This window comes from Aotus nancymaae, unplaced genomic scaffold (genome assembly GCF_030222135.1).
Source record: "Aotus nancymaae isolate 86718 unplaced genomic scaffold, 86718_ANA_hifiasm-v0.15.2.pri h1tg000064l_0, whole genome shotgun sequence".
NCBI lineage: Eukaryota > Metazoa > Chordata > Mammalia > Primates > Aotidae > Aotus > Aotus nancymaae.
Window position 1 is genome coordinate 141,270 of NW_026988478.1, and position 284,723 is coordinate 425,992.

General features: G+C 49.6%; 3 protein-coding genes, 2 long non-coding RNA genes, 1 other non-coding gene and 1 pseudogene across 11 annotated transcripts; 4 read left to right on the top strand and 3 right to left on the bottom strand.

The window, feature by feature from the left end:
• Positions 1-4,327: 4,327 nt before the first annotated feature.
• Positions 4,328-4,400, top strand: TRNAK-CUU (transfer RNA lysine (anticodon CUU)). The gene has a single exon. It is a non-coding gene; the product is annotated as a tRNA-Lys (tRNA).
• Positions 4,401-11,505: 7,105 nt separating this feature from the next.
• On the top strand, positions 11,506-41,232 carry MORF4L1 (mortality factor 4 like 1). 3 transcript variants are annotated; one of them, XM_064366112.1, is made up of 13 exons: positions 11,506-11,606; positions 17,846-17,892; positions 20,680-20,747; positions 25,193-25,309; positions 26,888-26,974; positions 28,040-28,120; positions 34,486-34,511; positions 34,983-35,071; positions 36,445-36,546; positions 37,656-37,744; positions 38,143-38,315; positions 38,892-38,976; positions 40,988-41,232. In XM_064366112.1, the coding sequence occupies exons 1-13, from the start codon at positions 11,567-11,569 to the stop codon at positions 41,070-41,072; spliced, it is 1,089 nt and encodes a 362-aa protein (XP_064222182.1). In that variant the 5' UTR covers positions 11,506-11,566; the 3' UTR covers positions 41,073-41,232. The 3 variants fall into 3 exon arrangements, with proteins under 3 accessions (XP_064222182.1, XP_064222183.1, XP_012330271.1); XM_064366113.1 differs by lacking the exon at positions 28,040-28,120; XM_012474848.3 differs by lacking the exon at positions 25,193-25,309.
• Positions 41,233-42,796: 1,564 nt separating this feature from the next.
• LOC135270575 (U6 spliceosomal RNA) lies at positions 42,797-42,894 on the bottom strand (annotated as a pseudogene).
• A 1,311-nt stretch (positions 42,895-44,205) lies between these two features.
• Positions 44,206-51,927, top strand: LOC135270557 (uncharacterized). The gene is made up of 2 exons (XR_010338706.1): positions 44,206-46,963; positions 47,338-51,927. It is a non-coding gene; the product is annotated as an uncharacterized LOC135270557 (long non-coding RNA).
• A 4,233-nt stretch (positions 51,928-56,160) lies between these two features.
• Positions 56,161-79,025, bottom strand: CTSH (cathepsin H). The gene is made up of 12 exons (XM_064366114.1): positions 78,932-79,025; positions 73,606-73,637; positions 71,479-71,584; positions 70,154-70,224; positions 69,126-69,230; positions 66,308-66,394; positions 65,074-65,129; positions 62,810-62,891; positions 61,529-61,597; positions 59,144-59,250; positions 57,387-57,512; positions 56,161-56,602 (listed from the first exon to the last, which is right to left on the bottom strand). The coding sequence occupies exons 1-12, from the start codon at positions 79,023-79,025 to the stop codon at positions 56,527-56,529; spliced, it is 1,011 nt and encodes a 336-aa protein (XP_064222184.1). The 3' UTR covers positions 56,161-56,526.
• Positions 60,874-64,058, top strand: LOC135270558 (uncharacterized). The gene is made up of 2 exons (XR_010338707.1): positions 60,874-61,628; positions 63,746-64,058. It is a non-coding gene; the product is annotated as an uncharacterized LOC135270558 (long non-coding RNA).
• A 16,367-nt stretch (positions 79,026-95,392) lies between the features above and the next one.
• On the bottom strand, positions 95,393-224,091 carry RASGRF1 (Ras protein specific guanine nucleotide releasing factor 1). Of its 4 annotated transcripts, none has more exons than XM_064366117.1 (27): positions 223,602-224,091; positions 193,636-193,742; positions 186,950-187,097; positions 177,653-177,745; positions 174,928-175,181; positions 162,801-162,880; positions 159,462-159,655; positions 158,484-158,593; positions 154,958-155,076; positions 152,552-152,712; positions 149,117-149,180; positions 146,876-147,012; positions 144,495-144,577; positions 140,125-140,337; positions 136,562-136,935; positions 134,194-134,319; positions 132,196-132,366; positions 131,216-131,322; positions 130,618-130,730; positions 128,473-128,533; positions 122,880-122,983; positions 121,265-121,349; positions 115,829-116,026; positions 111,225-111,304; positions 103,676-103,793; positions 102,035-102,103; positions 95,393-95,893 (listed from the first exon to the last, which is right to left on the bottom strand). In XM_064366117.1, exons 1-27 carry the CDS (start codon positions 223,875-223,877, stop codon positions 95,801-95,803), a joined length of 3,738 nt encoding a protein of 1,245 aa, XP_064222187.1. In that variant the 5' UTR covers positions 223,878-224,091; the 3' UTR covers positions 95,393-95,800. The 4 variants fall into 4 exon arrangements, with proteins under 4 accessions (XP_064222187.1, XP_064222186.1, XP_064222185.1 ...); XM_064366116.1 differs by having other exon boundaries at positions 140,134-140,382; positions 223,602-224,090; XM_064366115.1 differs by having other exon boundaries at positions 140,125-140,382; positions 223,602-224,090.
• Between the last annotated feature and the right edge of the window lie 60,632 nt (positions 224,092-284,723).

Genomic DNA, 284,723 nt, shown 5'->3' on the forward strand with positions numbered 1-284,723 from the left:
TTGGGGTAAGGAAACAGTTCTGGAGATGAATGGTGGTGATGGTCACATAACAACGTGAGTGTACCTAATGCCATTGACCTGTGCACTTAAAAATGGTTAAGATGGTAAGTTTTATGTTATGCATATTTTGCCACAATAAAAAAAGAAGCACACACACACGCATTCCAAAGGAAGAAGGATCCAGATATCTTAGGTTTAGCAGCATTTATTTCTGAATAACAGCATTTATATACCCTTCTCTCTTTTTGATCTGGGTAACCTAGGAGTTGATCTGGTTTAAATGGCTTCATTGTGAGGACCCTATGAATTGTGTAACTGATCAGCTTACCTTTTCCACCATGACTGCTAGAAAGCTTCGGATGAGATTAGTAGTGCACTTACACAAAAGAAGCATCCAGGACTTCTGAGTCTCCCTCCCTCCCTCCCTCCCTCCCTCCCTCCCTTCCTTCCTTCCTTCCTTCCTTCCCTCCCTCCCACCTTCCCTCCCTCCTTCCTTCCCTCTCTCCCACCCTCCCTCCCTCCTTCCTTCCTTCCTCTTTCTTTCTTTCCTTCTTTCTTTCTCTCTCTTTCTTTCTTTTTTTCTTTCTTTCAAGGTTTCTTGCTGTTGCCCACTGAAGCAATCCTCTCACCTCGGCCTCTCAGGTGGCTAAGACTACAGGTGTGTGTCACCATGCTCGGCGTAGGGGGTCTTGCTATGTTGTTAGAGCTGGCTCAGAACTACTAGGCTCTAGTGATCCTCTTACCTCGGCCTCCCAAAGTGCTGGGATCACAGGTGAGCCACATCGCCTGGCCTGGGTCTTATTTGCATAAGTCTAATTGCTGGCCACATTTTAAAGTTTTATCTTTGCTTTTTCTTTCTTCTTTCTCATGTACTTTTAAAAAATAACCCTTTTAGGGGCCGGGCACGGTGGCTCACGCCTATAATCCCAGCACTTCGGGAGGCCGAGGCGGGTGGATCACGAGGTCAAGAGATCGAGACCATCCTGGTCAACATGGTGAAACCCCATTTCTACTAAAAATACAAAAATTAGCTGGGCATGGTGGCGTGTGCCTGTAATCCCAGCTACTCAGGAGGCTGAGGCAGGAGAATTGCCTGAACCCAGGAGGCGGAGGTTGCGGTGAGCCGAGATCGCGCCATTGCACTCCAGCCTGGGTAACAACAGCGAAACACCATCTCAAGAAAAAAAAAAAAAAGCTCTTTTAATATTACAGAAGTATACATACGCATTTTAGAAAATTTGAAAATAACGACAAGCAAAAAATTAAAAAGTAAAATGTTCAAATACCCACTATCCAAATATCCATCATTAATACCTCAGGTTACGGTCTTCTTTTTACTAAAATGAATGATTACATTTATTCTAAAGCTTGCTTTTTTTCAGCCAAACATCTCCACTTTTCCTTACAGTAAATTTTTTTTTTTTTTTTTTTGAGACGGAGTCTTGCTCTGTTGCCAGGCTGGAGTGCAGTGGCGCAATCTCAGCTCACTGCGACCTCCGCCTCCTGGGTTCAAGCAGTTCTTCCACCTCAGCCTCCTGAGTAGCTGGGACCACAGGCTTGTGCCACAACACCTGGCTAATTTTTTTTTTATTTTTAGTAGAGACGGGGGTTTCACCATGTTGACCAGGATGGTCTCGATCTCTCGACCTCGTGATCCACCCGCCTCGGCCTCCCAAAGTGCTGGGATTACAGGCGTGAGCCACTGGGCCGTGCCTACAGTAAATTTTTATCTCATCGAATATTCAAATTATATTTAAATTTCTCTAGTTGACTCTAAAATCTCTTTACCACTAGTTTTTCCAGAACAGTATCCAATCTAGGATCACCCATTGCCTCTGATTATTATGGCCCTTTTGTTTCTTTTAATCTAGCAAAAGTCCGCTAGGCAGGGTGGCTCATGCCTATAATCCCAGCACTTTGGGAGGCCAAGGCGGATGGACCACCTGAGGTCAGGAGTTTGAGACCAGCCTTGCCAACATGGTGAAACCCTGTCTCCACTAAAAATACAAAAATTAGCCGGGCATGGTGGCGCACACCTGTAATTCCAGCTACTCAGGAGGCTGAGGCTGAGGCAGGAGAATCCCTTGAACCTAGGAGGCGGAGGGTGCAGTGAACCGAGATCGTGCCACTGCACTCCAGCCTGGGCAACATGAACAAAACTCCTTCTCAAAAAAACTAGCAAAAATAATTTAAAAATATACTTGTTGAAGGCTAGTTGTGCTGGATAATTTCCCACCCTCTGATTTTGTGTTATTGGTTCCTTATGCTGTCATTCATCTTGTTCCTCCATCCTGTATATTTCTTTTTTTTTTTTTTTTTTTGAGATGGAGTTTCTCTCTTGTTACCCAGGCTGGAGTGCAGTAGCGCGATCTCAGCTCACCGCAACCTCTGCCTCCTGGGTTCAGGCAATTCTCCTGCCTCAGCCTCCCGAGTAGCTGGGATTACAGGCACACGCCACCATGCCCAGCTAATTTTTTGTATTTTCAGTAGAGACGGGGTTTCACCATGTTGACCAGGATGGTCTCGATCTCTTGACCTTGTGATCCACCTGCCTCGGCCTCCCAAAGTGCTGGGATTACAGGCGTGAGCCACCGCGCCCGGCCTTGTATATTTCCTATGAACTGGAATTAATACCTAAAGGCCGATGGACCCAAGTAAAACATTTTTTACTAAAATAAATAATTATCATTAATTTTGTGTTGTATCACTTCTAAAGATACACTATCTATGTTGTTGAGAATTAGTAACGCACTAGCAAAACTCAGATTAATGTCTGGATTAAGGTAATAACCTGAACCTGCCATCATACAGTGAGATTGTCCTACTTGCATCTAGAAACCTGTGTGGGGTTACTTCAACCCTGTAAACACACAGTTCTCCACCAGCTACTAACGTATAATATTAACATAATGTTTTAACCGCAATTGGTAATCCTTGTTTAAAAGCATTTGCCACTGCTGGGTGTGGTGGCTCACGCCTGTAATCCCAGCACTTTGGGAGGCTGAGGCGGGTGGATCACAAGGTCAAGAGATCGAGACCATCCTGGTCAACATGGTGAAACCCCGTCTCTACTAAAAATACAAAAAATTAGCTGAGCATGGTGGCGCGTGCCTGTAATCCCAGCTACTCAGGAGGCTGAGGCAGGAGAATTGCCTGAACCCAGGAGGCGGAGGTTGCGGTGAGCTGAGATCGCGCCATTGCACTCCAGCCTGGGTAACAAGAGCGAAACTCCGTCTCAAAAAAACAAAAACAAACAAACAAACAAAAAAATAACATTAACAGGCTGGGTGTGCTGGTTCACTCCTGTAATCCAAGCACTTTGGAGGCCAAGGCAGACGAATCACCTGAGGTCGGGAGTTCAAGACCAGCGTGACCAATATGGTGAAACCCCATCTTAAAAAAATAAAAAATAAAAAATAAATAAAGAATAAAAGGATTTGCCAAAGTATGCTTTTCTAATCCTACATTTTGTTTTTGTTTTTTACAAAGTAGTTTCCCTTGTCAGCTGGGACTGTTTGCCTACTGTGAAATCGTTTCTACTGGAAAAAGGAATAAATGTTTTTTTTTGTTGTTTTGGTTTTTAGTAGGGAGAGGGTTGGAATAATGGCCCCTTCCCACATTGAGGTTCCATCAATCTATGGGACGTTTTCACTTTTTAGTTTTGAGTGTGAGCAGGTATTTTTGATTTCCTGCTGAGACTGCGCTAGCTTTTTAATCTCGTGTGAACACCATGGCATGTCTTAGTTGAAGCACCGCCGTGCCAAAGAAAAAAAATCCCTAAGGCCTCTACGTCACAGGATCGGAGAGGCCAGCCAGCGCTGCAGCTGGGCTTTCCGTGCCGATTGTTTCCGGAGCGTGTGCAGGACCTTTGTCCCGAGCCTGCTCCTGCAGCGGGCCACGCGGGGCTGAGAACATCATCTCCCGGCCACGCGGGGCTGAGAACATCATCTCCCGGCCACGCGGTGCTGAGAACATCTCCCGCCCCCGCCCCGCAGGGGGTGCGCGCCGCGCCGGCGGGCATCTTTAGGAGGAGCTGGAGGCGCCCCCCACACGCCTGTTCTCCAGGCTGGAAGCGGCTTCTCCTTTCTGGGGCCGCCCTACCTTTAAGTGAACGGAAAGGTGCCGACCGCTAGAGGGCCGTTTACACATTTTTATCAAACAACTGAATCAGACGTGAAACACAAGTTTTAGAAGTCGTGAAAAACTTTACCAAAAGAAAAAAACGATTATAGAGAGATCGTTTAAGTAGAAATATAACTCTTGGAGAAAAAAATAAAAACAATCTTATTCCTTTGAAAAGAGCTAGAAAAAGCCGTTTTTCCCAACTGCCCGGCTAGCTCAGTCGGTAGAGCATGGGACTCTTAATCCCAGGGTCGTGGGTTCGAGCCCCACGTTGGGCGATTCGTGTTTTGCTTTCATTCGAACAACTTCAGGTCTCATCAACGGTAATATCCGACTTCAGCCCGGATGTTCTTATTTTTAAATAATTCAATACATAAAAAAAGACTAAGACCGAACTAATTTAAAAAAGGAACAAAGGGGCCGGGCGTGGTGGCTCAGGCCTGTAATCCCAGCACTTTGGGAGGCCGATGCGGGTGGATCATGAGGTTCAGGAGTTCGAGACCAGCCTGGCCAATATGGTGACCCCTCTCGTCTCTACTAAAAATACAAAAATTAGCTGGGCATGGTGGCAGGCGCCTGTAGTCCCAGCTGCTCCGGAGCCTAAGGTAGGAGAATCGCTTGAACCCAGGAGGCAGAGGGTGCAGTGAGCCGAGATGCCACTGCACTCCAGCCTGGAAGATACAGCGAGACTCTGTTTCAAAAAAAAAAAAAAAGCAGCATTGAAACCAGAAAATTTCATCTTGTAAATTACACAGTTAAAGGCTATCTGCTGTAGAGAGTATTTGTTGCTGAGTGGTCTGTTTCAAGGGCAGCTGAATGCCAAAATTTAGGGGATAAGACGACATGAAAATTAACGAAATTGTTGAGTTCATAATATCGCTGAAGTAATCTCTGTGAAAACGGTTGGAATGTTTATTTTTTACTTAACGTTACGCGATACTGAAGATTAGTTTGCAGAACAGCTGTGTTATATTTTTAAACCACTGTAAGATTGTTTTAGTGATGAACCAATACAGTACTTATTGTGAACAGAGCCTTAGAACTTTTAAAATCTTTTCTCTTTCCCCCTTTTTTTTTTTTTTTTTTTGTTGGCTGAGTGCTTCTATGTAGAAAACCTTTTTTTTTTTTAAGTCGGTGATTCAAACTCATAGTTTTTCCTGCAGCCATTTGAGACTCTCAAAACACATTTCAAACCAAGTAATTCTCTTTCCCTTATGTTTCCCTAAAAACCTCACTTTCTTTGGGAGAAACTATTACATCCTGACAGCTGCAAGTTTTTTCCTCGTCTTACATATTTTTAGTTACTCCCAGCAATTCTCAAATATTCTCCACAATTACTCTATGTTATCAATTCAAAATACAATTTCAGACCTTGGAAGAAAGGCATTAAAAAATTTCAGCATCAGCCGGGCGCGGTGGCTCACGCCTGTAATCCCAGCACTTTGGGAGGCCGAGGCGGGTGGATCACGAGGTCAAGAGATGGAGACCATACTGGTCAACAAGGTGAAACCCCGTCTCTACTAAAAATACAAAAAGTTAGCTGGACATGGTGGCGCGTGCCTGTAATCCCAGCTACTTGGGAGGCTGAGGCAGGAGAATTTCCTGAACCCAGGAGGCGGAGGCTGTGGTGAGCCGAGATTGTGCCATTGCACTCCAGCCTGGGTAACAAGAGTGAAACTCTGTCTGAAAAATAAATAAATAAATAAATAAATAAATAATAATAATAAAACAGGATTGTAAAAAAAAAAACTGCATTAAAACATAGTTATCAATTTTTTTTTTTTTTAAGATGGGGTTTCACCATGATGGCCAGGCTGGTCTTGTACTCTTGACTTCAGGTGATCCACCTGCCTCGGCCTCCCAACGTGCTAGGATTACAGGCATGAGCCACCGCACCTGGCCCAATTTTTTTTTTTTTTTTTTTTTTGAGACAGAGTCTCGCTCTGTCATCCAGGCTGGAGTGCAGTGGCCCAATCTTAGCTTACTGCAACCTCCGCCTCCCGGTTTCAAGTGATTCTCCTACCTGACCCTCCTGAGTAGCTGGGATTACAGGCACACACCACCACGCGCAGCTAATTTTTGTGTTTTTAGTAGATATGGGGTTTCACCATGTTGGCCAGGCTGGTCTTGAACTCCTGACCTCGTGATCCGCCCGTCTCGGCCTCCCAAAATGCTGGGATTACAGGCGTGAGCCACTGCTCTGGCTATCAAAATATTTTAAAGTAAAATATGGTAATACACGTTCCTTATGAATGCATTAAATAACAAGATCAAGCAGCAGGTCCAATAACTACAATCGTTTTGTCTTATTTACTTATTTATTGAGTTGGACTCTTGCGTCTCACTCTGTTGCCCAGGCTGGAGTGTAGTGGCGCGATCTCGGCTCACTGTAACCTCCGCCTCCCGGGTTCAAGCGATTCTCCTACCTCAGCCTCCCAAGTAGCTGGGATTACAGACGTGAGCCACCACGCCCAGCTAAGTTTCGTATTTTTAGTAGAGACAGGATTTTACCCTGTTGGGCTCCTGACCTCTAGATCCACCTGCCTCTGCCTCCCAAAGTGCTGGGATTACACAGCACCCGGCCAACTACAATAGTTTTAAATTAGTGATGAATATAAATGACAATTTTGTGATACTTGCAGTAGCCACAAAGTGATATGAAAACGCCTGTAATTTATATTGATAACAGAGCCACAGCTCATACTATTGTTTTATTTATTTATTTATTTATTTATTTTGAGATGGAGTTTTGCTCTTGTTACCCAGGCTGGAGTGCAATGACGCGATCTCGGCTCACCGCAACCTCTGCCTCCTGGGTTCAGGCAATTCTCCTGCCTCAGCCTCCCGAGTAGCTGGGATTACAGGCACGCGCCACCGTGCCCAGCTAATTTTTGTATTTTTTAGTAGAGACGGGGTTTCACCATGTTGACCAGGATGGTCTCGATCTCTTGACCTCGTGATCCACCCGCCTCTGCCTCCCAAAGTGCTGGGATTACAGGCTTGAGCCACCGCGCCCGGCTGTATTATTCATTTATAATGGAATGTATTATAAGGTAGTATTACAGTAGTATAATGTAGTATTATAATGTAGTGTTCATTTATAATGGAATGAAATGCTAAGTTTTAATTAGAATTTGGTGAAAATAAAAATGTAATTTTGTTTCTTATCCAACTTCATGGACCCCTTGAATTGTATCCTTGGGCTCCTCAGTTAAGAACCTCTCCTCTGGGTTTAAAAAGACAAGAGATCCCAGCACTCTGGGAACCCAAGGCGGGCGGATCACGAACTCATGAGATCGAGACTATCCGGGCCAACAAGGTGAAACCCCGTCTCTACTAAAAATACAAAAATTAGCTGGGCATGGTGGTGCGCACCTGTAATCCCAGCTACTCATGAGGCTGAGGCATGAGAATTGCTTGAACCCGGGAGGCGGAGGTTGCAGTGAGCCGAGATCTCGCCATTGCACTCCAGCCTGGCACCTGGCAACAGAGTGAGACTCTGTCTCAAAAAAAATAAAATAAAATAAAGAGGGCCGGGGGCGGTGGCTCACGCCTGTAATCCTAACACTTCGGGAGGCCAAAGTGGGTGGATCACCTGAGGTCAGGAGTTCAAGACCAGCCTGGCCATTATGGTGAAACCCCATCCTTTTTTTTTTTTTTTTGAGACAGAGTTTCCCTTGTTACCCAGGCTGGAGTGCAGTGGCGTGATCTCGGCTCACCGCAACCTCCGCCTCCTGGGTTCAGGCAATTCTCCTGCCTCAGCCTCCTGAGTAGCTGGGATTACAGGCACGCGCCACCATGGCCAGCTAATTTTTTGTATTTTTAGTAGAGACGGGGTTTCACCTTGTTGACCAGGATGGTCTCGATCTCTTGACCTCGTGATCCACCCGCCTCGGCCTCCCAGAGTGCTGGGATTACAGGCGTGAGCCACCGCGCCCAGCACGAAACCCCATCTTTAAAAAAAAAAAAAAAAAAAGAATACAACTGAACAATACGTACAGGCTATTTGTGGCAAAAGAAAAAACAAGGCCAGTCATGGTGGCTCATGCCTGTAATCCCTGTACTTTGGGAGGCTGAGGCAGATGGATCACCTGAGGTCAGTAGTTTGAGACCAGCCTGGCCAACAAGGTGAAACCCCGTCTCTACTAAAAGCACACACACAAAAAAAATTCGCTGGGAGTGGTGGCAGATGCCTGTAATCCCAGCTACTCAAGGAGGCTGAGGCAGGACAGTCAGTCTCTTTCCCACCTCCATCCTTTGTCGGGCCAGCTCTCCCGACAAAAGTAACCACAGTTATGAGTTGTTTGGGAATCCAGGAGGAGTTTTATTTTATTTTTTTTATCCTAGAACCATCGTTGTGTTACTTCTGTTTTTGTACTGAAGTTAACTTGACTTTATGTTTTAATTACGGGTTCATGATGCAACAATTCAGAAATATAAAATACAGGCCGGGTGCGGTGGCTCACGCCTGTAATCCAAGCACTTTGGAGGCCAAGGCAGGCGGATCACCTGAGGTCGGGAGTTCAAGACCAGCCTGACCAACATGGTGAAACCCCATCTTTAAAAAAAAATATATATATATATATATATATATATATAATACAAAGACACAGGGCAAAACTTCAGGAACACTTTCACTCCCCCATTTACCCTCCCACCATTTAGCATCTGCATTTTTCTCCACTCGCATTTGTTTTCTCTTTTTTAAAAAAATGGAGTTTTGACCGGGTGTGGTGGCTCACACCTGTAATCCCAGCACTCTGGGAGGTGGATCAGAGTTCGAGACCGGCCTGGCCATCATGATGAAACCCCATCTCTACTAAAAACACAAAAATTAGCTGGGCATGGTGGCATGTGCCTGTAATCCCAGCTACTTGGGAGGCTGAGGCAGGAGAATCGCTTGAACCTGTGAGGCGGAGGCTGCAGTGAGCCAAGATTGCACGACTGTACTCCAGCCTGGGCAACAGAGTGAGATTTGGTCTAAGAAAAAAAAAGTATAGGCCGGGCACGGTGGCTCACGCCTGTAATCCCAGCACTTTGGGAGGCCGAGGCAGGTGGATCATGAGGTCAAGAGATCGAGACCATCCTGGTCAATATGGTGAAACCCCGTCTCTACTAAAAATACAAAAAATTAGCTGGGCATGGTGGTGCGTGCCTGTAATCCCAGCTACTCGGGAGGCTGAGGCAGGAGAATTGCCTGAACCCAGGAGGCGGAGGTTGCAGTGAGCCGAGATCGTGCCATTGCACTCCAGGCTGGGTAACAAGAGTGAAACTACTTCTCAAAAAAAAAAAAAAGTATGTGGGTATTTTATATTAAAAAAAAAATTATAACTGTGCAGGACAGTTTTGGTGGGGTGGAGTCCCAAGGAAGTCCCTATGTATTTTTCCAGTACTTAGCAGTGGCGTCGGAAGGAGGGAATCCAGTCATGGGTTCTTAGTTTCTGTTTCTGGTGGGGCCAGTAAAGCCGCTTCCTCCTTAGAGACTGAAGAGCCACGGCTGCAGGATGCCAAAGCCTAAAACCAAACAAAGACAAAATCAGGCAGGTTGGACAAGCTTGCAAGGAGTAGCTGTGACAAGATGGTGTATATTCAACTGGAGTAAGGAAGGTGTTTGTGGGTTTCTGTTGTCAAGGAAGTGGTTGTGTTAAAAGGACTGAAGGAGAAACGGAAGTCAGATAAATGAAGAGGGCCCCGGAATTGCTGGGGTGTGGATCTCCCACAGGGGAGAGCTTAGAAAGCCGTGGAGACAAAGGTTTGTATAGCGGGTGCAGGTAGGCTAAGGGCTGTTTGTGGAAGGACTTAGACACCAGGCTAAAGACTTGGGGTTTTACCCTCTAATGTTCGTTGAGCGCTCATTCATTTTTGGGCACTATGCTAAGCCTGTATATGTAATTCTCACATTAAACTGATGGAAAATGTAATTCTCACATTCAACTCAGGTGCTATTTGGCAGCTGAGCCAATGAAGTTGTTTTTGTACAGGGAATGACATAAAGAAATCCGTCTGTTTAGGCCAGGCGCGTTGGCTCATGCCTGTAGTCCCAGCGCTTTGAGAGGCCGAGGTGGGCGGATCACGAGGTCAGGAGTTCTAGACCAGCCTGGTCAACATGGTGAAACCCGGTCTCTACTAAAAATACAAAAATTAGCTGGGTGTGGTGGCGCGCGACTGTCTGTAATCCCAGCTACTCCGGAGGCTGAGGCAGGAGAATCTCTTGAACCTGGGAAGTGGAGGTTGCAGTGTTGCCCAGGCTGGAGCACCACTGCACTCCAGCTTGAGCTCAAAAAAAAAAAAAAGAAAGAAAAGAAAGAAGGGCCGGGCGCGGTGGCTCACGCCTGTAATCCCAGCATTTTGGGAGGCCGAGGCGGGCGGATCAAGAGATTGAGACCATCCTGACCAACATGATGAAACCCCGTCTCTATTAAAAAAAAAAAAAAAAAGAAAAGAAAAATGTATAAGGTTGAAGAAATCCGTGTGTTTAGAGTGTGTACATTCAATTATGGCTCAAAAAATTAGGGGATGACAACAAAGCACAAAGGGGGCAGGCGTGGAACGCTGACGCCGGCATAGCCACACGAGCCGTTTCAGAAAGCAGAGCTCCGCCGTCTCGGTCAGAGCTGCCCAGTGGTTCCCACGCCGTCGTCCTCCTTCCCGCGGGGCCGGGGCTGGGAAGAGGAGGGGGACCCGGGAGCCAACAGACGGCTGTCAATCCCACCCAGCAGACTCGGCAGTGGGCTCGCCGCACAAGGAAGCTTCCAGAAGCTGACTCCACTTCCCACCCCCTTGTGGCCGGATTGCTGACCCTAACGCTTTTCTATGCAAAAACGAGAGGACTGCTTTGGAATGGGGGTTTCAGAGGCAGCCAAGCCCTAGTCTCTCCGGCTACTTCACCATCAACGCGGGCTTAACTGCCCGAGGGGCTCCGCAACTGGGCCTTCTCCGTTCTTTTATCACTAGTGGCTCAGCGCCCCCAGTCTCTCCCATCGCCAGCTCCACCTTAACCTCCGTCGAAATCAAATCTCCGCATTACCGACCCGCAGCAGGCGGGGGGATGGGGAGTGGCGGGTGGGGGGTGGCAGCGGGCTGCGGTGGGGGTGAGGGTGGCCGGGGTGGGGGTGAGGGTGGCCGGGGTGGGGGTGAGGGTGGGGGTGAGGGTGGCCGGCCCCTCCCCCACCCGACGGCGCCTCCACCGACTCGGAACTACCAGTCCCGGCGTGCCCCGGGGCGGCGCGGTCGCGGGGGCGCGTGCGCGGCGGGCTGCAATTGGCCGCGGCAGCGGCTGCGCGGGTCGCGGTGTTGTGAGGTCAGCCGGCGCTGGCCAATCCGGTCCAGGATGTAGAGCTGGCGGTGCCTGACGGCGCGTCTGACGCTAAGTTGGGTGGGGTAGAGAGTAGGGGGCGGTAGTCGGGGGTGGTGGGAGAAGGAGGAGGCGGCGAATCACTTATAAATGGCGCCGAAGCAGGACCCGAAGCCTAAATTCCAGGAGGGTGAGTGGGAGTCTTTGGGGAAAAGGCACCTAACGGTGCAGGAGATAAGGGCGGACGGGAGGTGGCTGAGGGTTGGGGCCCGGGGGCGGCGCGGGCTGCGCTGTGAGAAGGCGGCGGACGGTGCTTTGTGCAGGGAAAGCGCATTGCGGATGGTAATTCCGATGCGTCATTGTGAGAAAGCGCTTTGTGAAGCGAGAGCGCTACTCGGGCGTTAGAGCGCGAGAGCGAGCGTTTGGCGCGTGGCACACCTTCGCCGACTGTTTGTTATTTTTCTGAGGAAGAGGGCGCGGAGAAAGCAGCCTATTGTAGGGAGGCGACGGGAGCGCCATGGCGGCGGTGAGGGGAAGTGATGTGGCGGCGAGGGAGGGGCAGCGGCCGTTTCAGGCGGTCCTGCGGGGCGCCCGGCTGCTTGTGCGGCCACGACTGGCGGTTCGCTGCTGCCTGGAGCCCCGGGGTGGTCGCGTTCGGGGGAGACTCGGAGCTGCGGAAAGCGGGGTGGGTTTGGCGCCCCGGGGCGGGAGAACGGCGTTGTAAAATGGCCGTTGCAAAATGGCGGCGCCATCATGGCCGCCGGCATCTCGGCTCTGTGTGCGGGCGCAGCGCCCCCTTCTGTGACGACCGCAAGGTTGCCGGGGCCCTCCGCTTCGGAGTGGTGGGTGGGGACAAAAAAAAAAAAAAAAAACAGGTTCAGTGGGCTGAGCGTTTTTTCTCCGCTTTGTGTTGCCTGGAGGCATCACTTCGCTGCGCTTCGGCGCAGTGCCAGGATCCTGCCGTAGTGTGAGCGCCCTCGCTGTGCAGTTGCTTGTAAAAAAAATAAAGATCGCAATGCTCTGTTACGGCGTTTACGTTTGTAAGTCCCATGGCTCCGACATTTGTTAAATGCAGCAGTTGATGAGTTTGATTAGTTGCAGTGTTTAACAATGATCTGGAAGTTGAGTTTATTTTTAATTGGCTTTCGATGACGTTTTGGCTGAGGTTAGATTGACTTCCAGTGGAAGGCACCTCTTTAAATTTTCGCAGCGCTTCAGTTAACGTATAATGAGGTGGAGGTCTAACAGCTAAAAAGGAAGTAAAATTCTTTTGGAAAGGAGGAACACTTGACAATTCCTTTTCATTGCTATGGAAATTTGTGCTAGTTACCTTAACTACGTTGTCTACATGCTTATGATTTTTGTTCATGGGATTTTTAGACTTGCATTAGAAATCGTTTTAGAGCCGTAAACCCAAAACCGAAGTACTGCATATTTTAAGTTTATGGTCTATTTAAGGGGGCTTTAGGAGTGTTTTTGTTAATGAGTGAGTTCTTTTGTTTAAGTTTTTGAGACGGAGTCTCACTCGTCACCCAGGCAGGAGTGCCAGTGGCGCTATCTCGGCTCACTGCAACCTCTGCCGCGCCCTCCCCCCCCAAGTGAGCCTCCCACGTCAGCCTCCCAAGTAGCTGGGATTACCAACTCGGGCTACCACGCCCGGCTAAGTTTTTTTGTTTTGTTTTTTAGGTTTCTTTGTTGTTGTTTTGTTTTTCTTTTATTTTGTATTTTTGATAGAGACGGGTTTTCATGTTGCCCAGTGTGGTCTTGGACTCCTGTGCTCAAGCGATCCATCCTCGTAGGTTTCCTGAAGTGGTGGGATTACCGGCTTGAGCCACCGCGCTGGGCGGTGACTGACTTTTAATACCCTTCTCCCACCTTGAGAAGCTGGGGCTCTACCTCCGTGGATTCATTATTTTAGTAGGCATTTTAGAGCAGATATTCGTTTTTTTTTTTTTTTTTTTTTCCTTAAAGGGGATCGAAACCCTGAAGCGGGCCGATAGTCGTTTTTTTCTTTTCTTTTTTTTTTTTGAGACTGAGTTTGGCTCTTGTTGCCCAGGCTGCAGTGCAATGGCGCGATCTCAGCTCACTGCAACCTTCACCTCCCGGGTTCAAGCGATTCCCTTGGCCTCAGCTTCCCGAGTAGCTGGGATTACAGATGTGCGCCACCATGCCCGGCTAATTTTGTTTTTTTAGTAGAGACGAGATTTCTTCATGTTGGTCAGGCTGGTCCTCAAACTCCGGACCTCAGGTGATCCGCCCGCATCGGCCTCCCAAAGTGCTGGGATTACAGGCTTGAGCCACCGCGCCCAGCCAGAGCAGATACTCTTTTTTTTTTTTTTTTTTTTTTTTGAGATGGAGTTTCACTCTTGTGGCCCAGGCTGGAGTGCAATGGCGCGATCTCGGCTCACCGCAGCCTCCGCCTCCTGGGGTCAGGCAGTTCTCCTGCCTCAGCCTCCCGAGTAGCTGAGATTACAGGCACGTGCCACAATGCCCAGCTAATTTTTGTATTTTTAGTAGAGACGGGGTTTCACCATGTTGACCAGGATGGTCTCGATCTCTTGACCTCATGATCCACCCGCCTTGGCCTCCCAAAGTGCTGGGATTATAGGCCTGAGCTACCGCGCCCGGCCTCAGAGCAGATATTCTTAATCTAGAGTCAGTGGATATAATTCAGAGGCTACGTGAATTTGAATGAGGAAGTTTTTTTTTTTTTCTGTCTAGCTGAAGTTTAGCATTTCAATTTACAAGTGTACATCCTCCCCAATCCCGAAAAAAACCAAATAAACCCACATTAGTATTTGCAGTATATTTTCATATCACAGCATTACAGTCGTGGACGTTGCATTCTGTTATCACTTAGTCATTCCGGTTTCTTCTAAATTAGGGTAGTTATTGGATTAGCCACTAAGTCTTGTTTAATAATTAACATCAAATAAGGAGCTCCTATGTCGTAGAACGTGACATTTAAAATGCTTTGATGTTTCAACATAGTTAGTTCTCTTTGTACTACTGTGTGTTTTATGTATTTATGAAACTATTTGGCTCGTAGGCTGTATCAGATTGTCAAGGCACAAAAAGTTGATCGCTGCTGTAGGAACGGTCTAAGGATGGCTGTTCTGGAGGAAGCGCTTTAATTCTAGAGGGTTGCTAGAAGAGGAGAATTACCTGTGCTGTTTAGTGGTATAATTGAAAAAGAGTAGGAACCAGGGTCTCCCCCAGGTAAGGTTTTGAAAGCTATGTAAGAGAGACTGTCTGTACTTAACATTACTTTCCAGGTGTGTTTTCTACCTGTGTTTAAAACAGGATTGTATAACCACCTTTTAAAATGATTTTAATTATTTTATAAGATGATTGGAGAATATCTTGCAAGGAAGAAGGAATATTTGATGAATGCGAACAGAACTGTCTTGAAACACTGCAGAGTTTATGTAATGGTAGAAAAAAGCGACGAGAAAGTCTTTTTAATTATTCTTGTAAAGTTGTAAAAAAAAAAAGAATCTTGTGGAGCTGGGCCCAGTGGCTCACGCCTGTAATCCCAGCACTTTGGGAGGCTGAGACGGGTGGATCACGAGGTCAAGAGATCGAGACCATCCTGGTCAACATGGTGAAACCCCTTGTCTACTAAAAATACAAAAAATTAGCTGGGCATGGTGGCGCGTGCCTGTAATCCCAGCTACTCAGGAGGCTGAGGCAGGAGAATTGCCTGAACCCAGGAGGCGGAGGTTGCGGTGAGCCGAGATCGCGCCATTGCACTCGAGCCTGGGTACCAAGAGCGAAACTCCGTCTCAAAAAAAAAAAAAGAAAAGAAACTTGTAAACTTGTTAAAAAAAAAATTTTTTTTTTTTTTTTTTTTTTTTTTTTTGAGGTGGAGTCTCGCTCTGTTACCAAGCTGGAGTGCAGTGGCAAGATCTTGGCTCACTGCAACCTCCGCTTCCCGGGTTCAAGCGATTCTCCTGCCTCAGCCTCCCAAGTAGTTGGGACTGCAGGCGCATGCCACCACACCGTGTTTTTAGTAGAGATGGGATTTCACCATGTTGGCCAGGATAGTCTTGATCTCTTGACCTCAGGATCCGCCTACCTCAGCCTTCCAAAGTGCTGGGATTAGAGGCGTGAGCCACCGCGCCCAGCCAGTTTTTTCATTAAATAATAATGGCACGCAGTATATGTTCTATAAACAATTCTTAAGGCATAGTGATTGCTTTGCAGTGGACTTGGTCTTCCATTGAAAATTGTCTTTTTGTTTTGAGAGAAGCATTTGCTGTCCTCGGTCTCGCTCCTCAGCTAGCTGTAAATTCTTTCAACAGAATAGTAGGGTCACTAGCTAGAGTAGAGGTCGGAGGGCTTTGGCTTCAGTTTTTTTCGGGCAGCGGCAGCCGAGGCGACAAAAATGGTAGGCCATTTTCGGAGTGCGTTTAAAATGTACCTGGACAGTGAAATTAGGAAACACAGATCTGATTCCATCTTTGGCGCTGTTATTAGCACTGTAGTTTACCCATTTGGGTTCTTGTTCCTGAACTGTTGGAGAAGTCTTTGATCTCCCTGTTTTCCAGTCTCCACTTTATAATTCAGAAATGCTGTGCCTAGGCCCAGCAGCCTCTGCCAGTGATTCTTCATAGAGTGAACTACTTAGAAGAATTATAGAACTTATTTCAAAATAGAGGCCGAGCGCAGTGGCTCACGCCTGTAATCCCACCACTTTGGGAGGCGGAAGCAGGTGAATCACGAGGTCAGGAGTTTGAGACCAGCCTGGCCAATATGGTGAAACCCTGTCTCTCTTAAAAATACAGACATTAGCCTAACATGGTGGCACGCTCTACTATACTGCAGCCTGGGTGACAGTGTGAAGACTCCATCTCAAATGTATATTTATAAATAAGTAAATACTTTGTGCTTTGGGAGATTCTCATGATATAGGTCTCTGGTGAGGCTTGAAAATACATAGTTTTGGCCGGGCGCGGTGGCTCACACCTGTAATCCCAGCACTTTGGGAGGCCCAGGTGGGTGGATCACAAGGTCAAGAGATCGAGACCATCCTGGCCAACATGGTGAACCCCATCTCTACTAAAAAGGACCAAAAATTAGCTGGGCGTGGTGGTGCGTGCCTGTAGTCCCAGCTACTCTGGAGGCTGAGGCAGGAGAATTGCTTGAAACCAGAAAATGGAAGTTGCAGTGAGCTGGGATTGCGCCACTGCACTCCAGCCTGACGACAGAGTGAGACTGTGTCTCAAAAAAAAAAAAAAAAAAAAAAAAAATTTAAAATTTTAATTTAAACATCATAAATTTTACTTTTTTTGAGGCGGAGTCTTACTCTGTCACCCAGGCTGGAGTGCAGTGGTGTGATCTCAGCTCACTGCAACCTCCAGCTCCTGGGTTCAAGCGATTCTCCTATCTTAGCCTCTCAAGTAACTGAGATTACAGGCACATACCACCATGCCTGGCTAATTTTTGTATTTTTAGTAGAGATGGGGTTTTGCCTTGTTGGCCAGACTAGCCTTGAACTCTTGACCTCAGGTGATTCAGCCACTTCAGCCTCTCAGAGTGCTGGAATTACAGGCATGAGCCACTGCGCCCGGCTCTAATTTTTGTATTTTTAGTAGGGAAGGGTTTTCACCATGTTGGTCAGGCTGGTCTCCAACTCTTGATCTCAAGTGATCCACCTGCCCTGGCCACCCAAAGTGCTGGGATTACAGGCATGAGCCACCATGCCCGCCTGCTCTTTTGATTTTAGAGCTAAAAAAGAGCTCACACTCATGAATACTTCAGTTGTCCATGGGTCTGATGAACTGACAAATGATGCTTCTGAGACTTCCAGATCCTGACATTTTGTTTAGTCTTGCAAGTGGACTCAACATAGACTGTAAAGTCCCAATGGTTAGGAATTATTGTCTTATTTTTTTGTTTTTTGAAGCACCTTGACACCTAGAACATCATTCCACATTTGAGGAATGAGCATAGTAAGACAGACCCCTTAATCCAGCCATCTCTGATGCATATTGATACTTTAATGTGTAGGATACTTTACTTAGTAAAAGGGTTGGAAGCAGAGGTACAAGTGAAAGGTAAGGTCCTAAACATAGAAAAACAGATGAGGAAAGCATTTTAAAAACTGTATTTTCAGATACACGTTAAAACCAACCAACCAACCAACCTTGAGAGCCTTGCAGAAGATTCTGCTTATGTGCTTAACAGGTGATAGGTAACGTGATTATTTAAGTAGATGATCTGCTAATAAATTGTATTTGTTTTTACCATCAGATACCAACGTGTTTTTGTTGTAGGGTATGGTTGAAGTTTGAGCCAAAGTGGTACTCATTTTTCCTAATTTATCTAGGAATATCCTAATAAAAGTGTGATGACTCTCTACGATGTGAATCTTTTTATATATGAGAAGGAATTACAATTAATGCAGTACTTTTTCCTCCTTTACAGGTGAGCGAGTGCTGTGCTTTCATGGGCCTCTTCTGTATGAAGCAAAGGTATGAAACCGGTTTTCTTTCGAGAAGTTGGCCAAAACTACTGGATAGATCTGCCCGTTTAATATATAGGTTCTGTGTTTTGTTGTTGCCTCAGTAAGAGCTTTGCCTTTTTTAGGTTCATAGTTCATGTATTTCTTCATCTTTCTGAGATTTTTATTGTTTTGCTTAGTGGTTCAGATTTAAAAATTGCTACTCTATTCCGTTTTTCTTTCTTTTTTTTTTTCCTCTCTTCCATTTTTCTTATTGACCTGGAAGTAGCATTTGAGGGGAATGATAGAAGGGGAAGGTGGGTTGTGGAAACAAATAGCATTTTGTGGTTAATGACTTGGTGAGAAACATGGCCAAAATTACTTTTAAATGTAAATATATGTTGATTAATCATTGAGCTAATTAAATTAGGTTAAATGTAAAAGCTAATATTAAAAGTAAGTACATTTAACTTTTTTTTTCTTTTTAAAGACGGGGTTTCACCATGTTGTTCAGGCTGGTCTTGAACTCCCGACCTCAGGTGCTCCGCCCACCTTGGCCTCCAAAGTGCTTGGATTATAGGCGTGAGCCACCGCGCCCTGCCTTTTTTTTTCTTTTGAGACTGAGTCTCGCTCTGTCAGCAGGCTGGAGTGCAGTAGTGTAGTTTCAGCTCACTGAAACTTCCGCCTCCTGGGTTCAAGCGATTCTGCCTCAGCCACGACGCCCAGCTAATTTTTACATTTTTAGTAGAGAGAGGGTTTCACCATGTTGGCCAGGATGGTCTCAATCTCTTGACCTCATGATCCTCTTGCCTCGGCCTCCCACAGTGTTGGGTTTACAGGTGTGAGCCACCGTGCCGTATATTTAACTTTTGATCAAATGTGTGCCTGGCCGTACATTTAACTTTGGATTGTTGGTTTGTCTGGGAAAGTTTGGATCCTGGGAGGCTCCCTTTATATCCGCATGTGCTCAAGTTATAAAAGCTGATTTTACATTTACCCGAAGGTAAGCAGGAGAATGCATTCCAAAGTCAAACATTTTAGTACTTTTTTTCTGCTAACTTTTTTAGTATAAATAGTTAAGACTTCATTATACTTTTGAACGGTTGGAGCTCTAAAAAATGAACCCATAAAATACAAAACAGTGCAGTGTTTAAAGGCAATTTCTGCATAAATTCTTATTGAATAGTTCTATATGTGTCTGAAAATAATCTTAATTGTAAAGTATCAGACAGTTCTGACTAAATATTAACCATTTTCACTACTATTTTTTTCCGTGTTCTAAATACACTGAAGTGTATTTTTATAGTTCTAAAGAGCCAGGCGCAGTGGCTCATGCCTGTAGTTTTGGCTGCTCAAAAGGGTGAGGCTAGAGGATTACTTCCAGGAGTTCAGGGCCAGCCTGGGCAACAAAGTGAGACTGTCTCTTTTTTTTTTTTTTTTTTTTTTTAAGACGGGGTTTCACCATGTTGGTCTGGTTGGTCTTGAACTCCCGACCTCAGGTGATCCTCCCGCCTTGGCCTCCAAAGTGCTTGGATTACAGGCGTGAGCCACCGCACCCAGCTACTGTCTCTTTAAAAAATAATAATAATTCCTAAAATGGCTGAATTTGGATATGTGGAGATGGTCAGGAATTTCTAAGTATATGTATATATACACATCTTTTTTTTTTTTTTCTGAGACGGAATCTTGCTCTGTCGTTGAGGCTGGAGTGCAGTGGCAGGATCTCGGCTCACTGCAACTGCAACTTCTGCCTCCTGGGTTCAAGCGATTCTCCTGCCTCAGTCTCCCGAGTAGCTGGGATTACAGGCGCTTGCCACCACACCCAGCTAATTTAGGGATTTTTAGTAGATTTTCACCATGTTGTTCAGACTGGTCTCGAGCTCCCAACCTCCTGATCCACCTGCCTCGGCCTCCCAAAGTGCTGGGATTACAGATGTAAGCCACCGCGCCCAGCCAGTATATGTATATGTACATATATCATAATGATACGTCTATACATTTTAGAAGTGTTCAATTATGACTCGTGGCCAGGTGCCGTGATGTACAAGCCTGTACTCCCAGGGCTTTGGGGAGCTGAGGCAGGAGGATTGCTTGAGGCCGGGAGTTGGAGACCAGTCTGGTCAACATAGCAAGACTGTCTCTGAAAAAAAAAAAAAAAAAAAAAAAATTATGTGTTCCTGAAAAATTTGTATCCCTGAATGTTATTTTTGTTATGTCAGCTTTTGGCGAACTTTACTAAACTGGCTGATTTTTCTCCTGGCAGCTGACACTCTGGTGAACAATTTTTGAGTTGAAGCTATTGAAACAAATTAAACTGTTGTGGGTATTTTGGTTTGTGTCTTATAAAGACTTAAATCCAAAACTAGGTACTCATCATTTGTCATAGTTAATGACTTTTTATTCTAATAATTCCTTTTGTTTGGCTGCTTTTTTTTCTCTTTTTTTTTGCATTTTTTTTTAAAGGCATTGCTTTAGAGGAATTTGCTTTTGAAATAAATACAGCTGCTGGCTGATTAGACTGAAGAAAAACAAACATAGATTTCATTAACTGTCCTTGGATAGCTTTTGTAGTCTGTTGTTTTAAGATTTAGGGTAACCTTTTATGCTTGTGGTTCTCAGCTTTGTTGGACCTTTTGTGACTAATCTGCAGTTTTTGTAACAAGTATTCTATAAGCTTAACTAGTGTTCTCTTAGTCATTTTGTTTAGGCCACCATAAAGCTTGTGTAGAGTGTCTTTGAAGGATGATTTGAAAAGGTAGTGTCTCTCTTTTTAAAAAAAAAAAAGTCTTAAGTGAATTATTATTTTTTTAAATTTCAGTGTGTAAAGGTTGCCATAAAGGACAAACAAGTGAAATACTTCATACATTACAGTGGTTGGAATAAAAAGTGAGTATTAGATCTTAAAATTTTATTTATAATTAACAAAATAGCTTGTATCACTGACTAGCGTGACAAGCATATGCTTTTCAGTTTTCATTTCTTCTGCGGTTTTAATGTAATACAGTACATATTGAAGTAAGGGTGAATCATTAGAAATTAGGGTACTCAGCCATTTTAATTTAAATGTACTTGGTTCTTGGGAGTATTATGTTCTAGTGTAATACTTAATAGTCGTATAGCCAAGCAGTTATTCTGGTTGAATGTGACAATCACAAGTTTTTCTGTTTTTCTTTCCTGGTTTTGGTACAGTTTTAGGATAGCCTGAATTTCTGGCCTTATCACAAACATGTTGATAACATATGTTATTTCAAGCAGCTGTGCTCAAAACTTGTTGGGTTTTCTGTCTAGAAAAGAGAAGAGGATAAAGGTTTCTTGATTGGGAAATAATGACAGAATTTACCAACCCTTATTTTGAACTTTGGAAACATGATTTAGTGTTGACAGAAAATGACTTCATGTGACTCACTTTTTACCATATGATTTAACACAGAAACAAATTCAATTATAGAGTCTCACCCCTAAGCCTTTTTTTTGTTTTTTTGTTTTCTGTTGTTTTTTTTTTTTTGAGACGGAGTTTCGCTCTTGTTACCCAGGCTGGAGTGCAGTGGCGCCACCTCGGCTCACCGCAACCTCTGCCTCCTGGGTTCAGGCAATTCTCCTGCCTCAGCCTCCTGCGTTTTTTGTTTTTTTTTTAAAGACAAGAGTTTCGCTCTTGTTACCCAGGCTGGAGTGCAATGGCATGATCTTGGCTCACTGCAACCTCGTCCTCCTGGGTTCAAGTGATTCTCCTGCCTCAGCCTCCCGAGTAGCTGGGATTACAGGCTCCTGCCACCATGCCCTGCCAATTTTTTGTATTTTTAGTAGAGACAGTGTTTCACATTGTTGGCCAGGCTGGTCTTGAACTTCTGACCTCAGGTGATCTGCCTGCCTGGGCCTCCCAAAGTGTTGGGATTACAGGCATGAGCCACCACATCTGGTTTTGTTTTTTTTTTTTTTTTTTTTTTTTTTTTTTTTTTTGGTAAAGCACTGATGTTATTAATCTATTTCTAGGAATGGACAGTGGGTATAGATTGAACACATTCAAGAATGTCCATTCAGTGGAACTCTCAGTGATGGGACTTTTCTCCTTAGGCTTCACAGAATAACCCTGTCTAAAAATTTGCCCAAGTCTCTATTTGGTGATTGTAATTAAAAGATTTGTAATTTTTACTATGGGAAGTTTTGCATTTTATTAATGATGCTCTGTCTTTCAAAGATAGCACCGCCATTGCTATTTAATATGGTTCTTTAGGAATTGCTCTTTAGTAACTTAAGACTTTGTGTCACCTGACCAAGCTCTAGTACCTGGTTTACCATGGGAGCAGTGCCATCTGATTTGATGAGTACTCTGTTACTATGGAAGGAAGTTTTTTCCCCTATGAAGTTCACTGGCCCTGTGACATTGGTCTTGTTTCATTTAGTACTCTATCCAGGTGACCAACCCAGTTAATTTTATTTCTTTGTTAGAAAGTTGTTTTCACATATCAGATGCTTTCAGTTGAGAAGAATTTATCAGACCTTTCACTTCTCTTCCGTTAATATAAATGTGGAAAGGTAGAAATCTGAAATGCATAAAAGTGTATCCTGGCAACTTGTGGGTTTTTTCCCCAGTTAATAATTAAAGTTTTTTTTTTTTTTTTTTTTGAGACTGTTTTCGCTCTTGTTGCCCTGGCTGGAGTGCAATGGCGTGATCTTGGTACAAGCGATTTTCCTGTCTCAGCCTCCCAAGTAGATGGGATTACAGGCGCATGCCACCATGCTCGGCTGATTTTTGTATTTTTAGTAGAGATGGGGTTTCATCGTATTGGTCAGGCTAGTCTCAAACTTCTGGCCTCAGGTGATCTGCCTGCCATGGCCTCCCAAAGTGCTAGGATTATGGGCATGAGCCACTACACCTGGCCTTAAAGTTACAGTATTTCTAATAATGAGTGTGATGTGGCTGCACACTCCTTTAGTTCCAGCTACTTGGAAGGCTGAGGCAGGAGGACTATTTGAGCCCAGGAGTTTGAGGGTAGGGTGAGCTATGATGTGCCATTGTACTCTAGCCTGAGTGACAGTGCAAGAACTGGACTCCTTTAAAAAGAAACAACAACACGTATTTCTAATAATAATAGATAGTACCTAATGATGGTAGGTAACTTCAGCCTCATGGACTTGTATTTTCCCAATTGAGACAATAATGGAGGAAACGGTCTTGGTAGAAGTCAACTGTGATTTTAATACTAAACGGATTCTAATATCTAGGAAACAGGGAAGTGTCTAGTGACTCCAAGTGTGTTTCATAGCTTTTTCTTCCTAAACAATGCCTTGCTAAAACTGCATTTCAGTATACTTACGTATATTTTACATACTGGTATTCTGACAATAACAATATGCAGATAAAATTGAGAGTAATAAGAATCTCATTTCTCTATAGGAAAGATAATACCTTGATTTTATACATACTACGAGTGGGAAAGTTAAAGACCATACAGGATATCAAAGAAAAATACAAAGCAAATTTATGGGTTAGGCCTACTCTCGTCCACCTCTTGCATTTTTAAGGAATTGTTTTAGAACCAGGTGTGGGGGTGCCTATAGTTTTAGCTTGTTAGGAGGCTGAGGTTGAGCTCAGGAGTTTGAGGCCAGCCTGGACAACATAGCTAGACACCCCTCTTAGAATTAAATAAGCAAATAAAACTTTTAAAAAAGTGATTGAGGCTGAGCACGGTGGATTATGCCTGTAATCTCAGCACTTTGGGAGGCCAAGACAGATGGATCACTTGAGGTCAGGAGTTTGAGTCCAGCCTGGCCAACGTGGTGAAACCTTGTCTCTACTAAAAATAAAAAAAATTAGCCGGGCACAGTGATACACGCCTGTAGTCCCACCTGCTCGGGAGGCTGAGGCAGGAGAATCTCTTGAACCTGTGATGGGGAGGTTGCAGTGAGCTGAGATCACACCACTGTATTCCAGCTTGGGTGACAGAGTGAGACTCAGAAAAAAAAAAAGTGATTGAACACATTAAGGGAAACTATGAAAAAGGAATAGAAGAGAGAAGATATTTTTGAAAACCTTAAAAAATTGTTTTAGAATTTCACTTTGTGAATACAGCTTTTTTGCTTAGTTCTTTTTCACATATAATAGATACCCTGTATAAAATTGCACACGTAGATAAGTACAGTGCGAAGACTGGATTTTAAGTAGCATTTGTAGTGTGTCACAAATTGTGAAAATACCAAATGCTTGTATTTTCTGATTTTATTGATTCCCAAAGTAATGGACGTTTCTTTCTTTGGTGTATTGTAGTCCAGTAACTCAAAGAAATAATAGGTTTGTGTAGATTTTTTTGTTCTCATAATTTGACACGTATTACTGATTGGGAAAATTTTAAAATAGCACCAAATATTAGAGATTTGTTACTATCTTTGTAGATGTATTGAGGAATATTAATATATCAGAAATGTCTTTGGTTCACTTGGTATGTAAATATATGTAATACTGAAAGAATTTTAGCTCTAGAAAATCTTTAAAGAAGCCTTTAAACTCATTTTGAAAGGAGGAGGAGTTATTCACCTACCTAATAAGTGTATTGTGTATTTAGTCTATGTAAATACTGCCCATGGATCATTGTGACTCTGGGTATTAGTCATGTTACCTTTAGAAAATTAGGAAATTATTTTATGCTTGACCTGTATATAAAATTTTTTGAGTGTTTGGCCTTCAGTTATTAACATGGATCATTGTAAATTTGGGAATTGCACTCGCAAATGACCTTTAGAAAATTCTGAAATTCTCTTACGCTTGACTTAAGTATAAAAATTTCTGAATGTTTGACCTTCAGTTATTACCCCAGTAGTCATGTTCGTTAGAGCAAAAGATGTCCACTTCATTTTTCTTTGCTTCAGCAAGGATTTTCAGCTCTTTACATATAAAGGAAACTCTGGCTGTAACTTGGTGTTTAGAACAAGGTGCTTTTTTAAAATACATTTTGTATATCAGTGGGAAGGGGTTTGTAAGGTTCTAAAATGGAACCTTGTGGTAATTAAAAATTGGCTAACTCCCTTTGATTTAGAATTGGAATAGATATAAATACACGTAAATATCTCCAAAATAACCTTCTCATTTTGAAAATGGTTTGTGGGGTACTTATTAAAATTCAACAAAACCTTAATCCCCAAATTGGAATTTTCTTAAACTTCAGTTAATCTTTTTTCAAAAACATAATAGAGGATTGAGATTTCTAAGTTTTCAAACCTCATTGGAATTTGTTGACACAGACAAATATTCCATTTGTAAATGAATCTTAATAAAGCTGAAGCTAAATTCTGCACCTGATTACTGAGATCACTTTGTACTATGCTGTCTGTATCAGAAGTGCTGTGAGGCCCAGGCGCTCTGAAAAATCTTTGAAGACACATGAGGATTTTGTAGCCCTTTTTCCTGTTCCTGAAGGAGCTCCCTCAGTACACCACCCCCTCCTGACCTCTAGGTAAATGCATGTTTTGAAGTTTTCTCTAGGAAATCATGTTGAAGATTGCTTTTTATTATTTTCCTTTCGGCTGTATTATATAAGAGGTCAGAGGTGGGAAATTATGAAACAAAAGAAGGTGTTAAACAATTTTTTTTAATTGGTTACCTTTTTAAATTGGTTACCTTGAGAATACACCTAATTGTGTCACGAAAGGAGCTCCATCAGCAGGAGAAAAGATTTACTGCTCAAAAAATTTAGCATTCCCTAAGAAATAACCTTGTTTTTGTTTACTTTTTTGAGGAAAAACCAGAGTCAGAAATTGTTTTGAACAAGCTTTTTGAAGTGCCAGAATGCCTTAATATTTTTAAGAGAGTTGGTTTTGACTTTAATTTAGAAAGCCAGCTTTCTAATCTGCCTCAAAAGTTAGTATGTGTTCATTTGTGAGTGAATGAAGGTGAAGAATGGTGTCAAATCATTTTAATACTTTACAGATTTAGCTAAAGGAATCTACATGATGTTTTGAGTATTGTAGACTTCTTTGTATGTTTCTGACATACCTTTAGTGTTTGTTATTTTGTGTCAGGGATTCTCAAGTGTTTTACATGTATTCTTACAACAATTTTTTGAGATAGGTACTGTTGTTATCCTCATTTCATAGATGATGAAATGAAAATCCAGAGAGCTGTATGGAACTTTGTCATTATACACAGCTAATTATCCAGTTGGTTTTATTTATTTTTAAATTTTTTTATTTTTTGAGATGGAGTCTTGCTCTTGTCGCCCAGGCTGGAGTGCAGTGGCACAAACTCAGCTCACTGCAACCTGCGCCTGCTGGGTTCAAGTGATTCTCCTGCCTCAGGCCCCCACCCCCACCCCAAGCAGCTGGGACTACAGGCACACACCACCACACCTGGCTAACTTTTTGTATTTTTAGTAGAGACTGGGTTTCACCATGTTGATCAGGCTGGTCTCGAACTCCTGACCTTGTGATCTGTCTGCCTCAGCCTCCCAAAGTGCTGGGATTACGGGCATGAGCCTGGCCAACATGGTGAAACGCTATCTCTCCTAAAAATACAAAAATTAGCCAGGCAAGGTGGCATGTGCCTGTAGTCCCATCCGCTCAGGAGGCTGAGGCAGGAGAATTGCTTGAACTCAGGAAGTGGAGGTTGCAGTGAGCTGAGATCGAGCCACTGTACTCCAGCCTGGGCGACAGAGCGAGACTCCATCTCCAAAAAAAAAGTGTTTTTGATTTCTGTGCTTTATTTTTGGCGGTTAAACTCTTTAAGATAAGGCTAATCACTTAGGTAATCTTACGTTAAGTGCTATACTCTTAAACCTTAAACCATTTCTAAAAATGATCTGAGTAATCTACTTTCAGACTCTGGCAGCTTAGATTTGGAATGCTACTTCTGAAAATAAAAAGTTTTCCTTTTTACAGAACAGACTTCATTCGATTTTCGTTTTAGTCGAGAATATATTTGTAGTGCCAGTTCATCAAGTTACTTCAGAGAAATCCAGTCTTGCCGCTTGGATCTCAGAAAATTAATTGGAGAACAGAGTATTTTTGAGTGAAATTTTAACTTTCCTCTTTTTCAGTTGGGATGAGTGGGTTCCAGAGAGCCGAGTACTCAAATATGTGGACACCAATTTGCAGAAACAGCGAGAACTTCAAAAAGCCAATCAGTAAGTTTGTTTTGTGAACTGAATATTAAGGACAAATGCCTGTAGATTAATTTTTGGACATGGAATGAACAGTGGAGATCACATTGGCTGCCCGCCCTGCCTATAAAATGATTCTTGGTGTCTCTCAGCTGCTGTGTTACAGCTTTGACTTCAAGTGATCAAACAAGTCATTTCTAGGCAAAGGACATAGCATACCTGCCATTACTTGAGCTTATCCTTAGACCTAGGTAGAAAACAGCAGAATGTTGTTGGAAATTGCTGTAGGTATGAACTCATTGATAAAAACATCTTTCTTATTTTGGGAGCTCTGTGGAAGACACATTTGATGGGGAAACAAAGCAAACGAGACATTTCCTATTTTGTCTTTCATCTTTGAAAGCACAGGAAAAGGGACCTTGAAAAACTATGTAATTTCAAAGTTGAAATGTATATTTACAAAAATTAAAAAGATAATGGGAAATGGGAACAAATGAAACAGTGGGATTAGTGAATTCCAAAACAGAAATGGAGTTTTCAGTGATACGAGAACAATCTACTAACAGTCACTTTTTAAAAAATTATTTATTTATTTAGACGGAGTTTTGCTCTTGTCGCCCAGGCTGGAGTGCAGTGGCGTAAAAGTTACCCCGCTGGGTTCAAGCGATTCTCCTGTCTCAGCCTCCCAAGTAGCTGGGATTACAGGTGCATGCCACCATGCTTGGCTAATTTTTGTAGTTTTAGTAAAGATGGGGTTTCACCATGTTGGTGAGGCTGGTCTTGAACTCCAGACCTCAGGTGATCTGCCCACCTCAGCCTTCCAAAGTGCTGGGATTACAGGCATGAGCCACCACATCTGGCCTACAGTCACTTTTTATTATATTGGTTTTAATTGAGCCCTTTGCTCTTTACTTGAGTGTTTTGTTTGATTTTTTTTTTTTTTTTTGGTAATATATGATCTCTGTCCAACTTGTTAAAAACTTGGTGCCAGAATTTGAATATAAATTCCTAATGGAATCAGGCTGTCATAATTTATTTTGTCACATAAATGCTCATTTTATGATGACATTACTGAAATTATTTTTGAAGGGAGCAGTATGCAGAGGGGAAGATGAGAGGGGCTGCCCCAGGAAAGAAGACATCTGGTCTGCAACAGAAAAATGTTGAAGTGTAAGAAGCTCTTTGTTTTGATTTTGCATGCTATATGTGAAGATAATATTTGATACTCATTATGTGTTAGACTGTGTTGAAAATGGAAGCGTTGGAACATTATCGGAACCAGTGAGAATCCCATTCCTCAGGTATCAGGTCATTAAAATCATTTAAAATACATATTCCTTAATTTTCCTCAGCACGTTCCCCCTCCCTCTAAGTTGTGTGTATAAACATATGTGTATGTAATGTTTTCTCTTACAAAGGTAGTATTAGTGGCTATAAGTTTTGAGATAATTTTTTGGCAAGCCTTTTTTTTTTCAACTATAAAATTTAAATACAATAGGAATATGGCAAGCCTTTTCAAACCTAAAAAGTAAGTACTGGTAAGCGCTAAAAATCCGTATGAATTAATCCCCACTTTGGTGAAACCCATGGTAAGAATATATGAGAAGTTAAGGTGTTTTTTTGTTTTTTTTTTTTTCTGAGACGGAGTTTCGCTCTTGATACCCAGGCTGGAGTGCAATGGCACGATCTCGGCTCACCGCAACCTCCGCCTCCTGGGTTCAGGCAATTCTCCTGCCTCAGCCTCCTGAGTAGCTGGGATTACAGGCACGCGCCACCATGCCCAGCTAATTTTTTGTATTAGTAGAGACGGGGTTTCACCATGTTGACCAGGATGGTCTCGATCTCTTGACCTTGTGATCCACCCGCCTCGGCCTCCCAACGTGCTAGGATTACAGGCTTGAGCCACCGCGCCCAGCCGAGAAGTTAAGGTTTTAAACAACTGCCCTCCCGGTCCCCACCTTCAAGAAAACCATTACTTTTTTTTTTTCTTTTTTTTTTTTTTTTGAGACAGAGTCTCATTCCATCACCAGGCGCCAGGCTGGAGTGCAGTGGCGTGACCTCGGCTCACTGCAACCTCTGCCTCCTGGGTTCAAGCAATTCTCTGCCTCAACCTTTAGAGGAGTTGGGATTACAGGCATCCGCCACAATGCCTGGCTAATTTTTTTTTTTTTTTTTTTTTTTTTTTTTTGAGACCGAGTCTTGCTCTGCCTCCAGGCTGGAGTGCAGTGGTGCAATCTCGGCTCACTGCAACCTCCACCTCTCGGGTTCAAGTGATTCTCCTGCCTCAGCCTCCTGAGTAGCTCGGACTACAAGTGCGTGCCACCACGCCCTGCTGATTTTGTATTTTTGGTAGAGATGGGGTTTCACCATGTTGGCCAGGATGGTCTCGATCTATTGACCTCATGATCTGTGCCCGCCTTGGTCTCCCAAAGTGTTGGGATTACAGGCGTGAGCCACTGCGCCCAGCCATTTTTTTGTATTTTTTTAGTAGAGACAGGGTTTCACCATGCTGGTCTTGAACTTTTTTTTTTTTTTTTTTAGACAGAGTTTTGCTTTTGTTGCCCAGATTGGAGTGCAATGGCATGATCTTTGCTCACTGCAACCTCTGCCTTTTGGGTTCAAGTGATTCTCCCAGCCTCCCGAGTAGCTGGGATTACAGGCATGCACCACCATGACTGGCTAATTTTTGTATTTTTAGTAGAGATGGGGTTTCATTATGTTGGTCAGGCTGGTCTTGAACTCCTGACCTTAGATGATCCACCCAACTTGGCCTCCCAAAGTGTTGGGATTACAGGTGTGAACCAGTGCTCCCAGCCCAAAACATTGCATCTTGTTAAGTCTGGAATTTAGAACATCTTGGTAACAAGCCTAGAGTGAGAATATTTAAAGTTTATGTAGGCCTGTGCTGTTGCTCACATGTGTAATTCCACTGCTTTGGGAGACTGAGGTAGGAGGATGGTTTGAGCCCAGGAGTTTGAGACTAACTTGGGCAACATTGGGAGACCCCGGTTCTACAAAAAAAATTAGCTGGGATTGGGAGGAGTGGTGGCACATGCTTGTAGTCCCACCTATTCAGGAGGCCGAGGTGGGAGGATCACCTGAGCCCTGGAGGTTAAGGCTGCACTTCAGTCTTGGCGATAGAGTGAGAACCTGTCTCAAAAAAAAAAAACCAAAAAGTTTTATGTTCCTGAAAGTGGATGACAAGAGTGGTAACTTAATAAGTATTCTTAAGTATTTGTAATATAAAAATAAAAACAAGACCTGCACGGTGGCTAAGGCCTATAATCCCAGCACTTTGGGAGCCTGAGGTGGGTGGATTGCCTGAGGTCGGCTTCAAGACCAGCCTGACCAACATAGTGAAAAAATTAGTTGGGCGTGGTGGCGGATGTCTATAATCCCAACATACTAGGGAGGCGGAGTCAGGAAAATCGCTTGAATTCTGGAGGCGGAGGTTGCAGTGAGCCGAGATAGCTCCATTGCACTGCAGCCTGGGCAACAGGAATGAAACTCTGTCTCAAAATAAACAGAAAAACCAAAGATCATGACTTTTATAAGAGGTCATTTTATTTCTTGCCAGACTTAATGATCTGACTTTTCTACTTAAAGTAGGGTGTTGGCCGGGCGCGGTGGCTCAAGCCTGTAATCTCAGCACTTTGGGAGGCCGAGGCAGGTGGATCAGGAGGTCAAGAGATCGAGACCATCCTGGTCAACATGGTGAAACCCCGTCTCTACTAATACAAAAAAATTAGCTGAGCATAGTGGCGCGTGCCTGTAATCCCAGCTACTCAGGAGGCTGAGGCAGGAGAATTGCCTGAACCCAGGAGGTGGAGGTTGCGGTGAGCCGAGATCGTGCCATTGCACTCCAGCCTGGGTAACAAGAGCGAAACTCCGTCTCAAAAAAAAAAAAAAAAAAAAAAAAAGTAGGGTGTTATGCCCAGTGCTCTAGGAGTTGAGGTGGGAGTGATTGCTTCAGGCCAAGAGTTCTAGACTGCAGTGATCTGTGATTGTACCACTTGCCCTCTTTGCCTCTTAAAAATAAGTAAAGTCTTGCTAATGAAGGTATTTAATATTTAATACATTCGGAGTTTTTTTTTTTTTTTTAACTTTTTGGTGAGAAGATAATTGATTTGGCAAGAAGGAAGTGTGTAACTTTGAGGATTGTCCAGTTTTATAAGTGGTGTCATGTTTTCATGATCTGGTTTTTTTGAAAACTGTAGTATATTTCATTAGCATTTCATAGTAATTTCATCTTAAAAGGCAGTAATTTTATAGAGAAAACCAAGATTTTTATTAATAAAATAATAGTTTATAACTAATTCTTTATTACTCTCCTAAAAATTGTTATATAGAAATCCATGTGGTGGTATGCCATAAGTTATTTGCATTTAATATAGTATTATGAATTTTTTTTTTTTTTTTGGAGACATACTCACTCTGTCACCCAGGCTGTAGTGCAGTGGTGCGATCTTGGCTCACTGCAACCCCCACCTCCCAGATTCAAGGGATTCTCCTGCCTCAGTCTTCTGAGTAGCTGGGATTACACTCGCATGCCACCATGCCCAGCTAATTTTTGTAGTTTTGGTAAAGATGGAGTTTCACCATGTTGGCCAGGCTGATCTCGAACTCCTGACCTCATGATCCACTTGCCTTGGCCTCCTAAAGTGCTGGGATTTACAGGTGTGAGCCACCACCCCTGGTGAAATAAAGTCTTAAAATTCAAATTTCTCATCCTTGGATGATAGGAGCCTCTTCAAATTGGCTCCTGAGTCTTTTGAAGGATCCAGAGTCTAGAAGTTTGAAGCATGAATGTCCAGTTTTATGGGATTCATGGAAGTGTACATGTTGAATATCTGTTACCTGAAATGGTTCAGCCCAGAAGAGTTTCAGATTTCAGACTCTCTTGATTTTGGAATGTTTGTTTTTGTTTTTGTTTTGAGATGGAGTTTCGCTCTTGTTACCCAGGCTGGAGTGCAATGGCGCAATCTCGGCTCACCGCAACCTCTGCCTCCTAGGTTCAAGCAATTCTCCTACCCCGAGTAGCTGGGATTACAGGCACGCGCCACCATGCCCAGCTAATTTTTGTATTTTTAGTAGAGACGGGGTTTCACCTTGTTTACCAGGATGGTCTCGATCTCTTGACCTCGTGATCCACCCGCCTCGGCCTCCCAAAGTGCTGGGATTACAGGTGTGAGCCACCGCGCCTGGACGTGATTTTGGAATGTTTGCATTGTACTTAATTGTTGGACATCTGAAATACAAAGTCCAAAATGTTCCAGTGAGCATTTCCTTTGAATTTCATGTTGGCTCAAAAAGTTGGGATTTTTGGAGCATTTTGGCTTTGGGATGCTGAACCTGTATATTTTATAGATCTTTTACTTTTGAGTTGAGATCACTTGTCAGTGTTATAATTTTATATTACAGAATTAGTCGTTAAAGGATTGAGTGTAAGGACCCTTGGTTTCTCTTGGTCTCCACATATTGACATGTGCAAGTAAAGTTCATGATTGACTTTGACCCAGAAATGCAGTCCAACAGATATTTGCAAAACTAACCTTACAGAGACAAGAGAAAATCTTATTTTTCAGATTGCTCAGATTTTTGTGTGTGTGGCTTCTTTTTTTTATTTTGGGAGACCGAGTCTCGCTCTGTTGCTTAGGGTGGAGTGCAGTGGGCGGGATCTCGGCTCACTGCAACCTCTGCCTTCTCCCTCAAAAGATTCTCCTGACTTAACCCCACAAGTAGTGGGACTACAGGTGCATGCCACCACGTCCAGCTAATTTTTTGTATTTTTAGTAGAGATGGGTGTTTCACCGTATTAGCCAGGATGGTCTCCATCTCCTGACCTCATGATCCACCTGCCTCAGCCTCCCAAAGTGCTGGGATTATAGGCGTGAGCCACTTCGCCCGGCCTGATTTTTGTGTTTTTATCCAAACATAAGTTAATTTGAACTGTCAAGTCATAAGACCTAAATTAAACGAATATATTTAGTTAATAACATATGTAAGTATTTAAAGCTACAGAAAAGTAAAAAAAAATACAGATGTTATAGTATTGTTCCATCAAAAGTAATCCATAATCATGGGCTTCGTAAACTTTTTCTTGTGGTCTAGAAATAATAACGTTAACGAAAGCAAAATTAGTCTGGGCGTGGTGGCTCACACGTGTAATCCCAGCACTTTGGGAGGTCCAGGCTGGTGAATCACATGAGGTCAGGAGTTTGAGGCCAGCCTGGCCAACATGGCAAAACCCCATCTCTTCTAAAATATAAAAATTAGCCGGTGTGTTGGCAGGTGTAATCCCAGGTACTGGGAGGCTGAGGCAGGAAAAGGCAGAAAAATTGCTTGAATCCAGGAGGCGGAGGTTGCAGTGAGCCGAGATTGCTAACAGAACAAGACTCCATGTCAAAAAATTAAAATTAAAAAGCACAATTAGTAATTTCCTTTTGGCAGTATATAAGTAGATAGGAGTTAGGTTGCTGTTAGGTTAATCAAGCTGCAGAGACTTGAGCGTTGTCCTGAATATGGGATGTGGAGTGTGTAGTGTTGAACAAGAGGGAGAATAACTTAGAGAAGAAATAAAGTGAAACAAAGTTCAGACCAGTGAGAATAGAGTAACAGATTGGTATTTAAGAAGTATACAAGTCTAGGCAACATAGTACTACAGACCCTAACTCAGCAAAATAAAAAATAAAAACAAAGAATTTACTCAGCATGTTGGTGTGTGCTTTTGGTCCCAGCTACTTGGGAGGCTGAGATGGGAGTACTGCTTTTGCCCAGAAGGTCGAGGCTGCATTGAGTCATGATTGTGCCGCTGTACTCTATGGACTGGGCAAGAGCAATACTGTCTCAAAAACAACAAAAAAAATCAACAACAAAACAAATACACAAATCTAAAAATTAATATTTAGGGAACAAAATTATATAATTGGAAAACAATTTTAACCTTTGACACTTTTTTTTTTTTTGGTGGACCTGATAATGTAATATGTACTTTAACATACATAAATATAACCCTGGAAGAAGGAAGTTGTTTACTAAATTGTTCTTGGTTTGCTTTAAGACTGGAGTGCAGTGGTGTGATCACAGCTCACTGCAGCCTTGGCCTCCTGGGCTCAAGTCATCCTCTCACATCAGCCTCCCAAGTAGCTGGGACTATATGCGTGTGCCACTATGCCCAGTTTCTTTTTTTGTATATATTTTTTTTTAATAGAGAACAGGATTCCTTGTGTTGCGGTGGCTGGTCTTGAATTCTGAGCTCGAGATCCACCCCCGTTCACCTCCCAAAATGCTGGGATTACAGACATGTGCCACTGTGCCTAGCGTGGTTTATTTTATTTTATTCTATTATGTGGAGAGAGATGGGAATTTAACCAGCTATTAATATGAAAGTCCTCGTGTCTGAGTAGGACACATATTTACTACATTATCTTTTATCCAAGTTAGTATTTCTCTGTGAACTTAACCCTGATAAAGGAAATTGAAACAAAGGCAGTTTTACTGGAAATAATTATTTTTTTCTTTTTCTCTCCTTTTAGGAAAACAAAAAAGAACAAACAGAAAAGTAAGAATATTAACTTTCTTGATGAAATTTATGTTACCTTTATAACGTTGACATTTTGAGTTGCACTATTTTGAAAAGTAGGAAATTTTGGAGTAAGCTTATGTTTATTGATTTTTTCAAATGGAGTCTCACAGGAGTGTTATAAAACAGGTACATGGTAGTAGAGACCTCTTTTTACCAAGGAGAAGCTTGTGAGCATTTATTTTCATCTGTTTTAGTCTTAATAACTCCCACTGAGAAGATAACATTTTTAAATAAATGGAAGATGGTGATGCTAAATGTTGGCTGTATTAAATGTTTGGTAGAGCTCTTCACGAAAGTTGTATTTTTGGTAGGAATGTGATTCTTTAACTTAGATTCCGGTAACAGCTGTGTAATGGAGAAATGAAAAGGGAGAATGTGTCAAGAGACTATTTTCCTTAAAGAGTTTGTTAAATTAGCTAAAATGAGACCCCCCCCCAACATTTACAGCACCTGGAAATGGAGATGGTGGCAGTACCAGCGAGACCCCTCAGCCTCCTCGGAAGAAAAGGGCCCGGGTAGATCCCACTGTTGAAAATGTGAGTTTGTCTTGAGTTTATGAATAGCGTGTTGGGATTTTTAGTCTCAGTTATATCACATAATCATAGAACTTTGATGCTCCATAAGCTTTGCTTACATGGTTAATTCCCAAAATTAAACATTTTCTCTTTTGCGGGTGAAGGACATGTTTCTGTGCATCTTTATTTCACCTGTAGCTCTAGATTTACCTACCTAATTGATCATCATTTGTTGTGTAAGCTTCATGTTCACCTACAAGACTATGTCTTTGGTGTTAGACTGGATACACTTTTTAGGTCACATTAGATGGTTTATTAAATTACATGATGGTTTAACCCATAAAAATACCAAGAAAGCCTATTAGGTTCTCATATGTGGATGAGTACTTAATAGTTCAGAATTTTTATATATAATTGGCAAAGTGTCTCATTCCTAATTTATAATTTCCAAAGATACGAATTTGAAAATAGAGTTTTGTTTGTTTTCTTTTCCTTTTTTTTTTTTTTTTTTGAGACAGAGTCTCCCTCTGTTGGCCAGGCTGGAGTGCACTGGCACAGTCTTGGCTCACTGCAACCTCTGCCTCCCTGGTTCAAGTGATTCTCCTGCCTCAGCCTCCCAAGTAGCTGGGAGTACAGGTGCGTGCCACCACACCTGGCTACTTTTTGTATTTTTAGTAGAGGCAGGGTTTCACCACGTTGGCCAGGATAGTCTTGATCTCTTGACCTCGTGATCTGCCCATCTCAGCCTCCCAAAGTGCTGGGATTACAGGCATGAGCCACCGCAGCCAGCCTAGAATTTTAATTTCTAACTGGCATAGTTTATATCTGAAGCTCAAGTTATAAAGCAGTAGTATGCTTATAAAAAGTAGTAGAATCTGAAAATAGGCATTTTGGGGCAGTTTTTGAAAACTATTAGAAACCAATATATTTACTTTTATGAGTTCAAGATGGATCTTTAAGATGATTGTGTTTGGAGTAGTTGTTTTGATGTCAGCGGTAAATGTGAAAATACTAAGTTAAATTGTATCAAGTCAGGGTGTTTCATTTCCTGAACAAGAGGAATTTTACTGAATAATTTTTACCTTCATGTGATAATGCACTAAATAGACTATGGTTCAAGTTCAGATTCTTTTCTCCCAGCAGCAAAGCTGTGTGTGGTCTTTTTCATTTACAATTTTTAAAAATGACAGTTCCAGCTGTATGCTTAGCTACTTTCAGAATTTATACCTAATGCCTCTAAAAGTCAACTCCCTTCCATGTTTGGTATTTAGCAAGAAAGGATAGGGGTTTTGTTTTGTTTTGTTTTTTGAGATGGTGTCTCGCTCTGTTGCCCAGCCTGGCATGCAGTGGTGTGATAAAGATAGGTTTTTAAATACTCTTCTATTTCTATATAGGAAGAAACATTCATGAACAGAGTTGAAGTTAAAGTAAAGATTCCTGAAGAACTAAAACCGTGGCTTGTTGATGACTGGGACTTAATTACCAGGCAAAAGCAGGTAAATTGCAAGCTACCCAGATTGTTAAGCTAATATTCTACATTCTTGCTAGCAAAAAAAAGCTTTTATGAGTTTGTAATGATAAAGGTGGCAATAACTAATTTTTGGAGATTGCTAGGGCAGGAACTAATTCTGAAAATTCGTAAAGGCAAAGAAGCATGTGTTACTGTCTTTTCGTCACTGCTAATGGTAGGCCATAGAAAGCACCTGTCACCACCTATAGGATATTCATGACGCTGAAAAGAAGCTGAATCTAAGCTCCTGAGTCTATTATTAATTTGCAGGAAATAGGATGTTTAATCGAGCGACATGTTTATCAATCATTGAACTCTATAATTGAGAATTTTGTAGGACAAATGAAGCTATTTAAACAAATGGCATAGGTATTGTTAGGGATGGTGGGGGGAGATGACTAGGGACTGCTTGAGGATTATGAGACTTAAGACATATCAGTCATATACAATATACGGACATAGTTTGAATTCTGATTTGAATCCGTTGGAGGATTATTCAGTTACAGCTCAACTGCAAAGATTCAAGCCGTGGCTGTATCACTTACTGTTTGTGAGCTTGGACAAGTTTCTTAGCCTTTTTGTGCCTTTGTTTCTGCATTTAATGGAATAATAGTTCCTATTTGACAATGTTGATGAGAAGATAAAAAGATAACTATTTTAATGCTTTAGACTAGGTCTAGCAAATAATATGCATAACAGTAAATGATGACTTGGTAATACCACAAAGGCACATTCGTGTCTGTTATGTGTGTCTGACAGTTTGATATTTTTTAAAGCTGTGCTGTTCTGTCCAGTAGGGCTTCACTAGCCACATTTGGATGTTTAAATATATAGATGCTCCATAACTTAGAATGGGGTTACATCCCAATAAGCCCAGCAGAGAGCTGGAAAACTAAGTCAAACCATTGTAAGTTGGAAACTGTTTGTAATTAAATTTTTAGTTTCTGAGCCACATTGTCCATGTTTTAAGTGCTGAATAGTGTCTTTCCTAATTTGAAATACTGTTAGGTGATCTTTAATTGTGTAAAAATTTTCCTGGTGTAATTTTTTTTAAAAAAAGAGTGCTTATATTCAAGCATGTTTTTGTCTTCATAGCTCTTTTATCTTCCTGCCAAGAAGAATGTGGATTCCATTCTTGAGGATTATGCAAATTACAAGAAATCTCGTGGAAACACAGATAATAAGTAAGAATATACACCTTTCAGATACACTCAAAGACATTTAAAAAAAAATGGGTTTCTAAATAAATCATCTGCAACTTGTACTGTCTCTGAAACATACCACCAGAAACTAGCAAAATAGAATTTCACTGCTTTGACGTAGGAGTTGGCTGACCGACTTTTTCTTAAAGGGCCAGATAGTAAATATTTTAGGCAAAATTTAAGCTATCATGTAAATATTTGCATAACCATATGAAAATGTAAGTTTGTCAAACGCTGCTTTCATGTGCCTTTTTAAAAACTCAGCTGTGGGTTCATTGTTACGAGCTCAACTCTTAATTCTTTAAATTGGTTGATTAAATTATTCTCTATCTCAGTTCTTTTCATTGACCAGTTTTGGAATATTTCTGTTCTTTTATCAGGGAGTATGCAGTTAATGAAGTTGTGGCAGGGATAAAAGAATACTTCAATGTAATGTTGGGTACCCAGCTACTCTACAAATTTGAGAGACCACAGTATGCTGAAATTCTTGCAGATCACCCTGATGCACCCATGTCCCAGGTGTATGGAGCGCCACATCTACTAAGACTATTTGGTAATAATGTCATGTTGAAAATAATTTTACTTTTTCAGGGGGGTCTTCCCTAAATGAATAATAGATAATTAACTTTCCAAAACATGACTCCATTTTAATTTGAACTTTTATCTAGAATGTTAAATAGCAAAAAAATCTTTAAGAGTAAGAGTTTTAAAAATTATGTATTTTTATTTTATTATTTTTGAGACGGAGTCTCACTCTGTCACCCGGGCTGGACTGCAGTGATGCAGTCTCAGCTCACTGCAACCTCCGCCTGCCGTTTCAAGCAATTCTCCTGCCTCAGCCTCCCAGATAGCTGGGATTACAGGTGCCCACCACCACACTCAGCTAATTTTTGTATTTTTAGTAGAAATGAGGTTTTGCCATGTTGGCCAGACTAGTCTGGAACTCCTGATCTCAAGTGATCCACCTACCTTGGCCTCCCAAAATGTTGGGATTACAGGCATGAGCCACTGTGCCTGGCCTAAAATCATATAGTTTAAAGGAATTTGCATTTGCTCACATAATTAAAATACATGGTTAAAGTGCTGCTACCTTGGATGTAACTTTCGATAAATTCTCTTGTTTAAACAGTACGAATTGGAGCAATGTTGGCCTATACACCTCTGGATGAGAAGAGCCTTGCTTTATTACTGAATTATCTTCATGATTTCCTAAAGTAAGTCTATGCTTGGTATTATAAACAAGAATTTGAAAATTAGTGTGTAATGGGAGGGATTGGCAGTATAGATGCTAAAACATTAAATATTGTATTGGTGCAGGCTTAGATAGACGGTTAATGGAGCAGTATACATAAGTGCAAATAGACAGTGGGAGTCTCAGTGCAATAGGGGAAAGCAGTGCAGTCTGGTAGATTGCTGATGAGACGGCCGACAATTTGGAAGAAAACAAGGTTAAACTCACATTGTCATGTACCAAACCCTAGATGAGTCTGAAGTTTAAAGTTAAAACCGTTAAGACAGTGAAAGGACAAATGTAATATTCTCATGGTGTTGTAGTGTTCCATGTATGATAAATTGCTGGTACCTTTAATATACAATTCTTAATAAGAAATGAACAAACCAGTGAAAAGTAGGAAAGGAAATTTACAGCAGTGGCAGCACAAAGGACCATTAAAAGTATGTAAAAAATAATGGTAAAAGTATAAACTGTCAGTAAAGCAGCGTTTATCAGATCGGCTGAGGTTTAAATGTTTAAAGAAATGGAGAGAAGGGCAATCCTGATTTCTACAAGTTTTGGAGGGCATTTTTATCATAGTGAAGAATTTGAAACAAGCAGTTATTAAAAGGATGAGGTCACCCTAAACGTACCGATAAAGATGTCCATGTTTTCAATGGAAAGACAGCCCAGTTGTAGGAGAGAAGTATGGTGTGTTTTACCTTTGCGTAACATCTGGCTTTCCAAAGTGGATCTTTGTTAGTTGGGCATGGGGTTGGGAGGAAAGGGGGGAGTTTTTCATTCCTACTTTGTATGTTTCTGTAAATGAATTTTCTCATTGCAATCATTTATTTTGCAATAAATTTAAAACTGCAACATGAACTTAAGAATCCAGGCAAAATGTATCAGCTTTGCTTTGCTAATGATAAATACCTTCTTTGGACCTGTGTCTTTATGAAATGTGCTCTACTCCTTGACGTTTCACATTCAATGATTTTTTGAAAACGTTAGTTTGTTTAGAGACAGAGTCTTGCTCTGTTTCTGAGGCTGGAGTGTAGTGATGTGATAACGCCTCACTGCAACCTCCACCTCCTGGGTTCAAGTGATTCTTGTGCTTCAGCCTCCCAACTAGGTGGGATTACAGGTGTGCACCACCATGCCTGACTAATGTTGGTATTTTTAGTAGAGACGGGGTTTTGCCATGTTGACCAGGCTGGTCTTGAAGTTCTTGCCTCAAATGATTTTCCTGCCTCGGCCTCCCAATTCCAAAGTAGTGTGATTACTGGTGTGAGCCACCCCACCTGGCCTAATAGGATTTTTTCTTTTTCTTTTCTTTTTTTTTTTTGAGACAGAGTTTTGTTCTTGTTGTGCAGGCCGGAGTGCAATGGCTCGATCTCGGCTCATTGTAACCTCCGCCTCTCGGGTTCAAGTGATTGTCTTGCCTCAGCTTCCCAAGTAGCTGGGATTACAGGCATCTGTCACCACCCCCTGCTAATTTTGTATTTGTAGTAGAGTCGGGGTTTCTCCATGTTGGTCAGGCTGGTGTTGAACTCCCAGCCTCAGGTGATTTGCCCGCCTCGGCCTCCCAAAGTGCTGGGATTACAGCCGTGAGCTACTGTGCCTGGCCAATATGATGATGATGATTTTTTTTTTTTTTTTAAGAAAATGTCTAGATGGTCTTTTAGGGTAATACTGTCATGTAATAGGGTGATAACTGTTTCTTAAAGACAGTTCAAGCTCCCAGGTTGGTACTCTGAAGACATAACTGTTCTTTTCTACTTAGAAATAGGGGAGTACCTCCAGAGTTCATTCCTTTATATATGCATAGTGTTGTTTGTTACATAACCTTATTTTCCTGAATTGTAATTATGTGGTTTTACTGTGAGATAATGTCTGGTTTAATGTATTTTAGGAAAGTGTTTTCTGTGGCTTATGTACATAATAAACAGGAAAAAATTTGGATAAAGATAATGACCTTTAAAATTTTTTTGTAATGAATATTTTATTTTTAGGTACCTGGCAAAGAATTCTGCAACTTTGTTTAGTGCCAGTGATTATGAAGTGGCTCCTCCTGAGTACCATCGGAAAGCTGTGTGAGAGGCGCTCTCACTCACTTATGTTTGGATCTCCGTAAACACATTTTTGTTCTTAGTCTATCTCTTGTACAAATGATGTGCTTTGAAGATGTTAGTGTATAACAATTGATGTTTGTTTTCTGTTTGATTTTAAACAGAGAAAATAAAAGGGGTAATAGCTCCTTTTTTCTTTTCTTTTTTTTTTTTTTTTCATTTTAAAGTTGCTGCCAGTGTATTCAATGATGGACAACAGAGGGATATGCTGTAGAGTGTTTTATTGCCTAGTTGACAAAGCTGCTTTTGAATGCTGGTGGTTCTATTCCTTTGACACTACGCACTTTTATAATACGTGTTAATGCTATATGACAAAATGCTCTGATTCCTAGTGCCAAAGGTTCAATTCAGTGTATATAACTGAACACACTCATCCATTTGTGCTCCTTTTTTTTTTTTAATGGTGCTTAAAGTAAAGAGCCCATCCTTTGCAAGTCATCCATGTTGTTACTTAGGCATTTTATCTTTGCTCAAATTGTTGAAGAATGGTGGCTTGTTTCATGGTTTTTGTATTTGTGTCTAATGCACGTTTTAACATGATAGATGCAATGCATTGTGTAGCTAGTTTTCTGGAAAATTCAATCTTTTAGGAATTGTTTTTCAGATCTTCAATAAATTTTTTCTTTAAATTTCAAAGAACAATGTGCTTGTGTTGATGCCTTACAAAAACCGTTGCATTTTGTGTATTCCTTCTTGTATTTAGACAGTGGTTTTTCAGGTGGGTGCTGTGTTTCCTGGTATGGCCTTTATGGAATGAGATGATTAGCTTTGGTATGTAGCGCTAATCTGTAGCAGCTTTGGCAGTTGTCATAGCTAAAAAGTTTACGTGACTTTTTTTTTTTTTTTTTACTTTCCCCAAATTGTTACTTATTCTGAGCCTTAATGGCATTTTTCCCTGTGTAAAATTATTGTCAGCTTTTTTTTTGTCTATACTTGTTTATTTTTGTGGGTTTACCTTGGAAACATGAGCCAAAAATATCAGTAGACAACACAGCATTAAAATAACACGCAAGTTGTAAAGGACAACATTTGTCCCCTTTGATAGAGATACTGAAGTGGTCAGTACTTGGGTAGAGGTTGACAGACGTTAAGAATTAAAATGCAAAGCAGCAGATAAGTTGAGATGGCAAGAGTGACAGCAGCAGTGCAAGAGGGAAAGTGAGGGCAGGAGGGCAACGGGAGTAACTTCCAAAGCAGCAGAATTTGCTCGGCTTGTTTGAAGGGATCTGCTTCTAACCACAGCTGGCTTCCTGCCACCTCCTTCATTCGGCTTACTTGTTCTCCATTTCTTTTTTTTTTTTTTTCTCAGACAGAGTCTTGCTTCATCACCAGGCGCCAGGCTGGAGTGCAGTGGTGCGATCTCGGCTCACTGCAACCTCCACCTCCTGGGTTCAAGCAATTCTCCTGCCTCAGCCTCCCGAGTAGCTGGGACTACAGGCACTCACCACCAAACCCAGCTAATTTTTTTTTTTTGTGTATTTTTAGTAGAGACAGGGTTTCACCGTGTTGGCCAGGATGGTCTCAATCTCTTGACCTCATGATCCACCCGCCTCGGCCCCCCGAAGTGCTGGGATTACTCTTTCCTTTTTGTCACAACTGTACTGAATTAATTGGACTTTTAACAAGGATTGTTGTTGCCTGGTATCTTTCAGCTATTGAATGTTCTTGTTTATCCAGATGGGACTTAAAAAAAAAAAACTGAAACACTTCATGAATTTACATGTCATTTTTGGGCAGGGGCCATGCTAATCTTTATTGTTTCATTTTTAAAGATTTTTGCTAACAGTGAGCCTAGATGTGATTTTTTTTAACGTGTACTCATGGTCCCTTGAACATTAGTGTTACTGGTTAGATGTGCTGGCCGAGCTTGTTGGCTCAGGCCTGTAATCTCAGCACTTTGGGAGGCTGAGGTGGGAGGATCACTTGAGCCCAGAAGTTTGAAACCACCATGGGCAACATAGCGGGAGACCTTGTCTGTACAAATAATTTTTAAAGTAGCCACGCGTGGTGGTGTATGCCTGTGGTCCCAGCTATTTGAGTGGCTGAGGCAGGAGGATCACTTGAACCCAGGAGGCAGAGGTTGCAGTGAGCCAGGATTGTGCCACTGCATTCCAGCCTGGGTGACAGAGCGAGCCTCTCTCTTTCTCTCAAAAAAAAAAAAAAAAACTATGTCTTGAGGATTATAACAATAATCTTAAGAGTTCTGTATTCAGAAATTTTAATGTTCCTTCACAAAACCTTAATTCATTAAGCCTCCTCCCTCCATTTAAATGCAGCATTAGAATAGAACATTGCTGGGTTTACTTGACGCTAAAAGAGGCGGTGATCTTTGGATGTTAAATTTTACAGAGTATTTTGAATATGTTTTACTAGTAATCCTGAGGAGAAATTTTGCTCGTTGCCAAGTCTGGAGTGCACTGGTGCGATCTCAGTTCACCGCAACCTTTGCGTCCCAGGATCAAGCTGTTGTGCCTCAGCATCCCAAATAGCTGGGATTACAGTCATATGCCACCATGCCTGGCTAATTTTTTTGTATTTTTAGGAGAGATGGGGTTTCTCCACATTGGTCAGGCTGGTCTCAAACTCCTGACCTCAGGTGATCTGCCCACCTCAGCCTCCCAAAGTGCTTGGATTACCTGCCTGAGCCACCGTATCTGACCATTTACTAGTAATTTTTTTTTTTTTTTTTTTTTTTTTGAGACGGAGTTTCACGCTTGTTACCCAGGCTGGAGTGGAATGGTACGATCTTGTTACCCAGGCCGGAGTGCAATGGTACGATCTCGGCTCACAACAACCTTCGCCTCCTGGGTTCCAGCAATTCTCCTGCCTCCTGAGTAGCTGGGACTACAGGCACGCGCCATCATGCCCAGCTAATTTTTTGTATTTTTAGTAGAGACGGGGTTTCACCTTGTTGACCAGGATGGTCTCGATCTCTTGACCTTGTGATCCGCCCACCTCGGCCTTTTTTGTTTGTTTGTTTCTTTCAATTTTTTTTTTTTTAAAGATGGGGTTTCACCATGTTGGTCAGGCTGGTCTTGAACTCCTGACCTCAGGTGATCTGCCCACCTTGGCCTCCAAAGTGCTTGGATTATAGGTAAGCCACCACACCCAGCCAATAGTTATATTTTTCTAGTACCAACTTAAGTGCTTCGACTTTGCTATAATACTTTCTTTTAATATCTCCAGAGTATATCTTTTCATTTTCCTAAGACTAAAAAGTAAATAAGCTCTAAAAAATCCACTAAGACAATTCTGCAAGAAACAGATGAAGAGGACTTTGATGAAGAGAGTGGTCAGAATGAGATGTGTAAGCAGGAGGAGGAGCGTGAGAGCAGCTTGAACGTGGTCAGGGCATGGAGAAAAGTACTGCAGTCTCGTGTGCAACGCTGACCTGAAGACGGGCCTAGATTTTGGAGGAAGCAGTTAAACAGTTCACAAAGGTGAACTGAGCCTGAATGGGGAAAAGTTACAGAGGAAAAGCAGAACGAAGCCCCCCCACCCGAGCCCATTGTATGCTGTCACCATGAATAGCGTATTTTTTAATTAAAATGGTTACCCTCCAAAGAAAATGAGAAAATCGGCATTTTGTTAGGCTTTTGCAAATTGACAACTCATTCTCCTATTTCAGCATTCAGTCTCTTGCAGTATGTTTTTTTCAGTTGAGGTATGTGGAGAAAATCAAGCCTCACTCAGAAGAGGGAGTATTTTAATAGCCATTTCAGATAATTGTGGATATTCCTTGAGATCACCAGAGTGAAATAGGTGTTTATTTTTGGTTTCTTGAAGGTTCATTGCAAGGTGGACTATGAAAGCATGTCACAATTTAAAAAATTCTTGTTACCTTAGAATCATTTAGTCTGTGCATGTGTATTTTGCTCATGCATGGTTTTATAATACCTTGCCTTGGTCATTTGGAAACTATTTACTGAGTTATGCAAATTTTTCAAATATTGACCTACCTTATACAATATGGAAGTTTGATGCAAGGATTTCTGAGGAGGAGTTATGTACATGGGTCTCTTTAGATCCAGAGTGAAGATATGTCTTGTATGAAAGTTCACCAAAGGGCATTCGTCTCACGAAGAATACTTACAGGTGTTCTAACACGTCCCCATTGTCAGACGTGAGTGAGCCTGGGATTATAGCTCCCAGTCTTTTGATGCAGAATGGTACAGAGGTGAACTGTCCCCTCCAGCTCCTACCCAAACTGCAGACTTGTGAGTCAGATAAATAATGTTCCAAGCTACTGAGTTTTGGAGCGGTTACCTAGTACTGGGTAACCTGAACACTTGGCTACTTGCCATTGTGATTGCCAAGTCTGCCAACCCCTGATATGGCACCATTTCCTGAGATTACAAGCCAGCCGCCTAGTGACAGGTTAGTTAATTTGGACCCCTTCCATCATCAAAGGGATGCTAATTTGTTCTCACTGGAATAGACATGCATTCTGGATATGGATTTACTAATGTAAATATTAATACATTTCCTGTCTGTGATGCTTTTGCTGACACCATCATCCGTGGACTCAAACCTTTATTCATGGCATTCGCTATAACATAGCTTCTGACATGCCCCATCAGCCTGAGAGAATGGCGGAATGAGCTATTGGAGACAGTTGTGGTGCCAGTTTGGAGACCTGAAAGATTGACGTTCTAAATATCGCGTCTAAAGGAGGCAGTATTTGCTCTGAATGAGTGGCCCATATATGGTGCTCTCTTAGAATACACACGTTTGGGCCGGGCGCGGTGGCTCACGCCTGTAATCCCAGCACTTAGGGAGGCCGAGGCGGGTGGATCACGAGGTCAAGAGATCGAGACCATCCTGGTCAACATGGTGAAACCCCGTCTCTACTAAAAATACAAAAATTAGCTGGGCATGGTGGCGCGTGCCTGTAATCCCAGCTACTCGGGAGGCTGAGACAGGAGAATTGCCTGAACCCAGGAGGCAGAGGTTGCGGTGAGCCGAGATCGCGCCATTGCACTCCAGCCTGGGTAACAAGAGTGAAACTCCGTCTCAAAAAAAAAAAAAAAAAAAGAATACACACGTTTGGAAATTAACAGGAGTGGCTTCTCACTACCCAACCCAATTACAAAACGTGATTTCCATCCCTGTATCTTTGGGTTCAGCTGGTGTAGAGGTGTGGGTTTCCAAGGAGAAATGCTGTCATTCATGCAACATGATGGTTCCATTGGATTGGAAGTTAGATAGCTATTTTGGTCTCATTCCACTGAGCCAGCAGGCAAAGAAGGGATGTGCTGTACTGGCTGAGATGATCGCCTCTGATTATCAAGGAGAAATTTGGGTGCTGTTATGCAACGGGGGCAGAAACGGACCATGTCTGGAACCCAGAGGGTTCTCTGGGATATGTTTTAGTACTTCTGTGTTCCTGGGTAAAGTTTAATAGAAAAGTACATAAAAAAACACAAGACCACTGAGGTTTCAGAGTCTTTAGGAACGAGTATTGAAAGTCACCCTGTCTGGTGACAAAACAAGACCAAAGCCCAAAACGGCTGAGGTATTGGCCGAGAGCAGAGGAAAAACGGAACAGGCAGGCAGAGGAAGGAATAGCAGCTATGTATGGTCTACGACACATTATGAAGACGGGACTAGAAAGACTTTGTGTCTTTTTTCAGGTCAGAATATCCAGATGGGATTACATTTGAATTTGAAGAATAACATTGCACAGCGAGGGCTACGACTGTTGACGCTGAAGAGAGAGTGTCTTCCTCTGTGTGAAGGATATCGTATCTTACTAGGCTACAGCATGAAGTGGTGGTGTTACCTGGTGATTAAAATGTGTGTGGAAGGGTGTATATGGATGCCCGGCATGCGAAGGGGAGGACTGAGTTTGTTATGGAGGTATGGGGTCTCGGCTCTAACGCCTGCTCTGTGATCCTGTGGCTGGGACCCTAAATGAGTTGTCAGCCGGCTTCTTGTTAGGTTCTTCCGTAGAGGGCATTAGAGAGAAATTGGAAGGCAAGGGTCAGGGAAGAGGGGTCTTCCCCCTTCCTGGTGGCTTGCTGTTCTGTCAGCTGCCTGACAACGGCTGTTGGGTCCAGTCTCCATTTTGGGGGTAGAGGGGGGATGCCCAGAAGTGGCCTCAGTTTCCAGCAGCAGCCAGAACCCTTTTGCCTTCATTCTGCTCCTTTGCTGCTTGTAACTCATATAACTCACCTCTTGGGGGGTAGCAGGATCTCCTTGTTATAGTTATCACATGTTTGTATTTCTTCCAGACGGAGGAAGGATTACAAAAAGGCCGAGCCTTGTTTTACCGGGGCAAGGTTTTCCAAAGGACCAGGCAGAAGCGCCATTTTGTTTATTTTTTGAGATGGAGTCTCGCTCTGTTGGTCAGGCTGGAGGGCAGTGGTGCGATCTCGGCTCACTGCAACCTCCGCCTCCTGGGTTCAAGCGAGTCTTCTGCGTCAGCCTCCCGAGTAGCTGGGACTACAGGTAGGTGCCACCATGCCCAGCTAATTTTTGTATCTGTAGTAGAGATGACAGGGTTTCACCATATTGTCCAGGCTAGGTACCTTCAGGAAGTTATTGATTAGATATACTAAAGTATTTTTTAAAGCTTCTTAGAGGAGAACTCCTTGAATGGAGTTTTATAATAGCCTGGAGAGGGGACTTGTGCTCCTCAGGGAAGGCTTCCCTAAGAAGGTGATGCTGAAGTTCAGATCCGAGATCCGATGCATGGAGAAGAGTTAACCAGGCAGAGGGCACAGCCTGCACGGACTTCGTGGCAGGAAGGGGCGTGGATCATAAGAAGGACTGAAAAGTCCAGTGTGTTCCCGTGGAGTTCCCATGGCTCCATGCTTGCTCCATAATTGGCTTAGCACTGACAAGGGAAAGGGGTATGATTAACAACTCCGGACCTCTTATTATTTTTTTTGAGACAGAGTTTTTGCCCCGTTTCCCAGGCTGGAGTGCAATGGTGCTATCTCGGCTCACTGCAACCCCCGCCTCCCAGGTTCAAGCCTCCTGAGTAGCTGGGATTACAGGTGCCCACCACCATGCCTGGCTAATGTTTGTATTTTTAGTAGAGATGGGGTTTCACCATATTGGCCAAGCTGGTCTTGAACTCCTGACCTCAGGTGATCCCCCGCCTCAGCCTCCCAAAGTGTTGAGATTACAGGTGTGAGCTACTGCGCCTGGCCAGTAGTATTTATTTTCTAAATTAAATAAAAAAAACTTTTTTTAAAGACAGAGTCATGCTCTGTCAGCCAGGCTGGAGTGCAGTGGTACGGTCATAGCTCACTGCAGCCTCAAACTCCTGGACTGAGGTGATTCTTCTGAGTAGCTGGCACTCCAGGTGCAAGCCACCATGCCTGGTAGGAAAGTAGTCTTTACACTTATCAATTTCTTGACATTTAGAATATCGGAAACAATTAGAAAAATAGGAATTGAAAATGAGGAAGAAGAAATGTGAGATGAATGGCTGGTTTCAGAAGAACCGATGCATGTGCTCCTGTAATGCAGCCTTGTGAGAGAGAGAGAAGGGCAGCTGAGCCTGGGATACGCTTCCAGTCCTGGGGAGGGGTTTGAGCGGTTGTTGGTGGTGTGGCCAGGGGTGATTAAGTTTAGAGAAACCTCTGAGGGTGTGTATGTGAAGAGGGAAGTTTGGTATGTCCTTGATCTGGTGCTCTCTGGCATAAAGTTACCATGGGCAGGGCTAATGGCAGATTGTCCTGGACCTAGGAATGGCCTCAGGCTTGCAGAGCTCCCTGGTGAACCTAATAAAGGTAGCACGTTTCCTCTATGCTCGTGACACATGTGAGGGCTACATGGTTTCCTTCAGGAACTAAATCAGCCCGTCCTTTCTGATCCCAGAGCCGGAGGCACAAGGATACCCACTGTGGGTGGACTGATCTGGGACCCTGGAGGTTCCTGGTACAACCTGTGTCAACTTGGGACACATTCTTGCACTTCCGCTTTTCCAGAGGATTGTGCAAGCCTTTACCTCCATAGGCAGAGAATCTCATTCTCCCCGCTTGATCACCCTGTATTATCCAAGAATTCCAGTCTTTAATTAAATGTGTGCACTTCGTTATCATAGTGGCCACAAGGTGTCGCTGTTGTAAGGGTTGCCCCACAATCCACGGGCTCAGCCCACCTGCACAGGGCCGAGGTGGCATCCCACTCCGGTGCCCTAAAGCTGCTCCTCTCTCCGCCACCTCATGTTCAGCCATCATCTCTTAGAGCAGGACACCCACCAGAGCCTCCAAGCCTGCAGCAACGTCACTCAGCCCTACCCAATGTGGGAACCTGGGCTCCACGAAATTTTAGATCCTGAACTGTGGCCAGCCTCCTCTCTTCCCCTCCCCTCTGAGGGAGTCCCCTTAAGGTCTTTCCCTGCCTTGAGCCTGCTTCAGCACATCCGAGACCACCCGAATGGCTGTCCCCAACTTCATCTCTGGGTTCCTATGCCAACTGGTCCACATCGCACCCTGGAATCCCGGGAGAGAGCTGTTTGCTGAACCTCACGCAGCAAACCAGAGATCTTACTTACAGCCTCCCCGAGAACAACACACACTGACTTCACCTTCACATAACCACGGGAAGGTGGTCAAATGATTTTTCCCGTAATAATGAAAATCTGTTCTCTGTTTCTAACCTAGACTTACATTGTCACTCTATATTTGCATAATTCCTTTGAAATGTTTTTTTCTTTCCTTTTTTTTTTAATTTAAAGAGACGGGGTCTCGCTGTGTTGCCCAGGCTGCAGTGTAGTGGCTGTTGACAGGCGCGATCCCACTACTGATCAGCACGGGAGTTCTGACCTGCTCCGTTTCCGACCTGGGCCGGCTCATCCCTCCTTAGGCAACCTGGTGGTTCCCCACTCCCGGGAGGTCACCATATTGATGCTGAACTTAGTGTGGACACCCGATCGGCATAGCGCACTGCAGCCCAGAACTCCTGGGCTCAAGCGATCCTCGCACCTCAGCCTCCGGAGTAGCTGGGACTACAGGCACGCGCCACCGCGCCGGGCTGAAATGTTTTTGAAATATGCCAAGAACTAGTTAAAAACAAGCATCCCATAATATTACCTTTCAGCTACTCCCTTCTATTGGCTAGGCTCCCTGAGAAAGAGCACCCTCTACTGGGTACTGTGAGGAGAGCTTGATACAGGACTTGGTTACCAAGGTGGACGGGAGGAGGGGGCCCCCAGGCCTTGGATGGGGCAGCGCTGTAGATGGAGTTACATGGACGGAGCTCGGCCACCACCCGGGACTGGCGGGGCAGGACCAGATCTCCTCAGAGCACGGTCATTTTGAATCACTTTCAGAGTTTTTTGCGTCCTAAGGACTCTGCATCCTCTTTGGAGAGGCAGCAGAGAGGGAGGTTGAGAACAGAGACTCTGGAGCTGGAGGGCTGGGGTACAAACCCTGACTCTGCCACTAACCAATTTGGTGGTTTGGGGCAACTTGTTAACCAGCCTGTGCCTCGGCCTCCTCATGTGAAAGTGGGGATCATGGTAGTGTCCACCTGGCAGGGTTGCTGTGGGGAGCCAGTGCGGGGTCTGTTAAATGAAACCAAGAAGAAAATGCCAGCGTTTGAGCTGAGCTCATGAACTGCTGGGGAAGGGCTTCTCTCCTGCCCTTTGATAGAAGTCAGGAGACTTCAAGCATGTGTTTAGGCCCTCAGAACCCCTCAGGAGCGTAGGGAAAATTACTCTGTTTTGTTTTTGTTTTTGAGACAGAGTCTCGCTTTGTTGCCCAGGCTGGAGTGCAATGGTGAAATCTTGGCTCACTGCAACGTCTGCCTGCCAGGTTCAAGCAGTTCCTCCTGTGTTCAAGTGATTCTCCTACGTTCGGGTGATTCCTCATCTCAGCCTCCTGAGTAGCTGAGATTACAGGCACCCGTCATCATGCCCGGATAATTTTTATATTTTTGTAGAGAAGGGGTTTCACCATGTTGGCCAGGCTGGTCTTGAACTCCTGACCTCAGGTGATCCACCCGCCTCAGCCTCCCAAAGTGCTGGGATTACAGGCGTGAGCACTGTGCCTGGCCTAGTCTGTCAGTTTTACCATCTTCTCCTTAGGTTTGGCTTGGCAGGCCAGAGGTGCCCTTGGGTGGAGTCACCGCTGATTCAGTATTCTTTTTTTTTTTCTTTGAGACAGAGTTTCGCTCTTGTTGCCCAGGCTGGAGTGCAATGGCGTGATCTTGGCTCACCGCACCTTCCACCTCCCAGGTTCAAGTGATTCTCCTGCCTCAGCCTCCTGAGTAGCTGGGATTACAGGCATGCGCAACCACGCCCGGCTGATTTTTTGTATTTTTAGTAGAGACGGGGTTTCACCATGTTGGCCAGGATGGTCTCGATCTCTTGACCTTGTGATCCGCCCACCTCGGCCTTTTTTGTTTGTTTGTTTCTTTCAATTTTTTTTTTTTAAAGATGGGATTTCACCATGATGGCCAGGCTGGTCTTGAACTCCTGACCTCAAGTGATCCACCCACCTCGGCCTCCCAAAGTGCTAGGATTACAGACGTGAGCCACCATGCCCAGCCCTCTTTGGTATTTTTTGTAGAGATGGAGTTTCGAGCTGTTGCCCAGGCGGGTCTTCAACTCCTGGCCTCAAGAAATCCTCCTGTCTTGGCCCCGCAAAGTGCTGTGATGACAGGCGTGAGCCGCCATGCCTGGCTCACGTAGAATGACACAATGCGTCGTCTTTTATGTCTGCCTTTCACTTAGCCTGGTGCTTCCAACGTTCATCCGTGGTGTAGCGTGTGTCAGCCCTCCATTCCTTTTGTGCTGGGTATTTCTTGGTATGGATGTATCATATATTATCTGTCAGTTACAGTAATTATATATAACGTTAGGAATATTCAGGTACAAGTTTCTGTGTGTACATGTTTTCAATTCTCTTAGAAGTGGAATTGCTGGGTCATATAGTAATTTTTTTTTTTTTTTTTTTTGAGATAGAGTCTCGCTCTGTCACCAGGCTGGAGTGCAGTGGCGCAATCTCTGCTCACTGCAGCCTCCACCTCCCGGGTTCAAGCAGTTCTCCTGCCTCAGCCTCCAGAGCAGCTGGGACTACAGGTGCACACCATCATGCCCGGCTTAGTTTTGTATTTTTAGTAGAGATGGTATATAATCCTTTTACTATGTTGCTGGGTTTGGTTTGCTAGTATTTGATTGAGGATTTTTGCATTTGTATTGATAAGAAATTGGTCTGTCATTTTCTTTTCTTGTGATGTCTTTGTTTTTAATCTTTGGACTTTTTAACTGTTTTTTTTTTCTTTTTTCTGTTGTGAGACAGTCTCGCTCTGTTGCCAGGCTGGCGTGCGGTGGTGTGATCTCAGCTCACTGCAACCTCCGCCTCCTGGGTTCAAGTGATTTTCCCGCCTCAGCCTCCTGAGTAGCGTGTGCCACCATGGCTAATTTTCGTATTTTTTAGTAGAAACGGGGTTTCACCATGTTGGCCAAGATGGTCTGAATCTCTAGACCTTGTGATCCACCTGCCTCGACCTCCCAAAGTGCTGGGATTACAGGCATGAGCCACCGCGCCTGGCCTGTTTTTTGTTTTTTTAAACTGCTATCTTTCCCCTAAGTGCGTGAGCACCTTAGTGCCAAGTTCCATAGGCCTGAGATCCCTAGCGGTCCGCATGGGGACTGTCATGGAGTAGGGCAGGGCTGATGACTGGGACCAATTAGGCGGCACCTGCTCTGTACCAGGCTCTGCAGCATCCCTAGGGTTCAAGTGCATTTGAAATTTATTCCTCCCAGTTGGATGTAGCCATGTCTGCCAATCTCTTTAAATCTGAACAGCACCAAGGCCCAGGGCCGTTCTGCCTGATTCACAACAGTCTTCTCAACACTGGATGCCGTAAGCATCCTCGTGTGCTCCCCGGTGCCTGGCGCAGGAGGGGACTATGCATAGTGGACACTCTGTAGGTGTTTGGTAAATGGATGAAAAGGAGGGAATTGGCCTTTGCAGCTCCTTTTATTTTTTTATTTTATTTTTTGCCACAGAATCTCGCTGTCACCCAAGCTGGAGTGCAATGGCGCCATCTCGGCTCACTGCAACCTCCCCCTCCCGGGTTCAAACAATTCTCCTGCCTCAGCCTCCTCAGTAGCTGGGATCACAGGCACCCACCACCACTCCCGGCTAATTTTTGTATTTTCAGTAGAGACAGGGTTTCACCATGCTGGCCAGGCTGGTCTTGAACTCCTGACCTCAGGTGATCCCCCTGTCTTGGCCTCACCAAGTACTGGGATTATAGGCTGTGAGCCACCGCACTGGGGCTGCAGGCCCTTTTATAATAAAAGACCCTCATCACTGTCTGGATTGGAGACATCCAGGGCCCTGTGGAGAGGAGAACTCTGCTTCAGTCTCAGCTCTGTGTTCCAGCCAGGTCCACAATCCCTGCGGGGCACCTACATCCCTCAGGGGAGCTTAATTTTGAAACAGTTATTTGATTTTTGTGGTAATTTGCATTTCTTTGGAACCTCACCCAGGATCCTCCCTTTAAATGAATATTTCACTGGAATGCGGTTAATAATGTTCTATATTGGATCATTAATTGTGACGTGCGTATCACACTACCACATTCATCGTAGAGAGATCCGGGTGGGGGTGTGCAAGAACGCTACTCTGCCTCCACAGTCGTTCTGTAAATCTAAACCTGTTAGGAAAGAAAACGTTCATTTTAAAAACAACATAGGCCAGGTATGGTGGCTCACGCCTGTAATCCCAGCACTTTGGGAGGCCGAGGCAGGTGGATCATCTGAGGTCGGGAGTTCGAGACCAGCCTGACCAACATGGAGAGACCCCCGTCTCTACTAAGAATACAAAAAATTAGCTGGGTGTGATGGTGTGAGCCTACAATCCTAGCTTCTTGGGAGGCTGAGGCAGGAGAATCGTGTAAACCCAGGACATGGAGGTTGCAGTGAGCTGAGATCGCACCACTGCACTCTAGCCCGGGTGACAGTACGAGACTTCATCTCAAAAAAAAAAAAGGACTATGGTGTGCCTCTCCCCTTATCTAAGTCTTCCTTTATAGCGTTATTAGTCTAGTCATTTTCTTCATATGAGACTTTTTTGGTGGTTATTCCTAGCTACTGGTTTTATTTCAATAGTAAAGAAAAACGGTATTTTTCTTCTGAGGTTTGATTTTTTCTGTCTGTACCTGGGAACCAGCCACTTTCAGAACTATTTCATTAGTTCCAAGTTTTTGTTGATTCTCCCGATTGTTTTAAGCCACATTATCGTGCTGTCTGCAAATATTAATTGGATTTATTTATCACAGTGGCCAGATCTTCCAGAGAGATCTAAGCAAGAATAGTACTCTTGGACTTATTGGCCACGTATCTGCCTTCAAAGGGAATCTTTTTATACCACTGACCATTGATTTGAGAATCTTTGTCAAATTCAGAAATTATGCTTTCAGGCTGGGCGCAGTGGCTCACGCCTGTAATCCAGCACTTTGGGAGGCTGAGGCGGGTGGATCACTTGAGGTCAGGAGTTCAAGACCAGCTTGACCAACATGATGAGACTCCATCTCTACTAAAAATATATAAATGAGCTGGGTGTGGTGGTGCATGCCTGTAATCCCAGCTACTTGGGAGGCTGAGGCAGGAGAATCGCTTGAACCAGAAAGGCAGAGGTTTTGGTGAGCTGAGATCGCGCCACTGGACTCCAGCCTGGGTGACAGAGCAAGACTCCATCTCAAAAAGAAAACAAAAAGAAAAGAAAAGAAATTATGCTTTCATTTTATGTTTTTTTTTTTTTAAATCCAAAATAGAGTTCCATCCAATGAAGTTTATTAAGATAATTTTTTTTTTTTTTTGAAACGGAGTCTCACTCTGTCACCCAGGCTGGAGTGCAATGGTACTGTATCGGCTCACTGCAACCTCTGTCTCCTGGGTTCAAGCGATTCTCCTGCCTCAGCCTCCTGAGTAGCTGGGACTACAGGCACGCACTGCCACTCTGGCTAATTTTTTTTTTTTTTTTTTTAACAATATTTTTAGTAGAGACGGGGTTTTACCATGTTGGCCAGGCTGGTCTTGAACTCCTGATCTCTGGTGATCCACCTGCCTTGGCCTACCAAAGTGCTGGGATTATAGGCGTGAGCCACCATGTCCAGCAAGATGACTGCTTTTGTCTTACACAGTTGTGGTCTTACGTTACTAGAATTTTCTAATAAATTAAACTATACTTGCATTATCTAAATAAGCTTGTCATGAACATACATATTTTTCAAATATAAGTCTTTAGCTCTTCAGGAGGCCCAAATAACATAACAGCTTTTATCATTAACAAAGTCTAGGCTGGGCGAGGTGGCTCACGCCTGTAATCCCAGCACTTTGGGAGGCTGAGGCAGGCGGATCATGAGGTCAGGAGTTTGAGACCAGCCTGGGCAACACAGTGAAACCTCGTCTCTACTAAAATACAAAAAATTAGGTGGGCATGATGCCAGACACCTGTAATCCCAGCTACTCAGGAGGCTGAGGCAGGAGAATCGCTTGAACCCAGGAGTCGGAGGTTGCAGTGAGCCAAGATCGCGTCACGGTACTGCACTCCAGCCTGGGTGACAAAGCAAGACTCTGTCTCCAAAAAAAAAAACCAAAACAAAAGGAAGTCTGTGAACCACAGGACAAAGAGCTGGTGGGCTCCTGCTTGTTCTACAGACAGCCCAGAGCCCAGAAGCTTCAGGAAGCAGCAGCAACTCACGGCTGCTCTCTAAACAGAGATCGAGATTTCTCAAGACGAGGCAAGGAAACGATGGCATGGAAATGATTGGAGCATCTGGGCACATTTGAAATAAGGGGCTGGTGAGGAAGGGCTGGGCCGCCCACGTGGGGGTGGGGGGCGGGTCTGAGACCGGGGAGGCCACACAGGGAAACGCAGGCTTCTGGGCTGCCCATGTGGCTTTGAATCCTGACTCTGCCGCAGCGTGGCCGGTTTTTCTCCTCCTGGAGACCCCGTCTGGTGGACAATACCGCCAGCACCCCCACCAGCCTCCCAGCCAGAGCCTGGGCACCCGTGATGCCTCCCTCCTGGGAGACTGAGCATCGAGGACGGACCCCGTCTGAGTCACAGTCCGTGACCAGCCTGCTCCGTCAGGGAGGTGATAATTCCGTGTTTATTGAACAATCGATACAGAAAAGAGAGTCCACGGAGCTCGCTGTGTGCAAAGTAGCCCTTCTGGAAAGAAAGAAAGAACACTCATGGCCCATGTGGTCTGAGTCTGTCAAGAATGACACTAAGGCACACGGCTGGTGACCTCTGGGTCACCGATGCGGGTGAGCTCACGGTGGAACTCCTTCTCTGTAGGTTTCCAGGCTGTGCACGGAGGTGAGGGCAGAAAGCTGGGCAGCCCGGTCCGTCTCCCCGCAGCTTCCTCCAGGGCGGGATCTCCACCCAGGCCCAGGCTGCCCGTTCCTCTCCTGCTCTGCCAGTCCGCCGCTCGGCTGCCACGGCTCACACCAGAGGGATGGGGTAGGAGGCGCAGGCGGCCAGGCCACACATGTTCTTCCCACGCTCGATGAGGAAATACCTGGGCGGAGAGAGGAGCTGAGGCCCGGCCGGTGGTCTCCTCACCACAGGCCTTTCTAGAACGTTCTGCTGCTCACCAACAGCTGACTCCAGGGATGAGACCCTCTGAATTTATTCATAGAGCAGCAGCATTCAGCTTATTTGACCAGCAGTAAATCGCTGACCTGACTTTGTGAATAATTCATTCTTCCCTCTCCTTGGCTGCTAAATGAATGATCCATTTCCCACTTTTCCCGAAAATTTACCGAGGGCCCCTTCTTAGCCTGGCTGAGCCTTCACACAGCTATTTGACCACCAGGACCCCGAGGGAACACGAAGGCTCTCCTTTTCAGACTAGGATACGGAGTCCGGGAGGACAGCACAAAGGCATGGCCGCATAGACAGACACCCAGGCGGCACGTGCCAGCCTCTTCTCCTCGGGGGAGGGGCTGCCCCTGGTCAGGAGTACATTGGTTGCCTTGATTTCTCAAAGACCGACCCTCCCAGACACTGACTTCGTGCTAACAGAGTTCCGAGTTCTCAGCTGTTTTCCCAGCAGTGATTACAGATCCTTCTGAGGCAGCCGGCCTCCTGCCCTCCCTGCAGCCATCCTGAAGACCTGGGGCCCTGTGAGGGCTGCGAGTGGGGGCTTGGAGATGCGGAGGCTGCGTTCTCACGCGCCCTTTCCCCACGGCCTGGGCTAGGCCCGGCTGAGCTGTGGAAGCCGTAACTCCGAGGTGGAAGAGACGGGCCTCCAGGCCTCAGCAGCATCCCCCTCGCTGCAGTGGGACCTGGGAGCTGCTTACCCGTTCATTCCCCACTGGGGACCCCAAGAGTTTTTCACGATCCAATAAGGGATCCCGTCTTCTTCACCATACCCAACAGCCAGTACCGCGTGGTTGACTTTATCCGGAGTTTTATGGCAGGAAGTACTGGAAAACAAAATTTAAAAAGAGGCGATCATAGGGGAGGGATCGAAGCAATGACGGTCCCATGCAGCGCCTCTTCAAGTGCTTCAGAGCCGTGTCCCCGCGGGGACCAGGGAGGCATGTAAGGTGCTGCTTTGATCACATTTATCACATTTAATCACCGACAGAGAACTCTTTTCTTTTCTTTTTTTGAGATGGAGTCTCACTCTATCGCCTAGGGTGGAGTGCAGCGGTGCGGCTGGGGTGGGGCTGCGGGGTGTAACGGCGGGGACAGGGTTTGATGGCAGATGAGCGTGGAGAAAGAGGGAGGACCAGATCAGGAGGGTCCCCGCCAGGCTCGGGCCCTGGGAAAGCGAGGACGCGTGGCGAGAGGAGGGTTTCAGAAGGCAGATGGCTCCCAGTGGAGGCTGGACCGGTGTGTGGGGGGTTGGGGGCCCGAGGACAACGGTGGCTGGGGCGGAGCCTCAGGGAGGGAGCTGAGAGCACAGACCTGAGTGGTGTCGACGGGCAGGCTGACGAACGGGGGAAATGAGGCCGCAAACCAGGCGGGCTAAGAGGTGCGGGTGAGCTTGGTTTTGCTGAAGAAGCCTGGATGACTCCTCCAGCACAGGGCCCTGCTGCGTGAGGCTGCTACTCTCTCCTCCCTATTTTACATCTTCAAATTTTTCAACATGGGTTTGCTTTTTCTTTTTTTTGAGACAGAGCTTCACTCTGTCCCCAAGGTTGGAGTGCAGGGGCTCGATCTTGGCTCACTGCTACCTCCCCCTCCCGAGTTCAAGCGATTCCTGTGTCTCAGCCTCCCGAGTAGCGGGGATTACAGGCATGCACCACCACGCCTGGATATATGGTTTTTGTAATTTTAGTAGAGACGGAGTTCAGTCATGTTGGCCAGGCTGGTCTCAAACTCCTGGCCTCAAGTGATCCGCCCGCCTCGGCCTCCCAAAGTGCTGGGATTATAGGCGTGAGCCACCACGCTTGGCCTGAACATGGTTTTTATTTTATTTTTATGTTTTTTTTTTTTGAGACAGACTTTTGCTCATTGCCCGGGCTGGAGTGCAGTGGCACAATCTCGGCTCACTGCAACCTTCGTGCCCCAGGTTCAAGCGAATCTCCTGCCTCAGCCTCCTGAGCAGCTGGGACTACAGGCATGTGCCAGCACGCCCGGCTAATTTTGTATTTTTAGTAGAGATGGGGTTTCTCTATGTTGGTCAGGCTGGTCTCGAACTCCTGACCTCAGGTGACCCACCCGCCTCAGCCTCCCAAAGTGCTGGGATTACAGGCGTGCGCCACCGTGCCCGGCCTGAATATGGGTTTTTAAACCTGGAGGCAGCTCTTCTGTTAAGGAGCACAGAGCTTCCCATTTTGGCCCTAGCTGTAACTAGCCAGGTGCCTGGGTCTGTTGTAACCCTTCTGGACTTTCCTGTCCTTTGCCGTGAGAAGAGGCCGTGGCTCCTGGCCCTTGGGGCTGTGTGAGGATTAACTGAGGGGTGTGTAATACGCCCAGCACCTGGCAGGTGTCACGAAGGGTCTGACACCCAGGAGTCTAGGCTGCGACAAGTCTCACAAGAGGGGTGTGAGGAGGCCCAGCCAGCGCCCCCCCACTGTCCCTCCTGGCTCCTGGGACCCCGGCTCACCTGGAGTAGATGCCCCTTTTATACATCATGAAGTCCTGAGTCACCTCGAAGGCAAAGCTCACGGGGTTGTAGAGGGCCACGGCCTCCACCATCGCGTCCTCGTCATACTGTGGAGACAAGACCCGCCTGTCACCCCTGCTCGTTTCACAGCACAGCCTTTTGCCTCCAGCGAGGGGCTAGAGGCCCAGAGCGGCCCAGAACGAGCTCCCCTGCGGCTTCCCTCCCTTCCCGTCTCCGGCTCAGTCTGTCTGGCCATCTCTCGTTCCTCTGCCCAACTCTGCTCCTAGGAAACCCTCTGGGACAGGGACCATGGTGTTCAGCGTGGACTCTGTCATTCAGTCATTCCCTGAGGCTCTCTCCTGGGCCAGGAGCTCTCAGGGGTGCAGAGATGGGCGTGATGTCCCTACTGCCAGCCCAGGACTCCCTGCACCCATAAACGCAGTCTACAAAGTCCTGCTGGTAGAACACAGAGGTTATAAACCACGGACGGGTAGGTCCCAGATGGCTGTGGGAACAAGAGAAGACCCAGCCGAGGGTTGTGTGCCTTCTGAGTAGGCCCTGTCCCCTCCAAGGGGGAAGGCAGGTGGGGGGAAGTCGGTAGCTTCCTGGAGGCTGCAGCTTTGAAATGAGCTCAGAGACCAGGTGATAGCAGCAGTTAGAACCCCATGCGGTACCTTAAAAAAACCCCAAGTCCAGGCTGCGCCCCAGACCAACTACAACAGTATCTGCAGGGCGGGTCCCAGGCATCGGCACTTTTTAGAGCTTCTGGAATGGGGCGGCTGGGTTAGGGTGCGCTAACGCAGAGACCTCTAGGAGTCGAAATGAGGGTGGAAGTCACCTGCGCTGAGGCCAGGGCCCTGCTGAAGGGAAGCAGGTGCAGGAGGGATGCCCAGCCTCCCTGGAGGGGTGGACAGAGACTCAGCTGTGAAAAGCAAGCAGCTGCCTGGCAGGGGAGTGCCTTCCTTCCCGGTCCGTGGGCCCGACAGGTCGGGGCATATCTGAGACACGGAGGGCACAAAGGCTGGCCCGGCACAGGGATGACGGCTGCTGCAGGCGGCACATTTCCACCACGTGGCCCTGTCCAAGATGGCTGAATGCCGGTTCTGGCCTTCAGGGCCCTGCAGCTGTCACCAATGAGGCCCTCTCTCCTGGGGACCATGCAGAGGGATACCTCTGAGCCCCCAGTTCCCCTCTCAGTGAGAGAGCATGGCCCAGAGCAGCCAGCCTGAGTGACAGCAGCTACATTCTGAAGACGGTGACATCCTGAGTGCAGGGTGTGGGCTGTATGTTGTCAAGGCGCTGAGCCCTGGCTCTGGAATGACATATTCTTAGTTCAAATCCGGCATCCATTTCCCAGCTCTGTGGCCTTGGGCATGTGACTGAACCACTCGGAGCCTCTGTCTCCTCACAAATGAGGTAATAAACATCCTCATCTAGGACCAGCACGGGTCTAGGGGATACTGGAGGCTGATGGTTGGTACAGTGCCTGGAAGTACTCCATCACGTTAAGCTGGTACTGCTGAGGGCCTGGCACATGCTTCCGCTAAATGGCAGCTGCTGTCATTACACAGATAGCGCATCTGTGAACTGCACATATATTCCTGGGCACACACGTAACCTGAGGGCTATGCCTCCGCTCCGCACACACACCCTCCCACACTTGCACACATGCGCACTGGAGTCCTGAGGGCGCTCGCTCTCGTTCCAGTTCTCTCTGGGAGAAGCAGGCTGAGACTACCACTTCCCTAGTCACGTGAGGTCCACGTGACTGCACTTGTTTTGGCTTTTGGGCTGGGGCGTCAGTTACCATTCTGTTTCCCTCTAGTCCTGGCGTGAGGCCAACGGCACCGAGCACACGTCACCCTCCCTAAGCTGTGCCGGGGTGCAGGAGTGCCACACCCCTTTGGCTGCTGTCAGCCACACACATTGGGTGGGGCCGTTACTGCAGCAGGACCTGGCTCATCCTGAGGGACACACGCACCCTTCTCAGTCTCACATGCGCTGTCAAGCACGTGCTCATGCCGTCTTCTGCAAGATGTCAACAACTGCCTGCATTTTACAGGCAAGAAAACAGAACCACAGGAAGGAAGGCGTATGCGGACCTGGAGTTCAGAACCAGAGTGCCTGCCACTCGGAGCCACGGTTCCCTCATCTATCAGATGAGGCAATCGTGATACTCATGGCCTAGGGCCAGTCTGCACTCTCCCTCCCATCGCCCGCCTTGCCACCGTCACGGCGACTGAGATCCAGTGATGATCTGAACTCGTCAACCACGGGACGTGCTGCCAGAGGGCTGCCCTGCTGGGCCCACTGGCCATCCTACAGTGTGAGAGTGGCCTCCTCGTCACAACACATTCCCCATCCCAGAGGCGGATCAGGACTCACGATTGTGATGTTGGCGACATCCTTGACAAAGCCGATGGCCTTTCCGGGCTGGAACTTGCAATCACTGTCCTGTTGAGGATGCAAAGCACGTGAAATAGAGGTGAGGGACCCGAAGTCTCAGCGTCCCCATGCAGTTCAATGACATTTACTAAGCAAAACAAGACGTGCAAGGGCCTGGGGGATGGGATCACTGCAGAGAGAATTAGAGCATCCTTGTCCTCAAGGAGCTCAGCGTCTTGTGGCAGGTGGTCCTGTGCTGGCTTTGGCAGAGGTGGGCACACAGGGTGTGTGGTGGGAGCCTGGGGAGGGGCCTGACCCGGCCTGAGAAGTGGAGGCTGAGTCAGAGCCTGTGTGGCAGGGGAGTGGGGACAGTCCCAGCCCAGGAAACAACGCTGGCAAGAGGCAGGTGCCGGGGTAAGGCCACAAGGAGGGAAGCACAGCCCTTCCAAGGCAGGAGAGGTGGCGGGACGAGGGGCGGGACTGGTGTTCAGGGACGAGCATGAGGCCTGTGGGTGAGGCAGGAGAGTGATGGAGATGGGACAGGGACACTGGTGCGGAGTCTGGGCTTTCTCCCAAAGGCTGCATGGAGCCTCTGCAGCATTCTGATCATGGCAGGAGCGGGGTCCAAGCTGGGTCCAAGAGGCCTAGGGGGGCCACTCTTCACGGTCTGGAAAAGCCCAGGTCTGAGCGGTCAGTGACATCGATGGGCTAAGGGTGCTGTGTGAGGTCTGTGGGCTCCGCAGCCTGGCAGCAGGGAGGGCCGGGAAGGGACAGGCCCCACAGGACGGTGGGCACCCAGGAGATTCCGAGGGAGGCCAGTGCGAGGGGAAATGGGGAGGAGCAACGGTGCCCGGCTGTGGCTAGGCTGGGCGGGGGTGATGGCGGGGAGGCCCAGCAGCCTTGGTAGGGTGAAGGCTGGGGTGGGCCCCAAGAGGGTCCTTAGCGCAAGAGGCCGACTGCACGGATGGAGGGGAGAGGCCAGAGGATGGCGCTCGTGGCAGGAGGGAGAGGAGCCGGGAAGGTGGGGCAGTGGGGGAGGGAGGGGTCCTCCTGAGAAGGCCGGCTCAGGAAGGAGAGAGACAGTGCCGCAGAGCGGGTATGGGGTGAGGTGATGAGAGGCCCCTGGGCTGGTGACAGCAGTGGGCTCAGGTAGGTGGAGGGCACAGACAACCGTGAGAATTCCGGCAGGAGGGAGGTGGGGGGAGAAGGGATGTCTTCCGAGGCTGGGAGGGAGTGAGCTAGGTGCGCCGGGAAGACAGAGCGGAGGCTGCCCGGAGTTACCTTGCCCTGGTAGGGGTAGGTGTCTTCACCCATGATGCCCTTGTTGTACAGGATGTACTCGAAAGCCTGGCTGGGGAGACCCCTGCAAGAAGGACACACAGCTGAGCCCACCTGGGTCGTCCTGATGGAGGCGGGGCCCGCGGGGGCTGGCACGGGCGAGGTGTCTGCCCTGGCAGGCTAGGGTCTTGGTTGGGCAGGTCCCAGTGGCAGAGGGGGTCTCTGAGAGGCCTTGGGATAAGACTCAGCAAACTCAGGGGAGGTCGCCAGAGTCCAAGGAGCAGCCCAAATGTGCCTGAGTGGGACAGAGACCCCTCAAGGCCAGCCGCCCTGTCAGGAGCGCACAGCCCCACACCATGGTCAACAGCATCAGCCGGGGCACTGGCATCGCCATGGCCATGCCCCCGAGCAGGTGCTTCACAGACATGACTCCCTGACCCCGTATGTTGACCCCCTGTGGCGGATGCTGTCATTTGCCGAGGCAAAGAGGCTGAATAACCCGCCCAGGGCCACAGAGCTGAAGCTGGGAAGTGGTTACAAAGGTGGGTCTTTGTCTATATCACATGGCCTCCCCAAATAAATAAAAACTCCGGGGCCGGGCGCGGTGGGTCACGCCTGTAATCCCAGCACTTTGGGAGGCCGAGGCGGGTGGATCACAAAGTCAAGAGATCGAGACCATCCTGGTCAACATGGTGAAACCCCGTCTCTACTAAAAATACAAAAAATTAGCTGGGCACGGTGGCGCGTGCCTGTAGTCCCAGCTACTCAGGAGGCTGAGGCAGGAGAATTGCCTGAACCCGGGAGGCGGAGGCTGCGGTGAGCCGAGATCGCGCCATTGCACTCCAGCCTGGGTAACAAGAGCGAGACTCCGTCTCAAAAAAAAAAAAAAAAAATCCACAGCTGCCCAGCAATCCCTGTCTCTGCTGTTTCTCTCTACAGCATTCAGCACCATCTGACCTGGCCTAGCCTTGACCGTGGCCTGTCGGAGCCTGGCAGAACGTGCGCTCCTTGAGTTCTGCTGAGCGCTGTATCCCCAGCGCCTACACACAGCGGGTGCTCCATGACATTTGTTGCATGAATGAGAAAAGGAAGAAGTACTGTCCCGAACCAAAGCAAACAGACTCCTTTGAAGAACAGGCTGGGCGCGGTGGCTCACGCCTGTAATCCAAGCACACTGGAAGGCCGAGGCGGGTGGATCACCTGTCAGGAGCTTGAGATCGGCCTGGCCAACAAGGTGAAACCCCGTCTCTACGGAAAATACAATGAGCTGGGTGTGGGCGCAGGCCTGTAGTCTCAGCTACCCAGGAGGCTGAGGCAGGAGAATCGCTTGAGCACAGGAGGCGGAGGTTGCAGTGAGCCGAGATCGCGTCACTGCACTCCAGCCTGGGTGACGGAGCGAGACTCCATCTCAAAAAAAAAGAAAAAAGAAAAACAGTGGGACCTCAGAGGGCCAAAATGTCGGATTCTTGTTATGGGTGGGGTTTCTAAGCTGTGGAGAGGAAAGGGACACTGAGCAGGCTGTGACTTCACCCCGGGCCCCCAGGACTCACTTCGCCGCAGCACGGCTCCCTGCAGGAGGAGGAAGAGCCGGCTCAGAGGGGCTGGCCTGGGAGAGGGATGGTCCCCAGGGAGGTGGAGGGGAGCCAGGCAGGGCACCCCAGGGCCTGGCTTTATGCACTCCACGTGCCAGGTGAACTAACACCACAGAACTGTCCCAGAGCTCTGCATGAAGGGAGCGCTGGGGTCACTGCAGAAACGCTGGCAAACTCCTGGCAGCCTGCTTAGAGTGGGCTGGGAAAGCAGGCCCAGGCGAGGACCAGCCCTGATCCACGGTCGCCTCCCCGTCACAGGGCGCGACGAGCTGGGGAGGCTTGAACTTCAGTGAGTTCATCGAAAGGCCAACCCTGCCTCCGCGCGTGGACCTTGGGTTTGGAGGATGAGGCGTTCCCTCTGCTCCCTCTGTTAATTCCGTTGGCCACTCTTTCAGAGGGCTTGGTGGCGGGTGAGGCTGACCTCGCCGTGGAGTGAGAGCCAGGTGAGACAGTGGAGAGCGGACAGAGGCCTGGGCTCGGGATCCAGCCCTGCCCTGTCCTGGCTGAGACCTGGCCGTGTGAGGCGACAGCGCCTGTACAACAGAGGCCGTGGTGCTACCGCCCGGGGCAGTGGTGGGGATGTATCTGTGGCAGAGCCGGCACACACTGGGTCCTGTCGAGGTGATCAGTGGGAAATGCGGAGAGGTTTTGGGCCCCTCTTGGTCAGGGACGTACCCCTGGCAGCCGTGATTGTTGAAGTCCTGGGCGCAGTCCACCAGCTGCTGTTCGGCCTGGAAGAAGGACACACCGGTGAGCTGCGGGCTGAGAAGGCATCAAGGCTTTGGCACGAGGCGCCGAGCCTCCCCGGCTGAGCCACATCTGTGGCCCCATCAGTGCTCTGTCAAGGTGACCAGATTATAAACTCCCCAAGGGCAGGGACAGTTGCTGTATGTCCTGCAGTGCCAGCCCAGCAGCCGGCACGTGTCGGGAGGGGTTCAGGAAGCAGGGGCAGCCAGGGAAGGTGAGAGGGGGCAAGGGCTGCTGGGTCCGAGCCCCTGGCCTATAGGTGTGCCCACACGAGCAGAGCGTGGGGTCACATGGTGGTGTATAGGATGGGGGAGACAGGCCCAGCCAGAGACCCTGCCCCCACCTGTCCTCAACCCAGGGCCCTCATGGCCTCACCAGGCCTGCTGTGCACTCTCCCTCCTTCCTACACGGAGGCGGGGACTAGGCCAGTTCTTTCAGATGCCTCAGCCCTCTCTTGCGGGCAAGGGGATGGATGCCTAGGTCCCGGCTTTTCCCTCATGAAGACAACTGGGGCTGCTGGGAATGGCGAAGCTCCTAGGCAGACACCCACCAGGCAGGGTCCGCCTTTCTGAATCCCCCCTCAGGGAAGGCTCCAGGCTGTCAAGCTAAGGACCACCCAGATCCACCTGGGAATGAGCCCTTGAGCCGGTGCCTTAATAAACTCAGATCCTAGCTGGGCGCGGTGGCTCATGCCTGTAATCCCAGCACTTTGGGAGGCCGGGGCGGGTGGATCACGAGGTCAAGAGATCGAGACCATCCTGGTCAACATGGTGAAACCCCGTCTCTACTAAAAATACAAAAAATTAGCTGGGCACGGTGGCGCATGTCTGTAACCCCAGCTACTCGGGAGGCTGAGGCAGGAGAATTGCCTGAACCCAGGAGGCAGAGGTTGCGGTGAGCCGAGATCGCGCCATTGCACTCCAGCCTGGGTAACAAGAGCGAAACTCCGTCTCAAAAAAAGAAAATAAATAAAAATAAACTCAGATCCTTCCTGGGGAAGCATCAGTTGAAATTCTTATGCCAGATGTCCACAAGGCTGGTGCATCTGGGTCCGCCTGAAACAGCCCGTAGCCAATGCCCCAGGGAGAGCAACAGCTCAGGCCTGCTCTGCAGCAGGCTGGGGTGTCCTCTGCAGGGGGCGGCCTGCGTGCCGATTTCTTACCAAGGACAGCATCTTCCCAGTTGCAATGGCGATCGCAGACTCCAGGGCCCCCGTGGTGGAGAAAGTCCAGCAACTGCCGCAGGCACCCTGGAAAGGCCAGGGGAGGGCAGAAGACGTGAGTGACAGGGACACCGTGAGACAGCCCTGCCAGAGCCCCAGAGTCCCCACGTGCCTTGACAGTTTACAAAGCCCTATTCCAAATCTGTGCGTTCTGAGCCTCACAAGTCCCGAGAGACTTGCAGAGGAGCAGAAGCAGCAGGTGGCGTCTGACCGGCGCCTGTGGACGCCTAATCCCTGCCCCTCGGTGGCCAGTCCCCACTGTCCTGCGAGGACCTGATCGCCCACCCCATTCTGCAGTCTTCTGGCCCTCCTGCTGCCCGATCTTCAGCTGGCTCCTCTTCTCCCCACTGTTCCCCGCAGAAGGATGCCCCCAAGTTCCGTCTGTAGAACCTTCTCTCGCCTTTCCACCTCGAGTCTCATTCTGTCCACAGTCCTGTTAAAATAACAGCTCCCGCAGCGCTAGCCTCAGTGCTGACCTCCACTCAGCCTCATTCAACTCACTGCCAGACGACGCCACTCAGACAGCCCTGACACCCTAGACTCTGGGGGACCCGCCCGTCCACCTTCTGATAGTTCATTGCTGCTGCCCAGCCCCCTTATTCACACCACCTCCAGAATCAGATGAGGGATAGGGGTTGGGGGCTATAGCCGGCCTGCCTGGGTCCCATCCCAGCTCTGCCATGCACCAGGTGGGTGACCTGGGCCGGTCACTTCCCCTCTTGAAGGCTTGACTTCATCGCTTGTGAAGTGGGAATGGCCAGGGCTGGTGATGGCGGGGCATTCGCAGCGTTAGGTCAGGGCCTGCTGGTCAGGCAGTCCCCCGGGGGCACAGTGCTGGCGGCTGCTGTTAGGGTTTCTCTCAGGCTCATCCGTCTCCTCGCCTGTCTGGATCGGTCTCCATCTTGTACTTGTGAAATGCGTCCAGGCCCCCGTCCTGCCTCCCGTATCATCAGCCCAGGTTCCTGCTGACCTCCCCCAGTCTCTTCCTTCACATCCCTCTCCAGCCGGTAAGAGGAGGGGGTCGGTCTGGTGAGACCACGCTCACTGCTGAAGGAGGAGGGTGGGCTGAGCCTCGGGCGCTGGACTCGGGGAAGGGGCCTGGTTTTGAGTCTCAGTTATCGCTTACTGACCGTGGATCTCAGCCTTCCCCTTCCTCTCAGGCTCCCCCTCCGTCAAGACAGAAACTCTCAAGGGGGGTGCTGAGCTGATGGACGCTGTGGCGGCTGCTGTCCGTCCCTGTCCCCACACAGTGGCCACAGTAAGAGATGGCACACTTCTGCGACAGGAAGCACCTCGTTCCACCCCGACCCAGTCGGCTTGGTCCTGCCTGATGGCCTGGGAGCAGTTAATAGGAGGCCCTGGAGAATTCTTTTTTTTTGAGACGGAGTTTCGCTCTTGTTACCCAGGCCGGAGTGCAATGGCGCGATCTCGGCTCACCGCAACCTCCGCCTCCTGGGTTCAGGCAATTCTCCTGCCTCAGCCTCCCGAGTAGCTGGGATTACAGGCACGCGCCACCATGCCCAGCTAATTTTTTGTATTTTTAGTAGAGACGGGGTTTCACCATGTTGACCAGGATGGTCTCGATCTCTTGACCTCGTGATCCACCCGCCTCGGCCTCCCAAAGTGCTGGGATTACAGGCGTGAGCCACCGCGCCCGGCCCGGCCCGGCCAGGCCCGGCCCTGGAGAATTCTTGCTGGACCTCCCCTTCCCACCTGTCCAAGTGTGAGCAGGCTGACGTTCCCACCCTTACTGTGTGTTGCTCTGAACTGTCCTGTGGTTCTCAGAGGATCTAAAAGCAGCCCTAGGGTCACAGGGGCAAAGGCAGGCTTCTACCCCGCCTCCTGCTGCAAGGGGAGTTTGCTTTGGGTCCTGGGTGCTAGTTAAACATCAAACACTTGGCAGGCTCCAGGAACGCTGCGAGCCTGGGAGGATTTCAAGCTGTGCTGTGCGGCTTTTTGGAAAGTGAAAAAACACTTCTCACGGAGAATTTCGATGGAAAGCCAGGAGTTTCCAGGAAGGAAACCTTCCCCTCCTATTTCCTGGACTCCAGAGGTCCGTGTTTTTCTAAAGAAGGCCGAGACACATTCACTGCTAGGGGAGGGAGGGGCCACAGCAGGCAGGGAGAACAGCGGGGCAGGGTCCAGACCCTCCAGGCCGGCCTGCGCTGAAACCCTCCAGCTCCCCCATGGAGGAAGGCGGGGCCTCTCACCTTGCCAAGCCCACTGTGCCCTGCAGGGGCCGCTGTGCCCCACAGCGCGGGACACGGATGCCAGCCTCTGCTCTGAGAAGCTCGTCGATGCAGGACACCTGGACTAACCAGAGGGCGGCGGCCACCCAGCGCAGGGGCCGGACCCTGGTGGCTCAGAGAGGTTGGAGGCAGGAAGAGGAGATGCGTGGGGTTCTCGGATGGGCAAGGGGAACATAACGTTTTGGATGGCTCTGTGGGAGAGACCTGGGATTTCCCCATACCCCCGTGGGGAAATCTGGGGTATGGGGAAGGAAACTCTCAAGGGGGGGTGCTGGAAGGATCGGCGTACACTTTAGCCCAATAAAGGGGAGCTTTTGTATCCTCCCGAGCGGCTCAGAGAAGTGGCGACCTCCCCAGCCTTTCAAAGGAAGAGGGCTGGAGGGATGCGGAGGGAAAACGGGCAGGGAGGTGCTTGCCGTGGTTCCGTGGACCTTTTGAGTGGCTCTTCCTGGTGTATTGTCTGGGAGTGTGGCTGTTTTGGGGGAGAGGATGGAGATTGCGAGGCATACCTGGTTTTTCACGGGTGAGACAAAGTTTCCCTTTTTCCGCCAGTCCGTGGAAGGTGGGTAGGGACCAGTACCTCGGAGGTAGTTACTTCTCGTGGCTGAGCAATTCTGGAACAACCAAACACGTTATTTTCAGGAAAAAACCAAAACCAAAACTAAAACCCCTTCTGACAGCAACAAGAAGAACTGTGTAAAGACGGAAACGCCTAGAGAGAATGAGGAAGGCCGCAGCTGTCAGAGCCTTCCCTCTCCCGTCTGCGGGTCCCAAATGCTAAATGGCATGTCCCCTTGAGGGTCCAGAGCATTAGGATAGGGCAGATGGACGTAGCAAATAAAAATACAGCTCACCTAGTTAAATGTGAATTTCAGGTAAACAACGAATACTCTCTTTGTAGTGTGAGTACATCCTGTGCAATACTGAGAACATACTTACGCTAAAGAATTACTTGTTTATCTGAAATTCATTTTTAACTGAGCATCTATATTTTAATCTGGTAGCCCCAAGTTAAGGGTCCACATTGCTAACGCCATGGGCCTGGACTGAGGGACTGCTGAGAGCTGACTCCTCTGTTTCCCCCAAAGAATCCGGGGACACCCTCAGCTGCCTTTGGGGGATGGGACCGAATCTGCCTAGAACAGAGCAGGTGCCACATTTATTCCAAAGGTTTCAGTAAAAAGATTCAGATTTGGGCCGGGCGCGGTGGCTCACGCCTATAATCCCAGCACTTTGGGAGGCTGAGGCGGGTGGATCACGAGGTCAAGAGATCGAGATCATCCTGGTTAACATGCTAAAACTCCATCTCTACTAAACATACAAAAAAAAATTAGCTGGGCGTGATGGCGCGTGCCTGTAATCCCAGGTACTCAGGAGGCTGAGGCAGGAGAATTGCCTGAACCCAGGAGGCGGAGCGTGCAGTGAGCACAGATCGCGCCATTGCACTCCAGCCTGGGTAACAAGAGCGAAACTCTGACTAAAAAAAAAAAAAAAAGATTCAGAGATTCAGATTTGGTTGCAATGAAATTATACCTACCTGAGGTTCTGACCAAAGGTATTTGCGTTTTATTTCAGCAAAGCTCATGTCTGAAAATTGGTTCACTGCCACTGAAAAAAGAGAAAATAAAAACAAAAACAGAGCCAGTTAGTGACTCACTAATGAAGAAATAAGAACCAATGATGAAACCTCCGTTTACCTGTGTCCTATTTAGAACCACTGCAACTCATCTCTAAATTTCTGTATTTAATATAATTCAGTACACTGAGGTCAGCCCTCACAGTGCTTCTAAAACACCCGGGGAGCTTCTCAATGGTATAAATGTCTGGGCCGCACTCCGGAGATGCTAATACAGTTGGTCTCGGGTGGGGCCTGGGCACTCACTTTTTCGATACTGCCCCGGTCAGTCTGCTGGATGGCCAGGTAAAGAACCATGTCACCAGTGCCGGGGCCTTCCTGCCTGCTGCCTAATCCTGGGACGGGGTGTGGAATCATGTTTGCCTTTTTTTCTTTTCTTTTTTTTTTTAAAGTCTGAGTCTTGCTCTGTCTCCAAGGCTGGAGGTGCGATCTCAGCTCACTGTAACCTCTGCCTCTCAGGTTCAAGCGATCCTCCTGTCTCATCCTCCTGAGAAGCTGGGATTACAGGTGACTGCAACCATGCCTGGCTAAGTTTTGTAGTTTTAGTAGAGATGGGGTTTCACCATGCTGGTCAGGCTTGTCTTGAACTCCTGACCTCATGGGATTCACCCACCTCGGCCTCCCAAAGTGCTGGGATTACAGGTGTGAGCCACCACACCCGGCCTCATTCCTGCTTTACTGCCCATGTTAGCATCCCTGAAGGTCACATGCTAGGACCGGGCAGAAATGAGGTTCAAGCCCATTTCCTTCCAGCTCATGCTTGATGCCTATATTCCCGATCTAGTCAATTACCAACACTTCTCAGAGTCCTCAGCAAATACGCTGGACGTGTATGTGGGTTTCTAGTGAAATTAATTCAGAGTGAAAGCAGATGTTCCCAGGGGCTGCTCGCTCATGGGCTCAGAGCACGTGTCTAAAGAGGCCCTATCCCCTGCAACAATGCAAAGACAGAGCTTGGCTTCCAGGCTGAACCCCCAGATGGCAGGAATCGGGCAGGGGCTTCTACAGAGCCTCTTGCAAACTTCACAACCGCCCACAGGAGTATCGGCATTGTCCCAAATTTACAATCCCACATTACACAGGGAGTGACGGCGGAGCCACAGTCAGAGGTCAGCCAAACACAGCTTCAGAGCCCAGGCTTCCGCTCCCTCCACCCACAAATCCCCAGTGGCCCTTTCATGGGCTGGGTCACGGACTTGCTTCCAGGAAGGAAGGCGTGCACGTACTTTTAAATGTGTGATTCCCGCTGTTGTGAGCGTTTATCTTCCTCCAGTTGCTGGCAAACGTCTGCAGCCTGTGGTACTCCTCCTCCCGGCTGTATGTCTTATGATGCTAAAACAAAACAGGCCGGCAGCAAGTCAGGGAAACAGGCTGCGGCTCCCTAGAGGGAGACTGTTTCGTTTTCATAAGAGGAAGGAGGGAAGTTTTCTTTCTGCTGTGATTCTCAGGCCAAATCTGTTAACGGGTGGGGCACTGCCCTTCCTCTCTGCTGAGAAATTTGGGAAGTTACAAAGTCATCCTGTCTCAGGGACCTGCGGCCAGAATGAAGATCATGCAGCTGCCTGAAAGTCAGCTCACGGTCCAAGAGGAACTGGTGCAGACCTGGCACGTGCAGGGCACTCCTGGACGCCACTGCTGATGCTGGGCCAAGTTTATGGCAAAAATCCCCATTTTCCAAAAGCACATGCATGGGTGTTCTCCAACTGACTTTGTGACCAGGACACAATGTGCTTCGGTTGTTTTTTTTTTTAACTGTGTATAATATTTTTATTCTCATATAACAGATATACTTTTTTGCTACATGCAATATTTCGATACATTCATATAATGTGTAATAAGCAAATCAAGGTAACTGGGATATCCACCACTTTAAACATTTCTTTATGCTGGGAGCATTCGAATGCTTCTCCACTAGCTATTTAGAAATACACAATAAATTATTGCTCACTACAGTCAAATCTACTGATTTGTTGGACATCAGGTCTCATTTCTTCTATCTAGTTATTTTTGGGCCGGGCGCGACGGCTCATATCTATAATCCCGGCAGTCTTTGGGAGACTGAGGCAGGTGCATCACCTGAGGTCAGGAGTTCAAGACCAGCCTGGCCAACATGGCAAAACCCATCTCTACTAAAAATACAAAAATTAGCTGGGCATGTGGTGGGTGCCCGTAATCCCCGCTACTTGGGAGGCTGAGGCACAGAATCGCTTGAGCCTGGGAGGCGGAGGTTACGGTGAGCCGAGATTGCTCCACTTTACTCCAGCCTGGGCAACAAGAGTGAAACTCCGTCTTAAAAAAATAAAGTTAAAAAAAGTTTTTGTTCTCATGAATCAATTTATCTTCATCCTCTTCCCTCCCTGGTCTAGCCTCTGCAGTCGCTATTCCACTCTTTCTTCACAAGATCCTCTGTTTTAGCTTCCACATGTGAATGAGAACATGCATATTTCACTTAACATAATGACCTTGCTGGGCGCGGTGCCTCACACCTGTAATCCCAGCACTGTGGGAGGCCGAGGCGGGTGGATCACGAGGTCAAGAGATCGAGACCATCCTGGTCAACATGGTGAAACCCCGTCTCTACTAAAAATACAAAAAATTAGCTGGGCATGGTGGCGTGTGCCTGTAATCCCAGCTACTCAGGAGGCTGAGGCAGGAGAATTGCCTGAACCCAGGAGGCGGAGGTTGCGGTGAGCCGAGATCGCGCCATTGCACTCCAGCCTGTGTAACAAGAGCAAAACTCCATCTCAAAAAAAAAAAAAAAAAAAAAAAAACATAATGACCTCCAGTTCCATTCACGTTGCTGCAAATAACAGAATTTCATTCTTTTTTACGGCTAATATTCCATTGTGTATATACACCATGTTTGCTTTACCTGTCGATAGGCACATAGGTTGATCCGGTATCTTGGCCATTCTGACTACGCCTTCAATAAACACGAGGGTGCAGATATCTCTCCATCACACTAATGTCCTTTCTTTTGGATATATACTCGGTAGCAGGCTTGCTGGGTCATATGGTAGTCTGTTTTTAGTTTTTGGTGGGACCTCCATACTGCTTTTTACAGTGGCTGTACTAATTTACATTCTCCACAATGTGCTTTGAATACAAAATATAGAAATGAATCCCAGAGCTTGAAAGGCTGCCAGCCAGCTTCACCACCTGGGACCGCTATCTGGAAGGAGTTTACTTCATTGTATCTTTCCCAGTGTTTGGCCAATTCAACGTCTGGAAAGACCCCACTAGGCAAAGCTGGAAATTCCCTCTTTCATTGTCTCAAACCTGGTACAGTGTGGTTTAATGACAGGAAACTCTGTGAAATGAAGATGTTCAGAAAGGAGAAGTTGAGCACTGACCTTAGCCATCCATGACTTGAACTGAAACTTCTCTGTAAAAAGAAAACAAAATTAGGTCTGGGCGTATCACAGTCATGTTGAGTCTATAGCAAAGTAGGCCACTTTAGAGCTGATCTGCATTTCAAAAACTGGGCTAAATTTTAAACACCAAAAATGGTGTTATATAATGCGGAACGCAAAAGGAAACCCCAGCTCTTCCTGGTTTATACCTCAAATTAATGTGAAAAACTATATACTATTAATCAATGGTGTTGAAAGTCAGGATGGTGGTTATGCCCACTGGGTGGGGCACAGAAGGAGATTCTGGGTGCTGTTCTTTGTCTGTTTCTTCATCTGGGTACTGGTTACCCGAGTGTGTTTAGATTGTGAAAATTCGTGGAAATGCATACTCAATAACCTGTGTCCCTTTCTGTATGATGCTGTATTTCAGTAAGAAGTTAATTTAAAAACCTACTTCTGGGCACAGAGGCTCATGCCTATAATCCCAGCACTTTGGGAGGCTGAGGTGGGTGGATCACGAGGTCAAGAGATCGAGACCATCCTGGCCAACATGGTGAAACCCCATTTCTACTAAAAATATAAAAAAAATTAGCCGGGTGTGGTGGCACGTGCCTGTGGTCCCAGCTACTCGGGAGTCTGAGGCAGAAGAATCGCTTGAACCCAGGAGGTGGAGGTTGCAGTGAGCCAAGATTGCGCCACTGTACTCCAGCCTGGTGACAGAGCAAGACTCCATCTCAAGGAAAAAAAAAAAAAAAAAAAACCCTATCTACTCCAAGGGCTAGCATTTTTTTTTCCTTAAAGGGGCAGGTAGTAAATATTTCAGGCTTTGCAGTCTATATAGTCTCTGCCACAACCACTCAACTCTGCCCCTGTGACTCAAAAGCAGCCACAGAGCGTGAACATTAACGGGCAGGACTGCGTTCCCGCGAGACTTCGCAAAAACAAAACCTCACATGTACCCCCCAAATATGTGCAGATATTATGTATCAAAAACATAACAGAACAAGCAGGACGAACGAAAAGCTTTAGAAAGCGGGCCAGCCGGCTGTTTTTGGATTCCTGCCATATTTCTCCATGTATGTTCTTATATAAACATTTCATCTTTTCCTTTTTTTAAATTTAAATTTTTTAAACATTTTTAAAATTTTTTAAGACGGGGTTTCACCATGTTGGTCAGGCTGGTCTTGAACTCCCGACCTCAGGTGACCCGCCCGCCTTGGCCTCCAAAGTGCTTGGATTACAGGCATGAGTCACCACGCCCGGCCTAAACATTTCATCTGAAATTTGAACACCTCTAAAGACATATTCCAACTTATAAATATTGAGATTTAAACGTAAGGCCTGGCACTGTGGCCCAAGCTTATAATCTCAGTACTTCGAGAGGCTGAGGCAGACGAATCCCTTGAGTCTAAGAGTTTGAGACCAGCTGGGGAAACAGAGTGAGATCTTGTCTCTACAAAAAAATAAAAAAATTAGGCGGTGGGATCGCTTGAGCCCAGGAGGTTGAGGTTGCAACGAGCTGTGATAGGGCCACTGCATGCCCATCTGCGAGACAGGAGACTTTGTCTCAAAAAAAAACAATCTCTAACAATAAGATTGTTATATCATTCTTTTAAAGCCAGCCAGTGGAACAGTGGAATCTAAACACCAAGATGATTCGCTATCCACCATCAATAACACGAACAAACTTTTCTGTAAAGAGTCAGATATTTAGGCCAGGTGCGGTGGCTCACACCTATAATCACAGCACTTTGGGAGGCCAAGCGGGGCGAATCACCTGAGGTCAGGAGTTCAAAACCAGCCTGGCCGACATGGCAAAACACTGTCTCTATTAAAAATACAAAAATTAGCTGAGCGTGGAGGCGGGCACTTGTAATAGCAGCTACTTGGGAGGCTGAGGCAGAAGAATCGCTTGAACCCAGGAGGCGGAGGTTGCAGTGAGCCAAGATTGCACCACTGCACTCCAGCCTGAGCAACACGAGCGAAACTCCAACTCAAAAACACAAAACAAAACAGAGTCAAATGTTTTACAGAGTTTGTTTTTCTCCTTGAATACCTATCTCCATCCCCACCTGGCAGAATATTATCCTAATTTTATCCTAAATTTTTTTTTTTTTTTTTTTTTTTTGAGACCAGAGTCTTGCTTTATTGCCAGGCTGGAGTGCAGTGGCACAATCTCGGCTCACCGCAACCTCCGCCTCCTCGGTTCAAGCGATTCTTCCGCCTCAGCCTCCTGAGTAGCTGGGACCACAGGCATGTGCCACCATGCCCAGCTAATTTTTGTATTTTTAGTAGAGACGGGGTTTCACCATTTTGGCCAGGGTGGTCTAGATCTCTTGACCTCGTGATCCTCAGCCTCCCAAAATGCTGGGATTACAGGTGTGAGCCACCGCGCCCGGCCAATTTTATCCTAATTTTTATGCTTGATCACCTTCCCATTCTTTTCTGTAACAACAAAAAGTATAAATTTAAATGATTTTTACTATCTATGACCCATACATCTGTGACTATTATAAAAATTTATTCTGGATTGAGTTATCATAATTATTATTAGTGTCCCAACTGATTAAAACATTTTAAATGTATTATACATTATGAAAAACAATCGTTAAACATCAAAAGTAAAATTGTATCGGAAATGTATCTCTTACTGAGATAAACAGGACTCTACCCATCCCCCGCAATGGATTTATATTTTCAGGAGTGAATATTGTTTGAGAAAAGGGTCAGCATTAATTCTGGTCTTATTTTTGTTTCTTATGGGTCAAAGGGCTGGGAAACCCTACTCAAATCAGCAGCTGGAAATGGAGGCAGTTTTCAAGAGCAATGCTGTTTAATTCTTTTCACTCCTTTCTGTGCATCCAATCCCACGGTGCTCTATCACTCAACATGCTTGCTTGCTTTCTTCCTTTTTTTTTTTTTTTTTTTTTAATAGACAGAGTCTTGCTCTGTTGCCAGGCACCAGACTGGAGTGCAGTGGCGCGATCTCGGCTCACTGCAACCTCCGCCTCCCAGGTTCAAGCAATTCTCCTGCCTCAGCCTCCCAAGTAGCTGGGACTGCAGGCGCGCGCCATCACGCCAATTTTTTTTTTTTTTTTTTTTTTTTTTTTTTTTGTATTTTTTAGTAGAGACGGGGTTTCACCATGTTGGCCAGGATGGTCTCGATCTCCTGACCTCGTGATCCACCCGCCTCAGCCTCCCAAAGTGCTGGAATTACAGGTGTGAGCCACCACGCCCGGCCCTTTCTTTTTATTATTATTTTTTGAGATGGAGTCTGGCTTTGTTGCCCAGGCTAGAGGGCAGTGGCGCAATATTAGCTCACTGCAACCTCCACCTCCCAGGTTCAAGCAATTCTCCTGACTCAGCCTCCCGAGTAGCTGGGATTACAGGTGCTTGCCACTACATCCCGCTAATTTTTGTATTTTTAGAAGAGACGGGGTTTCACCATGTTGCTCAGGCTGGTCTCGAACTCCTGACCTCAGGTGAGCCCTTGCCTCAGCCTCCTAAAGTGCTGGGATTATAGGCGTGAGCCACCGCGCCCGGCTGTTCCTATTGTTTTTATACCCATGGGTTAGGTTCAGATTGAATGACAGGAAAGAGGTCCCCCCTTGCCTTCAGGGGCTATCTCCCAGTTTTAGCAAAGAGGACATTTGGAAATAAAAGGTGTGTAAACGGATTCCCAGAACACTCTCTGTGCCGGCATCACTTGGCATATCTTCGTGTTCCGCCAAGGACCCACACCTCCAGTGTGAAGATCACTACCACACTGCATTTGTGTCTCCTTTTCCGGGTCTCGAACCTGTTCCAGAGACCAATCTATGGCCAATTTCCCAGGGGAAAAAAATGCACATTTCCCCAACATGGGTCCCTTTAGGGTTTCAGGGGATTCCAAACCTTGATTGATTAAGGGCCCTACTGCGGCTGAAGGCTTTAGAGGAGGACAGACTTCAACTCAGGACAAGGGTTGGAGGCAGGGTTTGAGTTTAGGACAACTGACGACCAGTTTGCCTCTAGGAAGATTATTCTGGGGCCGGAATAATCTGCTGGTGAACGGTGCCCCACCCTCAGATAGATCTATTTCAGTCTCGTTAGGACTTTCAAAAGTGCCATGAAGTGTGCCCTGCCTGGATTTAGAGCAGGTGACAGGAAACTACAATATTCCCTGTTTTTTTTTTTTTTTTTTTTTTTTTTTTTTTGATGGAGTCTTACTCTGTCACCCACACACCCAGGCTGGAGTGATCTCCACCTCCTGGTTTCAAGAGATTCTCCTGCCTCAGCCTCCCAAGTAGCTGGGACTAGAGGTGTGCGCCACCACGCCCGGGTAATTTTTGTATTTTAGTAGAAACGGGGTTTCACCATGTTGGCCAGGATGGTCTCGCTCTCCTGACCTCGTGATCCGCCCGCCTCGGTCTCCCAAAGTGCTGGGATTACAGGCGTGAGCCACTGTGCCTTACAGAAAAAGCTTGCCAATCCCTGCTCTGGAATTCAGACAGCCTCTCCGTGCCAGCCTCCCCCACACAGCGCACTTGGGGGGCGGGCTTTTCCTTAGGCGGGAAGTGACCTGGAGCTGGGGGCCCACTGAGGTTTACAAGGCCGGGGGCTTTCTTTTATAAGCAGGTGGGAAGGAATGAGGCAAACCTCTGGCCGAGATTCAGCCTCAGTGATCTTTGTCCCATCCCCCGAGTCTCTCGCTGGAGGAAAGCCCTGTCCCGTTCCTCCAAAGCTCAGGGCACCCCCTCCCCAGGTTCTGGGATCCTCGAGTTTTTTCTTGGCTCCTTTTCTCTGTGGACGGGGCAGGTGGTCTTTCAGTTCAGAGCCTGTGTGCTGAGGCTGGGACCAGGGGCTGCGGGAAAGGAGCGGGGCAGTAGGGAAGAGCAGGCCCGGTGCCTTCAGCCGGGGGAGGTGCCTGAGCCCGGGGAGCAGGCAGGTGCAAGGGCAGCAGGAAGCTGCAGTCACGGCCAAGCTGGCCAGCAGGGGGAGTCCCGGGGTCCGCCGGACAGCCCGCCCTGCAGATGGGAGTCCCACGACGCCACGGGGATCCCCTGGGCGCCCGGTCCCGGGGGGAGCTGCTAGGGAAGGCGGGGAAGTCCCTGCTCCCCCCTGGGACGGGCCAGAGTTCTCTTTGCGACACTGCGTCCCCAGCAGGGGAGGGGAAGGAGCCGCGGGCTCCTTTGGTGTTCCAGGCCGGGGACCCCCAGCTGGACACTCGCCCCCCGGCTCCTCCGGGCCCGCCGGCCGCCCCGCTCCGAGACCCCCTCCCGCGCCGGCGCGCACAGCCCCGGCCTCCGCCCGGTTCCCCGGGGCCCAGGGCGCCCCCTCCGCGTACCTAAGGAGTTCACCGACAGCTCGGCGGCGGCGCCGCGGGCCGGGGCTCCCAGGAGACAGGCCCCGGCGCAGAGCAGCGGCAGCGCGGCCCACATCGCGACGGCAGCGGCGGGACTCTGGCGCCCGGGACCCGCGGAGGTGGCGGCCCAGAGTGGAGCCCGGGAGCGCGGGGGGCGGGGCTAGCGCGTGGCGGGGGGCGTGGCGGGGCGAGCGGGGGCGTGGCGGGGCGAGCGGGGGCGTGGCGGGGCGAGCGGGGGCGTGGCGGGGCGAGCGGGGGGGCGTGGCGGGGCGAGCGGGGGCGTGGCGGGGCGAGCGGCGGGGCGTGGTGGGGGGCGTGGCGGGGCGAGCGGGGGCGTGGCGGGGCGAGCGGGGGCGTGGCGGGGCGAGCGGGGGGCGTGGCGGGGCGAGCGGGAGCGTGGCGGGGCGAGCGGCGGGGCGTGGCGGGGGGCGTGGCGGGGCGAGCGGGGGCGTGGCTTGGCGGGGCGGGGCGGGGTGTGCGGAGTTCCCCTCGGCCCTGCTCGCGGGAGGGGGCGGCTCCGATAAACCCGCCCGCTCTTCCACCTCCCGCCAGGCCGCGTGGCTCCCACATCTCCTCTGGGAGGAAGGGCCTGTCTGGCTGTCAGGACTGGCCGAGTCCTCGCTTTGCCCGGACTGCTTGGCACCGCGCGGTGGGGCGGGTCTCAGCCTGGCCTCTCCTTCTTCCAGCCTGTGTCCATCCCCACGTCCCCCATGTCCCTGCCTGTCCCCACCTCGCAGCCCCCATGTCCCTGCCTGTCCCCACCTCGCACCCCCATGTCCCTGCGTGTCCCCACCTCGCACCCCCATGTCCTTGCCTGTCCCCATCTCGCACCCCCATGTCCCTGCCTGTCCCCACCTCGCACCCCCATGTCCCTGCCTGTCCCCACCTCGCACCCCCATGACCCTGCCTGTCCCCACCTCGCACCCCCATGTCCCTGCCTGTCCCTACCTCGCAGCCCCCATGTCCCTGCCTGTCCCCACCTCGCACCACCATGTTCCTGCCTGTCCCCACCTCGCACCCCCATGACCCTGCCTGTCCCCACCTCGCACCCCCATGACCCTGCCTGTACCCACCTCGCAGCCCCCATGTCACTGCCTGTCCCCACCTCGCACCCCCATGTCCCTGCCTGTCCCCACCTCACACCCCCATGTCCCTGCCTGTCCCCACCTCGCACCCCCATGACCCTGCCTGTCCCCACCTTGCACCCCCATGTCCCTGCCTGTCCCCACCTCGCACCCCCATGACCCTGCCTGTCCCCACCTTGCACCCCCATGTCCCTGCCTGTCCCCACCTCGCACCCCCATGTCCCTGCCTGTCCCCACCTCGCACCCCCATGACCCTGCCTGTCCCCACCTCGCACCCCCATGTCCCTGCCTGTCCCCACCTCGCACCCCCATGACCCTGCCTGTCCCCACCTTGCACCCCCATGTCCCTGCCTGTCCCCACCTCGCACCCCCATGTCCCTGCCTGTCCCCACCTCGCACCCCCATGTCCCTGCCTGTCCCCACCTCGCACCCCCATGACCCTGCCTGTCCCTACCTCGCAGCCCCCATGTCCCTGCCTGTCCCCACCTCACACCCCCATGTCCCTGCCTGTCCCCACCTTGCACCCCCATGTCCCTGCCTGTCCCCACCTCGCACCCCCATGTCCCTGCCTGTCCCCACCTCGCACCCCCATGACCCTGCCTGTCCCCACCTTGCACCCCCATGTCCCTGCCTGTCCCCACCTCGCACCCCCATGACCCTGCCTGTCCCCACCTCACACCCCCATGTCCCTGCCTGTCCCCACCTCACACCCCCATGTCCCTGCCTGTCCCCACCTCGCACCCCCATGACCCTGCCTGTCCCCACCTCGCACCCCCATGTCCCTGCCTGTCCCCACCTCGCAGCCCCCATGTTCCTGCCTGTCCCCACCTCGCACCCCCATGTCCCTGCCTGTCCCCACCTCGCAGCCCCCATGTCCCTGCCTGTCCCCACCTCACACCCCCATGTCCCTGCGTGTCCCCACCTCGCACCCCCATGTCCCTGCCTGTCCCCACTTCACCCCCCATGTCCCTGCATGTCTCCACCTCACACCCTCATGTCCCTGCGTGTCCCCACCTCGCAGCCCCCATGTCCCTGCCTGTCCCCACCTCACACCCCCATGTCCCTGCCTGTCCCCACCTCGCACCCTCATGGGACCCCCATGTCCCTGCCTGTCCCCACCTTGGACTTCCCTGTGCACTCCCCACGTCTCCCTGCCCTGGTTAACCACCTTCCCCTGGCTGTCCCTTCTGCTTGGAATGGACTTACAGCTGGAGAAGCTGGACCACCTCGTTGTGAGTTGTTTGCCGCTCGACAGACAGTTTAGTCTTTCCACTGGAAGTTACATTAAGAGCTGAAGGGCGGTTCTCTGTAGTTTGCAAAGCTGAAGAAGATGATACGTAAGGGTCTGGGTGTGAGACAGAAGAACGGGCATTCCAGGCTGAGGGGCCTGCGCCATCACTGCTCTGGGCGAGGAGAGGGAGATTCAGACCCACCTGTGCGCCGCCTCGAGTGCCCAGTAATGCCCTGTTCTTCACTTACATCATCACCTTGCAGAGTGGCATGTTGTTGATGCCCCCATTTTACAGATGAGGAAACCGAGGCTCGAGGGGAAGACTGTGACTTTCCCAGTCCATGCCGAGAGTGTCTGAACCCAGCCTTGACCTACTGCAGTGCTCTCTGCTCTGGGCTTGCTCTATTTTAAAATTTTGTTTATTTCTTTATTTAGAGACTGAGCCTGGCTCTGTCGTTACCCAGGCTGGAGTGCAGTGGCACCATCCCAGCTCACCTCAGCCTCGACTTCCCAGGCTCAGGAGATCCTCCCACTTCAGCCTCTTGAGTAGCTGGGACCACAGGCTCATACCATCACGCCCAGCTAGTTTTTTTTTTTTTTTGTATTTTTAGTAGAGATGGGGTCTCGAACTCCTGGGCTCAAGCAATCCTCCCGCCTCAGCCTCCTGAAATGCTGGGATTAGAAGTGTGAGCCTCTGTGCCCTGCCCTCTCTTTAAGAAAAATGTATTTCTTTCCAACCTGTGACTGGAAGCAGACCTGAGCTCTCTCATGGCTCTTCTCCTGCTGGTTTCATCCCCTGAAGTTCTAGCCCAGACTCTACCTCTTAGGCACCTGGGGAAGCAGATTCCTGGACTTCCTTCCTGGGACTTGACCTAGTGGGTCTGGGTAGGACTCAGAAATCTGCAATTAAAGTGCCTCTCTGACAGTCTCTCTCCTCTCCTGCGGCCGGTACAGCACGTGGACACGGAATCTCCAGGGAATCAGGGCTCAGCTCCAGCAGGCACTTTTTTTTTCAGAGAAAGCAGATCTTCATTAGGTTGTGACTCCATCCCCATCTGGATGCCCCTTGGGTGTGACCAGCCCCTCTGTGCTTTGAGGCAAGTGTCTCAGAAAAGACCCTGCACAGTTACTATTTTGAAGGTGAGTCGCTGGCCTTGGGATAAAGGTGTCCTCTCCAGGCAGATGTCCTGCCCTTCAGGTGTGTCCAGAATGCTTCATCCCTCTGCCCATCCCGGCCACTTGGAGGATGCCAGAATTGAAAGCTCTGCATATTAGACCTGAGGCCCAGGGCTGTCCCTGCACTGGGTCCCCAGTGACCCTCCTTTGTGGATCATTCCAGCCGGCCAGGGCCGCTGCGGTGCTGGGATGTGGAGGGCACTGACCTGGTTAGTTGGAGGCTGATGTTTGCCCTACTACAGATTCACTGTGTGACCTAGCAAGTGGTTCCCCCATCCCATCAGGCCTCAGTTTTCTCAGCTGTAAAATGGAGCAAGTGTCCTGCTTTCCCGGGTAGTTAGATACAGTCATGCAGTTTAAATATAGTTACAGGTAAAATGCCTAGCCCTGATCATGGCACCAGAATAGTGATCCACCCTCCTCCATGCGTGGGCTTTTCTGATGCTTTTTTTTTTTTTTTTTTGAGACGGAGCTTTGCTGTGTCACCAGGCTGGAGTGCAATGGCACAATCTCGGCTGGCTCACTGCAACCTCCGCCTCCTGGCTTCAAGCGATTCTTCTGACTCAGCCTCCTGAGTAGCTGGGACCACAGGCGCGTGCCACCACACCCGGCTAATTTTTTGTATTTTTAGTAGAGACGGGGTTTCACCGTGTTGGCCAGGATGGTCTCGATCTCTTGACCTCGTGATCCGCGCGCCTAGGCCTCCCAAAGTGCTGGGATTACAGGCGTGAGCCACCGCGCCCAGCCCCTTCTGATTCTTTGTTGTGTGCTTTTTGTCCTTTGCTACCTGCACGCACGTTCACGGTGAGTTTGTCTGCCTCTGTGGCCTCAGCCGGCTGTCACCTCTGTGAGGGCTTCTCCGTGGTTCTAGTCCTCTGCACCTCTGCAGAAACGAGGCTGAGGGCTGAAGCTGCTGGCACAGTCTTGGCCGGACCAGGGCTGGTGGGCAGAACTCGAAAGCCTCCTGTTCCCGGGTGATGCACTCAAGCACAGTCTAGTGACCACCTTGGAGGACTTTGCAGATGGATTTGCAGATATTTGAATCAGCTGACTTTAAATAGGATTATCCTGGGTTATCCGAGGGGCCCTATGGAATCATGTGGGCTTTTAGAAGCAGAAGAGCAAGAAGAGTCGGCGAGATGAGGCAGAAGGAGAGGCCGGAGATGTCAGAGGAGGGATGAGGCAGGGAAGGTCGGAGATGTCAGAGGAGGGATGAGGCAGGGGGCGGTCAGAGAGCTCTGAATCATGAGAAAGACTCTATCTGCCTCTGCTGGCTTTAAAGGGAGCCCAATGCCAAGGTACACGGGCAACCTCTAGAAGCTGGAAATAACCCCAGTGACAGCCAGCAAGGAAACCAGGACCTCAGTCCTGCACCAGCAAGGAACTGCGATCTGCCAGCACTCTGAATGAGTCTGGAGGCAGAGTCTCTCCCAGAGCCTCCGGGGAGCCGTCCAAGTCCACATGGGCTTCTGACTTACAGAGCTTCCACAGAATACATTTGTGCAGGTGCCTCACTGGTCTGAAGGTCTGGTGCGTATGGAGGCCGGCAGGCCAGGAGCAGTGAGCAGGGCTGTGCATGGTCAGAGTCATGCCCTCTTCTTGGGAGATGTGTTGGATTCTGCTCCAAGCGCTTCACACAAACTTGGTGAATCGCCACTTTTTATTTATTTGTTTATATTTATTTTTTTGGAGATGGAGTCTCGCTCTGTCGCCCAGGCTGGAGTGCAATGGCATGATCTCAGCTCACTACAACCTCCGCCTCCCGGGTTCAAGCGATTCTCTTGCCTCAGCCTCCCTGGGATTACAGGCGCCCACCACCTTGCCCAGTTAGTTTTTGGTATTTTGGTAGAGATGGGGTTTCACCATGTTGCTCGGGCGGGTCTCGACTTCCTGAGCCCAGGCAATCCATCTGCCTCGGCCTCCCAAAGTGCAAGGATTACAGGCGTGAGCCCCCCGCCCTCGGCCCAAGCTTCACTTTTTAAATCCCCATTGTACGGATGAGGTAACTTAGGTACTTAAGTATATTGTCTAAGGCCACGCAAGGAAGTAAGAGAGTGGGATTTGAACCCCTGGCTACCTGAGTGCAGAGTTCCACTCCACAGCGTCTGCCCATGGGAGCAAGCACTTTCCAGAGATTCCAGGTCTAGAATTCCCAGAAACATCAGCAGGAGTTACCAACCACAGCTCCTGGAGTCTGCAGTCAATGCCAGCGAGCAGAATGCCTCCTGCCAGCTGCTGTGGTCATTACCTGCCCCACATTCATTCATTCTCTTTCTTTCTGCCCTCCTTCCTTCCTTCCTTCCTTCCTTCCTTTCTTTCTTTCTTTCTGTTGAGACAGAGTTTTGCTCTTATTGCCCAGGCTGGAGTGCAATGGTGTGATCTTGGCTCACTGCAACCTCCGCCTCTCAGGTTTAAGCAATTCTGCTTCAGCCTCCCGAGTAGCTGGGATTACAGGCACGCACCACCACGCCTGGCTAATTTTGTATTTTTAGCAGGAACGGGGGTTTCACCATGTTGGCCAAGCTGGTCTGGAACTCCTGACTTCAGGTGATCTACCCACCTTGGCCTCCCAAAGCGCTGTGATTACAGGTGTGAGCTACCGTGCCCGGCCCGATCACATATTTATTTTAAAATGTGATATTGTGCTCACGATGTGTTTTTTTTTTATTTGGCATTAACTTTTCATTTTTAAAAATATTGCATTCAGATATCGTGTATCTCTTGATTACGGCGTTCTTGGGCATTCCCTTAAATTTTGCACCTCAGTGATATGCCTCACTTCTCTCACCCCCCTGTAATAGAGTACCTGTTTCTGGACTTTTCTGCAAGCTGCAAACTCCTGTGCAGTGTGAGCTTATCCCAGCTTAGTTGGCCTAATTCCTGCCCCTGGGAAAGGTAGGGTTCATAGGCAGGAGTTCTGAATCCCATAGTTACAGACTCCAGCTGTTTTCTTTCCAGGGCCTCGTTCAGTCTCTCCTTGTTCACAGATTTTCACAGCCTATACTCCTTTGCCTTGCACTTAAGACCCTTTGTGATATATCCTTTTCTTGCTTGTAATGCTCTCCACCACTGCACTCAGCATCAGTTCAGAGATCTACTTCCTGTCCTGGGCACAGCCCCGCCTCAATCCTTGCCCCCACCCATCCTCCTTCTCAGCCACACCCTCCTCAACCCATTCCATTTCACCCCAGTTGAATTGCTCCTCTACGGAAACTTCCTCTTCCTGAACTCCTGAATTAATAATTTGCACCACACACTCCGGTTTAAAACTGATGACTTTTCAGGGTTTCCTGCAGCTGACTGATCTTTAGCTAGTTTGTACCTGTTTAGCCGTTCGTCTGAGTGGTTCAGTGCCCACGCCACACTGTGGGTGAAGTATTTTGAAAATCCCTGCCGCCGGGTTCGGTGGCTCATGCCTGTAATCCCAGCACTTTGGGAGGCCGAGGCGGGTGGATCATGAGGTCAAGAGATCGAGACCATCCTGGTCAACATGGTGAAACCCCGTCTCTACTAAAAATACAAAAAATTAGCTGGGCACGGTGGCGCGTGCCTGTAATCCCAGCTACTTGGGAGGCTGAGGCAGGAGACTTGCCTGAACCCAGGAGGCGGAGGTTGCGGCGAACCGAGATTGCGCCATTGCACTCCAGCCTGTGTAACAAGAGCGAAACTCCGTCTCAAAATAAATAAATAAATAAATAAATAAATAGAAAGAAATAAAAATCACTGCCCTGGTTTCCTGTATCTTCAGTGAAATGGAACAGGCTCACATGTCAGTGCTCAGACACAGAGCCTGGCTCTCTGCAGCACACCACGAACGGTAACAGTAGCCATAGTTGTTACTATTTTGAGTCAGATGATAAAAGGCTTGTGGCATTGAAGGTGATGTTTGAAGGGCCTGGATTAGAGACGTTTGGAGGTGCTGTGTTCACCTCCTGATTAAGCTTGTGGGTGCCTTGAGAAGGCTCTCGAGAGAAGCAAAAAAAAAAAAAAAAAAAAGGTGGATGGCGTTTGCAGGTGGGTGCAAGGTTTGGAGGGAACAAAGAGAAAGGCACAGTTGGGGCCATGGAGAGACCTGGAAGGGGCAGTGCCCGGAGAGGATTGCAAGTTTGCCTGGGCCCGCTCGACCTGAGCAGGACATTCCCGACTCCCCTTCCTGGCAATGAGAAGGGCCTTGACTCTTTCTGGGTCATGAGTCACTTGGTCTGATTTGGGTAGTAGCTGCATAGTAAACAAGCAAACAAGGGCTGATAAGGGCTTGACTGAATGAAATGGAATCAGGCCAGGTCAGAAGACAGCCAACGAGATTTCACCACCAAGGCCCAGTGCGGTGCCTCCGCAGGCTTCTGGGACCAGCCACTCACAGCCCCAGCCCCACACCCAGGCCCAACCCCCACCACTTGCCTCTACGTCCCGGCTGTCCCCAGGGGCCCCTCTATCCCTGGACTCCTCATCCCATTGCAGCTTGACCCGTCACTTACAGCCTACCTTATCTGGGTCTCCCTGGCCCCTCTCCTCTCCGGAAACCCTGGGTCTCCTCTATTCCTTCAAGAACCAGTTTGAGACCCTTCCTCTGAGAAGCTGTCCCTCGCCAATCTCTTTCTCTTTCTTTGTTTCTTCCTTTCACTTTTTAAAAATTAAAGTGAGATTCATATAACATATACTCAACCATTTTAAGGTATGTAATTCAGAATTATCCCACTAATTAAATAATCTCCAGATCACATCTGAAGTGCTTTGTGAATGAGCAGCCAGTGATAGCCAGATTTCCTCTTGCTTTGTTGAGGCAAAATTCACAGAGCATGAAATTAACCACTTTAAAGCGTGTAATTCAGTGACGTTCAGTGCGTTTTTAATGTTGTGCGACCATCATCTCGCTCTGGCTTCCAAACTTTTTCATCGCCTGCAAAGAACACCTCATACGCACGAACTAATTATTCCTCATTCCCCTCTCCGCACCCCATTTCCCTGGCACCCACTAATTGGCTTTCTGTCTCTGTGGATTTGCCCATTCTGGACACTTCCATGGAAGAGGAATCACATGGTAAGAGACTTTTTGTGTCTCTCTTCTTTTACTTAGCGTGTTCCCCCAAGTGAGAGCACGCATTAGTGCTTACTTCTTTGTAAGGCTGATTAATATTTTATTGTATGGCTACACTACGTTGTGTGTGTGTGTGTGTGTGTGCACGCACGCGTGTATTTTGAGACGGAGTCTCGCTCTGTCGCCCAGGCTGGAGTGCAGTGATGCAATCTCAGCTCACTGCAACCTCTGCCTCCTAAGTTCAAGTGATTGTCCTGCCTCAGCCACCTGAGAAGCTGGGATTACAGGTGCATGCCACCTCTCCCAGCTAATGTTTGTATTTTTAGTAGAGACGGGACTTGCTTTTGTTTTTGAGACAGCGTCTCCCTCTGTTGCCCAGGCAGGAGTGCGGTGGTGCTGTCATAGCTCACTGAAGCCTCCATCTCCCAGGCTCAAGCGATCCTCCCACCTCAGCCTCCCGAAGTGCTAGGATTACAGGCATGATCCTAGCACCTGGCCTATGCCACGTTTTTTAAAATCCACTCATCTGTTGATGGACAGTTGGGCTCTTTTCAGCTTTTGGCTATTATTCTGCTATCAAGTTTTTCGTGTAAGTTTCTATGTAGACACGTTTTCATTTCTCTTGGATATAAGCCTGGGAGTGGAATTGCTGGGTCATATGGTGACTATTTTTTCACATTTAACATTTCCACCAGCAATGTATGAGGGTTCCAACACTTATTATTTTCCATATGTTTTTGTTTTAGATCATAACCCTTCTAATGGGCCTGAAGTGGTATCTCATTGTGGTTTTGATGTGTATTTCCCTACTGACCTGTGCTATTGAACATCTTCTTAGGTGCTTGTTGTCCATTTGTGCATTTTCTCTGGAAAAATATCGGTTCAAATCTTTCGTCCCTTTTTTTTTTTTTTTTTGACAGAGTTTTTGCTCTGTTGCCCAGGCTGGAGTGCAATGGCGCGATCTCGGCTCACTGCAACCTCCGCCTCCTGGTTTCAAGCGATTCTCCTGCCTCACCCTCCCGAGTAGCTGGGAGTACAGGTGTCCACCACCACACGCTAATTGATTTTTAATTGGGTTGTTTGTGTTTTTGTTGTTGAGTATAGGGGTTCTCTGTGTAATCTGAATACTAAACCCTTGTGAGATATTTGATTTGCAAATATTTTCTGCCATTATGTAGGTTGTCCTTTCATTTTCTTAATGATGTCCTTTGATGCACAGAGGTTATGATTTGGATAAAGTCCACTTTATCTCCTTTTTCATGGAGCCCCACCTTGAATCAGACCTGATTCCTGAGCATTTCTCATGGGTCCAACATGGAGCCGGGAGCTGCGTGAGACACCAGCCAGCTCAGACTTCCCTGGCCCATGTGGAATCTCATGTGAGGGAAGCGACATGGGTCTGTGCCATCACGTATCGACCTGAAATGGGTACAGATGAAGCCCTTGGCTGGGAGAAAATCAGGAAAGGCTTCCTGGAGGAAGGACATTTGAAGAAGAATGGGATTTGGAAAGGCATAAAAGAGCAGAAACGGAGACCAGGGTGGAGAGAACAGCTTTGATGAAGGCAGGGAAGTGGGAAGAGAAGGTGAACCTGACAGGAGACCCTCGCTGTGACGTTCATTATTAACTTTGGGCTGGGCACTTGCTGTGCAACAGTCTCGGTTTCCTCATCGGCAACATGGGGACGACGGTGCCCACCATGTGGAGAGTGATACAAACAGTCAGGTGCGGTGGGGTTTTCGTTAGTGGCAACCTGGGTTCCTATAATCTCCCAGGATAGAAATCAAGAGAGATCTCCAGACACAGCAGCAAAGAAAGTTTATTTTAGTCCATGCACAAGGGAGCCAGAACTAAGGAAGGAAAAAGACATTATTCAGAAAGAACCAATTGGCAGAGAGCAGGCAAACAGGGATATAAGTTCTCACTTTGGACTGTGAGTTTCAGGCTTTTCAGCTGGAAAATGGGGTTTTACTGGGGACCTGCCCCTATCTGCCTAGAATTTCTCTGCTTCCTGCCTCCATCAGAAAGATAATTAGGAGGTTAATATTGACTGGATGTGGTGACCCTTCGTGGGAAGGGAGAGAAAGATGAGGGGTTGGGGTGGCCTCTGGGTCTCTGGCTTGCACAACTGAGTGGAGTGTTGATGGGGCGGGGATGTGATGGGGAAGATGAGGTCAGTTTGGTCCAGGTGAGTTGGAGGTGGCACTAGGGCCCCCAAGTTGAGACGGCTTCTAGGTGGTTGGCTGTAAGGATCTAGGGTCTGGAGAGCTGTGTGAGCTGGGAGCTGGACACGTGTGATTGGACGTGCGGTTTTCCACTCTTCGGCTGGGTCACGGGCTCGGGAGGTCAGGGGGCGGTTAGATGCTTGTTACCTCGGTATGCACACGCAGGAGCTTTGTAAATGCTTGAAGGGTGAGTGGGTGGCACCTTCATACTCCCGTGACAATAACCACCTCCCTCTTCAGCTTGTTGCTGGCCTGGCAGCGAGTGAGGCCTCTGCAAGGCCACTGTTGTGAAAGAGGCTGATCATTAAACCCAGTCACGAGTGCGAAGCCCGTCGAGGGGCAGTCGGACGCCAACAGGTGACACCGTCCGCCACTGTGCAACCCACTTACACCGAAGAGTGCTAACAGGCCAGGTGCAAACTGTCACCTGAGCTGACCTTAAAAAACCCCTTCATAGAGTTGGGAGGGGAGACCCTCAAAAGCCAACCAACCAGATACATCCGCAAGTAAACAGAGAAGCTAACGAAACCCATGCCTCTCCCCAGGAACCAGCCTAGAGCCTGGAGTGCTCTTTCCTTTCGTGAACTAGAAGTGTTTTACAATTCGTTGACCAAGGGGCCAGGAAGCCCAGTGTCTGCCACTTTGAAGACTGAGGCAAAAGAAGAACACCAGAAATATTGAGCGTGTCTTGGATTATTTTGGCATTTTGGTCATTGTGGATTTTAATGTAAATTTTGACTTTTTTTTTTTTTTTTGAGGTGGAGTTTCGCTGTTGTTACCCAGACTGGAGTGCAATGGCACGATCTCGGCTCACTGCAACCTCCGCCTCCTGGGTTCAGGCAATTCTGCCTCAGCCTCCCGAGTAGCTGGGATTACAGGCAGACACCACCGTGCCCAGCTAATTTTTGTATTTTTAGTAGAGACGGGGTTTCACCTTGTTGACCAGGATGGTCTCGATCTCTTGACTTCGTGATCCACCCGTCTCGGCCTCCCAAAGTGCTGGGATTACAGGCGTGAGCCACCGAAATTTTGACTTTTTAAAACATTGCCATACAATGCTACTCATTTCTATAGTAATACTGTTTTTTTTTTTTTCTTGCAGCCCCTCAAACTTTACAGCTGAGTGGGTGTTTCTCTTGCCTCATCCTAGCGTAGGTTCTGAAAAAGCCCCTGAGAATCACCCAGAGCCTCCCACCAGATCAGACCACTGACCATCTGCAGCGGGTTGTTACCAAACAGGACTTGGGTCTGCCCACCTGGCACAGCCAAGCCAAACCCTGGCCTTGGGGTTGCAGTGAGAGAAAGGGAGGCAATGACTGCAGGGCGCCCAGCAAGGAGGATCAGGCAGCTCGTGCTTAAGACCTGAACTCCCTCGTGGCTTACAGCAAGGGCTTTTAAAGGTGGGGTGGCAGAGGTTACAGGCAATGTTGTAAATGAATGCATGGAGGCAGACTGGGCAGCGGCACACACCTGTGGCACGCACCTGTGGGCACAGCTGCTCGGGAGGCTGAGGTGAGAGGATCACCTGAGCCTAGCAGGTTGAAGCTGCAGTGAGCTGTGATCATGCCACTGCACTCCAGCCTGAGCAACAGAGTGAGACTCTTTCTCAAACACCACCACCACCACCAAACCCCCCAAAATGTGGAGGCTGTGGATTGGTTGGACCTAAATAGTCTGGGCATCTTCATAGGTGGATTCAAAGATTTTCTGATTTGTAATTGGCTAAGGAAGAGAAGCCCTGTCTAAACATTTGGGATCATCAGAAAAGAACGTTAGCTCCGGCTCATGAGCATGGCCTCCTCCAGGCCCCTCAGGAAGAACGGAGTGGCGGACAGAGGTTAGTCCCTGGCTCCCCCTTACCTGCGGTCTGTGTGCCAGGGGCATCTGGGTTTCTGAAAAGTCACATGAATTAAGAGGTTATCCATCTCTAGTTTCCATGGGAATATCCCATGACTGGAACTTCCTTGGCTGTTGGCTTAGGCTGCTGCTACCTTCTTATCAGTTTCTCGTTTGTTTCTCAGGGAGAGCCAGGTGCCTGGAAGTTCCCTTGAAGGAATTCAAGATTTTCCTTTATTTCCATGCCTGGGGGGTGCCCAGCAGGCTGATAAGAGGAGTCCTTGCCCCCTCTCAAGGTGAGTGAGTGATGATCTCACAGCTTCCTTAACCATGGGTGCCTGGCTTTGCATCATCCAGGTTTCAGGCAAGATGTGCCAGCCTCCGTGTTCCCCTGTTGATCGTCCTGGTGGTCTTTGTCACCCTATCTTGGGTATTTTATTTATTTATTTAATTTTTTTTGAGATGGAGTTTCGCTCTTGTTGCCGAGGCTGGAGTGCAATGGCGCAATCTCGGCTCACTGCAACCTCCACCTCCTGGGTCCAAACGATTCTTCTGCCTGTCTCCCGAGTAGCTGGGATTACAGGCATGTGCCACCACGCCTGGCTAATTTTGTATTTTTAGTAGAGACGGGGTTTCTCCATGTTGGTCAGGCTGGTCTCGAACTCCTGACCTCAGGTGATCCGCCTGCCTCGGTCTCCCAGAGTGCTGGGATTACAGGCGTGAGCCACTGCACCTGGCCTCCTCGGGTATTTTAAAAAATTGCTCACTCCCCATCGCCCACTAGAACATGGGCCTTGTGTGGGCGGGGATCTTGTTTGCTTTGCTAAGTCAGCAATGCCTGGAATGGGGCCTGATACAAAGTCAGTGCTCTAGAAATAGTTCACGAATGAACAACAGCTGATGTTGATCAGCACTTGCCACGTGCTGATCACCTCACCTGTAGCAGCTCATTTAATACTCACAGCAGCCTTTCAAGGCAGGTACTGTTCTTGTCTCCATTTGACAGGTGGGAAAACTGAGGCATAGAGTGGTCTGTAACTTGCCTAAGGTCATACGGCTAGTAAGCGGTGAAGCCGAGATTCGAACCTGAGTAGTCTGGCTCTAGAGCGGGGATTCTCACCCTCGGCATGATTGACATTTTGGGCTGGATAAGTCTTTGTGGTGGGGGCTGTCCTGTGCATTGCGGGCTATTTAGCAGCATCTCTGGTCTTTACCTAGCAGATGTGAGTATCACCCGGCCTCCCCAACTGTGACCACCAAGAACGTGCCCAGACTCTGGGGTGAGGAGCAAAACACCCTATTGGCAATTGCTGCTCTAGATTTTCTGTTTTTGTTTTGAGACGGAGTCTTGCTCTGTTGCCTATGCTGGAGTGCAGTGGTGTGATCTTGGCTCACTGCAGCCTCCACCTCTGGGTTTCAAGCAATTCTCCTGCCTCAGCCTCCTGAGTAGCTGGGATTACAGGCACCTGCCATGGCGCCCAGCTAATTTTTGTATTTTCAGTAGAGACGGGGTTTCACCGTATTGGCCAGCCTGGTCTTGAACTCCTGACGTCAAGTGATCTGTCCGCCTAGGCTGGGATTACAGGCATAAGCCACCACGCCCAGCCTGCTCTAGAATTTTTAATTACTCCACCGCACTGCCTTCCTATGTTGAATAGATGAAGAAATGCTGTGTTCCAATGTGATGCATTCACTGCCCCAGCGTCAGCTTGTGGGGACAGAGGCAGAAGCCTCCCTCCTGAACCTGGAGGGCCAAAGTGCCCGACAGTCTTTTCACCTTCAGTGAAGAGGAAGGGCACAGGGGAAGGAGCCCCAAGTTCGGCATATGCCTTGACGGCTGGCCCTTGCCCTGGCAGACTGCCGGGCACCCTCCCAGACATGGAGAGAAAGAAAAATCTTGATTTCCTTGAAGAGGAATTCCAGGTACCTAGCTTGCCGAGAAGTAAATGAGCAACTTGATAAATAAGAAAATAACAGTCACGTAAAACAGTAGCCAAAGACGTGCAGTGTGGTACTAATTATCACAAGGTATACATGGAATGTTCCCCGTGGAAACTAAAGATAACATCTTAGCATATGTCCCTGAGTTGTTTTTCAGAAACCTGGGCCCCACCAAATGGACCCGCTGGCTCGTAGAACTGAACTCTGGCTGCAGATTGGTTGTAAATTTTTTCCTGAGGGGCCTGGAGGAGGCCACGCCCACAAGCCAGAGCTAATATTTTTTTCTGCTGATCTCAAATTTTTAGACAAAGCTTTTCTTCCTTAACCAATTACAAATCAGAAAATCTTTAAAACATTTATTTCTTCTTATTTATTTATTGATGTTGAGATAGTCTCATGCCGTCACCCAGATTGGAGGGCAGTGGTGAGATCTCGGCTCACTGCGACCTCTGCCTCCCGGTTTCAAGCAATTCTTGTGCCTCGGCCTCCTGAGTAGCTGGGATTATAGGTGTGCACCACCATGTTTAGCTAGTTTTTTGTATTTTTAGTAGAGACGGGGTTTTGCCATGTTGCCCAGGCTGGTCTTGAACTCCTGAGCTCAGGCGATCCTCCCGCCTCGGCCTCCCAAAGTGCTGGCGTTACAGGTATGAGCCACTGCACCTGGCCCAGAAAATCTTTGAGTTCACCTATGACTGGTGCACAGCACCCCTTCAAGATGTCCCACCTATATATGTCAAACCAATGTATAGCCTTGGCTGAGCTCAGGAAGCAGGTAAAGCTGGCAGTCAAAAGGATCTAGAACCTTCTCCCTGGAGATCCCTTCTTTCTCCACTTGCAATCACCCTCAGGCCCCAGCACAGGGTAGGGCTGGGATGAAAACGCCTGGAGGAAACTGAGAAGCGGTTACGGAGCCAGCTGGCTGCGGGTCCCAGGGTGGTGGCCTCGGGAGCTCTGGGGAGGGTTGTGCCCTGCAGTGGGCCTCATGCCTGTGACTGAGGGTGGTGTTCCGGCTGGGTAAGGAGCCAGTGCTCATCAAATATTCCTTGAGTGAACAAATGAAACCCATCAAAACTTGCTGTTCACCCTGAGATAGAATAGATTTATTAGCAAGAGGTAATCAGGAAACATGTATTTTTACAAAAATGGAAATTTTTTTTTCCAAACGAGCTGTAAGTTGAAATATTTTAGGACTTGAAATAGAATTCTCATACCAGTAGGTATTGCTTACAGCAAAAGCTGTCTGTCTGTTGTAGCCTGTCTGTCTGAGCATGCCTGCCACTTCGGAGTTAACTGTGTTTTCTATAATGTACAATGTAAAAAATACATGGTAATATTCACAGAATAAGCACTACATTACTATATTCCTGCTAGAAGGCATTTAGACAGGACTACAGTATATGCAATAAAAACACCTGGTACTCGATCTCCTAATTCTACAGTGTGGTACTAATTATCACAAGGTATACAGACGTGGAGCATCTCAACGTAAGCTTTAGCGACCGTTAGGCGGCCTGAAGAGGAAAAGTGACGTTTTCGTGTTCCCGACGTCCAGTGAATGCTGGGCCAATGGCCGGCCAAAGTCGACGTGGCTTGGTGTTTGTGACTCCGTTTCCTCGGGAAGTTCTAGGGCCTCGTCCCGTTGTGTTGAGACTGCTATTCATGCTATCTGGTGTTAATCGTAGAGCGAGGAGCAACGTGGGGCCCGAAGGAGAGGGCAGCATTGGCACGAGGGGTGTGGTTCTGAGCAGAGAGGACTCCCTTCCGTCCAGGTTACTGGGAGACAGAGGGCGAGTTTTGAGACCTGCGATTTTGGCTGGAGAAGCTGCTTTGGAAATTGACATCACCATCAGCGGGAAGATTTGTCAATGACTGGACTTCAGGGTATGGTTCCCCCTCCCGCCGCCCCCACCCCCCACCCAGTTATAACGACTACATGGAACATGCTGGGAGGATGCCTGGGTGGCCACCTCAACCCAGGAGCCTGGGCTGGGGAGGGACGGAAGCAGGACTGGAGTCTAAGATTCTTGTATGCAAGGGCGCCGTTTCCCCTCTTGGAAGAGTGAGGAGTCTAGAGAAGAAGGACCGAGAGTACAGCTGTTTAAACAAACAGGCACTGCGGGAGACGGGAGGGACCGGTGGGCAAAGTCCGAAACGGTGCAGAAATTCATATTCCGGCTCTACAGGAATCTAAGAACAAGGACGATTGGGATTCTTGGAGAAGCACATACTGAAGAAGAAAATCCGGTGAAACCAAACGAATATGTACAGTATCATCTAGCACGTGTCCCGGGAGCAGCTGGGTCTGGGCTGGGCACAGCTTCAGGTGGGGAGTTTCGGTTCTATTCGGAGGGAAGACTCGTAGAGGCTTTCTTCATCCATTACAAAAGACTGGTCCAGTAAATACTGCGTTACCTGAGAAAAGAAAAGAAATGAGAAAAGGGGACGGGAGGGTTCTAGGACCTCCCTAATACTGACCGTGGACGCCCTTTTCCTCCTAGAACCCCAGACTCTTGCTGGGGAGAGTCGGGTGGGCACGTGAGGCAAAATGCATTTGGCAGCGTTCCATCTTGACGTAAGTTTTAATAGTTGATGGAAGTATTGTCTTAGGGTTATTATTTAATACCATCATGATATCAAGGTTGGTGCAAAAGTAAAAAAAGTCAATTTTAGAAACGTGGCAGACGTACGTGTTCACAGTTTTGTGTGTTTCTGTATGTTTGATCTGTCTGTCACAATTCTGTCAACGTTGCCGTATGTTTGAAAAGTTTCCTAAGGCTGGGCATGGTGACTCATGCCTCAAATCCCAGCACTTCGGGAGGCTGAGACAGGAGGATCGCTTGAGCCCAGGAGTTTGAAACCAGCTTGGGCAACAAAGTGAGACCTTGTTTCTACAAAAAATAAAAAAGGTAACTGGGTATTGTGTTTTGCACCTGTGGTTCCAGTTACATGGGAGGCTGAGGCAGGAGGATCACTTGAGCCCAGGAGGTCAAGGATGCAGTGAGCTGTGTTCACACCACTGTACCCCAGCTTGGGTACAGACCTTGTCTTAAAAATAAAATAAAACAGGCCGGACATGGTGGCTCACTCCTGTAATTCCAGCACTTTGGGAGGCCGAGGTGGGCAGATCACGAGGTCAGGAGTTTGAGACCAGCCTGGCCAACATGGTGAAACCCTGTCTCTACTAAAAATACAAAAATTAGCCAGGCATGGTGGTGGGCACCTGTAATCCCAGCTCCTTGGGAGGCTGAGGCAGGAGAATCACTGGAACCCAGGAGGCAGAGGTTGCAGAGAGCTGAGACTGTGCCATTGCAGTCCAGCCTGGGTGACAGAGCGAGACTCCTCTCAAAATAAAATAAAACAAAATAAAAAATAAAAAGTTTTATAATAAAATGTTGGGACAAAATATATTTAAACACTAGGATTACACAGTCCTGTGAGAGATTTACTCCAAGAGAGGCGAGTGGACATGGAGGCTGCGTGTGAGAAGAGCCTCCCTTTTCTGGCCGCACGTGGCTCACCCTGGGGAGAAAGATGCACTCGCATGCGTTAGGCCATCCTCGCTTCTCCTCTCTCCCCACCCCACTCCGGCTCTGAAGCATTTGCTGAACGCCTTCGCATTAAATGTGCCATGAGAGATCCGAGCTCTAACCTCCCCGGCAGCCCCTGCTCCAGAAACTATCTTTCCAAGACTTATTTATTTGTCAGTTGTTTGCAACTGAAGGCACATTCCACCCCCACCCCCAACATACATCCAGAACAGAAAGAACAAAATTTTCTTTTCTGTTTGGGACAGCATCTTGCTCTGTCGCCCAGTCTGGAGTGCAGTGGTGTAATCTGGACTCAAGGCAACCTCTGCCTCCCGGGTTCGGGCGGTTCTCTTGCCTCAGCCTCCTGGATAGCTGGGATCACAGGCGCGCACCACCACGCCTGGCTAATTTTTGTATTTTTAGTAGACACAGGGTTTTGCCATGTTGGCCAGGCTGGTCTTGAAGTCCTGCCCTCAAGTGATCTGCCTGCCTCGGCCTCCCAAAGTGCTGGGATATAGGTGCGAGCCACTGCGCCTGGCCAAATTTTCATATGATATGTTCGGGAATCTTCTGATAGCTGCTTGAGAAAAATCCAGTCTGCTGCCTTTGTCTTAGCCGATGGACTCTGCTACTGTGAAGGATGGAACCAGCTGTCTGCTATGCTGATTAATAGTCGCAGATAAAGTGATTACTGCGTCTGATTAGCAGCTCATACCCATGACTTCTGAGAAGATGGCTTTCGATATCACAGTCTGGTTTGACCTACACCCGTTGATAAAGAAATGGCAATTTTATGACTGTGTGAAAGAGTCTTTTATACCTAGATAATAGCGTCATGTGAACAGTCCTTTCTAGAACACATGAATCTCTACCTCCTAAGCCTTCTGGGGATCAACAAACTGATTAGTTTCCTCCATAGTGAGCATGGGCAGGACCAACTTTAGCAGAGACAGGTTTTCGTCATGTTGGACAGGCTGATGTCGAACTCCTGACCTGAGTTGGCTAAGTCAGGCTAGTTTTCCTAAGACATAGTACTTTCAAGGCAGACTGGCAGCATATACCACCATTGCAAAGCTGTTAATGAAAGAAGTCTCAAGATCTATCTATCTATCCATCCAGAGGTAGAGTTTCACTCTTGTCACCCGGGGTTGGAGTGCAGTGGCGCCATCTCGGCTCACTGCAACCACCGCTTCCTGAGTTCAAGCAATTCTCCCGCCTCAGCCTCCAGAGTAGCTGGGATTACAGGTGCGTGCCACCGTGCCTGGCCTTTTGTATTATTGGTAGAGATGGGGTTTCACCATGTTGGCCGGACTGATCTCGAACTGACTTTAGATGATCCGCCAGCCTCGTCTCCCAAAGTGCTGGGATTATAGGTGTGAGCCACTGCGCCCGGCCAGTAACATTTGTTTGTAATGCGCATCGGAGCTTGAGGGAAAGTTTAAGGAGACAAAAGCAGGAGATGAAAGAAAACCCCGAAATTTTGTTGGTAACTTCCGAGACTTTCCAGCGCTCAATGTGGTCACGGTGCCTTCTGGTTGAGCCCTGTGTAATCCACATGGTAACTGTGTGCCTGCCAGGCTGACGAACACACAAACACAGCCCCTCGAACGCTGCTGAGTTATGTAGATACTTTTGTCTTAATATTTTTTATTGTAGAAGAAGGGATGTGGCAATATAAAATATATTTCTGGAGAAAAAAGTTCGTAATCTCCCCACTCTAAAATAACTGCTTTCATTTTTTGTATGATCGTCTAGTTCTTAAAATACAAAACGACTCTTCCATCGTTTGGAATGGATATGGAATGGATAGCACTTGATATGATTTCACTTATGCTATTAGGGAAAATGTCCACAACGATATCTCCAAAGTCACGCTTTCCAGTGGCTGTAAGCCTGCGCCATCTTGCTGCACTGTAGTCACTAACCTCACCCCCTACTGCTGGGTATGTAAGATACATTGGACATGGCTTCAGGTTTTTTTTTTTTTTTTTGAGACGGAGTCTTGCTCTGTTGCCCAGGCTGGACTGCAGTGGCGAGATCTTGGCTCATTGCAACCTTGCCTCCTGGGTTCAAGCAATTCTCCCACCTCAGCCTCCAGAGTAACTGGGATTACAGGCGTGCACCACCATGCCCTGCTAATTATTCTTATGATTTTTGCTAGAGACGGGATCTCTGATCTCCCAATGTTGCCCAGGTGGGCTTCAAACTTGTGGGCTCAAGTGATCCGCCCCCTTCAGTCTCCTGAAGTGCTGGGATTACAGGTGTGAGCCACTACCCCCAGCTGATATATACATTTCTAATTGAAAATATTTTATTGCTAAAAGACATCGATATTTTTGAAGAGTATACGCAGTCGCGTGTTGGAGCCAGCTGGTCGCAGCCTGCAAGAAACAGTTGTTAGCCTCTGTTCCAGCTCTGCTTCAGTGATGTCAAGGTGGCGGTTTGAAAGCGGCCCTGCCAGCAGTGTCTACCAGGCTCCTCCGAGCCCTCTTCATGCCAGTCTTTTAGCAAGAATACCCCCACTTTTGATATCTGATCAGATTCTGCATTCTCCACCCCCTGATATCTGAAGTCCCTGGCCTGACTCTAATAAAAACCTTGTTAGGCCAGAATTCCCCTCCTCTTGGCATCTCCTCTTAGTAATTATCCATCCATTGACCCCATTCACTTGACCGACTGACTGCAAACCCCCACCTGTCCCTGTTGTATTTGGAGTTGAGTTTACTCTCTCTCCTCCAAGAAACAGTCTTGGCGTCCATCGCGTTCGGTTTGAATAAAGACCTCCTTGCCATTCTTAACAAGTGTTCCAATTGCTTTCCTCTTCAACAGCAAATGCTACACATCAGGACTCCATGCCCCACCCCCAAGGCCCGCCTACCATTCACTAGCACACCGCTGAGTTACAGACCCGCTGTCTTACAGAAGGGCCCAGATTCTGAAATTGCTGGTTCCTCCTGATCACTTTCAGTTAAACACTTTGATGCATAACGTAGGTGATGTGTCTCACGGGGCCCTTTATCTCTGTCTTGTCCAATACTGAAAATCCTAGGACTCCATGGCCCCCTCCTGCTTTCCCAACCCCCAGTTCCTCTCCCCTGTTTTATTTCTTCCATGGTTGTAATAATCATCTGTCATATTATATTTTTTTACCTCTTAGTCTCTCTCTCTCTAGAATGAAAGCTCATGAGGGCCGAGAGTTTATCTGTTTAGTTCACTTCTGAGCCAGAAGCCGACTGTAGTGCTTGGCACGTAGGACTCGCTCAGAGAATGTTTGTGGGGGTGGAGAATGAACGGGAGCAATGCAAAAGTGGCCAATTTAATTAACTGTAGTTTGTCCACTGATTTTTCTCCTTCAATATGGCTGTCGGCTCTCAGGCAGATCATGGGTTCTCAGAACATGACAAAAAACAGATACATTCTCAAAAAACGCATCGATCACAAAGGGAAAAACGATAAAAGATTGATTTTCTGGTGCGCTTGACGGTGCGTCTGAAGCTGGAGGTTTTTGCGAACTGCACGCTGGGAGTTCAAGATGCTGTGTGGAAAGTGAATAGATCTCTTGGCAGAGAAGAAAGGTCATAGGATTGGAGGCCGGGCACAGTGGCTCACGCCAGTAATCCCGGCACTTTGGGAGGCTGAGGTGAGTGGATCATCCGAGGTCACGAGTTTGAGACCAGCCTGACCAATATGGTGAAACTCCGTCTCTACCAGAAATCCAAAACTTATTGGGGGCATAGTGGTGTGCGCCCGTGATCCCAGCTATTCGGGAGGCTGAGACAGAAGAATTGCTTGAACCCGGGAGGTGGAGGTTGCAGTGAGCCAAGATTGCACTACTGAACTCCAGCCTGGGTGGCAGAGTGAGACTGTCTCAAAAAAAAAAAAAAAGTTTGTAAGATTGGGAGCCCAGGAGAGCCTGGGTTAGCAAATCTCAACTTTTTTTCCTTTTTGGCAAGCTGAGACTTTTTTTTTTCAGACCAACCATTCTCTTATATGGCCTTGCAATCTTTTATAGCCTCCTTTCAGGGCTTCCCACGGTCCTAAGGACAAAGTCCCAGATCCTTTTAGGATCCCGCCAGTGTCATCTGTTTCTGGCAGATCTGCCGCCACCCTCTGCAGCCAGCCGTCATCCTGTCTCGGGTAATATAGGATATGTGTGGGTGCTGGTGGTGCTGGGTTCACTGTACTTAGCCTTACACAAGCCTGTCTCTCTTGCAATAAAGACGTGTCCGCCCCAACCAGGAAAACTCTTCCAGGAGTCTCCTCCTCCAGTGAGGCTCTCCAGGCCCCCAGAGCAGCACAGACCCTGGGACCCAGACCCCCACATCCCTCCCTGCCTGCTTCCGGATGCACAAAGTATTTTCTTGTGCCTTGTCTGTAGCAGCAAAAGATCAAAACAACCTGAACGTCTAGCAATACAGAGGACTGGCTAAATAGATTTCTCCGAAGCTGTGAGAAAGAATGAGGATGCTTCTGTTTTAATAGGGGACGATCCCTAAGATACATCACGAAGGACAAAAAGGAATGATACTGAGCAGTGGATACTATGCTACAGACAGGATACAAAGTCTGCTTGTGTTTATGGACCGCCTGTGGACCTAGACACAAGAAACGGGTGGCACTGCTGCCTCTGGAAGGGGGACGAGGCAGCTGGGGGACATTTCACCGTGCACTCCTCCTATCTGCGGAAGTTGTAACCTGCGAGCATAGTACCTTTCAGAAGCAGATGTTGTCAACTCTGCCTCTCTTGTCCTGGGGGAGATTACACGTGAATAGAAACCATCCTAAGGCAGGTAAAAATCAGACAAGAGTCACAAGATGAACACAGGCCCAATTTGAAGAAGGGACGACTCATTTCTGACCAGGTGACGGGGACTGGGGAAGACTTCCTTACGGGGATGGTGTTTGAGCTGAGTCCAAGAGAATTCTGGAAGGGAAAGTGGACGGGTGTGGAGGGGACAGGGTAGAAGGTGGCCTAGACAGAGCCGCTGTGAAAGCGCACAAGTGACCAGGAAAAGGCACCGCTTACCTTTGCTTGGTGCTCTATTTTGTAGGCAGTTTGTTGAAACTGGCGAATCTCTCGGATAATATGGGATATCTGCGGGAAGGACGGAGAGTTTCAGAACGCGGTTTGTTCTCCCAGTGCCACCCCCGACCCTGCAGAACTGAAGGGACATCAACAGCTAAATCTGAAGTCAGCCTCTTAATTCCTGGAAGGTCCCACAGAGGCATCATCTGTGTTTGTTTTTGTTTTTTGAGATGGAGTCTCGCTCTGTTGCCTAGACTGCGGTGCAATGGCGCCATCTCGGCTCACCGCAACCTCTGTCTCCCGGGTTCAAGCGATCCTCCTGCCTCAGCCTCCCGAGGAGCCGGGATTACAGGCACCCACCGCCATGCCTGGCTAATTTTTGTATTTTTAGTAGAGACGGGTTTCACCATGTTGGCCAGGCTGGTCCTGAACTCCTGACCTCAAGTGATCAACCCGCCTCGGCCTCCCGAAGTGCTGGGATTACAGGCGTGAGCCACCGCACCCGGCCTCTTTTTTTTTTTAAATAAGAGGGCTGGGCGCGGTGGCTCACGCCTGTAATCCCAGCACTTTGGGAGGCCGAGACGGGTGGATCACGAGGTCAAGAGATCGAGACCATCCTGGTCAACATGGTGAAACCCCGTCTCTACTAAAAATACAAAAATTAGCTGGGCATGGTGGCGCGTGCCTGTAATCCCAGCTACTCGGGAGGCTGAGGCAGGAGAATTGCCTGAACCCAGGAGGTGGAGGCTGCGGTGAGCCGAGATCGTGCCATTGTACTCCAGCCTGGGTAATGAGCGAAACTCCGTCTCAAAAAAAAAAATAAGAAATCTGCTTCTAAGACTTGTCGAGACTCTACAGGTAAATTATACTATGTGACTGAGAGAAGAAAAAAATCTCCTTTAATTAGTGGCACAAGCTACCTGACATCGCTTAAAACAAAACCCCACGATTCCAGCGACAGTTAAAGGCATGTGCCTCTTCCTCAGTGCCTCTGTGCACAGGACACGGGAAAAGGCTTCCACTCTTCAGGGTGTGCCATCAGACGGAATCTAATGTGGAGGCCCATTATGTAAAACTGGTGCAAACCGAGGCTTTCTGGTTGATCTGAGAGGGGAGAAGGGGATGGAAGAAGTCGCCTCATCCCTCATCCCAGGTTCTAGATTTTTCTGGAAATACTGGAAACTTCTTCTTTTAGGAGGCGCTGTGTAAGTGGTTTTACTTTGTCCACATCAAGCAAGTGTCCGTATGAGCAATACGGAGGGGTGTAACGGGTGGGCTTTGGAGTCACCTGGACGCCAGACCTGGCCCTGCCCTTTGTCGGGTGACCTTGGGCTGCTCACTTGATCTCACCCAGCCTCAGTCTGCTCGTCTGAAGGGTGCAGAATGAGAAGACCACGTACGTCTCAGACTGCCAGGACTAGAGGAGGAATGCTGACAGAAACACGGCTCAGGGCCTGCCAGATTCTAACTGCTCATCAATGATAGGGATGCCTCTCGTTGGGGAAGTTGGACTCAGGCTCTCAAACAGGGGCACCCTATGCAGCAGGCTGGGCCTGGGGCGGGCAGAGCGTGGGTGAGCCCCAGGTTGAATCATCTGGGCATCGACACCCCCCTTCCCCTGCCTGGCTGGGGAGAACGCACCATCCTCATCTTGGAGAAGTTGACCAGACCGTCCTCCGTGTAATTGGGCGTCCCCTCCTCGATGAAGGCCAGGTCGGTGAGGTACATCCCCAGGTAAGGGACACAGGGTGGGTCACAACTTGGAAGCAAAAGGCATTAACAAAAGGTTTTCATTTAAAAAAAGTAACGTCTACCAAGAACAGAACGTTGCGCATGCACCTCTTGCTTGCTAGAGGCCAAGAGGCTTGCAGTCACCAAGAATCTTACTACACTCTAGGACTGACGATCGTACACACCTAGGATTGTCAGCTGGGCCTCAGGGCCAGTCCTCTGGGGAGGTGGGGGCGACATGCTGCTGAATGGGGCCTCCTATAGCCGCTGGGGCATCTCAAATTATCTCTTTCCTACCCGAGCCAGAAAGTCCTCCTCTACCTCTCTGCCTTCTGCCCCTGTCAGTCCTTGGGCTCTGTCACCAGCCCCTCTAGACTCACCTTTCCTGTCTCATCCTGAAACTCTCCATCCAGATCCTCCCCGAATCCACCCCCTGGAGGGCTCTGCAGCCCCAGCCCCCCAACTCCTGCCAATCACCCTGACACTCCTGTCCTGCTCTGCTCCCTGAGACCTCTCCCGTCTGGACTGGGCTTGGGTGCCAGGGTGGGCAGTCCTTGGTCTCTGAGATCACTTTCCTGAAAGTGGTTATTGGGTAGGGGGCTGGGTGATAGTTTCCATGGTTGGTGACTCTTGGGGGACTGCAGCTTTGGGAGCTGGCCCCTGGAGTGATAGGCCATGCCTCTCTGGTTTTTGGTCCAAAGCAGGGGCTCCTGTCACTGCTCCTTCCCAGCATGTTCTGGTGCCCTTGGGTGGGTGCTGCGTAAGGGCTGATAGAGCGTGTGATGAGCCCAGCGGCTGCTATGTGCCCGCCGGGCTTCCTTTAGCTTCTCCTGGGGCCTCCTCTCAGCTCAGCACACAGATGCGGTGGCATCCCCGATCACAGTGCAGTGACCCTCATTCCCAGCCCTTCTCACCTTTTTCTCCTTGTGGCTGCCTGGCAACCCTGCCACTCGGGAGGAAGGTGAGGCCGGGAGGATGTAGACCAAGAGCAGAAACCTGGCACCTGCCTGCTGTGTGACCTCAGGCCAGTCCTTTCCCTCTCTGGTCCTCGGGCTCCTCATGTATAAAGCAGTGATGCCAGCTAAGACAATTTTAGGTGGTCTGACATCTGATTTTAGGTGATTTGCAGGCACCATATTAAATAACATGAATTCACATGCTAAGAAACATTGGGTTTTTACATTTTTCTTTTCTGCTCAGGGGGAGTGCCTCATTTGGTGACGGTGTGACTTTGACACTTGGTGACACTTGCCCTTCTCCTCCTTTCACATTTTCTCTTTTAAAACAAACGGCGAAGGGTGTCAGAATCAGAATGTTGGCAAGCATCCATCTTTGGCCAGAATTCAGTAACATTGTTTTGTTTTTACCGTATATTTTTTAATGGCAATCTTGCATTTTCAGCAAGTATGCTGGTTTTCCATTTGCTGGGATATAAAAATATCCTTCTTATTTATCTTTGGGAAAAAGTGAATTAATTTAAAGAGGCTGGTGTTAGGGACACAGCAGGAACACGTGTTTTTCCAAATGTAGGCCTGAACCTTTCCTGGGTGTTGACGTTAATTTAGAGGGGGCAGACCAAGAATTTTTAAAAAGTGGAACAGGGCCCGGTGTGGTGGCTCAGCCCTGTAATCCCAGGGGGTGGGATTTGGGAGGCTGGGGTGGGAAAATCGCTGGAGTCCAAGCGTTCAAGACCAGCCTGAGCAATATAGTGAGACCCCATTTCTATTGAATTGAAAACAAATAAAATTAACAAGTGAAAAAGAAAATATCTAAGTTTATCAAATGGCATAAAGGTATATATTATTATTATTATTTGAGACAGAGTCTCACACTGTCACCAGGTGCCAGGCTGGAGTGCAATGGTGCGATCTCGGCTCACCGCAACCTCCGCCTCCCGGGTTCAGGCAATTCTCCTGCCTCAGCCTCCCGAGTAGCTGGGATTACAGGCACGCGCCACCACACCCAGCTAATTTTTTTGTATTTTTAGTAGAGACGGGGTTTCACCATGTTGGCCAGGATGGTCTCGATCTCTTGACCTCGTGATCCATCCGCCTCTGCCTCCCAAAGTGCTGGGATTACAGGCGTGAGCCACCGCGCCCGGCCAGGTATATATTATTTTGTGGGACTTTTGTTCCGGTAATGCATACATGCATTTGCATATAGGATGGTAATTTCGAATATACATATTTACTGTGGGTTGTGATAAAAAGAGCAAGGATCATCCAGCCACTGTAGGGCTGCTCTGCGCCTTCCGTCCGTTCTAGTCCGTGGTTATTATATGCTCAAGTCTTCATTTCCCTTTTCTTTTCTTTTCTTTTTTTTTTTTTTTGAGGGAGGATCTCACTCTGTCACCTAGATTGGAGTGCAGTGGCACAATCACAGCTCATCGCAGCCTTGATCTCTGGACTCCAATATGTCTCCTGCCTCAGCCTCCCAAATAGCTGGACTACATGCACGCACCACCATACCCAGCTCATTTTCATATTTTTGGTAGGCACGGAGTTTTGCCGTGTTGCTCAGGCTGGCCTAGAACCCTTGAGCTCAAGTGATCTACCTGCCTCAGCCTCTCAAAGTGCTCAGATTATAGGCGTGCGCCACTGCACCTGGCCAGCTCTTCATTTCCTTTCTATCATACTCCAAGTCTGAAGCCCAGGTTTGTGAGTCTGATGGAGAAAGAATCCAAAGGTCTGAGAAGTAACTCTGGAGTTGTAAGGCTGTGGCGGTATCACCCTGTCACCTGCACGTGTGGCGGTAGCCAGGTCATCCTGGAGTGCTCTAAGCATGGAAGGGGGCACGGGAGGCCTGGGGAATGCAAGTTGACTGCAAACGATCAAAGGACTTGGTGTTTCTCAAAGCTTTTGAGGGTCTCTGACCACCTAGACCAGTGAAAAAAGATCAGCGGTCCTCTGATCACTGAGGGAGACTTCCCCTGGTATTCATGGAGAGTCACAGTCCAGTTGCGGGAAGGTGGTGATTTGCAATTGAATCACTAGCAAGTAGCATACTCTGCCCCACTACTAACCTCTGTCTCTATTTACGACCTCTGTGGCAAGGGTGTCCAATCTTTTGGCTTCCCTGACCACATTGGAAGAAGAATAATTATCTTGGACCACACATAAAATGCACTAACACACTAACGATAGCTGATTAGCTAAAAAAAAAAATCACACACAAAAAATCTCGTATTTTAAGAAAGCTTACCTATCTGTGTTGGGCTGCATTTAAAACCATCCTGGGCCACATGTGGCCTTTGCTCTATAGTGAGGGGCTGTGAAGGCGGGGACGAGAGCACACTCGGTCAAACACACGCACACACACGCACACAGACGCAGGCACATGCACACGCGCGTGCACACGCGCGTGCACACGCGCACGCACACGCGCACACGCACACGCACGCAGACACGCACGCGCACACACATACACACACATGCACACACACTCATCTGAAATCCAAAGCCATGTAGGCAACGTATGGAGTTGCCAGAGTGGGACAGATGCCTGGTGGAGGGCCCGCAGGGACACAGGCAGGGGGACTGAGCCACGCCGAGCCTCTCAGTGGAAAGGGAAGCACGCTGGGGCTTCCTGTGGGCAAGATACCTAACAACAGGCCACTCCTGAACCTTCCGTGTGGGCCTTTGGGCCTCTCTCAGGTGAGGTCCAGCCTTGCCCTTGAAGGGCCTATCCAGCACAGCTGATACGGGGGTGGCTTCCTCTTCTAGCAGAGCCCTCACGGGCCGGCAGCTAGCGTTTTAGGGAGCAGAGAGAAAAGTGTCCCACCCCCAGCCTGACAGTTGCTTCTGGTTTCTGGCACTCCCACGCCTGGTGACACCTGGCACCCTGGCCTTGCCTGTGGTGGTTTGGAATCCCCAAACTGGATGTTTCTTTCCACCAAGATGCTCCTGATGACATTAAATGGAATAAGGAGGATTACGGGGACCAGCTGCTGCCGGCAAGCGGCAGCCGCCCACACGCGACACCAATGAGACTGTCTCCTTCCTCCTTCTCTCCAGCTTCTCTCTTCCCTGCACTGCCCCGGCTGTGGGATGCGTCACTCTCCCTGACAAGTCTCTGCTGGCTGTGGTTGGGAATCTCGAGACTCTGTCCCATCTTGAGGCCTGGGGAAGGTCACTCAGGGAGGGTGTGAGGGCCCTTGGGGCCGGGCTGTGTGGGCCGAATCCCCTGGGGCCAGGGTCCAAGGTTCTGGCATGAGGTACAGGGTGACTGGGTAGGTCATCTCTGAAAAACAAAACTGCAATGCGCTGGGGGTGGAAAGTCCAATCTTGCTTTTTACCACTGGGTTGCTAATCTGCTCTGTGGCCACAGGTGGAGAATAAAGATAGAGATATTTGGCTTCATTGGAACCTCTGAAACTCTAGAGCTCAGCCTCTGGGTTCATGATACCTGCATAGATAACCTGTCACCCTGATTAAAGGGTGTAGGGGACAGCCTGGCAGTCAGCTAGCTGACACACTCCTTCACGGCTGTTCCCACCCTTAATTCAGGGGAACAAAGGAAAGGCTTTCACTGCAGCAGCCCACAGTAACAGCCTGTCCCCAGGGTCCTCTAAATCAAGGACTTCCTATTCAAATCAAACAAAAAAGGTGCAGATATGCAAGCGTGTGCTGGGTGGAGATAGGACGGGGTAGTCAAGAGTGGAGTCCGCCCCAGAAGAGCTGGTGACCACATTTTATCGCTAAATTCGGTTATCAGCCAAATTCTTGTGGCACGGAGCTGTGGGAAGGTTCTGATTGCTGGGGGGTGGGGAGGAGGGAACAGTCATGGGACTTCGCAAGGATGTAGCCTTGGGGAATGAGAAGCTCATGCCTGTAACCCAAGCACTTTGGAGGCCAAGGCGGGTGGATCACCTGAGGTCGGGAGTTCAAGACCAGCCTGACCAACATGGTGAAACCCCATCTTTAAAAAAAAAAAGAGAAGGGAAGATGAGGCCACTCTCAGGGCACCGGAAGGGATGGAAGGGGCACACGTAGGGTTGCTGTATGTGGGCCAAGGGACATTTAAGAGAGTGGCTGGCAGGGTGTGGATTTAGGGTTTGGCAGTGAAGTCTTGACTGGAAAAGGCAGTAAAGCCGTTCTCCAGCCTGGATGCTGGCAGAAATTGGATTTTTTTTTTTTTTTTTTTTTTTTTTTATGGAGTTTCTCTCTGTCGCTCAGGCTGGAGTGCAATGGCGCAATCTTGGCTCACTGCAACCTCCGCCTCCTGGGCTCAAGCGATTTTTGTGCCTCAGCCTTCCGAGTAGCTGGGATTACAGGCATGCGCCACCACACCTGGCTAACTTTTGTATTTTTAGCAGAGACAAGGTTTTGCCATGTTGGCTAGGTGGGTTTCTAGCTTCCACCTCAAGTGATCTGCCCACCTCGGCTTCCCAAAGTGGTGGGGTTACAGCCATGAGCCACTGTGCCCAGCCCGAGATTGGATATTTTAATGAAAAGCTGAAAAAGATGTGTGGGACATATGAATGGGCTGCGGACCAACATGGTGAGGCCCACTGCAGGACTCCTTGTCTGGGGACGTCACTGGCTATGCCCACCGCCTGCCACCTTGCTACTCTTAACTCCTGTCCCCTGCCTGGTGAAACAGACACTCGGCGTTCATGCAACATGGCTCTTTGTGAAAACCTTAGAGCCTCAGGAGAGGAGGTGCGGGAAGCATTTGCCCCGGGTTTCCTCAGTCCCTGCCTCTCTGCCTGGCCTGCCTATGTCTCTGTAAATCCAGCACCCGGTGCATACAGCGCTTAGCTCGCAGAGGCCCGTAGGCCACCTCTGCCCTGTGCTGCAGGGAGCAGGGGAATGTGAGACACTTACATGGGCCCGCAGGCCACCTGAAAGAGGGAAGAGAGTCAAGATGGGGACTCAGACAGAATGGGCGGGGGCACAGAGCCAGTGGAGGTGGCGGTGGCAGCTGAGGAAGTCAGTCATGTGAGGAGGTGAATGGAGTGGTGCCCGGGGGTCGGACGGACAAGTTGGTGAATGCACGGAGGGGCAGCTCCCCACAAGCACCGTCCACAGGGGCTCTGGGGATCCCAGGCAGAAGAGACGGCCAGACAGCACAGATGGGTGCAACATCTGTCCGAGGACACAGAGTGGAGATGGCCAAGGCGATGGCACACAGAGCTGGCGAAGGACGGACCGCGTACGGCAGGAAGGAAACGAGAAGAGGAGGCAGACAAGGCCGGCAGAGGGCTGAGCAGTCTGTCAAAGCCGCTGCCAAGGGCTGGAGGGTCTGGCTGGCCCCATCCTCAGGTTCTGGGGGTAGGAAACTCTGGTGGTCCCTGCATGGGCCACGATCATGGGAACACCAGGAAGGGAGGAGAGGCTTCCTGAATCACACACACACACACACACAGACACACACACACACACGTACGTATATATGGAACTGGGAACCCAGGGGTCTCCCAGGGTCTCTCCAAGGTCTGGCGAGTAGCCAGTCAGGCAAGGGGAGGAAGGGACACTCACTCCGCAAAAGGAGGGTTGAGACTGGTGCAGAAGCCCGAATAAGCCCCTAGCGGCAGCGGCAGAAGCGAACCCTCCATTTCGCGTGAGTGCGTGGCTACAGTGTGTGCACGTGGGCTGAGCCACGGCTGCCCTGGGAGAGCTCGTGGGTAGCCCAAGGCAAATCTCGCCACACTTTGGAGCCAGCCTGGGCCAGTCCTGGCCCCAGGTCATTGCCACGTGTCCTTGGACCAGCCACTAGCTCTTCAGTTTCCTTGTCTGGAAGAACAGGATGTGGCAACGGCCTTATCCTGGTGGGTCTCGGGGGAGGATTTCGCCCCCTAGTGGACATCTGGCAATGCCTGGAGGCAGATTTGGTCGTCACACTGGAGGGGTGCCGTTAGCATCTCACACAACACAGCGCCCCTCAACTAAGGATGGTCCTGGTCAGAACACCAGGGTGCCGAGGCTGAGGACCCCGCCTTATGGGCAGTGTTGATGGTGTTAAACGCACAATGGCTAGGCAAGCGCTCGACAAACTTGTAAAACCGTATTTTTTTTGATTCCAAGATGCCATTGTCTATAAAATGCCAACTTATATTTTGATGACAAATTCTCGAGTGAAAAAGGAAACACGATCATGTTAAATAAATAACACTGGCTTTAAGACATCTCGTGATGTCAGGATTATTAAAATGTAAAAAGAAAATGTGCATTTTAGAATTGAGAAGTCTGGCACCGCTATTCTCATCATCACAGCTACGATGCTTGCCGGGATCCAGCACTATCTCTGTGCTTGTTCTAGGAAATGCAAGCAAACTCTGCAGTGGCAGACCATGGAGGACTCCACTACTGGGGTCCAGGAAATCTAGGAGTCTTGTGGGTAGACAGACAGACAGACAGACAGACACACCTCCCACTCTGGCTGGGGGTGGCGCGTGAATGCTTCTGCAAGGCAGGTTTATGATTTTAAAAATAACAGTGACAAAATGACACACACTTACTTTTTCAGAGCTTCTCTGAGATTCTTAAATCTGCCCTCAGATGACACAAGCTTTTGGAGCTTATCAATCAAAGCTTTAGTCTAGAAGGAATCAGAAGGGTTTACTGACACACAGCACGCGCCGAGGCCCGGGGCGCAGGCCTCCACTCCAGCATGCTGCCCGCCAGGGCTCCGGAACTGCGTTCCCTTGGGATCTGGGGACCGCCTGGGCTTGGGCACCTTGCCTCTGAACTCCTCAGGAGCTGGGCACGGGTCCCTGTTGAGTGTGCCTGTGCTCACACCTCTTTGAGAAGCGAGGAAGCGGGTGTGAGAGACCTGACTGTGGATCTGGCCCTTGGAAATGCTGCAGGATCCCGAGACCTGGGCAGTTTAGAAGGACTTGCTGGGTGACTCCTAGGAGCCCACGCTCAGAGCAGGAAAGGGCTGATTTTTCATTTTCCTGATCTTTCTCATGAACTACACCCAAAGGATGCGACCCTCATCTCACACGTTCCCGTTTACACACCAGGAACACCACCCACATCTAAAGATCAAGAAGAAAGATGGGAGGCTGATCGTCAGAAAAGAAAGGCCTGGCTGGAGAAGAGAATGCCCCACAGCGAAGGGCTTTGGCGAGCGCCCCGGCCGGACCCAGCACACACATCAGGCTGGAGCAGAGTTTCGGTGGCTGGAGTCTGTCTGAAGCACGGACCATTCTGGGTCAAACCTGGCTTTGTGCACCGTGCTCTGTGTAGCCTGAGGGAAGGCCCTCTCCCTCAGAGGTCCTCAGCTCCCTCACTGATACAGTGGTGACACAGGTTAGAGACTTCCTTCGCAGCTCTGTTCCTCAAGATTGAGATGCGGCTGAGGAACCGTGAGAGCACAGCCAAGCGTGTGTGTCACGTCACCAGAGCCCTAGTCATCCTGGAGGAGACATGGGCCCCGAAGAACAAGCACACGCCCAATCTTGGGGGCAGATTTCTGCTGAGAAATTTGTCTACTGAAAAGGACAATCTCAGTCTCCGTTCTGACGGGAGGAGATCTCTGTGTGCTCTTCAAGGGGAAAGAAAGGCTGAGTGTTCCATTCAGCTCCATGCCTTATCAATGAGCGGAAAAGCCTCGCCACCTGACGTAGGCAAATCCTGTTCAGAGGACAACGGTGTTCTCAATCTGACGGAAGACACACGCAACAGAATAGCACACACCACACGGAGCTACGGCAGATGCTTCTGCTTTCGCTTGAGACGTCTGCTCTCTGAAGCCTGGCGAAGCCTGGATACCCTGGCTGACCTCCGTCCCAGAGTCTCAGCTTCCCTCCTGCAATTTCCCTTTTTCAGAGCTGCACCCCCCTTCCTCTTCGTCCCCATCCACCTGCAGAGGAATGACCTGATATGGCTTGAAGTCAGAGGTGGGGGCTGAGTCAGGAAACCCAGGGCCTCCCCAGGCTCTGTCACCTCCCCTTGGCATGCCGACTGGCAAATCACCACTCCTCTTGCCTTTCTGGGTCTCAGTATTCCCATCTGGAAAATGGGAGGGTAAGTCCGGGTGTTCCCTAAGGCAATACCAGTTCAGATATTCAAGAATTGTGGGAGACACAGAAGCTTGATCAGGAGGTCCCAGTGGCCATGTGGTTCTAGGTGAAGTGTCACCGTGCTCTGAGGCCGCGAAAATGTGCAGAAGATATTCCGACGCATGGTTTTCTATATCCACCGGCACCAATTTGTGGCTCTGAGCTGGGCACATTTTTACCTTCCTCCACATCCCCATGCTTGCTGTGTGTGCCTGCTCCTCTCTGGGTGGTCATGGAAGGAGCTCTGTGGCCTGGGAAGCCATAGAATTTTCTCAGCTGCTGCTTAAAAAGTATGTTCGGAGGTGAAGTTGCTCGAGTATCTTCTGGCGGGGCCAGGAGTTTCGATCCTCTGGTGCTCCATGGGACACCAAGGCTCCAGGATCTTGGGCGTCTCTGTTAGGTGTGAACATCAGTCGGTAGAAATGGGGGCCCTTGGAATTTGTGATTGAAAGCAGGGACCAAGCAAGGAGCCTGCCTTGGAGTCAGTATCAGGAAGGAAGATGATTCTGTGGTCTCCTGAACTCCATTCCTTCCTGTTCACCCAGTGGAGGACTTCTGGCTGGCCAAGAAGGTTCCCTCCCAGAAAGGCCAAAATGTGTTGTTAGCCAACACCAGGATCTTGTCTCTACTAAAGCACAGCCATCCCCAGGAGGCGACACAAATCAGGTCAGTCATTGTACTGATCTACGGAAGAACATCATAATCAGATCCTCTTTTGAGGTTTCTTTCCTTCCTTCTTTTTCTTTCTTTTCTTTTTTGCTTTCTTTCTTTATTTTCTTTTCTTTTCTTTTTTTTTTTTTGCAAAGAGGATGGGGAGATGGGTTAAAAGAAGAAAGGGGAAATGAAAAATCCCAAATGAAGCCCAACCTCCTGACTCTTGCCGAGGGCTGAACCAGACTTGGACGTGATGCTTTTCTGCCATGGTGAGCACATTAAAGGGAGCAATAAAAACTGGCTGCCGAGGTTACAGTTCAGGCCACCTAAGAGATGTGGCCATTTCAGAGGTCTGCAGTGTCCACGGGATGCCTGTAGAGAGATAACAAACTGCCGCTGGCTGGTGCTGAGCTGGCCATGGCCAGGCACTCCCAGAAGCTCCTGGGGCCCGGTGCTGTGCAGACACACAACTCTTCCACGGCTGGGGGCTGCAGAAGCCGGCTGGGTCCAGAGTCCAGACTACCGTAGCGCGTGGAGACCTCATGTGGTGCCAAAGGCATTTTTGATTTTTTGGCCAGCTGACCCTAGGTCCAGAATGACGTCCCAGAACACAGGTTGGGTCACATGCCCTGACCACCGACTGTCCTTGATTTGCACTCTCTGCAGAGAACAGAAGATTTCAGGATAGCCAAGTTCGTTCCCTCCCAACTCCATGAGGAGGGCGATGCTGGAGAATGAGACCAAGAAATGGATGGAGCGTGGGTTCCAGGAAGACTAAGTGGGGTGGGAAACTGACCCGGTCTGCAGGGCCTCTGGAAAGGATGACGCCATTCCCATAGCACAGGGGAGAAGGAGAGAGAGATTTACCTGGAGTGGGTCCCCAGACCGCGTCCAGGGCCCTGGCTGAACCCCGACGACCCAAACGAGGTTGGGTGACGTGGAGGTTCTGCAGAGCCTTGCTCAACATCTGCCTCCAGGAGTTCCCGGCAGCCTGTACCGCGCCTGGCTGGATGTGCCTGCGGCTCTGAGCTCCTGGGCTCTGCCCTTTCCTGGAGCCCGCAAACAAAAGTAGCATCTTTCACAGTCCTTGTCCTAAGCCTGGCACCTCTGTGTGCCAAGAAGCAAGAGGCCCAGTCTCACTGGATTGTAATGGGGTGTCCCTGCACGTTCTGTAGTCCTGCTGGAGGGACCAGAAGCTGGGGGAAGGGCAGCAGAGATGTCAACGCTTTCCTGAATTTGGCCGCTAAGTAGGGAGGATTATGGACACACCGCCTGCTTGGTGGGTGGGTTCATGACCTGCCATTGGCAGGAAGAGGGTAGTGAGGAGCAGGTGATAAGAGAACAATGAGGGGGACACAGTATGCAAGTCCGGAGTGGTCCAGATGAGACAGGACCCTTGGAGCCACTGGGTCCCGCACCAAGGAAGTGGTCCAATTGCTTCACTGTGCTCTCCTGTAAGGAACGCTGGTCCCTCCTGACCCCAGTGCAGACACTTTATTCCTGAGGAAGAATCTATCTTACGGTTTTACGTTCATGTTTCATGTTTCTGGCTTTTCAGCTTCATGTTCTGAGTGAATAGGGATCAAGCCCACATTTAAGGTGATCAGCCAGCCAACAGGTACCTGGCAGCAGCTAACTCTCTGGTGGCCGGAAGGGCAGGTGAAATTAGAATCCTGGGAAGGGGCTTGCACGATCATCTGACGGAAAGGTCTTCCCACAGAAGGGTCATCTGACCACCGTCTCGGCCGCCCTGCAGATCCCCTTAAAGCCAACACTCTTGCCCCAACTCCAGAAGAAAAGCGTTAGGACCAATAATCACCATTATATTCTTTCCACTTCGGGGCATGAATTACTCAAGTGGGAATTATCGTCCCACAGTCCCACTACCACATCTATGGACCTGCTATCTGGTCCCAGGTGATACAGGGAAAGTGATTCTCTTGTTTTTTTTTTTTTTTTTTTTTTTTTGTGAGATGGAGTTTCGCTCTTGTTACCCAGGCTGGAATGCAATGGCGTGATCTCGGCTCACCACAACCTCCGCCTCCTGGGTTCAGGCAATTCTCCTGCCTCAGCCTCCCAAGTAGCTGGGACTACAGGCACCCGCTACCACGCCCAGCTAATTTTTTGTATTTTTAGTAGAGACGGGGTTTCACCATGTTGACCAGGATGGTCTCGATCTCTTGACCTCGTGATCCACCCGCCTCGGCCTCCCAAAGTGCTGGGATTACGGGCGTGAGCCACCGCGCCCAGCCCTGTGATTCTCTTGTTTTACCTGGGAGCGTTAGACCTCAACCCAGTCCTTTGCCCACCTGTGGATGTCCAGTTGGGCCAGCCTACTGGTCTTCCTGCCCCAGCCCCAATCCAGCCCCAGGCAGGCAATGGTGCCAGCCTCCTGCCCGCACCTGCTTAGAGACTTTGAGCCACGTCTTTTTGAGCCGGAAGATGGCACTGCGGTTCATGGATGAGGTGATCTCCAGCACGGCATTGTAGTTGTGGAGGCAGCGGCATATGTCGGCCACGGCCACCCACTTCTCAATGGCGCTTGCCCTCGCGTTGATGTCCTCGTTGCGGATGATTTCGGAAGCAATCAGGTTACTGATCTTTAAGCCAATGCAATAAGACAGGAAAAAAGAGGAGTAAGTATCGCAAAGGTAAGTGATCACTATTTGCAGATACGATTGCGGCACTGGAGGACTGCAGGAACAACAGCAGAGCTTGCTGCTTGCTAAAGGTTCCACACACATACGTGAGCAATGATCAGTTAGAAAATATAACAAAAATACAACCTTCCAAATAGCAATGCGAATTTGTAAATACCTAGGAACTTAATGAGATCTAAGTAGGATGGAAAAAACAGGTCATCAAAGGATATAAAAGGCTTGAATAACAGAGAAAGAGATCAGATTCCCAAATGGGAAGGTAATTTTCCTGAAAACAAATACATGTGTTTAATGTAATCCAATAAAACACTCAGGCCAGGCATGGTGGCTCAGGCCGGAATCCCAGCACTTTCGGAGGCCGAGGTGGGCGGATAATTTCAGGTCAGGAGTTCGAAACCAGCCTGACCAACATGGTGAAACCCGTCTCTACAAAAAATACAAAGAACATTAGCCGGATGTGGTGGCACATGCCTGCAGTCCCAGCTACTCGAGAAGCTGAGGCAGGAGAATCCTTGAACCAGGGAGGCGGACATTGCAATGAGATGAGCTCACGCCACCACACTCCCGCCTAGGCAACAGAGCGAGACTCCATCTCAAAAAAAAAACCCAAAAAACCAAAAACAAAAAGAAAACACAGGAATTTTCTCTAGAAAAGTAATTCTAGACAAAGTAATTCTAAAGTTCACCTGGATGAATAAACAGTTAAAGGGAGCCAAGTTCTCAGGGAATCCCCAATCATACAACTAGAGCTTAGGATGCACTTTGAAGCACTGCTGGTCTCATACACACAGTAGAAGACATCTTCAGGGGCTCCACCACTGGGCCAACCAGGACATGCGCACAAACGAATCAAGTGCAGGCTGGACCTGGAACAGTGCGGCAGGGGTGGGAAGCTGGCCTAGAACATCAGGGAATTAGAATCGCAAGGAGCTGGAACAGCAGATGGCACTGGGCTTTCCAGTACATTCCTTTGCAACTTTCTAACTCTTTTTTTTTTTCGTTTGAGACAGAGTCTCGTCTGTCACCCAGGCTGGAGTGCAGTGGTGCCATCTCAGCTCACTGCAACCTCCGCTTCCTGGGTTCAGGCGATTCTCCTGCCACACCTCTGGAGTAGCTGGGATTACAAGCGTGCGCCACCATGCCTGACTCATTTTTGTATTTTATGTAGAGATGGGGTTTCACCATGTTGGCCAGGCTGGTCTCAAACTCCTGACCTCAAGTGATCTGCATGCCTTGGACTCCTAAAGTGTTGGGATTACAGGCGTGAGCCACCACGCCCGGCCTTTGTGACTCTTTAATTATTTTAAAATAAAAAGTTAAAAAAGACTACTACTTTTAAAAAAAGGCGATAAAAGGACATTTACAGATGAATTAAAAATTAGAGGGCTTTACTGCCAAGAAACCTTCTCAAAAGCAATTTCTAAAGGATGCTTATCAAAAAGAATGAATTGTAAAACTACTTAAGAATGGAACTAGCAGTTGAAAGAATCAGGAAGGAATAATAGCATAAAATAGGACAAGTATTATACCTCTTAATTAAGTAGTTACAATTTTTTTCCATCAAGAGAACATGGAAGTTAAAAACAGTTTTATATAAAAGTTACACTAACTTTTGAAATGAATAGATTAGTCGAATCTTCCAGAGAAGAGCCATAAAAGGAATATCTGCCAGTTTATTCTATGAAGCCAGTATTACCTTGACACTGACACCAGAGACAGGTAATATAAGAAAGGAAAGTTACACACCCATTTAATGTACCACGACTGCACTGGGTTTGTCCCTGGAACGCAAGGATGTTTGAATATTGGGAAAAAAGCATAATGATCATTTACCGTATCAACAGATTAAGGGGGGAAAACCATATGACCATCTCCATAAAGGCAGAAAGAAATACTTGATAAAATTCTATATTTATCCATGGTTAAATCCATTAGCACTCAAGAATAAAAGACAATTTAAAAAAAACCTGGCAAAGAAACAAACATTCCACATGGGGAAATATTAGAAGCACCTCCTTTAAAACCAAGAAGGTGGCCGGGTGCGGTGGCTCACACTTGTAATCCCAGCACTTTGGGAGCTGAGGTGGGTGGATCACCTGAGGTCAGAAGTTTGAGACCAGTCTGGGCAACATGGAGAAACCCCGTCTCTACTAAAAATACAAAAATTACCTGGGCGCAGTGGTGGGCACCTGTAACTCCAGCTACTCGGGAGACTGAGGCACGGTAATTACTTGAACCTGGGAGGTGGAGGTTGCAGTGTGCTGAGATCGCACCACTGCACTCCAGCCTGGGCAATAGAGAGGGAGGCTCTGTCTCAAAAAATGAAAAAACAAAAACAAAAAAACAACAGAAAAGCAAAAAAACCCAGAAAAAACAAGAAACCCAAGAAGGAGACGCATGATCACTATGTCTACCCCACACCGTCCTGGAGAGACGGGACTAAGGTGAGGCAGGCGCGGTGTGCGGCACGAGCGCAGGAGGGCAAGCCACTCCTTATGTTTGGCTCCCTGGGATCCTTGCTTACCTTGCCCCAGCGCCCCAGCTTGGCCATGGTCCTGATGACCCTGGCCAGTGCCAGCGAAGAGGACAAAGAAATTAAAGGCAAAAGGACCAGAAAACAGCGAGTAGGACCGGGCTAGGGACTGACGAGGAAAATCGCTGTCATGCCAGCGACACCTCGTGTATCAGAACCGAACGGTGGATTTCGGCGGAGTGGTCAGACGCCAGGTAGTTACGAGGGCAGCCTCTGAGGCGGACCGCGTGTGTTCAGAACTGTACTCTCTTGCTGCGTAATGTTGGGGATGAAATGTCCCCTCCCCGAGGCTTAGTTTCTTCTGCCACAAAGTGGGAATGACAGGGTTAAATGAGATGGTGCATTTGAAGCACGTCCTCAGCACAGCGTCTAGCGTGTGGTGATCACTCAATGAATGTTCACATCAAACGCTTGTCTTTCACTTGCTGGACTCCTGGGCGCACAGTGGGACAGGGGAAGGGAGGGGACAGGGATTTGCTGCCTGGTGCTCTAAAGTGTGGTCAGATCGGGCCTCTGTCAGGCATGCTTCCTGAGGCCTGGGCTCTGTCCCTCTTTGTCTCCTGAGAGGCACACGGGTCTCCTTTCTGCTGCTGTGCTCACTGCAGGAACCACTGGGTGCCTGGGCCTAGGAGGGCCTAAGGGTTCCTCCCCTGAGCTGCAATCCCCGAGCCTTTCTTGTTTCCCCCAGGCTGCTGAGGGCCCTCCCCGGATATGGTGTGCTGGCCAGGGGGCATCCCCGGCCGGGGTTGGCAGGCCGTGGCCCGGCCAAGGCGTCAGGACAAGTGGAGTCAGGTGCTGTCACCACCGGCCCTCAAAGGCTCTTTCCTCGTGTTGATGATTAAACCCAGAAGAATGAGGATGCTGAGTGCAAATGTTCTCAGGGCTGTCGCGAGGCTGGGAGTGGACCCGTCTCTGTGGTTCAGAAGTTGGAACTTGCACAGATGTGGGGAAATTGCTGGGAGGGACTTTTCTTTTTTCTTTTTTTTCTCTCACGCAGCCGATTGCACCGTGCAGCAAGGAAGCCATGAGTTACTGCACACCGGTTAGGGGATCTCAGCATTTGCCCTTCCAGAGCCTTGGTTTCTTCCTATCTAAAATGTGAGGACAGCTGCCATCTTTTTTTTTTTTGAGATGGAGTTTTGCTCTTGTTGCCCAGGCTGGAGTGCAGTGGCACAATCTTGGCTCACCAGAACCTCCGCCTCCCAGGTTCAAGAGATTCTCCTGCCTCAGCCTCCCGAGTAGCTGGGATCACAGGCATGCACTACCATGCCCGGCTAATTTTGTATTTTTAGTAGAGACGGGGTTTTGCCATATTGGACAGGCTGGTTTTGAACTCCTGACCTCAAGTGATCCACCCGCCTCGGCCTCCCAAAGTGCTGGGATTACAGGCGTGAGCCACCGCGCCCGGCGTAGCCCCCATCTTTTAGTTGATGTGAGCTTTCAATGAAATTACTATGCACAAAAAGCTCAGTGCTAGGCACAAGGTAGGCACCCGGTTAGGGAGCAGTGGATATTCTTCTTAAAGAACGTTGCAAATGCTCCCCGTGGATGTGAACCTTGCCTCAGAAGGCTCTGGGAGCTGTCTGGCCCCCAGTTCTCTGCTGCTCCCACGCTTCTGTGAGAAGGGATTCTGGGAGCTGGGGGTGTGACATGGACCCGTCTGAACTCGGTGCGCTGGTCAGAGCCAGTCCAGGCCCTTTGAGCTGCTTATGCCAGGCCAGTTTGCGGGTCCAGTGCTTGGTCCCATCTCAACAGCTGTTCCCCCGGAAAGCTGGGGTTGGAGGGTCTAGAGGAGCTGGATATGGGGCCATCCTGATCCCAGCCAGGGACCTTCAGGAGCCTTAGTCTTGCTTAGCACTGTGGCCTCCTAACATTAAAGAGAATTCTCTTTAAAGTCATCCCCAGGCCGGGCGCGGTGCCTCACGCCTGTAATCCAAGCACTTTGGAGGCCAAGGCGGGCGGATCACCTGAGGTCGGGAGTTCAAGACCAGCCTGACCAACATGGTGAAACCCCGTCTTTTAAAAAAAAAAAAGTCATCCCAAAAGACCATCTTACCGCAAGGAAAGGCAAGAAGAGGGGCAGTGAGGAGGACATCACTTCCTGGGTAGCTGAAACAGCCAGAACATCAGGAGATTCCGAGGGTTCTGGATACGCATGAAGTCGAGGGAAGCTGTCTGCCATCGACTAGCCAAATACTGCCTATTGCTAATACCGAGACGAGGTTAAAAAACAGGAAGCAAAGCAAGGTCTTCCCTCCTTTCCTTCTAATCCTTCATTCATTTATGTTCCCTTGGCTATAGATTCTCCAAAACCCTGCTCTGAGAAGGGACCCCTGTTAGGAATCACAAGTCCTGGCTGAGGGCTTACGGCGAGCCAGTGCTGGGCTGAGTGTCTTCGCGTGACCTCCCCAAAGGTCATCATAGGATGACCTTTCCATGGTCAGCTCCACTTACTAGGAGAAGAGACCGAGACTGAGGCGAGACAGGCAGCCTCAGGCCACATGGGCCACATGGCAAAGGCTGGCAGGGCTGGCGAGGACCAGGAGTCTGCTTCCAGCCGGGTGTGCGGCCCCCTCTCTACCCAGCCTCTGGAGGCTCTTGCCAAAGAAAATCCCCAGTGAGAGCGGCGCTGCACCCACACTCACGTCGTTGAAGTGCTTGGTGGTCTTCATGATGTAAGGGGTCCTTTCATTCTTTTCCACTTTCATCCAGCCCTGTCCGAAGAACTCCCTGCGGGAAGTAAGGGGAAACCCAGGCGGGGCAGAGGTGAGGTTTTCCTCGCTGATTTCATTGCCCCGCGCTTTTTATTTTATTGTATTTTGGCTTTTCGAGGCTGTCATTTCTGAGCCCTGGAGGGAAGGAACCCTGGGCTCAAATCCAGCTCTGACTTGTAGCGGCCGTGTGGCCTCAGGCAAAGCCTTTATGCTGCAGGGCTTTAGTGTCCTCATCTGTAAAATGGGAATAATGGCAAGCGTTTCCTCACAGAGTTAGCTGTGGGAAGGCACGTGCTAACTTGTGAGGTGCGGCAGACATAAGGTTCTGTTATGAATCTTATTTTCTGCCAGGAAGAATTCGCATTTTAGTCACTGTAACGGCTGCTGTGTAGAATGAGGGAAGAGAATACCACAAAAAAAGGGGCGGATTAAAGGCTTAAAAAGCCCACAAGCCAAGCCACAGGCTCCTGACGTCACAAAGTGACAGGAAGAGGAGACCTCGGCAGAGTCTGAAAACACATCCCGCTTCTCCTCCTAGAGGGACAGATCCGGAATATCGGCTGCTTCTATGTCCGGGAGATGTCACAGGTCTCCAAAGTGCCAGCCCTCTCTATTTATGTGAGGCAGCACCCACGCTGGGGAGGGCCGTGAGAGTGCCAGGTGGGGCTGAGGTCAGAAGCCCCGCAGTGATGCAAATCAGGAGAGCCCAGTTTTGGGAAAGCACCCTTGGACCACTGTTAGGATGTTTACTGCAGCAATAAATATAAAAGTGAAGTCTGAAAACAGCCTCAGGGCTTAGTAACACGCGGTGGCAGAATGCTGCGTACTTATTAAAAATCGTGTTTACGGCCGGGCGCGGTGGCTCACGCCCGTAATCCAAGCACTTCGGAGGCCAAGGCGGGCGGATCACCCGAGGTCAGGAGTTCAAGACCAGCCTGACCAACATGGTGAAACCCCGTCTTTAAAAAAAATAAAGAAATAAAAATAAAATAAAAATAGTGTTTACACTGTTTTTAATAGTGTAATTAAAATTACATGTTGCCGTAGCGTCCGATGAAGGAAGAGGAATACAAAATTCTATAAGTAGAATAATTGTGATGGACACCAGCGGGGACTGAGGTCAGAGCAGACGACAGCAGGCCTTGGGACTTCTTCAAAGTCCTCACCTAACTCAGTTAGTCCCCTAACTCAGCTCCTGGAGGTCACTGGACCCACACAGGCGCCCACGCTCATGCCTATGTGCGCATTTTCCCACAGGTACATGCGAATACACACGTGAACACAAGCTCTTTTCTAGATACTCTCTAGCAGCTCTGAGTTAGAGATGCTTCCAGAAAAGTGTGTATGTGTGCAGCTGATAGGTAAGGGGAGAACCTGGGGGCAGGAACAGGACTAGAGCTTCTCCCTCATTCTGCCGACCCAGACACTTGTTTAAGCCGTGGAGGGTCCGTGCAGCTCTGGAAATTCACTGCACGTGCTTCCGGGGTGCTTCCAAGGCAGGGCCCAGGGAAGCGGAGGGCGGCGGGCTGGCGCCTGCAACACTTACTCATACGGAATCTTCTTGAAGACGAGGTGGTCCAGCAGGGTCAGCTGCTCTGCGATCTCCAGGGCCGAGTGGTTTTCAAAGGGCTCAGCCTTCACGCCTTCAGCCTGGTTTGGGGTTAGGGGAGCAAGGTTTTGAGTTAGGCCCACCTCCTGGATTCTCAGCTGCCTTGAATCTGGTGGGTGGGTGGACGCAGGGTGATGAGGGGAGATGGAGGGAAGGGCATGGAGGGAGATGGCCCCCATCCTGCTGTGCCAGTGTGTGCAGGCCAGTGCTGAGACCACCCTCACCCACCTTGCCAGGGAGCGACCATTACCCCAGCACAGGCATGAGACAGCAGAGGCCTCCAGAGGTGAACCATGGGCCCAAGCTGCGAAGCTGAAAGCGGGTGACTAGGGCCGGAGCCCAGGTCGTCTGACTCCAGGCTGTGCCTGGCCACTCCCTTCAGGGTCCGCCTGAGCCCACGACGGGCTCTACACAATTTCCTTTTGAAACTAGCAGGTGTGGCCTCCCAGGTGTGATTAGCTCCTGGGTCAGTCCTGGTCCAGAAGGCAGCTGTTTCGCCACAGTCCTGGGCTTCAGTCCGTGTTTCTGGTGTCCAGGGGCCACCCTCGGACACCATCATTAAGGGTGTCCACTACTTGGGCCCTTTGATCAGAGAAAATCCCCAGAGAAACGTTAGCCAGGGGACCGTGGTGGCCAGGGCAGCAGAGGGATGAGAGGTGGGCATAGGGAGGCCAGTGAGTTGGGCACAATCGTGGAAGGTCTGGATCCGAGTGTGGGGTGCTGGAGGGCGCTGGGGAAAGGGACCACTGTGTTGGTCTTGTGGGGAGCCTGTGTCCACCAGGGGATGTTAGGACAGGAATGCCCCCGCCGCCACCTCAGACCCGTCTGCGCCACACAGGAGGAGGGGTCAAACCCTCGGGCAGCAGGTGCTCCGTGATGACTGCCTCGCGCGCCTCATGACTTCCCTTTCTCATGCTCACTTCACCCTGCCCAGAAGTCCTGGGCTGAGCCCCCCCGCAGGCAGCCTATCTGCCTGGTTTCCAGGAGTGGAGGCCATCCCTCCTAGACTGTGTCTCCCTTCCCATTTCCTCTGCAGACGTGCTCTGAGGTCTGCGCCAAGGCCCTCACTACACACTGAGATAGGAAAGCAGGAAACGCAGCCCTGACCTCAGGGAGTCCAGCCTAAGGGGTTCCGAGTCATGTGAAAAGCAGGGACCGTGGGGGAAAAACAGCTTCTGTGTGTGTCTGTGTGTGTGTCGTGTGGTGTGTGGGTGGTGTGTACGGGGTGTGCAGTGTGTGCATGTGTATGTGTGGTGTGTGGTGTGTATGTGTGGTGTGGTGTGTATATGTGGTGTGATGTGTGTGTGGTGTGTGTGTTTGCTGGGTGTGTGTTGTGTGTGTGGTATCTGTCATGTGTGTGATGTGTGTTTGTGTGGGGTGTGTGCGTGTGGGTGATGTGTGCATGCGTATGTGGTATGTGTGGTGTGGTGTGTGTGTGGTGTAGTATGTGTGTTTGCTGGGTGTGTGTGGTGTCTGTGTGTATGTGTGGTGTGTCTATGGTGTGTGTGTAGTGTATGTGGTATGTGGTGTGTATGCGTGTGTAGTGTGGTGTGTGTGTGGTATGGCATGTGTGGTGTGTCGGAAATGTGTGTGTGTGTACAGTGTCTTGTGGTATGTGTGTGGCATGTGTGGTATGTGGTGTGTACGTGTGGTGTGTGGTGTGTATGTTTGGTGCGGTGTGTGTGTGGTGTCTAGTGTGTGTGGGGGGTGTGTGGGGGTTCTGGGGTGTATGTGTAGTGTGTGTGTGTGGTGTCTGGTGTGTGTGTGTGGTATGTGTGTAGGGTGTGTGGGGTGTGGTGTGTGTGTGTGGTGTGTGTGTGGGATGTGTGGGAAATGTGTGTGTGTAGTGTGTGTGTAGTGTGTTGTGGTATGTGTGTGGTGTGTGTGTGGTGTGTATGTGTGGTGTGTATATGTGTGGTGCGTATGTGTGGTGTGTATGTGTGGTGTGTGGTGTGTGTGTGGTGTGGTGTGTGTAGTGTCTGGTGTGTGTGTGGGCGGTGTGTGGGGGTTCTGGGGTGTTTGTGTAGCATGTGTGTGGTACGTGTGTAGTGTGTGTGGTGTGTGGGGTGTGTGTGTGGTATGTGTGTAGTGTGTGTGTGGTGTGTGTTTGTGTGGTGTGTATGTGATATGTGTGTAGTGTGTGTGGTGTGTGTGTGTGGTGTGAGTGTGTGTGGTGTGTATATGTGGTGTGCGGTGTGTATGTGTGGTATGTGTGGTGTGTATGTGTGGTGTGGTGTGTATGTGTGGTATGTGTGGTGTGTGGTGTGTATGTGTGGTGTGGTGTGGTATGGGGGTGTGTGGGGAGGGTGTGTGGGGTTCTGGGGTGTTTGTGTAGCATGTGTGTGGTACGTGTGTAGTGTGTGTGGTGTGTGGGGTGTGTGTGTGGTATGTGTGTAGTGTGTGTGTGGGGTGTATGTGATGTGTGTAGTGTGTGTGGTGTGTGTGTGGTGTGTGTATGTGTGGTGTGTATGTGTGGTGTGTATGTGTGGTGTGGTGTGGTATGGGTGTGTGTGGGGAGGGTGTGTGGGGTTCTGGGGTGTTTGTGTAGCATGTGTGTGGTACGTGTGTAGTGTGTGTGGTGTGTGGGGTGTGTGTGTGGTGTGTGGTGTGTGGTGTGTATGTGGTGTGTGTGTAGTGTCTGGTGTGTGTGTGGGCGGTGTGTGGGGGTTCTGGGGTGTTTGTGTAGCATGTGTGTGGTACGTGTGTAGTGTGTGTGGTGTGTGGGGTGTGTGTGTGGTATGTGTGTAGTGTGTGTGTGGTGTGTGTTTGTGTGGTGTGTATGTGATATGTGTGTAGTGTGTGTGGTGTGTGTGTGGTGTGAGTGTGTGTGGTGTGTATATGTGGTGTGCGGTGTGTATGTGTGGTGTGTGGTGTGTATGTGTGGTGTGGTGTGGTATGGGGGTGTGTGGGGAGGGTGTGTGGGGTTCTGGGGTGTTTGTGTAGCATGTGTGTGGTACGTGTGTAGTGTGTGTGGTGTGTGGGGTGTGTGTGTGGTAAGTGTGTAGTGTGTGTGTGGGGTGTATGTGATATGTGTGTAGTGTGTGCGATGTGTGTGTGTGGTGTGTGTATGTGTGGTGTGTATGTGTGGTGTGTGGTGTGTATGTGTGGTGTGTATGTGTGGTGTGGTGTGGTATGGGGGTGTGGGGGTGTGTGTGGGGTTCTGGGGTGTTTGCGTAGTGTGTGTGTATTTGTGTAGTGTGTGTGGGGTGTCTGTGTGTGTGTGGTGGCTGTCGGTGAGTGTTTCTTGGCAGAGCTGTCCTGGGCAGGGAACAGTGTGTACAGAAACCCAGGTGCAGGAGCACGGGTGTTGGGGACATGAAGGCTTTGGGGACGCAGAGAGGAGAATGGTAGGCCACTGAGATGCTGGGTTGTAGGGAGATGATCCAGGCAGGGGGTCCCCTGTGTGCTCACGGAGAGGGGACCCTCAGTCTCTGAAGCAGCTGAGTAAATAAACACAGGTGGGTGGCCCAGCCACCTTCCCATCTGAGGTTCCTGCCTGGTGCCCTGGGGCTGGGCCAAGGATGGCTGAACTGTCAGGGCCAAGGGTGAGCTCAAGGGGCTGGGTGGCTTATGGCCCAGTGGCCCCGGCGCTGAGACCCAGAGGCCTGCACCAGTACCAGAGGCCAGAAGAAAGCGTGTGGTCAGGGTGGGGTGGTTGGCTCCTTCTCCTCCCTTCTGGTGGCCTGGGAGAGAGGGTGGCCCTGGAGCAGAGGCCAAAACTGACAACTTCCTCCAGCTTTTACAGGCTTTTGAAAATCCTCACTGTCTCTAGTGAGGCCACAGGGCCCTCGCAGCCCGGATCTGCACCCCCCCGGGATCTGGGGACAAGAGGGGGCAGCTCGGCGGCTGTTTGTTCTGGAAGAACCTCATGCTGTTCACAAAGGAACAAGGGGCCCTCATGCTCTTGACAGGCAAACATTCCAGGTGGGACTGCTGGGAAACAGGGGCAGAGTGCGGCCGGCTCCCTTGAAGACAGCTGCCGAGAGGAGCACTTCTCCCTCGGGGTTTACTCAGCATTCTGGCCCCAAAGGGTCAGTCTGGAGGAAGCAGGGTCTGGGCACCGTCAACCTCCCTGCCTGAGGGGCACGTGTGGGTTCCTGGGGCCCCAGCCCTGCTGCGCTTCTCTGAGGGCAGAGTGTGGCAGAGTGCTTACAGCTTCACAGGTGCCGTCACCCCTTCCAGGAACCAGGAGGGGAACGTGGGAGGGGTGGGGGCAGCAGGGGCCCAGAACCCAGAGCCCCAAGTCCCCACGCTGGCTACTTCCAACAGACTGAAGGTCACTCAGCCAGCAAGGGGCTGAGCCAGCGTGGGACAATCTCTGCCTCTGGTGGGGTGCTGCAGTCAGAGTGAGTCTGTCTTGAGCATCCCTGGCGACCGAGATGCAGGGGCCCAGGGCTCTGGGTGGCTTTCCATTCATTCTGGGGTGCATATCACTGACTTGGGTAGCGGGACCCTGGAAGTGCATAAGACCATCGTCCCCTTACTCCGTGTGGAATGCCACTATTAGCTTGGATTTGTTCGTGGTGCTCACAGCTCTTTCTCTGGGGTCCCAGAATTTCTGGGCAGGTGGTGAGCTGCACCACGACTCCTGGGGATGAGGCAATGTGAATGGAATGTGGGAGTTCTCGCTCTGGAGTCAGCCTGACCTGGGGTGAATGCCAGCTCTCACACCGCCACTAGGGCCTCCCCTCCAGCCTTCAGAGGGAGCACGACCCCTCAGGCATACATATATGTGTTTTTGTTTTTGTTTGAGATGGGATTGGGATGGGGGGTGTCTCACTCCATCACCCAGGCTGGAGTGCAGTGGCTCAATCTCAGCTCACTGCAACCTCTGCCTCCTATGCTCAAGCAATCCTCCCACTTCAACCTTCCAAGTAGCTGGGATTGCAGGCATGCAGTGGGTAATTTATTATATTTTTGGTAGAGACGGGGTTTCATCATGTTGTCCAGGCTGGTCTTGAACTCCTGACCTTAAGTGATCTGCCCACTTCAGCCTCCCAAAGTGCTGGGATTATGAGTGTGAGCCACCACTCCTGGCCTCCCTCTCACATCTTAAATTCAGACATTTCAGACTCCAGAACTATGAGAGAATACTTTTTTCTTTTTTTTTTTGAGACGGAGTCTCGCTCTGTTGCCCAGGCTGGAGTGCAGTGGGCGACCTCGGCTCACTGCAACCTCCACCTCCCAGGTTCAAGTGATTCTCCTGCCTGAGTGTCCCGAGTAGCTGGGATTACAAGCGCCTGCCATCATGCCTGGCTAACTTTTGTATTTTTAGTAGAGATGGGGTTTTACTGTGTTGGCCAGGCTGGTCTTGAACTCTTGACCTCAGGTGAGCCACCCACCTCGGCCTCCCAAAGTGCTGAGATTACAGGCTTGAGCCACACACCCGGCCCATTCTTGTTTTAAGCTACCCAGTTGGTGGCATTTTTTCACAACAGCCACAGAAAATGAACACAGGTGATGCTTGTGCTGGGTCAGGTGTCCCGGGCAGGAGAACAGGGAGGAATGCGAGAGGGCAGGCCTGGCTCACCATCTGCGTGATCTCCTCTAGCGTGATCTGGTTGTCACCTGGGTCCTCCTGGGTCAGAGTCCTAGGCAGGAGCGAGAAAGCACAGTGAGCCCTCTTCACCTCTCGGCAGCCCTCCCCAGCTCAGGTAGCCCCGCACGGCCTGTGCTCTCATGCCCCTCTGTCCTCGCCCATCCCCACTGTCAGGAGCACCCTTTCCCCTTCCTCCTTCACGCTCTTTTTCCTGATGGTCCTGATCCTCCCGCTGTAGGAGGTGCCCTTCTGGGGTCCGTTCAGCCCCGGGGCTTCCTGCATCTGGCTGTGTGGGAATGGCCTTTCTGCCACCTCAGGTAGGGAGCCCTTGAGGGTGGGACGGTGTCTGATTCAGCCCCATGGCTCTGGTGCCAGCATGGGACTCGACATTCGGCAGGCGCGCCTGTGAGCACGTGGATGGCAGGATGCATGAGAGGACCGGAGCACAGGGAGCGGGGAGGCAGCGGCACGGCGGCCACAGGCCCAGAGGAGGGACTGCCAGATTGGAGGTGGGAGAGCAGAGGAGAGTGGTATCCCCGGTGGGGACTGAGGGTGGACCCTCAAAGCCAGGCCAAAGTGCCTCATGCCCCCGGCGATGGGCTCAGAGCCGCAGCTGGTGAGTGCCGGCAGAGGCTGCGGACACCGGAGAGCTGGCCCTGGGCTGTGTGGGGACAGTCGGGGCTCTGCAGACTTGCTGGGGCTGTGGGGAGCAGCTCTCCGGAGCAGCCTGGCAGAAGGCAGGGTCATGTATATCTTACAGCTGAGGAAACGGCGCCTCAGGGAACTGCCTCACCTGGGGCCCCACAGCTGGGGCACGGTGGGCCCACGCTCCAAACCGGGGCTGGGAACTCTAGAGGCAGCTCTTTCATTGCACCCAGGGAACAGGCCCCCTCCGAGGGTGGCTTTGATCAATATGCTGGGTGGGGGGCTCTGCACACTCCTGAGGCCTCCCGGCAGGACTGAGTGGTGGCTGTGTGCACGTGTGTGCGTGCAGGTGCATGTGTGCATTTGTACGTGTGCATGTGTGTGCACGCGTGCACATGTGTATGTACGTGCATGTGCATGTGTGTGCATGTGTATGTGTGCATGTGTGTGCATGCATGCACACACTCCTGCCTCTGTGTGCATGTGTGCTGGTGCATGGGCATCGGAGGTGGGTACTGAAGATGGGGAGGCCGGAAAGAGATTCTAGACTGTGAGCCTGAGGGAACAATGGACCCCAGCATGGGACCTCGATGGCCTGGCTGGGGAGGAGAGCTGGGGACCCTGGTTACAGACAGGCTTTGGTGGAAAGTCTGGGGAGGCTGGGGCCAGGCAAGGGGTGAGGAGGAGAGGCGTGGCCCAAGCCCTCATACCTGGGCTGGGCTGGGAGCAGACAGGCTGAGACTGTGAGTACCAACCATCCACCTAACAACCTGTAGAAGTGACACCCACGACCTCACCCCAGCCTTGAAGTGGGCGTTGTTCACCCACTTTATGGATGAGACTCAGAGAGGGGACTGACCCCGGTCACATGAGTCACTGGCTGAGCCAGCTCAGACATGGGGCTGCCTGACCCTGATCTCTGCCAGGACAGGGAGAAACAACTGAACTGAATTCAATTCGGCAGACACTCCGAGTGCCTACAAACCAGGCCTCGCCAGCACTGTTTAACACATCTCTGCAGTGAGGACAGCATCCTACACCCTGTACCGTCCAGTGCGGGAGCAGCTAGCCACATGCCAGGGGTGAAGCTGATGCTGCTGGGCTCATGTCCCTGAGGAACTGAATTTCACATTTGATTTCATTTTCATTAAGATGTAAATAGCCTTGTGTAGCTAGCGCCTATCATATTGGATGGCACGGGCTAGACAGGGGTTAGCAGCTGTAGACACACGTGGAGAAGTGTGCTGTGTTCTTCCTTCAAAGAGATCAAGGACTGGTGCACGGTGGGGAGCGGGGAAAGGACAGACGGACCACCCAGCCCTGAGCTTGCCCCTAAGAGCTCACCTCTACCCAGCACTGCTGCTTGGGGCTGTCCCTCCTGCCAAGGGCCCTCTTCACCTCCCTGGCCTCTGACCTGCTCACGTGGAGGCAGAAGGCAGGGCTCCTGTCCCAGCAGGCAGGCCTGAGCCAGGAAGCACGCACCGCCTTTACCTGATGATGTTGGCCGCGGCCTTCCGCTCCTGCGTCAGGAGCTCTGGGTCATGCATAACTTCTTCCAGGAAGCCGATCACCTTGCATTTGAGCTCATCATTGGTCTCAAAGTCCTGCCGGGAAAGTGTGACGGGCGGCTCTGGTTACCGTTTTTGAGCTGCCCTGCAGTTTGCGCCCAGACAGAGGAGGGAGCTGCAGTCTCTATCCTGCCTCATTTCTTTTGCTGGCTTCCTGGCAAGGCACGAGAGGCTCTCCAGGCCTAGAGAATCTTAGATACTAAGGCACTGGGGCCAGACCAAAGCCCATCCTTCAGCTGGCTGTACCCCCGGGCCAGGGAGGCAAACCCACCTGTACCCCTGCTACAGGCAGGGTGGAAGACGGAGGCCCCTTATCCCTTCCACGTCCTTGGTTCCCCCCTAGGGAATCTGAGCAGGCCCTCTTGGAACATCAGGGTGGCACACTTGAGCTCCCTCCCTCCCATTGCCCCACTGTCAGCCATCAGCTCACTCTGCCCCCAGCTGCTTTTGGAAGGCAGCTGGTTCCTGGGGCCAGTGCCCGCTGGGCCCCAGCAGCCTGCCCAGGGAGGGCTCCCACCCACCTGAGAGTGCTTGGACACCCAGTGGCGGAGCACGTTCAGGACACGATTGGTGGCTGCTCGGCGGATCACAAACTCCTTGTCTCCATTCCTCTGGTCTGGGGGGAACCCTGACGGGAGAGAGGACAGAGGAGGATGAGAAACAGGGCTTGACACTAGTCTGGATGTGCCTCTCGGATCTGGCTGAGCTGGGGTGAGAGGGTGATGGGCAGGGGGATAGTAACATATTTAACAAGTGTCCGCCCAATAGCTCAGATGCCATGTCTTCTCAGGGGACACAGTCCATGCATGCCCAGCCTGTCCCAGACCCCTGCATCTTTCAGGAGCTGCTGGAAGGTTCAGGTAAGCTCCCAAGACAGAGCCACGCAGGCCCTCCCCAGGAACCAGAGCTCACGGGGGCCCCTACTCCAGTCTCTGCTCAGGAAGTGGAAGGTGGGAGCATGGGGGGGCCAGAGGTTCCCATGGGCAATGGGCTTTATGTTGAGTAGAAGTTGGCCAAGTAGCAAAGGGTGACGGGTGGGATGGAAGGGGCCTCCAGGCAGGAGGGTCAGCACTGGCAAAGGCCTGCAGGGTGGGAGTTTGGGGGTGGGGTGGACGGCACTCAGTTGGGAGCTGGACGAGGAGACAGGGTGGGCTGTGTCTCGATGCGCAGTGACCCTGGCTCCAGGAGTGGAGTTCAGGCCCGGGGTGTGCGCAGAGCCCCATCAGTGGCGGGGAGGTGGGGGTTGTGACCCAGCACCTCCATAAGTAGAAGGCGGTGCTGAGGTCAAAATAATGATTCGGGAAACTTTGTGTCTAGTGAGCGAGTGTAACCGATTGAAGCAGGGAGCTCCCCAGGGGTGGGCGCTTTAACAGGACCCACCGGTGCCATCGGCAGCGTGCCCTAAACGCCCAAAGCAGAGCAAGTCCCCGGAGCCACGCCTGCTATCACCTGCCACCGGGGCTGACCCTGGGGAGGACCCTGTGGAGACCGCCCCGCATACCTGCACTGGCTAAGGACATCCTCCGGTACTTCTCCTTGTTTGGGGCGCCCTCGTTGGCCCCCGCGGTTGCTATGGCAAAGGCGGACGCGGCCGACAAGGCACTGCGGTTACCGTCCAGTTCTCGACAGGAGGTCATGACGACTCCATTGTTATAGGAAAAGAGCGGGAACTCTGCGGAGAGGAGGGAACCAAGCCTCAGCTGTCCCTAGTCCCAGCTCCTCAGGCTGTGCGAAAACCAGGGGTCGCAGGCTGTCTTTAGGGCACCAGGCATGGGGGGTGGTGCTGGTGTGTGTGGGGGTCTCTCTGGGGAGAGTCACGCCCCCACGTCCTCAGGGCTGTCCCAGGCGGGGGAGCACGCTCCTGCTTCAGAGCCCCCTTCTGAAGAAGGTCTCAGTCACCCTTCCATCCTTCTGCTGCTCTCAACCCCTTCGCCTCTCAGGTCCAGCTGGGCACGCGCCGGCCCGAGGGCAGCGTCTTGAGTTTTCTTACCCTCTCATCTATTTGAGATTAACGCATAACCTGTCCAACGTCATAACAAGTCACACTGATGGGCTCGTGGGATGGAGACAGGATGGCTTTTGGAGCCCAGCCACCTGAGCTGAAATTTCCCCCACCCCCTACAAGCTGTGTGACCTTGGGTAAGTCACTTCACCTCTCTGAGTTTCAGTAATCTCCTTTGAATAATAGGGAGAAAACTTCAAAAGGTGGATATGAAGATTAAAGGTGATGACGTAGATGGAAGTACTTTGTATTAGGTAAAAAGCTATATAAATGCCACGTACAGGACTGCTATTAGTAATAATAATAATAATAACTTTTAGTCATAATGATAGTAGAAACCTACTCCTGAAACCTTTGGCTTCATCTTGTAAGTCTCTGGAAAGCAATCCAGACTACTCTAGAAGAAGTAGCAGTATTGATGCTGTGAGGCACAGACGATGCATTTTTAGGACTCCAAGCTTATTTCTGCAATTTGGCTCCCCGTGAGCTCTGCCTGTGTCTGAGCAGCCGTGACCGACTGCAGTGCCTCCAGGCAGTTTCTCTCTAAAGCTGCGTGACCCTGTTACCTATGGGGTTTCTTTTTTTTTTTTTTCTTTTTTTTTAATTTATTTATTGCATTTTAGGTTTTGGGGTACATGTGAAAAACATGCAAGGTTGTTGCATAGGTGCATACGTGGCAGTGTGATTTGCTGCCTTCCTCCCCTTCACCCATATCTGGCGTTTCTCCCCATGCTATCCAGCACAGTTTACAATAGCAAAGACCTGGAACCAACCCAAATGCCCATCGATGATAGACTGGACAGGAAAAATGGGGTTTCTTTTGAAGGCCTGGATAGTGGGGAATTCAGGCTGCCGGCTGCCGTTTGCACGTGAGAGCAGGTGCATTGGAGAAGGCTGTGTCAGGAGGGGCCGCCTGGGAGGTGAGTCCCCTGGGAGCTCCCTCTCACCATCGGGTATCTGAGAGCCCCCTTGTATAGGGGAAAGGGCTTTATGAAAACCAGAGACCAAGACGGCTTCTCAAGGACCGTTCAGGGCCAGGAGTCTGAGACTGCGGGTGAGCAACGTCACCACCTCTTGGAGTCCTTCCCCTTATTTGAAAAACCTGGCCTTTCTCCAGTCATCAAGGTGATGAAAGGGACCTGCGCAGAGCCTGCTTCCTGAGAGGCACCTTCTGAATCAGGATCTTCCATGGATCTTCCAGGATCAGCCCTAGATGCTGAGCCTCCCTCCCCTCCTGTGCTGGGTGGGCTGAAGGCAGTCTTGTTTGAAGTTGGGAGGGTGACTTGGTTGAGTTGAAGAGCAGGACCTACCCAACGTCCCAGTGCCCACAGCCCCTTCCCCTGGGGTGGGGGAGGGTTATGAAATATCAGAAAAGTTACTGCTTTTAGGCGTCACTCATAAAGCGTAAGGGATGACACCCACTTGCCTTCATTTACTTGGCCTGCTGCCCTCTCCCAAACTGGAAATCTATTTGTGGTTTCGAACTGGTGATTGTACCTGAAGAATTTTTGCTTTTGACTGATTTGGGTGTTGTCGGAGATTTAGTTGGTGATGTTTCAGTATCTCCATCATCACTCTGGTTTTGATCAATATCTGACTCCTCTCTCACGGAGACTTCTGAGCCTGGGAGAAAAGAAAGAAAGAATTTTAGAGGCGCGGTGGCTAACGCCTATAATCCCAGCACTTTGGGAGGCCGAGGCGGGTGGATCACGAGGTCAAGAGATCGAGACCATCCTGGTCAACATGGTGAAACCCCGTCTCTACTAAAAAATACAAAAATTAGCTGGGCACGGTGGCGCGTGCCTGTAATCCCAGCTACTCAGGAGGCTGAGGCAGGAGAATTGCCTGAACCCAGGAGGCGGAGGTTGCGGTGAGCCGAGATCGCGCCATTGCACTCCAGCCTGGGTAACAAGAGCGAAACTCCGTCTCAAAAGAAAAAAAAAAAAAAAGGAAGACTTTTACTTTTCTCCATTTTAATTTTCAAATTTAAATATTTGATTTTAAAATTGATGTCTGTAGTTTACTGGGCAAAACAGAGTCAGCTTGGGAGACAGCCGCTGAAGAAAGTTCAACAGCTTTGTTTCCCACAGGACTTATCAGAACCTTTCTCCTGCTAATGAGCAGTCAGTCTCCAAGGTGGCTTTTGCTCCACCAGGCTTCTCAAACCTTACCAGACACACCCGGGGGTCTTGCTAGAATGCGAATTCTGATTCAGGGGTCTCAGGTGGGGCCTGAGACTCTGCATTTCTAACAAGTTCCAGGTGATGGCCATGTGGCTGGTCCACGGACCATACTTTGAGTAGCAAGGTCTCTCTCTCTTTTTTTTTTCTCCTTTGGTGAAGCTTCTGACTTAAGGTGACTGCCATCTGTTCCAGTTTCCTCTGCTTTTTACCTATTGTCCCATGCCCTGGTCACTCTTAAAATGTCCTGGGTTGGTCAGTTAATTATAGAGGCCTCCAAATCTTGAGAGACTCATGGTTCACACACCCTGGGGAAGCTGATGAATAATATTAAAAGCTGAGGTCTGGCACAGTGAGGTCTTGGTCAGAAAGCCTTACGTGCTCTGTGCCTCAGTTTACCCACATAGAAAGTGGGTGTAGTTGCATCTGACCTTCTTTAGAACCCAAAGAAAGCCACAGGTCTTCTCTTTAGAATGTCCACATGCTGACGCACGCGTGTACACGCACGCGCGCACACACACACACACACACACATACACACACACAGAGTCTGGCACACAATTAGGTTCATGGGCTCCTGAATCACTCGTCAAGAAGCCTGGTTCAGGACGACTTCTCAGGACTGCCTTGAGTTACATTTCAGAATGTGAAATTACGAAATTTCTGGTAGGCCATTTCCTTGGCTGCTGACTGTGCCACGGTGAGCGTTACTTGGTATGAACCTGATGGAGGATTTATCTCGCCCCAGCTGTGCCCTCTGCTTGGGGGGTGCCCTCTGCCTTCTCTCTTGCCAGCTCAGAGGAGAGAAACCCTTCTCTTGAAAGCCTGGGGCATCTGACCAGCCCTGGGTTGCACGTGGGTGTGTGCGGTGTGCACATGCTCTCGTGTGCTCACCGGGACAACGCTGGTGGCATCCAGCATGTGGTCTGATCTGGCTTAAGGCAGAACCAGATCTGATGCTTTTAGAACGGTCAGGAGGAACCCGAGAATAGGGAGGCTCCAGCCCGTCCCGGAGTCATCTCTGGCCCCCGTCTCACACTCAGCATTCCAGTTATGCCTGGAGTCCGGCTGTTCCCAGAATACACAAGGCCTTTTCTCGCTCCTTTGTCATTCACGTCCTACTCCCATGGTCTAGAATGTTCTCCCTACCTCTTGGTAAAAATCAAGATCAAACACTTCTTCCAGGAAGCCTTCTCTGACGCCTCTAATGGTGTTCCCGCCCCAACCTCTGTGCCTCTCGCGCACCCCCTAACACACCCCATCCATGTCAGGTGTCCCCACTTCAGTGTCTGCTCTGGGTCCTCTGTCAGACTGAATCACAGGGGGCGGGAGCTACTGATGACCTCTTCCTTCCAGAAACCTGAATGCTCCCGGCCCAGGCCACGTCCTCTGCAGACACGGACAAACACAGGGATGCCGGAGGGTGCTGTGGTCAGGGCAGGGGGACGCCTGAATTGCTCACGATGGGAACTGATGCTCATCTTCAATGTGGCGATGCCCTGGGAATTTCTGCCTGCCTCCCGCTCTGCACCTCCCGACTCCATGCCGCCTCCACGACCTGCCTGGTGGGACCCCCTTCTTTCCCCAGGGGAGCAGGAAGAGCAGCCCCGAGGCCCTGCTGGACCAGGCTGGGCATCAGCAGGGCTGGGAAGCTGGGAGGCAGATTCGACGGCACGGCCACTCACTCTGCTTGCTGAGCGCCGCGGGGTCTTCAGGCTTCTCCGGGGTCGTATCGCCCTCATCTGGAATCTTGTTGGTGAAGCTGCTGGACACATAGAGCTTGCTGGTGTCCAGCGTGGCCTTGCTGAAGGGCGACATGGCCGAGTACATGCTGGTGTAACCATTGGTGTTGCAGCTGAGGGCGGCCAGGTCCAGGGCCTTGCCGCCGGTGATGATGGGGATGTTCAGGGAGAGCTTCCGCCGGCGGCTGGGTGACGACGTCTTGGTGATGGACAGGGGTGGCGGCGAGGAGAACTTGCGGGTGGCGCGCGGAGACTTGGGGGGGTCACCGTACAGAAGCTTGTTGTTCTGGCCGCTGGCAAACAGGAGCTCCAGCGATCTGCGGGGACGGCGGGGTGAAAATGACAGTCAGCGCGGGCCTGCCTGCCTGCCTGGGCCTGGGGGCTGTCTCCCGTGGGGCGCGGGGTGGCAGCAACAGCTCCCTCATTCTCATGATCCCTGAACCCCAAACCTGAGCTGATCCTCTGAGCAGGGACCATGTGATTCAATGGCCTGGGGCAAAGGGTCCTGCTCTGGATGGTTTGAGAAAGGACGTGGGGATTCTATGCTCCCCACATCACATCCCTTCAGGGCAGCAGCGGCAGCATCTGTCCCGAAATGCTGAGGGTCCTCTGACCTGCAGGCTGTGAGAAACCTCCCTCCATCCCACACAGGGCCTGCGCCCGCCTACACGCTCTGACCTCATCCTTGGAGAGGTCCTCAGGCATGTTTTGTGGAATGAGGAAGCTGAGGCCCAGAGGCAGGAAATGACTCATCTGATGCCTCCTGCTCTAAACCCAGGGTCCTTTCCACCCACCACCGGGCTTGAGCGGCCCTACATGTAAACTTAGCGGGAGGGGAGACTGAAAGCGGCCCCTACCATCCTCATGACAGGGCCCCACCTCCGGCCAGGCTGGAAACAGCTGATACATCCAGAACATCGCAAACCACAGCTTGCCTCCTCCAGGCTGTCTGCTCCACGCTGACACAGGACAGGTTTATCTCCGAACTCTCACTGTTGCCCCAGGATGCGGCATTCTTATTCCCATGTCACAGACGGGAAACTGAGGCTCAGAGAGGTTAAAGGACTTGGCCAAGGGCGCAGGGCTGGGAGCTGGCTCTGAAGCCACCTCTTTGTTCTGTGGGGCACTGCTGATGGGACAGGAAGGGCACTGTCTGCTGGGTCCCTGGGAATGGTCTCGGTGGCTTTTAGGGAGTAGATCCTTCCTAGATGGAATGTTTTCTGCTTTCTCAGAGCCCTGGGAAGCTGATCACTGAGATTCCTGAAGTTTGGGGCAGAGAGGCAGATGTGCCCTGACCCAGTGAGGCCTGAGGTGGGGGCAGGAGGAGGGAACAGAAGCAGGAATGGGTGTATTCTGGGTCTCTGCTTCGCTCTAGCAGCAGAGGTGTGGGTTGGGGGAGAGGTGGTGAGGCTCCTGGGGAGCCCTGGGGAACCAGCGTGATTCAGGAACTCTGCTCCTGGTAGCCCTGGGGAGCCAGCGTGATTCAGGAACTCTGCTCCTGGTAGCCCTGGGGAGCCAGTGTGATTCAGGAACTCTGCTCCTGGTAGCCCTGGGGAGCCAGTGTGATTCAGGAACTCTGCTCCTGGTAGCCCTGGAGAGCCCATGTGATTCAGGAACTCTGCTCCTGGTAGCCCTGGGGAGCCAGTGTGATTCAGGAACTCTGCTCCTGGTAGCCCTGGGGAGCCCATGTGATTCAGGAACTCTGCTCCTGGTAGCCCTGGAGAGCCCGTGTGATTCAGGAACTCTGCTCCTGGTAGCCCTGGAGCTGAGGGTCTGGTCTCAGGTCTTGCCTAGGGTGTTGGTGGGTGGGGAGGAAAACGGGGCAGGGGCGGTGCTCAGAGAGCCTCTGAGCCTCTGAGGGCTGGGATGGGCTGTCTACAACTGGGGTGTGGGTAGGTGGCCTCTCAGAAAAGATAATCACCTGCCATTCCTGGACGGGCCCCTCCCAGAGCAGTGAGGCCCATCAGGGGCCTGAGCCAGACCCTTGAACTTGGCCTACTGCGGGGCAGCCTTGGCCAAGTCCTTCATCGCCCCATCCCTCACTCCCCCTCTGTTAAATGAGGATTGATAACAACGTTCCTGATGCATCTCACCTGGCGCCGCAGCCAGGGCTTTGCTTGATCTGACACTCCCTCCCCTGGTGACTTGCTTGGTACTGACCTTGGCCGGGTAAGATGGGGCCATTTGGTAAGATGGGGGTAAAAGTTTTCATTCAACTGGGATTCTGGGTGTTCAGGAGTTAGAATGGTAATTTACCAGTCAGCAAGATCCTACCAGCTTTGAAGTTCTGAACCCAGCCCTGTGCGGTGGCCCCAGGCCTCCCTCCATATAGCACGAAGTCTATGATCTGGGGCCAGTCTGCCCTTAGAATTCCCACCTGGCAGCGACCCTGGGTTCATGGTGATTCCACCAGGCCCCTTGAGGCTTGACCAGGGCTGGGGTGGGCACTGGAACACAGGTTAATGCAGGGAGCGAGGACAGGAGGGAAAGTCAGACTCAGACAGGAGCAGTACTGAGACCGGGGCCCTGGGTTCAATCCCCACTCAGCCACTGACTCCTTGGAGGCCGGGGAAGTCTCTGCGCCTTTCTGGGTCCCAGTTGCCTCAACAGCAGGGCTGAGCTGCCATAATGTCATTAGGAAAGATGGCCCTGAAGCCAGGCTAAGTGGCCTGTGTTCCTTATGTTGACTCACCCAAGAATGCCATCGTTTCTCAGAGTGGCCTCAGCAGAGCAGGGATAAGATTTCCTTCTCTCTTCCTTTCTTCCTTCTTTCCTCTCTACCTTTTATTTTATTTCTCCCTCTCCCTCTCTCCTTCTGTCCTCTCTCCCCTCCCCCTTTTTTCCCTCTTTTTTTCTTTTCTTTTTTTTTTTTTTGAGATGGAGTCTTGCTCTGTTGCCAGGCCGGATTGCAGTGGTGCGATCTCAGCTCACTGCAACCTCTGCCTCTGGGTTCAAGCAATTCTCCTGCCTCAGCCTCCCTAGTAGCTGGGACTACAGGCACATGCTACCATGCCAAGCTAATTTTTGTATTTTTAGTAGAAATGGGGTTTCACCATGTTGGCCAGGATGGTCTCGATCTCTTGACCTTGTGATCTGCCCATCGGCCTCCCAAGGTGCTGGGATTACAGGTGTGAGCCACCGTGCCCAGCCTTTCTTCCTCTTTTTTCACCAAAGGAAGCCCTGTCCTTTGGTGAGGGTGGGACCCTATGCTTCCAGGAACAGGGTTAAGATGTGAGAGCCCCCTCCCTACTCCAGGATCCTGGCAGGTGGAGATGAAAGAAGCTGAGACTGAGCAGGAGCAGCAGGCAGGTGAGCTGTCCCTGCCTCTCTGCAGGGGGAGGCTTGGTTCCTGGGGAGAGGGGGCGGTGGCAGTGTGTATCCCACAGCACCCCAACACGTGTTACTGCTGCTCCTCCAGGGACCTCCCAGGCCACCCCTGCACCCCGTGCAAGCCCAGTTTTCCTCCCAGGGTTGGAAGCTCTGAGGGCATGGGAAGAGGAGGGCACCTCAGCCACCTGGCAGGGATAGCACTGATGGGCTTCTTGTAGATGGTGATGAGCTTGTCCAGGACCACGACGGCAGTGGTGAAGACGCGGTAGGAGTGCAGGAAGGTGTTGAGGAAGTCGATGCTCAGGAAGCGCAGGTCCGTCAGCCTCTCCAGCAGCCGCTCCACGCTGGCATAGCGGATCTGCAGCACTTTGCAGGAGTTCATGGTTTTGCTGAAGCGAATGTCAACATCATCACAATATAAGGAGGCGTCGGACCTGAGAGTGGAGGAAGGACGCAGAGGTGACGCGGGTCTAAAGGCATCTGACGGCACCTGCCGGGCCCGCTCATCACCATCCCCCACACACTGATGGCCCAGGACCGTCTTATTAAGAGAACAAGGAAGCTTGGGGAGGATGACACTGAAGGAGGGCTACAACTTCTTCCCAATATCCTAAAAACTCTCTATTATAAAACCCCTAGAAATACTGGAGAAATATTACAAACTTAAACATATGTGTCGTTGAGTTCATAAGATAAAAGGAACTCCGTTCACACAAGTATGTAGGCGGATGGGGTGCAGTGGCTCGTGCCTGTAATTCCAGCACTTTGGGAGGCCGAGGCGGGAGGATCAGTTGAGGTCAGGAGTTTGAGATCAGCCTGGGCAGCATGGCGAAACCTCATCTCTGCTAAAAATACAAAAGTTCGCTGGGCATGGTGGTGCATGCCCATAATACCAGTTACTCGGGAGGCTGACGCCCAAGAATCACTTGAACCCGGGAGATGGAGGTTGCAGTGAGCCGAGATTGTGACACTTCCCTTCAGCCTGGGTGACACGGCGAGACTCTGCCTTAAAAAAAAAAGTGCACGTGAATGTTCTTAGCAGCGTTATTCATAATAGCCCCAAAGTGGAAACCATCCAGGTGTCCATCAGCTGACATGTGGACAAACAAAATGTGGTCTATTCGCTATGCTAGCAGCTGCCAAGATGTGAGGAGAGGTATCTAGTGCAGTCAGCCAGAAAAAAAGGGGCTGAGCTGGGTGTGAACTTGCAGGGGTCTTGTTTCAGCTGCTCGTCAACTTGAGGTCAGCAGCCTCTACGCGGGGGAGCCCGTGGGCTGAAGGCTGCTGTACCACACAGCGCCCTCTGGTGGTGAAGCTACGGGAATATGTTTCACTGATCGTCCAATGGGGAGCTATCAGGACTCTTGAGAAACTGTAGGTTCTCATTTTCTGGACCTTGTGAATCTTTGTAATCATGTTTTACTTCTTGTTTTCGCTACCAAGAATCTTAGAATTAAATCTAGTGCTCATTTCTTTCTATTTACTTCTTTATTTTTTGTTTGTCTTTATTACTTACATGCTGATGGCTGTATCTATTTTTTTTTTTTTTTTTTTTTTTGAGACGGAGTTTCGCTCTTGTTACCCAGGCTGGAGTGCAATGGCGCGATCTCGGCTCACCGCAACCTCCGCCTCCTGGGTTCAGGCAATTCTCCTGCCTCAGCCTCCTGAGTAGCTGGGATTACAGGCACGCGCCACCGTGCCCAGCTAATTTTTTGTATTTTTAGTAGAGACGGGGTTTCACCATGTTGACCAGGATGGTCTCGATCTCTTGACCTCGTGATCCACCCGCCTCGGCCTCCCAAAATACTGGGATTACAGGCATGAGCCACCGCACTCGGCCTCTATCTAGGTGTTTTTAGATGCATTTAGTCATTGCCTTAAATCTTCCGTATTCTAGTGGGATGTGACTAGAAGAATATATAAATGAACAAATAAATATATTACTGAAAAGATAAGCTTGGAAACCTTGTCAAAATGAGCTGACAGGTAAAAAAATGTCTACAAACAAACGAAATCAGCCCATAAAGCCTGTCACGGCAAGAACAGGTTAGGTTCCTGTAACGGGAATAACGTAAGGCTTGGAGTCAGAAAATGTGGGGCTTGGTATCACCTTCGTTTCCCGTCTGTCCTTAGACAAGGCACTTACTCTTTACTTTTCTCCTCTGTAAAATGGAAATCATAGGATCTACCTCACAATACTTTTCCGGGCTTAATACAGTAACCAGTTCAAGGGGCTAAACGATGCTTGGCACACAGGAGGGAGCGAGCAAGACAGCTCTGAAGTCACCTGCTTGTGTTTATTTTATTTATTTCATTTTTATTTTTTTTTGATGGAGTTTTGCTCTTGTTGCCCAGGCTGGAGTGCAATGGCACAATCATGGCTCACTGCAACCTCTGCCTCCAGGGTTCAAGTGATTATCCTGCCCCAGTCTCCCGAGTAGCTGGGATTACAGGTATATGCCACCACGTCCGACTAATTTCATAGTTTGAGTAGAGACGGGGGTTTTCCATGTTGGTCAGGCTGGTCTCAAACTCTCGACCTCAGGTGATCTGCCTGCCTCTGCCTCCCAAAGTGCTGGGATTACAGGTGTAAGCCACCGCGCCTGGCACTCCTGGCTAATTTTTAAAATGTTTGTAGAGATGGGTCTTGCCATGGTCTTGGACTCCTGGCCTCAAGTGAGTCCTCCCAGAGTTCACCTGCTCCTTTTGCTGTCTCAATGTGCACCTTTTCCAGAGCATGAGTGGGTAGTCACTAGATATTTAATGGTAACTATTGGATTATTGAAACAGATCTAGGAAGAAGGTAGGTAGGTATTACCATGTACCCCATTCACAATGTGAGAAACCCACACTCAGAAAGATTAAGTGACTTGTCCACAGTCACACACTGAATGGGACTGGGGACCAGGGCCATTGCCTTCAAGCCTGGACCTTCCTGCTGGATGCCCCCCCCAAACCTGTTCAGTGATGTGATCACAAGGGGAATAATTCCTTATCAACTTGTGCAGAGGCCTGAAGACCTGGTGTGTCTGAAGCTTCCTTGACTAGCCCCTGCCGCACAGCAGGCTCCTAAAGGGCTCGCTTCATCAGACTTGACATCGGATTGGTGGCGGGTGGAAACAAAGGATTTCATACATTGAATCATGTTCTGCATTAAATGCGTTAAGTCTGCAGTTCCCCAGAGCACGTGTGTGAAGTAAGCAAAGAGGCCTGGGCCACCCAGATGATGGTTCTGGCAACAGCAACGTGACCCAGGTACGAGAAGGGTCCAAGTGTATACCAGGGGAGCAAGGCAGGCTCAGAATTCAGAGGGGGGCTCCAGGGTTGGGGCAGGAAGGAGGGTGTGGCGAGGGGGTCAGGCGTGCAGGTGATTGCAAGAGAACTGTGCCTGGTGCAGGTGAGGGAGGCTGCATTACCCAGGGCCTGGAGAGCTGTGTTTACAGGACACCTGCTACATCCCTCGTCTCTGGGGGTTGTTCAAACACACACAGCGGCGCTGGAGCCTGTGTTTTGGTTTTTCTGGCTTTGAAACATTCTATATATGCATGTTTTTAATCAGGAAAAGAACACTAGTTATCCGAAAAGAACGCAGAAAAGCTTCATTCCTAATGTCATATCTTAAACAGCCTAATAACAAAAATAATCCTAGTTTGGTTATTTTAACCAACCTAAGCCAAAACACCATAATAAAAAAATCAAAAAATAATAGATGTTGGTGTGGATGTGGTGAAACGGAACACTTCTACGCTGCTGGTAGGAACGTAAACTAGCAAACCATGATCGAAACAGTGTGGAGATTCCTTACAGAACGAAAAGGACCATTTGATCCAGCAAGCCCACTACTGGGTATCTACCCAGAGGAGAAGAAGCCGTCAGACACAGAAGATCCTTGCTCACGCATGTTTATAGTAGTTTACAATTCGCAAGAATGTGGAAGCAAGCCAGATGTCCATCGACCGATGAGTGGATAAAGAAACTGCGGTATAGATATGTGATGAAATACCTCTCAGCCATGAAAAGGAATGGATGAGTGGCACTCACAGAAACCCGGATGGGACTGGAGACTACTCTTCTAAGTGAAGCAACTCAGAAATGGAAAACCAAACATCATATCTTCTCACTCCTAAGTGGGAGCTGAGCTATGAGGATGCAAAGGTGTAAGAATGACGTAATGGACTCCAGGGACTCGGGGAAAGGGTGGGAGGGGGTGACGGATAAAAGACTAGAAATTGGGTTCCGTGTATACTACTCGGGAGATAGGTGCCACAAAATCTCACAAGCCACCACTAAAGAACTTACTCCTGCAACCAAATCCCACCTGTTCCTCAAAAACCTATAGAAATAAGAAACAAAAAACACTAAGCCAAAGCAGTCATGCAAATATCAATCACCCAACTCAAAACAAAGAAGCAAACACCCAAAACACCCCAAAGACGAAGCCTACTGTGAACCCCAGTAGCTGGCCCATCCCAGCGTCCCGGCTGCCACCTTATGGCGCTCAGTCTCTGGAAGGCAGCCTGGTCAAGATGGGGTTAAGGGCACTTACTTGATCATCTGCGGTACGGTGACCTTGGAATTTTCTTCAAACGCGTTCATCATGAGCCCATTGCACCGGATGTTATCCACACACTGGAATCAGAGAGAGGACCCCAGGGTCAGAGCCTTGCTCTCCATTCTTGGACCCAAGCATACCAGGAGCGCTGCCAGCTGTAAAATTCACAGGCCTCGGCCCAACACAGGGTCCTCGAGCTTCAAGGGCATTGTCCTGGCAAGGGCAGGGTCGGCATGGAGCATCCTTTAGACTCTGGCTGAAGTCAAGTCCCAGCTGAGTGACGCTGGGGAACTTCCTTGACCTCAAGTCTCAGTTTCCCTATATGCAAAGTGGGGAGAATGACTTCTAACTCACTGGGTCGACTGCAAACAGTCACTGGGATGCACAATGAATGCATCTGACGCTGGCCATGCTGTTGCTGACCTCTGGGGTCAGTGTCAAGGCCAAGATCAGACCTAAGGTGATGTGGGATCTCTCTCCCGGGAGGCCAACCCAGCAGGGCCTCTGTCCCTGTGCACCAGGGTGCTGTACTGTATTCTCTCTGTTCTCTGACCGCCGCAGTGCCCATACTTGGATGCTGTGGGTGGCTTTCCATATTAAGAATCCATGGGTATGGGGTCCTGGGAAGACAAGGCTGCTGGCGGGAGGGGCACAGATGGTTGTCCGTTTCACTCAGCCTCCAAAAAAATGCAAAATCCAAATTTTGCTATGAATACAAACTACCCGCCCAAACAAAAATAAAAGACACATCTCTTGGGGGCTGCTTCTTTGCCCTTGCACTGTCCCTTGCCCCGGGTCTTCACATTTCTGCCATGAGAGGGTTTTCTCTTGGCATAGGGATGGGGAAGGCTTGGTGGTACATCACAGAATCTTCTGGTTTTGAGAATGTGTGTGTGGCGGGGAGGAGGCTGTCAAAGTCACTGGGAAGTAGCAGCTGAGAGCTGGCACAGTGGGTGGTGGAGCTCCCAGGCCCAGACTTCTGCGCAAGGCCAGGACCCCAAAGAGGGTGGTTCCCGTCATCTGCATTTCCAAGCCCCACTCCTCCCACCCACATGACAATCTCTCTAGCATTGGTTCTAACAGCAGCTCCAAAACAAAGAAGACTTGGCCATGGGCTCAGAGTGTTACAGAGGCAGGAGAACCGGGGAAGGGGCCGGAGGACACCCCCTGCCCCGACCCTTCCACTGGCATCCGCAGCAGCTGCCAGGAGGGCACCCTCCGGGCAAGCAGCCCTGGCCTTTGATAGCTGCGGCTCACTGGGGATGTGAAAGGGCCAAGCTCAAGGTCTACAGTTTTCTCTAGGGCTTTCTGGGTGTTTTGAAGACACGTTGGAAGACGCAGAGCAGGCATGTGCTATGGATCATCCCACCCGCCTTACTCCTCTGGGACTGCGAGATGGGCAGGTGGGCCAGAAGGAAGGCTGGAGAGGCAGTCAGGGGAGCCTGGAAGTCGGGGGCGGGCAAGGGCAGCCGTCCTGGGTCCCATGAAGATGCTGCCCTTTCAGTTCCCAAGGCACAGTCCTCCTGCAACCCTCTGGACCATGGGGGACCACCAACCTCCCTCCCCTTCTGTCGGTTCCTCTTTTACCACCCCACCCTGAAGAGAGGATGGCCAAGGCTCCCAGCTGCTGGGATGGCACATCCCTGATCCATCACAGTCCCTTGCTAGGCTCAGAGAGGGGCCTGTCCAGGGACCTGAACCCCGGTGCTGCCGACAGCCTCCTCCCAGACTCAAGTCTTACCCCGGGTACTCTAGGTACCCATGGGCTCTCTGCGTCTGCTCACTGGTACCTGGGAAAGTCTGGTGAACGACCCTAATGCTTACAGCAGGCAAAAGCAAAACTAAATCTCCCACGTGCGTAGCTGAGGCTGGGTTCGATCTTAGGCAACTGCCCGGCCTCAATGAAGAAGGTAGCCTAGGCTTTCAGCGACGCCGTTCTCTCGCTGTGAACATTATTACATCTCATATGCCCAGACTTTCCTGTGCATGTCAATGACCGGTGCATATCAATGATATGCACTTTCCTGTGCACATCATGTTACTACATGTAGTAAAATGCGGATTTTACAGCCCACTTGCCAGCAACGTAGATCTGTAGGTCTGTGGGTAGCGGGTACAGGGCAGAGGGGAGAAAGGCCCAGGAATCTGAAGTTTTTAAAATCACCTTGCCAGGTGAGACAGATGCAAGGGGGCCTCCAGACCGCACTTTCAGGGTGAACCAGGGGACTCCAGACGGGATGGACTGTGGACTTGGAAGATTCTTGCATCTTTCTCTGTAGAACAGCGGGGCTACCCTCCCCTACCCCTCAGCCAAGCCGCTGACCTGGTTAGGCATGAAGGGACCACTTGCTTTGAGGAACGGGTGATCTACTCACCTGGCTGATGTCACTGGTCCACGCCGCCTTCTCCTGTCTGGACGAGGCCACTAGGATGACTGTAAAGGGTGGGGAATCTTTTGGCTCCACTCCGATTTTAAAATCCAGGTGATCTATGTCTTGGCCGGATCCTTTGGCTTCCAGTTATAAAACACAAAGTGAGCAGCACGAATGTGGACTGTTTTTCAGCTGAAAATGTTTTAGTGGTCCCTGTCGTGTGTACTGGGGACGCTCTGCATTGGTGAGGCACCAGGCCACTTGCTGCTACATTCAGAATGTTATTTTCCTAAGTGGGAAATACCCATCTCAAAGATGGAGAAACTGAGAGATGGGGTGCAGAAGTCGCTTATAACCACACAGGGGAGTTTCGGATTCAGAGCAGAAGACCTTGGAGGAATCACAGTCTGCCCTCTGCCCTGATCCTACCCATGGAGGTGAGGTCCCACACGAGGACTCATCCAAAGCTCTCATCAGAGTGGCCAAGCCAGGGAGGCAGGAGGATCAGGGGAAGGGGCCGGAGGACCTAGAGCTTCAGGAGGACCAGCCAGGCCTTCCTGTTGCCCCAAGGTGGTTCTTTTACGGATGGGCTGGACGTTCAGCTCAGTTTAGAGCTCCCCGAAGCAAAAGGAAATTCCGGGTATTCTTATTATTGCTCTTAAAAGTTCCTTGGACTCTTGAAAGCTGTTTCTTTGGAAAAACCGAGATCACAGTTTCAAGATTCTTTTAAACGCACTCACATTAACTGGGGGTGCACTGAACGGGTTAACGGTGTGAAGGGCCTGCTTTGCTCCGAAGCTCTACAGCTGTGTGATGCTGGGGTGGTTTCCTTCCCCCTCTGGGCTTCAGATGTCCTCCTGTGCAACAGGAGTGGGACCTGATTTCTCTGAGGTTCCTGTCCCTTCTAGTTCTGACACCTGAGAATAGGAGTCTTTGCAGGGCATGGTGGAGCCCATTCTCCTGGGACTATGCTGGCGGCTCTGAGAAGTGGGTGTCTGCGTGTGGGTGTGTTTTAGGTGGCGGATGCTTGTGGCCATGCTCCCATCCCCCTGAGCTTAGGAGGGTAAGGAGCTCTGTGGCCGGACGGTGCCGATTGAGTCGGCTTTCCTGTGAACCTGCCGTGGCCGAGACCGTGGCCGAGATGAGAGAAGGCTGCACTGGTAAAAGGCCTCCAGGTAAGCTGCCTCCTCGTTTATTCCTCCCATGGGGAACCACTTGGCTTGGCCCTTACTGGAAAGGCACGAGGGAAGCAGAGCCCAGCGGTAGCAGGGGCTGAACTGGGTGTGTGCGTACGGGCGTGTGTGTGTGTGTTTGCTGAGTGTATGTGTGGCAACCCCAGGCGCATGCCCACCCCCATGCCATGCTGAGCCTACGGTGCTGAGGGGCTTCAGACACAGCCCACCCCAGGAAGCCCAGTCTGAGGAGGGCAAAGAGCACGGGTCCTGCTGGTAACCCCACAGGGCAGGTCATCCAAAGGCATCTCTGAGGGTCTTGGCTTGAGGTCAGGGAAGGAGGGAGATGAGTGTCAACTTTGGCCCAATCAAGAGACAGCAGTAATCCCACCTCCTAATCTGAATAATGATCCCACCTCCAATTCTGATGCCTGGGGAGATAAATCCCATCAAATCTCACAGCACCAAGGACTCTGCCCTCCGCGCACTTCCCCATTCAGCCCCATCTGAGTTGTTCAGCCTCTTCTCACTGAGGCCTTGCCTCCCCTCCTGGCCCCTGCTAGGGTATGGTTGCCCCTCTCAGGACGCTTAGCCCTGCGATCCCTCTGTCACTGGCCCCTGCACATTCTGTCCTTTTCCACTGCAGTACAGAGATGGGGCTGGGTGTCTCTTTGGCTCCCTGCATGTGTCCTTGACAGCCCTCGTGCATATGACACAGAGGTGCGGGAATAAGGGGTGCTCACTGAGATGCTGTGAACCCCGAAACCTAACAGTGCCAACTGGTCCAGCAGCCCAAGGAGCTTGGAAGGAATCGGAAAGGTGGATCAGGGCTATCACCCGAGGGGCTGGGAGCTCTTTCTTTAAAGCCTCGGCCTCTCTGCACCTTATTGGAAGTATGAGCTGTAGCAGGAGCTGAACAGAGTGTGTGCGTGAGGGCACGTGTGGACCTCCCCACCGCAGTTCAGCATCCTCCCTTCCTCTCAAAGAAACCAGTGCCTGGCCAAGCTTTAGGAGTGAGCATGCGTGTTAGCGTGCGAGCACACGCATGCGCACACGCAGCTGTCACACTCACCTTCCTCCTCTGTGCTTTCTGGCTCCTCTAATAAAGTGCAGTCAATGAGGGATATGACTCCATTCTGAAAAAGAGCAGCAGGGGCTGCTTTGGATTGAGGGGTAGACGTGCTGGTTTAGGAGAGTCTGGATGACGGGAACTCCTCGGGTCGGAAGGGACTTTCACAGGGAGCACACACACAGATGTATGGATATGTTACATGCCAAGTGGGTATTTTGCTTTTTCAGTTGAAGGACTTTATCTTCATATAAGAAGCTCAACCAAGTGGGTCAAAGGGGATTGTGTCAGAGAGGCCTTCCCGGAACAAAGACTGTGTAAAGGCCATGGGCAGAGCGGCCAGAACCTGACCTGCTTGGCCCCTTCTTGCTTTTGCAGAAGCTCCAGGACATTGCTTCACAGTCTTAAATCTGCAGAGGTTTGAAATCTCCCGTTTTAGGCCAAAGCTGTCAGGTTACCCACAGGAAGACAGAGGCCGGTCTTACGGGTTATTCTCACTTTACAGGTGAAGAAATGAAGACAGGGAAGTTGCATGTCTTGCCCAAGGCCCCCTGGCAAGTTAGCAGGGAGTCTGGAGAGAGCCTCAAGGGCCCAATCCCAGTCCTGGTCGGTTACTTATTGTTAATTATTAGGAATACCTGGAAAAATGCCTCCCATCCATGAATGTGTGAGTAACTCTTGGGCATCAGGTCCCTTGATACTGCAGTGAGAAATAAGAGTGGCCACAACTGTGGTGGTTGTAAGACATGCTCACAGATCCTTCCACATTTCTCTTTGCAGAAGGTGAAGCCTAATTCCCTTCTTTAGTGTGGGCTGGACTTAGTGACTTGCATGTAATTAAAAGATTAAATCAGAAGCGATCGTGTGCCACTTTGGAGACTACAGCCTCCTGATTGCTCTCTTGCTGTCTCTTGCATCACGTGTTCTGGGGGACACTGACTGGCATGTCGTGGGAAGAGGTCTATGAATGAGGAACTGAGGCTTCCCACCAACAGCCATGGAACATCTTAGAAAAAGGATACTCCGGCCCCAGTTAAGCCTTCAGAACACCGCGGCCCCAGCTGACATCTTGACTGCAAACCCATGAGATGCCCTGAGCCAAGACCACCCAGGTAAGTCGCTCCTGATTTCCTGACCCACAGAGGCTGTGAGGTAATATCTGTTTTAAGCTACAACATTTGGGGGTAATTTGTTACATAGCAACAGACAAGCAGCACAGTAATGGATGCTAATGGAGGCCTGGCCATGTGACTGATCTATATATGAAAATGCTTACAGAGCAGGCCGCGCCTTGGGAGGCAAAGTAGACCCCCTAACCCTGGGTTTGACTTCTTGCTTCGCTCTTTGTTAGCCTCGCTTCAGCCCCCAGGACTAGCCCAGTGGGCCTTAGGCCTGCCCAGCGATGTCACTGGGCTTGATCATTCTGAAAGCCCCATCTAGCTCTGGCATTCTCTTACTTCAGGGTCTCAGGAATTCTTACAGTGGTTTCACATCTTACAGATCTCTAGTCTGCCCCTTCAGAAAGGAATGAAGACATTCAATTGCCACTTGTGATATTCAGAGAGAAGTGATTTGAATTTCAGCTTATGGCTATTGGAGACTAGGGCCTAGTGATTAAGAACACGGACACTGGAGGCAGCTGGCCGGGTCAAATCCCAGCCCTGTCACGTGCTGGCTTCTTCTGTCTCACTTCCCTTATCTATATAAAATGGGGAAAATAATAGCATCCGTCTCAGTGGGTTGTTCAGGAATTAAATATACATAACGTATTTGAGCGAGTTCTTGTAAGCGAGGGCTTGATATTATGATTACAAGTTCATTATTACATAATTAAGAGTGACAATGTCCGTTACCTATTGAGCACTTAGTGTGTACCTGATACTAGAACTCCCTCACTTACTCCTCTAAAGGAGGTATTTCTATACCCCTTATGCGGATAAGGAAACTGAAGCATTGTGAGACCCTGTGACTTGTCTGAGGTCACCTACTTGTGGGTGGCACTGCTGGGATTTGAGTTGATTTCTGATTCCATGTTCTTCATCAGTGTGCTAAGAGACTTTTAAAACTAAAAACAGCTGGGCGCATTGGCGCATGCCTATAATCCCAGCACTGTGGGAGGCTGAGGCTGGAGGATCACCTGGGGTCAGGAGTTCAAGACCAGCCTGGCCAAGATGGTGAAAACCGGTCTCTACTAAAAATACAAAAATTAGCCGGGTGTGGTAGCGGAAGCCTGTAATCCCAGCTACTCGGGAGGCTGGGGCAGAAGAATCGCTTCAATCCAGAAGGCAGAGGTTGTAATGAGCAGAGATCATGCCATTGCACTCCAGCTTGGGCGACAAGAGCGAAACTCTGTCTCAAAACGACGACGACAACAAAAACCCCCCAAAAACTGAAAACAAACAGGCAAACAAACAACAAACTCCACATACAATAAAACTAACATAAAAACATGCTTCTGGACTTTCAGAGCCTTCGTGTCTTCAGTTTAACCCACCCCCACTGACCCCGCCACGTTCCCCAGCCGAGACAGAGATCTTCTCATAGAAACTCCAGAGCCAATAAATAATGAAAGCTTTCCTTGATACATAATTTGGTTAAAACAGAAGCATTCAATATTTGGGCATTAATTTCCCCTTGTGCAGCCGACCAGCTAATTTGCAGCCATGTGAACATAAGCAGTATATTCCCTGAAGCCACTGCTGGGTCTGTTAGCTCTGCAGGGGGTCCCGGGCCAGGCCTCCAGGGTCTGGAAGAATGGTTTCCCTGATGCTGGGGCTTACTTAAGAGCACTTTCTGGCCCTTTCCAGGCCGCAGTGTGTTCAGGCTTCCAAGGTGATGGTGCAGGGCTGGGCCTGCCGCTTACAGAGGCAGGGGTTTCCTAATTGACAGCAGATACACTGTGAGCTCACTGCTAACTTGTCTCTGTGAGGTCAATGTCCCTGTTTGACATAGGAAGTATGGAGAGGGGTAGGGTCTTTTTAGGGTCACATGTGTGTAAGGGACAGAGCTGGGACTGATGCTGAGCTCAGTCCCACACATACAAACACATGCATATACACATATACACACACCACATATACAAACACACACAGACACACAAACACACATACATACAAACACACACAGACACGCCACACACACACACAACTTTTAGGGGTTTTTGCAGGCCCTCTGGCTCCTCTGCCCAGGTGCCCGGCGTGGGGAATCTGAGGCCCTTGATTCTCACCTTCCCATCTCCCAGGATTTTGCTAGTGGAAAACTGGTCAAGTTCTGCTCGCGCCAATGGGCCAAACTACGAGGTGTGTGTGTGTATCTGTGTGTGTGCACGTACACGTCTCCGACGCCCCACCCAGCATCTGGGCCACAGATCCGACGGCCAGGACAGTGCCTGCGTGACCCTGGCTGGGTGGCCTCGCAGCCCGCTCCCGCGGCCCTTACCTTGGTCAGGTGAAGCTTCCCTCCAGAGCCTCTGGTACAGATGATCAGATGCTTAGAAAACAGGAAGCACTGGCGCTCACCCTCTTTCTTTAGGGACAGAGACCCCAGGCGCCCCCTGGTGATCTTGCCCTTTTCGGACATGGGCACCTGGATGAGGGAACCTGTGGTGGAGGAGAGAAACCCTGAGCCCATTTCCCGGGGTGACCTTTGCCTCCGACCCAGCTTTGAAGGTTGAGATGCTGGGACTTCCGCAGTGGGACAAGTCCTTTCTGGTTCCCGGTGGCAAATGTGCCCCTGGGATGCTCCTTTAGGCCTCTTTGCAGGGCCAGATGGCTGGGGGATGAGAAGTGATCAGAGAAGCTGCGTGCACGGCCCACTGACCTCCCAGCCAGGGGCTAGGGCCTCAGCAAGCAAAGGAAGCCCAGAGGGCATGGCCCATGTGAGAATGAAGGGCTGGGCTGAGGTCTGGGGATGGTGCGGGGCTGAACAGGTGGGGAGCCGGCTGCAGGCCCCGAGAGGTTAACAAGATACATTGCACTCCTGCTGGGAACTGATTAGGGCAAACCCTGCCTCCCATCCTATTTGTAAAAAAGATAGCTACTAAGATTAAAAAAACAAAAAAGACACATTGCATTCCTGTTGTCCACAGCCATGGCAGACATCACCAATCAATCACCGCACCCTGCCTCAGAGCCCAGACAGAGCCTCCTGGTCCTCAGCACAGCGCTCTAGGACACCATTACTGAGCAGAGTACGCGCCTGCCACAAAACCCATTGCTGCCCTACTGTGGTCTCCCCTCCCTAATCATACTCTACAGGCCCCCTCCCCACTGATGCCCACAGGTCCTCACTGTCCCCAGGATTCCGGCACTCGAGGCCCCCCAGTGGTCTGGCTTGGGCACACCTCCCAGCCTGCCTCTTACCATTGTCCCCTTCTTCTGCCTCACATGTAGTGTAGGTCAAGTTAGCCTGAGTGTCACTCTTAGTCCTGAAAAGCCCTTCCTTCACTCTGTCTTCCCTGTGAATCCCTGCTTATCCTTGGGAAAGCCCTCGTGACTCTCTCGGTCCTGCCCCAGGCCACCACTCTGCATCCTGCATCGGGGAGATCCCCCTCGCTCACGTTCCTGTGTTTGTCCGCTCGTGACTCTCTCCCTCTGTGCAACAGGCTTCCGGAGGGCAGGGCTGGGGCTATTCTCTGAGTGTCCCCAGAACCCCGCGTAGGGCCGGCATAAGCAGGGCAGCTATCAGCGTTGGTTGCATGACTGACAGGTGAGAAACACCTTGCAGAATCCACTCATTTTGTGTCCAGGTCCAGCCCAGCTGGAGAGGAAGCAAATGCTTTGGCTCGGGGCGACAGAGCAGATTTCTGGTCTGTGGGGAACTGCTCACCCAAGAAGGCTCATTCCTCGGGCTACTTCCAAGCCAGGTCCACTTGGGGTTGCTTCAGAGGGGGCCTAACATACTATGTAAGAATACTTCTGGCATAGAGAATGCCCGGCACAGCCTGGGGGGCGCCGAGAGACAGGGAGGGCTGGCTCTGGGCTCAGCAGGTCACAGGGTGAGCCTGGGGAAGGACATAGGGGCCACCACACACAGGGGCTGGGACAAACTCTGAAAAGGTGATACCCTTGTCCAAGGCAGCTGCACAGGCCAGCGGGAGGCACTGGTGAGTATTTCATTAGTCAGAGAATCCCAGGGCTACAGAGAAGGGGCTCTGGAGGTCCGTTTGAGGTGGAGGTCACCTGTGAAGCATGCCAGCAGGAGCAGAGTCTCCCACAGAGCATGGAAGTTGAATGTGATGAATTTCAAATGCACTGCAGTTCTGAGGTCAGTCCCCTGAACCACAGAGGCTTCACCTGCCACTCTCAACAGGGTTGTGTCGTGTCTCTCAAACGCTGCTGCCAAGGTAAGCGAGGCTGAAGCGTGGGAAGATTTCTACCCACGAGAACCCTGGTGAATGTGGACTCTCCAAAGCAGCGGAGAATGGCGGGGAAAGGACAGGGGGATGGACCCGGCAGGGATCCCTCCCAGACACTGAACATGCTTCTGACTCAGAGACAACTGTTAGCTGTCCTCATCCCCCGCCCCACACTTTCTCCTCAAAAAGGACATGTCGATGTTTACTATGACATACAATAGACAAACCAAGGCCATCTGGGTAGAATTCTGTTTACATCTGGAGAGAAGGAAACTGTGAAAACCAATAATATCTGCATCTATATGTATAGATCTGACATCTCCATATAGCTGCTGCATTCCGCCAGCAGCCTGGAAATATCCCGCAATCACATTGGCAGGTCTTGGCATGTGGCAGCCAAACCGACTGCTGATGTCCCCGAGCGCCACCTCCCTTCCGCTGCCGGGGCCCACCTGGTGGGGTGGGGAGGCAGGGTTCAGAGGCCATACCTTGTCTCACAAAGGTCTGGCTGGTGTCCAGGAGGATCTCACAGCCTTCAATGATCATGCGCTCGATGGCCAGGTTTTTCCGGATGTTCTCCGTCTCGCTTACTTCATCGTGCATTATCCTGTGGGGATGTGAAATTGCACAGTCAGACACAGGCTGCCCCCACTTCCCAGGGAGGCGAGAATGCCTGGCTTCTGGCCAGACCGAGGAAGGAAGCCTGGCACCCGGATTCTCAGGTGGGGCCTGTAGTCATGGAGGGAAAGGAGCATGCATTTACTGAGTGCCTGCTGTATGCAGGGCACTTCACAGGTAAGTGTTCTTATTTCAGAAAAAAGAAAACAGAAGTCAGCAGCTATGAAGCAGATGTGTCAGATTTTAGAGCCTGAACTATGCAGAACAGACAGCAGGGGCAGCCTGGCACTGGGAAGCCTGTGGGAGTACAGGAGACGTCCTGTGTTCATGACGTGACCCTCATCCTGCCCCAGGGCCTTTGCACTTGTTGTCTCTTCTTCTTGAATCCTCTTTCTCCAAATATTTGCATGATTGTATCCTTAATATTGCTTGGGCCTGAAATGGCTTATCTTCTGGAGCACCTGGCAATCCCGCTGGCTCAGGGGATGACCGATCTTAGCCTATTTCTGAAGGCTCGGGCCCTTCTGGGAGGGAGTACGGACAACTCCCCTATTTATTGCGCTCGAGACTGCTGTAATACCTCTCCTTTCCAAGAGGTGGCGCCATTCACTAGCTTTTAAAAAATGGTGTTGGTGGGAAAAGGTGGGTGTGAGCTGCCAATTTCGCCTTGGTGGGTTTCCGGGAGTCTTGGGAAGGGAGTGAGGAATTTGGCAGGAGCAGGGGCTGGGGAGTGGGGAATGGGGGCTTCTGGCAAAAATACCCCACCTACTCCAAGCAAAGTACGAAGCCTTTTATCTGCTGCAGATGCCTGAATTTCTACAGTTAAGGCAAACAAGAGGGCTGGTTAATACATGTGGTTTACAAACTTCTCTCATGGACAGAATCCAGTTTAAACCCCACGACAATGAAAGATGACACTGCCTCTTCGAATCAGCACGACATGGAGCAAATTCTTCAAACCCTCTGATCCTGAGTTTCCTCATTTACAGAATGCTGAGGAGAAGGTGGAATGAAGGGATTTCAGGTACCGGCCCGTGCATGCCCTGCCATGCCGTGGCTGGCACATGGCAGCTGCTGGAATAAAGGCTAGTAGTGATTGCTGTTGTATTCTCATTGGCTGCAAAAGAGTTATCTTTCCTGCTTTAGGCCATGCATTTCAGGCTTAAATTCATTCGACTAGCTCTTTAATAAATGGACCAGGGACTTCAGCTGGAGTCTCTTCCTTGGGAGCCTCAGTTCCCCCTTTCTTCCCCAGCAATGCTGCTCTTGGAAGCCCAGGTCCCCATGTGATGTTTGAGAGGGAGGCGCCTCCGGGCTGATGCTTGTTTCCTAGAGATGGATTCATTCATTCTGGAAGTAGCCAATGGCAATTCAAACCACTTCTCTTGATGAGCGTGGGGTTTTGTGGGGTAAACCCGTATTTGGTAAAACACGAGGGTGTAACTGCAAGGTAGCAAAGCTAGTTTTCCTGAGCAGCTGCAGTTTACACATTGTAAGTTCCAGCCCCAGGTGGGGGTTTGTGTTCGGGACTCGTATGCACACACACAGCTGGGGAACTCTGGGGGGGGGGGGGAAGGCAGTGGGAGTTTCCAGGCGGCAAGGCTCCGAGGAGCCCTGGAGATGATGACTTGGGTTATCAGTGGGAAAGTGAGAATACAGGGGTCAGGATAAACAGGTGGGGATCTCTACCCAGTCCCCAGAGGTAGGGAGTGTTTCTGAGTGCAGCCCAGGACGGGGTTGGCTATCTAATGGCTTCCTGCCTGTGGGAGCGTGAGAGGAGAATGAAAGGGACGCTGTCATGCGTTAGGAAAAGCTTCTGTGCAGCTAGGGCTGGGTTCAGGGTCAGGTACAGGCAGCTGCATGGGAGGAAGAGTAGGCTGCACACCCAGGATCCCGGGGATAAGGGGTCAGGGTCTTATGTCAAATACCACAACACCACGTACCACCTGCAGCTCTGTTTGCAACAGGATAGGGTACCCCTCAGCAAGGAGGAGCCCCGCAGCCTTACAGGAGTCCCGAACCTTCTCCCTTGAGGAAGAGTGCGCGGCATGTGGATTCCTGGGCGTGGGAAGACTGGAGCCCCCCCACCTTCCTGCTCGGTGGTTTTGTTCCTCTGCAATCACACCCTGATGAGATCCTTGCCGTGATTCTCCACGCAGGTGTGGAAACCGGCGGGGTCATGGAAGGATCAGGGGGCAGCCTCTACCCTGTGCTGGTCCAGCCTGGCCCTCCCTCCTCCCAGCTGGGAGCTGCGTCCTGACTGGTTACCCGCTGCCGGCCTCAGGAAGACTTTCAGGGCACTGAGTGTTTGGCAGGGCTCTGGGTAGGGATGGGGCTGGATCCCAGGCCCTGCACACTGAACCCTTCTTTGTAGCCCTTGGTAGCCCAGTTCTGACCACAAGGCCCCTCCTCAGCTCTTCACAGGGTGGACACCCCCGGTCTCAGCTGTTGGTTCTCACCTTTTTCCTGTCCAAACTAATTCCCTTGGCGATCTCGCCAGTCCTGTGACTCTGAACACACCCTTCTTCTCATCTCCACTTGGACACTGAATCTGCGTCTTGGGCTCAGTGCGCTTCCAAGCAAGCTCCTGAACTCCCCTCCACACCTGTCCCAATGCAGTTTCCTCCGGCTCCAGTAATGGCATCTCTGCCCTCTGGCAGCTCCGCCCCATATTCTAGAATCATCTTGACTCTACAGTCTTTCTCTCTCCACATCAAAGTCATCAGAAAATCCCGTTGGTTCCACCTTCCAAATGCATCCAGGACTTGAACCTGCTCCTGGCTTCCACTGCACCCGGGATCATCTGCTGTCTGGGGTGCTGCGAGAGCCCCCTCGGTGCTCCCCCGCGTCTGCCCTTGCAGAGGAAGCTTCCCTCTGGGCCTCAGGGCCTGAAAGAGGGCCACGTGTGAGGCCTTGACCAGAGGACTGGGCACTGGATTGGACAAGCCAGGTGCTCGTCCACCACTGCCACTACCTGCTCCTGGTTGACTGGAGCTGTGGGCACGAGCGCACCTGACACTCCGGACCTCCTCTAGCCCTCCTATGGCCACAGGTTTTGACACATTGACACTGGAGAACAGAAAAAAAAAGGCATAGAGTGCCTGGGAGTCCTGGACAGCTCCCTATCCTGGGACATGCTGAGTGCCCAGGGCCCTTCCTCAGGCCCCATCTGTGCCAGGGACAGCATAGGACCCACCATTCCTGCCCACCAGGGATTGAATTGTGAGCCCCATAGGAGCACTCCAGGGGACTCTGCTTGGAGCTGCAGCAAGCTGTGCCCCTCCCTTGCAATCCCCATCTGGACTCGAGCTCTGTCAGGGGTTCAGCGAACCCCTGGGGAGGGGCATCTTCAGCCCCCTCGTGCTGCCGATCTGGTTCACTGAAGCCAGGCCTTACCTGGACAGCTCCTCCAGTTTGGACTTGGCGTAGTCCAGGCTGTTGCGCTCGACGTGCTCATGAGGCGTGTGGGCCAGGAGCTCGTGGAGGGTCAGGATGTACCTGGGGATCTGCAGGCAGGTGGGAGAGGTGAGGGTGGAGAAAGAGCCAAGTAGGGGAGCAGGGCCGGGGCAGACAGGGAGAGAGAGGGAGAGGGAGGGAGAGGGAGAGAAAGAGGGGAGAGAGAGAGAGAGAGAGAGAGAAAGCGGGAGAGAGAGATGGAGAGAGAGAAAGAGGGAGAGAGAAAGGAAGGGGAGGAGAGAGAGAGAGGGAGAGAGAGAGGGGGGAGAGAATGAGAGAGGGGGGGACGGGGGAGAGGGAGAGAGAGAGAGGAGAGAGAGAGCGAGCAAGAGCAGGGGTGGGGGTGGGGGGAAGAGAGTGAGAGAGCGACGGGGGTGGTGGGAGAGAGAATGTTTCTTTCAGCCCAGAGGACTTCCATGAGCAGAACGAGGGGAGACAGGCTGCTCTTTGGTCACAGATTCTAACGTGGAGGGTCTTTCAGGGTCTTGTCTAGGGCTCTTCTCTGGCTGAGGGTGGGTGGGGGTGCTCAGGAGCCAGGAGGGAAAGGTGGGGTGCACAGGCCTGCAGTCAGCTTGCTCTGCACCCGGCATCACCCAGCTGGTCCTAACCACCTTTCCTGCCCCCTCCAGCAGCCCAGAGCTGGGGCGTGCTAAGCCCTGTGCCCGCACTGCCCCGGCCCCGCCTCCACTGCCCCGGCCCCACCCCTCACTGCCCCGGCCCCGCCCCCACGCCTGCCTCCCGGCCCCGCCTCCACTGCCCCGGCCCCGCCCCCACGCCTGCCTCCCAGCCCCGCCCCCACGCCTGCCTCCCGGCCCCGCCCCCACGCCTGCCTCCCGGCCCCGCCCCACTGCCCCGGCCCCGCCCCCACGCCCGCCTCCCCGCCTCTCCCCCGCCCGCCCGCGCAGGGCCGGCCGCCACCTGGAACATGGGGTAGGTGAGGAAGGTCTCCAGCGTCCTCTCCTCGCAGTCGGGCTTGGCCTCGTAGTGCTTCAGCAGCTTGTCGAAGTCGCGGTTCTGCTTGCAGTGGGCCAGGATCTGCAGGCTGTACTGGTGGTTGCGGACGAACTCTTGGTAGATGTTGAGCATGGGCAGCAGGATATCGAACAGGTCGGCTGCAAGGACGGGACGGGGCAGGGCGGTCCGTGGTGGCCGGGGCAGCTTGCTGGGGACAGCACTCCCGAGGCTCCCAGCTCCCCAGCTACACCCAGAGAGGCCAGGGGCCAGGTTCGGCTTCCCCGCTCGAGACATCTCTGCTCTTGGGGATGACCCCAGCACACCGCCCTATCCACTGCCCGTAGGTGGGCCCCGTCATTGGGACCACATTAGAATCACAGACCCTTAGAGACAGGGCGGGGCTGGGGGCTGTTTACTCTGACATTTGTGATGGGAGTGTCAGAGACAGGAGATGGAGTGGGCACTGTGGGGTGCCGGTGCCACCTGGATGCCCCCAGCCGCCAGGAGTGCTGGTGGCCGATGGCTCTCAGCTGGGTCCCTCTCCAGGGATTGCTCTCAGCTGGAGGAAGTTGCCTTGCCTGGGCTGCCCCCTCCCTCACTTCAATTCAGGACATCAGCGTGAGGCCACTCCTTCTCCAGCGCTTCCTGCGGGTCAGGGTCAGCCGAGGCTTCTGTTGCATAGCGGCCTGGTTATGCAACGTATCTGCCTTCCCCTGTGCCCCGTGATGTGATGGCCTAGGACACTCCTCAAGAGGCCTCCCTCCCTCCTAGAGTCTCCGCCCTGAGACAGAAGTGGCCTATCTGAGGTCACAGGGCAAGTCGGCAGCTGGCCTGGAGCTGGGTCTCCTGATCACCCCCCCAGCCCCCACTCCACCATTCCAGGGCTTTTCTACCATATGACATGTTAGTCTCTGCTCCTTCGTCCATGTGTCATTGTCCCAGCAGGCCTTCCTGGCTCTGTGCCATCTAGTTCACTGGGCGTTTCGTAGGGCCCTGGGTAGGGCTTGTGGCTCTAGTTCTGTTTCGAGCTTCCTGGGTATATAACCTGCCTTTCCAGTGCCCCCAAGTCCCGACCAATCTCCTCAAATCTCTGCCCTTCACCTTGGATAGGCTGAGATGGAGTCATGTGAAACGCCTTCTTTATCTTTTTTTTTTTTTTTTTTTGATGGAGTCTTGCTCTGTTGCCCAGGCTGGAGTGCAATAGTAGTCCTGACTCACTGCAGCCTCTGCCTGTTCAAGCGATTCTCCCACCTCAGCCTCCCAAGCACCTGGGATTACAGGTGCGGATCACCACTCCGAGCTAATTTTTGAATTGTTGTGTTTTTTACGGAGATGGAGTTTCACCATGTTGGCCAGGCTGGTCTTGAACTCCTGACCTCAAGTGATCTGCCTGCCCTGGCCTCCCAAAGTGCTGGGATTACAGGCCACTGTGCCTGACCTTGAAACATCTTCTTCTTTTTTTTTGAGATAGAGTCTCATTCAGTTGCCCAGGTTGGAGTGGAGTGCAATGGTGCAATCTCAGCTCACTGCAGCCTCCGCCTCCTGGGTTTAAGCGATTCTCCTGCCTCAACCTCTCGAGTAGCTAGGACTACAGGTATGCACCACCATACCTGGCTAATTTTTGTAATTTTAATAGACAGGGTTTCACCATGTTGGCCAGGCTGGTCTCGAAATCCTGACCTCAGGAGATCTGCCCGCCTCAGCCTCCCACAGTGCTGGGATTACAGGTGTGAGCCACCGTGCCCGGCCTAAACATCTTCTTACAAGCCTCATTTAAGAAAGAAAACAGGCTTTCCTTGTAATCAACTCTAAATGGGAGCTCATGTGATGGGTGACCGCCCACCTGATGGACAGTGTCTTCAACAATACAACTGCAGATGCAGACCCCATCTTTCTAAGGACACTTCTGATTCTGACCCTAGAGAAAGGGTCTTTGACTTGAGAAAAACAATAGTGCCTACCTCCCCTTGGGAAGCCTCCATGCCTGAGGGGAGGGGAGCTCTGGAGAGCCGAGCCTGGGCCTGCTCTGTGCACTCCACCTATGCAGGCTTTGCTGTCCCTTTACTTCCCTAAGCCATTTTCTTTTCTTTTCTTTTCTTTTTTTTTTTTTTTGAGACGGAGTTTCGCTCTTGTTACCCAGGCTGGAGTGCAATGGCACGATCTCGGCTCACCACAACCTCCGCCTCCTGGGTTCAGGCAATTCTCCTGCCTTAGCCTCCCGAGTAGCTGGGATTACAGGCATGCGCCACCATGCCCAGCTAATTTTTGTATTTTTAGTAGAGACGGGGTTTCACCATGTTGACCAGGATGGTCTCGATCTCTTGACCTCATGATCCACCCGCCTCGGCCTCCCAAAGTGCTGGGATTATAGGCATGAGCCACCACGCCTGGCCCCCTAAGCCATTTTCTTTGCCTCCATAGTGGAGGTGACACCAATACTCACCTTGATCTACCAAATTAAGAAAGTGAAAAAAAAAAAGGCATTTGGTTCAGGTAGAGGGTGAAATGCAGGAGGTTCTTCTGTCTATTGCTTGTGAAACTTACAGCAGTCCAGCCATCTTGGAAAACAACTGGATGGTATGTATGAAGCAAGAGCCTTTTACATGTTTGCATTCTGTGTTTTAGCAGTTCTGCTCATTGGAAACCTATCCCAAGGAAATAATCTCTAACATGGAAAAAATTTCTTATGAAGAGATGATTATTTCTAATAACAAAAAATCGGAAGGCTCTTAAGAGCCAACCGTGGCAGATGGTTGGATAAATGACAGTGCCTTCATGGGCACTGGAATATTACACAGTGATCAAAAAGCATGCTTTTGGCAGGAGAAAATGCTTATGTGATAATGCTAAGTAAGAAAAAAAAAACAACACACTAAGATACAAATTCTATATTCAGTATGTTTGCAATTATGTAAAGTGGAAAAAAACCCAGGATCTATGCATAGAAAAAAATTGGAAGAAAACACACCAACGTGTTTATAGTGGTTATCTTTGGGAAGCAGAACTATGCTTGATATTTTTAAACATTTTTACTTTTATGGGTTCTCAATTTTTCTGAAATGGATGTGTATACATTCCTTATAAAAGGGGAATGTGGATAGGAAACTGAAAATATATCATTTCCTCTTAGAAATACAGCGTTTGCCAACCTGTCTTTTCTCTTCTGCACCCCGCCCCCCAGGGATTCTGTGGGTTTTAAAGAGTGACACTATTATTCGCTAGAGGGACAGAACTGCCGCAGCCTTTAGGGGTGGCCCTGGAGGGGGACTTCTCCGGGGGCCTCGGTGAGGGGTGGCTACTCACCCAGGACCAGTGTGGGCCAGCTGGAGATGCGAGCCTTCAGGCCTTGGTAAAAGATCTGATGCAAAAACATGATGGTTTCACTGAAAGAGAAAGCACAGGGTCACCTCTGTCCAGGGACTTCCTGCTCCTCCAGAGGCCACTGTCCCCAAACCTCCTGGGACTTCAGCAGCAAGCCCTTTTCTCATGTGAGACCTTATGTGAAAACTGCATGGGGAGGACGGATGACAGAATCTGGGGGCCTGGTGTTAAATGAGAATGCAGGCCCCTTGTTAAAGAATTACTAAGCCGATGGTGACAGCAGGGCATGAACTCAAACCTAGGCTCCTCTATGAATGGGGTGGTGCCCCCACGGGCCCGAGGAGGGCGGGGAGCTGCTCTGGCCGGTGGCCTCTGTGTCTCCTCAAGTCCCACCTGCTGGGCCCCACACCCCCTCCCCCGAGGTATCTTGGAGGAGCCCATGGCGAACACAAGTAAAAGCTATGGATCAACATGAGAAGAGCTGGAGTTGGGATTAGCACAGAGAGGGACTCAAATCTGCCTGATGCCCCTTCCCGGCTGTGAGACCCTCAATAAGATACCTAAGGTCTCCCGGCTTTGAGTCCTTCTGTGTAAAATATGAAGGTGAAATGAGGAAGCCCCTGCAAGCAATGGGACAATTCGAGTGCCCAGCGCACGCCAGGCGCTCAGCAAGCGCTAGTTCCCCAACACCCGGCAACCGCCCCCATCTTTTGGAATCAAAGTCAGAGAAGCCAAAAGACCCAGAGGCCCCCTGCTTGTAAAGCCCCTGCTTTGTCGCCACACAATGCGATGAACACGTGTTCTCGTTGGCAGATTAGCGCGGGCTGGGTGCAGGCAGCCACAGTTGCCGGGTCCTCCTCCCCACCCACTTTCCCACGCACTGCTCCCCAAGCAGCTGGTCCCAGAACACAGCCTGGGCGCCTCCTCTCCCAGGACAAGCTGTGAGGACGCAGAGAACTCCAGAGATAGCCGGCTTGTGCTGCTTCCTGAAGGCACCCCCATTCCTTCCTGCCCAGCCATGTGGCCCCCGCTCCTTCCCATCCTACCCTCTTGCAGACCTGGGGGCTACCCCCAGGTGCCGCCTAGGTTCTTTGTGGTACACTCCATTTACAGATAGGGAAACTGAGGCCCGGAGAGGGAGAGTGAGGACCCACGGAGTCAGGGGCAGCCCTGAGCCTTTGGGCTGGCCTCTCTCTCTGGAATGTTCTCTTGTCTTTCTTTGGCGGTCTTCTCCTGGGTGTGCTCTGGGCTCCCTCCCATCTCTTCCGTTCCTTTAGCGTTTTGTTTGGCTGTCTGAGGCACCTGATCTTTCCCACCTTGGGGTGCTGCCCTTCTCCCAGTGGTTTGTGCTCTGAGGCAGCCCTCCCCCATCTCACTGTCTGAGCACGAGAGCAGAGGGTGGAAGACATCTGGTAAGTACAGAGATGCTCCAGCATCAAGGCGGTGGGGGGTAGGGCACAGGGCCCAGTGGATGGAGGGGGCTCAGACGTCAGAGGCTCAGGATCCTAGAGGGATAAGAAATGTCCTGCGCATGCCTGCTCTGCAGAGGAACAGGTAGGGTGGGGAGAAAGGGGCTGTGAGAGGGATAGCGAGAGACAGAAAGGGGTGAAGGAGGTAAGAGAGAGGGAGGGAGGAAGAAAGGGAGGGAGAGAGAACGGAACAGAACACAACGCATCCAGCTAAAGGGCGAAACTAGCAACCGCATTCCACAGAATACACAGAACGAAAGGAAAACTGAGCTTAAAGACTGAAACCAGTGCAAACTTAGCAATCCACGCAGAGAAGCCTTTGAGCTCTCGTTTCTGAGTGTGGATCCCACCATTATTGCGAATTGTCCATCATCTCCCTAAAGTCCCAAGAGAAAGAAAGAGAAAGAAATTGTCATCTCCCTCAAGCACCGCCTCTGGGCGTGGCAATATCTTACGACCCTTGGCAAGGCTGGTTTCTCTGCCTCTAACACCCAAATGAGTTTGTTGAATGGATAAATATGTTCCAATGTTAAGAACTTTGGGACTCCACATGTGAAGACCCTTCAAAATGTCCAATAGCAAGAGATCAACCCAGGGGTGCATGAGAGTGTACAGAGGGCAGAATGTCCGCCTCGAGGTGGGAGGCATGGGGGTCAGGTCAGGGGACTTGTAGGGGTTCTTGAGGGAGCCATATTAGCAGCTGTCCCCAGTCTTTTTGGTGCCAGGGGCTGGTTTTGTGGGAGACAATCTTTCCACAGATAGATGTGGGGAGGGGTGTGCTGGGGGCATGGTTTCGGGATGATTCGAGTGCATTACATTTATCCTTCACTTTCTTCTGTTATCATTATTATTATTTTTGAGGCAGACTCTTGCTCTGTCACCCAGACTGCAGTGCAATGGCACAATCTTGGCTCACTGCAATCTCCTCCTTCCGGGTTCAAGTGATTCTGCAGCCTCGGCCTCCTGAGTGGCTGGGATTACAGGTGCACACCAGCATGCCAGGCTAATTTGTGTATTTTTTGTAGAGATGGGGTTTCACATGTTGGTCAGGCTAGTTTCAAACTCCTGGCCTTAAGTGATCCACCTGCCTCGGCCTCCCAAAGTGCTGGGATTATAGGCGTGACCACCATGCCCAGCCTATTTCTATTATTACTACATTATAATATATAATGAAATATTATGCAAGTCACCATAATGTAGAATCACTGGGAGACTTGAGCTTGTTTCCTGCAACTAGACGGTCCCATCTGGGGATGACAGGCGACAGTGACAGATCAGGAATTAGATTTTCAAAACGAGCATGCAATCTAGATGCCTCACACGCGCAGCTGACAACAGGGTTTGTGCTCCTATGAGAATCTGATGCCGGGGCTGACTGACAGGAGGCGGAGCTCAGGTGGTGATATGAGCAATGGGAGTGGCTACAAATACAGATGAAGCTCAGCCCACTCACCTGCTGCTCACCTCCTGCTGTGCGGGTTCAGATTCCAACGGGCCACAGACCAGAGTTACTCTGTGGCCTGGGGGTTAGGGGCCCTTGAGACATAGGGTCTTGACATATATCTAGATCCTTCTAGATAACTCTGAGTACTGCCATGGCAAGACTTAGGAAAGCCATTCCCAGACAGCTTCAGCACAGCAGACAACTGTTCAGGATGGACCAGGGAGGAAACGAACCTTCTTATATCCCAGTACTGCATATGCCTGTGTAGCAGCATATCAGGAACATCATAAGCTAGAATTATACAAATATAGTTGATGAAGCCTCCATTTCTAAAGTGAAATTTAAAGAATTTCACTTGTAATTCCACTACACAGAAATTACTATCATTGCCCATCCAAATAAAAAAAATGATCTCGTTTTGACTTGATTTGCTTAAAAAAATCAAATTATCAATGGGTTGGTTGAACATTTTTCTCATATATTGGCCATCTGTATTTCTTTTTAAAAAATTGCATAGTTAGGTTCATTGCTATTTTCTCTTTTATTAATCTTTTCTCTCTTATTAATTTTAAATAACTCTCTATATTAAGTCTATAGTCTGACATCTGTGTTGTAGATATCTTTGCTCAGCTAATCTGCCTTGATTTTGTGTCTGGTGCTATTCTGAAGTTTTTTCTGTTTTCCTTGTAAGGTGGACCATTTTCTTTCTGCTTGGCTTGGAGAATCATGTCTTTCCTCATCCTTGGCTGCTTACACACTCACATATATATTATTTTCTTGTTTCATTTTTACATGTAAATACTTAACTATTGTTTGCTTTGGTGCACAATATGAATGAGGGAGATAGACGTAGCCTTTGTCTCAGTTTAGTTAGCCAATTGTCAATTCTGTTAATCAACTATAACAGCTGTTTGCGAGGCTGGTTTTTCACAGTTACTGAATTCTTTCCAGGCAAGGTGGCTCATGCCTGTAATCTCAGCATTTTGGGAGGCTGAGGCAGGTGGATCACTTGAGTCTGGTCACTATAGGGAGACCCCATCTCTACAAAAAAATTAAAAAATTAGCTAGGCATGGTGGTACGTACCGGTAGTCCCAACTACTCAGGAGGCTGACAGGGAGACTTGAGCCCAGGAGGCAGAAGCTGGCAGTGAGCTGAGATCGCATCACTACACTCCAGCCTGGGCAACAGAGGGAGACCCTGTCTCAAAAAAAAAAAAATTCTAATATATGCTTAAGTCTCTTTCTGGACTTTCTATTTTATTTTGTTGACCTTGGATTCATCTTAGGCTGTTTAGATGACTTTATAATATATTTATAAGCCTTTATATTTTAATTACAGGTAGGGAATTCTTTTTTTTTTTTTAGAACGTCATCTGTTTGTATGCATTTATTCCTCCAATGGAATGTTAAAATCATTTTGCTAGGCTGCACTTCGATTGGCATTAGATTAAATGAAATTTACAGAATATTTTGGGTGGAACGACATCTTTACAATACACACCTTTTCATCCAGGATGCTGGTGTGTCCCTACTTTACTACGTCTTTGCTGATGCCTCACCACATGCGTCCTGTGTTTATTCATAGACAGCTTGTGTTCTTGTTGCTTTCTCATAGCATATTTCCTAAGTGGCTGCTGTAGATATAAGGAAAAGATACTGATTTTGCCTTTTTTTTTTTTTTTGAGACAGGGTCTTGCTCTGTCCCCCAGACTGGACTGTGGTGGTATAATCTCAGCTCACTGCAGCCTCGACTTCCTGGGCTCAAGCGATCTTCCCACCTTAGCCTCCTGAGAAGCTGGGACCACAGGTGTGCACCACCATGGCCTCCTAATTTTTAAGTTTTCTGTAGAGATGGGATCTCCCTATGTTGCCCGGACCGGTCTTGAACTCCTGTGTTAAAGCAATCCTTCTGCCTCAAAAGTGCTGGGATCACAGGCATGAGCCACTGCGCCCGGCCTGATTTTGCTTATATTTTAACAACATGAACTCCTAATGGTTTTTAGGAGTTTTTCTGTTGACTCGGACCTCAGATCTAGAGCTGGTTCTCTTTCTTCTCTTCTCATTAAATAGCAGCCCTTCCCACCAGCCTCTCGGACAGAACGTGGGAGTCACCTGGCACCTCTTCCTCCTTCACCCCTATATCCACTCCATCAAAGTTGCTGATTCTGCCACCCCTGTCACCTCTGCCTGCACCATTGTCAGTGGGCCCCTAACTGGTCTTTTGCTTCCACTCTTGCCCCTGGTCCACCCATTCTCCATACAGTGGATTCGTCTCTTAAAAATGGAATCTGATCAGGTGGAGCGGCCTTAACTTGGCCTTCAATGCCCTGCAGGAACTGCGTCTATCGATCTCATGGGTTACTCCCTCTTACCTATTTCCCTCTTACCTCTCTGGCCTTCTGTTCCCTAAATTTTCTTTCTTCTGCCTCAGGGCCTTTGCACAGGCCATTTCCTTTGCTCTCACTGCTTCTTTTACTGGCATAGCTCTTCTATTTATCAGAGCGAGAGCGAGAGCTAGTGAGTGAGGAGTCTGTGCACATGCAAATGTGCTGTTTTTAAAATCAAGTTTTGGTAAAAAAAAAATTGGAAAGTTTTCCACTTTTTTTCCTATGTTCTGTAACAGTTTAAATAAAAATGATTGATTCTTTTAAAATGCCAAGGCCGGGCGCGGTGGCTCACGCCTGTAATCCCAGCACTTTGGGAGGCCAAGGCGGGCGGATCACGAGGTCAAGAGGTCGAGATCATCCTGGCCAACATAGTGAAACCCCGTCTCTACTAAAAAATACAAAAATTAGCTGGGTGTGGTGGTGCGCGCCTGTAGTCCCAGCTGCTCGGGAGGCTGAGGCAGGAGAATCGCTTGAACCTGGGAGGCGGAGGTGGCAGTGAGCCAAGATGGCGCCACTGCACTCCAGCCTGGCACCTGGTGATGAAATGCCAAGTTCGTGGTGACTCTCTAAGGGGAATATACCACGCACCTTTCCCAAATCTACATGACCCTTTGAAGGTGGAATACCCAATATCTTGCAGGACTAGAGTTTCATTCATTCATTCAGCACTTAGTTATTGAGTAACTACTAGGTGTCAGGCACTCGGTCCGACAACGGTTTCCCTGCGTCTAACTCCAACAATGATAAAAACAGAAACAGTCCCCGTCAAGGCTGCTGGAGGCACAATTCTAGTGGGCACCATTCACAGCCTAGTGTATATCAGGGGCTGGCAAACCACAGCCCATGGGCCAAATCTAGCAAAGCCGCTGTTTTTGTAGGGCCTGAGAGCTTAGAATAATTTTTTATATTTTTAAATGGTTAAAAAAAAGAGAACAGTTTTATTGTAATGTAGCCACACTGATTTGTTTTTGGATTATCTGTGACTGCTTGGTTGTAACAGAGATGGTATGTCCCACAAAGTCTAAAACATTTACTTTCTGGCTCTTTACCGAAGAAAGTCCGCCCACCACTGTGCAATATAAATGGTGGCCCTAGAATTGTGCAGTGCCCAGCTGGCGCAGCTGTAATCTGTGGCCCTGTCCCTGTCCCCACTCACGTTGAACAGTTAATATAGTGGGAGACCTAGACACAAAAAGAAATCTTTATTTAAGTGTGACGCCCGCTACAAAGGGAAGCATAGGGGCTCTGGGACAGCACGACCAGGGGACATAAGCCAAGGTGGCAAGGGACGTGGGGGTGGTCAGGGACACGGCATCCGAGGAAAGAGATGAAGAAAGAGTAGGAAGTTGCTATTGGAAGGAGAGTAGGGTGGGAAGAATGTTCCAGCAAAAGAAGTGGTCTGACTGCAGGACATGTTCATTCTGCCTGGTTCCTTCCCTGTGCCCAGAAAGGCACCACGTGCCCAAGGCCGGTCCAAGGCAGACAGGGGTGGGCAGGAGCAGGACAGAACCAGGCCCCTTCACTCTTGCCCCCATACCCTGCGGGCTGCACGGTGCCAGTCACTCATCATGGGTTCCAGGACCTGCCCCTCTTCACCCCCCAGCCCATGCGGACAGGATGAATTGATTGTGGCATGCTCCCCTGCTAAGCCTCATCATTCCTTCAACTCAGGGCCCCAGGCAGCCACTGCCAATCAGTCAGCACAGGCAGCAAGACACAAACCATCTGCCACCGGGACGGGATGCCTCTTGTCGCGGGCAACACCTGTGGTTCCCAGCACATGGCGCTGGGCATGGTTTTTATTGAAGGGAAAGAGCCTGTCTCTGAGCTTATTGTCTTGGGTGAACAAAGCCTGCTGCAAACGTTTAGTTCAAAGATCTTTTCCCCCTATTTGAGAAGTACACAATTAACACCGTCCCCAGCTCTGTAACATCCCTGATGAATCTGCCAACCTGGAGACAGGCTTCTCTCTTCCCAAGGACCTTTTAAAATGAGCTTCAGTAAATTAAATCACCAAATTAGCATCAGGTTTCTAACGTGGCTGTATATTTAAGCCTAAAAGCAAATCCAGGGAGAGCTACGTGTGGAAAAGCTTTCCAGCAAGTGGGCTGGCAGCTCCACTGTGGCTTATGACACAAAGACCTCTGTGCTGTGGTCTGAATCAGGGAGAGTGGATGAATCACGTCCTGGATCAGCCCCCACAGTGTGGACAGCAAGTGGAACGGCGGGGCTCACACACTAAAGGGAGTTCTCCAATACAGCGTGCATGCCCAGACCTGTGCTGTAATGACCCACCCTCATTAGAAGTGGGGGCAAGGAAAACAGGTTGCTGGCGAGGATTCCAGCTCATTATTTAACAAGGCAGGAGGGGAAAGCTGAGGCCTTACCATGAAATAGATCTAGGTTACAATCCCAGCCTGCCCCCACTCGCTGTGTGCTATTGAACATTTCCTGCCACCTCTCTGATCGTGGCTCCATCCTCACGGGTGCCCCTGAGGATCAGAAAGCAAGCAAGCCAAGTGCTGGCAGAGTGCCCACCACAGTGCAGTTCCCACAAAGCACTGCTATAATGTGGGAAGTGCAGTCCAGAAGCTTCGATCTTGCAAAGCGCGGAGTGGGGGCTGTTCTAAGTTTCACGAGAAAATAATTCCAGCTGTTCCTTATGCTTGCAAAAAAGCATAGAGTTTAAAACAGTGAAGCTTGTGCTGTCCTCAAGTGACCATGTACAAGGCGAGGATGATCTAGGGGCAGTCATGTTCCAGCTCTTCCTACCCACCCTGAGCCCTGGGGAAGGAAAGATTTCTGGCTTGCACCTGTTTGAGAGCAAAGCCACGTTAGAGGAGAGGAACCAGCCTCATCAGACTTGCGACCATTGATGTAACCGCCAGGTCTTCTCACTTAATCTAGGAACAATACAGTAAATTACACTGACTAATTTTCAATATTGAACCAGCCTTGCATTCCTGGGATGGATCCCACTTGGTTAGGATGTATTACTCTTTTTATATATTGCTAGATTCACTTTGGTATTTCGTATCTATGCACATGAAGGATATTGGGCTGTGGTTGTCTTGTGATGTATTTGGTTTTGATATGAGGGTAGCGCTAACTTTGTAAAATGAGTCAGAGGTGTTCTTTCCATGTTATCTTTGATTTTGATTTCTTGCAGGGCGCATTACTATGGAGCATGTGGGCCATGCTGGGCTCTGTGCTAAACACTTTACCTGAAGTCCCTCCTTTGATCTTCCAATGACTGTAAGAGGCAGGTACCATTCCTGGGCAGCCTTTTCTGATGACCTTTAGGATGCATATTCTAGAGGTCTTGAAAATTGAACAGGCTGCTGCTCTTTTTCCTGGGATCAATAAGATGGCTCAGGTAGGCAACAGTTGGCCTTTGGCCACTTGTAAAGAAGGTGAAATGGGTAGCATCCTTGGGACGAAGAAGCGGCTACCTGGGAAGATGGGGATGGGTAAGGGAGCTTCCCAGGCTGAAGTCTGTGGAGGATGCCACTCATCTTTGTTCTAGGCAGGCATGCACACTGCCCAGGAGGCCTTAAGCGCATCACATTCATAGTGTCACTATTCAGAGCTGGAGGATCTTAAAGGGCATCTAATTAAACTTCTAAACCTCTTTGATGTTTCTGACAAAGGGTTACTGTTCTGAATTCTTACTGTGATGGGGAGCTCATTACTTTTCTGAACTTCTGCCTCCGTGTCCACCAGCCTTCAGTTACCCAGCCCCCTACAAGGCACCAGGGAAGTGTGCTCAGATACACATTTGCCTCTGCCGGCAGGATGCGATGATGTGCTGGGCAGTCATGCCTGCTCAGGCCCTGGAGTCCCTCCGTGCACACTTAGCCTCTCCACCAGCCTCCGAGTTCCCCTCCACATGGGAGAGGGGCTGAGCCTCCTGAGACAGACCTGACCATGACAGTCTCTGCCTGAAATGTCTAATGCCTCTTTCCTGCCTCCAAGATCAAGTCCCGCTCTCACCTTTAGGCCTTCACACATGCTGTTCTGTCCACCTGGAAAGTCCTTTCCTCCTCCTTCCCCTGTACACTCTCTTGTGTCCTTAAAGACCACCTCCTCCAGGAAGCCTCTTTGGTGGTTCTCACCACACTTCATGGTAAACATCTGGTGGATCATTCGACTCGATGGTGGGGTTTGCGTGGTTCCCTCTGTATACGTGAACTCAGCACAGAGCCAGGTACTCTGTGTTGCTTGTTTGTTGAATGAGTGAGTGGATGAGTCTCCTTGCCTTTGGTGGGGCTGCTGGCTCATCATTCCTTCCATCCCAAATCATTGCTGGGGCCCCACCCTATGGACTGCCTTGTATTGACAACTGAAAGGGGAAAACAGATTTGGGTAAATCTTTCCACTCGCCCTGCTGAAGGATTTATGGGTCGATCCTGAGGTCTATCCTGTTTACTTTTAAGGTCATTATTGGAAATATCAGCTTCATGAAAAGGCAAAATCCCCCTTTCCTCCTTCTCATTTGTTCTGCATTAAAGGTATCTGACCTGATCTATTGAGTTCTTTAAAGATAAAAATATAAAACCATGTTGTGATTTCTTTTTCTGAACAACTTTTGAACAAATGCTGTGAGCTGGCATGAATATTCTCTATCAAAGATTCCAGGTCAAAAGAATTCTATTTCAGATCAATCAATGAAGTACAATAAAATTATGAAAATGTAACAAACGCAAAAAGGCACCACTTAGCGATGATGATAAATGATCACCAGAAGTTTGCCATGGTGGCCTAAAATGCAAAAAAAAAATACAAGCAACATAGAACCATGCCACTGCTCCTGAAGTGAACCTCAAATAAGGAGTCATGGTGGAGATGAACAGGCAGCCACCTCTGTTTATCTCCAGCTTCCCATTTCGGTGCCATCTGGGACCAGTAGCAACAGCAGCACCTGCAAGCTTGTTGGAAATGCAGTCCCCTGGGCTTCCACCCAGACCTACAGATGGGCTTGTGTTTGAGAATCTGTGAAGTCAGCTGAGCTATCCAGGGTTTGCTCAGCAAGGAACACGTTCCTCCTATTTTTCAGCCACATTCCAGGTCACTGAATCTAAACAACCCACTTGGAGTTTCTGGGTTAAGTGTTACCTGATTTCACTCACACACACAAAATTCATTTTGTTTTGTTTTTAGTCAATGCACAAAAGCATTTATTGAATGTTTAAAAACCTGATCAACATTCCTATTAAAAAGCAACCTCATGAAAAGGTCTCATGAGGCCAAAAGCTATTTTCCTCCTTCTGCCTGCTCCTCTCCCTTTCCTTCTCTCTCTCTCTCTCTCTCTCTCTCTCTCTCTCTCTCTCTCTCTGTCCCCCATATTCTGATGCCTTGTCCACATCTATGGTGTCAACCTGTCCCACCTCAATGACTTTCAGTTTCTTCAGCCCAATCTCTCACCTGAGCCTCAGACCCATGTCTAACTCATGACCTCATCCATTCCCCACCCCAGGGTGTCCCACAGTCCCCTCACACTCAGCACATCACACTGTCAGGGTAAGGGGGACGGCACAGGGAAGGTGGCCCTGGGTCCCAAATATCCACGCAGAGGGTCTGGAGAAAAGGCTGGTTGAGATTAGTGAAATAACTGAATGCTGGATATTTGAAAAGAAATGTAGTTGAATGAACATCTAGGGGAACATAGTGATTTACTTTAATTCCTAGATGACATTCCATTGTAAATAGCACGCTGTTTATATGTCTTCATTTTTGTTGCTCTTATCTAGTTCATACAACTTTTTTTGAGATGGAGTTTTGCTCTTATTGCCCAGACTGGAGTGCAACGGCATAATCTTGGCTCACCGCAACCTCTACCTCCCAGGTTCAAGTGATTCTCCTGCCTCAGCCTCCCGAGTAGCTGGGATTATAGGCATGCGCCACCACGCCCGGCTAATTTTGTATTTTTAGTAGAGATGGGGTTTCTCCATGTTTGTCAGGCTGGTCTCGAACTCCCAACCTCAGGTGATCTGCCCACCTTGGCCTCCCATAGTGCTGGGATTACAGGTGTGAGCCACTGTGCCCGGCCTAGTTTATATAATTTTATCACCCACCAGAAAGCTCATTTAAACAATTGCCTAGGAAAATCCTTTTAAAAAGAAGACGACAGCAGAAGAGCAGCTGTCAGCACAGCCTTCTGAAGAACCACAAGCCCCAATTAATGCCAGGGTCACCATCTGGGAGAAGTGACTTCTTTGTAAGGCACGCGGGTAGTGGTCCACAGCAGAACTCTAAGACGCCTGAGAATTCTAAATTTCAACCTGGCCTCCGGGTCATTATGATGGTATCAAGGCCGAAGAATAAGGTATTTTATGTTTCGTGGCTTGGTTTGTAACTCTTAGACGTTGAAACCAGGGTTCCTTAACGGTGGCACTACTGATATTTTGGGTGGAATAATTCTTTGTTGGTGGAGGACCGTCCTGTGTATTGCAGGATATCGAGCAGCACCTCTGGCCTCCACCCATGAGATGCCAACAGCAACCTCCCTCAAGTGGTGACAATCAACAGTGTTTCCAAACATTCCCAAGTGTCCCCCGGGGAGCAAAACTGCCCCAGTTGAGACCCACTGGTTTAGACCTATACTTTAGGAGCCTACATTTGTCCCCCTGCCCCGGACCCCACAATTTTTGGGGTTGGTGGTTTGTAGCCACGTGATCTCGGGCACGTCTGTCCTCTCTGGGCCTCATCTGCACTCGGCGGGAACTACACGAGAGAGGGTGTCAAAGCTGAGCTGCGGCCACTGCCCGCCGGGCTCCTTCCCGCCTTGGCCAACTCCGAGGGGCGCTCACCTGTTCAGGAAGATGCTGCTGACGTCATCATGCGTGATGGGAGGCTTCTTGGAGCTGGCAGCCATGCGCAGCGGGCGCAGGAAGTTGTTGACGAGGATGTGCAGCTGCTGCACGTACTCGGCCTCGGCCTCCAGCATGCTGAACACCACTTGGTTCCGCTTGCGCATGCTGTCGGCGTGGGGGGACCGGATGTAGTCCTGGATGATGGTCTTCCACTTCCGCCGGCACAGCCAGCCCCGCAGGAAGCTCTGCACCTGCGCAGCAAGACCGGCGCGGGAGGGGCCTGTCAGGGAGTCCGGACCACGCCTGCGTTTGCAGGCTGTGAGCTCCCCCAGGGCAGGGACCAAGGCTTTGTTCTCCCTACGCCAGGCATGTGGCGAAGCGAGCTCAGCTGTGGACCAGGCCTGGCTCTGCAGCCCACGTGATACAGGGCAAGTTGTCTGGTTGCTCTGAGTCAGTTTTCCCTTCTGTGAAATGGGGCTAAGGAGATGATGGCTAGACGGAAAGTGTGGTCCACAAACTGGACCAGCGTCTCTGAAGAGCTTGTTGGAAATGCAGGTTCCCAAGCCCCGCCCCAGACCTCCGCAGTTTAACAAGACCCTGGGTTGCTTTGGAAGCATTCACTGGAGGAGGAGCAATGTGGCTCCACGTCTCCGTAACGGGAGGTCGCCCGAGGATGAAGGGCTGCAGGGCTGTAAGGGGCACAGCTCATGCCTAGTCTTGTCTAATGACTTGCCTGAAAGCCCAGAAGTTTCCATTAAAGCTCTTCTGGATAGAGGGTGATTATCAAATTGAACAGAACAGGGAAAATTAGTTAATCTCATCCTTAGCTCTCATCAGCGGCTTCTGAGTCCTGGTGCCTGCCTGGAGCCTCTCCTCCTGACTCAGTAGGGAAATGAACAGAGACGCTTAACTCAGTTGCCTGGGAGCTGGGCTGCTTGGAGCGGCCTCGTGTTGGTAAGAACTTGGGAAAGGGCCTGAATTCACATATGCATAGACAGTTGTTTTAAGCTGTACAGGCTTCCAATCAAGGGGCCCCCGAGCTGTGTGCAAGCTCCGGGTCCACACTGGGAGGAAGGATACTGGGATGAGCCACTGGGGACCAGGCAGAGGTGCTTATACAATATTCTCCACTGAAAGGGTCACGGTCTCCGAACAGCACGCACAGGTGTCCAGATGCAGATCTGCTGGCTAGGGATGGGTGCCGTGGAGAGAAGAGGCCTGCGAGAGCCCAAAAGCTATCTCTGAAGGTAGGAAGGGCTTTCTCAAAGAGGGAGGTGCTTACTCTGAGGCTCCAGGAGGGTGAAAATAGAGCAATGGGAGGTGGATTTCAGCTGGCCTTTAATAAAATGTTCTAACTAGAATGCTCCAAATACAGGAGTGAGCTGGGAAGCTCACTGGGGCAGAAGCAGAGAACTTGGATCAGGGCGTCTCTGCCCAGGTGGGACTTGGCTCAGATCTGGGTGGCAATCCCAATGCCTGTGGGGCCCTGGCAGGTCCTAGGGGTGCGTGAAGCTGGCTAGGGGGATGTCATAAGGCGGCACCTCTTGCCTGGGCCGGCTGCTGTCATGGGCAGGAGGTGGCCTGGGGCTGCTGGACCTTCTGCTTTTTAAGGAGACAGCGTGTCCCAGCGGCACGGCGTCTGGAGCTTGGCAGCCGAGGTTGGAATGTTACCCTGTAAATACTTAGCTGTGTGACCTTGGGCAAGTTTGCCTGTCTGTGTCTCAGCTTCCCCATATGTAAAATGAAAATAATAATAAAACCTCAGAGGATTTTAGTGAGGATAGAATTAATCTGCATAAAGCTCTTAAAATAGTGTCTGGCACATAGAAAGTAGTTAATTAATGTTAGCTATTTCTATTCCTGAGAAACCTGAAATCCAGATTTTTGTGTTATGTGTTTGCTTTTAAAGCACTGGCAACAAATTTTTAAAAATGTAAACCAAAAAAAGCCCACCATGTAGGCTGAAAGTCTCAAACACACTGGTAAGCTGAACTTGGCCCATGGGATGCCAGTGTGCAGTTTCTAGGGATGGCATTGGGGTCCTTTTAAGCACTCAACAAATAGGATTCCGTGATTTCACCTGTTTTTCTTAGGGTGAGTCAGGCTCCCATGCCTTGAGTCTGGCAAGCTACAAACACAGGCCATAATCCTTCCTTCTGCCACATCACCCCAGGGTGGCCCATGGTATGTCACTACCTGGCCACTGGGCAGATTCCTGGTAGCTTCTGAGATGTTGGTCCCTTTTGAACTCTAATAGGGGAAAAGCAGTGAGGTCTGAAAACAGCTGGGCTACCATGCCAGGTCTGCTGGGGACTCAGGAGGTGCTTGTGAAAGGTGGTGTGTGCATGGCAGAGAGTGGCAGTGGAGAGGTGGCCCTGGGGGTCTTGGCGAGGTGCATGGCACTGTGAGGAAAGCAGTCAGCTGAGATTCCCAGGCCTGAGTTTCTGTCCTGGCTTTCCCCACTCCTTCCTCTTGTGGAACCTCAGTTTTCTTACTTATAAAATGGGGCTGAACCACTCTACCCCTTAGGGATAACCAGAAGAAATGACTTGACAAGGTGCCCTTCAGAGATAAGGGGGTGTGGGCTCTGCCTTGGAGCTGAGGTTGGGGGATGGGGGGCACGCCCTGAGGACAGTGGGACTGTGGGTGGATACTGCTAACCCTGGGCTGGCTCTTGAAAAAGAGAGCTCCAAAGATGGCCACCCAGAGGGATGTTACAGACCTTCTTAATTTTCTTGATGTCACTGTCTTCATCGTTGGGGGCGACGGTCTGGGTGGACTGGATGCGCTCATTGTCCTTGAGCAGGGATGCAATCTGCAACAGAACACAGGGCAGCCGGTGAGGAGCACTGGCTCACAGAGGCCCCAGGTCTTTGGCCGGTGGCCAGCAGGCACAGGTGGCAGCCGAGCACCCTGCCTCTTCTTCCCCGAGAGCCATGATGCCACAGCTTGCGATTCTGACTCTGTGCATCCAGATCATAGAACCAGACAGGCCTCAGACATCTGTGAGAGGCAAGCGCTGCACGGGGTGCAGTGGACACCTGGGTTCCGGCCCAGCTGGGCTGCCCACCCGGAGCGACCTTGGATGAACTCCTTCCGCTCTCGGGGCTGAAGCCACCCCATGTGTAATCTCAGAATTTGGCCTAAGTCTTTGACTCTCCTCCCTACTCCCCAAACCATCAGTCCCTTTATTTTACAATTTTTGCTGTGAAGAAATACATGTAACATACAATTTACCATTTTAACCATTTTTTTTTTTTTTTTGAGAAGTTGTTTCGCTCTTGTTACCCAGGCTGGAGTGCAGTGGCGCGATCTCGGCTCACCGCAACCTCCGCCTCCTGGGTTCAGACAATTCTCCTGCCTCAGCCTCCTGAGCAGCTGGGATTACAGGCACGCGCCACCATGCCCAGCTAATTTTTTGTATTTTTAGTAGAGGTGGGGTTTCACCATGTTGACCAGGATGGTCTCGATCTCTTGACCTCGTGATCCACCCGCCTCGGCCTCCCTAAGTGCTGGGATTACAGGCGTGAGCCACTGCGTTCGCCCACTTTAACCATTTTTAAGGGTACGATTTGGTGGCATGAAGGACATTCACGTTTCTATGGCACCGCCACCATCATCTACCTCCAGAATTCTTCGTTTTGTAAAACTGAAACTGAGTACCCATCAAACAATGACTCTCCATCCCCCTGGGAACCAGCATCCCACCTTCTGTGCTCTGAACTGGACCCCGCTAGCCTCGTCTAAGTAGAATCGTGTGGCATTTGTCTTTCTATGACTGGCTTATTTCATGGTGCATGATGTCCTCAAGTTTCTTCCCCGTCGTAGCATGGGTCAGAGTTTCATTCCCTTTCAAGGCCGAGCAATACCCCCTTGTGTGTGCAGACCACATTTTCTTCTTTCATTCCCCCCATCGACAGGCATCTAGGTAATCCCTTTATTTTTCAAACAAAATCGTGCCTGGATATAAATCAGACAGAGCAGGTGACTCCGGGCGAAGCCCCGCTAGCCTGGCTCTTCCCTTCCTGGGCAGCCCCAAAGCACCTCTCAGAATCAGAGGCCTATTTCAATCACAACCTGCAAACTGCTGGCCTAGAAAAGTGGAACAGCTCTTTGAATATCTAGCTGCTCTAAGCATCTCCATTTGCATAGTTTGGGGATCACAGATGTCGACGTAGCTGCAAGAACAAAGCCAAGGCTTGATGCCTTAGGAGACGGTGCACCCTAAGCTGCACGGGGGCCGGGGGCCTCTGGGACTCATCCCATGGACGGGACAGTGGTGCATCCTCCTGCACAGGGCTCGGTCCAGCCATTCCAATTCTGTGAGTTTTTGTTTTGTGCCTTGTAGCAGCTGCCCCCAGCACACGGACTTTTCTGTGAAAATGCTGGCATTTCCTGTCCACTCTCCCGTCTTTGCCGTGAGCTCTAAGGGAGAAGAGACTGCAGCTGTTTCATAGATTAATGTGCTCCTGGTGCCTAGCGCAAGGCTGGGCACTCAACACATTCCTGTTGTCTACACAAATAGGTGAATTTAAAAAAAATCAGAGCAACAGCAGCAACAAAAACATTGACCAAGGGAAAACAGCGCAGTAACTAAGCCCGGCACGTCTAAAGATAGGAGCTCGGGGGTTCTACGAACGCAGCCGCAAAGCCCAGCGCTGTTCTCTCTTGGGAACACACGGCTTTGTCCCCTCAAGGCCACTTGCTGAACCACAGGATGAATGGGTGCTCATAATTGAGCAAATCAAGCACTTTGAAAGTGAAATGGAACAGTTACCCACTCTCCACTCCCTGATTGCTAAAATTATCCCAGCCTATGATTGAAGAGTAGCTGAAAATATCTAACTGAGAAATAGCATGGAGATGGGCTTTTCTCCCCACCCTCCCCCTTTTTGATCCTTTGAGAATATTTGCACATTGAAATGATGACTGATTGTTTGATCTGGACTCTCAAGGGCTAAGGAACATGGAAGCACGCGTATGTGCACACACGTGCGTGCACACACACGCACACACACACTCACACTTGGACCCTGCTCAGTCGACACCTTTACCTCCGGCCTCTCCTCACCTCTGTGCCAGGATGCTTTCTTCGCCAGTTTTGGGATTTGCGCATAGCACGCCTTTTCACTTTAGGATGGCGATACGTGTGTGTATGTGTGCTGGGGTGGGGGAAGTGGGCTGCGTTTAAAACCGACGGTGCGCTTCTCAGATCGAGGCATTCCAGGACATCTACTCAACAGGCACCAGGGCAGAAAATGCATGCAATTAGGTCAGGCACCATGCTACATGCGCCAGCAACGGTGACAGCTTTGGAGTCTTATTTAAGGATCAGGCTGAGTGGGCAAAGCTCTGGAGGGCTGCAAGCCTGGGGACTCTGCAGAAGTCTTGAACTATGTCTGGCCTTGGCGCATTGCAACTAGGAGCCAATATAGGGATAGTGGTGGGGGCCCCAGACCTAAAGGGCTCATGGAGGGCTCACGGAAGCAGCCTTTCCCTGATGTTGGCAAGTCCCTTCTACAAGTGGATTTTGCTTTGCACTCTGCCTTGTTTGCTTGACGTCCAGCCCCTGCTCAGTTGACCCTTGTGAGTGACAGCCGTGGAGAATTGGACCTCTGGCTCACACCATGACTCTGGCTGCCCAACTCCACACCTGGTTCCATGCCTGGTGTCTTGGCTGGCTCCTGCCCACCCACCACCCTCAGACTGGCTTTCTTTGCCCCTAGAGGCAAACTCTCACGTGCCACACCTGCTTTGGGCACGCTGCATTGACTCCTGCTACACCCTACTCCCCTCTCTGGAGACTCTTTAACCCGGAACGTGTTGAGTCAATGCAGTAATGGGTGATGGAATTAACCCACGTCTTTTCCTCTCTGTTAGCAGCCAAAGGTTTACTAAAGATTGCTGCAATGCTTCTTGCTTATCAAGCAGGTGCCACACAGCTCAGCTCTCTTTCCTGCCTCCCTGTTTGCCTCGGCCCCTGTCCAAGCCCCACAGGTGCCCCCATTTCTGTTTCCCTTTGTGCCAACCTTATCAGCATGTTCTCATGGTGTCTGTGTTGGGCACTGTGCCAGGTGCCCCTTCCCTGGAGAGCTCCCAGCCTAAGAAGGAGGTCAGACATCCATAGAGGTGACCTGCAATCCAGCAAATCCAGGCCAGAACAGAGGTGTGTACCCACTGCCATGGGAGGGCCTCAGCCAGGAAGTGGCAAGGGCTCCACAGGAAGGGTTTTGAAGGGCAAACAGGAGTCCAACAGTTGGCATATGTTGGGGAGGGAATTCAGTTAGAGGGAATAATATGAACAAAGGCATGGGTGTGACGGAGTGTTGTGTGCCAGGGCAGCAGGTCTTGAGACTGGGGGATGGCAGGAGAGATAGGGAGCAGGGCCACAGCAGGGAGAGGGTGCTGGTGGGGGAGAACCAAGGCCACCCTCCCCTCCATTCCCCAGAGCAGTCTTCTACCTATTTTATATATGGGGTTCCACATCAAAGGGTGTTTGCAAAACTGATTCCAGGCCGGGTGTGGTGGCTCATGCTTGTAATCCCAACTTGTGGGTTGGGATCATCTGAGGTCAGGAGCTTGAGACCAGCCTGGCCAGCAATGGTGAAACCCCGTCTCTACTAATAATACAAAAGTTAGCCAGGCATGGTGGCACAGCCTGTAATACTAGCTACTTGGGAGGCAGAGGCAGGAGAATCACCTGAACCCGGGAGGTGGAGGTTGCAGTAAGCTGAGATCGTGCCATTGCACTCCAGCCTGGGCAACAAGAGTGAAACTCCAACTCAAAAAAAAAAGAAAGAAAAAAGAAGAACCCCCACCCCCCGCCCAAAACTGATTCCAAGGCTAGGTCTTCATTTTGAACCTTAGGGTAAAGATCTGTGCAGTTTCCTCCGCTGTGAGCCTTCTGGGATCTGTGCATCCTCATGCCAATAAAATATTACAGCCACCTGCAAACTCCTCTCCTGCCCTTTAGGGCCTGTCTTAGCTCTCCAAATTTACTTCCAGTTGCAAATGTGAGAGAAACAGCTATTAAGAAAACAAAATCACGCCAAACTGAGCATGCTAGAGGAGGGGAAGAGTCTTCTCGGAGGCAGATGTTCCCTTGGTTTAGATGGTTCCTTGATGGGACTTTCTGGTAATGAAGGAGAAGGCCTGACAGAATTGTTTAGAAGGGAGAGAAGAGATTAAGTTAGCAGTGGATTGATGGTTTTACTTAGTAAAGTTACAGGTGTGTCGGCATGATCTCCTGTTACAGCGATGGCTGTGGTGGGGACCACAGGATGGAGGGTACAGACGGAGAAGAGACAGTCCGGCTCCAGGGATGTGTGGCCCGTGCACTCTCACAGCGCCCCAGGCTTACAAGGGCCCAATGGTTGGTTTAAGCTTCTGTAATCGCTGTCTTGAAATTTTTCAGGGGCCCACATTTCCTTTTGCACTGAGCCCTGCAAGTTACATAGCTGGTCGTGAAAAAAGTTGCAGACAGTGATATAATGGTAAATTATAAACGGTGAAACTCTCTGAAAGGAAGACTGACTTGTAGCATTTGTCAGTTCCCATGATGCCAACACTCGCAGCTCAGCCCGTTTCAAGCTACCAAAGGTCAAATACCCAGCTAGTGAAATTCTTGAAAATCTAACAGCTGGCTCTTGCAAGCTGGTGGATAGAGTGTCGTGCAGGTGACCAATGGCCAATGGTAGAAGCAGGTTCTGGCACATCACTGGATGCAGGGGGAAGGTCTTGGTAGTGAAAGAGGTTATTGGGAAGAACAAAAATGGCACATGGGGTGTGAGAAGAGAAGTCAGTGTGTGAAGAGGAGGTTGCTGAAGGATGCTGTGGCAGGAAGGGCTGCGTGACGTGAGGGCAGGGGTGCTTTCTATTCGTTTTTGAGCTGTTTGCTATTTTAATAGTGGAGTGCCCCTCCATTCTGTTACATACAAGAGCCTGTGTCATGGGTTGTAGGCACTGAAGGAGGAGCCTCTTCTGATTCGTTGTTGGGACTTTTGCAGATACCCTGTTCTCTCTCTTCTTGGACATGGTGGGATTGTATTTCCCAGATCCTCTGAAGTTGGGCATGGTCACGTGACTTGCTTCGTTTAATGTGATGCAAGCAGTGTGCCATGTGCCTTTCTCCAGCCACGTGACTGGCGAATGTCTTGATGGCGGAAGCCTCCTTGGCTTGTGTCTCAATCGCTTGAGGATTTTGGGGAGCAGAGTCTTCAGAACTCTCAATGGGCCCACAGGGTGAGTAATCAACCTTTGTTGTCCTAAGACATTCAGATTTGGGGGTTGTTTGTTACTACAGCATAATCTAGCCCATCCTCACAGAGACAGGTAGTGACCACCCGAGGGGAAGAAGCAGTGAAGACAGTGGAGGCAGCTGCCGTGAGAAGGGCAGTGACCGATCAGGGGAGTGGAGTGTGTATGGCCAGGAGAATGTAAGTCCCCAGAAATCCTCAGGAATATGTGGGATGGGGCCTGAGGAAGCTTCTTTGGCCATCAGAAGAGAGGTGGACCATGAGAGTGTGGGACTGTCCAGGCAACACTGCCATTCCTGAATATATACCCTGTCATCGAGGTCCTCTCCTTAGCAGGGAGGGAAGGCTAAGGTGGGGCAGGCTCAAGCCAAGGATTTCAGCCAGAAGATCCAGTGGTGCAGGCAGGGGACTCTGAGTAAGTCCCTTCCTCCCATGGACCTCCGTGTCGTCAGAGTCCTCCTGGCTCCAGCAGTCTAAGACCCCAGGCCCTCCTCACTGGTGTCACTCATCACTCACCTGGCTTTTCAGTGTGTCCTGCCCACCTGATGGCCACCCCTCAGGAAGGAACTCTGTTTCCATTCTGCTAGAGCACATTCAGAGCTAGCAGGTGCCTCTGACCTGCAGGACATGTTTGTGGATGTGAGTATATCGTGGTCGGCGGGGGAAAGAGACTGAGAGAGATCAAGAGAGACACTGTGGCCTGAAAGCTTTACCAAGCTGGTCTTTCTTTCAGAGTCTTCTTTAAAAAATCTTTGCCCTGGAGGGTAATACACTCAATTGGAAGCATTGTTCCAAAAATTCCCACCAAATGGGTCTCTGCTGCCGCTTTGAGATCCACACACACACACACACACACACACACACACACACTCTCTCTCTCTCTCTCTCTCTCTCTCTCTCTCTCTCTCTCTCTCTCTCTCTCTCTCTCCCCTCTCTCTCTCTGACCTGCTTTCTGCTCCCCAACATCGCAGGGGCTCTGCCCTTTGCACCTACACCCGTCCCCTGACCTATGACCCCCCGACATCTTCCAAGTCCACATGTGACATAAACCCACACCTCCCAGGCTGTAAAACCACCGACTTCCTGACTTGGGTTCACACCACAAGCCCTGCTATGGCACCAATCACACTCTACCCCAATCAGACCCAAAGGCAGAAACTTCAATCTCTCTAATGCTTCCCACAGAGCTTGACAACCATTCATTCATTAAGCCCTTATCGAGTACCTCCTATGTGCCAGGCCAAAAGAAGGAGTGACACGCGACACAGCCCCGTCCTTACGGAGTTCCCCCCAGGCCTGCTGGGGCGACAGGCACGCATGGAACCTGCTCTCACGTGGAGAGCTGAGTGTGGAAAAGCCGTGGGAGCAGGCCGGGGGGCCCCCAGGGGGAGGCGTTTGAGCTTGGTAGGATGTCAGCAGGTAGCACACGTGGGGATGAAAAGGGCATTCCAAACAGAAGCACCAAAGGCCGGAGGCGGGTAGTACCCTGGTGCGTGCAGTGACCGGGGAGGCGGTGCTTGGGAAAAGGCTGAGGTCAGTGGGAGGTGATCTTGAGTCTTCAGTGAGCGAGTGAATGAATGAATGAATGAATGACACGTGGACACCCACCATCATGAAGCTAATAATCTGGTACTGGGGCTAGACTCCTTCCCTAATCCCTTACAGGGGTTCAGTTTGGATTTAGGGATCTGTGTTGGGCTAGGACTGATCCCAGAATGAACTGGGTGGGCTGGAGAGGGGACGTCCCTGAACTGCACTCTGGGAGCCCTGTGGGAAGAGGCGACCAGGAGAGCAGGAAGACTGGCAAGCAGAGAGGAGACCTGGGTTCGTCCCAGCTGTGCCGCTTCCCAGCTGTGCGGGCTTAGGCAAGTGACCGGGGCTCTCCCAGCCTGGCTCCTCCTGTGAAACGCAGGCAACTGATCCTATCAGGATGGCTGTGGGGACTGAAAGTAAGCGTGCCTTGGAGGTGCCTGTTGTCGGCCTAGCAGAGGCAGATCTGGAATCTTTTTGACCCTGAGGTTGTTACTTTTAGTCCAGGGCTTGGCTGCTGCAGAACAAGGTGGAATTATTGGCTTTAGATCTTTGAACATTCCAGGCAGAGCTAGATTCACAGGTGTGATTGGTTCCTATGCTCCAAAGGCCCTGCCCTTGGGACTTCAAGCTCTTTTGTTGAGATTCTTTTTTTTTTTCCTTATTTTAAATATTTAAATTAAAAAAAAATAGAGATGGGGTTTCTCCATGTTGGTCAGGCTGGTCTCGAACTCCCGACCTCAGGTGATGCACCCACCTCAGCCTCCCAAAGCGCTGGGATTACAGGCGTGAGACACTGCACCCAGCCGAGATTCTTAAAGTAGTTTTCTCTTTGGGTTGCATTGAGCGAGTGGAATCTGATGGGACCGTGAGTGCACTGCGGGGTCTTGGAGCCTTGGCTCCTGCGTGTTCTACCTGCCACCACTGTCTCAGCTCTGTGGATGCTTATTCCCCACACTCTGGCATCCCAGGCCCCAAGACCTCTGCTACCATCTGCTCAGGGAGCAACTGCTTAAGTCAGCTGGGGAGACTCACAGTCCACCATCACCCCGACCCCCAGCAGGTGCCTGGATATAGGTGTCCCAGGGCAGGGCGAGGAGACAGCCATCCCTGCTGCAGGCTGGCAGTGCCAGGGCGCATTAGGTGGGTGACTTGGCAGGAGCTCCTTGCTCCGGTCCTGCTACTGAACACGTCCTGGCAGTCAGGACGGGGGAGGCTAGGGGTCGAGGCTGGGTGCTCCGTATCCGCCATGAGTTAGGTCAGGAGGCTGCGGGAGGGGAGATTGCCTTCCCTAGCCTGGGCCTGGGATTTTCACCTTGCATCAGACCCTGCAAATTACATACCCAGCTGACTTCAGGAGTCTGTGTTTTCATTTTCCCCTCCCTCAGTGTAGAGTCCATGGTCCTTATGTGATATGGCCAGATGGTTCTGAGCATGCTGGTGAGTTGATTGAAGATCATTCTGTGTGGGGGCTGATAGCCGGTGAGGGCTGTCTAAGGGACTGAGAGCTAGTGCTTCCCAGGGTTTAATGTCAGTGGAACCACCTGGGCTGTTGTTAAAATGCAGATTCCAATTCCGAAGGTCTGGGGCGGGGCCTGAGATTCTGCTCCAGGCGAAATTAATGCTGCCGTTTCATGGACCATATTTTGGGAAGCCAGGTGCCAAGAGGCTTAGTCTGGCAACAGTGCCACCTCCGGAATGCTGGCTGGTGGGCCCCTGCAGGAGCTCTTATCAAGACGGGTGGAGGGAAGGGGCTGCCTTGGAGCTGAGCGGAAGCCACACTCGAAGGACCTCCCAGTGGCCCTGGACCCTCCAGAGTCCTGGGCTGATGATGCAGCATGCTCAGTCAATCTAGTTGCTGATACAGTAACTAGGAGCTTGCCCACATGTAATCTCACTCAGTTCTCACGACCTTCTTAGGTGTGTACAGAAAGCCCTGTTTTACAGCTGCAGAAACGGAGGCACAGGCACATTGAGGGACCTGTTCCAGCTTGTTGTCAATAAGTGGGAGAGGTGACATTTAAGCCCAGTCTGACCACAGGACCTTCTCATTCTGCCAGCGCCACCTCGTCTTAAATTTGGAGCCTAGCAGAACTGTGGCTGGGAGCTGGTTCCCCCACCCGTCATATACCCTCCCCTCACTGCCGATCCTTTGGGAGCCCCGGGGTTTGAGCTGTTGCGCCTGGGGCGTGGGCCCATGGCCTGCCTTCTCCGCCCCCCCAGCCCGAAGTCACCTCTGCCTTCAGCCGCTCGATCTCGATCTCCCCATCCTCGATCTGCTGCCGAAGCTGCTTCGCTACGGTCTTCTCCGTCTCCACGATCTGCAGCAGGTGCAGATACTTCTGCATGAGCGCCTCATGCTCGGTGGCCAGGGTCCGGTAGCTATGGACAGATGGACACGGCAGGTAAGATGCTGACTCCTTGTCCCCTGGCGAACCAAGCGGGGCACTGACCGGGAGAGGGGCTCACCCAGCCACCTGCATTTAGCAGAAGGCCCTGACTCCCAGCACCCTGCAGGGTGGGAGGGCTTAGCAGGATGGAGCCGGGGGCAGTCCAGGCAGGGAGACAGCTAGAACAAGGCAGGGCGGTGGCCCAGAGCGCAAGCCTGATCCAGAAAGCACGTCTGCCTTCTTTCTTGTTCCCACCCACTTTTAAAGATAAATAACAGGTCTAGAAGAGAGAATGCTTGACTTTATAAAGTAAATAAGATTCTGCACTTCTCTTATGAAAATGAATATCAGGTTTTTAAGTTTTTCCAACTTCCTGAGGGACTTAATTGTTTTCCTTTGCAAGGGAAATTTAGCTGAGAGCGTGAAGGAGTCTGTTTTTCTACCACCACACCTCCCGCCACCCCACGGGTGTGAAAATTCGGCTGCTTCCATTAGTCTCTTCTTACTAATGGACCCCGTCAGAGTGCTGCAAAACAGACGCCACCGTCATCTGCAGCCTGCTCCACCAGCCTCCCCCTCCTTCTGTCCCTCCTTCCACCCTCCCTCCATCCCATCCTTTCCTCTCCCCCCTCCCTTCCCTTTCCTTCCTTTCATCCCATCCTTCTAGCCTCCCTGTGCACGTGCGGTCTTTACAGATGCTCAGAGTGAGAAGGGAACCTGGGATCACAAAAGAGCAGTTATCTAATTTCACACATGAAGAAACGGAGGCCCGCGAGCGTCAGAGTCAGAGCTAGAGTCGGGCTCCAGCCCCTGACAGCGCGTTTCTACGCCCTTTAGCCGTTTGGTCATCTGGTTAGGCATACAGTTGTCTCCCCTGAAATGCACGCTGTCAAATGCACTCGATGTTGCATTTTCTACCTTGCTGTATAGAAACACCCCCCCCCACAGAGGCGTCCCGTAATCCCGGAATATTACACATACAGCGCGGGAGAACATTGTGTCTCTACATGATATTAATACACTCCAGTGCTTTTTTTTGTACATAGGAAGTATCTATTATGTATATGTAAATAAAAACTAAATTAGGAATATGTAAAAATACTTAATACTCAATATGGCTGTGGAAGACAGCCAGTGTCTCCCTTACACACACACACGCACGCGCACACATGCACGCACGCACACACGCACGCACACACGCACACACATTGTCTGAGGTTCAGTGATGCTTACAGCCAACTCCCTAGACAAGAGCACGATGGCTTCTATTGTCCCAGGCACTGCCCAAGAAGCCTCAGCCCAGCCAGGATGGCTGATGTTGATGTTGACGATTCTATGGAAGATGCCTCGATTTCCCTTCCTGCAACCATGACTGTGTCACCCCCAACCCCTCAGGTTGAATGGGAGACGTTCCTGGGAGGCCAGTGGGCTGACCCAGTCCCCAGGGCTTGACAAAGGAAGAAGACAGACAATCAGCATGTCCCGTTGACGTGTGCCCCTGGCCTCCAGAAGGATGATGCATATGGAGCGGTTCTGTTCACAGGTAGGCGGCGTCGATCGCCAGCTGCTCGTTTTTGGGGAGGGAGGCTTCTGGTTTGTGGTGAATTGCGTCACCTGGCAGTTGCAGAGCCCTAAGCTGGGAGCCAGGACCTGGGGCTCCACAGGCCCCACTCAGGCACACCTGACAGGTGGCACACCTGTCAAATGGGCTGAAGGGACCCCTCCCTGGGTTGTCATAAGCACAGCATGAACTGTGAGGGCAGACAGACACCCTCAGATGCAGAACATTCTGTCAGACTCTGGAGGCGCAGACAGGCTTGGCAGTATTGATGTCACTTGGATTATTATTATTTTATTGGCTTCTTAGAGCCAGTCCTTAATTTAGTGAATTGCTTGTAAGCTATGATCCTGTCCATGGTAGGCAGGAGAGGTGAGCATGGCCTGCCTGGCACGCGCTGCCACACAGCTGCCCTGCAGAGCTGCTTCTCTTGTCACCTGCTTGTGTCGCTGTGGCTCAGCTGACCTTAAGGGAGGGAGATTGTCTAGCTGGCTGTGATCCAATTGCATGAGCCTTGAAAAGCGGGGAGTTTTCTCTGCTGGTTGTAGAAGGAGCAGTGAGAAATCTGAGGCTGGAGAATTGCTGGCTCGAGGATGGAGGAGGCCACGTGGCAAGGAATGTGCACCCTCTAGGACCTGCACCCCCCTCCCCTTTCAGCAGCCAGCAAGGAAATGGGGACTTCAGTCTCATGGCTACAAGGAACTGAATCCTGCAGATAACAAGAACAAGCCTGGAAGCGACAATTTCTTAGAGCCTCCAGAGAAGAGCCCGGCCCACTGACTCTTTGATTTCAGCCTTTGAGACCCTGGGCAGAGAGAGACCTCAGCCAAGCCTAGACTTCTGACCCAAAGAACAGGGAGCTAAAATAATGGGTGTTGTTTCATGCTGCTGAGTTGGTGGTAGTTTCTTATGCAGCAATAGAAAATTAAAACACTCTCTTTAAAACACATATATATATAATTCGTTTTTAAAATTTAAGGTTTAACATATATGTTTTAGAACGCACAACTCTTCAGTGCAGTTTGATCAGTTTTGATAAATGCATACACTCAAGTCCAGATAAAATTTCCATCACACCAGGACGTTCTGTCATGCCCCTTCCCTGTCAATCCGTATCCCAGAAGCAACTGCTGTTCTGATTTCTATCATCACAGGCTCCTTTTGCCTATTTTAGAATTTCAGGTAACTGGAACCAAATAGCATGTACTCTTTTGTGTCTGGCTCTTCACTCAGCAGATTGATTTTGAGTTTCACCCGCCCCGTTGCGCGCATTTGTAACTGGCTGTTTTATCGCCGAGTCGTATCCCATCGCATGCACGTACCAAGGTGACTTTAGACGTCTGCCTGTTGAGGGACACGTTGGCTATTCTTAAGTTTGGACTACCATGCATAAAGCTGCTAAGGGATATTTGCATACAAGACTTCTTATGGGCACTTTTTCATTTCTCTTGGATAAATACCAAGAAGTGGAATTGCCGGGTCACAGAGCAGGTGTGTGTTTCGCTTTTTAAGCAACTGCCTCGTTATTTCCCAAAGCGGTCGTGCCATTTCCTCCTCCTGCCAGCACTAGGTGAGAGTTCCGTTCGTTCCACTTCTCTTCAGCCTTCAGTACTGTCTTTGGCGTCTCAGCCATTCGAGTGTACAAGTATGCGTATTTCATTGTCTTTAGAAACTTTTTGTATTGATTGAGTTTCTAAGTCAGTGTAGTCCTGGTTACAAAGCCCCTGCACATAAATAATTTCACTTAGTCCTCAAAATGACTGTGCTCCTGGTTCTACTTCAGTGCTTAGGAGACTGAGGTCCAATTATTCCCACCGAATCTGGGTTCTTCCTCACTCAGTTTTATCCTCCACGTCGTGAGCAATTTTTAATTCGAATCATAGTTCTGATCACGCTATCCATCTTGTATAAAACCCTCGATGGCTTTCCACCGTTCACAGGGAAAGGTCAAACATCTCAGCGGGATTTAAGATCCAGTAATGATCTGGTTCCAGCCCACTGTCCAACCTCACCTACTTTCTTTTTTGAGACACAGAGTCTTGCTCTGTTGCCCAGGCTGGAGTGCAGTGGCACGATCTTGGCTCACTGCAACTTCTGCTTCCCCGGTTCAAGCGATTCTCCTGCCTCGGCCTCCTGAGTAGCGGGTTCTATAGGCACCCTCCCCAACTTGCCATGCCCAGCTAATTTTTGTATTTTTAGTAGAGATGGGGTTTCGCCATGTTGGCCAGGCTGGTCTTGGACTCCGGACCTCAAGTGATTTGCCCAGTTTGGCCTCCCAAAGTGCTGGGATGTCAGGCGTGAGCCACTGCACCTGGCCAACCTCATCTGCTTTATGATACCCAAACTTTGCCTCCTCGTTATTCTTGGAATTCTTTTTCCTGCATCAACGCCTTTATTTAAGGCTTTTTTGTGGGGTCGGGGTGGGGAGAAATGAACATTTCAATGCTACCAATCTAAACCCATTAAGTCTGCCCCTCAATCCCCTTACTCAGGCCAAATCCTAGCGTTTCCAGCTTCCCCAGATTCTCCCGCAGATGGAAGTAATGTCTCCCTCTCACGGTGTTTTATATTTAACACAGCCTCTATGAACCAGAGCGATCTGTGTATGCGTCTGCTGTGCACCTGACTAGACTGCGATATCCCTGGAGGGATATTTATGTTGTATCCGTCTGTCTCCCAGCACTGTGTAGTGGGCTGACAACCTGGTCTCTGTAGCCGGAATGGATACCCCTTGAGGAAAGAAATACAGATGGCCTTTTCTCAGGGCCACAGTCATTGCTATAGTCATAATAAGGGCTTCTCATTAGCTAGCCTGACTCAAGGCTCAAGGAGGGGCCCTAGGATCCATCGATCCAGCCATACATACATCTTCCACACATACCTTCAACTTGTCCATGCATCATCCATGTATTCGCCATCAATTCACCACTCATGTTTCATATATAAACTCAACAACTAGCTTTGCATTGATCCATCCTCCATCCTCCATCCATCCTCCATCCTCCATCCTCCATCCATCCTCCATCCCTCCATCCATCCTCCATCCATCCATCCATCCATCCATCCCTCCATCCATCCTCCATCCATCCATCCATCCATCCCTCCATCCATCCTCCATCCATCCTCCATCCATCCATCCCTCCATCCATCCTCCATCCTCCATCCATCCATCCACCATCCATCCTCCATCCGTCCATCCATCCTCCATCCATCCATCCCTCCATCCATCCTCCATCCATCCTCCATCCATCCTCCATCCATCCCTCCCTCCATCCATCCTCCATCCATCCATCCCTCCATCCATCCTCCATCCATCCATCCCTCCATCCATCCTCCATCCATCCTCCATCCATCCATCCCTCCATCCATCCTCCATCCATCCATCTATCCATCCATCCATCCTCCATCCATCCATCCTCCATCCATCCATCCTTCCATCCATCCTCCATCCATCCTCCATCCATCCATCTATCCCTCCCTCCATCCATACTCCATCCATCCATCCTCCATCCATCCATCCCTCCATCCATCCTCCATCCATCCTCCATCCATCCTCCATCCATCCTCCATCCATCCCTCCCTCCATCCATCCTCCATCCATCCATCCCTCCATCCATCCTCCATCCATCCTCCATCCATCCATCCCTCCATCCATCCTCCATCCATCCTCCATCCATCCATCTATCCATCCATCCATCCTCCATCCATCCATCCTCCATCCATCCATCCTTCCATCCATCCTCCATCCATCCTCCATCCATCCATCTATCCCTCCCTCCATCCATGCTCCATCCATCCATCCTCCATACTCCATCCATCCTCCATCCATCCTCCCTCCATCCATCCTCCATCCATCCTCCATCCATCCATCTATCCCTCCCTCCATCCATCCTCCATCCATCCATCCTCCATCCATCCTCCATACTCCATCCATCCTCCATCCATCCTCCCTCCATCCATCCTCCATCCATCCTCCATCCTCCATCCATCCATCCATCCATCCATCCTCCATCCATTCTCCATCCTCCATCCATCCATCCTCCATCCATCCTCCATCCTCCATCCATCCATCCATCCATCCATCCTTGCATTCCTCTAACCCATATTTACTGGGCACTCTGTCTGTGCCTTTATTAGGCCGTGGTAATATAAAAATAAATCACATCTGGTCCCTACCCTCAGGAGCTTTCATTTTTTAGGCGGTAGACACAGAAACAGCATTTTCCACTAAGGTAGAAAGATCCACTACCCAGAAGGGCGAGTCTGGGTGCTGCTGCCCCCGACCATGCTCAGCTCTGCCAGGCGATTGTCAGTTCTGGGACCACATCCTGGCTCACAAACCCATCATTTCTCCAGGACCCAAAAGGGACTCAGGTCAGCTTGGAGCCCCTGTTTTCTCTGTGGCACATATTGTCTTTGGCTCCCCGCCGACCCGGTCCAGGGAGTCTCCCTCCAGGGAGCATTTACCGCTGGGGCAGCGGGGAGGAGCAGGCCTAGAATCCCCGAGTGTCAAAGTTCAGAGAGCTTTAGAATGTCAGTCTCTGGATGAGAGAACCGAGATCCAGAGAGCAGAGAGGTCTGGCTCACAATCCTGCAGCAAGAGTGGCTGCATCTGGGTCAGAATGTGGGAGGCGTTAGACTTCAGGAGGCGCAAAATCCTTTAACCAAGCAAAATCATACTGGGCTCTCCTAATATAAAAACGGCAGCCAGTGTGGGAGCAGGGCAGGAGCTGCGAAACTCTTAGCCTCTCATTCCTGTGGCGCCCAGAGAGGCACATCCCAGAGGTCCAGGCTGTAAGGGTCGACCTGCCAAGAGATGCTTCTTACAGCGTTGGCTCTCCCCTCCTCTCCTCCTTTCCCATGCCCTCCTCTTCGTGGGGCTTGGCTTTCTTCAGGAACAGGGCCCTCGGGTCTGGTCTCTTCTGCCTGGACTGTGGGGCGGGGGCTTCCTGCCCTGGCCAAGGAGACATACCTGGCATGTGCAATGGCTGCCACCCATTCATCACAATCTTTCGCATCCTCTGTCCTCAGCTCCAGGGCTTTCTGGTTCTCATGGCTGAAGTTCACCGTGAAGTAATGCTGTACCAGAAAGAAAACATCGTCAGTTACCAAGGTGTCCACAGAACCAACAGCGGCTCCTGCCATCAATCTAGCTGTTTTGCAAAGTGCCTGCTGCCACATCAGCTAGGCACAGATTCCTTATCTGTGATCATCAGAACGCCATTCTATTTAGCAGTTTCCAATTCTCCATTAAAAGGGCTTTTGTACCGTGTAATAGAACCTACACTTAGGATATTGTAAGAAGGAAACAAAACACACAAAGCCCTGTTTGACAACAAATTGCAAAAAAGCCAGTTTTAAACCATCAGGCACGCTGGAGGGAGGGCAGGGAACGCACGCCATTGGACCATCCTTTTGGAGATTGGGTACCAATTCAATGCAGCATGTATTTAATTCATGCCACAGAAATGGACTAAGTGCCCGTCTGAGTCGTGGGGTTAGAGTGATGAGTAAACAGACACGGTCCCTGTAAGAGCCCACCGGAAGCCCCCTTCGTGTTGGGTGCAGGTCACTAACTTAGAATCACGCCACCCATGGGCCCTGCCCCTTAAGGACTCAGGGAAGCAGAAGAGCCAGACAATAGACACCCATCTGCAGTGTCGTTATATGAGTTAAATACACGTAAAGCTCTTAGAAGAACGCTGGCACCTGGTAAGCACTGTAATTGCTGTAATTAATGTGGTGCAATCACTACTGTCATGGAGGTAAGAGCAAAGGTCTGTGGGGCACAGAGAAGGTCACCCACGGACTTATCCCAGGGAGATCAGGAGGACTTCCCAGAGGATGAGACGTGGGTTCTGGTTTTATTTCAGCTGAATGGAGGAGCATAGCGGGCAGCTCGGTGTCCAGAGCTCACAGCATATTTGGGACGGGGAGGGGGCTGTACAGGGATGCCAGTGGGCAGGCGGGCAGGGGCCTGGGGTGCAGCTGAGGGGAGGCGGCAGTGGGGGGAGAAGGCAGCAGGGACAAAGCCCAGGTTTCCGGTTTGAGCAACTGGACATGTTGGGGGAGTCAGATTGGGCGGGGGCGTTGGCAGGAGAGACGGGCGGGGGCTCTGAGGGACCAGCGCCGCATGCAGAGGGATTCATCGGAGAGAGAAGGCACACAAACCAAGTGCCAGGGGCCAGCCTGGGCCTGGGCCTGGTGAAACTGGAAGGAGAGAGGCAGGGGGTGAGGTGCAAAGGAGCCCTCAGGTCTGCCATCCAGAGGCTGCATGACGGGCCAGCCATGGTGTGGCACTGAGCCAGAGAAGGTGCCCGTCGCTCGGTGTCCAGGTGGCAGAAACAGCAGCATTAGGTACAGTGTGTAAACTGATTTTAGCTTCTGCTGACATTTATGTATTTTTGTTAATTGTCGGTCTAGGTGGCAGCCGGGTGTATGTGAAGCAGGGGGCAGGGGGATGAGTGAAGAGAGAGAGGGAGAGAGAGAGTTGTCACAGAGTCAGTGTCTGTCTCTTGTTTCCTAGGAAACAGATAACTGGGGCTATAGAATGAAATGTCAGCTACAGCCTCCAATAACTGAATCCGAAAGGCTCCGGTGGGCACCCCGCCCCCTCCGGGAGGAAGCAGGTGACACAGTGGCGGGCGGCTACCTCGTGCTTTCCCCATCTCTCAAGAGATAGTGAACACGCAGAGGCTTGTCGCCCATGATCTCATTATTTCCACATTCACCAAGCGGAACAGGTGTTCTGTGTGTCACGGCTGGTGAACCTGAAGCTCAGAGAGGCTGAGCTGCTTGCCTAAGGTCAAACAGCGGGAAAGCACAGCAGCTGGGATGACACACCTGCAGCGGGCACCGGCCACCTGCTCAGGCCCTGGACTTGGCCTTGGGGTGCAAAGACAAAAAGGCAAGGTCCCCACCTCCAGGAGCCTGTAGGCAGGTGAGACTCAGAGTCCCAAATCAGAGACAAGGCACTCAGCTGCGTACAGGCACAGTGGGGTTGCTGGGACCAGAGCAGGAGTGTTCTCCTTCCTCACTGGGTCACCAGGGGACTCAGAGCTGCAGGGGTGATGGGCTTGGCTGAAGCCTCTCACCCCCACCCCCACCCCGAGGAGGCTTCTTCCCAATCGGCCACTGAGTGTGTGAGCAGGTGGCTCCAGCTGCCCGTGTGTGCTGCGGTCTCACCCTTGCGGATGGAACCCTAACTGTGAGGGAGGATGCCAGAAAGACCCTGCAGGCCTGAACCCAGCCATCAGAGACTGAGCTTCTGACCGCTGATGAGGCCCGACTCTGTGTCCCACAGACCAGGCACGGGGCTCCTGGAGGCTCCCCAGAGGCTCTGCCCCTCCCTTCCCGTCACTCTAATAGTTGCTCGTCCATTCGCCCTTCTACGCCACCCGTGTGGCCTTGGTCTGACTCCATCGCCGCTGCCCCAGGTCAGGCCCACGACCTTCCTCCTGGGCTGCCGCCGCAGCCTCCTAACAAGCGTCCTGCGTCTGCTGTCCTCCTGGGATAGGAGACCCTGCCTAGACCCTGGGTGACCGGAGGGCCTGGCGTTCCAGTGAAGTGGCCAGTTTAGGGAGGGGTGGCCTTCGGGTCAGGCATGACCCAAAAGCTTCCCTGCGAGGCGTAACAGCCAGGCTCCAGGGGTCAGGGAGAGCTCCGGCAGTGTCCGGAGCTACTCAGCCTCCTGGCCAGAGGTACTGAGTCCAGGCAGTTATGAGGGCCTCCATCACCTTAAGGAGAAGGGGAAACTGGAGGACCCACCCAGCCCCAGGCACGATACTAGTTCTTTGTACACATCACCTGACTAGAGACACAAGCACCCTAGAAATTAAGTCTGTTATTCCCACTTAGTGGGGGACGTGGAGGCAAGACGCCTTCATTTGTCCAAGGTCGTCAGGCCAGAAACAGCATCACTGAAGCCAGAACCTAGGGCTGCCTTTGCCCAGTGCTGCTTTGCTGCTGCAGGAGGCCTGAGCTGGAAGGTAAGTGCCTCGAATGACTCGAGAGCCGCCTGTTCCCTCCGTGCTTGTAAACCTGCCTCCTGACCGTCTGACACCCCACATGGCCCGACTGACCTGTAGAAAGTGTTTGCTAAGGGAAAGTCAGCTTCCACCCGGTGGTTCTGAGTCAGCACAAATCCGCACTTCAGGTGGTAAGTGAATGAGACTTTGCTCGCCGTGGGAATCAGTAGGGAGGGAGATAGAGATGGAGGCAGGGACGGTGATAAGAGAGAGCTAGATGGGTGGGGGTAGGTGTGGGGGGAGAGGAGCCTACAGACACAGAGAGGAGCGAAATCCGCTGGGAAAGACCAAAGCCCACGTGTAGAGAGAAAGGAGGAGCGCCAGGCTCCTGGAGGATACCGCGTAAAATGGAGCTTGGAGAGTTGAAAGGGACTCCGTGAGAATGTCAGATTTCCAAACCTATGTGCGGGAGAGACCTAAAACACAAGCAGTGCTGTGGGGAGAAAGGGAAAGTGACTGACACTGTGAGGCCCTGCTGTGTGCCTGTCACCCTGCAGGCGTTGCCCCTGTGTTCCTGAGGCGCCCAGCCGCCGCGGGGGAGGTAGGTGGCACGGCCCCGCTTCACAGAGGGGGCCGCGGCTTGGAGGCGGGTGTCGGGTGGCTTCGCTCTCAGCCCGGGGCCCTTCTGTTCATCGCGTTTGTTCTCTTCGCTGTAATAGACAAGAGTTAATAGGGGGCAAGTGGCTTCCTGGGTAGAGACACAGGACTGAAAAGGGGGTCTTATCTGGTGTCAGCTCTGCAGTTGAGACTGTGTGGCTTGGGGGCAAGTAAGTCTCTTTCTCTTTGTCATCCTTAGCATCCTCATCTATGAAATGGGGAGTTACGATGAGCTGGGGTCAAGGTCTTTTCGAACTAAACACACACAGACACACACGCACACGCGCGCTTTTCTATCTGTCTACTGATTATCTGGAGAATGTGAATGAGCGTGTGCATGCGTGGATGTGTGTGTACGTGCTCTGAGTCTCCCCCTGCACTTCTGGGTAGGCCCCGGTTTGTTCCCAGTGTCTCCTGTAGCTCTCAGAGGCTGTGTATGTTTCTGGCCCATTCCTCTTCTCTGTCAGGGTCAAGTGCGTGGCCTGGGTGTGTGGTCTGAGGGCCAGGGCATGGCACTGTGTCCTGGGGTCAGCCTGGTAGGCTGAATCCCAGGCATCACACAGGCCAGAGATTCAGGTCCTGGGGTGAAAGCGTTTGCCTGGACCTCAGGCCTGGCCTGGCTTAGGCTGGGGAGGGGGGTGTCTCTATGCCCTCCATCCTTCCCCTCACCTACAGGACTCCTCCCTCAGGCCTCTCCTTCCTTGGAGCCTCATGGCCTGGCTGACCCTCGGGTCTTAGACTGCTCAGGGCCAGGGCCTGCGCCTGCTTCATTTGGAAACTCTAGAACCCTGCACAGAGCCTAGTATGGAGCGAATGCTGATGAATAGCTGAAGAATGAGTGAATGTTGAACAGACACACGAATGCTTCGCCTCGGGGTTCTGATGACGTCCTGACGAGGCGCTCAGGGCCCCATGGTGGTCCTCACCCCTCTTGCACTTGTTAATAATCGTGATTTTGCAGGCAACCTTTCCGGGCACTTGTGATGTGCCAGCCACACTGCTGCGTCTCTCAGGGACACGGGCGCGTGTGGGGGGCGGCGGGGGCAAGGCCCTGTTTGCTGTCTTTGGTTAGTGAGGATCCGTAACTGCTGTTTTGTCTCAAGGTAGGCTCACCCCAAATAAGCGGAGCCCTGGGAACGGGGAATGTACGTGATGGAATGTTCCCTGTGCCAACCAATTTCCCATCTTTATCCCGCTTTCCGGCCGGGATGCAGGGACTGGGCGGACTTCTCCAGGGGAAGCAGGTCCTGCTGTAGCAGTTGGACAGAGGAGAATTTTTGATGATGGTATCAGAATAGCAAAGACTATAAATGCTGGTGTTTCTTAAGTAAGGGAAGGTGAAGATTGGAAGGAAAGAAGGGCAGAAGAAGGAACGTCCTGCCACGCCTGCTTCTTATTGGGCCCTTGAGGTTCCTGGGCTGAGAAGGTCTTGATGATGTGTGTCTGCCTTCCTCACCCACTGCCAACGTTTTTTTTTTCTTTTGAGACAGTCTTGTTCTGTCACCAGGTGCCAGGCTGGAGTGCAGCGGCGTGATCTCAGCTCACTGCAACCTCCGCCTTCTGGGTTCAAGCAATTCTCCTGCCTCAGCCTCCCGAGTAGCTGGGACTACAGGCATGCGCCACCACGCCCAGCTAATTTTTGTGTGTGTATATATATATATATATATATATATTTTTTTTTTTTGAGATGGAGTTTCGCTATTGTTACCCAGGCTGGGGTGTAATGGCGCAATCTCGGCTCACCACAACCTCTGCCTCCCGGGTTCAAGCAATTCTCCTGCCTCAGTCTCCCGAGTACCTGGGACTACAGGCATGCACCACCACGCCCAGCTATTTTTTTTGTATTTTTAGTAGAGACGGGGTTTCACCATGTTGGCCAGGATGGTATTGATCTCTTGACCTTGTGATCCGCCCGCCTCAGCCTCCCAAAGTGCTGGGATTACAGGCGTGAGCCACCACGCCCGGCCTGCCAACGTTTTAATATAAAAATTTTAAACATTCACAAACATTCTAATTATTTTACAGAGAAACCCATATTCCACCACCTAGCTTCCACCATACGTACAATTCACCCAGATGGAAGATTCCCTGCCATAAGCCGGCACAGACCCCTGGAGACAGTGGAAGCCCCCCCAACCCAGGATGTCCCCGTGAGGTCCGTGGATGGCGACGGCAGGGGCTGGGAGTAACGTTTGGGGCACCTTGGTTCTCCCTGGGAAATGCTCAGGTGCGAACATTCTCAGGTCGCGTTTGATCCCACAGGTGTGAGGTTGGGTCTGGGATATGCTTGTGTTCCCCGTTAGTCTTCTGGGGCTTTGGAAAGGGACAGCACATGGAAGTCTCAGGGGCGTGATACTCCAGCTTTGTGGTCCAGTGTGGGTCAAGGAGCCCACTCTCCACCCAGCCCCTACCTGGGCAGCTCCCTGAGGCGCTGACCACCACCCTGCAGACTCTGACTCAATGACCGGATGAATGAATGGATGCAGGCACACACTGGAATACAGTGAATCTCAGCGGGCTGGGGATGGCCGGTTAGCTGGTCACCCTCTGAAAGCAGCTGACCTGCCTCCCAAAAGGTTTGAGACTATAATCTTCTAACTTTCCCTAACATTTCCCTGATATTTTGCCAGCCACCGCGAGTGAATCCCAGCAGCTCCCCTGACTGACACAGAACATAACTGGGGAAAAGGGTTCAGCCTTAGTTTCTGTCTTGGGTTTTTTAAAAAAGAGAGACTCTGTTTGGCACACTTGATTTCCTTTTGAGATAAAGAAATGGACTTTATAATTGGAGGAGGACAAAGCAGGCGGAGGTTCATATTCGTAGATGTTTCAGATGACAGCCAGTGACAGGGGCAACTGGCATTGTGTTACGTGGGAAATGCCGTGGTTGGTACTACTTGCTAGCTGTGGAACCGGGGCACAGTCGCTGGATGGCTCTCACGTCAGTTTCTTCACCTCCAGAACGGGCATAAGGAGAGTCCCTTCCTTGCATGGTTGTTTTGAAAGTCAAGTGAGCTACTCCTGGTGCCTGCAAGCAAGGATCCGACCCACGTTCTCTCTGCTTCTTATGCCATTAACATCTTTCTAACATTCTCCTTGGAAGCTTGGGTGCCTACTTTAAAGCACAGGTGATTTCCTGGCGGGTGGGCTCCGACGTGGGCTTGGAATACAAACACGATGATCTTCTAGGCCTCGATCCATTTTAGACGTTCAGGACAACATCAGGGAAATAGTCACGGAGTTGTTGAGGTCTGAATTGCGTATCTCGTGGGTGACTGGTGGCTGCACAGGAGCGTGTCAAGGCTCAGGGCAGCCCTCCCCAAGGGACACTCAGACCTCCTATCCTCTGCTGGTCTCCAGCCCTGGGAGAGCAGCTGCACCCTCAGGCTGGGCTGCCGATGCTCATGCTGTGTTCCCAAGGAGCAAAGATGCAAGGGAGAGGGCTGTTGTCTGGACCTGCTTGAGTCTGAAGCCTTGTCTTCACGGCGGGTCCCAGGACCCACCTCCCATTACTGCACCCTCCACAAGGAGCAGGGCGGCCTCTGGCACAGTTGGGCCAAAGTTCTAGAAACAGTTCTAGAAAGAGCCCACCTCTTGGCTCTTTGAGCCTGGAAAGAGATCATTTCCTCTCCTGTCCGTTCTTTACAATTTTCTCTCCGTCTCTCTCCTTTGCATTCTCTGCAGCTTTCTTTTTTATCTTTTCTTTCTGGGTTTTTTTTTTTTTTGAGTCAGAGTCTCACTCTGTTGCCCAGGCTGGAGTGCAGTGGCACAATCTCTGCTCACTGCAACCTTCACCTTCTGGGTTTGATTATCCTGCCTCAGCCTCCCGAGTTGCTAGGACTACAGGTATGTGCCACCATGCCAGGCAGTTTTTTTTTTTCTATTTTTAGTAGAGATGGGGTTTCGCCATGTTGGCCAGGCTGGTCTTGAACTCCTGTCCTCAAGTGATCTACCCACCTTGGCCTCCCATAGGTGTGAGTCACTGCACCCGGCAGCTGTCTCCTTTCTTTATGTTTCTGTTCCTGTCTTTCTCCTCTGTGTCCCCTTCCCAGGTCTTCCCTCCCCACTTTTCCCACCTTCTTTTCACGTGGCAGGTGAAGTTAGCTGGTCAGGGTGGCATCAGCTGCAGAGCAGCCCCCTATATTGGCCCCCCCCGGCTTCCCTTTTCTTGGCTCCCTCCTCTTCTCCAGGCTGTGCTCGGTGTCCTAGGGCCAGGGGCTCCCATCTCCTTCCCCCGTCCTAGAAGTCTGAGCACGTATCTTCTGGCCCTAAGACTCGCTCTCCTGTCCCTGTGATCTTTTCTGGCTGGCTTGGGTGTGCTTTGGGAGAGGCTCGCTGGACTCTGAAGCAGCACCATCTGCTATTGGGAAATGAGCTTCGGGAGGAAGGAGGAGCCACTGACCTGCTCTGGTTCGAGGGCCAAGCTCCAAAGCCTCCGTGGGGCCAGCTCAGCTCCCTAGAGCTTTGAGACAGCTGGAGAGGACTGAAGAGCATTATATGACCAGTGACTGCCTGAGGACCGCATGGGGGTGGTGGTCTGGAAGGGGTTTCTGGGGGTTCTTGATAAATAATCTTAACCCTGCGTAGCACCAGAGCTCCTGAGGCAGCCTCACAGCCTTGGCTGGTGTCGGTTCAGAGCTCAGACTGACCCGATCCACCTTTGGAAGCTGAACTCCCACCTGGGCTTCCTTAGAGTTACAAGGTTGGGCAGAGGCCAGATCCCTGCAAAGCTGCAGAGTGAAAAGCAGACTCACCCCGGAGGTCCCACTGGAGTTGCTGTGATGAGGCCAGGACCACAACTCGGGCATCCTCAGAATGATGCTGAGACCAACCAGAGCTACCTGGAGCTTCTCAGAGTCCAGAGGACTCACCCCAGACAACATAGCCTCAGTGTGACCACAGGATAGGACCTAAGTCACACCTGCCACAACAATGTGACCACATAAGCTTGCCTCGATCCCGGTTGGATTCCTCTGCAGAGCAGCAGCATTGTTCTGGAGTCAGTCCCAGGGACACCCTAGAGCTCTTCAGTGCAACAGACGGCCTCATGCCTGCCTCCCCTGGGCCCTGGGTGGGATCAGGACTCGCTATATGTGATCAGGGATACAGGGTAAATTCAGATGTAGGACCCAAGTCCAGGTTTCAACAACAGATCTTCACAGGCCTAGCTAAAGTTGCTGGAACAGATCTAACACCCCCTGCAGCCCCTCACCAGACGGCCGGGATCCCGGACGGCAGAATCATGATGGCTGAGAAGCCCATGGCTCTATCTAGGCTGGGCTGGGGTTCTCCCCTTAACTGGACTGGAACCAGGTTTAGAGCAAGGGTAGGCACCTGAGGTGAGGGGTCAATCTCTAGACTGGCCAGGGCTCCCCACACTGCCCCAACAGGGAAGTGAGGCTGGGGGTTTGTCTTAGGACATATGAGGAGGGGCAGTTGGTTGGCAGGATCATAAGATGTAAGGAGACCCCTGGGAGTCAGGACTGTGAGACAAGACGGGCTATGAACAAGCAGAAATACGAAGGGCAGGTGAGCAGGTGTGAGGCCAAGCAGGTAGCAGAACACGAGGGCGGCACTGGCAGACCGGGAGCCGGTGAGTTGCACCAATGGTGGGAGCTGGAGGGGGCGTTTCAGGCTCTGGCTGCAGGTGGTTGGGGATGGCTGGGAATAAGACTGGCTGCCCGGGACACTCTTCTCAGCTATGTGTGGTGGGAATGCTGCCTGTACGTGGTTCTTGTTATTCCTGGAATGTTCTACCACCCTGACTGCCATGAGAATCCTTAAAGTCACTGGAGCAGTAGCAGATCACCTCGGAATTTGTTAGAAACCTAAGTTCTTGGGCTCTACGCCAGACCTCTGTTTTGAAACAAGCCTCCAGGTAATCTTGCTGCACCCTCCGGTGTGAGAAGCATTGCTTAAGGCAAGCCACCGTTGCTTGAGATAAAACCGCATGTGCCACATTTTCCCTGTCCAGTCTATCATCGATGGGCATTTGGGTTGGTTCCAGGTCTTTGCTATTGTAAACTGCATGGAATATGATGCAGCCATCAAAAACGATGAGTTCATGTCCTTTGTAAGGACATGGATGAACCTGGAAACCATCATTCTCAGCAAACTGACACAAAAACAGAAAATCAAACACCGCATGTTCTCACTCATAGGCGGGTGTTGAACGATGAGAACACATGGACACGGAGGGGAGCATCACACACTGGGGTCTGTTGGGGGGAAATAGGGGAGGGACAGTGCGGGGTGGGGAGTTGGGGAGAGAGAGCATGGGGAGAAATGCCAGATATAGGTGATGGGGAGGAAGGCAGCAAATCACACTGCCACGTATGCACCTATGCAACAGTCTCGCATGTTCTTCACATGTACCCGAAAATCTAAAATAAAAATTAAAAAAAGCTGCATGTGGGGCCAGGACTGCCTTCAGTCCCTCTGGCTGCCACCAGCTTTCCAGGACCGGGCTAGGATCTGCAGCTGTGCTGGTCAGGAGCTGCCCCGGAGGTGAGCAGGTGTAATAATGCATTTCTCCTGCTTCGCTGTCCCAGTTGTCCACTCCAAATCCCTTGGGGTGCTTGCTAAAAACGTAGATCTCCAGGCCCCGGCAGGCCTTCTGAATCAGGATGCCTAGGGTTACAGCTGCATTAATTTTAAAGAGCACCCTAGGTGATTCCTTATATGCATATGGTTCAAGGAGAACTGACAAGCCCATGGCTCCTTCTAAGGGTGACTGGTCCCTGTGGGGAAATTGGGCTGAGGCTCTTCCCTGAACTGGACGGGAGCCAGGTCAGGGTGGCGGGAGGCAGGTGACATGACGGTCAATGATGGGGAGTCTTATCATAATCTGGAGACACCTCCGAACCTGGCTTAGCCCAGGCTGCAAGGACAGCCTCACCGCTACCAGGGCACTCACCATTGTGAGGGCAGAGCCGGTACCCTGTGTAGAACTTCACCTGGGCGGGAGGCCCAGCTCCACTACCACACCTGGGAGGTGCCAGGGGCTGTGTAGAAAGACCCTTACCATGAGTTGGTGCCATTCCTGTAGGCACGAAACCAGTTTTTACATTCTCTATTTTTGTTAAACTCAGTAGTGCCAGAAACAGAGAACCAAGAACTTTTGTCTTTAAAGTTACTGATCATGGGACGTTGATTTTTCAGTTTCCTGTTAATCTTCAGCTGAACACAAGCAAACCTTCTCAGAAGGTCTTTCTTACCCTCTTACTCTCTACTCAATGAAACCTTTCTCTTGAGGGCCGTTTTGCTTTCTATATTACACCACTGTTAACTGACACGGGCATTTAAGGACTTTTCACACTTCGAATCAGAGCAGTGATTCTCTCTTCTTTTCCTTCAGAGTGAATCATCCCGACACCTCATGGACAGTTCGGGTGTTGGAGTTTTTTTATTATGTACCTTTTGATTGATAGATCTGCATGAAAAGAAATGTGAGGTTGTCTTTTTACTATCTTTCATTTATCAAGAGGAGACCTTTGTTGGGAGGCAGTTTGGGAGAACACAACATTTCTAATTTGAATGAAATGAAATCTATTTTTGATGGAAAAAAAAACAAAGACCCTTACCATGAGTCTCACTAGCCCGTATGGGCCAACGCAGAGCCACACCCAGGCCTCATAACGCATCCAGAGACTCAGAGAACCATCGCTGGGGTCCAGCTGCGGTTGTATGAACAGACCGGAGCCTCATTCAGGGACTCCACAGAAATGCAACAGAGGAAGAAACCAGCCGTGGGCCACACACCCGATTTTGCCGGAGAAGAGGCAAGACTTGGTGAACCACTTCTAAAGCCCAGGCAGGGCTGCGGAGATGGACGCAGAGCTCCACCTGGGGCCTCCACAGAGATCAAGGATGGGCCTGGAGTTTTCCTAAACCCGAAGTAGGAGATGGATAACCTGATGTGGGTTCCACCCCGAGTCCTAAGATCAATTGAGAAATACTCGCAGCATCGAAATCACTAACAGATCCACAGCGACTCCGAGGGCCTTCCCAGGTGCAGGGAGGGAGCCTTGGCCTCCGGAGGCTTCTACTGGGTTTCAGAGTATCCCTAGACCTGCGAGTCTCCGCCATGGCTGGGAACTGGAGTCTGGCATCCCCAGGCGATTCCGATGGGCAGCTAAGGTCGAGAACTACGCACCAGTCTAGACTTTTGCCTGGCACCTCAGTAGGAAAAGGGATTGATCCATAAACTATACCTGCGCACTACCAGGCCCACAGGCGGGGATTCAGAAATCACACCCGGGGTTGTGCCAGGATCAGACTCACGTGGGTCCATGTCTTTGCTGGAGGAAATGTTCTGGAATTACACCTGTGGCCTCAGCTGGCCTGGAGGTACATGAGCTCCAGCTCATATCTGGCCCCCGTGTGCCCTTCCTCCCTCCTGTCTGACCTGGCTGCAAAATGGTCCCTGCTACCCCGGATCATGCTGGAGCTGGCTCCACCTCCCTCTAGAAGCTGGGGCTGGGGGCTCGAAGCCCCACCTGCTTAGCCTCTCTCTTGCCTCCTGCCTCTCGCAACGGACCGGCAGCCCCTGCAGCCCCTCCACTGAATACAGAACACTGGGCAACCAGCGGCAGTAGGGTGACCGGTTGTCCTGGGTTTGCCTGAGACCAAGGAGTTTCCTGGGGGCGTGGCACTTTCTGTACTAAAACCAAGACCGTCCTGAGCAGACTGGGATGGCTGGTTCCCCTACAGACAGAGGAGCAGTGGAAACCTCCATGGCTGAGCCTGGGTCTGGCGGTGCTGCTCAGAGCTGGGCAGCCTGCACAGCCTTTTCATTTCTCTGAGCGCTGGTTCCTTCCCGGCAAACAGGCCCAACAACACTTGCCTCGGTCAGCTCTACACACGTGGTATCACAGTGAAAATTTCCCACACCTCTTACTCTCTAAGTCATTTCTCATTCATGAATTCAACCAGTATTTTATTCAGCCCCCACTTGAAGCCAGACTCGGTTCACTCTGCGGCCATCAGTGACGACACACATGCCAGCCGCATATGTGATTTGAAGGGCAGGATCGTTCCTCCTAAGAGGTGAGCTGCCAGGGGCTCCCAATAATGCCCCGTCCTGCGCCATCAATGACATTCTCCACTTGTATCATCATGATATTCTGATTATGTTTCCAGCTACAGCCCACAGTCTCAATCCACGCTACACAGGAGTGATGTCTGGGAACTTTTAAAGAGCCACTGTCACTCCAGTCCCTCCTCAGATCCATTTAAACAGAGTGGTGGGCGAGGAGAGGAGGGGAGGTTGCAGGCACTGGTCTTTTTGAAAGCCCCCCACTGGCTGATTACAAGCACCCAGAGCCTGGAACCCCTGAAGGAGGAGCAACGTGGCTGTTGTCATTCTGGAAACGCAGGACTTCTTCCCTGCCCCTCATGCCCTCTCACAGACCCATGGTCCTGCATGCAGCTGCCTGGAGCAGCAGTGGACATGCACCAGGGGTCGCCCGTCTGGGGCTCCTGGGAATATGGCATAGTGGCACAGAGAGACCAGGCTGGTGAGCTGCGTGTGCTGAGCTCTAAGTGAAAGGAAGAGCTAAGAAGGGAACAGAAGGGTCTCAGAGAAAGTAGCAGGAGGTGGTAATGGAACTCAAGGGGTGGGGGCAAGGCCAGGTGGAGGCGGTCCCTGGTTCAGGCCATGGAGACCCAGGCGTGTGTTTTCTCTCTGGGTTCCATTAACTACTGCCGTGTTTCTTCCAGGATAATCCTCTCTTGTTCAAGCTCCTTTGAGCAAAAGGCTCCTGTTCCTTTCAAAGAAATGACTCCTGACCAAGAACTCTCCCTGGAGCCTGGCACCGTGCCTTGGTCGGGGCACAGGGTAGCCCTGGTTGGCTGAATGGGTGACTGGAAGCATTTGTCACCACTGCCCGGGAGTCCAGCTTATTAACTGGCTAATAGCAAAAGCACAAAGCGGGTGGTGTTGAATGTGCTGTGCAGGCATGGGCAGCGGAGCTGGCTGGAAGGGGTTGGGGGGGGTGGCGTTTCATGAAAGCCATCTGTGCCTCTTCAGGGAGAGCCCACAGGGCACAGCACAGTCCTTCCATAAGGAGCCTTTTCTGGAACCCCCATGGAATCTTTTTGTTTTCAATATTTTGGGGAAGATCTATCAATCTTCCATAAAACCAGTGTTCCAGGGCGTCCACTTGGGGCCCTGGGGTTGTGGCCTCTGCCCGGTTTGGAGTCATCAGACCCAGGTTCAAATTTATTATTTATTCTTTAGCCTTGGGGTCTTCAACATGCCTCTTCCCTTCTGTGGACAGTTTCCTCTGTCACAAAACAGGGACAATATTACCCAGCTTACAGGAGCTCCTGGTTTATGAAAAGGCTCCAGTAGTAGTCTTTTGTAAACCACTGGGTTCCTTTGCAAGGTCAAATGATGGGTCTAATGAACCTAGAAACGGCACGTTGATGGAAGACACGCCTGCATGAGCATTCGTGTGCCTGCACACGTACACACAACGCGGGATGCAGACGCCGTCCTGAGGGCGTGGTGGGGAGGGGCCGGAACCAGAATGGTTGTAGGCACACAAGGTCGGTGGGTTATAGGGAGTTAGTGTCTGTGGCATCCTTCACACTCTCTTCAGTTCCTGCTTCTCTCTTATTCCCACTGTGTAACGGGCTGCCAGCTGGACCTGTTTTTCCTCTCTAGCATTTCTGCAATCTGTGCCTTCCCCCGTCCTCACTGCCTTGCCTGCTTCAGGGCTTCATCATGACCCACCTGGACCATCAGACAGTCTGGTCTCCTTGCCCCCTCCAATTCATCCCACCTTTCGGGAGTTCAGACCTGCTGCCTGGGCCTCCGCCACCCTCTGAGAGAAGGGGTGGGGGGTGGGCTCAGGGATGGATGCCCTCACTCTTGGCTGACCCCACCCCTTACTAGGTTCCACTCTGCTGCCCTGGTGAGGCAGGGCCAGCTGTCCCCAACTGGGTCCTGGCTCACCGACCTTTGGGGTCGAGGGCTCAGCTGGCGCTGTGCTCACACCACATGCTGCATCCCAGCGGAAAGAGGGGCTGTGCTAGAGAGCACGTGGTGTGTGTGCACCCAGCCTGGCCCGGGGTCCATCTCCTCTCCTTCCTTCCTTCTATATGGGGACATGCATCTAGGCTCCTCCCAGATCGTCCAGCTCCATTTCCCACCTCCTTCCCAGGGAAGTCACTCTGTCCTGTGACCCTTTCCCACCTCCTTCCCAGGGGAAGTCACTCTGTCCTGTGACCCTTTCCCAACTCCTTCCCAGGGGAGTCACTCTGTCCTGTGACCTTTCCCACCTCCTTCCCAGGGGAAGTCACTCTGTCCTGTGACCCTTTCCCACCTCCTTCCCAGGGGAGTCACTCTGTCCTGTGACCCTTTCCCACCTCCTTCCCAGGGGAGTCACTCTGTCCTGTGACCCTTTCCCACCTCCTTCCCAGGGGAGTCACTCTGTCCTGTGACCCTTTCCCACCTCCTTCCCAGGGGAGTCACTCTGTCCTGTGACCCTTTCCCACCTCCTTCCCAGGGGAGTCACTCTGTCCTGTGACCCTTTCCCACCTCCTTCTCAGGGGAAGTCACTCTGTCCTATGACCCTTTCCCACCTCCTTCCCAGGGGAAGTCACTCTGTCCTGTGACCCTTTCCCACCTCCTTCTCAGGGGAAGTCACTCTGTCCTGTGACCCTTTCCCACCTCCTTCTCAGGGGAAGTCACTCTGTCCTGTGACCCTTTCCCACCTCCTTCCCAGGGAAGTCACTCTGTCCTGTGACCCTTTCTCACCTCCTTCCCAGGGGAAGTCACTCTGTCCTGTGACCCTTTCCCACCTCCTTCCCAGGGGAGTCACTCTGTCCTCTGACCCTTTCCCACCTCCTTCCCAGGGAAGTCACTCTGTCCTGTGACCCTTTCCCACCTCCTTCCCAGGGGAGTCACTCTGTCCTGTGACCCTTTCCCACCTCCTTCCCAGGGAAGTCACTCTGTCCTGTGACCCTTTCCCACCTCCTTCTCAGGGGAAGTCACTCTGTCCTGTGACCCTTTCCCACCTCCTTCTCAGGGGAAGTCACTCTGTCCTGTGACCCTTTCCCACCTCCTTCTCAGGGGAAGTCACTCTGTCCTGTGACCCTTTCCCACCTCCTTCCCAGGGGAAGTCACTCTGTCCTGTGACCCTTTCCCACCTCCTTCTCAGGGGAAGTCACTCTGTCCTATGACCCTTGTAGGCCACCCCAAGAGCATCTTCCAGCCTTTCTCACAGCTGCTGCAATGCAGGACCTGCTTATCAATGCTGGTTCCTCCCAGCCTGGCTGCATGCTCTCCTGCCCCTGTGCACAATCGGGGATTCACTAAACATGGCATTCCCAAGCCGGGGAATACTTCCTGCACTTGTAGGGCCAGCAAAGGCCAATACTTCCACTGAGCAGGAAGACCGTACACAGAACAGGAAGTATCAGCTTCTCCCGTGTCCCCCTGGTTCCCCCACAACAATCCAGAAAGATCTCATCCACCCTGACTACTCATAACCCCTACCTCTCCTGACATGGCTTCACACAGGGTCAGGGCCCCACTTCGTGACCTCCTTCCTAGCTCCAGTTGGTTTATTTCTGCCCAGCTCTGAGTTCTCGAGTCTGAGTCTTCCTGGGTCCTGGTGACTGCCCCGGGACCTCTGCTTTGCCCCCCATCTGAGTGCCTGTCTCAGATCTTTGTCCAGATCACCAGTGTCCTTTAGGGCCTGAACCATGCGTCACTCTGGGCCACAACCCAGCCCAGGACGAGGCCTGTGGCCAGACTGACCTCCTGGGTGCCATGCTACCTGCTTGCTTATCCTCCCTGCCTGGCCTCGCTGGGAGTGCGGAGGAAGAAGGTAAGAGGTCATCTGGGAGGTGACTGCAACCTCCGGGCTTAGAAGCCCTTGAGAGCCGTCCTCTTTCAGAATCAGCCTTGAACGAGGCTGTGCTTGACCCAAGGCCTGGGGGCCCATGCCAGTGTGGCGCTCCACACTTCTGCCTGGGGAAGGGTCTCTGTTTTAATGTGAACTGCCCCAAGGCCTGGGCGCCACGGTTACAGATGAAAGGGGTCCTGGTGGCTGTTGCACTTGGCTGCCTGCACAGACATCGTTTAGTCTGTGATGACACCTCAGCCAGCCTGCCCTCCCCTTTTCAACAGCCCCCTTTCTGGTGCTTGCTGAACGGAGGCACCAGCTTCAGTGTAGATGTGTCTGCCCTTGCCCCGCTGTCAAAAAACTTGGTTGGAAATGGCCCATGTGCAGGGATAGTTACTTATTAACTGCAGCTCCGTTTCTAACAGCAAAAGACTTTACTCAAGTATTCCTCATTCCTGGCCAAAATAAATAAATAAATAAATAAAAACGATACCATGTCCACACCATGCAATCCCATAGAGCCATAAAAAGGTGATCAGCGTACTCAGAGAATTCTCTCCACAGCAGCAGAAGAACCTGGCGCAGGCACTGTGTTCCAATTTATATTACAGTGAAACACACAGGCACGTGGCTGGACAGATGCATACGAAACTGATGCAAGGGCCACCGGGGAAGGGAACAGGGTCACTGCAGGAGCACTGTCACTGTATACTTTTTTGTCTCTTTTGAATGTTGAACTATGGAAACGCATCACCAATCTTAAAATTTAAAATAAAAGAAGGCCATGGCTATCTGAGAGGGTCCAATTGCCCACCCATTCTCCAGCTTCTCCAAACTGCACCTCGTGTTATCTGGACGCCAGGAAACTTCTTCCTGGGACCCCGCCATTTCAGCCTCCTGGACTGTGGTCTCCACTGAGCATGCTCAGCCTCCCCGCAGAGCCAGGAGATGCTGCTCACTGGGGCAGCCACCTCAGGGCTTAGATGCGCCTGTGCCCTGAGGTCACCGTCATTTCCCTGCTGGTCACCCTGTGCAAGCTCCTGGGACACAAGTGCTCTTGACTGAGCGGCTGGGCTTCGTCTTTCTGTGAGGCAATGGCTGTCTCATAACCAGCCCGTTTCCCTCTCGCTCAGGCTATCAGGAAACACTAACGTGATTACTTGCGTCTCCTCACGGGTGCCCCTGCCCCAGTATTGCCTCTTCTCCTGAAACACCAGCCCTTCCCCCCACCCCAATTCCTTGCTGATGTGACCAGAGGTGAAGGAAGCTGGGTCTTCACTAGTGCAGCGAGGGGGCAGGAAGGCCCAGTGAGGGGCAGGAAGGCCCAGCGAGGGGATAGGAAGGCCCAGTGAGGGGCAGGAAGGCCCAGTGAGGGGACAGGGAGGCCCAGCGAGGGGGCAGGGAGGCCCAGCGAGGGGGCGGGGGGGCCCAGCGAGGGGGCAGGAAGGCCCAGAGAGGGGGCAGGGAGGTCCAGCGAGGGGGCAGGTAGGCCCAGCGAGGGGCAGGGAGGCCCAGTGAGGGGCAGGGAGGCCCAGAGAGGGGGCAGGGAGGCCCAGTGAGGGGCAGGGAGGCCCAGTGAGGGGGCAGGTAGGCCCAGTGAGGGGCAGGGAGGCCCAGAGAGGGGGCAGGGAGGTCCAGCGAGGGGGCAGGTAGGCCCAGCGAGGGGCAGGGAGGCCCAGTGAGGGGCAGGGAGGCCCAGAGAGGGGGCAGGGAGGCCCAGTGAGGGGCAGGGAGGCCCAGTGAGGGGGCAGGTAGGCCCAGCGAGGGGCAGGGAGGCCCAGTGAGGGGCAGGGAGGCCCAGAGAGGGGGCAGGGAGGCCCAGTGAGGGGCAGGGAGGCCCAGTGAGGGGCAGGAAGGCCCAGTGAGGGGGCAGGAAGGCCCAGTGAGGGGCAGGGAGGCCCAGTGAGGGGCAGGGAGGCCCAGTGAGGGGCAGGAAGGCCCAGTGAGGGGGCAGGGAGGCCCAGTGAGGGGCAGGGAGGCCCAGTGAGGGGCAGGAAGGCCCAGTGAGGGGCAGGGAGGCCCAGTGAGGGGCAGGAAGGCCCAGTGAGGGGCAGGGAGGCCCAGTGAGGGGCAGGGAGGCCCAGTGAGGGGCAGGAAGGCCCAGTGAGGGGCAGGGAGGCCCAGTGAGGGGCAGGGAGGCCCAGTGAGGGGCAGGGAGGCCCAGTGAGGGGCAGGAAGGCCCAGTGAGGGGGCAGGGAGGCCCAGTGAGGGGCAGGGAGGCCCAGTGAGGGGCAGGGAGGCCCAGTGAGGGGCAGGGAGGCCCAGCGAGGGGGCAGGGAGGCCCAGCGAGGGGCAGGGAGGCCCAGCAAGGGGGCAGGGAGGCCCAGCGAGGGGCAGGAAGACCCAGAGAGGGGGCAGGAAGGCCCAGTGAGGGGCAGGAAGGCCCAGAGAGGGGGCAGGGGGGCCCAGCGAGGGGGCAGGGAGGCCCAGCGAGGGGGCAGGGAGGCCCAGTGAGGGGCAGGAAGGCCCAGAGAGGGGGCGGGGGGCCCAGCGAGGGGGCAGGGAGGCCCAGTGAGGGGCAGGGAGGCCCAGTGAGGGGCAGGGAGGCCCAGTGAGGGGGCAGGTAGGCCCAGCGAGGGGCAGGGAGGCCCAGAGAGGGGGCAGGGAGGCCCAGTGAGGGGCAGGGAGGCCCAGTGAGGGGGCAGGTAGGCCCAGCGAGGGGCAGGGAGGCCCAGTGAGGGGCAGGGAGGCCCAGAGAGGGGGCAGGGAGGCCCAGTGAGGGGCAGGGAGGCCCAGTGAGGGGCAGGAAGGCCCAGTGAGGGGGCAGGAAGGCCCAGTGAGGGGCAGGGAGGCCCAGTGAGGGGCAGGGAGGCCCAGTGAGGGGCAGGAAGGCCCAGTGAGGGGGCAGGGAGGCCCAGTGAGGGGCAGGGAGGCCCAGTGAGGGGCAGGAAGGCCCAGTGAGGGGCAGGGAGGCCCAGTGAGGGGCAGGAAGGCCCAGTGAGGGGCAGGGAGGCCCAGTGAGGGGCAGGAAGGCCCAGTGAGGGGCAGGGAGGCCCAGTGAGGGGCAGGGAGGCCCAGTGAGGGGCAGGGAGGCCCAGTGAGGGGCAGGAAGGCCCAGTGAGGGGGCAGGGAGGCCCAGTGAGGGGCAGGGAGGCCCAGTGAGGGGCAGGGAGGCCCAGTGAGGGGCAGGGAGGCCCAGCGAGGGGGCAGGGAGGCCCAGCGAGGGGCAGGGAGGCCCAGCAAGGGGGCAGGGAGGCCCAGCGAGGGGCAGGAAGACCCAGAGAGGGGGCAGGAAGGCCCAGTGAGGGGCAGGAAGGCCCAGAGAGGGGGCAGGGGGGCCCAGCAAGGGGGCAGGGAGGCCCAGCGAGGGGGCAGGGAGGCCCAGTGAGGGGCAGGAAGGCCCAGAGAGGGGGCGGGGGGGCCCAGCGAGGGGGCAGGGAGGCCCAGTGAGGGGCAGGGAGGCCCAGTGAGGGGCAGGAAGGCCCAGTGAGGGAGGAAAGGGGTGGGAGGGCAGCAGGCTTAGGGCACAGAGAAGCTGGGCAGGCTGAGGACACTACAGGTGACCAGACTCTTCTAAACTATTCCACTAATTTCTTGAGTTTGGCTAAGAGCCCAGGAGGCATCTAAACACAGTTGATTATACTTCACTCATATAGTTAGTTATATTCGATTCTATTTCACTCATGTAAGACCCTGTGAGTTGGATCTTCCTAACGGGAAATGTTCATCTTGATCAGAAATTCTCTAAATTTCTACATGGATGTTTTGAATACCAGCTAAGGTTACCAAAAATTTATTCATTCTTCTAAAACTGATTTGGAAAAGACTTTATTTTAAGATCTGAGTCGGATTTTTCCAGCTTGAAAAAAAAGTTCAACTAGGAAGTACCTTTTGGAAAATAATTAACTCATGTTTCAGGGGAAAGAAATTGCACTAGCCCGGATGCATTAGTAACATCTAGTCTTTAGAGTATAAATTACCTCATTTAACAACTGGCCTGAATGTCCACTGACCTCACCCACCTAGAACCAGGAGGCGTGGTGCCGATTCTGACTCTGACATTTAACAGTGAGACCTCAGTGCCTGGCACAAAACAGACACTCACTAGGTATTTGTGGAGAGCATGAACGCTGTCTATTCAAGCTTCATCTGTCAAATCAGGACTGTGCCTCTCTTATGTACAACCTCAGTCACTCCAGGGTCCGATGGAGGATGAATGAAATGCTGATTGTGAAAAAGACTTCGCAATCTGAAAAGGTGCTTTATCTGAGTGCATGGCTTGCTGGGAAGGTGTGGAGACAGCACTTGAAGCTTTCACGGGATGAGAATTTGACATTCCCACTGCTGCCCCAAGCCCAGGGTGCGGGAAGTCTCAGAGGGCACAGGGCTGCTTAGTCTCAGGTTCCTGAGCTCTGGATGGCTTTAGGGGCCCAGCACTACAGGCTTCAGTGGCTGAGTCACAGGCTGGGATGGGAGTGGAGGGGACACCTTTAGTGCTCATGGCACTTCCCGAATTCAGGCCTTTGAGACTGCTGGGTTCTGCAGCCTTCTAACTGGCTTCCTGCCTCCAGATCGGTTTCGTCCTCTTCATTCTCACTCTGCGGTGATCTTCCTAACAACAGATCGAAGCTGCCCCTTTTCTCTCTCGGAGCCCTGCACTGGTTCTGCACTGGGCCAGGGAAGACCTGAGCTTTGTGACATAGCACACATGTCTTCAGGGCAGCTTTGGTGTCCCCTGCAAAGTATAGGTCCCTAATCACCCCCCTGCCCCCTTCCAGGGCTGAGGGGAGTGCCCTCACTGGACTCGCATAACCCCCACCCCTCCTTGGCTCTCCTGTGTGCCAGCAGGGATCACACTGCATTGTCACTGTGTGTTCACAGGCTGTCCCCTCACTGGACAGTGAGCCCCTCCAGGGAAGGCCCCTGCTGTTCGTCCCATCCTCCCAGTGCCAGGAAGGCATGGGCCCGGCTCCTCGAAGGTCCTTGTAATTCTCAGTTGAGTGAAGGTTGTCAATGGAGTGTTAACATCTCAGGAGGACGCTTGAGCCTTTAAAATCCTCTCCCTTGTTAATTCCAGGGAAGCCTAGTGGCCAAAATGCTTCTGTGACACTTGGTCAAGAATGAAAGAGTCACTGAGCTTCATGAAAGGAGGGCAGGCCAGGCAAGGATCCTGCCCCCGTAAACTCGGAGCTTATTCTCACACCACACCCTCTACGCGTCCTCATGAAACCACCATAACACCTGTCTTCAGCTACGGCGTGTCCCTGATGATCAGATTTGCATTTGAGAAAGATCACCCTGACTGCAGAGAGGCCGAGGACTGGGGGTGGGGAACACCGCGTGTGAGGAACACTTGAAACCGTTAGCACCGTATTATTCTCTCAACCTTACTGGCGCTCTGTGTCCAGGCACACAGTAGGTCTGCCCTTCCGCACCTCTTCTGAAATGAAGCCAGGTGACTCACCCTGTCTAGTGAACTGTGCTCAGAGTGGACCCCTTCTGGGAAATGCCAAGGAGAGCTCTGTCACCCTCCCTCCCCTCCGTGGAGGGGACCGTGGAGGCTGGCGTCAGGACCAAGCCTCTACCAGCCCAGGTCCCTGAGTGACCATCATGAGCAGTGGCCTCCTGCCAGCCACATGGGGCATAGCCCACAAGCAGGAGTTGAGTCTTAGTTGTGCTGATGGAGGTCTGGGGGTTGTTTGTTACTGCAGCACAACCCAGCCTACCCTGACCAACACACCAGTTAGGAGGCGGCTGCGGAAGATGAGACCAGGTGAGAGGTGATGCCGACCTGGACCAGAGTGGGAAGGAAGAGAGGGACAGGGGGCACAGCTCTGAGAGATAGACCCAGGAGGGAAATCTAACAGGGCTTGGCGATGGTTTGGCCACAGGCATGGAAGAAGCTCCTGCAGCAATCATCTGTCCTTTCATAGGGGCTTCCATGCTCAGACCTTTCCAGGAACACAGACTCTCTGAGCTAAGATTTCCATCTATTTTCATACACAGGGTCAGGGCTCAGTGTGACTTGCTTCCAACCTGTGACAGATCACAGGGACCTGGGTCACTGCTATAGTGAGGAACAGTCTCGTCACAAAGGTGGAAATTGAAGCCCCGGCTGCTGTAATTTACTGGTAACACCTATCGTGCTGTGCTACGGCTTTCTAAGCAGCATCGACTTTAACACAGAGATGGGGAAACTGAGGCTCAGAGAGCTTAAAAGCCTTCCCAAGCCAGGAGGTAGCAGAGCCGAGACTCAGGGCCAGGATTTAACGCCAGGTCTCCATGGTTGGAAACCCTCAGTGCTGCCTCACCATCGGGGTAAAATAACTGCTCGGCGAAGGAGGCTGGAGGCTGGAAATGAAGGCTGTGTGTGTGAGGGGCTGCACTCTCCTCTGAGTCGGGGACAGAGAGTGGGGGTGTCCACACCTCCCAGCTGCTCCCTGCACGACAGTCGCCCTCACGGAAGTGTCTGGGCGTTGGCAGAGTTCCGGACCTCTCTCAAGTCCACGCGTCACTAGTGCTCCTGCATAAACATCAGGGGGCTGAGTCACGCGGGCACTGGCTCCATGCTCCCACGGATTCCAGGGAAACCGGACTGTGGGGCATGGAAGCCTGCCTTGGTGCACTTCCCATCAACGCTCAGGGGATTCGGAGTTGCACGGTTCCCACCCAAGCAGAAACAAAAGCCGCCTTCACAAAAGTCACTGGCGCGACTGTGACATATTTTCACCTGCTGTTAATTCTCTTTCTTTCTCTGTGTATTTTGGCAATAGACAGCAAGAAATAACAGTCCCCAGCCAGTCTCTATGCTGTGTTTGTGGATGAAGATCTCAGGTTTTAGAATCAGGAAGACCTCCCAGGTTCATGGGCAGCTTCTCCACGCGCATGCTCTGTGACTTTAACAACTGACTTAACGTCTCTGAGCCTCAGTTTTGTCATCTGGAAAATGGGTAAATAGTGATAACCTCACAGGGCTGTTGGAATAATGAAGGGAAGAGCTATATGTGAAGCATGCACACTCTGGTGCCTGACACATAGTAGGTGCTCAATCCATGGTATTTATTTTGATTCGGTATTTTTGATCTGGCATTTGGAAACATCCTGCCACAAAATTATATACATTTAAATCTGCATTCATAGCATGGCAGAGTTGGAGAGTTGAAGGGCATTTAGCAATAACTCATGGTGAAGGTCAAGCTTTTAAAGCGTTAGTAAAGATGAAATCTCATGTGGAAACCTAATATATAAGACAGTTAAAAATGGGACTGCTCTGATTGATGTGGGAGTGCGGCCCCCAAGGCTCCTCAGAACGAGGCAGAAAAACATCGATTAAGGCAGGTCAAGGATTTGGTCACAGTGACCCAGTGGGAGAGGAGGGTCAAACCCTGCTTCTCCTGAGCAGCTTGGGCAAGTCCTATGAAGGAGGTGTCATGGCACCTGCCTGGCAGTGTTGAAAACTGAAATCCTACTGTGGACAAACCACCAAAGTCAACTTCCCACTGCTGGCTGCTTGCTCTTGGAGAAGTACGAGCAAAGGCTGACCAGCCAGGCCAGGCTGCGAAGGCGCTGAGTGCAGGCGGACCCCAAAGCGACCTCGTGAGGCTCTGCCCAGCTGGCACTATCCTCAGTCAGCCTGCGTGCCCCCTCTGTGCACCTGGCAGCTCTGGACAACAGGGCCGCCACCCGCCAAGCCTCCACACAGGCCCTTTTGTTCAGACCACACCCTCAGCACACACCACCCACTGTTCTCCTTGTGGGGCTCTGCTAGGTTCTGTAATAAGTGTCCTCACCATTCCGGATGGTGGCGTGTGTGTGTGTGTGGCGGGGGGGTGGGGAGGATTAAAGCCCTTTTCTGCCCTCAAGCTTCTTCTTCTTCTTTTTTTTTTTTTTTTTTGAGACGGAGTTTCGCTCTTGTTACCCAGGCTGGAGTGCAATGGTGCGATCTCGGCTCACCGCAACCTCCGCCTCCTGGGTTCAGGCAATTCTCCTGCCTCAGCCTCCTGAGTAGCTGGGATTACAGGCACGCGCCACCGTGCCCAGCTAATTTTTTGTATTTTTAGTAGAGACGGGGTTTCACCATGTTGACCAGGATGGTCTCGATCTCTTGACCTCGTGATCCACCCGCCTCGGCCTCCCAAAGTGCTGGGATTACAGGCGTGAGCCACGGCGCCCGGCCGCCTTCAGGCTTCTTAAATGTGACCTCCCTGAGATTAAATGTGATGAGATCACTGCCACTCATCCTCTTCCACTGCCTGCAAACCTGCTCATCTTCAGCTCTCCCCTCTCTATGGGTGACATGCATCTGCTTGGTGGCCTCAGGCAGAACCGCGGACGTCAGGTTTGATCCCGTCTTTTCTGTTACAACCAGTGGGCTGGCAGGTCTTGCCAATTTTCTACCTGAGTCTCTCTTGGTGAAGATTTTTTTAATCATAAAGACCCTTCCACATTTCTCACCCGGACTCTGGGTTCCAGCAGCCCCTGATTAGTCTCCTGCCTCCTGCTCTCCTGGCACTGACATTCTAGTGGGGAAAAGGATGGTTCGCATCCAGCCAAATACATGAAGTAATCACAGACTGTGATCAGCCGTATGAATGAAGAGTCCAGTGCTGTAAATGCACGTGACGCAGAGCGACTTTGAGGCTAAGACCTGCAGGAGAAGAAGGAGCTGCTCCTTCTAAGGGCACGGTGGGTGGGAGATCATTGCAGTTGGAGGCAGCGGCTTCTGCCACAGCCTTGAGATAGAAAAGGTGAGGCAAATGCAGGACTGAAAGACGGTGGCCTGAGCAGGATGAGGAAGGGGGAGAACGGGACCGGTGGCACTGGGTTAGACGGGCCAGCAAAGGGTGGATCTCACTGGGTACTCCAGGTCATGGTCGGGCATTTGAACGTTTTTCTAAAGGCGATGGAAGCCACTGAAGCTTTCACTGGCTTGGTTCCATGATCTGATTTGCATTTTAAAAGATCACTTGCTTGCTGTGTGGAGCGGGGAACTGGAGTGGGGCGAGGTGGGATAAGGATGAGGCTATTCAATTAGTCTCAAGCAGGGTTCCATGAGCTCCCGGACCAAGGCAAGGCAGGGAGACAGTCCCAGGCTCTCCGCGGGGGAGAAGTCCCAGCACTTGGTGACTACTGTGCGAGAGTCTTGAGGAGAGAGGTGAGCTCCCTACTGAACTGTGAGTGTTTTGAAGACAAGAATTAAGTTTTATTTTTCTCTGTGTCTGCGGGACCCAGCACAGGCCTGGCACTGAGGGCCAAAATGTCTGCTGCATAAATAAACAACGTGGAATTTTAGTTCAGGCTTGTATATGTACAGTTTCTGATCCTCATCACACTGTCACCAAGCACAGGGGCAAGGAGCCAATACGCCCTTGCCCCACTCCAGGCATAATTACTGTGCCTCTTCAACTCCATTCCAACTCTAGGGACATGTGGGGGATGGGGTGGGAGATGTGTACATGGCGGAGTTGATCCTGTGGTCCCCACACCTGCTAGAGTTGGGCGTGGTCTGGAACTGTGGGGTAGCCTCGCTGGTCTCCCAGAGGTGCCAGCATCTTACAGTCTGCACTGTTGGCACCATACCTATGCCAGCGTCCCAGGGTTCTGTGTCTAAGGGCTGCTGCTTTTAGAGCAACGTTATGTTTCTACATCCGGCTTTTCATTTTTCTGACTGGCTGAGATGTTGAATGGGCTATAACTCCGAGGAGGGTGGCTTTGTGGTGACAACAGAATAGCTACAGAGTGAGAAAGCCAGAGAACACGTCTCATCTCCGCCATTGACTTGCTGGGTGGCCATAGATGAAATTGTTTCCTCGTCTGTGAAATGAGCGTACTCATTAACCTCAGGGCTGTTGTTGATCTGAATCTGCCGGACCAATCAGTAATGTGTCTGGTGCATGTGGACCGGGAGTGGGGCTTTGTCTTGTTTCTAGGGAAGGGCACAAAGTGGGCAGACAACGGGTACCAAGAGCCCTCCAGGTTCCGGGCCTGACACCAACATCGCATTCTGAGGTTCTGGCTGCAAGGGTTTGTCTGAATCTCTTCTGTGCTAAGAGAATCAGGAAGAGCCTGATGCCCACTTTTTGACCCTTCCTGGTTGGGGAGAGTGAAAGGTTTGGCTGGGTGCCTTACTGAGAAGCTGGGGCTGGATGTTCTATTTCAGGGAGCTTGGAATGAGAGTGGGAAAGGCCAGAAGAAGTGTATGGAACACCAAGGGCCAACCTCTAGGGAGGCCGAACCCAAGCTCTAAGTCAATGGCACCTGGGCTTTCGTTGTGTGGGCTACAGGGCTGGGAGCAGAGGAGGTCAGGACTGAGTAAAAGGCCCAGGCCAGGGAGGTGTCTTGCAGCTGCCAGATGAAATGGGGGGCATGGCTGTGCCAATCTGACTTCACGAGGCCTCGGGATCCCAGGCTAGAGTTCCCGGACATTGAAGCTGCATCCGATGCAGTTGGAGCAGCCTGGATGCAGCCAGATGAGACTGCACAATGTCAGGACGGGCCTGGGGCTAGTGCCAGGGCTCCCAGAGCACCTTGCATGTCCCGCTATTAGAGCATCTTCACAGAGTGAGGCGCTCACCCTTATCTATGTCTGTCTTCCTCAAGGGCTCATGGCCTGTCACAATCAGCTTCTAGGCTGAGGACATAAAATATGGAATTAGCATATGATAGGCTAACAAGTCCAGCTCAATATGCATTTCCTGTGCAGCTACTATGTGCATGGTCTGACTCTGCCCTGGCCACTTAGGGGTTCCCAGCCAAGACTTGGTTTCTATCCCTTCAAAAACCCTTCCTGGCCCTTCAGGGAGGAAGCTGTCTGCTTGGACGTTGGTAAAAATGGCATCCTGCTGAAAGTAATTATTTATCAGATAGCAGCTAGTCTAGTTAAACAGAAGGCTTTGTAGAGGCCTCTCTACTCAGGTGCTCTGTCCATGCCAAGCAGATTGAATCAAAGCTTCTCGTAGGCTCAGACCTAGTCACAGAATGGCCTGGAGTTGGGCCCATCATACTGGCCTCTGTGGCTTATGCCATGGGGCACCCAAGTCAAAGAGAAACATGAAGCGACTGCTGGCACATCAGTTTTGCTCAAAGATGATGAAAGAAACAGTGATGGGTTTTTGTACATCAAGTGCAGCCTGACGGAGCAGGATTTGGTTTTCCATAGGAGCCAAGCTTGGTCTAGAGTCAAATGGAACATATATTAACATATGTGATTAGAGTATGAGTCTTTAAGAAAAATTTGCGCCAGACCATTCATCTGCTACTTCTAACCCTGTCTTGTTCTCTTGTGCCAGGAGGGCTGCTCTTGTGAACACACCTGAGGATCTCTGACTGGTAGTGTTCCAGAAAAACGATTCTGAACATGGGTGCATCTCATATCAAGTAGTTTACGCTCATTCCTCCCGTGATCTGCTGCTGGCATGATTCGATACCCGAGCCAAGAGGCGGGCGATCTGAAATCAATGTAGGGTTTCCTTTTCAGGAATTCTTAGGCATTGGATGAATTCTAGGTCTGATTCTAGGTCTCTCAGTTTCTTGGTCTGTAAAATGGGAAGGCTGTATCCTCGAGGTCCTGTTTAACGTTAACCTCTGGTGACCTGAATAGCTCTGTCCAGGTGGGCACAACTCAGATTCAACTACGATTCATCTAGATCCAACTAAAATGTATTGGGAGCATATTTTCATATACACTATTTAATGTAGGGCTCTCAAAACCCCAGAAAGGTGGGCGTTACCATCTTCATTTTGTAGATTACCAAATGGAAACTCAGAGAAGTTCAGCAAGTTAAGAGAAGTCACACAGCTAGGAAGTCATAGAGCTGAGATTCAGTCTCAGGCCTGTCTGTTTTCACGTCCAGGGGGCTGAGAACAGATCATATGAGCCCATAGCAACTTGGCTTCCGCCACCCCTCCCTTCCTGCCTACCTAGGAGCTCAGCTCTGGGATCTAGTGGGTTGAAGGATGGAGGGGGTTCTGGCTGGGGCTGGAGGCTGCAGGCCCCTGGTAGGTACGGTGGACACGCCTGGAGAGTAGCAGGTTCTAAAGGGCTGAGAGCAAATTCACTAGCCTGGCCTGGCTCTGGCTCTCGCACAGGAGTCCCCCAGGCTCCATTTGAGCTTTAAGCTTAAGGAGCTGCCTGCCCTTTGCTCTTCTTTCCATCTGGGAGCCCCTGCCTACCACGAGGCTTGTCATCCCAGGGACGCACCCTCAGAAATTCCTGTCCACACTTCCCAGTCCTCAGAAACCATCTCCTGACCCCAACTGACTGATGTAAGGGAAGGAAAAGGTGTGCTACAGAGACCGAGCTCAGATCCGTGTCCTGACAATTGGGAGGAAGACTTCAAGCGACGCTTTTATTTCAACCAATTTAATCGCCACTGGTCTGCGTCTTCATGCAGCGATGGCTTTTGAGATACCGGTTGTCTTTTCAGAACCTTGGGACGGCCTCAACTACTTGCACGACGCTGGGCAAGTGAATTTCTCTCTCTGGGCCTCAGCGTCCCCATCTAAGCAATCGCCAGCCGGTTGGGCCCTATGGATGTCAGGTCCCTGCCGGTAGTGGCATTTTAGGATCCACAGTCATGTCATCTGCTTTACCTTCCTAGAGGCAAGCGCTGGACCAGACGCTTTTGGAAGGCGCACTAAGCTTAAAGGTGGCTCTCTTTGCAGGCGCCCCTCCGCCCTTCACGCCAGAGGCTCACCCCCACCCGGCCAGAGGTCCCTGTCAGATCCAGACCTGGCGCTTTAGCCTTGCAGCTCAGGGAACCAGAGCGCAGCGCTATAGCCGCGACTGCGGCGGCGGCGCAGGGGGCGGGGGAGGAGAGAAGCGCCCACTTGTCCCGCGGCCTCCGCGGCAGCCCTGGCCCCAGCCCCAGCGCATCAGAGCGGTCCTTGGAATCTCTGGGCTTGTTGCTCCGGCGGCCGCGGGCTGGGAGCCCACCACTGCTCCATGGTACCGAACCGAACTGTGCAGCCCCGCAACCCCCGCCCAACTCCGCGGAGCTAGCGCAGGCTGCGGGCCCTCAGCTGCGGCGAGGCAAGGACGGCCCTCAGCTGGCCGCGCTCGGACGCCTCCGTCTTGCCCTTCCCGTGCCTAAGCGCGGGGAATTACGCGTTCCCGGAGTGGGACAGACGATGGGGCTATTAGGGCTGGGCGGTGGGAGTGGGGGTTGGGAACACCATTTTTGGCTGGACGCGTGTCCAGATTCTTCGTCTCTGTCTGGTCCTTCGGACCTCATCTTCCTCTGCCTCTCCAGGTGTCGGCCCCTCTGTACCCGCCTCCCACGGGGCTCGTCCGGCGAAGGGCAGCCGCAGCCCACATCTACTCCCTGCCCTCAGTCCCTGCCCCCTCTGCCCGCCGCAGTCACTCGCCCGGCTGGGAGCAAGCCTCCCCTCTCGCTGAGGGCGCGGGAGCGCCTAGGGTGCCAAGGCCAGAGGGGCCAAAGTTCGAGCTCCGCCGGCCGGCTGAGCCCCCAGGGCCGTGGCCGGGACGCGGGGAGGTCAGGACGCGGCGCTCGCCTCACCTGTTTCTCCAGCGGCTCCTTGGCCGACAGCGCCGGCTTGGGGGAGGGCGCGCGGTCGCAGACGCAGCCCTCGAGCAGGTAAAGCCCCGAGGGCCGCGAGCTCGAGTCGCTCTCGAAGTAGAAGAGCAGGTTCTGCAGCAGCGCGAACCACTTGGTTTGCCATTTTGTGTTGTCCGAACTCCGCTTGCTCAGGTAGCCTTTGCGCGTGCCGTCCTTGCGCGCCAGCAGTCCCAGGGACGCGACGTGGCCATCGTTCAGCCGGATCCCCTTCTGCATGGTGCTCAGAGGCCAGCGACACCCCACGCGCTTACATCTTCTCCGCACAGCAGCCCCCCGTCCGTGCGCGCCGCGCGCTGCCTCTCTCTGGCGCTCGCTCGCTCGCTCCCTCTCGCTCTCCCCTCCCCCAAAATATCTACACTCCGGGATCTGGCGCCGAGCCGCGGCTTCTTGAACCCAGCTGTGCCGTTCCCCGCTGGAACCTCTTCTCCGCTCCGCAGAGCCCCGGGAGACGCCGCCCGACCCTCCTCCCGCGCCGGGCAAACTGAGGGACTGGCGACCTGCGCGCTGGCGAGGGGCAGGCGGAGTCATGTGACGCGGATCCCTCGAAGAGCGCGTTTCAGCAGCGCGGACAGGGACACACGCACGCAGCCCCGCCGAGGCGCAGAGCCGCGCGCAGGCTGCACCTTGGCGCCTCCTCCCCCGCCCCAGACACACGCGCACGCACAGACCCTGCCCGCCCTCCCGCATCTCCCCTTCTCTCCCGCGGGTGTCAAAAAGCAAATCGGATCAATTTTCGTTTAACCCAGTGCGACCCCGCAGGCTCGCCACCCCGGGAGTTCGCGTCTTTGCGCCGCCGCGGCGCACCGTGCACCCGGGGTTAAGTGCCCGCCGTCCTGTCCTCCCCCAGAGGCTCCCCCGCCCCGGCCTCTGTTTCCAACGCGAGGTGGAAGGAGGAGGGTGGGCGGGCGAAACGGAGGGCGAGGGCGCCCAGTCCTCGCCCTGGCACAGTCCGCGGGTCACGCAGAGCCCCGGCCTCCCGCCCGCTCCCGCCGCTTCCCAGCTACCCGAGGGCAGGGCGGGGTAGCCGGGGTGGGGGGCGGCCGACGAACGGCGGCTACTTTATTCTATTTTGAGAGTTGCCCTGATCGCCGGCGCCGCCCCCGCCCCTGCACCCTGAGGTCTGCCTGGCGAGCCGCTGCTGGGAGTTTTCTGCAAATACCCCCGAAGCCTGAAGGCGGCTTCAAACGCAGGCGCGGGGACCATGGGAGCCTTCAAATAGCTGCGCTGGCGCAATGATGCCTTAATGATAGATTTTCCGCTCTTATTTTTAGCTCTCACTCGCCTACACAGCTACACGGCATTTATCCGAGAACGTCACAGCGCCCGCTTGCTGCACCGGGAGGGCGCGCGGGCCGCCGGGCGAGCCAGGAGCTGCAGCGGGGAGCGCGCATCCGCGTCTGCCGCAGAGGGCAGCGGGCTCGCCCCGAACCCGGAGCCAGCCGAGCCCGGCCCGGAGCTCCGCAGCGGGGATGGGTGTCGGCGCAGCCCTCCAAGGAAGGACACCATCTTTCCGCGCAGAAACTGCGGGCGCCCCTCCCCCGACACACAGACACACACACACTCACACACTCACACACACCATACAACACACACGCACATTCACACACACCACACAGCACACATTCACCACACTCACACCACAGACACCATAAACCACACACACCCACACACCTCACACACCACACACACTCACCGCACACACCACACACACACCGCACACACACACACACCATACACACACACCACTCCCCACACCCACCCACACCTCCACCACACACTACACACACACTACACACACCACACACATGTCACACACTCGCCATATACCACACACCCCACACACACTCCATACTCCCCCACACCCACTACCACACACACACCCCCACACACATCACACACACCACACACACACCACACACACTGCACACACCACACATACCCACACATACATCACACGCCAGACCACACACCACACATATCACACACACACAACACAACACACACAACACATCTCCCCCACACCACACACACAGACACATACACACACACACACACACACACACACACACACCCCTTAGTTTGGAGCCCTAGGGAAGGGCTTGGGAACCAGGCAACCCTGTGTAATCACAAAGAATCCACAGAGAAGCTCTGCTGTGGAGGAACGGAGCTGCCCCTGTCCTGAGCACAGTGGAGCCAGCCTGTGTTCCTGGAGTGGGAGCATTATGGGGGAGGGACTGGCCTTGTAACCACAGTCCTCTCTCTCGGTGCCATTGCTCCAGTCCCAGGGACCCCAATGACTCAGTGGTGCTGATTTTTCTTCACAAATAATGAAAATAGACTAGATGGCTAAGTCTTTTCATTCAGTCTTAATTTTCCCTACACTGTGACCATCTTTTCTTATTTGCTGTCTTTATGGCAGCAGAGTTTGCAGATTGAGGTTCTTAACCTGCCCTTTCTTTATCTAAACTCTTTTATTAGGAAGTCTGTTACAGAAGCCAAGAAAAACTTTTAAGGAAGGGGCACTGTTATTAGTGCTTGAGATCAGTTAAGCCATTGAATCTTCATGCAGCCCAATGTAGTATGTTTATTTTTTTCCCCAATGAACTCCATTGTACAGACAGGGGAAACTGATGCATGGGAGAGTTGAATGACTTGCCTGGGGCCACTCAGCTAGGAAGTGGCAGAGGTTGGATTTGAATTGGGCAGTCTGTCCCAGAGGTCTTTGTAGAGCTAAGTGGGTGGTACCTGGACTGCAGGGAGGTTGGCTTTTACCCCAAGAGGGGTAGGATTGTCAGGAGAGGGTCTCCCAGGTAAGCTAAAGCCAAGGCTGAGCCTGCCTGGAGGCTGCTGTGGCAGAGGGACCTATGATAGGTAGGTTCTGAACCTGGGCTGCACATCAGAATCACCTGGGAGTACTTAACAAGCACCCCCCACCCACCCCACCCCTCAGAGATCGTGGGTGGGCTAGCTACACCTTCTTTCTTTCTTTTTGAGACGGAGTTTCGTTCTTCTTGCCCAGGCTGGAGTGCAATGGCATGATCTCGGCCAACCCTAACCTCTGCCTCCCAGGTTCAAGCAATTCTCCTGCCTCAGCCTCCTGAGTAACTGGGATTACAGGCATGTGCCACCACTCCTGGCTAATTTTGTTTTCTTAGTAGAGATGGAGTTTCTCCATGTTGTTCAGGCTGGTCTCAAACTCCCAGCCTCAGGTGATCCACTTGCTTCAGCCTCCCAAAGTGCTGGGACTACAGGCTTGAGCCACAGCGCCTGGCCCACTTTCAAGGGTAATTGTAATGTGCAGTGAAGGTGGGGTTCACTCATAAACGGGAGGACTAATGATATGGTCATACGCACATGAGTCACCTGGGGGTCTTGAGGCCAGTAAGGACTTTGTGCACACACACACACACACACACGCATGATGTGTGTTGTCTATTGCATGTGTGGAAGTTTCTGAGTGGAATGGTGTGTATGTGTGTGGGGCATGAGGCGTGCGTGTGGATGGAACATGTAGAGAATCTTTGCTGCTTTGGTAACATATTCCAAAAGAAAAATGTAGTTTCCATGTCATTTAAAAACAATGAAGACTTGGGAAGCAGATTTGGAAATGGAGGCTTTGCCGATGGGGTTTACTGCTCCAACTCCGGGCTCAGTTGGTCAGCTTTGCCCAGGCACCCAACTGCAGACACCAGCGATTCACGCTTTTACTTCCCAGCCAGTGAAGACAGCCATAGTATTCCGTTTGATTAAAATTACTGCAGACTCTTTGTAAAAAATTAAGACAATATAGAAAATAAACAGATAACTTCTCCAATGATTTTTTCCTGTACAATCCTCTTTTCCTAAATAAACAAATTTACCAAAATGTGTTTCTGGAACACATGCTATTTTATGATCTCAATCTCTTGCTGTCTCTACTTCACAGCGTGTGGGGATGTTTTTATGTTACTACAAATTTAATTAATGGATTCTTTCTGGTTGGGGATTTAGATTGTTTTCAATTCATAGTTTTTGGAAATAATGCAATTTTTTTTTTTTTTTTTTGACAGAGACTCTTGCTCTGTTGCCAGGCTGGAGTGCAGTGGCACAATCTTGGCTCGCTGCAACCTCCACCTCCTGGGTTCAAGCGATTCTTCCACCTGAGCCTCCCGAGTAGCTGGGATTACAGGCGTGCACCACCATGCCCGGCTAATTTTTGTATTTTTAGTAGAGACGGGGTTTCAACCATGTTGACCAGGATGGTCTCGATCTCTTGACCTCGTGATCTGCCCGCCTCCGCCTCCCAAAGTGCTGGGATTACAGGCGTGAGCCACTGCGCCCGGCCAATATCTTCTTATATACATGTCTCTCTTTTAGGCTGAATTCCTGACAGTGGCATTTCGGGGTTAAGGCGATGTACATTGACAACATCGGTTTGTATTACTTGATTTCCGGAGAGCCTTTGCTCCTGACAAGGCCACCAGCAGTGGATGAAACCGTCCATTTCTCCACCCACTTGTCAAGCCTGGATACTGATGTTGCCAGTCTCTTAAATATTTGCCCATTTTGAAAGGGCAAAAAAATGATATCCGTTCTTGTATTAATTTTAATTGCTTTCAAAAATGGCGAGGTTAGACATTTCAACATGTTTACCCTCATTCACATTTCTTTTTGAATTTTTCTTTTATATCTTTATTTTTGCAGATGTTTATGTTTTTCTCGTAGACTGATCACAGCATTTTATATATTAGAGATGTCAACCATTGGCCATCATACCTGCTGGAAATAGTGCTGTCTTTTATTCGCTGTGGTAAAATACACATAGTGTTTACATGTTACTCATTTTTAGGCATACAGTTCAGTGGATTTAAATAAATTCACAGTATTGTGTAGCCATCACCATGATCGTCTTCAGAACTTTTTATCTGGTGAAACTTAAACATTGTATCCATTAAACAACTCCCATTTCCCCTTCTCCCCAGTCCCTGGCAACCAGCCTTCCACTTTCCATCTCTATGAACGTAGCTATTCTAAGTACCATAGAAGTGGAATTGTTAGGGAAGCAGATGCCCAGGAGAGGCAGAGTGAAGAACTAGCAAGGCACATTCCCAGTCGCAACCCATGGTCCTAAGATGCTTATAGTTGAAGAAAACCCACAAGGACACACACCAACAGCCGAAAGCCCAGATGTCTTGACACCCATAACAATATGTGCTTTCAAGATAATAACGTTACGCTTTGGTGTATTCACACTCTAAAATGTCAAGGATAGTTTTTGTTAAATCAATAGAATAATGAATCTTGTTATGCTGCCTGCTCACTGGCATGTAGGCAGAGGTTAGTTTAGTCTTCGCATAGACAAGACCCTGTAAAATAAAAATTTATAACAATATCTCTGCTTGCTTTCCGAGGACTCCCCATTCTGTGATGCAATCGCTTTCAAGAAACCGTCTCTTCTCGCTACACTCTGTGACCTGCCTTGAATTCTTTCCTGCCTCAGATCCAGGAATGCTCCCCTGGGGTCTGGATCGAGACCCCTTTTTCTGGTAACAGAATCATACAACGGTATTTGTCTTTTTGCGACTGGCTTATTTCACTTTGTTGTTTGTATTTTAATCCTGTATATCCATATCTATATATTGTGTATTTTGTAACAAAGTTTAAATCTGAATTCTGACAAATCTTCTTAAAATTGTTTCTGATTTTAGATCTCTTTCCCGTGCTAGCTCATGATTGAAACATATTTGCCTGTATTTTCTTTTACAGTTTTATTTTTCCCATTCATCATTTTAATTCATTTAGATTTATTTTTGAGAAAGGATTAAGGTTAGGGTCTGGCTTTATTATTTTCTCAAATGGCTGGCATGTCGTCAACCATTTGTTTGAATAATCCAAACTCTACTACAGATAAGAAGTAACGTCTCTATCATATACCAAATTCTTGCCTATACGTGTGACTATTCCCAGATTTTACTTTTTGTACCATTGTTCTGTCCATCTGTCTTGTGCCAGGGACGCATGATCTTATTTCTTATTGCGTTATTATTCATTCTGAAAGCCGCTAGTGCAGATACATCCGCATCACTTTCCCTTTTTATGCTGTTCCTGAACATTCTTTTGCATTTACTTTTACGATTAATTCATACTCAGTTGTCTAGTTTCAAAAATCTCTGGGCCGGGCACGGTGGCTCATGCCTGTAATCCCAGCACTTTGGGAGGCCGAGGCGGGTGGATCACGAGGTCAAGAGATCGAGACCATCCTGGTCAACATGGTGAAACCCTGTCTCTACTAAAAATACAAAAAATTAGCTGGGCACGGTGGCGCGTGCCTGTAATCCCAGCTACTCAGGAGGCTGAGGCAGGAGAATTGCCTGAACCCAGGAGGCGGAGGTTGCGGTGAGCCGAGATCGTGCCATTGCACTCCAGCCTGGGTAACAAGAGTGAAACTCCGTCTCAAAAAAAAAAAAAAAAAAATCTCTCATTGAGATTTTGGCTGGAATCACACTGAAAATATTTATTAGTTTAGGAAGAATGAACGCTTTTATAAATGTTTTGTCTTTTTGTTCAGGAAAAAAGTGTCATGCCAATTCCTTGTTTTTAAAAACCTTTTGGTGGAATTTTACACTTTTCTTTGTATATGTCTTGCATATTTCTTGTCTAATTTATTTCTAGATGTGTTTTGCAGTAACTGTTGGAAATATGATCTCTTTCCTATTTTTAAAAAGGCAGGACAGTCTTAGTATATAAGAAAACGATTGCTATTTATATATTTATTTTTAAGCTGTTATTGTCCTGACTCATTCTTGTTTCTAAAATTTTAATTCATCTGTTTGGATTTACCAGTTAGACACGTGGATTACACTAATACATTTCCCCATATTTAGGCATGCTTGTCTTTCTTAGATAAACCCCACTTAGCCACGGAGAATTCTTACATTATCATTGATTTGTTTAGTTTTTCCTGTCTCTTTTTGAGTCAGTCTTGAAAATTATGGAAATTTACTTACATTTCCCAATTTATTAAATAGCCCTACCAAATGTTGTCTTACGGTTTTTCTAATTTTCTCCACGTGTTATTTCCCCCTTTTTCAGTGCTGATTTTGTGTTTTTATATTACTTGTCTTTTCTTACAAGAGTTTAAATTAGATTATTAAGACTTCCAATTTATTTGTCAATTAATATGTACCTATAATGTACTCATTAATATGTACCTAGAGGTTCATTTATTGTTATTTGTCCTGCTTTCTTTAGATTTCTTTTGTTGTCCCCAACTTCTTGAATGTTTAGCTTATTTCCATTTTTCTTGTTTACTAATAATAGCGTTTAAGACTACATTTAAAAGAGTATAAAATTACTTTGTTCTTTAGGTGGATATTCATCAAACTTTAACCGGGTACTTTCTGAATTTCCAAGTAGATTTTTTTGGCTTGTTTTTGCTTATTTCTAGTTATATTGCATTGTTTTTTTTTTTTTTTTTTTTTTTTTTTGAGATGGAGTTTCGCTCTTGTTACCCAGGCTGGAGTGCAATGGCGCGATCTCGGCTCACCGCAACCTCCGCCTCCTGGGTTCAGGCAATTCTCCTGCCTCAGCCTCCGAGTAGCTGGGATTACAGGCGTGCGCCACCATGCCCAGCTAATTTTTTTTGTATTTTTAGTAGAGACGGTGTTTCACCTTGTTGACCAGGATGGTCTCGATCTCTTGACCTCGTGATCCGCCCGCCTCGGCCTCCCAAAGTGCTGGGATTACAGGCGTGAGCCACCGCGCCCGGCCATCTAGTTATATTGCATTGTGCTCAGAAAAATGGTCTGTTTTTGTTTTGTCCTGTATCTGGTCAATTCTGTGATTGTTCCATGAACTTTGGGGAAGGAAACACACACTCTTTTCACAGTACATAGAGTTGGACACATATCTAGGCACCTGTCAGTCTAATACATTATATTATTCAGAAACAAATTTCTGATACTGATCTCTGTTTAGAGTAGGTGCAGCTGTGCACAGAAGTTGCAGCTGTTTGTACGTCAAGAGCCACAGGGCTGGAGAAAGCTGCTATTTTCCTCTTCTAACACTGTCTGGATGTGCTGAAGTCCAGAGCTCAGCAACGGGCCAGGAAACAAACATGAAGGGCCCGTGAGGGGCCAAAAGGAACACTATTACCGTCCATGTCCTCACAAGCTCTGATGTTACCAGAGTCAAGCCTCCTAGGTCATGGCTCATTGCCTCCGCGTTTACATTATGCAGGGCTTTTTAGTGAGCCTGGTGCTGCGGCTTCCTAGCTCACTGAGGACTGGACACAAAAAACTGATAGACGAGTGAGCCAAACACGTGGTTGACAGTCAGTGAGGAGAAACATATCTAAGTGTTCAACGAGCCCAGAGGATAGAGTATCGTGCACTAGGGCGATCATCAGCACAAGTTTGTGCTGGACAACTTCCATTTGCTACTCCAGACCTGCTCTCCATTCTCCTCCACCCTACTGTGTCCCAGGAGGCTCATATCAGTCCCTGGTCTCAACTGCATCAAGGGCTTCTGGTGGGGTTCGGACCAAGAGAATTATTTTCCTAGAGGGAGAGAGGAGAATGAGGTTGGGGTTGCATCTCCCCTACAAGCCTGTCCCTGGGTTCCAGGAACTGCTTGCTGCCCTTACTGCTGCAGGACTCGGGATGGTACTTACTCTAGGGATGGTACTTACTCTAGGGATGCTACTCACTCTAGGGATGGTACTCACTCTGGGGATGGTACTTACTCTAGGGATGGTACTTACTCTGGGGATGGTACTTACTCTAGGGATGGTACTTACTCCTCTAGGGATGGTACTCACTCTAGGGATGGTACTCACTCTAGGGATGGTGCTTACTCTAGGGATGGTACTTACTCCTCTAGGGATGGTACTCACTCTAGGGATGGTACTCCTCTAGGGATGGTACTTACTCTAGGGATGGTACTCACTCTAGGGATGGTACTTACTCTAGGGATGGTACTTACTCCTCTAGGGATGGTACTCACTCTAGGGATGGTACTCACTCTAGGGATGGTGCTTACTCTAGGGATGGTGCTTACTCCTCTAGGGATGGTACTTACTCTAGGGATGGTACTCCTCTAGGGATGGTACTTACTCTAGGGATGGTACTCACTCTAGGGATGGTACTTACTCTAGGAATGGTACTTACTCCTCTAGGGATGGTACTTACTCTAGGGATGGTACTTACTCTAGGGATGCTACTCACTCTAGGGATGCTACTCACTCTAGGGATGGTACTCACTCTAGGGATGGTACTCCTCTAGGGATGGTACGCTGGCTCTGTACTTTTCCTACTCCCAGCCCAAACCTTTGCAGATAGCCCCTTTATTATGCCCACCTCTCAGATTACCCAGTTTGAATGTTTCACCTGTTTCTTGCTGGACCCTAAGTGATACAGAGCTGGGAGGAAACTTAGGAATAATTCAGCCCAAGCTCCTCATCTTTTGATTGGGAAAAACACATGCCAAAGGTCACAAGTTTATGGCTAGGACTAGATTCTGGGCCCTGGAGTCTTCGTTTGCCATTCTCTCCTCTCCAGTATTCTGCCTTTCAATCCAATTTTGTTGAACACAGAGAACTAGAATTGACTTATAAACATAGAAGAACATGAAAAATAAGTCAAAGATTTACCACCCCCTTCATTGGAATCAGGCCCAGCTAATCTGATCTTTTGAATCATTTTAGGGGAGTGGGAGGGGAGGTAGTCAGATGTGCTCCGTTTCTCATTTAGATCCAATATTCTTTTTTCCCTTTATCTATATTTTCTTTTTGTAATAAAAAGTTACTATAGTAAAGAAATAAAACACTTTAAGAAATGTGTTCAGTCAAAAACTTCTGGTGCTTAAAGGAGTAGGCAAATCTTCAGCTATTTAGAGTGTTCATCTATCCACAGTGGTACAGTTCTGGAGAGTTTCTAGAGTGTTCTGGAGAAGAGATTTTTACTGCCTTACTAAATGAGGAATGGTTGGTCCAAAATCCCATACTGATTGGAGTAGGTTTGTTGCAGAGTCCAAAATAGGAGAGGCGTTTTAAAAAATGGAGTTCAGAGAGTTTTAAAAACAGATTGTCATTAGGATTATTTCAATATTTTAAGTAAAAAAGAAAAGAAGGAAAAAGCAATGAGGGGTTTCTTGTTGCAACTGAGGTGCCTAAAATGGGGAATCACTTTATGAAGAACTTTTCATGTCTTCGCTTGTTTTGTGTTGTTTTACCAGGATACCTGAGGCTGGATAATTTATAATGAAGAGAGGTTAGGTAGCCATGATTCTGGTGGCCGGAAGGTTCTAGAGCCTGTTGCTGTCATGTGCTTGGCTCTGGCAAGGGCTGTTATGCTGCATCGTGACACGGTAGAAGGTCAAGGGGGACCAAACACGTGTGAAGGGACAAGACACAAGAGTGTCGTCACATTATAACAACTCATGCTCACAGGGATTAAGCCAGTCCCGTGAGAAGTAATCTAGTCCTGTTAGGACTAAGACATTAATGTATCTTAACAAACTAATTGCCTCTTGAAGGCACCACTTCCCAAAACCATTACATTGGCAATTAATTTTTTTTCTTTTTTTTAAAATGGAGTCTCACCCAGTTGCTCAGGCTGGTGTGCAGTGGTGCAGCCTAGGCTCACTGCAACCTCTGCCTCCTGGGTTCAAGGGATTATCATGCCTCAGCCTCCGAGTAGCTGGGACCCCAGGCATGCGCCACCACACCCGGCTAATTTTTGCATTTTTAGTAGAGACGGCCAGGCACTAACTAGTGCAATCACCAGTACAAATTTGTGCTGGACAGCTCCCATTGGCCACTTCAGACCTGCTCTCCACTCTTTTCCACCCTGCTGTGTACCAGGAGGCTGGTCTCAGTCCTTGGTCTTAACTGCATCAAGGGCCAGGCTGGTCTTGAACTCCTGGCCTCAAGTGATCTTCCTGCCTCAGCCTCCCAAAGGGCTGGGATTATAGGCATGAGCCACTGTGCCTGGCCGGCAATTAAATTTCAACATGAGTTTTAGTGGGGACACTCAAGCCATAGCAATGCTTCACCTTTCGGGCTCTTAAATTTTGTGCAACTCCTTGAAACACCTAGGGAAGGAGGAAGGCCCTTTTTTCATGCCCAAACACACCGTAAATGAACTCCCAGGTCTGCTGCTGGGTCTTAGCTGACATAGGTTAGACTTTGCAAATGAATACGAAAGTTTATGGCTTAAACCCAGTGGAAGTTTATTCCTCTGATTGATTAATAGTCCAGGGTATTTGGGTGAGTGTCTCTCCACATGGTGATTCAGGGATCCAGGCTTCTTTCATCCTGTGGTGCTGTTACTCCCTAGGCCTTGTTCTAGTCAGCTTGTTACTTAGCCAGATTCTGATTGTGGGAGGGGCACACGGCGGGGCCGAGGCACACCTTCTTTCTTAAAGCTCCATCTCAGAAGTGGCATATGTCACTTCCATTCACATTCCACTGGTAGAAATTAGTCATTTGGCTGCTCGTTAACTGCAAGGGAAGCTGGGAAATGCGGACTAGCCATGTGCCTGGGAGGAAGAGGATAACAGGTTTGGATGGAAATTAAATCTCAGAGAGATTAAAGAAACTGCCCAGAGTCACACAACTTGGGTGTGGCGGGGTTCAATTTATGGGATTCACATCCCATGCACTTTTCAGGACGTCACACTGCGTCCCAAGAACCCAGATAACCATGGCGCAGCAGACTGCTGCCTTCCATCTGCAGAGTGTTTTAGAGTTTACAAAGTGCCTTCGAAGTCACCATCAGCTGCTTCTCATGGCTGTTAACTTCTCTTCCCTCCCGCTTCACCTTCCTGGTCTGCGCTGCCTCCCTCTCTCCGTGCTGGGCACACAGGTGCACCAGCCTCAGGCGTTGCTCTTCTCTGATTCCTGAGCGTGTTGGGTTCTGACTCTAAGGAAATGGGTGCTGAGCCTGCCTCTCATTTCGCCTGATTCTGGTCCCGTGCATGGCTCCTCAAGTGGCTGCCTGCTTTACCCACTAACAGTTCTGATCCCGTGGCAGGGCTTTTCCACCAGTTTCTGAGCTTGGGTCCTCCTTGCAGCCCCCGCCTAGGTGCCTCCATCTTGATCCCAGCTCCAAGTTCCTCTCCTCTAGGAAGGCCTAGGGCTTCGATACCTTCGGGGGCTCAGGATACAGCCTTGAACTATGCTCTGTACCCTTGAGGATAACAAGCTCCTTCTCCTAGGACTGGAGCCAGGAAGAAGCTTTCTTTCCACATTTCTTAGCTCCAGCTGGACCCCATGGTGGGACCTCCGTCACCTCCTGGGGAACTTTGGTGCTGAGAATGTGGGGATCTCTGTGACCTGTTTATCCTTCTGCAGATCACCTGGCCAGATTCTAGCCTCTTTGCCTTTAAATCTGCTGTGAGTTGGTAGCTGTGCCTGCTGAGCTCTGAGATGCAATGGCCCTTTGAGATGGGCATGGACGATGCAATGAGATTGTTATCATCTCTGCTATTTTTACTGGTGAGGAAAAGAGGACTCAAGACGTTCAGTGATTTCCCGAGTGGCACAACCAAGACTTGAAACAGAGTCTCTTAATCCTGGAATGGTTCGTAGTAGCACGGGGAGTTATATTTGAAAGGGACTGTGGAAATCACTTAGTCTAACAACCGCACACACCCTTCATTCATCCCAACCTGTAGGAAGGAAGAGAGCCTGAGGTGGCCAGGTTAGCTAGAGGCACCGCACAACTGGAAGGCCGGTTTCTTTCACCCCTTTCTATCATGTCTTGCTGCTTCAAATACTGTTTTGGCTCCTGCCCTTGTCTCACTCAAAGTTTTCCTCTGAAAAGCTCATGATACCTAAGATGTCAGAGGAATCCAGGGCGGTATCTGCCGAAGACATTTCTGGGGCAAGAAACAGGCAGCTTTCTTCTTATCCAAAGAGACCAAGTGCTGAGACCCAGCCCTTGTGCTGAGAAGGAGCTGTACACTCACGGGAGATGAGGAAGCATGCTCCAAACCATCCTGGGTGCGTGAAGGCAAGGAAGCTGTGGACTCTGAGGTCCTCAGGTGGGCAGTTCAGCGAGCAGGAATTGAGTCTGCAAAACTGATTACATCGAACATCAGATCAACTTTAATTTGAAAGTGGCTGAGAAATGCACTTAGTCCTGACTGGGGTTGGAAGACCTTGGTTTGGCGAACTGCTGACTTTCTACATGGCCACTCCTTTGGGACTCAGTAAAATGCCGCCTTCACCCACTGCCAGGTGGTCACCAAGTCTCAAATCTCCTGAGTTCTATTTCTCCTTTTTTCCCCCATCTCTACTGCCAGATTCTCCATCCCAAACAGTCTCTTCACTGGCCTCCCTCCCTGCTGTCTGGCTTGTCTCTAGATCTGAGAACAATAAGCCCCTGCTTAAAGCCCCTGAGCTGCTCTCCGTCACTGTTAGAATAAAATTCAAGCTCACCAGCACGCCATTCAAGGCTCACCTCTTCCTGCCCTGCGTCCTCTGCTGACTTCGTGCTGAGCTGCGTGAGGTTCCCTCGTCCTCCCGGGCTGCGCCATGACTGTAGTGTCTGCGCGTGCCGTTCCCTCTTCTCTTGGCTGGCAGCGCTCTTCCCTCTCAGCCGTCGGTGTAAAGCCTTCCACCTGCAGCTCGCCTAACTGCTCTTAGACTCTCATCTGTACCATTACCACCTCTACTTTCTTGTGACGAAGTCTCATTGCAAGGGTTGCCACCTAAGCTGGTGCTCCTCTGGTGCAAGCTTTAAAGCTACAAGAGCGGGTTCCTTTCAGTTTTGATGTTCTGGAAAAGAACTGGGCTCTACCTTGGGAAAGCCAAGGGGTCACATGGAACGGGTTGTGGATTAGACAGGGCCACTGAGATGCTCTTTATTCTGTTTAGACCTTGGTCACATGCAGTAAGGCCACTGCTGTGCCCTCCTCATCCCTGACTTGCAGAATTTTCTAGGTACCACCCTCTCTCAGCTGCTTCAGTAGCACCTTGGGGCAGGGAACATTTGGCTCCCCCGACCTTCGTCCACTGAGTGGAGACTCTGAGGCTGACGTGAACCATTGCCCAGGCGCCCTGAGAAGTCAGCTCTTTACGGCCCTAGCACCAGGCTGGTGGGGGTGAAACGGGGAGGCGATGCCCAGGGCTTTCTGCTGTATGATCCCTAGATAAAGAGGGTTTCTAACGCTCCCTTTCCGTAGTGCCCAATCCATGAGTGGTGGTACAGGGCCCTTCCTGGGGACCCACTCTACCTTCTATATCTCCTTGTTGCCATCTGACTTTTTTCCATCTTCCAGTGCAGGGATTATATAATAGGAAAAAACTATCAAAAAATAGACAGTCACTTGAATAATGTGGCAAGAGTACTTGTTCTTGACTTATTCTCAATCTTAGGGAGAAAGCATTTAAGCTTTCACCTTTAAATATGTTAGCTTCAGGTTTTAAAAAATAGATGTTCTTTATCAAACTGAAGAAGTTCTCTATTTGAGGTTTTCCAAGAGGTTTTATCATGAAGTGATAAAGTGTCGAATTGTGTCAAATGCTTTTTCAGCATCGGTTGATATTAAGATGCAATTTTTTCTTAGTTTGTTAATATGGTAGACTGTTACTATGGTTGATTGACTTTAAACATTGAACCAACCTTCTATTGCTGGAAGAAACTGCATTTGGTCCTGGAGTGTAAAAGGTCCTGAACCCCTTTATATATTGCTGAATTCTATTTGCTAAGATTTTATTAAGGTTTTTTTTGTATCTATATTTATGTAGGATATGGTCTGTAGTTTTCATATTTTGAAGTGTGTTTATCTAGTTTTGCTATCAGGGTAATATTGGTTTCATAAAACGAATTGGGAAGTGTTCTTTATTATACTAATATTTTCTGGGAGAGATTATGTACAAGTAATGTTAATTCTTCTTTAAACAATTCAACATAGTGCTGGAAGTCCTAGATAGCTCAATAAGGCAAGAAAAGGAAACACAAAGCATACATATCAGAAAGGAAGAAATAAAACTCCCTATTTTCAGACGACATGACAGTCTATACAGAAAATTCCAAAGAATCAACAAAGAAAAAATGTCCCAGAAACGTAAGTGAGTTCAGCAAGTTTGTGAGATATAGAAGCAACATGTGAAGATAAATTGTATTTCTATATAACAGATATAATCACAGAGAAACCAAAACTAAAAACACAATGCCATTTACAGTTGCTAAAAATAAAAAATTCTTAGGTATAATCCTAACAAAGTATGTATAGGACTTGTATACCTAAAACTGCATAAGCTGATGAAAGAAATAAAAAATATCTAAATGAATGGAGATATACGAGATTCATGGGTTTGAAGTTTCAACGTAGCTAAGATGCCAATTCTCCCCAAATTGATAAACAGGCTTAATGCAACTCATATCAGAATTCAAGCAACGTTTTTTTTTTGTAGCATAGACAGGATAATGTAAAAAGTATATACAAAGACAAAGGACCTAAAATAGCTAAAACAATAATCAAAAGTAGAAGAAAGTGGGAGGAATCAGTCTATCTGATTTCAAGACGTTATGTAAATGTGTGTTACTGGTGGAGGGGTAGCCAGATAGACCAACGGAGCTTAGGGAAAGGTCCAGAGATAGACCCAAAGAGGTATGACCAACTGATTTTTGACAAAGATGCAAAAGCAATTTAATGGAAGAAAGATAATCCTTCAAGAAAGATGCTGGAGCAATCGGATATCCACAGTCAAAAAACTCTGAGCCTCAAATTAAACCTCAGCGATATACAAAAATATTTAACTCTCAGAACGGCTCATAATATAAATGTAACACATAAACTATAAAACTTTTAGAAGAAATTATAGAATAAAATCATCAGGACGTAGGACCTGGTGAGAGTAATTTGATATGACAACAAAAATGATTTATTAAAGAAAAATATCCAAAAGTTTGACCTAATCAAAATTAGAAACGAGGCCCAGCAATCCCATTTCTGGGTATTTACCCAAAAGATTTAAACCCGGTTAGTCAAAGAGATGTCTGCACTCCCATGTTCATTGTGGCACCATTTACAATAGCCAAGTTCCGGGATCAACCTCCATGCCGATCAACCAGATGAATGCGTAAGGAAAAAGGTGGCACATACACACAACGAAGCACTATTAAGCCTTAAAAAAGGAGACAGTTCTGTCATTGGCAACCACATGGACGAAACTGGAGGACATCATGATAAGTGAAATAAGCCAGGCATAGAAAGACAAGTGCTGCCCATTCTCAGCTGTATGTGGAGCCTAAGACAATTAAGCTCATAGAAGCAGAGAGTGGAATGGTGGTTACAGAGGCCAGGGGCTGTGGGGAGTGGAGAGACGCTGGTCAAAGAGTACAACACCTATGATAGGAGGAGTAGGTTTTTTTTTTTTTTTTTTTTAATATCTATTGCATAGAATTGTTCATATAGTTAATAACAGAGCTTTGTACATTTTATAATTGCTAAGAGAGTAAATTTCAAATGTTCTCATCATAAAAAATTATAAGCATTTGGGGTGATGGATATGTTAATTAGCTTAATTATTTTCTAGTGTATTCATAAATCATAACATAAATTTGTGCCCCACAAATATGTACAATTATAAATCGTTGATTTATAATAAAATAAAACAAAGTAACCAAAAAGATTTAAAATGACCTTGCCAAGAGGACGAATAGGAGGTAAGCTAAGACTGGGAGAAAATATTTGCAAACCACAAATACTTAACAAAAGATTCATCTGTAGAATATATTAAAAATCTCTCAAAACTCAACAGCAAAACAGCAAACAATACGACTAAAAAAGGAGCAGAAAACCATGAAGAGACATTTCACTGAAGAGGACACACGGATGGAAAATCTGCACATGGAAAGATGTTCGGAGTGTGTTAGGGAAATGCAAATTGAGATCATGATGGCCATCTCTTCACACCTATTAGAAGAGCTAAAATAAAAAACAGTCACAACACCAAATGCTGGTGAGGATATGGAGAACCAGGGTCTCTCAAAAATTGCTAGTGAAATGTAAAATGGGATGGCCACCCTGGAAAAGAGAGTGGCAGTTTCTTACAAAACTCAACATGAACTTGCCATACAATCCAGAAATCCCCCTCCTGGACATTTATTCCAGAGAATAAACATGTATGTCCACACAAAAACCTGTACAGAAACGTTTATAGCAGCTTTATTGCAATAGCCAATAACTAGAAGCAACCAGGATGTCCTTCAGTAGGTGAGGGGCTAAACTAACCATAATACATCCATACTATAGAATCATACTTAGCAATCAATAGGACACATGGCAACCTGCATCGACTTCATGGGTAACATCCTGAGTGAAAAAGCCAGTCTCAAAAGCCAATCTTGTAGATATGATTCCATTTACATAACACTCTAAGAATGACAGAATTTAGAGATGAAAGACAGATTAGCAGTTGTCAAGGTTTCGAAACTGGGGGAACAGCAGGAGAGAAATCTTTGTAGTGATGAAACAGTTAATTGCAGAGAGGATCACACAAATCTACACACATGCCAAGAGGGCATAGAATTGTGTACACACACTGTACCAATGCCAGTTTCCTGATTCATTTTATTTTATTTTTTTGAGATGGAGTCTCACTCTGTCACCCAGGTTGGAGAGCAGTGGTGTGATTTTGGCTCACCGCAACCTCTACCTCCTGGGTTCAGGCAATTCTCCTGCCTCAGCCTCCTGAGTAGCTGTGATTACAGGCACCCACCACCACGCCCAGCTAATTTTTGTATTTTAGTAGAGACGGGGTTTCACTATGTTGTCCAGGCTGGTCTTGAACTCTTGACCTCAGGTGATTCGCCCGCCTCAGCCTCCCAAAGTGCTGGGATTACAGGCGTGAGCCACCGTGCCTGGCCAGTTTCCTAGTTTTGATATTGTACTGTAATCACATAAATGAGATCCTTGGGGGAAGCGGGATGAAGCATACACTGACCCCTTTATACTCGTATTGCAATTTCCTGTGAATCTATAATTATTTCAAAATAAAAAGCTAAAAATACACGTATGTATTAGAAAACACTGTTCTGATCTATCATAAATGTTTTGTAATCTGCTGTTTGTGCCTTTAGGGCCTTGGCTTTAAAAAATTGATTAAAATTTACTTTATAAATTTAAATTTATAACATTTGAAAATTATGGATTATAGATAGATTATATTGCTGTTATCCAGTGTGTTAAAATTGTTTAATCCATTGAAAAATTCATTACTTTAAAAATATTTTATTTTCATTATTTATTTATTTAGTTTAAAACATTTTTATTTTAATTTTTGTGGGTACATAGTAGCTCTATGTATTTAATGGGGTACATGAGATATTTTGATACAGGCTTAAAAATATTCATTGCTGTTAAATAATAGTTTTCAAAACTGTTATTTATATTTCATGATATAATACATGGACATAATTTAAAAAGTTAGTATCCCACCTCTTCCTACATCCTGAATTCCATTCACTAGAGGCAACTACCCTCAACTCCTGCGAATTTTGTTCCTTGTATTTGCCATGTCCCTAAATGATATGTTTATATGGATGTCATATTACTCATCAACAACAGATAGTATTGGTTTGTATTTTCTCATGGTGATATGAACTTAACGCTAACGCAGCCTTCCCACTGCTAACCCCTGTCTAATACTGCTTTCTCACATTTTGGTCATTTTATTAGTTGGTACATACAGTATTAAATGTCTTCAGATATTGCTTCTTAGTATATGAAGAGCCCACTCCTACAACGCCATGAGGCTGTTTCACTCTGTCCTGGAGTTGACAGCTCTGTGTCTTTCATTTGTCTGATTTTCTCTGCATCTCTGGCTACACGTTTCCCCATATGTTCCCTTCCTGGTTACTCTTTAAGCCAACTGTATGCATTTTCCTGAGATTCCCCATCATGGCTGTCCTGTGTTGGAATCACTGCTTCCTGGAAGCTGTGTCTTTCTCTTTCCTGTCTTGCATTTGCTACCTAAAGAAGGGGTGTGTGGGAGACACATTTGAATCTTTGGATGTCTGAAAGTATCTTGGATCTGCTATCCCTCTTGATTGATAATTTGGCTGGGAGTAGGCTTTTAGGTTGAAAATGATCTTCTCATGAAAATTTGAAAGCACTGCTCCCTGTTTTCTAGCAACTTGCTGCTGAGAACTCAGAAGCCATTCTGGTTCTTCTTCCTGCTCTATGTCATCTGCTTTTACTCTCTGAAGCTTGTGGGGTCTTTTGTTGCTGGTATTTTGAAATTTCACAGGGATATACAGGATCCAGGCTTTTGAAATTAAAAAACAAAACAAAACAAAAAAAACCTTTCTCAAAGTAATGTCTTTGCCATGAGTTCCAAAAGTTGATTTTGTAACTCAAAAGCCAAGCATTAGGTCTTTTATTTCCTGCTATTTTCTGTGCACCCTCATTCCCTGAGGTCATTAATGCCATTGGCTGACTGGGTGAAAAGCTGGCGGGTAGTTGGAGGTACCAAGGGACAAAGGAAGAGGTGACCCTGGGTCCCAGGAGTCCATTACACCTTACTGTGAGGTGCCAGGCAGAGGCCCATGGCTGAGAGTAGGGAAAAGATCCTAATGAAAATTAAGATCCAAAGAAACCACGCCAAGGGATTACTCTGCCCTGGGGAGTAATCCAGCAACCCCCAAAGCTGTGTCCATTCTCGCTTCAGTGCCTTTCCTTGAGCTGTGCCCTGGCTGGAATTATAATTGGTGCCAGCAACCGATAATTCATTCCAGTGGTCTAAATACATGAGGGTTCACGTTCTTATGTAAAGGAGGTCTAGAAGTAGGTGGTCCTGGGTGGTTTGGTGGCTCCATGGTCATGAGGGACCCAACCTCTTTCTACCTTTTAGCTCCAACTTCATTAGCATGTTGCTTTCATCTTCAAGGTCACAAGACGGCTGCTGGCATTTCAGGCAAGAGGAAAAATAAGAGGCAAAGAGGCATTCTCCGGCTGGCTGATTTCTCTTACCGAGCCTTTCTGGAAGTTTATCCAGCTTCTACTTATATCTTATTGGCCATTGTGCAAGGGAGGCTGGAAATATATTCTTTTAGCTGGAGGGGTTTCTGTTAACAAGGAAGAAGAGGAGAATGAATCCTGGGGAGGGACGAGCAGCAGTCAGTGTGACACGTTCTGGACTCTTAACTACTCCTCAGCTACTGAGACCTTGCTCTTTCCAGAAAGCACAGGTGAAGTGGAACTTCCGTTTCCCTGATGCCCCGGGCAGATCCACTCTGCCAGTGCCCTCGTGCCCTCAGAGACCCCTTCTCTGTGTTTGTCATTTTTATTTTTGCCTGAAAAGTGTTGTCTCCTCACCCTAGCACATCCCCGCCTTCCCATATGTTCAAATTCAGCCTTAGAGGCCTAGCCAATGGCAACTGCCTCCAGAATTCCTTGATTTCAACTGCCCAGCCAAAAGTTCTTCCCTTTTCTCCTCTGAGTTCCGTAGTGGGATGGGGGATTAGAGTGACTAACTGCTCCTGTTTGCCCAAGATGAAGAGGTTCAAGGGACAAAGGACTTTTGTACTGAAGCCAGTCCTGGACAAATCATCCTGGTTTGCTTGGGACTGACGGTTTTCCCAGGATGCAAGACTTTCAGTGCCCAACCTGGGAGGGCTCTGGGCTAGCCAGGATGAGTTGGGTCAGAACACTGAAGATGACAGTCAGAAAACAGGAAGGAGAGTGCTGGTGCTGCACCAAGGGGCCATATGGTTTTGGGCCTCCCTGATCCTCAGCATCCAAATCTGTGAAATGGTACCATTGTCAGCTTTTCAGGGTTGTGAGGAGGATGATAGGAGATCCTTTTTATTTATTTATTTATTAGACAGAGTCTTGCTCTGTTGCCCAGGCTGGAGTGCAGTGGCACGATCTTGGCTCACTGCAACCTCTGCTTCCCGAGTTCAAGCAATTCTCCTGCCTCAGCCTCCTGATTAGCTAGGGTTACAGGCACGCATCACCACGCCCAGCTAATTTTTGTATTTTTAGTAGAGACGGGGTTTCGCCACGTTGGCCAGGCTGGTTTCGGATTCCTGACCTCAGGTGATCCACCTGCCTCATCCTCCCAAAGTGCTGGGATTACAGGTGTGAGCCACCGTGTCCAGCCTGGCAGGAGATCTTATACATGAAAACTCCTTGCAAATGTGGTAACATATAAATGGGTGACAGCCTTTTTTACTACATTGGTAATCCTTCTTATGGTCCATACCAAATTCTGTTGGGCATAATGATTATTTGAATGCTGGTTTTATTTTCCCCTCCTAGACTGAGAAACATATGTCCCCATAAATCAGAGGAACCCAGCAATCTCTGCAGCAGGTAGGAATCTACATCCCAACAGTCACGTGCAAGAACCAGCACAGTATTTTATTTTTGTAAATCAAATTAAATCTGGCTGTGAGCTCCCAGTCACCATGGTTGAGTCATTGCCTGGAGCACCCCCTCCTTAGGGTGGGCAAGGATGGTTTACATAGTCCAGAAACTTCAGCAAAGCTTGTGTTCTTCAGCCCCATATGGTCACTGCTGGAGCCTCATGCTCAAGTCCAAATGGTTCATTCCAAAGGAGGGTGGCTCTTTTCTTTCTGTGCCAAGCAAGGCTCTGAGATATTTTTGAGCAGCTCACAAGGTCTTAGAGCTTGATTATCAGTCCCTGGCATCCAAGGGCCTCCTCATCAAAGGTTCTGCCGCCCCCTGAGGTGCTGCATTAAGCTGGGTGCATGTTTCCATGCCAGTGATGTGTGCTGGGCTAAGTTGAACTGTCCCATGAGAGCTGACGGTGTGTGCCTCTTCCCAACTTTCTGCTCAATGACATAAAGTCGGTAGCTTGAAATTGACCATGGTGGAAATATTTACACCACAGAAACTGGCAGACACTATAAACCAGGAGCCCCCGCCCTCCACCCTGAGAAGAGGTTGTTAGCTTTCACTAGTGCGCCAACATATATGCCACCATGCCTTCGCTTACTGCCTCTGGGAAACCTGTGTCTCCCCATGGGTTGAGCCTCTTCCTGCCCATCCCAGAGCCCCTGCCCACCCAAGATAAACCAGCTCTTTGTGCCCAGTGCCGAGACTTCAGAAAATAAAAGCCTTTCGTTTCTCCAGTGGGACAGATCTCAAGACACAGAGCCCTCCTGGTTCTCTTCAGAGGAGAAAGACGAGGTTCCTTTCATTCTGTTTTCTGCACCTTTCTCTTTCAGATGAGTCTATAACATCATAAAGCACAATCAGTTTGCCCATTGGGCAATCCTGCCACATTCAAATTCCTCCTGGCAATGTCTGGCATTATGTATGCTCTTATTTCAGCAGAGCAGCTGGGTAGATGGACAAAGGGAAGCTGGACATTCACCACTCCCAGTGAACTGGGTGATACTCTCGTGTCCCCTCCCCCATGCACACGCCCACTGCCTCCCTTGCCTGCCGCCCAGGCCCATTGCGGGGCCTGGCTGTGGCTCTGCCCTGACCTTCTGGCTTCTGTAGCTCTTTATGTAACTGAGCACTAAATGTTCTGTCTGGGAGGCTGGCTCCAAGGAATTTCTCATTTTCAGATATTTATGCCTTAAACCGAAGACCAGATACTGCTGGCTCTTGTCTTCTGTCTCCTGGCGGCATCATTAGCAGTTTTCAGGAGCTGCATTCTGTAAGTGGGTTTGCCAGCTTGTCACTGGTGAGTTCTGAGTTACCAATGACACTTGAAGAAATGCTCAGAATACCTCCAGCCAGCCAGCAATGCATAACCAGGGAGACAGGAGCTCAGACACACGGATTTATGGAGAACAGCGGGGATCTCATCTACAAAACCCCAGTAATGGCTTGTATCTTTCTCCAAGGAGGTAAGAAAACTATAGTTGCTTCCATCCACCTTCTCAACACTCCTGGGAGGAAGATAACAAGTGGATGTTAGTGTTCTTCTGTTGTAGATGGGTGCACTGAGGTGCAGGAGAAACACGAAAATTAAATACGGGTAAAAGTTGCTTAACTGACTATATGTAAAGGGAAGTAGTCAAGTTGCAAAGAGACTCTTTCGTTTACACATGAGTTTATTCAGCTCTTTGCCCGGCATGCCTCGTGTATGGGGACAGACACAAGGATTAATGAAACGGGATGCCCAGTCTCAAAGAGCCCTAAGTCTCGTGGAAGAAGCAGACACACTTAACCCAGTAATCTCCCTGTTACATGCGCAGGGCCGCCATGTACAGTCGTTCAGCTGCTTTACCGCACAAAGGTGCTCTGCTGAGTAGGCAGGTCGAAGGGGCAGGCTAGAAGTCTAGCCCTTGCTCTGCTGGCCGAGACTTTGCCCTGGTGTGGGACCTTTCTCTATGGAGAAAAAATCTATGTGGCGGATCTCCAGACTGTCCACAGGACCTCAGCCCAAGATTTTTAATAGCATTATCTCCTGTAAAGCATTCAGCATCCTAATCATAAATGGATAGCCTGATCGTCAACAGCAGCCGCCTGATTTGAGCTCTAGTGCCTTTAGCTCTGTGCCTCTTCCTACCTCAGGGCTCCGTGCGTCTCCCCCGTGCACCGTGGGGATTGGCAAGATGGGTATGAAGGCCCTTCCTGCATCAGCAGTCCAGGTGAGTTTGCTTCTTGCAGGACACTCGATGGGTAATGGTTCCCACCTTTGTACTTGGGAGGCTGGTATGAGCAGAGAGAAATATCAGTAGAGGAAGGATATTCTAATGAGGGGATCTCAAAAAAGCCCAGGGTTTTTATCAGGATGGAAGGCTGACCTGAGCTCCAATGCCCAAAAGGTACACTTGGGCTGTGCTGGAGACCATTCTGGTGGGTGGGGCTGCAGCAAGTGTAGGCCAATTGGAAGGGCCAGGAAGTGGTGATTGGCATATAGAGGTCAGCAGAGGGCCGAGGGGAGACTCCAGCTGGTGGGTTCCGGGCTCTTTTAGATTGTTCAGCCGGGCAAAGGTCAGACTCAGAAGTGGGTATCAAGCAAAGGCGTAGGGCGTGGAACACAGGGGCCTGGGGACACTGGCACAGCCTTTCCTGGGTCTCTTTAACAACAATGGGTAAAGGGGTGAGCCACCAGCTGTGTCTGCCGGGAACCCAGATCCCAGCGTGGGAGCCCACAGGGAGGAATGCTGTGAACTCACCGGCTAAGAGGAGCCAAGGAAGGCAGGCAGGGCCAAGAACAAGAGGCAGGGATGGAAAGCGTCCCTGAGTGAGGCAGCGACAGGGTGGCGCCCGGGACAGAGCTTGGGGTGGGGCACCTGAGTTCAAAGCTCAGCCCCAGCACTCTCCAGCTGGGTGACTTGGGACCAGTTACCTTCTCTGAAGTCTCAGTTTTCTCATTCATAAAATGGGCTAAAAAACATCTTCGCTTTGCAAAGTGTTTGCGAGCATTAACAGTGTTGGATGTGAAATCCCAGCACAGGCCTGGCTCATGGTAGACTTTCATAAACAATCGCTTTTATTAATCTCAACAAAAATCAGCTGCAGTGTGGTACAGGCCTGAATAGGGAACAGCATTCTGGCACAGTGAAAGGTGACGTTCCAGCTGCTCCTCAGTTTATTAAAATGCCACCTTCTTCCGCACATCTGGATGAACGGACTTGACAGTTGACATCTAGCTTCTGTGACTCCTTCCTTTGCTAGAAGGACTTCTAAGTGAGCCCATCACCAAGTTTATCTTCTAAAGACAGTGACAAGCTGTATCCAGGGCAGCTGGAGATGGCATTTCTATTTTGGTTGTCAATAGTGTCAAACAGATATTTGCAACATGCTGTCAAATTGGAATTGGACAGAAAGGACAGGAGATTCCAGCGTAGGTGAGAATCTCATACCTTTGTGAGAGCCACATAAAAAAACCCAGTGTGTATCAGCATGTCCATGGGATGATCGGGCCGACAAGCTCTGGGAGTTTAAGAGAGAGACTACGTCAATGATAAGACAGGAACATGTGGCTGTCACAGTGTGGGAGGAATTAATCACAGTTCTGTACGCCGTACCATGTAATAAGCATCTCCTGTTTGATCTTCTAACAGCCGCATGGGGGAGAGGCTGCCCCCATTCTACAGGCAGAGAAACTGAGGCCCCAAGAGGCTAATAGACTAGACCAGGGTAATAATACACTGAGGAAAGGGTGATGCCTGGACTGGAACCCAGGAATCGGACCCTAACGGCAGGCTCATTTCTACACAGGCACGCTGCACGTCCTGCGTCTTGCTAAAGGCAAGCTGTAGGGAGCGAAGCTAGTGGTTCAGATCTGGTTTGCCCCCTCTGGTTTATTTCTGTTTGTTGTATTTTCTACTTATTGATTCCATATGGGAATATTAGACCAGAGTGTGCTGGCTCCTACTGGAGACTCTGTGCAGCCTTCCCTGCCCCACCCAGGTGGGTAGAGCCCCTCATTATATCCTCACAGAATCGCTTGTGCTGCTCTTTTGAAACTCGTATCACAGGGGGAATTACCTAAGGCCTTGTGGCCTGATTTGTGTCTTCCTCACTATGTCTTAAGCTCCCTGAAGACAATCATATCTTTCTGCTTTACCCCAGAGCTTATAATGATCGCGGGCACATGGCAAATGATGACAGCTTCCCCTTGGAGGAGAGTGGAATTTTGTCCGGAAGAGATGGGCGGCGGCCGCTCCAGATGGGGCGATGGGCCTCGCTGGGAGAAAGGTGCAGGCCCTGACACGTACTAGGTGACAAATAAAGACTGATTTAATGAATGAATAAGAGTCAGAAGCAAATTCTGTCCAGGGTTCTCTGTTCCTGTTAGCTTCTTTGCATGGCTGGTTTGGCTATTATTGGCTCAGGCATACATGGTTCAAGGGGCAAGAATGCGGGGAACTTACAGGGGCTCTCAGGAGTCGTATGTTTTATAGACATGTTTCATCATCCTAAGAATAGGATAATCAAAGAATCCCATGGGATAAAAGTAAGAACCTTTTGGGCTTATAACGGTGGGTCACTTGGGATTCCAGGGGTCAAAGACTGGATACCGGCTTAGACGGATGGGAATGGTGATTGGATGTGTAACCTTACCTGGCAGGATTCCAGGCCACTTGAAACTCCCCTGCTTCAAACCTCCAGTGGTCCAGCACCTGCGCAGTAGGGGACCGGACTGAATAGACTGACGTAGGCTTCTTGTACACAGCCTGGTAGGGCAGAATGCCTTAAGGTGTGGGCAGCAGGGAAGTAGACGCTCACTGATGGTAAGGAGAGGTGAGGTGATCAGTGCGATAAAGTGTGCACAGCTCTACGGTATATTTTTATCCAACTCCTTTCCTGCCACAGGACCTTTGCATGTGTTACTCCCAATTCTTAGCCTCCCTTCCACTCCTTTGCAAGACTAGCCCCTTCTTGTCCCCCAGGCCTCAGCCTATTTTTTGTTCCTCTGAGGGGACTTCTCTGACTACGGTATTATAAATAGATCTCCCGATTTCTCTTATTCTCTTAGTCTTTCATTTGTTGCTTTCATTACGCATATTAGGATTCATCATCATTTTACTTATTTCTGTTTACTTGTATACTTAAAAGTCTATTTTCCCAACTAGAATGTAAACTCCATGAGGCCAGGGCCACGCCTGCTTTGTCACCATTGATTCCCTGCGCCTAACGGTGCCTGGCAGAGCAGGGAGCCGTCAGCCTCGTTTGGCCGATCGAATGAAGAGTTATGTCACTGGTCAAGATTCCCTTTGAACTCTGGCGGCCCAGACATTCAGAGCTAAAATTTTAATGCAGCTTTAATAACTGTCTAGGTCATTAAGATGGGCATTTCTGAGTGCAGACCTTTTATCTGATGTTCCTTGCTCGGTGGACCTTTTTTTCAGTTGGTCTGTGTAACTGATGCTTGTGATTTATGGCAAGAATCACACTTTCCCTCAGGATGTCAAGCAAACATGATGTACGCTGCAGGCAGGAGACATGATCTTTTGTACTTTCCAGAAAACGGAACAGCGTAAGCAGGTGCAACAGAGCCATGACCAATGCTGTGTCCTCTCCATCAGGACTGTCTTTAGCAAGAACTCTTTGGTTAGGCGCTGGCACCTGTGGGGCTCAGGCCTGCCAGGTGAGCCCTGTGATGGGTGAGGGTTCTGCCACAAGTGTACCAGGGCCGCGGCTATCCTACATAGGACTTTTGTGCAAATTAGAAAAAGGTGCCCCTATGGATGGCTATAGCACTGTGCAAAAACAAAAGGGTTGGCAGGTGGAGTGTTGGCTGGATTTCAGTCCTTCCTTGTCTTGGCTGGATATCATTGTGCAGTAAACAACCTGAGCCGCTGTACATGGTGGTCTTGAGTGGAAAGGTCTCTAAGGCTGGGGAGGACCCCACTTGCCTTGGTATTTGCAGCCCTCTCTGTAGGGCTGCCCAGCAGACAGGGCTTCCTAGTGTCAGTCATTGCTTCCCTTAATCATGTCCGAGTCTGCTCAGCCCTTTGGAAAATACGGCTGGGAGGGGCAAGTGGGTTGGGGAAAGAGCAAGATTTGTCAGGTGTCTAGCACTAGGCCGGGTGCTGGACACACAGCGGTGATTATGACCTGGTTTTTTTCTCGCTGTCTGATGAAAGGAATAGATAGGCAAACAAAGTGAGAACAAATTCTCACAAGTAAATGAGTGCAAAGGTACGGGAACAGAGAGAGGAGCAGCCTGCCCCAGAGTCTCCAATGGCTTCTCAGATGACAGGCTCTATGACTCGGGTCCTCAGAGGAGTTCCCAGGCCAAGCAACAAAGGCGGGAGAAGCAGCGAGTCCAAAGGCACGGAGCTCGGAGACTGCACGGTTAGGTCTAGAAACAGAGGCTGCCCGAGATACGGGAACGTCTGCCTCCCACACACCCAGCTCCTATCCATCCGAAGAGGTCTAACGTTTCCTCTTCTGTGACGCCTTCCTTTGCCCATGGGTCCCCTTACCCGCAGTCTTTGTGGTGCACACAAAGAAAGCGCCCGACCCCGCACACTGCTGTTATTTCCTCTGGGCCCTCACTAGAGGAGGGCTGGGGCCACGCCAGCCTCACCTTTGTGTCCTCTCTTCTCACACAGTGCCAGGCACATGTCACGTGATAGAAAATGACTTACGTGAATGAATGAACAGTGTGCTTGAAGCCGAGTGTAGCGAAGCCAGTCGGAAGCCAACCTGGAGACGAATTCTGGGTCTTGCGATGCCATGTAAGGGAGTCTGGACTACAGCCATCGGCATCAAAAGTTTTAGGCAGAGGATGACATCACAGTCAAGGTCACACCTGCTCTGTGGCAGGCAACAGGGTATTCAATCTGGCAGGCAGATCCCAGCTGTGAGACACCCAAGCCTCTGACCCTCTGGATGATGCAGGTGCCTTAGTGCACAGAGCACGGTCCAGGGAGGAGGCCTCAAGGGACGGGGGAAGCCCAGGGCTATCTCGGCCAGGGCACCTTTGACTACAGATGGCAGACGGTAGTGCCTTGCGTTATCTCGCTTGATACACAGCCCAGAGGTAGGAGAGTTCTCAGGCGAACAGGGCCCAATAATGATAATCTCATGGAGGCTCCTTCCATCTCCCTGCCTTGTGACTTCACCTTCAGCTTCATTGCGAGACGGTGGCAGCAGCTCCAGGAGTCACACCCAGATCCATGATCGTCCAGTGGTTTACAAGCCACTCCTTCTGCGAACTCCTTCCTAAGAGCAAGGAATCCGTCTCCAGAAGTCCCCTGGAACACCTCCCCTCACGTCTCATTGGCCAGAGCTGGGTCACATATTCACACTTGCACCAATTACTGGTAAGAGCTTCATGATTGACTTAGACTAATCAGGTGCCGGGGCTGGGGCTGCCTTTGCCTATAGCAAACGGTGTGGCCTCGTGGAGGAGAGGATGCTGGGCTGCAGAGGACCCTGACCCGACTTCCAGACCCTGAGCTGGGGGTGTGTGGTGAGAATGAGCAGTGACCCCCTCCAGGAGGTGCAGGGGAAGGACATCCTCAGCAGAGCCACCGCTCAGGTGGAAGAGGAGAGGGAGGGAGTTTGTGTGCCAGGGCATGGGATTCAGGGGCCTGGCTGATGGGAAGGCTGGGGAGGCAAGGTGCAGAGGGCGAAGGGGTGAGATGGCGGAGGCTGGGAGGCAAGCATTAGAGGAGAAGCTGGCACGCTACGAGGGCGCCAGAGGTGGGTGAGAAAGGCTTTCCACCCGGCCGCAAGTGCTACATGGTGTGCTGGCTGGGAGTGAGGTCCCGCGGTGCGCTGGGGGTTGGATGACTTAGCATTCTGGGCTGAACCTCGAGGGGACAGGTGTGGCTGAGGCTTGGTCTGTAGGAGGGAGGCTGTGAGGGGCGGGAGGCTGCACAGCCTGTTTCAAACACTCGGCCCACAAGCTACACACTCGCATACTCATACACACGCGGAGCCTTGCCATTTACAGTGGTGGACTCCTCAGATGGCATAACGCAGCTCCTTGCCCAAGCAACGAAGGAAAGGCCCTGGTCATTATTCAGAGGCATACAGCGGAATTATTTGTATCTAACTACCCTCTTGACATCTTCACTTGGACATCTCAGAAGCTCTCAGAGCCCACGCCTCTCAGCCAGGATGGCTAGAACAGCCGGGGGCTGGCTGGAGACTCTATGTCCGTGGTATCTCTTCGGCAGGGTGTCAGGGATTTTTACAAGGTGGCTGCGTTCCAAGAGGGCAAAAGGGTGGAAGCTGCAAGCTTTTCAAGGCCTGGCCTGAGAAGTCCTAAAAACTTATATTTTTCTGATCAAAGAAGGCATATGGCTGGGCAAGCCCAAGGCCAGTCAGAATCAAGGAGAAGGGAAATAGACTCCATCTCTTGAGGAGAGGAGTGGTGGGTGTACCCAGGAATGAGAAGGATAGTTGGAGGCCCTCTCTGGACACAAAAGTGCTACAAAACTGGTGAGCAGCAGAGTTGAGGCTCCAGCCCACGCCTGATCTGATCAGGGACTTCTCAAGCTATGGATTTGGACTACTGAATCACTCGAGACCATCCAGTGGTCCAAATTCACCATTGTTTTAACCTGGGTTTTCTTAGAAGCCAGACTTGAGGCCCAATTTGAGTATAAAGTGGTTTATGTGGAAGGTGACCCCAGGAAGCCCTGATAGGGAAGAATTATGACAGGGATGGATGGATGGAAACCAGGTGCCAATGAGAAGGTTATGCTGTGGGCACCTGGAGCTCCGTCTTGCTGGGATTCTGGGAGGTGATCCAGAACACACCTGAGGGGCAGGAAGCTGGGGTGCTTATTCTTCCACTTCCCACTCTGGGGCCAAGATCCTCTCCCAGACCCATAGAACTTCTGTTTGAGCTGATATTACTTTTCAGACTTGTTCGAGATACCTTCATTCACTGGCTCCCAGTTCTAGAGGCTTCTTATTGTTATGGCCCCTGGGCTGGAGAGGCTGCATTGCACCATGGAGTCACATGCAACCACCCCGTCAGGCTCTTTAGCAGATAATACAACTCCAGACTCTTCCAGGGCCAAATGTGTTTCCCCTGCTTGGATCTCTGGGCTGTCCCTGCCTCAACCAACCCAACAGAGTCTTCTGGCTGCAAGAGCTGTAATCAGAAACTGCAATAGACTGTAACTTTGTAGCTGCTGGAGAACTATGCCTCCCAGTATTTCCGTTCCTGTGTAGTCTCCTCCCACGTGGACTTGAGCTTGGCCATGTGATTTGCTTTAGCCAATGGGACATTAGCAAATGTGGTGCAGGCAGAGGCTTGATAAGTGCTTGCACATCGGGCCTTTTCCTCTTGCACCCCCGCCACCATACTGTGAGGAAGTCCAGGCCGTCCTGCTGCACCCCAGCCACCATGCTGTGAGGAAGTCCAGGCCGTCCTGCTGGGAGGCCAGATCATATGAAGAAAATACATGGAGAGAGAGAGAAGCCACAGGGAGGAGCCCTGAGCCATCAGACATGCGACCTGGGTCTTTCTGGATCTTCCAACCCAGCCCAGTCACCAGTCAAACACAGTGACGAGACAATCCATGAACTGAAATACAGAGCTATACAGAAGAACCGCCTGGCTCAGTCTCGTCTGCATTTCTGACCCTCGGAATCTCCAGAAAACAAGATGGTTCTTGTTTTAGGCCACTGTGTTTTCTAGCAACGGATAACTGGAACAGCACTGCTGGCCTTTCTACCCATATGTGTGTAGCTTCTGCTTCCTAAGTTCACTGACACCACACGTCTTTCCTCTGTCAGTTGAGAGAGGAAAGACACTTAACACCCAGTTCAAGGAAGTAGGGAATAATGGCAATGCGTGCTGCTTCTTTGCTTCTGGGCGGGATGGGAGTGGTGGAGAGGTAATAGCACGTGTTTGATGGTGCTACCCAGCAGAGCTGCCCACCGATGCCACTGAAAGCCTCAGCGAGGAGTGTGGTGAGTTCTCTGCCTCACTGTGGGGTTCTGACTTCTCACTCAAAAGCAAGGATTGAATGCTCAACTCTAGGCATGGCCTAGGAAGGCCACAAGGGGCTCCGAGTAAAAGGCCGGCTTAAGATCCCTTTCCCAACTGGGCATAGCTGGAAGACCTGCCTCGTCAGGGGCTCAGTTGGACCCAGGTGCCGCTGACAATCTTGTCTTGGCTGCTAAAAATCAGCCGAGAAGTCACAGATACAGCTGAAATCCCAGGGCTACATGAACACAGAAGCAGAAAACAGTATTAGGGACTAATCGTCCTGTGGGGCTTCTCGGTGAGTTCCATTGCTGTTTGTGTGCAAAAAGCGATACTGAACGGAAATGTCACGTCTGAGCACAGGGTTTTGCGTCCAGTGGTGAATGTGTACCCAAACCACAGGGGGAAAGTTTTAGTTCCCACAAAAATATGCAAAGTTACTAATTAGAAAATTTCCCCACCCACATTAGGATCACCAAGTGAGTGAATCTCCCAAGCTGATGATTGTACTCAGTTCGGATTTTATTAATAAAATCGAATTTGTTTTCCCAGTTTTATGGATTAGATTCCCTAGTTATGTTATTTATTCCCACCACCTTTTCTTCTTGAATCACAAAATAAATGTCAATTTCAGAAGTTAGATGGTGAATATTCATCTCTCTCCCTAGAATATTGTGGGTGGGAGGCTTTTTTCCTGATTTAGAAGGGGAAAAAAATCACAATTTAAATGTGAAGTACGCATGAAAGAATTGAAAAGGTATTATAAAACATTCTTTTTTCTTTCATTCTCTTTTCATCTGCATTCCCCACTCTCATTCTCCTCCTCCCTGTAGAAGACCATTCTAATATATTTAATGAGTATTGTTTTGTTTCTATGTCTTCATGTAAATGTGCGCTGTTGTTTTGTGGGCACGTATTTTGAATTGTTGTTATTATTATTATGTTACACATCTCGTTGTTTCTTCTTCTTCTTCTTCTTCTTTTTTTTTTTTTTTTTAACTCAGCACTGTTTCTAAGACCTAACTATGTTGCTATATGAACATCAAATCCACTGATTGTAACTGCTGTAGGGAGCTCCAGGAATTCCATTCCCCACGTTTCACCTGTTAATTCTGCCAGGGATGGACACTCTAACGGCTTCTAACCACGGCGACATTAAAAAGATTATACTGAACGTTCTTGTTCATGTTCCCTAGCAAAGCCCATAAAATAAATGTCCATGCATTTATTCGCAGATCAGAGTGCAGCTTCACATGCCTTTATGTCAACACAGACCAGAAGGACTCAGCATGTGGAGCTGACAGCATCGCAAACCAGTGATGAAAGGTTTTGTGATACACTATATAATGTTGGGAGTACTGTTTAATCATTTGGGGGAAAAATATCCAGTAAACACTGATTTATAAAGCTGAATTTAGATTTTTTAAATTCTGTCTTCATTGTCGTAATGAAAATGTTCAAACAGCTGAAAGAGTTAACAGCGTGATTTTGAAAATACAGATAATCATTTTAGAAAAAAATTATTTACAAATTAATCAGTACACACCCTGCGAGGGAAAAAATGTTTAAAAACCAAATCTGTTGTATACATTCAAAACAAACATGCATTCACAGTAAAGATTTCCTAAGGTTTGTACAATTAGAGTGCATTTTCCCAGTTGAGCAATGTGATTTGTTGGCGGGGGCTATGAAACCACTGAGCAAATGCATTTCCTGGTACATGGTCTCAGTTCACACAGCCTGCTTCTAAAACAACAGCATGCTTCCTTTTCAACTTTAGCTCCTACTTGAAAAAGTCAGATACAACCACAGACATAGGGTGGCTCTTCACCTGCCTTCTTTCCCCATGGGAGGCTGCAATTTTACAGTGCGAATCTCTCTTGCTTGTCAAAATGTCCAACAGATTCAAAAGACGTATTTTTCAATGCACTCTTTTATTCTTTTTCCAGGCTCTGACATTCTTAGTTCACGTTGCCATTTGGATCTGACAGCTGGCTGTTAAGCTCCCAGCTCAAACTGGAGACCTGCTCGTTTGAGAGTCTGTGGCCGTTCCACGGTCGCCGCAGCAAAGTCTTTCCCCTTACGCTGAGCAGCTTTTTGTTTCTTTTGTGACCTCGCTCCAGCACTCTCAAAGGATCCAAGTGGGGCAGCAGACTTTCGTATTTTGACTCTCTCTCTTCGAATGACTCCTTCTCCGGTCTCCGTTTTGACATGTGAGACTCCATTTTCAGTCTTGCCATTGTAGATGTAGGAAAAAAGTTTTTCCAGAGATTCCTGAGCCCTCCCAAACTGTTGGGAGAGTGAATCATCTTCGCTTTGGTTTGGCCAACCCTCTGCCACTCAGTGTGCACATGCGGAGAGTTCTCCTGATGCTGGCTAAGCCTTCCCCACAACAGGACTATCTGTGCACATTCGGATCACAGTTTCTCAGGCCTTACCCCTCACATCCTTCTTACTAAATCTGGAGGCTTGAAACCACTTCTCCTTTCTTCCATCTCTTATGTTTCAGAATAGTTCTCCCCAATTCATATAGAATCTTCCTTTAAAAAACCATGTGCAACAATAGCTGGAAAATGTTTAGGGATGGTTAAAAAAAAAGGGAGCTTTCCCAACCAGATGTAAAAGTGCCTTGAGCTATGATAACTGATACAGTTTAAGACTGCTGCATGAATTGATACATAAGTGAAAAAGAGGAGACTGTCTCAACACAGACCAAGAAACTAGAAGAATTCAGCATATGGAGATGACAGCATCTCAAACCAGTGAAGAAAGGTTGTGTGATACAATATACAATGTTGGGAGAACTGGTTAATCATTTGGGGAGGAAATAAGAGTTAGATCCCTACCTCACACCAGACGGGTGAAGCATCTAAATATTACAAAAAGAAGAATGAGAAAAAGAAGTCATCAGTATACGAGAGAATATTGGTGAATATATCTATAACCTGAGAATGAGAAAAGCCTTCTAAAAGCCCAGGAATGGAGCAAAAAAAAACCATACAGGAATATCAATAGATTTCAATAAAAACAAAAGCTAGGCACTTCTGTATCTATAAACTCATCATAGTAAAGACTTAAAGGTAAAATAAAATGAATGAAAACATAGCGTAGATGGCAAATTATTAATATAATTAGTATATTAAGGTTTGCCACCAATCGATAAGCATGAAGCTGAGACTAATGTTGAGCCCCAGGTTAAGGCATTATTGCTTAGGGAAGGCTGCCAGCCACTTGATGATGGGTTAATTACACCAGACCCTTCTTCTAATAGAGCAGCAATGTGTTCATTTTAGATTTTTACCTACTGCAGATGTGTTTGCCTTCCCTAGCTATGGTGTCTCTGCCAACACTCCTATCTGTGGACAGACAGAAATGGCATGGTATTCTGAACAACATGGCCCCAGCTGGAGGGACCTATTTTATGGAAAAGGGAGGGCTGACAATGACACAGTGCAAAGGATTCCCTTGGCCTACCAAGGGAAGGAGCCAACCTAATGCCACAGTGACAGGGACGGGCTCTGGGACAACACTCTGCAGGGTTGGCGTGCTGAGCTCCAGGATGCTATATGCACACTAAACTGGTGAGCAACGTCTGCCACCAGGACCTAGAGCACACAGGTCTGGCAGAGGAAAGGGGAAGCGAGTTTGGTCCCCTTCACTATGGCTCCCAGTGACACTTAGAAAGCTGTATTTCCTTGTCTTGAACCCTTAGATTCTGTTGTATCGGGGTCCTATTTCCCAAGTGGAGAACGCTTCTATCAGGAATTCCTCTCAGTTGGGAGCTGTGGCTGTCATCTAGCTGGTCACTTTGGCTGTGTGTGCCCGTGGTCCGGGAGGTAAAGAAAGTTACCGTGGATTCTTAGAATAGATTCTCCCAGAGGCAGGTCCTGGAATCAGGATGTGAGTGCAAATAGTTTATTTGGAAGATGACTGCAGGAAATACCAGAAGGGGAGTAGAGAAGTAAGACGGACTGAAGAAGGAAGCCAACACAGGATATTAATAAGTGGGTCGCTGTTGAGGAAACAGGCACTCGACTCTGCTGAGGACATCTGGGAGAAATATGGAACATGTCTTAGAGCTGTCGCACCAGAAAGGCAGAGAAACTGGGGTATTTATACACTAATTTCTGCTCTTCCCAGGAGCTTCAACTCCAGGGCACCCTGTCCTGCACTGAATGAAAGCTGGGCATGTTCTGAAGGCTGGAGAAAGCCCCCAGGCAGGGAGCAGTGGTGTTCACAGCAGGAAGCTGCTGAGTGCCCAACCACAGCAAATACTTCAGTGATACGGGTGGGCTCCATGTTGGAGCTTGATTTTCAGTGCAGTCATCCCTCCAGCTTTTCAAGATAAGGGCCTTTTCAAATGCCTCATGGACCCCTCTGGCTTTTACACTGTGCCCTGAGTTCATACCTGGCTGGCCCATAGTTGTTATTTTCGTTCTTCATGGTTCCTATGACCGTGAACAACAGCTAGTCAGTGCCGTAACCCTTATGATCACCGTCACCCTCTGATTTTCCCGGATGTCCGAGCTATTGTTTAAGCCTGTACGTGGCCTTCCCCAATGCCCTCCCAACCCACCAAACATGAACTATGCTGCAGCGTGGCAGCAGGGGTGATGACCACTGCACTCACCTCCAGAATTTTAATTCCTCTTGTCTTCTAGCAGGTGAGATGTTCAGTTCCAGAATCCCAGCCTGATGGTCTGCTTCCTAGGGCCACTTCCAATATCAAATGTCTTAGTTTGGGTTCTTGAAACAGACTCTGAGACTAGACTTTCGAGATGAGTAGTTTGTCAGGGAGTGATTCCAGGTAACACCAGTAGGGGCATGAGAGAGTGGGATGGGGCAGGGAAGGAAGCCCGTGTGGTACTTGTTACGGAGAAGGTCACCACCGTGGGTAACCGGGGCTCAGTCCTGCTAAGGACCTCCAAAAGACGACATGGACGTGCCTCAGAATTGTCCCAGTCCCATCAGAGGGGCCACATGGCTGGGGGATTTATCTACCAACTCCTAGTCATCATTAGTTGAGATTGTCCCCAAAGTGTCCCCTTCTCAGCACCTCTGGCCTGCTCTGAGGGCAGGCTGAGTGTGTGCCCACAGCCAGAGGGCGGCCTCGGTAGGGAGTCTCTGGAGCTTGAGGTATGAAGCTCATGTGTATGTGACAGTGATTGTTGAGGGGATATGAATGGAGCGCTGACAGCTGTAACTTGAGGGGTGGGGCATGTAATTTATCCTAATGACCACATGGTGCTGGGGCTGTGCTATACAATGGGGTCAGAAAGGAGCAGGTCTGGAGCCCAGAGGATTTACTAGAGTTTTATGGCATTTCTGCGCCTGGTGAGAAGGTTGTTTTGGCAACCACAATCCCACAACTGGCAAGGCGATTAAGGGCTCACACCCTTCAGTGTAAAAGAGCTGGGTCACCTTGCCCAGTGAGCAACAGAGATCAGCATGCCAGTGAAGGAAACCAAAATATTTCACCCCAAAATACAGTCTGGCATATTTTGAGATGGCTGTTCAGAGGGTCTACAAACAGAAGCAGCCCTGCAAGCTGTCTTTTGTGGGGGGAGATCTGCATCTGTAGAGAGCCTGGTGTTCTCTGAAGCCTCCCCTTGTCTGGATCTAGGAAAGATGAACTGAGAGTCTGACGCTTTTAAAGAAATATTTACCGTCTATTCTGTCTGAGGGCTGCTACCTTTGAGATCTCATCTACGTAACAAGACTATCTTTGCCAGCCGGTCTCTTCTCTCCCTCCATAACCCATCTTGCCACTATAACCTGATTTATCACCATAACCTGTTTTGCCATAATCCTAGCCCCTTTCTCTCTGTAGTCTTAGGATGGATATCAGCTTACGAATCCCACTAGGGGGCTGGAATAATAACTCTGTGGTTCTCCCCCATGTGCACATCAATTCATTTATATGCCTTTTCTTTAATTAATCTGCCTTTTGTCAACTGACTCTTCAGCAAACCTTCAGAGGACAGACTGGAAGATTTCCCTTGTCTCCTACACTGGCTGTGGGTGGGGTACAGCTAGGGTGAGTGGTAGAGGAGAAGGATAATGGTTAATTATGGCTTCAGGACCAGCTGCATTCTGTCTTTGAAGATACTGTGGCTGACCATCACCTTGACCACCACCTTGAAAGGAACACTCCATGCACTGACCTTAATGAAGGACATGTGTAGAACCGAGTGGTGCAAGGGGTGGACTGTATACCCTGCCCAGTCTGCGTCTTCACATCCTTTCAGCCTCACTTTCTGCTCCACCCTCCCTGTGGTGGCCAGTTCCACACAGCCTTTGACCAGCTGCCTGCACGGGCAGCGTGATGCCTTCTTTTTTCAGGCCCCTGCCGGTGCCTCTCTCTCCCTGCGCCAAGCATGCAGAACCCCAGGAACCCGCTTGCAACTCACACACGTGCAACCCGGCTGTTCAAGCCAAGTTCAATCCTATGACCACTGGATGGGAGTGGGGGGCAGAGCCAATGGATACATGCTTTTTCTTTTCTTTCTTTCTTTTTTTGGCAGCAGCAAACCCTGGGGTCTTTACTAACACTGTGGGGGGGCAGTTCTGAATACATTTCCTTTGGCTCCTTGGAATCCATGGGATTACGCACTGTTGCCCACAGAGGTGGCCAACTTGTGAACACATCCTTGGGTCACGTTTTCCTTTCTGAGTGTCTTACTCCCCCGTCCCTCACTTCTGTTTCTTGGGATTACTTTTCGAGTAGACTAACTTCATGCAAGCTCTGGGGGAGTTTAGACTAAGGTACGTAAAGTCTGATTGCATTGATGGAATTAAGTTTCCGCTAGGTCACTTCAATGTCACTTACTTTTGTTCTCTGTAAATCTGATTGCCAAAGCTTTATAATATCAAAAGTCAACGCCTTTCTAAACTTCTCCCCAGACCTCAGGGAGGCTGGTGCTGTCTGCTTGGAGGCTTTATTGCATTTTAGCCTTTACTTCACCTGCATATGGCTTTCTCAATGTCATCGCTATTGAGAGGTGATCCTCTGGCCAGGGAACATAGTTTGTTGTTGAGAGTTAATTCTCCATGGGACTATCATGTTTCTGCATGTCTTACGAGTGGAGGCCTTTGTTCCGGACTACTTCTTTCAATGGTGTCTATATCCAAATGCCATGGAAGATAGAGGTAGTGTTTCCCTCTCGAGCAGAGGGCAGGCTTGCTTACTGCCCATTAGAAAATATTTGAGTTCCCTAACTTCAGGCTTCCTCTCTTGAAATGCAACTCACTGAATATGCAGGTATCACCTGACCCTCTTTACATTATCCTGTGGGCCAAAAAAAAAAAAAAAAATCTGCGATACTCTGTCGTTATTACAGTGAGTCACACAGTCCTTTTTCTCTGACCCAGGAATCTTGTGTCTTCTGCCAGCATCCATGAAACTGGCAGCCTAATTCTTCAGCTTGTAAAAGTGATAAAACCTCAGACTCATCAGTTATTGATGTGAACTATTTTCATCTTTGCTGAAATTCTGAGGTCACTTAGTGAAGCTATGTTCATCCCTCAGCCTGTGTTATTGCAAGAATTCTTTAAACGGTCATTCAACATTCTTTTTGAGGACTTTCTGTGTGCCCAGTGCAGAGAGTGGGCATGGAGATATGGCAGTAAGTGAAATAGACAAACATCCTCACCCCCTGGGCCTTACACCCTAGTGAAGCCTTCACTTGTATCATCAGCTTCCTCCCCTTTTTCTTTCTCTTTCTAGATAACTTGGACCTAAATTCGCTGATGACACTCTAAATACTTCCTCTTCCTGTGAAACTGATTTCCTTGAATTTCTGCTCAGATCAATACCACCAACTTCTCATACTTTCAGATAAAAAACCTAGATTGTGCTCCTGACACTGCCACCAACTCTATGGCCTGGATATGTTGCTTTTGTTTTTATAAGCCTCACTTCCTCACCTGTAAAATGGGTTCAATGATGTCTATCTTGCCGTTGTTGGAGGGATTGGAAGGGATCATGTATGTAAACTCCCTAGATCTCCATGCAGCAGCCCTCCCTGATCCCAGTCCTAGCCCAATCCTCAGTGAGGACTGCTTGGAAAGGAGAAACCCCGGCACCTCTAATTTCCCATGTTCCTCTGGTTTCTGTCTTGTGGCTGCTCAGACCTCATGTTGGGTCTGTGTTCTACATTCACACCCTGATTTCCACACGGTATGCTCAGCCTATTTCTGCCCATGATATGGCACGAAAACTAAAAGCTCCACACGAAGAACATGGCTTTCTGCATCCAGTAGCAGCAACTCCAGACAATTCGTCACCAACTAGATCAGAATAACACTAACTGTTTCCACCATAGCACCTGCTGTGGGTTGTGCAAGCATCACTGACTTTGGAAGCTACTTAAAAATGTGCAAACCATTTCGCATAAGGTGGCTTTACATCATCAAAAGCAGTGACTTTCATTTCCCCTCAAGACTCGTCTTTCGAAATATATCTTTTTTTCTCCTTTGAAGCATTTCATTATTTATTTTTAAAAGAATCATTTTAAAGTTTTGCGATGGTTTCCTTATGTCCATAAAAAAGTAAATAGAAATTAAAAGTAGAGGCTTAATTCTTCCTATCGAAACTAAGGGAAGAGAATTCCTCCTCCCTTTTTCTCAGAGCGTTTGCTTTAGAAACTTGTGATTGTAAGTTTTTACTCTGTCTCTTTGAAATGGGTGTAAACCTTTTTAAAAGTGGAATAAGCCTACGGCCAGCTTTGAAACCCAGAGATCCAGGAACGTCCTTCTTAAAGACCAAAGAACCATTGCTTTGGATTGTAATCAAGGAAGATAGGGCCCTTATCTACCAGTTTCTGTGGGAAGGTAGGAGCCTCCAAGTTGCAAAACTACCTCTTGTCTAAAAGATAGAGAAGTTATGTTTCTCTTTGGGCAAAGCCAATTAGCTAACATAGGTGGGCACCCAAACCATGAAGTAAATTTGAGATGAATTGCGTGTGGGAGATGATACTATCGAGTTCCTCTACTTGAGGACTAGTTATTGATTATCTCAGGAACACGTATGCAGTGTGCTGTATCTGCTTGGCCAGAGAGAAGCTTGAGGGTTCTTTCTATCTTTGCAGTCTTTCTGTGACTTGCCTGAGATACGCATCACATTCTGGTTTAATGCTCATTCGGCAATAAAATTGTTTTTTTTCTCTTCCCTTTGTGGAGAGGTTTCCCGGGTTGTGAGGAGATTTTGTTTTAATTGTATTTCCCTAACATCCACCAGAACCAAATATTTGGAAACGGCACGTATAGAAGTTATCATAATGAAGTTTTGTGGAAAAAGCTGGAGGAAAATACACTGGGGAGTTACAGAAGGAGAAGGAAACGATATCCAGCTTTCCTTCGTTTCCTGTCACCCAAGCAGGCGGTGGAACTCTTGTTCAGAATGAGCCCCGGAAGTGTCCTCCATTAGCCTTGTGACATGCTGGAGTTCTTTACCAGATAATGCCATAGAATCATTGTCTTTGTCTTTTCAGAAAAAAAAAAAAAAATCACTGGATATTTGCAGACTCAATTCTGTGCTAGACCTCAGGCTCTATTCTGTGGTGCATCACCCGGGTCAGGGAGCACCTCGGCATCTGACACAATCCGGGGGGCAGGGGCACCGTTCATGTTGTGACTTGCATGGGTGGTACCCCGGAGCTGTGCAGTGCCAGTGGTGACTCTGTGTGTTATGGCCCTAGCTCTGTGCCCCCAAAAGATCTTATTTCAGAAGACTAGTGTTCAGTTTACCTATAACCATCTACTGCTCCTGCCTGAAAAGTATCTGCTATAAGTCCAGAGAGAAAGCTCTTGAATATCCTAAGAATTGTTTCTGCTCCTTCATGTCTCCTGCAGAATCAGAGCTAGGAATAGAAGTAGAAGGAGGCTTGGGCTGATTCTGTTCCTTAGTAGCTGGACGACCATGAATAGGTTATTTTTAAACCTTACATACCCCTGTCTCTTCATCTAGGAACTGCTGAGAGCACATATATCATCGGATCAACAGCGATGTTTCTATGTGACTGTCTTCCTGTCATTCAAATGTATCTCAGAGAGGCTTTCCTTGAACATGCAAACTAAAGCAGCTCCCAGCACTTGCTGCTTAATTCCTTGTTTTAATTCTTTGCTTAGTTTTTTTTTTTCAACATCAGCTAACATTTCTTTCCTTCCCTCCTTTCTTTTCCTCTTTCCCTTCATCCTTCCCTCCTTCCTCCATTCCTCCCTTCCCTTCCCTACTCTTCCCTTTCCCTACCCTCTCCTCCCTCCCTCATTCCTTCCCTTTCTTTCTTCCTTCCTTCCTCCTTCCTTCCTCCCTCCCTCCTTCCTTCCTTCCTCCCTCCCTCCTTCCTTCCTCCCTCCCTCCTTCCTTCCTTCCTCCCTCCTTCCTTCCTTCCTCTTCCTTCCTTCCTCCCTCCTTCCTTCCTCCCTCCCTCCTTCCTTCCTCCTTCCACCCTCCCTCCTTCCTTCCTCCCTCCCTCCTTCCTTCCTCCCTCCCTCCTTCCTCCCTCCTTCCTTCCTCCCTCCTTCCTTCCTCTTCCTTCCTTCCTCTTCCTTCCTCCCTCCCTCCTTCCTTCCTTCCCCTTCCTTCCTTCTTCCTCCCTCCCTCCCTCCTTCCTTCCTTCTTCCTTCCTCCTTCCTTCCTCCTTTCCTCCCTTCCTCCTTCCTCCCTCCCTCCCTCCCTCCTTCCTCCTTCCTTCCTCCTTCCTTCCTTCCTCCTTCCTTCCTTCCTCCTTCCTTCCTTCTCTCAATCTCCCTCATTAGAATACAGGATGCATAAGTCCTTGGGATGTAGCCCTCAACAGGGGAGGCTAGTACACCTGTTTGCTTCATTCCTTGGCTGGGATTTGGTACTATCGTCTCAAAGCTTTGTAAAAGACTTTCATGTCTCTAACCTTGCAAAGCACAGCTTCCTGCCTGAGCTTAACGCCCCTCAGATATTTCAGATGGAGCTTTTGGCCCATCCTGTCTTTTATAAACAAGGAACAGAGTTATGTCTCTGCAAAATAATCTGATCGAATAAAGTCTCTTGTTTCAGGTTTCCCAAATTTCTCACTTTTCAAGTGTCTCCTGGTGGGAGCATCTCTCCTCTGTCTCTGGGAAGCATGATCATGTGGGTGACACTGGAGGGATTTCACAAGAGGGCCCACACTTCTTCAGGGAACCAGGAACCCAAGTCAAAGAGGCCCTTGCTCGAAGGATATAGAAACCAGACTGCTCCTTGCTATTGTCATTCAGACAGAAGGCAGGCAGATAAGGGCTGCAAGGGGATTCCAGAAGCAACGGTCAGATTCCATTCTGTTGGAATTTACCTGTGACTAAAGTGAGCACAAGGATCAAGGTGAATGTAAAAACAGCTGCAGCCAGAACCACAGGCATTGGACAGCTCCTCAGCGCAAAATAAATACCAGACATTGGACAGCTTCACAGCGCAAAATAAATACCAGGCATTGGACAGCTCCTCAGTGCAAAATAAATACCAGCAGCAACACGATGCATCTGGGCTGACAGCAGAGGCGGGCCCAGACCCGGAGTGACAGAACTGCCCGCTCAAAGACTGAGCAGAGGGTGCAGAGGTGTTGCGGACATGAACGATCAGTTTCCAAATTCATCCCCGAGCAGCAGCCCGTTGTCAGAAACTCACAGGAGGGAGCAAAGCGACTTCACAAAGCGGTAATACTGTGGGGAATTTTAAATATTCACATTTCCTAAACTAGCCTTTCTTCGGAGACATGAAGTGTCTTTCAAAACCATATGGCAGGAGCACACTCAATGTATAATAAAATCCTTGGTTTTGGTAATCATGACGAAGCTGTTGCAGTGTTAACTGATGCCACTTGATGGGTTGTGAACGTGAAAGTGCCACAGTCAGGAAGAGCTGGGTGTTTAATATTTTTAGCAATCTCTGAAGGCCTGAGAAAGAAACAATGAAGCCAAATGCCAACAGGTGCTCCTAGCCAGTGTACGGCTTGCCCAAGAAAGAAGGAGGAATGAGGAGGACAAGGAGGAGGAGGAATGGCATAAATAAAATAATGTGCAGAGGGAGTGGAATAGAATTTATTTTTTGTTTTGATAAAAGTCATTATACTGATAACAGAAGTGACAACTTAGGTATTTTTTTCTTTTCTTTTTTTTTTTTTTAGACAGAGTTTCACTCTTGTTGCCCAGGCTGGAGTGCAGTGACGTGATCTCAGCTCACTGCAACCTCTGCCTCCCGGGTTCAAATGATTCTCCTGCCTCAGCCTCCCAAGTAGCTGGGATTACAGGTACCCACCAACACGCCCAGCATTTTTTTAGTAGAGACGGTGTTTCACTATATTGGCCAGGCTGGTCTTAAACTCCTGACATCAGGTGATCCACCCGCCAAGGCCTCCCAAAGTGCTGGGATTACAGCATGAACCACAGTGCCAGGCGGAAGACGGGTTTTTAGTGGAGCAGAGATGTTCTGCTTGGAGGAGATGACCGCCGGTTAGAGCGCCACCTCCTCGTCTAATCTCCTGTTGGAGTGGGAGGTGCAAACTCCAAGCGTGTAGGGAGCCGAGGAAGGCAGGAAGCGGGTTATGAGAGAGAGGGCCTCGGCTTCCCTGGGCGGACAGTTTTATTTGCGGTGCTGAACTCTCAGCCCCCTAGACACACACCCAAGAGTCTGTCCTTCAGGGAAAAATAAATACACTGGAGGGCTCTCTCTAAAGAAATGGCACGGTCCCGAGACCCACCTGGGTATTTGGGAGTCACCTTGCTAGACCCATCAGCTGGTTCTCTGCTTGCCACCCTAAGCAGATGAGGCATCTGCATGCACATATCTCTCCCCCAGCAATCCTCTTGTCTCACTCTTGCACATGAAGGGAAATCAAGGATCACTAAACATTTGAAGAAATCCTCCACCATGAAAGAGAGAGACCAAGGGAATTGAAGAAAGATTCTAAGAAATAGATTAATTTTGGAAAACAAAAGGGAACTTACAACACAAAGAACCTCTAATTAATATCCACAGAAGTTCTAGAAGATATATTCATTAACCAAAAGAGGACACCATGAAAAAGTAGCAATTAGGGGCAAGAAAGCACTCAGACGTTAAGAATGGCATTGCCAAAGAAAGCCAAAAGAAGAGTTGGAAGACAGATGTGAAGAAATACCTTTGGAAGTTGAATAAAAAGACAATAAATGGAAAAGATGTGAGAAAAAAAACAATAAGAGTCACAGATAGTTCATGAAGGAGGGTCAACATCTAAATAATTGGAAGTCCGGAAAGCTAGAACAGGGAAAACAGAGGGAAAGCAATTATTTATTTATATAAAAAGGATCATTTTCCTGATAGGCACAAATCTTTTGATTAAGAGGGTACACCAAGTGCAGAGAATAAGGAACGAAGAAGACCATTGCCTGGCCGTATGCTGTGAAATGTCCGCTCACCAGGAAGAGCTTAAAAGATTCCAGAGAGAACATACGTCATCTCTAGAACAAAGGTCCGTTAGCAATGGTTTTCTCATCTGCAGAAATGGATGCTAGATTGTAATAGAGCAATGTCTTCAAAGTTTTAAGAAAAAGTTATTTAGAAAGTAAAAAAATTATGAATCATTAAAAGATAATAAACCTATTACATGTTAACATAAATAACATTTATTTATTAGTATTATCTTTTAGAGACAGGGTCTCGCTGTATTGTCCAGGCTGGAGTGCAGTGGTGCGATCACAGCTCACTGCAGCCTTGACCTCCTGGGGTCAGGTGAACCTTCCACCTCAGCCTCCTGAGTAGCTGGGACTACAGGCACGTGCCACCACATCCAGCTAATTTTAAATGTTTTCTTTTGTGGAGATGGGGTCTTCCTATGTTGACCAGGCTGGTTTTGAGCTCCTGGCCTCAAGCATTCCTCCCACCTTGGCCTCCCAAAGTGCTGAGATTACAGACGTGAGCCACCATGCCTGGCCGTAAATAACATTTTTGGCCATCTTTTAAGTGTTCAACTTAGTAAAGACAGCTGGAGTCCCACATCTGCTTCTGCATTAATCTGTTGTGATTTGTTGTTGCGGTCAAGGGAAAAATTTGTAACTGAGAGTTCTATACCCAGCAATACTGAAATTAGAAGGAAGGAATATATTTCCAGACATGCTGGAACTCTGAACTGTTACCTCCTACATTCACTTTGCTGGGGAAGCTATTTGAAAATATGCTGCAAAGTAAAGGAGTAAACCAAGGGAAATGAAGGTGTGCGATTCAAAAAACTGAGGAATCAACTCTGAAAAATCAGTGGAGCGAACTAGAGGGACTTTTGTGCAGGCCAAACAATCCTTAAAGAGGTCCTTTGTGGGAAAAGGGACTTGAGAGAATAGGTGATATTATGGACCATGTGGGACAAAAATGGAGATGCTGACAATAGAAGCAGAACATAATTATAAACTTCAGGGGAAGTAAATAGCTATGCAAGAAAGAAGCAGTAATCCTACCCTACTTGGCTCTGCAGTGAACGATTTGTTTCATAATCACAATCATGCAAGCACTGCTTATTTAATTTTAGCATTTAGTTTTCCCCTCTAGACAAAGCAAAGACAACTTAATTTTCTTTACAGAACAGAATGCAAATTTTATCAATGTTAAAAACGCAAAGGTAAAAGTTCAGCTGACAGAAATAGAAATACAGAAGGAAGGAGAAATAGCTGAAGGGAGGCCAGGGTTGCAAGATTCTCATCTTGCAAAGGGGAAACTGATGGAATGAAAAATGCTGTGCTAGCTTATTGTTCATGTTGACAAAGGTAACCAAAAATGTAGCTCTGCCTAGTGCTGTAATTGTCCTGGGATATTGGAGAAGGTTGGAGGGAAGGGAACAGTTTTGGTTAGTGACATTCTCGTCCAATACAGCAAAAAGTTAATCTTGCAATAAATTGATACGTCCAGACATAGTGGAGGAAGCCTCTTATTTTGTGGTAGGAATGTAGACACCATATTAGCTAAAAATATGGAGCTGGGAAGAGGAAAGACAGTAGATTACAGTTTTCATTAGCCGTATGTTTTAAAATTAAATAACATAAAAGAAAAAGACAGAAATAGATTTGTGCAGTCCAGGCCACCAGTATACGTTATTAAATCCACTTAGTTCATCGTTCTCTTGTATCTGTGATACTGAGGTGGGCGGGCAGGTAGGAATCAGAATCTGGCCTGTTCTTTTTCAACCTACATATCAAATGTGGATCCAAATGCTCCAGGAGAGTCTTCAGGGATCATGGTATGCAAATGAAGACCCACTCTTTTTCAAATAACACGGTTCTTTCATATTGAATCCTATCTCTGTGGGAGGATTGACAAATGTTCTCTATTATCAACCACGACTTAATGTACTTTCAGTGGAGGACTGTGGAGGGTGCTGGGAGTCAGGAGTGGGATGGGATAGAAGGCAATGTTCCCTTTTACAGAAGCCTTAGTGAGGACCCCAAGGAGAGGCTCCTAGAAAAGTCTTGACCTGTCACCTGCCACCATCTTGGTGCATTTTGGTGAATGCATTAGAAGATTAGTTCCAATACTAAAGAAAAAAATCAGTTCATCAAAGCAAGCATGTGAATCAAAACTGATATTTGGCTGCAGCTTCTGACATTCAGAAGGAGAAAAAGGCACAAAGAAGGCAGCCATTAAGAGATTTCATCAAACCGGAAGAGGCAGATCCTAGCTCAGGTGACTCATAACATTGAAGACAAACATCTGGGTGTGCCGGATACACACAGGAGGCCCAGTGGTGGGGAATGATGACAGGAGGTTCATGATCATCTGCCTGGAAGAGATGTCTCATTATCACCTTTTAGAGAGCATGAATCCATGGAAGCTAAATTTGTTTATTATGCAGCTTTCTCAACAATGGTTTATTTAGGGCCAACTTCATCAGAGTTTGGGAAAGAAGGTAGAGAAAGATTTCATTGTTCCAATTATACTTCTCCATGTGATAGTCCCATAGGCTTCTGGGGGGTGCTGTCTACAACTTTTAAACATATGGAATTCTGGCAATTACTCAATTGAAATGTCTGAATGTAGATTTCATGGCTGAAAAAATCTAGTTTGATGACTGAAATGGGCACTGGCCACATTTTATGGATGTTTAGAATTTTCTGAGCCACACTGCTACATTCACAGAACATCCGCCCTTACAATCTTATCTTCTTCCCTAAGCGAGAACCTTGAAAACTCCTTTTCCTAGCTTTCCTGGTGTCTAGGATGTAGGCATATGACCTCATCTCCACTAATCAGACTCACCTACTTGAGATGTTAATTTGAATGACAGCAACACGAGGAGGAGGCTCTGGTGGAATCCATGTTGCTAAGGTGGTTGCAGCTGAAGTTTCTGGCTTTCAGGGATGGAGCGCCTGCCTATTAGTCCATTTTCACACTGCTGTAAAGAATGCCTGAGACTTGGTCATTTATAAAGGAAGGAGGTTTAGTTGATTCACAGTTCTGCATGGCTGGGGAGGCCTCAGGAAAGTTACAATCATGGTGAAAGGGGAAGCAAGGCATGTCTTACACTGGAGAGAGAGAGAGAGAGAGAGAGAGACAGCGAGAGCACAAGGAAGCGTCACACTTAAAATCACCAGCTCTTGTGAGACCACACTCACTATCATGAGAACAGCATGGGGGAAACCACCCAGTCACCTCCCACCAGGTCCCTCCTTGACACGTGGGGATTACAATTCCTATTACAATTCCAGATGAAATTTGGGTGGGGACACAGCCAACCCACGTCAATCTACAAGGTGGTGTAGATCCAGGGGTCAGGGGTGCTGGAAGCAGTGAAGGCGGGCTCGTCAGTAGGACAGTTCTGTGTTGCAGCTTTGGTCATTGATTTGTCAATCTTAGACTCAAGCCTCAGCTCTTTCAACAGTTTAGAGAGCAACGCACTCTCCTTTAATGAGTTAATTTTTTGTGTAATCAGCTAGACTCAGTCTTTGTTGTTTGTCCTAATCAACGCACTGATCTGTGCTAATAAAAATAACCAGATAACTCCCAGACTGCTCTGTCAAATGAAAATATAACCATCCAAAAGAAGGATGGTTAATTTCTGTACTCACAAACTGATTTATTTATTTTATGCAGACACGCTATATGATTAAGGAAGAGTGTGGAAATTGTTCTCTTATAGACATAAATGAGTTTCAACTCCAGCTTTAGAGACAGCACCCTGAAAGTTTGACATATTGACATTTCATTTGGTTTCAAACAAAGCTAACTTTGCCTCTGAATTATAATGGCAAAAATGGCTGACTGTATAGTTATGATTGTGCCTGTCAGTCATCTTATATCACACAAAAAGTAGATCTTTATTCCCCACTGAACTTCTGGAGAGTGGGTGGATTTTTCTGCCTGCATGTGATTATAATGGAACTAAGGTTTGGATAGTGTAGAAAATATTTTCATTGTGTTATTTTCAAGTACTTAAATCAAGTTGTTCTTAAACAATTTCAGAGGAAATTCAGATTCAATATGAAAATGCACCAAGATTTTATTTACCAAAAGTCAATTCAGTCCAAATCTTCTGGAAAGATTTCTGAGTGACAGAAATGACAATAGAGGTGTTCAGATTCAAAGACTATAACTTGGCAGGAATTCTCTTGTGGGAATTTCAGCTCAAAGGAGATACCAGAAAATAATTTTCAGGTACAAGACCAGAATTTTAAAGGAGTTAGATGATCTTATATAACTAAACTGTCAACTGGGTCTGTGATTGCTCAAACCAAAAGGCAACCCCAAGACCCCCTTAGTTATACCACCAGGAAATAGGATTCTAGGGCAGTGTATCCTCTAGAAGGGGAATCCCTCCCCAAACCTATCTAATACATGGGCGTGTAGAACATTAGTTAGGGGAGATTTCCTCAGTGTGCAGAATGTGAGGCACCCATAGTGTATTAGTTAGTCGGTCCTCACACTGCTGATAAAGACATAGCTGAGACTGGGTAATTTATAAAGAAAAAGAGGCTCAATGGAAGCACAATTCCTTGTGGCTGGGGAGGCCTCACAATCATGACAGAAGGCAAAAGACATGTGTTCCATGGTGGCAGAGAAGAGAGAACTTGTGCAGGGAAATTCTCCCTTATAAAATCATCAGACCTCATGAGACTTATTCATTATCATGAGAATGGCATGAAAAAGACCCGCCCCAATGATTCAATTACCTCCCACCAGGTCCCTCCCATGACATGTAGGAATTGTGGGAGCTACAATACAAGATGAGATTTGGGTAGGGACACAGCCAAACCATATCGTTCTGCCCCTGGCCCTTTCCAAATCTCATGTCCTCACATTTCAAAACCAATCATGTCTTCCCAGCAGTCCCCCAAAATCTTAGCTCATTTCAGCATTAACTTAAAAGTGCACATTCCAAAATCTCATCTGAGACGAGGCAAGTTACTTCTGCCTAGGAGCCTGTAAAATGAAAAGCAAGTTAGTTACTTCCTAGATATAATGGGGGTACAGGCATTGGGTAAATACACCCATTCCAAATGGGAGAAATTGGCCAAAACAAAGGGGCTAAAGTCCTCATGCAAGTTCAAAACCTAGCAGGGTTATCAAATCTTAAAGCTCCAAAATGTCTCCATGAGACATGTTGACTCCTTGTCATGCATCCAGGTTACACTGATGCAAGAGGTAGGTTCCCATGGGAGGATCCACGCCTGTGGCTTTTCAGGGCACAGCCTCCCTCCCAGCTGCTTTCACGGGTTGGTATTGTCTGCAACTTTTCCAGGGGCATTGCGCAAGCTGTTGGTGGATCTGCCATTCTGGGGTCTGGAGGACAGTAGCCCTCTTCTCACAGCTCCACTAGGCTGTGCCCTGGTGGGAACTCTGTGTGGGGGCTTCAATCTCACATTTCCCTTCTGCACTGCCCTTAGCAGAGATTCTCTATGAGGTCCCCACCCCTGCAGCAAACTTCTGCCTGGACATCCAGGGATTTCCATCTATCCTCTGAAATCTAGGTGGAGGTTTCCAAACCTCAATTCTTGACTTCTGTTCTGTGCACCCACAGGCTCAACACCATGTGGAAACTGCCAAGGCTTTGGGCTTGCACCCACTGGAGCCATGGCCCAAGCGATACTTTGGCGCCTTTTAGCCATGGACAGAGGGCACCAAGTCCCTAGGCTGCACACAGCAGGAAGGCCCTAGTCCCAGCCCATGAATCATGTTTTTCCTCCTCAGCCTCCAAGACTCTGATGAGAGGGGCTGCCACAAAGGTCTCTAAAATGCAGTGGAGACATTTCCCCCATTATCTTGTCAATTAACATGTGGCTCCTCATTACTCATGCAAATTTCTGCAGGCAGCTTGAATGTTTCCTCAGAAAATGGATTTTCTTTTCTATTGCATTGTCAGGCTGCAAATTTTCCAAACCTTTATGCTCTGTTTCCCTTTTAAAACTGAATTCTTTTAATAGCACCCAAGCCACCTTTTGAGGGCTTCGCTGCTTAGACATTTCTTCCACCAGATACCATAACTTCAGTTTAAAGTTTCACAAATCTCTAGGGCAGGGACAAACCCAATCTCTTTGCAAAAGCATAGCAAGAGTCACCTTTGCTCTAGCTCCCAACAAGTTCCTTATCTACGTCTGAGACCACCTCAGCCTAGATTTCACTGTTCATATCATTATCAGCATTTTTTGTCAAAGCCATTCAACAAGTTTCTAGGAAGTTTCAGACTTTCCCACATTTTCCTGTCTTCTTCTGAGCCCTCCAAACTGTTCCAGCCTATTCCTGTTACCCAGTTCCAAATTAAATTCCACATTTCTGGGTATGTTAATAGTGGCACCCCACTCTACCGGTACCAATTTACTGTATTAGCCTGTTCTCATACGTCGATAAAGACATGCCTGAGACTGGGTAATTTACAAAGGAAAAGAGATTTGTTGAACTCAGTTCCATGTGGCTGGGGAAGCCTCACAATTATGGCAAAAGGCATGTCTTACATGGCAACAGGGAAGAGAGAAATTGTGCAGGGAAACTCCGCCTTATAAAACCATCAGACCTTATTCACTATTATGAGAACAGCATGGGGAAGGCCCTCCCTCTGATTCAATTACCTCCCACTAGTTCTGTCCTATGACATGTGGGAATTGTGGGAGCTACAATTCAAGATGAGATTTGGTTGGGGATACAGCCAAACCATATCACATACTGACTAACCAAGGATTCAAGCCATGGGCAGATAATAGAGTCTTTTTTATTCTTGTATAGTGGGATGTGGCTTACACTATTGATTTAAGGCCACACTTATTATTTTCTTATTTTCTTTTTTCTCAACAGGTGTGTGTGTGTGTGTGTGTGTGGGCGGGTGGGTGCATGTGCATGCGTGTGTGTGTGGGCAGTGGGTGGGTGCATGTGCACGTGTGTGTGTGTGTGGGTGCATGTTCACATGTGTGTGTGGGGGCAGGTGGGTGGGTGCATGTGCACATGTGTGTGTGTGGGGGGTGGGTGCATGTGCATGTGTGTGTGTGTGGGCAGGTGGGTGGGTGTATGTGCACGTGTGTATGTGTGGGTGGGTGGGTGCATGTTCACGTGTGTGTGTGTGGGGGCAGGTGGGTGGGTGCATGTGCACGTGTGTGTATGGGGGGGTGGGTGCATGTGCACGTGTGTGTGTGTGGGTGGGTGCATGTGCACATGTGTGTGTGTGTGGGTGGGTGCATGTTCATGTGTGTGTGTGTGTGGGTGGGTGGGTGCATGTTCATGTGTGTGTGGGTGGGTGCATGTGCACGTGTGTGTGTGGGTGGGTGGGTGCATGTTCATGTGTGTGTGTGTGGGCAGGTGGGTGGGTGTATGTGCACGTGTGTGTGTGGGGGTGGGTGCATGTTCATGTGTGTGTGTGGGGGCAGGTGGGTGGGCGCATGTGCACATGTGTGGGGGGTAGGTGGGTGGGTGCATGTGCACGTGTGTGTGTAGGTGGGTGCATGTGCATGCGTGTGTGTGTGTGTGTGCATGCACTTGCATTTATAGCATCATCTCTTTGCCATTGTATATTGGATGTGCTTGGGAGTGGTTAAATGCATCATTTAGTCAGGGAGCATGATCATTAGGAAATACACAATACTCAGGGACTCTGGACTTGGAGCTAGATACAGTAATTGGATGTAACTTTGGAGTGGTCTTCTTTTGACAAGCATTTACATATTTTTGCTGTATGTAAGAGAATTGCGTTGTGTTAGTGGGCACTTAGAAATTACATGCCAGGGAAGCAGTGTGTGTGCACATGTCACTCAAGAGGTGGAATGTAATAGACTGTTTGCTACAGTATCTGACTACTCAACACACTTTCCCATATCTTTCCTTTGGCAAAAGTTATCCACTTTTTCTTTGGAAAACGACATCTGTCTGAAACTTTGTTGTTTTGATGCAGTTGTTAATTACAATGACTAATCTTACTTGGGCTACAGAAGTAGGGCATGGGACCCAGGCCCGTAAAATCAAAAGTCCAATGATCTGGACCACCGTGATTATTTTAAAGATGAGTATTTGACCCAAATTGGGTTAGAGTTCTAACAGATTTTTCAGCTAATGGAGAATGCCGTCTCTTTTCTACTGGGAATCCTAGGCTTGGACAATGTGAGACTGTAGCTGCCAGGGGTCAAATAGCCTGCCACAAAAAGAGAACATACCTTACTAATATAACAGCTAGTCTTTGTTGAACACTCACTATGTGTCAGGTGCTACTCTAAGTGTTGTATATGCTTTATCTCATTTAATCCGTACAATAACTCTGTAAGTTTTTTGTTGTGTCCCAATTTTACAAATGAGAACACTGAAACATACAGAGGTTAAGCAATAAATTGCTTACATTTCTGGTGGAACGGGGATTCATATTCAGGGAGACTGACTTTGTAGCTCAAGGTTTTCACTGCTATGCTACACATTGGTAAGCCGAGCAAAGAAAAGTGAAATATACTTGAGATAAGGAGAGGGAGAAAGAACGCTGGTGATATGATTTGAGGAAGCCAAGACAGGCAGAACCAAAAGATGAAGAGAAACGAAGCATTAAATCCAGCTGTGCTGAAACCAGCTGTACTCCAGGGCTTTGCAGGTACTGAATGCATGGTTTCCCTCTAGGACTTCATTGAGTTTGAATTGGGTTTTTGCACTTGTAACTATAGGAGTTTGAACCAATACAACTATATATTATATTCTGTAGTGACATTTGTATAGTCCAATACAGTAGCCACAAGCCACATATGGACATAAGATCATTAAAATATGCTTAATTTGATGGGGAACAGAATTTTTAGTTTTATCTCATTTAAATTAATTAAAATAATTTTAGTCACGTGTGGCTTGTGGGTACTGCATCAGACAGCACAGATCTAGAGAACACAGCTGGAGCTATTCTCAAAGTCTTATACTACTATCTTAGTTTATTCAGGCTGCTATAACAAAGTGCCATAGACTAAAGAGTTCAAACATTTGTTAACTGATACATAATACTTACACAAATTTATGGAGTACATGTGATATTTCGATACATGCATAGAATGTGTAATGATCACATCAGGGTATTTAGGATATTCATTACCTTGAACATTTGTCATTTATTTGTGTGGGGACATTTCAGATTTTCTCTTCTAGCTATTTTGAAATGTACAATATATTGTTGTTAATTGTGGACACCTTATATGCTATTGAAAACTAGAACTTATGTTTTTCCATCTAAGTGCATGTTTGGACCCATCAGCCAAACTCTCTTCACTCTCCTCTCGCTTTCCAGCCTCTGGTAACTCTCACTCTACTCTCCACCTCCATGAGATCAACTTTTTTCCTCCCATATGTAGGAAAACATATGATATTTGTCTTCTCGTGCCTGGCTGTTTTACTTAACATAGTGACCTCCAGTTACATCCATGTTGCTGTGAATAACAAGATTTCATTCTTATTTATGGCTGAATAGTATTCCATTGTGTATATTCAACACTTTATCAATCTATCCATTGATGGACACAGATTGATTCTGTGTCTTAACGACTGTGAATAGTGCTGCAGTAAACACTGGGGTGCTGGTGTCTCTTTGATAAACTGATTTCCTTTCCATTAGTAAATACCCAATATAGTGGGATTACAGGATCATATGGTAGTTCTATTTTTAGTTTTTGGAGAAGCCGTGCTACTGTTTTCCATAATGGCTGTACTAATTTATATTACCACCAACAGTGTATAAGAGTTTCCTTTTCTCTGCATCCTCACCGATATTTGCGTGTGTTATTATTTTTTTCTTTTTTGATTATAGCCATCCTAATTGGGGTGAGATGATACCTCATTGTGATTTTGATTTGCATTCCCTGGTGATTAGTGATGTTGAACATTTTTTCGTATATCTGTTGACCATTTTTGTGTCTTCTTTTGAGAAATATCTATTCAGATCCTTTGCCCACTTTTTAATGAGACTGTTTGTGCTTTTTTTTTTTCTGTTGTTTTTGAGTTGTTTAAATTTCTTGTAGATGCTGGATATGAGTCCCTTGTTGGATGAAGTTTTTGAATTATACAGGTTGTCTCTTCACTCTGTTGATTATTTCCTTTGTTGTGGGCACCTTTTAAACAGCAGAAATTTATTTCTCACAGTTCTGGTGGATGGGAAGTCCAAAATCAAGGCAATGACAGACTCAGTGTCTGGTGAGTTCCTGTTTTCTGGTTCATAGATAGTGCTTTTTCATTTCTTCACATTGAGGAAAGGTAAGGGGTCTCTCTTGGGCCTCTTCTGTAAGGGCACTATTCCAAGTGCCCCCATAGAAGATCTCCCATTGTGACCTAATCATCTCCCCCAAACCCCATCTCCCAATACCATCATCTCAGGGTGGAGATTTCAACATATGATTTTTCTTAACTTTAGTAAATTGTATTCATCTGTTCTCATGATGCTATGAAGAAATACCCAGACTGGGTAATCTATAATGGAAAGAGGTATAGTTGACTCACAGTTCCACATGGTTGGGGAGACCTCAGGAAACTTACAATCATGGTGGAAGGAGAAGCAAACATGTCCTTTTTCACATGGCAGCAGGAGAGAGAAGTGCAGTGCCAGCAGGGTAAATGCTGGATCAGATCCCATGAGCACTCACCCACTCTCATGAGAACAGCATGGAGAATACCAACCCTGTGATTCAATTACCTCCACCTGGTCCCATCCTTGACACATGGGGATTATTACAATTCAAGGTGAGATTTGAGTGGGGACACAGAGCCAAGCCATATCATTCCTCCCCTGACTCCCGACAAATCTCATGTCTTCACATTTCAAATCCAATCATGCCTTTTCAATGTCCCCCAAAGTATTTCTCCCCTGGCCCCTCACAAATCTCATGTCCTCACATTTCAAAACACAATCATGCCTTTTCAACGTCCCCCAAAGTATTTCTCCCCTGACCCCTCACAAATCTCATGTCCTCACATTTCAATACACAATCATGCCTTTTCAACAGTCCCCAAAGTATTTCTCCCCTGGCCCCTCACAATTCTCATGTCCTCACATTTCAATACACAATCATGCCTTTTCAACAGTCCCCAAAGTATTTCTCCCCTGGCCCCTCACAATTCTCATGTCCTTACATTTCAATACACAATCATGCCTTTTCAACAGTCCCCCAAAGTCTTAATTCATTCCAACCCAAAAGTCCACATTCAAAGTCTCAACTGAGACAAGGCAAGTCCCTTCCATCTATGAGTCTGTAAAATCAAAATCTAGTTAATTACTTCCTAGATACAATGGAGATACAGGCATTGGGTAAATACACCTATTTCAAATGGGAGAAATTGGCCAAAACCTAGGGGCTACAGGTCTCATGCAAGTCCCAAACCCATTAAGGCAGTGATTAAATCTTAAGTTTCCAAAATGATCTCCTTTGATGCCATATCTCACATCCAGGTCATGCTGATGCAAGAGATGGGCTCTGATGGCCTTCAGCAGCTCCACCTCTATGGCTTTGCAGGGTACAGCTTCCCTTCCTGGCTACTTTCATAGGCTGGCAATGAGTGCCTGTGTCTTTTCCAGGCACATGGTGCAAGCTGTCAGTGGGTTTACCATTCTGAGTCTGAAGGATGGTGGGGTCCTTCTCACAGCTCCACTAGGCAGTGCCCCAGTGGGGACTCTGTAGGGACTTCAGTCCCACATTTCTCTTCCACACTGTCCTGGTAGAGGTTCTCCATGAGGGCTCCGTCACCGCAGCAAACTTCTGCCTGGACATTCAAGTGTTTCCATACATCCTCTGAAATCTAGATGGAAGTTTCCAAACCTCAATCCTTGACTTCTATGCACCTGCAGGTGCAACACCTGTATAACCACAGGCCCAACTCTTGGTGGCTTACACTCTCTGAAGCAACAGCTCAAGCTGTACCTTGGCCCCTTTTAGCTATGACTAGAGCTGAAGCAGCTGGGACACAGGGCACCGTGCCCTGAGGATGCATTGGGTGGGGTTGGGGTGGCGGGGTGGGGTGGCCTGGGCCCAGCCATGAAACCATTTTTTTCCCTCCTGGGCTTCTGAGCCAGTGATGGGAGGGGCTGCTGTCAAGGTCTCTGGCATACCCTGGAGACATTTTCCCCATTGTCTTGGTGATTACCATTTAGTTCTTCATTACTTATGCAAATTTATGCAGCTGGCTTGAATTTCTCCCCAGAAAATGGTGTTTTCTTTCCTATTGCATTGTTAGGTTGCAAATTTTCCAAACTCTTATGCTCTGCTTCCTCTAGAATGCCTTGCTGTTTAGAAATTTCTTCCGCCAGATACCCTAGTCTCTCTCAAGTTCAAAATTCCACAGATTTCTAGGGCTGGGCAAAATGCCACCAGTCTCTTTGCTAAAGCATAGCAAGAGTCACTTTTGCTTCAGTTTCCAACAAGTTCCTCATCTCCATCTGAGACCACTGCAGCCTGGACTTCATTGTCCATATCACTATCAGTATTTTGGTCAAAACCCTTCAATAAGTCTCTAGGAAGTTCCAGACTTTCCCACATTTTTCTGTCTTCTTCTGAGCCCTCCAAACTGTTCCAACCTTTGCCTGTGACCCAGTTCCAAAGTCGCGCCCACATTTTTGGATATGGTCATAGCAGCACCCCGCCATAGTTTGTTTACACTTTGCTATGAAGACATATCCAAGACTGGGTGATTTATAAGGGAAAGAGATATAATTAACTCACCGTTCCGCAGAGCTGGGGAGGCCTCAGGAAACTTACAATCGTGGTGGAAGGAGAAGCAAACGCATCCTTCTTCATGTGGCAGCGAGGAGAAGTGCCGAGCAACATAGATGTAATGAAATCAGTCAATCCCTAGTTAACATACACAAGACAAGAAAGCAGAAAGCATAAAAATATAAAATATAAAAAATTGGAAATGAGAATGGCAAATCATCATAGAAACAAAAAAATTAAGATTTAAGAAAATGCTGTTCTTTGTAAAAAAAATTTGAAGAAACTGGATTACTTTCTTGGAAAATATAAAATTCCCCAATTAATTGTGTTACAGACAGAAAACCTAGGTCAACCTGATGGATTGCTGTGGAATAAAATGAGAAATCTGCCAAAGAGCTACTCCCTCCCTTTAAACAACTATGCAGTATTTTATTCCAAATATATTTAATCATTTTCCCATTGCTGGGCTGTTTTTGACTTTACAAGTCTTTTTTTTTTCCAAACAGAAGTTGAATTCTGCTCAACTATAGTTAACAATAATGTATTGTTTATTTCAAAAGAGCTAGAAGAGAGGATTTTGAATGTTTTTACTAAAAAGAAATAATAAACATTTAAGGTGACAGATTTGCTAACTGATTTGATGATTCACAATGTTTATATGTATGACAACATCAAATTGTCTCCCATAAATATGTATAATTATTATGTGCTAATTAAAAATGAAATGAAATTTAGAAAAAGAAAAAAATTAAATTCTATCAAATATGAAGAAAAACAGAGTTGCAAAGCCCCTTAAATTGTATCAGAGAACTGCAAAAGAAACTCTACAAATTTTGCCTTAAACCAGTGTGATATGATTTCAAATCCAGCAAAGCAGAAAAAAGAATAGTAGAGATGATCAATGCACTTATGATGATCAATACAAAATCCTAATAAGATAATAGCAAATGAAAACCAGTAGCACATTAAAAGACAGTGGCTCATAACCAAGTGGGGTTCATTCCAGGAGTTAAAGATGGTTCAGTATCAGAAAAAACTTTTTTTTTTTTGAGACGGAGTTTCGCTCTTGTTACCCAGACTGGAGTGCAATGGCGCGATCTCGGCTCACCGCAACCTCCGCCTCCTGTGTTCAGGCAATTCTCCTGCCTCAGCTTCCTGAGTAGCTGGGATTACAGGCACGTGCCACCATGCCCAGCTAATTTTTTGTATTTTTAGTAGAGACGGGGTTTCACCATGTTGACCAGGATGGTCTCGATCTCTTGACCTCGTGATCCACCTGCCTCGACCTCCCAAAGTGCTGGGATTACAGGCGTGAGCCACCGCGCCCGGCCCTAGAAAAAAACTTTTATACTTCATTTACTATCATTCCTATTTTGTTAAACATTAAGAATGTTTAATGAAATAATAATAAATGGGATAAAAATAATAAATAATAAAATAAAACAATAACTGGAATAATAATGGAATTAACCGAAATAATAAATGGAATAAAAATAAAATTTTTAATGTTTAATAAAATACAAATTAAGGAAACTCATAACAAAGCAGATACTTCCTTAACAAAATGAGAATGTGTGTGTGTGTGTGTGTGTGTGTGTGTGTGTGTATAGATATATATATGTTGTACTGCTGTACATTGTGCTTGTAGTCAAGTGTGTTTGTGTGTGTATTTTAGACAGGGTGTCTCTCTCACCCAGCCTGTAGTTCAGTGGTACAATAATAGCTCACTGCCCTCCTGGGATAAAGGGATCCTCCTGCCTAGGCCTTCCAAGTAACTGGGACTACAGGCATGCACCACCATGCCTGGTTCAAAAAATATGTCTTAAACCAAAGGTAAGCACAATTTTTCATGACAAAAACCTATTAATACTGTTAAAATCATGAAGAATATAAGATGCTCACTCTCACAACTGTTACAGTTTTTCTAGAGCACTAAACAATAAGAGAAAGAAATAAAGGTATAAAAACTGTGAGCTGAGAGGGAGGAGCAACCTAAATGTCCAGCAATGGATGATGGATAAAGATGTGCTGTACATGGCACGCTAGTTGGTCCTGAAAGAAGGAAATCCTGCCATATTCGACAACATGGATGAAGCTGGAGGGCATTACGCTAAGTGAAACAAGCCAGTTGCGGAAGGATAATACTGCATGATTCCACTTCTTTGACGTATCTAAGGTAGTCAAAGCATAGAAGCAGAAAGCAGAATGGTGAGTCGGGGGGAGAGGAAAATTGGAAGTTGCTGTTCAATGGGCATAAAAGTTTCGGTTACGCAGGATAAAAAAGTTCTAGCGATCTGCTGAACAAAATTGTGCTTGTGGTTAAATATAATTTATTGTACATGTTTATTAAGAGCATTTATCTCATGTCTTTTTACTACAATACATTTTTTAAAAAGAATAAAAATTATAAAGGAAAAGACAAAATTATTATTTCCACATGGTATGATTGTATAACTGGAAAAGCCAACAAATAAACTGAAAAAACACTGTTAGAAACAGTAAGAGAGGCTGGGCACAGTGGCTCGTGCCTGTAATCCTAGCACTTTGGGAGGTCAGGCCAGGAGTCTGAGAACAGCCTGATGTCGTCTCTACTAAGAATACAAAAAATAAAAATAAAAATAAAAAACAAAAAAAATTAGCCAGGCATGGCGGCATGTACCTGTAGTCCCAGGGAGGTATGTGCCATCATGGAGGCTGAGGCATGAGACTCGCTGGACTCTGGGAGGTAGAGGTTGCGGTGAGACGAGGTCTCACCACTGCACTCCAGCCTCGGTGACAGAGTGAAACCATCTCAAACCAACAAACGAAACAGTAATAGAATTCAGGCTTCCGGTTCCCAAATCAATATGCAACATGGATAATGTTCCTAAATAACACTTTGCTAGTTAATATGGCGGTATAGGAACATGTGAAAAGATACTCAATCTCATTCATACTTAATGAGATCAGATAAAAACAAGGACCCCTTCTCACTTATCAAATCGCTTACGTTAAAAGTATATATAGAATTTAAAGTGCAGGGAAGCAGGCAATTAAACATTAGCATCGTAAAAAGTTTAGACGCTCTTTGACTCGGATTCCACATCTGGGAACTTATTGAACAGATTACTTTCATGTGCACAAAGATATATATACAGGGGTGTTTATTGCAGCATAGTTAGAAACAGCAAAAGGCTTGTACAGTGGGAAATGCCCAGCAAAACGGGAAAGAGTAAAGGCATTTGGAAGAGACTCCTATACGGCTGCTTAAAGGAATGAAGTAAATCTGTATGTGCAGATCTGGAACAATCTCTGTTTTAGTCCATTTGGGCTGCTATACCAAAATATCTGAGATGGGGGAATTAATAAACGGCAGAAATTTATTGCTCAGAGTTCCAGAGGCGGGGAAGTCCAACATCAAGCGGCCAGCAAGTTCAGTGTCTGTTGAGGGCAAGTTCCACACAGAGGGTGCTTTCTCTGTGTCCTCACGTGGCTGGAAAGGCGAAAGGGCTAACAATCTCCCTCATGCCTCTTTTTTAAGGGCACTAGTCTCATTCATAAGGGCCCCACCCTCATGACCCAGTCACCTCCCGAAGCCCTGCTGACGTCAACACTGTCACCTTGGAAGTTAGGTTCCAACATCTAAA

Coding starts and splice junctions, on each gene's coding strand:
- MORF4L1 (XM_064366112.1), top strand. CDS start 11,567: ATGGCGCCGAAGCAGGACCCGAAGCCTAAATTCCAGGAGG. Junction 20,748..25,192: donor TACAGTGGTTGGAATAAAAA/GTGAGTATTAGA, acceptor TGTCTGTATCAG/AAGTGCTGTGAGGCCCAGGC. Junction 38,977..40,987: donor TATCTTCATGATTTCCTAAA/GTAAGTCTATGC, acceptor TTTTATTTTTAG/GTACCTGGCAAAGAATTCTG.
- CTSH (XM_064366114.1), bottom strand. CDS start 79,025: ATGTGGGCCGCGCTGCCGCTGCTCTGCGCCGGGGCCTGTCTCCTGGGA. Junction 71,585..73,605: donor TCAAGTCATGGATGGCTAAG/GTCAGTGCTCAA, acceptor GTTTTGTTTTAG/CATCATAAGACATACAGCCG. Junction 65,130..66,307: donor CTGGGAAGATGCTGTCCTTG/GTAAGAAATCGG, acceptor TCCTTCTTCCAG/GCCGAACAGCAGCTGGTGGA.
- RASGRF1 (XM_064366115.1), bottom strand. CDS start 223,877: ATGCAGAAGGGGATCCGGCTGAACGATGGCCACGTCGCGTCCCTGGGA. Junction 147,013..149,116: donor AGAAAGCACAGAGGAGGAAG/GTGAGTGTGACA, acceptor TATAACTGGAAG/CCAAAGGATCCGGCCAAGAC. Junction 131,323..132,195: donor GATGTCCTTAGCCAGTGCAG/GTATGCGGGGCG, acceptor CTCTCCCGTCAG/GGTTCCCCCCAGACCAGAGG.